General features: G+C 39.1%; 1 protein-coding gene and 1 pseudogene across 6 annotated transcripts; both read right to left on the bottom strand.

The window, feature by feature from the left end:
- Window positions 1-10,438: 10,438 nt before the first annotated feature.
- On the bottom strand, window positions 10,439-11,215 carry LOC134492535 (proteasome assembly chaperone 2-like; annotated as a pseudogene).
- A 50,775-nt stretch (window positions 11,216-61,990) lies between these two features.
- ELAVL2 (ELAV like RNA binding protein 2) lies at window positions 61,991-197,027 on the bottom strand. 6 transcript variants are annotated; one of them, XR_010067312.1, is made up of 10 exons: window positions 196,473-197,027; window positions 182,064-182,179; window positions 141,765-141,855; window positions 139,487-139,730; window positions 100,395-100,498; window positions 84,679-84,832; window positions 74,989-75,214; window positions 73,793-73,918; window positions 65,494-65,532; window positions 63,713-63,731 (listed from the first exon to the last, which is right to left on the bottom strand). XR_010067312.1 is itself a non-coding variant. In XM_063295006.1 (9 exons), exons 3-9 carry the CDS (start codon window positions 141,834-141,836, stop codon window positions 63,401-63,403), a joined length of 1,170 nt encoding a protein of 389 aa, XP_063151076.1. In that variant the 5' UTR covers window positions 141,837-141,855; window positions 182,064-182,179; window positions 196,473-197,027; the 3' UTR covers window positions 61,991-63,400. The 6 variants fall into 6 exon arrangements, 5 of the variants coding, with proteins under 5 accessions (XP_063151076.1, XP_063151078.1, XP_063151080.1 ...); XM_063295006.1 differs by lacking the exon at window positions 73,793-73,918 and having other exon boundaries at window positions 61,991-63,731; XM_063295008.1 differs by lacking the exon at window positions 73,793-73,918 and having other exon boundaries at window positions 61,991-63,728.
- Window positions 197,028-288,358: the final 91,331 nt, after the last annotated feature.

Raw genomic sequence — 288,358 nt, 5'->3', positions numbered from 1 at the left:
CAGCTTGCTAGGGAAGGTGACGACTGGGGAAGTCAATGGCAAACGACCCCGCTATAGTCTGCCAAGAAAATGTCACGAAAGCGGTGTCCCCCCAAAGTGTCAGACATGACTTGGTGCTTGCGCACGGGACCTTTCACCTTTTACCTTTCATTCAAGAGCAAAAGGCAGAATACATGGCATTCTCCTCCTATTTCCCCTCACAATAACAGCCATATAAGGTCCACAGGGCTGAGAGTGACTGGCCCAAAGTCATCCATCCAGTGGTTGAGGCAGACTAGAACCTTTAACTCCTTAACCACTACACCACACAGTGTAGCTGAATCTCTCTAACTTGTTTTGCATTACAGCCCCCAAAGGAACAGCATACAAGGAGCAGTGTACAAAAGAACATACAGAATCATTGGTATTTAACCCCTGATAAGTTGCTGAACATGTATAAGGGAGTATCAAATGTATGTTGGAAATGTTCTTAAGGTAAAGGCACTTTTTACCATTTATGGTGGATTTGTAAGAAAACTAAGAAATATTGGGAACAGATACAGTATGCATTACAATTCAAAAGATTCTTAAGATGAATATACAATTGAAGCCAGAAGTTTTCCTTTTAGGTTTGATGAACAAACAGCTTGAAACAAAATTTGGGGCTTTGTTTCTATATATGATAACGGTAGCAAGACTTTTGTATGCACAAAGGTGGAAGGATTCACAAATTCCTACAGTGGAAGAATGGGTGATAAAATCAATGGAACTGGCAGAGATGGCGAAACTGAAATTGATCAAAGAAAACAATTTGTCTAGCTTTGTTTCTGCTTGGAAATCACTTTTGGGCTTTTTGCTTGCAACTGAAAAAAATGAAGTTTTGATTTTGGGATTTGATGATTAGGTTGGTATAGATTATAGAAGTAATGTTTATTAGTTAAAATTAGAGGAAGAGGTTAATGTATTTTGTATCTGTCTGTGCTGGAGAAGGTCGGAAGTCACTCTTTTTGCTGTACTTCTTTCTATTTATTTCTACACTTTTTAATTTGTTTCTTTTTTCTTTAGTCTCTCTTTAACCTTTTTCTATCTTTTTGTATTTTATCTTTATGTTGAAAATTTAATAAAGTTTCTTTTAAAAAAAAAAAAGAACGTACAGAATCTGAATGACATAAATCCATCTTCAAACGGAAGCTTGCCCATTTGAAGAGTAATGGGGAGGATGAAGGACCAAACAACCTTCTGTCCCTTCCTTCTCTTCCTTTACAAAAGAAGAGACATCACAATAGGCCTGTAATTAAGAACACAAAGTTATATACAACCTAATAAATCTGTCATCAGAGTTGCAAACACTTGGTGCAATTGAATTAAACTGTCAGAGAAACAAAGAACACGATCTGAAAACTTGTTAATGACACCTGAATACTGATATTTTATGAAGTGCAGTGGAAGTGCAACTAAATGGAAATTATTCAAATATTCTTTAAAAAAAACAATTATACTCTTGATAAGAGATCAGGTTTGGCCTTTGTAGGTCTTCCAGGGTTAACATCTTCAGCAATGTCCCATTGTATTATACATTATACAGACTGGCCAGTCCTCACACATCAGAACAAATGGACACAAATCCACCAGTAGAAATGGCAGTGGTAGAACACTTCACCTTCCTGGGATGCTGATATAATCTTCAAGATGGTCATCCTTGAGTGAAAGACATACGGTGGCCAATTTCTTTATGAGGCAGCTAGCTGGAATTTCTTGGGAGTTTTAACATTATTTTTCTCTGATGCTAAACACTGGACAAAAATATTTTGTAGTTGTACTACATGTGTTAATCAGCTCACTAATGCAAGAAAAAAATCTGTCATACCCAATAGCTGTGAACGGATGCTATTTATAGGTAATCATCTCTGCCTGTATTCTCAGAACTCTCCATCTTAATCTTTCACAAATTTTAGGAAATGAAAATAAGACATGGGTTAATATTTTGGATGCCATAAGTATCTTTGCAACGTCTAGTGCTTAATAACATTTACATCCAGATAAACACATTTTTTTTAAAAGTATTTTTTTCCGCTGAAATACATACTTCTTGTTTTTAGCAAATCTTTTTTCTTACAATTATATTATTCTAGTTGTATTATTAATGCAAAGAGGAGCAACTAACAACTTAATTATAGAGTTGTCTCTGTCCTGTATAAAGTAAGAAACTTTTTTTTTATCCGTGCAATCATGTTTAACTCTTGGAAACTGCCTGGACAAGTCCCTGCAGTTTTCTTGGCAAGGTTTTTGCACAGATGCCTACAAACAGGGAGCAAACCCCACATTCACTAGCACCGATGATGTTATCTAGTTGGGTAATGAAACATCTGCAAGCAAATAACCAAGCCCAGAGAGCACCAGGGCCTCCACTGTCCTACCTTTGCTTAAAAATCTCCAGTGGTGGAATGCCCACAACTTCATAGAGAGGCTGTTCCACTGCTTAGTAGCTCTCTCTTTCTTCCTTATTATTTCAAGTTCAGATTATACTCTGTAGCTCATTAAAACTGTTATGGTGTATTCACAATATGATGTATGTTTTGATAGCCTCCAGATTCCTATTTATAGGGAGTCCCTACTTAGTTGTGACAGATACATCTGCGGAGAGGGTATGAAGCAATTCCTCTGGGGCTAAGGACAACTTCTGGATGCTTTGATTTTCTGCTTGGCCATACTGGGAGTTTGGCTCTACCCTGAAAGTCAGTTGGCTTTACTGTATGGCTTCTAGAATTCAGTCTTGGGAACAGACTGAAAAGGGAAACATCCCTCTCTGTTCTACTCCTAGAACAAATAAAAAAGAAGCAGTTTTTCATAAGGTGACTAAACAACCTCTGGGATTTATTCTGAATAGGATACATTTATGGAAGATATTCTGTTGAGGGCTCCAAGTCCTTAAGACTCTACATTGCCTCTGGGTTAAGAGCAGCATGTCCTCCAATACCATTTGAAAAAGAAAAAAAAGCATTGGTGGGAAAGAAGTATGGTTACTATGAAAAACAAAACGATCCTTGGCCTGATCCAGCAAGGTGATTCTTATATTGGACCTAAATATCCAGAAGGGCCAATGGATGCAGCCATGCAATTCTCAAGCTCTGTTGGATGCAGCCAATAAAGAAGACACACTCAAAAACCTGGAGCACTCACCAAACATGAACTCTGATGAGGACTTGCCAGCTGCTGCTGCTGCTACTCAAACAATGCCAACTTCTGCAGCAATGAAGGTCTGCCGGGAAGAAAGCCTTCACGGGAATCCTAGTTGTCCTGGAAGACCACACACACATGCAGGGCACTTGCCTTGAACCGACGTCTACTTGAGCAGAGCTTAACCAGTTCACCCGTATTGGAGTGCCCTGCTTCTTTGAATAAATCTGTAATGTTAGCTTTTGTTAGCCCACCTAATCATAGATTCCTGTCTTCATTTCTAATATCACTTCCACATTCATTCTTTAAAAACACCAACAGCGAATGGCTGCAGCCCATTGCTTTTTTTTTTTTTTTGGAAGTAAGCTCAGATGAAAAGCTAAAAGAAAGTTTGGGAGTTGCACAGAATATCTTTGGGAGGGGTGGTCAAGGGCACATGCATGGCTTGCTTTCTGTTAAGTAGTATTTTGTGGCCAGCCATTATTTAAACAAGAAAGCCCTCCACCATCATGCCAATAGGTTTTAACACTTATTTTAGTCTGCCTTGCATTCCTGGCAGGATATAAATAAATTTCAGAATCAAAAGGCTTGGGCTGAAGACAAGTTGGAGTTAACAACAAAAAGAAAAAGACTCTTGATTTGGGTGTCAAACAATAATCCAGAAACAAACATACAAACAAACCCAGGCCAGTAATTTTGTAACAGAAAGTTTTTAAAAAATAGCACATGGAGGACTTTCCAAGCAACTCTCACACAATTAGGTTAAAATTGCTGATTGGCAGCTCTTAGTTCCAAGCTGGAAAGCCCAAAGACTTCATCTCTTGCCACTTGGTTCTGTTTCTTCTTTTATTTCTCTCTGTTAACAGTAAAATCATTATATTTTGGAAATATATTTTTATATCATCCTTCATTCACCTATCCTTTTTTTGCAAAATGAATTTGTGTGGGGCTGGAAACCAATATTTTAAAAAGCTAAGGTAGAGGAAGCTGGTTATCTCTGGAAAGGGAAAATGATCAACCTAAAAACAAGCAGATCAATACAGATATGCAAATTGTACTGTGTGTAGTTATTTGGAAAGAAAAAATCAAGACTTGGTTGACATGGATGGGACCTTGACTCAGGGGAAGAGTAAAGAGCAGGTTCAAAGGCCAAGCAAAACAGCTTTGGCATTTTCTGAAGCAAAAATTAACCCCAAAGTCTTCCCATCTAAAACATAGATAGGGAACAGCAAGTTAATGGACAGTTAACAGTTAATGGACAGCAAGCATGGCCATTGGGAAGACATGCTAGAAGGTGACCTCAACCACAGGTTCCTCACCTCTGGTCTAAGAGAAACATGCAAAAATGCTGCTGATGATACTTCAGTCAGGCAGCTATTTCTGTTTCCTGGAGTTGTACTAGGGGGTAAAATTAACTATTCAAGCAAAATACGAAAGATCTGCCAAATAGAGAGTGTATGAATTTGATTACAGCAACATTACTCTTGCTTTGTACTGAATCATTCCCACTATCAAAGACTGACTATTCAAAATGGTGGAAATTAAGTATAATTTATAAAAGAAATCAAAAAGTTACATGAAGTGATTGATTTTTTTAAAAAAATGGAAGGCTTTTTATTATATATTGGAATAACTCCATTGAGTTGAGTAACTACTATATTTATAGACAGCTGAAGTGTTTATACTTAAAGTATTGGTAAAAATAAGAACAATAAATGAACAGCTGTGTGGTGGGAGAACTGTCTTTCTCCTAGATTTTCTGGCAATGGGCTCAAAAGAAACAAAAGAGAAATGTGAGTTGCCAAAACCAAATTTGTGTGTTGGGACAGCTTTTCCCCAAAAGGCTGAAACTGCAGTACATAAGAAAGGGTAATCTTGGATATGGCCAATTTATAGATAACCATGAATCAATATCCTACCCCTCCTTTCACCAACAAATGAGTATTTCTGCTGAGGTAGACGTACTGTGTGTTTCAAGCATTCAATATGAGCAATCAAGTTGGAGATTTAATAGCTGACGGAAATAGAACTCTAGAACAGATTGACCTTCAGGAGGATCCAGCTGGGCTGTTCTGTGCAATTCACAACACATTTGTTGCCACTTGCATTCATTTGGATAAAATTAACACTATTACAAAGCATCAGTGCCCAGCTCTCATCTGTGGAATAACAAGAGTAAATTAGGAATAGCTGTATTATTTAGATCCTAGAAATGGCATGGGTAATCTGATGGCTTCCAGCTGTTTTTCTTTCAGCTAGTAGTAACCTAGTAGTATCTACTAGAAAATTAAAGTTTGTGTGAGTTGTAGTTCAGTAAAACTGAAAGGCTCTGGGGCTGCCTTTTTACAGAAGGCAGCAATGAGAAAGTTTTGTGAAAATTGTGGATTGGGAAGGGATGTGCAACTGTCGTGATAATTAACCTCAGTTAGTCAGACACTGGATTGATTACCAGGAACTAAGATATGGCAGCATCTGAAAGCTCCTGTATATTATTATGAAAGAATCTGGAGTCTTTGGGATACTTTTAGTGAAAAGATCCCCTTTGAAAAAACAAAATATGCCCATTCACCAGGAGGAAAATCACTGACCTGTTTTCAGTCTTCAACAGTGCAACCAAAGAGTATTTTCTACCAAGGAGAAGTGTAAAATGGAACTACTGAATATTTGAAGCAATTCTATCAGTGGACTAAACATTGCTATTTTTTTTTAATCCATTCAATTGTGTCCAGTTCTCAGAGACTGCCTGGACAAGTCCCTTTGGCAAGATTTCAGAAGTGGTTTGCTGTTGCCTGCTTCCTAGGGCTGAGAGGGAGTGACTGGCCCAAGGTCACCCAGCTGGCTTTGGGCCTAAGGCGGGACTAAAACTCAGGGTCTCCCGGTTTCTAGCCTGATGTCCTAACCAATATCCCAAACTGGCTCTCAAACACTGCTAATACTTAATGCCTAAAGAGAAACCACTTGTATGCCTTGAGGTACATAGCAAGTTATTCCCTACAAATTTTGGCACCAAGGAACCAATATGAGGTGGTGCCTCCACATGGCCAGCAAGCCAGCATGGCTACCACGATCTGGGCAATAACAGTGACTCTTTTTCAAAGCTATCACAAGTAGTGTCTAAAGCCTGGAGAAAGTCTTACATATTCTCACCAACAGGCCTGTGTATCAGCCCCAAGAACATTTCAATCTGCATGGAGGAACCATCAAGTCAACCCTCTTTGTCACAATGGTTGGTGTGCTTTTATTACAATTGGTTTTCATCCATTACAGAGGAGGGCCCCATAAATAGTATTAGACAATTTAGAGCACCTTCTCTTCTCCATTGTGTCTTTGTCTGAGGATGTGCTGGAAATGCTGCATATCAGTTTTAAGTGGGCTGGCTCTTCACTTTCTGCTTGAGGGCTCTTCAGTCCTGCCCTTGGGCCCAGCAGGGAGGCATCCTTCCAATAGGCATTTCAAGTGCATTCATAAAAGCAAACACAACCATCACAAGTCACAGAGAAAAGTCTCTCTTTTCACCAAGTGTTATTTCCTGACCTAAATCAGTCTTTGCTTTTGAATCAGTTTATGTTGCTAGTTATTCAGTAGATTGATTGCTGCTATGGCAACTGCACATCCCACTTGGCAGCCACACGCATTAGTCCTTGATGTGTTCCCAGTGCAACGTTCCTTTTCCAAATGCGTTTTTGCGGTTGCTCAAAATTAGAAAATATTTGGGGAATTAATTTGCTTTGACGTTGCCAGTATCAAGCTCATATTGTTTGGGGAAGGTAAAATGAGCCTTGAGGTGTTAACAAAAAATAAAAAATAAATAAAAATGGGGAAATGTTTTTCTTTCCAAACAGTGGCAAGCTATCTGGGTGGAATTGAAAAAAAAGCACTGCCACATCAATACTCCTTATCTTAGGTTTGCAAAAATTCCGACCAACTGCTAGAATGGGAGTACACTTCATAGAGCAGGGTAAAATGGTCTTGTTGCTGAAATATCCTAAGCAAATACATTTTCCTTTTCCTTCACACTATGGAAAAATAATCCAGTTTTTGCTTCACTCTCTATAGCTTGTGCTAATATTTTGGTAAGAAAGTATGTACTTTGTACACCCCAAGTTCAATCCATGGCATTGCCAGTTAAACAAGAATGGCTCATTTGTAGCCCTCCAGAAAGCATTAGACTACAATTGCCATTGTCATTTGAGTCATGTGGCTACAGCTGATGGGAATTGGAGTTCAACAACATTCAGAGGGCCACACATTGACTATTCATGAGTTAAGATTACTCTGAGAGCAGGATAGAGTTGAAGGATTGTGGTCATCAGAGCAAACAATGCTAAACTACACAAAGAATCAACTGAGTATAACATAATATACATTCCCAAGGAACAGATGTTGCCAAAGCATGACACAGCCCCTTGCAGCTGTAAAAAAATTATACTTCTTTAACAAACCACAATGGCCTAGTTTTTTCTCTTTCCAACAAGGATAGATGGGAGTAGCAGAAGCCAATAAGAATCATGTGTAATACAGCCATTATTAAATATTCTTGCTAAAATATAGCAATCCTCTAATGATTATACTGCTGAGAACTACCATTTCTGAATCCTGAACAGACAAGATGTCCATACACAAGATGAGAAACAAACATTGCTGTTTTCTTGCTCTGGTGAGGTTGAGAAGACATTGGGTGGTGATTTACATTGGAAGAGACTCACCAGCCTTGGGGTTTCAAGAGCAAGTAAAAGATATTGAGATCCTGAAGAGCCAAGGGTCAAACAAGCTGAATCTGGAGACATCCCAGAACAACTTCTAGAGGGGATTCATGGCTGTTTGACAGGTTAAGTGAATTTCCAGGGGTATAAAATCCTGAATTTAATAAAGGTTCTAGAGTTGTAGCAGTATCACCAGGAATGATGTTTCAACATCAGATTGCAACATCGTCCATGGCTGCCCCACCAACACATGCAAGTTAATGATCTTTGTATCTTATTGTTAGAACTTATTGCAAGATATCTTGAACATGATTTGAGGAACTTTGAAAAGAAAGACTATAAACTTAATATAGAACACATGCTTTTCATCAAAAATGTTCCAGATTTGATTCCTAAGTAGGATTAGAAATGAATTGTACACTTCAGTATTGACAGTATTAGTCTAGATGGGCTACAGTAGTTGCCTGATTAGGTATAAATCTTTCTGTTCTGTGAATACCCAAATCCCATTCCCTAGCCAGAAACTAACAGGGATTTAAAAAGCTTGAACACTAGGCTGGAAACATCTCTTTATAGCCTCTGGCTATGTCCTCTCTTCTCTGTTGGTAGCTGGAAAAGGACTGAAAGGCTTTAGGTTGTGCTACATTGATGTTTGGCACAATGAGAATTGGGATGACTCACTTATCTAGGAGCTAGGTTAGGTGTAGAGCCTGTGAAGAAGTTCAGACTCCATCAGTGGAGTCCAGAGGTATGTAAAAGTAACCCTCTTCAGACATTAGGCTGGCTATTAGATAAGTAACTCCTCATTCATTACAACCAAAGGGTGTGTCTGAGCAAGCCAAATCACCAAGATAGTAGTGGATAATGAAGGTAAAGTGTGTGAATTACATACAGCTTTGGGCAAGTCTGGTAGTTCAATAATGGAGCAGATACCACCATTTCTATGGTGGAGTGGTTCCTAATGTGAGAATGTTTAGCCAGTTGATAACAGCCATGAGACAGAAGTTACCTACTCTGAAAATTATGAAGAAGACAACATAAATGCTTATTCAAACCAAAAGTCAAAAATAAGAGCTCTTCTAATGTCTTGGGTATGAAATCTTGTTTCCAATGGGCTAGAGGGTGAAAATAAACACTTGAACGAGTTACAAGCCTCCCCAAATGAAAAACAGAAACCCAGTGTTCTGTCTGTATGTCTATTAAACCAGCTCATTGTGAAAAGGAGGGGAGGTCTGTTTTTTTACACATATTATTCACTGATCCTGAGGATAGAAATTGTGGCAAGTTCTTAGTGGTATGGGGATACCAAGTCATCTTGTATGCCTCCTGAAGAATCTGTATAACGACCAAGTAGCAACAGTAAGAACAGACCACGGAACAACAGACTGGTTTAAGATTGGGAAAGGAGTACGGCAGGGCTGTATACTCTCACCCTACCTATTCAACTTGTATGCAGAACACATCATGCGACAAGCTGGCCTTGAGGAATCCAAGGCTGGAGTTAAAATCTCTGGAAGAAACATTAACAATCTCAGATATGCAGATGATACCACTTTGATGGCTGAAAGTGAAGAGGAACTGAGGAGCCTTATGATGGTGAAAGAAGAAAGTGCAAAAGCTGGTTTGCAGCTAAACCTCAAAAAAACCAAGATTATGGCAACCAGCTTGATTGATAACTGGCACATAGAGGGAGAAAATGTAGAAGCAGTGAAAGACTTTGTATTCCTAGGCGCAAAGATTACTGCAGATGCTGACTGCAGTCAGGAAATCAGAAGACGCTTAATCCTTGGAAGAAGAGCAATGACAAATCTCGATAAAATAGTTAAGAGCAGAGACATCACACTGACAACAAAGGCCCGCATAGTTAAAGCAATGGTGTTCCCTGTAGTAACATATGGCTGCGAGAGCTGGACCATAAGGAAGGCTGAGAGAAGGAAGATCGATGCTTTTGAACTGTGGTGTTGGAGGAAAATTCTGAGAGTGCCTTGGACTGCAAGAAGATCCAACCAGTCCATCCTCCAGGAAATAAAGCCAGACTGCTCACTTGAGGGAATGATATTAAAGGCAAAACTGAAATACTTTGGCCACATCATGAGAAGACAGGACACCCTGGAGAAGATGCTGATGCTAGGGAGAGTGGAAGGCAAAAGGAAGAGGGGCCGACCAAGGGCAAGATGGATGGATGATATTCTAGAGGTGACGGACTCGTCCCTGGGGGAGCTGGGGGTGTTGACGACTGACAGGAAGCTCTGGCGTGGGCTGGTCCATGAAGTCACGAAGAGTCGGAAGCGACTAAACGAATAAACAACAACAAACCTTTATTTATTCACCTAGACAAAAACAAAGATAAGCTCCAGACAGGAGTCAGGCTCAGTGGGTAAGAGGACAGAGATTCATAATACCTTTAAGATATTTCTTTGCTAAAGTTAGTTAAAATATCTGTGATAAGTGATCACAAGTTTCATACAAGAGTATATAGACCTGTTAAAATTCATTTCAGATTCCAAAATACATCTTGGATTGTATACAAGTGGGCTATAAAGAAAGCAATACATGATTTAAAACAATAAAGGTGGGAGTCCACTACCAAGAAGTAGTTTCCAGGAACTTGGTTTTTCCATCAGGAAGATTTTGCTTGAGAACTGCTACTTTGAGGTGTAGTTAGTTGTAGGGATGCATTAAGGTAATCAGCAAGAGCAAGTACATCAGGAATGTTGTCTCCTTCAGACAACATTCAGCAAAACTACCAGTAGAACTCCTTTTGAACAACTCTCTGTGAACCACAGTTTTGTAATAGCTCCTCCTGGACTATGGAACATTTTATCATTATATACTCCAGGAAATGCAGATATTTGGTCCAATTCACTGCCACTCAGTCTCTCCAAAACATCTCCCACTGTTCTCTTAACAGCAGGTGAAATCAAGTATCGCATGATGAAATCAGGTATCAAGGTACCATGAAGCTGTTGGTCATTGTATTGATAAGCATGACTGCTTGACAAGAGAACAATTTTGGAAAAGCAACAGTTTTTCACTCAGGACAGCATTATTTGACAAAAAAGAGCCTATATTTGTTCTTTATGAATGGTGACATGATCTGCAGAACCTTTTTTTTTCTTTTGACGTCGCTGCTTACATGCAGTTCTGTTGCATCCTCTTCTGTTGTTATATATTGATTATTTCCAACCACTGGCAAAGGGAATCATTATAGAAGTAGCTAACTGTGGACATATGGAGAAATGACTAAATCTATAGCCAGATGAAATCTATCAACACTGCCCACTGATAACAGTTGGCATAAGGAGTGTGAAGCCTTTGAAATTGGAGCACGCATAGCCATCATAGGAAATGAACATCCTGGCCTGTTTAGTCCATATGCTAGAGTATATCCTGATCTCACCCTGCCTCTCTAACCATAGGAAGGGACAGAATCAGACCCACAGGCCTGTCACAGGAATCGTCTTTTTTCATTGTCTCTTCCGTTTGCTCATCCTGCAGGGTCAGGCATTAGGTATTTGCTTGTGTAATTCAGTTGGTACTGAGAGCATCCAGAGGCAAGAAGGTGGAACTTTTCAATAGGCTCAGTAAGTCCAGCTGAGGAATAACTAAAACTGTGGTCTTAATTGCATTCATCAGAACCAAGGACATATAGTAGATGGGCTCAAGAATTTCATAAATAACGTCTGTGATTCCTTATATATGAGCTAAGTTTTTCCCTCAGGGAAGAAGTGACAACAGTTTTGGCTCCCTGCAGCACCTCTTTCTACCAATAAGGCTTCAGCTGGAAGGACCAATCACAAGAAGCCTTTTATGAAGGCCAGGCAGTGTAGGCAGGAATCCATGTTGTGCTCTTTTTTGAATCAGACCAGACCAAAAAAAAAAAAACACCACCAAATGTAGGAGGCAGCTTCCTGATGGATGTTCCACATTTTTTATTTGTGTCCTCTGAAGGTATCAGCCTTGCAGTAAAAAGCAAAAAAAAAAAAAATGCTCTCATGGAAAAGGGCTGAAGTTACAACAAGCCAACAACACAAAGGGGCAAAACTAATACAAACAAAAGATAAATAAAAGGTGAAGAAACTACAATTGCAAAGAAGACATCCTAGAGATATTGTTGTGATGATCAAGAGGCTATTGAGGAGGGCCAAATGGGAACCTGGTCTAGGAATGGGATTCCTGCCAAAATCTAGCTCTAAAAAGTTCCAACTGGGGTCCTGCGCAGGGACAGATTGTGAATCCCAGAGGCCACAATGAAGAATGTTGAACTGTAACCCATGACTTGCCAATCACAGTGACTAGGTAGCTAAATTTTGGACACTATCAGTGCACCACACCCAAACCAAAGGCAGCAGACATTGTGGCTTAGCACAATGCAGGAATCGCCAGTGTCATTTTTTCACGTTTGATGACCAAAGGGCGCAAGTGGCAGTAAAAACATCACGAAGACCACAGGTATCACCATGTAATGAGATTAGGCCTTTCATATGTGAGTGCCAGGGTTCACATCAGAGTGCCATTTCTTTCACTTAGGAAGCTATCATTAATTAATACAATTCCATGCATGCCTACTGCAAGCAAATGTGAACTTTCTTTTCATCATTTCCTATAAAAACCCACAACTTCAAAACAAATGGCAGGCTCCTGCTACATTCAGAGAGATAGTCCAGTGATTGTATGTCAACTGAGAAGATGTTTTCCCCAGTGTCTCCTGTAAGAAAACATATCAGTGCCTAATATAATCTCCAAACCTGAGGATGGGAGGAGGGAAGCAACAATTCCCAAAAGTAAACTGCTTACTGACTTTTATTTTGATCAAATAAACAACATAACACAACATATACGGGCACTGAAAACAATTCTTTGGAGAAATGTAATCTCCAAATAAATACCCCAGCTCTGCAGCTTGTTTTATAGAAGCAAAAAAAGAAAGTCGAGCATGCAGCTGCCAAGTTATAAATAAGCGACATAGATAAATGCAGAGATGGAACAGGATGTAGCTGTGACATGTTACTCACTCACAGCACATTGCACATTCTCACAGCAATCCAGCCAGTATCAAAAGGACAAGCTCAACATCATATTATCCAGGTGTCATGGGTTACAGCTCCCATCACTAGCCAACATATGTATTATGGGAGCTGTAATCCAACATCTCAGAAGAAGAGAACAAGCATCAGGAAGGAAGACTAAACTAAACTAAGGGAATCATGAGCCAGCTGACCAGGCTCTTGGATTGGAAAGATGGTACAAAGAAGAGGGCCAGCAGCTGAAGTTCTCAGGCTCTTGGCAAGGCCTCTGCTAGCATTGGAGAGAAGGTTAAGAGAGAGAAGAATCAAGTCATCCAAGCAACCAGGCTTTTGAGTCTCAGGGACAATGGGTGGGGGGCATTTGGGGGTTGGGTCCATCTCCTCATCTTTTCATCAGAGAACTTAATCAGGAAATGCCATCTGTCTCTTCCCTGTTGCTGTAGGGTGGGAGACCGAGCTGCATTGGGTGCCAGCTTGCTTCTGGGTCCAATTCAAGGTGTTGGTTATCACCTTTAAAGCCCTACATGGCATGGGGCCAGGGTACCTGAGGGACCGCCTCTTCCCCATTAGGTCAACCCATCCCACCTGATCATGCAGAGAGGGCACGTCTGCAAGAGAATTCCATCTGGTGGGATCCAGGAGGCGGGCCTTCTCTGCAGTAGCTCCCACCCTCTGGAACATCTTGCCCCTGGAGGTGAGGCTAGCCACATCACTCCTGGCCTTCTGGAGGAATCTGAAGACCTGGCTCTGCCACCTGGCTTGGGGCAGGGAGGAGAGTCATCATGTTTGGGGATGGCTAGTGCCCTAGAGTGCTCATCCCACGCAAGGACTGAATTAGATCATAGCCATCTGGGCTTTATTTTGATCTATATTTATTGGTTATTTGTGATTGTATTTTATATAGTATATTTTTATATATTGTAATTATATTATATATATCTATTGATTTATTGATTATTTTGTTGTAAACCGCCCAGAGTCCCCCTGGTGGGCGGAGATGGGTGGTGAAAAATGTGATTGATAAATAAATAAATAAATACTTAATTCTAATTTATTTTTGAAAGGTGGATTGGCTTTAGTGCATGAAACCGCTCCTTAGGCCCAAAGGGCTCTTTAGGACTAAAGGGATTGGGGGGCGGGGGGAGTATCCAGCCATCAGATGGCCTGATAATTTGCTGTGAAGGAGATGTCTTGGGGACCAATGGAGGTGAAAGGCCAAGCGAACTCTTCTCAGAGGTCCTGTTGTGTCTGCTCTCTTTATGGATATTCTAATACTGCCTGTGCAATTTTCATGGCGTTTCACATATGCATAAGTGCATTGTATGAAGGGAATAGGGAGATTTTGGAAATAGCTCTTGAAAAGGAAGAATGTTTCCATTTGCGGGATGGTGGTGGTGTTTGTCTTTAGCCAGATCTTTAACATGCCTATAATTGAGAGGGGAGAAAATATTAATTGGAAGAACCAAGCATGAGCATGTCCACTTAAATCAACAGCCCCTGTACAAGCTGTAGAGATACCATGAAAGATGCCTGCAGAGCAAATAGCCTTAGGAAGCTATGTACAAATAGTTGTTATTCACTCAGATGCATGACTCAGAACTCCCCCGATTTATACAAGGGATCCATATCTGGGTATCTTTGCATTACTGACTATTGTGCTTCTGGACTTCCTCTTTTTCTCTACAGATACCTTAAAAATGAAACCAGAGCATGTGAGCCAAATTGTTTTTAAGCATATGAAGTCTGATTGCACGTAAAAATAAAAACAAAAAAGCCACCTCTCTATCATGCACCAGAGTGACTGAGAGATGAGCATGTTTATGCAAATTAACGGTGGGATCTGACAGATCGAAGAATGGATGCCAGCAACTTTAAGCTCTTTGGAGAAAAGAAGGACAATAAATAATAATTAAATGAAACAATCGCTAAGGGGGTCATCAAAAAAGAAAGGGCTTTATAGTCTCCCCACCATCCCTTCAATTTGAGCACCGATGCGGACTGCTCTTCACTGACAACTTGTCATCTTTCCGAATACAAGAAATATTCTTTCACAAAAGATATTTAAATGGGAATACTGGTGTTTTGAATACTTATGAACACATTGCTGCGTTTATGCAATTAAATGGAAGATTCTCTCTCCTCTGCCCCACCATGAACAATGCATCATTGTCCCATTGGGTTATAACAAGATGTAATTTATCATCTCAATTAAATTATTTTGGCTTCATTTGTCCATTACATCCAGAGCTCTTTAATTGCTTGGGACTGATAAATCCACAGAGAGAAAATGGAAAATTTCCAACAGAAATACCCTATGATTTTTCTACTAGATTCTTTTAAAAGCATTAGCCTTAATGATACAGTGCATCATAGTTTTCAATGTGGTAGCAGAGAGAAGAAATCATCTAAGCAACCACACCCACCACACTTCATTTCCAGTAAGCTCCTATTTATTACATTCTCAGTTAGTTAGAGCTAGGTAGACTAAATAGCTCTTATCTGCTGTTTCAGTAGATCTATTTCCACCGTCTTTAAAACATGCAAAACATACTCACAATGTCTAGAGTGATCCTGCTCAATGCTTAATGAAATGGCCACAGCTTGCAGTTGCTAATGAGACACTTCTTAATTTGAGCTCTAAAATGCAAACAGGATATGCTATCCACAGTATTTCTTTTCAGAGTACCAGATTGACCCTTTTCTTTCTGGATTTTGACATCCTAAAATTACTTATATCATGAGATTCAAGAAAAATTTGGAAGAAGTTGAACTTGTTAGAGCCTGGATAGGGAATCTGTAGCCACTTTGATGTTGCTATACCACAATTCCCAGCATCCCTCACCATTTCCCATGGTTTCCCTCCAAAACAAGTGCAGCCATTATTTTTTTAAAAAGAAGAAGGTGTAAAAAAGTGCAGCCTTTTCTGAAGAGGTTGAACTGAAAACAGGCACAAAAAGTCTTCCAGGACACAAGTATTTTGATCAGTAGACTCGTTGCAGAACAACTAATGAAGCCATTTCAAAAGAATCCCATCAACAATTATGTTTCAAATACAACCAAAGTTTAATTTTTTGCCTATGCAGTGTAACTGTCTTGAAGCCTCTCTCTTTTGGGCAGAAGGGATAGTTGATCAGAACTATCTTCCACACCCAAATGCATCTTTGGAAATTAAAGAGAGCACCAGAGACTTTCACTCAGTGACATGATAGCATCTTGTTCATTTAAATTAAAAGCACTTTTTCAAACCAGCTGAAACAGGGAGGCAGGTGGGCACAAGCTGTTTACTGGTCCCACTGTAGGAGCTTTAGCAGCAATTTCATCTTTAAAATTGTTATTCTTCCAACATATCCCCAATCTTTAGTATTAGCATGCTGGCTGAGGAATTCGGGGAGTTGAAGTCCACACACCTTAAACTTGCCAAGGTTGAAAAACACAGCTTCACCCTGCCTGCTTTCTTTCTGCTTCCAGTTGCTTCAAATTTCCTAAATGTTTATTCAAGCTGAGACAATGTCCCACTCAATGGAGTTCAAAGGATCAGATGAAAGTCATCAATTCCTATGTGAAACATAAGCCATGACAATTTTCAGTTTATTATTGTAGGTCCCCCTACATTCCTCTTGCAGAAATTTCTCAATATGAAAAATAGCATTAGCTACTCTGTAAGGAGGCTTCTGGTGGCAATAGCAGTGAAAAAGTGGGCAAGTTTGGACCACATCTTCCAAACACCCTCAAACTCAAACTTTGATTAAGCATGATAAAACTGAATAAGCCAGAAGCTAAAACATTAATGAAATGTTTCCAGTCATTGCCATTGAATAATGTTGGCTTGATCTGTTTGCAAAATAGTCACATTACTTGGGACTCAAGGGGTAGTCTTTTGGCTGTGGGAGGTAATCGCACTTTAATTTAATAGCAAAATGGAATGCATAGCTAAAATACCTATTATACTGGCTCTCTAGCTTCCAGAAAATTGCTTATTGCAAAGGGAAGGAGGCATGTCAGAGCTTGTTAAACTGTTGGAATTAGCATGTTTAAACTTCATTTACAGTATTTGCAATCTGATTCAGTCTTCGAGAGCCCATTAAGAGAAATAGCTTTTAATGAACACCTTAAATATATTTCTGGAGAGGAAGCACTCTCTACTCACTTACCTTGTCATATGTGGAAAATCAAAAACTATGATACTCTATTATTAAGTGAGCAAAAAAAAATTGCTATGTATGCAAAAGCAGAGCCTTTTCACTGTCCCAAGAGTAAGTATAAAATGGCCACTTCTTTAGCTATGCAAATACAGTTCAGATTTCAGAAACAATGGTACAGACAGGCAAATCTGCTAGTTCGAGTTTCACTGGTTTGCCATTTTTCCAACCTTGCCTTTGTTTTTTGGTTTTGAAAAATTCCCAGCACAACAAAAATAATTTTGCATTTTCATATATGTCTTCTAGTCGGCACAGTTCTGTCTTTGCTGTCCAATAATAAGCATGTTTTGTCGTGCATTTGTTACTCCTGTAATGCTTTGGCAGGGTTTCCAGCTCTGTATTAAGGTAACACAAATTAATTTAAACAGAAAAAGAAGGGCACAGATTAATTTAGCAGTAGACTAGATCTCTGCTCTAGTTGAACACCAAAGTGCTTGACCGGTCTCAGACTGAAAGCTGCCCTCCAAAACACAGGTGGGACCATGGTAGATTAAATCTATTGTACCCAGTAAGTGTGCTTCTCCTGTACTTGACCATTTCCCTGTTACCTTCCAGATTTTAACTTTTTAAAACTTCTATCTTTTCTATTTTATTTTTTTTTAATCTTCAGAATTTTAACTTTTGGAGGAGCTCTGGAAAGCTTTCAGGTTGTGCTCCATTCTATCCTATCAGAACTATAGTCCAACATTAACTGAAGAGAAATACAACCACATGTTACTCTCAATTATTGGTGAATGTGTGTATATGAATGGTTTGTTTATGTTTACTTATGCAGTTTATGCATGTCCAAATGGATTCCAGATGGTGAGGGTTAAGAAGTGGGCTTCCACGTACGATATGCAGCCACCAATATTAATCCATAGTAAATCAGAGTACGATAATGTGCCATTGGAATATATCAAGAACTCATCTTTTGTATTGAGTTAATTTTAAAAAGTTTTAAAAAAGAATTTGAAACATATGGAGAGTCAATATCTCAAGCCCACAATCACAGCAGCCTTACACATCAAGATACAAATCAGAACATGCATAAGATTCTGTCAAACCGTGGACTGTTTTTATAGATTAACTTTCTTAGCCTATCTAGGAAATAGCTAGGCTAGGAAATACTGATTTTACACATAGTATAGCATTGAAATTTACATCTCCTAAATACCTTGATTTCTTTTAATATAGTTCATGTATAAAAGATGAGGTTAGTATTTATATACACTGGTCTGTTCTTTAAAATAAGTATCCATCCATCTCATTGCCATTCAGCATTTGTGGGCAATATACTCCCACAAATTAATTTGAAAACTAAGAATATTTATATCAAACAATAACACGTATCTTAAAGGTATACAATGTGGCCGCTTTTTAAAAATAAGCAGGGTAATGTCTGGATGGAGATATATTACACATACAACCTTAAATTCCACAGAAGATATAATATATAATATCTTGTCTTGGTGTGGTCAAACACGTCAAAATGGTGGGCGTGACACTGTGATCAAAGCTCTACTTGCACATCTCTAAAAATTAAAAGCTGGCCACCATCAAAACAATGCGGTGAACTGAGGGTGACATATCCATCTAGTACAGTAGTATTAAAGTATTAGCATTGTGCTGAAAAATTCTGATAGTTTTGATTATTTTCATTTGATTGGATGGAAAAGGAAATGCTTTCAAAGTACATTTTAAGAAACATTTGCTGAAATTTCCATAGGCAGGGTGTGGTATTCCAGCTTGTACCTTAGCTACGAGATAGATGAGGGATGCCTATAATTGTCACATCTTTCACTGTACAAGGATTTGTGTAGTGGTCTGCAGCCTCTCTGGCTTCCCACACTTCAGTCTTATGCTAAGGAATGACACGGTCACAGAATTCTTCCCACGGAGTTTTCTTAGATCAGGATGCGTGGGCAGCTATGACAGGAGCAGTATGATAGAGAGATTTGTAGCAGAAAAAAATATAAAAAAGGCCCAGCACCTTTGGGCTCTGTACAAATTCGAGCAAGCTTACAAATACCATACAGAGAAATGTAAAAAGCAAACTATTAAACCAACTCTAAAATTCCCTGAGAATTCAGTATACTTGCTTTTCAGAGAAAGAAAACTTTTGAGAAATTAGAAGACATATTTCCAAACAGTGTTTGTTTGTTTGTTTGTTTATCAAATTTGTCACTGCCCATCTCCTCCAACCAGAGGGACTCTGGGCAGTTTACAACAAAAGTAATCAATAAAAACAATAAATATAAAATACAATGCAAGGTATAAAAATATAAGCACCATTAATAAATAAAGACGAGAGTAAAAATAAAGTCCAAGTGGCAAGATCTAACACAGTTCATGTAGGTTAGGAGCTCTGTAGGGTGCCAGCCATCCCCAAGCGGAGCTACTCCCTTCTCCCCCCCACAAGCAAGACAGCAGAGCCAGGTCTTCAGGTTCCTCCGGAAGGTCAGGAGCGATGGGGCTAACCTCACCTCCAGGGGCAGCATGTTCCACAGGGCGGGAGCTACTGCAGAGAAGGCCCGCTTTCTGGACCCCACCCAACAAAATTCTCTTGTAGACGGGATCCGCAATATGCCCTCTCTGCATGATTGGGTGGGATGGGTTATTGCCATGTCCGGGTTAAGAACTGCAACTGAAAACTTTCTATCAAGACATTTTAAGTGAAGAAAAGCAATTGTTGGCCCTATATGGGTAGGCACATGCTGGTGAAAAAGAACCCACAGATTTTGCAATTTATTCATTTTGGACTTGGTGCAACAATCAACCATGGCTAGTGCCAGTAAGATTACCTGCAGGGGTTATAGTTCACACATCCCATGCTTGGAGCATTTTCCTATTTTAACATGCCTGCATGTACTCATATACATGCAAAGGGACACATGTAGTTCAGAATCTAAGTGCTCAACCATCTTAGACCATGGATGTATTCATGAAACCCAGACGAATATAAGCAAGGATTATGCTTTTTCTCTGCACCATTTTGTGATCTCTATCTTCTCTCCAGTTTAGAGTTCATACACACACACACACACACACACACACACACGTGCAAGATTGTAGTAGAGGACAGGTTTAAGATTTTCTGTCTGTGACATAAAAGCATATTTGCCACAATTAAATAATTGAACAGTGACTTCTGCATTATTAAAAACAGATTTTACAAAATAACATCACCAATGGTTTTAATGGCAAAATGTATCTTGCCATGTATTTAATTCAATTGAACTCAAAATAGTAAACTATAAACAAAGGGCTCAACTAATAAGTATAAAATAAATTTGCTTGATAAAGGGCAGATCTCTACAAGCTATCATTGACTCCTGTATAAATAGAACTCACCTTACGTGGAATCAAATGCCACCTATGCAGAATCTTTAAGAACTCTCATTAAGCTTTATGCACCATGGAGACAGAATTGACAAACTGCCAAATCTTTTCAAGAGCTGACTTGAGATATATGCCTCTTCCTACCTCCCTTTTCCATTTCATCTAAACGCAAATGGTACTTACGTTCAAGTAAAAAATTATTCAATAGATCTGACTCAGAATATTTCTTGCTCTGAAATCAAAGACTGAATTATGCAGTTTCAAAGGACAGTGGTTTCAAACCAATAAATTACCAATATGCTGAAGTTGTAGATATTCAAATGTTAGAAACTGGTGTGGGACTGAAACTCCTGGTTATTTTGCATATGACTTGATTCCCTTATCAGTTATAATATATATTTTAGCCAAGACATTGCTACATATTTCTAAATAATTTCATATATTCAGGCTGTCCATGTATTCATTCACCGTAGGGAGATATAAACCTGAATTTCATTTTGGTTTAAATGAGAAATAAGCAGGTTATTACACAGACTACGGTTAGTACAGGAACTCATGTCTCACATCCTGAATGAACCAACTCTACCGATGATCCAATATTATTTCATAGTAACTCTAATTAATATATGGAAAAAATTAAAACTATTGGTCTATTAATTTATATGCAATGCTATATTCTACCCCATGAAATTTTCATAGCTATACAAATGTGAGATAAACCATATCCAAATTCTGAAGTAATAAGGCATTTGTCTGCAGTATAGTGTTCTGAGACAAATTCAGAACTTTTGGTAATGTATTTGTTTTCAAATCTGGATTTCTAGTTAGCCAAAAAAATTTCAGTGGATCCATTTCTATTAAACTTGCTTTCCCAAAGGTTTGTCACAGTTAAATGGCGTCTTGGATGGAAGCATCTCTACAAGGAATTTAAGTAGCTTCAGCTAGGCTATCTTTCAGAGTTTTATCCATGATAAATCTTATTCATTGACATTTGGTAAAGTTTATTTGTATCCAGAGATACTGGAGATTTAAAAAAAAAAATAGATTGATGTTCGTAATTCCTGAGCCAGTACATAACTCACTGCTCAGCAGAGGACTGCAAAAATGTACTGGAGCTGCAAAAGGGCTTGTGAAAAATGAATACTTTGAATTTTCAGCTGGTTGGAATGAGGAATCCAAAGAGATGTTTTGCTTTACAGACCTGCCTTGATACTTTTGTGCAACACATGAATTTATGGACAGGAATAGCAAAATGCTTAGTCTGCAGCTCATTTCCCTTGGAAGAATACAGGACTGTAGTAACTGTCCTAACTTTTCTTATTTCCCTCTTTCTTATTTCTTCCTACTTGGGAGAAATGGAAAGTCACATATGCATGAATCAAGAAAAAAATGCATAGAAAATTGGAGCCCCTCTTAATGGGGAAAGATCAGATTTTAAGTAAAAAGAGCTACTTGTAAATTCCATTGGTTATTGTATTGTTTTGGATATTCCTAAAAGGATGAAACAAAGCACCAGTCATTAAGAAGTGGTATCCAACTTTTCTGAGGGTCTCAAGGCTTTTTGAGTTAGAAAAAAATTGACACAGGATAAATAAATAAACAAGCAAGTAAACAATCAAATGTTTAATCATTTAATATACGTACATATGCACATACATAAAGTGATACTCATCTCCTGAATTACATATTGCCTGATTTCTATGTTTAAAATAAACCAGGAAGTACATAAGCGGCGGAGGGGGAAATGATATAGTTGCTTTAAGAGTCACATTAATTTGAGTCAACTCCTTAAAGTAGCTACATCTTTTTGTCAGGCTCAACAAAAAGGCTGCCTTAATGAACTGTAGAGATAGAAGTATGCACAGCCCCAATATTAAGCCTTATTCGACCATCATTAATACACACTACTGCCATCTATGAATGTCAAACATTCATTGGAAGTTGTCCATGTGCACTCATGAAGAATTCCTACACATGAGGTGGGGAACTCATTGGTTGAGCCTCTCTTTGTAGAAATTCTCCCTCTATACGTTTGCACACTGAATTACATATTGCCTGATTTGAAAGCAAACTCCAGATCAATATCAAATGAACACTTATTGGAGAGGCTAACTGTGAAGGTGGCAGTAGAAAGCCCAGTCATTAGCTCCATTCTTGTTTCATTCACCAGGTGATGCAGTATATGAATTATCTTATAGAATATTATGTGAGTATTATAACAATGTGAGCGTCGTGAAATCACTACCTCCTGGGTGGGATTGTCTAGCATTATTAAACAAGGAGGTTAAAAAATGATGGGAACAAAATGGTGGAGATTACTGTGTAAGTGGAAATGAAAACATATATCTAAGAGAACATTCAGGTCACTCCACCCCCATCCCCAGTTCCTTTTGCATTGAAGATATTAATTTGGAAACATCTGGTGTAGCCCAAAATACAATACCCAAAGATGGGTTTCTAATGAAAACTTATGTCTAGAACTCTGCCCAGCTTCTGCATATAAACAGGATTAGTATATGTGATATACTCTAAATAGAGAATATTTAGGACAGGGTTGAGCCTATGAGTAACTGCCACATTTCATGTTTAACTTACACATACTGTCAACACCAAATGTGCTCAGCCATTCCCTCCACCCCCAACCCAGCCCTTCTCCAACAAACCATACATTGCAATTATTTCAGACCAATTAAATGCATCATAGAGCTGGCAGTAGCATGAATTATTGGTCAAGCAGCTAGCATATCGTTAAATTTTATAGTTAAATTCAAGATTACTGTTGTCCATAAATATTCATGATTAAACTATGCTAGTTAATTTTCATGCATAGTCAAGCTTGGAAACAAGGCTAAAATTTGTGAATCTTTAAGGATGATGAATGCTACATGACCATGTTGATATTCTACACAGCACCTCGCTAAAAAGCATAGTTAAGAGAATATATTCAATAACTGCAGGGAAGAACAGACCATCCAAAGCATAACACAAAGCCTACTTTAAGGGCAGGGATACAGATATGGAAAATCAAAAGCCGGCACAGCCAGGGATTAAAACGGAGGAAACAGAAAGCAAAGATGCAGATAGAGATTGGTGGCAGCTGTCAATCATTGCCTCAGAACTTTGAATTCCACCCCTGGTCATGAACCTGCTGTGATTCAGCCAATCCCTGGAGGGTTTTTTTTTTTTTAAGGAAATGGTATTTTGCTATGTAACTTCTTGTTTTGTATTTTCTGCTAGCTTAAATTAGACAAGAAATAAAAATAGAACACTAAACATGTCTTAAAGGTAAAGTGGAAGACAAGAACATTCCCAGGAATGATTTAGTCTGAGCGTTATGGCTCTATGAGAGCCCCTTTGGTGTAGTGGTTAAGGCACCAGGCTAGAGACCATAAGTTCTAGTCCAGCCTTGGGCACAGAGCCAGCTGGGGGACCTTGGGCCAGTCACTCTCTCTCAGCCCTAGGAAGGAGGCAATGGCAAACCACTTCCAAAAACCTTGCCAAGAAAAGTGCCAGGACTAGTCACTAGGAGTCAAGAGTGACTTGACGGCACCCCCCTCCCCACCAAAAAATAGGTGATGGGGGAAGGGGGACTTTTACCAGGCAATGTAAATTATTCCATCTATTTTTAAACAGGGTTAAGAGCCTAATTGGGGTGGAGGGCTTATTCTGCCCTGTGGGGCCCCTGACTCCTGCTCAGATAATACTACTGCCCTGGAACCCAGTAAAAGCAGCAATAATGTCCAGAGTCATATGCACCCATCAAACCTACAAGGGAAAAAATATCCCACAACCAGCAGCCAACCAAAGTCCATAACACCTTATAGCAGTAATATGAACTGTCATACATTCTGGAACTATGGGAGAAAGGGAAGATTCATGAAGCTCCATCTGAGAGATCACCATGTTCTTGTATTTTTGACTGCTCCTCCATGCTGGCTGAGGAATTCTGGGAGTTGAAGTCCACCCATCTTAAAGTTGCTAAGGTTGAGAAACACTGCTCTAGCGTAAACTGGGACTACCATATCTGGGCTGCAAAGTCCAAACCACCACCAGAGAGCAGGAAAGAGACACATTCTGCCATCTGGTGGCAAAATGCATCCTTGCTTTAGGGCAGGAAAAGCAAATTGATCTAAACTGGAGACAAGCCTCCAAAGAGTTGTTTCTTCAAACAGCTTTCTAACAAATGTATAGGCAGTTATTTAAGTTTAATGTGCTAAGATGCTTTTATGTATGTTACACAGGCCTTCAGTAAACTCTGTTTATATAGCAATACTTCCAGCAGCAATATTTTTGGTCGTTAGAAATAATCGTATCTGACAAGCATGGCAGAAATATGTGTTCTTTAGTATCACACTCCCTGCAGCCTTTTGCAAAAGTCTGCTTGGGCTGAAGAGTTAAATGTGAGTCCTCTGGGGAACAAAGTGCAAGCCCAGGGCCTACGTTCCTGCCTTCCAAGAAGCCTACATAACGTATTGTGTGAATGATAGGTCTGTATTTTATCTCCAGCTGCATGCACACATACAGAATCTGATGGCGATAAGGAATGGAATATTTCATAACGCAGATTCTTATAGAGAATGAGCCTTTTACAATGCAGGTGGTAAGGAGATTCCATTTCAACAGAGGAGGAAGTCAAGTCGTCTTTGGGGAAGAGCCAGCAAATTGCTAGGATGTCTGTTTTCTATTGCAGGATGGTTCCAGGTACAAATTATAACTCCTGTCCAAAATTCAGAGGAGTTTTGCCAGTTAATAAAGACAATACAGAGGTAGAGCCACCAATGGCTGGACTCTAAACCAGCTCCCTCTATCACAACCCCCTTTTTTTCCTTTAGTCTACTAGCCAATGCAGCTTCCATTTCATCATTAGATAAAATCTAGAGGCATAGCTCAAGCCTATTCCTATTGGAATATTCTCATTTACATTTGGTTTACCATCTCATCACATAATTAGTTGGACAGTAAATATACAAGAAGCATAAGTGAAGAGGTTCTTTGGAAAAGTCCACCGGTGTGTTTCCATGTAAGATGCTGTCCTGAGCACCCCAACTAATTGGGAAGAGTAAGTTCCTCTGAAGAGACAGGGTTAATCTACTATGTGGACAATGCCACAGTCTGCAGTTAGGGAATGGATTACAATTCAGTATCTAGACAAGTGCAAATGTTAAGGATAGCGTCATTCCAACTGACATACAGGTAGCCCTCATTTAGCAACCACAATTGGAACTGGCAACTCTGTCGTTAAGCAAAGCAGTTGCTAAGTGAAACTGCAACTGTGCTTATGATCCTAACCTAAAAGGGGCAGGTATGCAACCCTGTTATACAGACATCGTATACTTATGCTATTTACCATATACATGTACATGTAAGACAGGTACAGCAGAATAATTGATTGGATATAGCAATATATTTTGATTAGCTATTCATATTGAACTAATGAGGATAACACTACAAAAACAATAGCTTGTTGAGCTAAACAAAAGCTGTGTCTTTTGAATAAGAGCTTCTATCGATGTGTTACTTTTCTAGGTGTTATCTCCCACTGTTGTTCCCTTCCTTTAAACAACATTCTTTGTGCCTAAATGTGTATAGCAGAAGCAACAATTTAATTTTCCTTGGGAAAGTGGATTTTGGAGAGGGGGTAATTTACTTGCCTTACCTAATGCCCTTTTCATTCTGTCTTTGGAGCTCCAAAGTTCACTAGCATCTTCATAAACTCCATTGCTGTAGAACTTACCCATTTTACTGGAATTGTGGTAACTCTTTTCTTGTTTTCTCATTTGATTTCATAGAATCCAAAACTCTTGCCTTGGAATTCTCTTGTGTGGTCTGGGTGTGTTTTGCATTTTCCTGCAGCAGGTTTCCCATCTACATTGCCTGCACTGACCACCCAAGAGTTACAAATTAATGGAGAGATTAGTGTTATGACCACCCGCCCCCCATAGTATTCTTTTCCCTCAAGAGCCAAGTTAGGAAATGTGGATGTGAGCCATATCCAGTCCTCAAATCTCTCAACAGTGGTGTGAGCTACTTCATGAAATAATTTGATAGAACAAAATGCCCAAATGTTAATTGGTGCTATGTTCCCACTTAAATATAGCACTGCTCTTGCAACAGGAGGATACACTGCCCACTGGGCTGTGGTTAGTAAATGCAGGGCTCTGAAATTTTGCACAAAGATACTTCTATGGAATCAAGGATGACATTAAAAAGAAGTTCCAAATTAGCACAGATTTGTGCAAGACCTGTTCAGTTTCCAAGACTGCCAATCCAGGGAACATTGATCTAAGAAATTTGGGGAACCTGTTTTCCAAATTACTAGTACAGGGCCTTTGCTGTAGATTGTTCTTATACTCCCTGGGCAAAGTTTCCCAGATTCAGAATCTGCTCAGAGATTAGCTCCTAGACTAGGAATACGTTCAAATATAGCCCTCCAGACTCACAGGTTCCATTCCACTGCAGAGGCAAGGCTTTGTAAGCTTTATCACCACAAATATAAAAGAGGCCAGTGGTCTTTATGTGTGGGGTTAAGTGATCTGTATGCTGGTGATGTTCAGGACTGGATCTCCATGAACTCCTATGGACTAGGTAAGCAGCACTAACGGATTTGACCAAGGATTAGGGGAAGTGAAGAAAACCTTGCAGTTTCAATGAGTTCTTCTACTAAGCCAATGATCTAAGTAGCATTTTTCCAGAAGGGCAACTTAGGGCAATAGTTTGGAGAAGCTTGGAGGGCCCCACTGAGGGATAGTGGGAGCCCCAGTGCAAAGAGTGTCATTGAGTAGACTTGTGTTTGAAAGAGAAATTTTGTGCACTATATTAGGGAATCCCTTGCTTCTCCTTCAATGGAGATTTCCCAAGACCCATCATCTCTCCACCCAAATTGAGAGAAACCAGGTCTTAATGTGCACTCACGTGCAATAGTTTCATGAACCCATTTAATTCCCTTGAATGATTAAGCATACACTGGGGTGTGGAAATGGGTGGGGAATGAAACTTTGCACCTCCTATTCACACACTGTAAGGTTTGGGTTAGCAGCATTTCACAGATGTAATGAGGGAAGGCTCCCAATTAACAGCTCACAACTTTGCAGGATCTAACCCCAAAATAACCCTACTTTCTACTGCAAATGATCAAAACAAGTACAAAGCCAGCAAAGATTTAACATAAGCGAACGTGAGAAATTCTGGAGGTGTTAGCCTTGCAAGGTAGTCCAGACAAGAAGCACAACCAGGAGTACTAGCATTATCTTTATTGTGAGGTTACATTAACAGAATCTTGCAAGTCTGAATGTACCCCTCCTGTCTCTCACTTTTACTCTCCCAAAAACTATAGAGGGTCCCCTCTGAGATGCTTTTGCCACCCTTCTTCCTTCAGACTCAGAGTTTGTTCATCTGACCATTGTGTAGGCTGTGGCTCTTCCTCCTGTCTCCCAAGGTCATACTTCTAAGGCTCCATGGTTAGTCCATACAGTTCTATGGAGATGAGGATGGTTAATCCAACATTTTTCAGCTGGTTATTCTCCCCAGTGTTGGAAGAGACACCTGCTAGGTCAACTGGGGTAGACAACAGTTCTTCTGGAGGACTTACTTTCAGGTGTTATGATGAGTCCATCTAGGCAGTTTGACCCTCACACTTCACTTCACTGCAGTGTCAATTGTCAATTGTCAGCAACATTTGGTAGGGTCCTGTCCACTGTGGTGCCAGGCAATCCTTCCTTTGGTATTCACAGTTGAGAACATAGTCAACAGGCTTCAGGGGATGACACACCACCTATGTGGGAAGCTGGAATACAACTTTCACCTTTCTGGAAACAAACTGAAATTGTTTAGAGAGGGACAAACAATATTGCACTACCTTTCATCCAGGCTAGCACGGTCCTTCTTTGTGATTTCAAACACAATTTCAAGGGGAGAAAGACTGTGCTTTCTGTTAAGGGGTGTTTTGATTCCAGTAAGAAAGTATGGGAGGGCCATTGGCCAGGAGAACCAGGATCACCCTTGACTTTAGCCAACTGAGTTTTGATGTCTCAGTTCCATCACTCTACATAAGCAGAACTTTGTGGGCAATGAGGAATTGGAAATTTAGAATTGGTATTCAGAGCTTTGCAAATGGTTTTAGTTACCTGACTGGTGAAATGAGTGCCCATCTCACAATCTAATCAAAGTGATAAACCCCACCTAGGAACAAAATAAATTGGCAATGTCTTTGCCACCATGGTGACATCAGCACAGTGACAGGCACATGCCTCCATCCATCTTGAAAAAATAAAGCTATAACCAATGAACAATGAAACCCATTCTTCAGGGGGAGCTCTGCAAAATTAATTTGTAAGGCTTGGCAGATGGCCTGCCTGTGATCTGACTGTGGGTTCACAATGTGGGTTCCCTGGGGCCACATTGTGTAACTGGCATGAAGGGAAAGAGAAGCACATGTGTCAAACTTCCTGAGGAATAAAAGGAACATGCCAGACAGACAGAATAGACTGAGTTGTCCCTCCTTTGTTCAGATGAGATATCTGATGTATTGTGCAAACTAAATGTCTCGATTAGCTCTCATGAGGTTTCTGGATGTCACCTGGGAATCCACTGCACAATTTTATCAGTGAAGTTTGTGAAGGATGGCATTTTCTTGGAGAAATTTGAGGTCATCTAGAGAGGATAAGCCTTCAGACCAGACCTTGGATTGTACTGCAGCCAAGATTACAGCTGGCCCCTGAGCACAGCTGGGAGGCTGCTGTGTCCATGTACCAATTGTCATTAGCAATCTCCAAGCAATCTGTGCAGTGGGCTTTATACCAGAGAAAGCTATTTTAGAGGGTGAGAAAAGAGCTCAAAGCAAAGCATGTACGAAAGGAGCATGGGAGATAAAGGTTCTCCTGAGTTCACTATCTTTGTCACCAAAGAGTACCAAAAGAATGACAAACACCAGAAGCATACTTTGAATCTATGTCAACAGTTGCAATCTGCTGTGCTGCCAGCTTGCAGGCACAGAAGCCATCAGAGAAAGGATTAAGTTGGGGTTATCAACAGCAGTATCATAAATACTCCAAGCTCAAAGAATAGCTCAGAGGTGAGAGGGACATGGTCATGTGATAATGGCCTGTGTTGGGTCCAGCAAAAGAGAAGCCAGATTCAGGGGTGGGCACTACACCAAAGTTACATTTTTAACACTAAGAAGGGTTATCTCACACTGGTTAGTCTTTCAGGAGAAGATAATTGCGGGTGCCCACTCGAGGAGCCATGGACTGCATGAGGGACAGCTACAACCAAGGCATGCCGCAGAACCTGACCTTGGGATTTATCTGTTAACCGAGCTGCTGCTGCTGCCATCATAGTGCCGAAGCAGGTGGGAAGCCCTTAGCAACTGGATCAAGCTCTGTTGAGAGCTATGCCACTGATTTGGGAGCTGGGCTGGCAGGCTTATCTAATAACCCATTTGCAATATAGAGGGGAAGATGTTTTGAAATCAAGTTGCTCCAAGGCAGGGGCAATAGAGTGTGCTTCAGAGTATTAAAAGTGACTTGGGATTCCGTGTCCAAAAATAAAGGATCAGAAGTGGCTTCTGTAGTGAGAGGGTAAAGTGGTTTAGCTAAGGCAGGAGATTTGGAAAACCATTGATGCAATCATCCCCGCAAAGCTCCTCAGAGCCCATTTAGTAATAGGATATGGGTAAGAAAGAATAGCAGAAATGCTGGTAAGTTTCAACTTACATTTGTGAGCAGGAGTGGGAGACCTCTGGAAGCCAACATTGCAATTTTTCTTGAGATGCTTTATGATCCTTGGACACCACCAGAATGGACAAGAAAGCTAGGGAAGCTTTGTAGCACAACTCCTCCAAAGCAGCAGCAATCAAGAGATTGTCACCATATTGCACCAGTGTTGCTCCTTTTGGAAGGATCAGATCTGTCAAGGTCAGAGGGCCCCAGAATCCCTGAGGTTGGTGTGTTCAAATGCATCAGTGTCTCCAATAAGTGGAAGCAAACAGATACTGTAAACAGATACCAGGGTGTACAAGAACACTAAAAAAAAGTGGAACAGAGATCCACAAGCATGAACTGATTTGTATTTGCAGGAATGGAAGCAAGAATTATATTTGGATTACGAATAGTAGGGTGAATTGGAATTATAACTCCAAAATCTTGAACAAAACAGAAAAGAGGTTTTCCTTGTTCATCCCCCACCCCCTGCCTTTTGAGGGTTTTAGAACAGGCATGATAGGAAAGCTAGCAAGTGAGAGAGTAGATACCAATATCCCTTGAGTGATGGGCTTTTAGAGGAGCCAGACCTCCTTCTGCTTCCTAAGAAATTGGATCTTGGGAAATTGAAGGAATCTTATCAGAGGGAGGGACTTCAATTTTGACCTGGGTTACCCCTCACAAGAGACTCACACAATGAGAGGAAGTCACTCACAGAGAGGTGAGTAGATTGGCAAATTCCTCCAGTTGGCCACCCAGCTGATCCTCCATCTCGGCATTGGTCGCACTTATGGACGATCTCTGGCAGGAGTGGGATGGAGGCTGTGCATCCATCCTTGCTCTTCTTGACCTCTCAGCGGCTTTCGATACCATCGACCATGGTATCCTTCTGGACCGACTCAGGGAGTTGGGGGCGTGGTTCTGCGCTGGTTTACCTCTTTCCTCCAGGGCCGGTCCCAGTCGGCGTCAATAGGGAGCGAGAGATCCAGCCCGCGGCCTCTACTCTGTGGGGTGCCGCAGGGCTCGGTACTCTCTCTGTTCCTTTTTAACATCTACATGAAACCACTGGGCAAGATCATCCGTCGCTACGGGGTGAAGTATCATCAATATGCGGATGATCCTCAATTATACATCTCCATCCCGGGTGAAGTAAGTGATGTGTGACCACCCTTTCGGAGTGCCTGGGAGTTGTGGGGGCCTGGATGGGGGACAACAGGCTGCGGCTGAACCTGGTAAGATGGAGTGGCTGTGGATTAATGGCTCCCCAGTATCTGGGAAATTGTCATCTTTAGTTCTGGATGGGGTTGCACTGCCCCAGACAGACCCGGTGCATAACTTGAGGGTCCTCTTGGACTCACAACTCCTGCTCGAAGAGCAGGTGACAGTCGTGGCTAGGAGGGCCTTTGCGCAACTTCGTGTTTGTGTGCCAGTTACATCCCTTCCTGGAATGAGAGGCCCTTCGAACGGTCACTCATGCCCTGGTTATCTCCCATATAGACTACTGTAATGCACTTTACATGGTGCTACCCTTGAAGAATATCTGGAAGCCACAGCTGGTCCAGAATGCAGCCGCGCGGGCAATCTTAGGTGCCCCAACGGATGGCACACATAACACCTTTGCTGAGTGAGCTGCACTGGGTTCAAGTTTGCTTCTGGGTCCAATTCAAGGTGTTAGTTATGACCTTTAAAGCCTTACATGGCATGGGACCAGGTTACCTGAGGGACTGTCTCATCCCCATCATATTGACCCATCCTACCCGGGCATACAGAGAGGGCATGCTACGGACCCCTTCTGTTAAAGAGTTCCATCTGGCGGGGTCACAGAAGCGTGCCTTCTCTGCAGTAGCTCCTGCCCTTTGGAACATTCTCCCCCCAGAGGTGAGACAGGCCCCCTCGCTCCTGGACTTCCACAAACAATTAAAAGACCTGATTTTGTCACCACGCCTTGGGCAAGAGGGAGAATAGTCACTCCTGGGGAAGGCTCACTCCCTAGAATGGCCCTGTTTTACCTGCAGATTTATAGAGAACTTTTAGCCATCTGGTCTCCATATTTACATTTTATTATGTACTATATTTATTGTATAGTTTTATATTCCATTGTTTTAACTGTGTTCTTATTGTAAACTGCCCAGAGTCCCTCCTCGGGGGGAGATGGGCAGTGATAAATTGGATTCTCCTTCTCCTTCTCCATCATCTTCATCATCATCTCCTCCTCCTCTGTAGCAAAAGCTAACAAAATAGCCAGCAAAGATTTTTCCTGCAAGTCCATACAAGCTCCATCCAGGTTGCAGTAAACTGCAGTGTTCAATTTGCATAAGAAGTTTCATCCCAGTAATTCTACAGGAGTGTGATCGCTAAGCAGAAAGGCATGGTCAGCAGTATGAGGACCCAGTTGTATCCCCACAAGCTGAGAGAAAGAAGCAGGATTTCTCCCCACCCTGTCCACATGGATAAATTTCCAGGCGGTAGGGAGATTGGGAAAACTAGTTTGCAAAAGAGAATAGGTTGCACCAGTGTCTGTTAACAAAAGGACAGTCTCGTTAGATACAAACAAACAAACAAACAAACAAACGGGAACCGTACTGGTTCACAGGAAAAGGGGATAGTCAAGCATGGGGATGGTTGGTACCTTAATGGTGCCAATGATGACACCATTGCTCCACCATCTAGGACTTGATATTTTTTATTTCTTATATTTGTGTGTATTTATATTTTATATTGTATTTCTTTTAATATTTTATTTTTAATTTTACTTGTAAACCACCCAGAGTTGTTGCAATACGAGATGGGTGGTAAAGAAATATGATATAGCTAGCTAGCTAGCTAGCTAAAGTTCACAGTCACTGCTTAGCACAATTGGGGCCCCAGCTGATATAATAAGGAAGTTGGATTTTACAGATAGTATTCACAGAGACCCCAAAAGAACTAACATGTGGGTTTGGGTGGCACTCATGGATTGCTCTATAGTTCCCAGGATGGAAGCCACAACAGAATGCCTAAGAAGTGGGGCACCGTTTTTTCCATAGTTCTTGTACATGGCAGTAGAAACAGGTATCCAGTAACTTAAGAGGATGGTGTTTTGGAGGACAATAGCATAGAGTTTACCTCAGGTCTGTATCCATGACCTTCTTGCAGGTTTTGATAACAGCCTTCAGGCAAGAGTTCCCATAGCCTAGGAGCAGGTACTGGGAACACTTGGGTCCACCCCAGAATAGTGATGGAGGCAGTGCAAAAAGAGTCTTAGTAGTCTTTGGGGTGTTCCTCTGGTCCTTGTTTTAGCTTTTCAATTTTGCTCCAGTCATGCTGGGCAGGGCTACAGCTGTAATAGATTAGGAGATGCTGATAGAAGTACTGCCATTACATCCATGTACCCTTTATCCCAATTCCTGCATCCAATTATAGGAGAAATTTATCCATAGAGTTCTGTAACAACAAGGATAAGGCAAGGACAAATAAGGCACATTCTTTTATGGAGGCACAAATTATTTAATACGGTACCAGAGGCAGCAGAGGCTAATATAAAAGGGGATGGGGATACAACCCTGTTATGTAGACTTATGCTAATTACAATTTGCATCTGATTAGTTCAGCAGAATAATTTATTGGATATAGCAACATGTTTTGACTAGGCATGTTGATAAAATAACGATAGTGAGGTATAATAATGATGGTGTTACAAAGACAATAGCTTAAGCTAGATTAAAGCTGAACTCTTTGAGTAAGAGTTCCTATCAATGTATTATTTTTCTAGGAGTTACTACTTCCCAGCGGCCTTGCTTCCCAGTGCTGTTTCTTCATTCTTTGTGAAAGAAATGAAGTTGTAGCTGTAGTAAAGTTATAAATCCAGACTTGATGTGTAGTAGGGCTATTCAAAACTTCTGAAAATGATGCAATGTTGAGTATGCACATGCATGCAGGGACAGCTCGGAGCAGCTTTTGAAGCAGTAGTACAATCTTTGCAGATGATGCATCTTTTCAATGATTCAAAAGAGGATGTGCTTTGTGAAACACCCGTTTTGAATGCTTTGTCCAGCTGTAGTTGTCTTTCTTTGCAATCACAAATATCCTTGTGTTTATATTTCTTTACACATACACTTTCTCTCTAGTTCAGACTTATGACATATTTTCACTATAGCAAAAAAATTGGTATCCATAAATTATACAAACTGTGGTCAATCCAGTATCAATTCAAGAGTTAAGGCTTCACTACTTTTGGAAAGCAAGCAAAGAGTAGGCTGATCATGCTTTTTGGAAGAGGTCAGCCACCAACAGATGGACACTTGCAACAAAGAACTGCTAACTTCAAATGATGGCAACCTGAAGACCAAGCCTTCTCAGGAGGATTCACATCTCAAATGTTTCTGTGGTTCCACATTCAACAAGCAGAGAAGAGCGATGCTTTGATTAAGATGAGGACATCCCCACATACTGAATTCCACAGAGCAGGTATCGTTTCTGTTGACAGCTTTCTATCAAAGTATGTGATTGGAGAAGATGTGTGTGGGACGACAATCCCTTTTGAAGCTCTTAAATGCACCAGAAGATAGTGAAATTGTACTTAACTAAAACCTTCATTTTTAAAAAGTTGGGTGTCTAGTTCAGATAGATCAGGGTTTCTCAACCAGGGTTCTGTGGAACCCTAGGGTTCCACAAGAAGTCACTACAGGTTCCCTGGGAGATCATGATTTATTTAAAAACATATTTCAAATTTGGGCAACTTCACATTAAAGAAGTTTTATTTTTAGTTTAAGAATACTGTTAATGTATATATAGCCACATCTGGGGATGGCTAATGCCCTAGGGTGATTCTCGATGGACCTATTACACTCACAGACTGATAAAGAACTCTCAGCCATCTAGATTCCATTATATTTTTATTTTATTTTTTGTATTTATAAATGTTTGATTTTAATTTTTTTATTGTAAACCGCCCAGAGTCCCTCCTTGGGAGGGAGATGGGCAGTGATAAAGTTTGATAAATAAATATTATATATACAGGCCTTCACATGAAATGAATATAATAATTCTGTAACTTCTGGCCTATATTTGAGCCTGAATGTGCAGGGGTTCCCTGAGGCCTGAAAAATATTTCAAGGGTTCCTCCTGGGTCAAAAGGTCAAGAAAGGCTGAGATAGATACTAGACAATAACTTCAAATCATCAGCATCTCAAACAATAGTATATCATATGCCCTCCTGAAAGAAAGCTAAGGATAATTCCGAAGTCTCTGGTAGCCTTTCTCAGTCCAAGGCTTTCAGCCTGTTTTGGTCTTCAGCTCCCATCAGCTACATCAAAAAGAGTCAGCGATCAGGTTTAACAGGAGTGTTCTATAGTATCTGAAGGCCACTAAGTAAGTGAGAGATTTTCGAAAAGTACTATGTAAACTTTAAATACATTGTTTTATCTTACTGTAGATTATTTTATTTGCAGAACAAACAAAAAAGTCAGGGAGGCACTTTCAAAAACTGCAGCTATAGAATGGGGTAGAAGACAGTTTCACAGATCAAATCAATTCGATCCTTGCAGAATTGTTCTCTTCATCTTTCCTATGCAAAAGAAAAAAGGAATAGCACTTTAAAAAAATCTAATTTTTATTACGAGCCTAAAACATTTAACAAACTGGTTCAATTATTCATTAAGCATTGTCTGAATTTACATTTTTACAGATCTGAATGTTAGAACTCAGATAACTGAGCTTTTGTCTCGTTTTTTAAAGGAAGTAGAGGAACACCCATCAGTGTTCACAACAGAGTACTTTTTCCAGCAGTGAGAGTTCCCATTAAATAGCACTTACTTCAAATGCAAAGCTCAGTTTGAACAAGCAGCAAACAGCAGAGGGTTTATGTTGCATACACAGTGGATTCAACTTTGAACAAGAATTCTAAGAAAAATGAGAGAATTTGCATTTCTTACAAGTGTACTAAGAACCAAACAAATCAGATACAGATGGAAATTTTTATTTGCATTGGAAGTCTTTCTGGAAACAAAAAGGATAACCATCAGGATGACTTCAGAGGCCTCTTCCCAACATGAAAAATTAATTGCTCAGAACTCTTTAGACAAGGAACTTCTTAACACTAGATACTGGAAATGAAGAAGATGGAAAACTAGATATAGCAGCAACACTGAATTGTATTCAAAATGGAAAAAAAAAACATTGATTTCATTGAATGCAAATAGACTAAATTCACCTTAACAAAAGGAAGAAAAATTTTAATAAACTTAAAAAACACAATGTTCATATTGTTTGTTTACAAGAAACATATAAAAATAGATCATTTTAATTTGTTGAAAAAATTACAAGAAGAATATCTAGCAGAAGGAAGGTGAAGAAGTAAAACCAAAACCTCCAAGGTCCCTGAACTCAAGTAGGCCTCCTTAATAGCCGGTTTAGGCATTTGCAGATGCTCCCTCATGAGTTATCTTAAATCAGCACTTGTATTTTTAAATGAGAAATAGGAAGTAACTAACCACAAAAACTGACTAGTGTCAACCTCCAGTTAATTATTCTGCTTCTTTCACTATAATCTAACCCATGTTATGATTGGCATTTGACATCATTACTAGTCAGCATTTATTATACAACTTTATGAAGGTTGTTTGTATTTCAGGGGGCAGAAACTTGTGGTCTGTCCCTAGCGCTGTTCAAATAAACTTGATTCAAGCAGATTGTGTGGTCTCCACTCGTTACTTGGGTCATGGAGAATTTTTCTCTTTCAGAGGATAAAGAAAAACGGAGTAGCGGTTTATCTCAAGTACCTTCAGGGGAAGTACTAGAACAACGAAAATATAAAGGAAGAATTTTAATCCTGAAATTAAAAAAAAAGTTTAAAAGTTTAATGCTGGCATCCATTTATGCTCCAAATAAGAACAAGGTACAATTTTATGAAGCCTCGTGTGGCGCAGAGTGGTGGGCAGCAGTATTGCAACCGAAAACTCTCCCCACGACCCGAGTTTGATCCCAGCGGAAGCCGGATTCTCTCTCGGGTAGCCGGCTCAGGTCGACTCAGCCTTCCATCCTTCCGAGGTTGGTAAAATGAGCACCCAGCTTGCTGGGGAAGGTGATGACTGGGGAAGGCAATGACAAACCACCCCGCTATAGTCTGCAAGGAAAACGTCACGAAAGCGGCGTCCCCCCAAAGGGTAAGACATGACTCGGTGCTTGCACAGGGGACTTTTCATCTTTCACTCACACAATTTTATGAAATATTTTTCCTCCACATACTTACAGAAGTTATGGATGGTAAAGTAATTATTTTTGGAGACATGAATGGAAGGCTAGACCTGAACTTAATCAAATTTTCTCAAGGGGAAAAAGGAAGAAAACTCCAGGGAAAGGTTTTTCAGTGTGTGGACATACTGGCTTTGACAGATGCCTGGGGATTACAAAATCCAGAAGCAAGGGACTATACTTTTTTTTTTTCCAGCAAGACACCAAACATATTCTAGAATTGACATGTATTGCATCTCTACAGCTCTTACATCACCTATCAAGGAGGTAGAGAGTCTCCCAATGACATATGTAGATCACAACCCAACTTCAGAAACATGATTTCAAGGAGAAAGGCTATCTTTTAAATGCAGCATGAATGACAGGGTATTACTACAAGAAAATATATTGCTGAAATGAAAAGAATTAAAATGATTTTTAAAAAGTAAATACAATTCCAGGGATGTCAGAGACAACCATATGGGAGGCAAGTAAAGCTTATATAAGAGGAATTCTTATAAGGTTTGCAAGAAAATAGGAAAAAAAATAACAGAAGGAAATTATAATTGGAAGAAAAAAGGATTAGAACAAATTTGTAAAACTAATCCAAAATGACAGGTATTGAGAGTATTAAACAAACAACAATTAGACTTACTAGAAACAGAAGAACTCTAAAAGAAGATAAAATACATCAAACAAAACCATTTTGAAAATGCAAACAAACCAGGAAAAAAAATGGCATATCAAATTAGAAAAGAGAAGGAAAGAAGGACAATGACAGCAATAAAGAAAGGGAATAAATTGTTATATGTAAGATCAGAAATTAGAGAAGAAGCTGCAGAATTCTTTAACAAATTATATTTCAAGCACAATATTAATAAAGAAAGTTTTAAAACATATATTGGACAGAGTTTAAAGTATTTACTGAATAACAGACAAATATTAAGAAAACCCATAAAAATTCAAGAGATTAGAGAGATTAAAGGTTGAGAAAGTTCCAGGCCCAAATGGGTTTATAGTCTAACACTACAAAAGGCTGAAGGAAAACTGTTGGAACCTTTGCTAAGGACAATGAATTAAATTAAAAAAAAAAAAGCAATACCAAAGACAAAGGAAGAAGCGTATATAATTTGATTTACAAGAAGAGAATGATCTGGAGAAACCTCAGTCTTACAGACTAATTTCTCTCCTGAATGTTGATTATAAGATATTCACTACAATACTAGCTGAACATCTGAGGAAGTGTATTGTACAAATCAAACCGGGTATATTTCCAAGAGGAAGAGGTAGGACCACAGCAGATTTATAATAAATGCATTAGAATACAATAAGAAAAAGGTGGCGGCAGAAAAAGCCTTCGATAATTTGAGGTGGCCTTTCTTATTAGCAGTTTTAAACAAAATGAATCCAGGAGAAGAATTTAAAATGCAGGTGGAGATTACATATCAACACCAAAGAGCAAATGGAATATTCTCCATACATTTTCTGGTAAGTAAAGGTACAAGGCAAGGGTGTCCACGCTCTCTCTTATTATTTGTAATCACTTTAGAAGTTTTGGTGGATGGGATTCAGAAAGATAAACAAGTATTTGGGATCAAAATTCAGGGAGAAGAGTACAAGATGAAATGCTATGCAGATGATGTCCATTATGGAACTACTAAGCTCTATATGACAGCTGATGAAAACAATCAAAGATTAATATGGTTTATATGGAGCATGAAAAAAAAAAGAGTAAGATTCAAAATTTTGCAAGACTCAAAAGAAAGAGGTGGACTTGCACTTCCTAACTTTAAATTGTATTATTGTGCAAACTGCCTGTCACGGATAAACTCTCCAAACAGTAGAATATCAATCATAGAGGGAGCTGGCTTAGCCCATGGACTTCATAGGTATTTATGATACTAAAAAAAAGAAAATGATGTGAAATATTATACAATGACATTTGTCAAAATATGGAATCTTTTAAAAATAAGGATAAGAATAAATGAAGAAAGGTGTAATCACATGTCAATATGGTATATCCAGACTCCAAAAAACAGTCTTAAAGATATAGCAAGAAATGCTTAATGAAGCAAAATATTCAGAAAATTCTAAAAATAAAATTTGAAGCTACCACGGTTGATGCATTTACAAATTGCTGGAAGAATAAACAGTGATCTCAAGAAAGGAGTAACCTTGAGAAAGATGACATAATTTGAAACACTTATACAAAACCAAGATCATCTATTAGGACATATATCTAAATTGAAATATGACATGGAGTTTGAACAAATCAAAAACTGTATGATAAAATGGATGCAAAACTTTACTTCTTTCACAGCACAACAATGGGAGGATTTGTGGAAAAAAATTTTCTCCTAAAATTTACTCAAAGCTACAATTTAAGGGAAAATTGGTATAAAATGTTTAACGGATAGTATATAACTCTATCAATAATTATCAAGATGGACAAATCATTTAAGAATAAATGTTGGAAATGCCACAACAAAGGAACATTTTATCAGATGTGGTAGTCATGTGTAAAAATTCAAAAGTACTGGAAAGAAATAAATCAAAATATTCAGAAAATTCTAAAAATAAAATTTGAATTTGAAACCACAACTATTTCTATAAGGTATAATTCCAGAAAAAATAAATGAAAAATATCACAGTTTACTAAGATACATGCTGACAGTTGCAAGGACAAATCTGGCACAACGTTGGAAAAGAGAAACTTTGCCAACAATATGAGGGACCAAACTTGGAGTGTATGCAGCAATGACAAAACTGACAGTATATATCCTTAATAGAAATCTAACCAAATTTAAGCAGGAATGGCTCCATTCTATACTGTGCATCACACAGCAAGGCAAATTTAGACATTTGGAATATGGTTTTTAGGAAAAGAGGTACGAGACCAATCAAATATAACAGATGAAATGACTTAAATATATGCCAGCAATAACCCTCAGTGTTCGAAGTAAATACAAATATTTAGGTTAGTAGTGGGAAACAAAGGGAAGGGGAAAAAACATTGCTAAAAAGGCTTTCTATAATATTTTTTATCCCGGAGTTTTTTTCTTTGTGTTTTGTATCTTTAACTTTCTAAAAAAAAACCCGTTTAAAGCTTAAATAAATAAAAAAAATAAATTCCTCTTTGAAAAAAAAATAAACACTGTAAAAATATTTGGTCATTGCATTTGCCAACTCTACCAAATCGCATAATCAGCTGCTGACCTTTCATGCATTTGCCACAATATCCCAATGCTGTGTGAATGAAAAGCCTTCTGTAAATTTTAAAGGATGTCCCAAAATCACATTATGAGGGTCTGAGAGTTTAAATCTATCATCTTTTTAGGGATGAAATGGAAGGGGGGAAAGAATAAATCTCAGTCAAACTCACCTCTGGAGCAGGATAAACACATCATCACTTATTTATATTTATTTTCTATCCCACCCTTATTATTTTTATAAGTAACTCAAGATGGTGAACATACCAAATCCTCCTCCCTCCTCGTATTTTCCCCACAACAGCAACCACCGTGAGGTGGGTTGGGCTGAGAGAGAGGGACTGGCCCAAGGTCACCCAGCTGGCTTTCATGCCTAAGGTGGGACTAGAACTCACAGACTCCTGGATTCTAGGCAGGTGCCTTAACCACTAGACCAAACTGGCTCAGTTTTCAGTTTATATTGCAAGGAAAAGTAAATAAAATGCTGATTGCTGTTTTATTTAGCATTCAAATGCTACATTTTTAAAGAAGTAAAAGCCATCTGATCCCACTCAGGATTAGGTACACAATTTTTAAAAATCTCTGTGTATCCAACTTTTCTTCATGGAGACGTTGTAAGCCCAGCTCATTCCATTGCTCTGTTTCGCAATTCTTGTATAATTTTAGGCAGCTGCTTTCTGCCATGCTAGCTGGCCTTTGTCTTTTTGCTGAGCAGGTGAGCGCACAGTTCAAGCCCTGCTAAACAAAGTGAAATCAGATGAAAGGGAAGCATCTCTGGTCGAAGTGGGGCCAGGGTTACCATGTGGCACTGATTCTCCAACTGTGCTTTATTTCATTGTAATCCAAATTTATTTGGATGGAAAAGTTATTTGGAAACACGTGGGGTACACCTCTGCACAAAGCTTTCCTGCTTCACGCCACTCAAATGGAAGCTACTTTAGGCAAGAAAGTCCCCCTTTTGAGAATCCAAAAGACTTCTGTAATCTCAGCTGGTTCCACTTGGTACAGCCGAATTTTGTGGACAATATCCTGTGGTCTGAAAGGGAGACTTCATAACAATTTCCAAGTTGGTAGCTTAGACTGATGTTAGCAAACATGTGCTATATCATCAGGGAAGGAAGGATTTTATAGCAACATTAGGAAGAAACAGTATTTACTGAATAAGAGATCACGGCATCGTTAAACATTTAACCTAGTGTATGGAACTGGAAATAGCTGATCTAGAACACAGACCAAATGATGGCCAAGCTGGATAGGCCATTTATAAATGGTTTATTACATTCCCTCCTGATGATGTTCCCAAAGATGCTGAAAACCTGGCTATTCTCTGAGGCCTCATGGCAGGGCAATGGGTGAGCTCTTTTAAGATTTTTTAGCTGTTCCATATGGCTTTTTTAAGAGCATATCATTTCTTCCTCTATTTTATTGTTCTGATTTTTGCAAAGTGCCCAGAGTCAGTTGGAGTTTTAAACCTATATAATAAGTCATAAATATTCATTTTTTTCAATCTGTAATGTTACACCGCATTTTTGTTATTGTTATATATGTCCACACATGTGCATGCATATATATATATTTTAAGAAAGTACATTAAAAAAAATTCATGCAATTGTGTGAAGGGGATTTTTAGGCAAACTGTCAATCTTGTCCCCAAAACCGAATCAGAAACTGGGCTGTTTGTCAGATAGCCTTAATCCTTTCCGTTCTGCTGCAGCCTCCATTACCCTCTCATTTTCCTCCCACCCAAATCTGTTACTTGCATTGGAGTCACTCTCATTCATTGGAAACCTCCTCTTCAAAGGAGCAAGTTGGCAGAAGGTTGGCAGTAGAATCAGAGCTATGGTGAGAAGTTAATGTTAACATTCTTCTGCTTTAACTTTAATCAGGTTCTTAATCCAGACTGGCCCCCGGAGCTTGTAAATTTACTCTGGAAAAGCCATTCTTACCGTTGATCATGTTATGAATGATACAGCGCTGGTTTGGCCCTCTGATAGGAACTAAGAAGCACTGAACTCCATTACTCTTGCCCAGGTCAACCAGTATGTTCTGACCAAGGATGCACAAAAATATGGCTCACCAGCATTCTTCACAGAGTGAGCAGAGGCAAACACGTCAGCCTTTATTTTTACTTTTTGGGAGAGGTGTGCAGTTTTGGGAACATAGGGAGCAAAAGCACCCATTTTGCTCCTTAAAATCCCAAAGAATTCTGCTCCCCCATGAGTCCTGCCCCAGCCATGTTTGGAAAGCAGCTTTCAACAATCCACCTTGTGCTGACCATTCTGCATTCCTGTCCAAGACTGTTCTCGTGAAAAGTTCCTGCAGGGAATTTTGTGTGTGACTTAGGCTGCTCATGGGCATTGGGGCAGGATTCACAGCAGTTCCTTGGTCATTGTTCTACCTTTCATAGTCCCTGTGAATATGAGAATAGCTCTGCCTATAAGAGAAGTCCCAAGTCTGCTGACCTGCCTGTTATTCTCACTGCCAGGCATTTTAAAAGATGTGACGGGCGGCTGTAACAACACCAACGGCTTCTATGTCTGACAAGAGAGCAAGTCTCTTCCGGGTTCCTTAAAGCATCTAATACACACCTGACACTACTATTGTGTGTTTTCAGGCTAGTGCCACAGACTGGGGGACAGATAAAGAATATTGTCAGAGCTCTTCATTAGCAAAGATAGACAGGACGTTTTCATGGCTCTGGAATGGTGGGGCTTCAACATGCATTTCAATCAGCACATTTGCAGCTCCTGAAATTATGCAGAAAACGTTAGATGTTGCTGTCTCTGGAGCATATGAAATGAGAATCAAATCCATCATTCAGGCACAAGGCAATCTGAATTTTAGCATGGCTGCTGCATCCGTTAGCAGCACATTTGGTTCTGTCTCCTCTTGTCACCACTCTCCAGCAGCCCTGACAAAGAAAAGCAGACCCGCAGGGCGAAACTGAAACCCAAGTGCAAATTAGAATCACACCTCCTTGTCTCATTTTGGTATCACTTCCCCTCTTGATAAACAACACTTAGTTTCACTTTCCAAAGCATGGCAAGTAGCCATAGCTAACATGTGCATTGGGGATCAGTCACAACAAATTATAGCTAAGTTTCTATGAATCAGGGCAGGGGGAAAAAAAGAAGCATCAGCTGTTCAGTGGATTTGGATAAACAGTATTTCTTTAGAGATAGGAAACTTGCTCTTAGAAGAAAGGAGTTAAACAGAAGAACTCTGTAACATGTGGCGTTTATTATTCTTGACACTGTTTTTTAAAAAAAATCCAAGATAATAAATGATGTTAATGATTTTAAAAAATCCTATTTATACATGACAATTCAGCTGCAAACAGAAGTCCCTAAGCGGGAGCCCCAGGCAGTGTGGCACCTATCACTGTTATACATGCCATGGTCCAGTGATAAATGGAAGCCCCCCACTTAGGGATAAAGAGCCAGCTTGATGTAGTGGTTAAGGTACCAGGATAGAAACCAGGAGACTGAGAGGTCTGGTCCCACTTTAGGCATGAAGCCAGCTGGGGGACCTTGGGCCAGTCACTCTCTCTCAGCCCTAGGAAGGAGGCAAGGGCAAACCACTTCTGAAAAACTTTGCCAAGAAAAATGCAGGGACTAGTCCAGGCAGCTGCCAAGAGTCAAAGCTGACTTGAAGGCACAAAAAACAGAAACAAAACCCCTTAGGGATAAGCTTTCATGGACTAGAGTGGTAATAAGGTGCCAGTAGGCTCTTTAAGGTGCTAGTAGGTTCATAAGAGTCTTTAGGAGTCAGATGGTATAATAAGAATAATTACATTTTTTGCAGTATTGCAGCAGCATGGCTGTTTCTCTGAAAGCTGCTACCGTGGAAGGCAAGATAAGGCTCTTTCCATATGATTGCTAGCTTTGCCTCCTTTGAACTGATCATTTTCATGCTTCTACGTAGACCCTCCAGTTGTTCCCATCTTGCCCTCCTCATCCTAGTCTGTCTTCTCTCCAATCCACCAACTTTCCACCATTAGGGAAGTTAAACCTCCAAACCAGCCATTCTTAGGGAGAGGTCAAGTTGCTCCTCAGTTCAGCTGGGCAAGATGGTGGAATCCCAAGGTGTCCTGGCTTCTGGAATTCCAGAGGTGCCAGTTCCTACCACAGGGAGGCTGCTCTGCTCTGCAGCTTTGGAGGAAGCCCTGCAAAACCGTAGTTGCAGCATTTCCTCTGGAGTGAGGGCTGATTAACTTGCTGAGTCAATTGGCTCAGCTTTCCAAGATGCCCAGAAGCCCCACAGCATCGTGGTGACGTGCAAGAATGGTGGCGGACTGAGACCAGTGTGTTCCTTCCATACAGAGAGCCTCTTAGCATTTAAACAACCCTACAGGCATTTTTTGCACAGCCTTTACTGAAAGGGGAAACAGATGTTTCTGTTTCAGGACTAGCTATTTTTGATTCTTTCACTCTTGACAGTCCACCTGAGTCTGAAAAGATCTATCTGAACAGTTCTGACAGCCTGAAGTGCATGTAGAAATAAAAAGTGAAATAATGTGAAGGGTTTTTTTTTTTCCTGCAAGTCATCTATTTTTAATTACCTACAATCTAACGTACAGGAAACCAGGGAATATTTACTAGGAGGAAGGTATTACTAAATCAAGCAGGGGTTGCTTCTGACTACAGTTGTAGAGACTTAGGATGACTTTCAGCATTGGATGCGTGCTGCTATCAAGCAAAAATGGGTCCCGTCATGTCTCTCAGGACCACTTGCCAGTCATTGCGCCTACAACAGTTCCTCCAAATCCCCTGTGGCTATAAGTTTTAGGCACTGTTAGCTTTGCCTTGAAGACATTTCTCTTTACTTTGCTGTTTGCTAGGGAAAAGACTGGGGTGCAAGGTCAAGTCCTGTTTCTGTGCCTTCCCATTGTTAACCTCCTAGATCATCACAGAAAACATGGCTGGGTTAAACCATGTCTTCCAATTACCCTGCATCCTGGACACAAACGCCCTCTGCATGGGTGTTCTGGGAAGTACAAGAGCGTCACAAGACCACTGTTTTTACAACAGATTATGCCAAAAATTGCAGTTAGGGGTACCGAAAGAGGAGTCTCAAGAGTTAGAATTCTCATCTTCACTATGCAAATATTACAGTGAAAGCTCTTTGTCTGGAAAAGCCTTGTGGTTTGTTACCAACAGAGGTTCTGGTGGTAGTTATGGAGATACACGAGCTTGTTCATCTTAGATACAAGTTTTATGAAGGCAATACGTTTGCAGGCACCTAGCATGCACTGCATCCCTCCTGCAAACACCAACAGTTCTGAAACACATGCAGGAATGACTCAAGCTAAGCCGACTTTCTATTAGATTCACAGGTAAGAAGTTGTAAAAGTAGATACATGCTCTGTTGAAGCTTAGAAACTGAATAAAATACTGGGGTGCTTGCAAAAGGCACAGGGCTAGCTCCTTGTCAGACTTTCTGGTACCAATTCTGGAATAACACCTGAACAGACTGTTTAGTTGGGCAAATATCAGCTGTAGGCCTATCTTTCAAATAAGCTGCTCAGCTGCAAATGCCATCAATTATTCCAGACTGCAGACTGCTGAAATGCATGTGTCTCTCTCCCCCACCCCCCCTCCAAACGTTCAACATTGAAAGCCAGGAGTCAGGGAGAAGATTTCTTGTTAGCACCTAGGCTTTTCTCTGCTATCTCAATTTCTCTTTGCCTGGATATGTCTGTGTATTTATTTTGGTGGATGAGAGAGTGAGACAGAGGGAACAAGAGAGCATTCAATCAAGAGTCCCATTTGCACTCTGAAGTGGTAGAGCTCATTAGCAAGGTTTAAACCATCCTGTGAAGTGGGGAAGGAGCGCCAACCTCAAATTTGACAAAAGGGTTCTGTACATGTTCATACTTGCTTTGCTATGCATGCAATGCATTCTTGCACACACTAGAAGCAATACTATTTTGCACATTTTCCAGTCATTGGCTTCACAGGCAGAGTATTTATTTATTTTATTTTTTATCCCACCCATATTATTTTTTTTATAAATATCTCAAGGCGGGGAACATACCTAATACTCCTTCCTCCTCCTATTTTCCCCACAACAACAACCCTGTGAGGTGGGTTGGCTGAGAGAGGTTAACTGGCCCAAGGTCACCCAGCTGGCTTTCAGGCCTAAGGCAGGACTAGAACTCTCAGTCTCCTGCTTTCTAGCCTGTCGCCTTAACCACTAGACCAAACTAGCCATGGATGTGGATGGAGGAGAGAAAAGAGAGGCATTTCAATTCAAAAGCTGAGTATCTGGCCCTAAGCTATTTTGGGACAGATGGGGAAAAGGAGTCTTCTGAAATTGATTCTGCGAAGATGGGCTTCAAATGGCAATTGTAGCATCATAACCAAGCTCAGAGGCCAAGCAGCAAGCGTATTTCAAGTGCACTTGCTGGTTGACAAGTGGCTTCCTCCTGCTACCTTGAAGATGGAAGATTTGAGGGTGGGGGGAGAAAAGGGCATTTATACACATGTCCACATAGATTTCAGAAGACCACCCCTCTCCTTTTTTAATTGCCTTTGGTGGCTCTGCTATGAAACAGCTGCGACAGCAACAGTTCCAGCTAATTGCTCTCAGCTACTAAAAAAAAATTAGAACAAGGCAGCACCATGGGAAGATGCTTTACCAGTGAAATATTAATACATCTTTCAAGCCTCATGGCCTTCCTCTTTTCAAGTGGTCCGCTGACACAATGGAAGGCTTCTCTCAATATTCATCAGTGCTTTCTGTAAGAAGAGAGGGGGAAGATTAACGCCCGTTATTTCCAGTTTCGATAGATCCTTGAAATAGTACTTAAACTCCAGAGAGGTGACCGTGCTAGGCTGTTGCAGACAAGGAAAAAAAAAATGAGCAAGAAAGCTGGCAGCACATTAAGAGATTGACAGGAGACAGGAGCCAGCTTCACATCGTGAGTGACAATGAAGCGGGCTCCCGGATTCATGACACCTTTCATCACAGTCAGTCTGTCCATCTTCAAAAGGATGCAAAATCTGAGAGTAAATAAGAGCAGCAACCAAAATGGCAATAGCAAAAGCAGCATTTATCTACGATTTCCAATTGCCTTTCTTACATATGCCCTCAGTTAAAAGAACTGGGTATGTTTAGCCTAAAGAGGAGAAAGCTAAGGGGAGACATGATAGCAGGCTTCCAATACTTGAAGGGCTCCCACAGGGTGGATTTATGTTCCAAAGTGGGTGGAAGTTTTACGAACTTGAAATAAGTAATTTCAAGACCATGAGAGCTATTAAGCAGTGGAACAACCTCCCTGTTGGAGCCATAGGTGCTCCATCACTGGAGGTTTTCAAACAATGGTTGGACAGCCATTTGTCTGGGATGGTCTGAGGATTCTTTCCCTGGACAGAGGTTGGACTAGAAGACCTCCAAGGCCCCTTCCAAGCCAATGATTTTATGAAAAAAAAAATCAGCACCAGCCCTATTTACAGATAAGGGAGGTCTGTCTTGGGCCATAGATAGGAAAAGAACGGCATTCCAGTTATTGCCAAGACACAGCATGACTAATGATCAAGGCTGCTGGGAGGTGACATTAGCAACAGTTGGAAGGCCAAGGTTCAGTCTCTGAGTTTATCACCTCCTTGCTCAGACTTCTAAGAGTGGCAATACGGCAGCATTGAAGTTTTCTTCCCCTTCTTTTAACTTTTCAGCATTGTCACCATACAGGTAGCCCTTGCTTACTGACTGCCTCAATCAGCAACTGTTCAAAGTTATGGCAGTGCTGAAAAGATAACTTTATGACCAATGCCCACATTTATTACCTTTGCAGGATCCCTCAGTCATGTGATCGCCATTACAGTCAGTACCTGTCCTGCGCATGGCCTGTCATTATTCTTTTTTCCCCCTTTGCAGGGCAGAGAGACTGGGAAGGAAGGGATTACAAGACAGTCAGTACACACACAATGGGGAATACACATTGAAAGCAATGCACTCGGGGCTGGGAGCCACAAGCACACTACACAGACAGCTTGATGTATTCCCCTTTGTGTGTCTGCTGACTCTCTTGTAATCCCTTCCTCTACAATCTCTCCACTCTGTGAGAGGGGGAAGGAAGAAAAAATGGGTCAGACACAGGAGAGATTGCCTATAAAAATTGCTTGGTTTTTTTTCTGCCCCCTCACAGAACAGATAAAATAGTTAAGAGCAGAGACATCACACCGACAACAAAGGCCCGCATAGTTAAAGCAATGGTGTTCCCCGTAGTAACATATGGCTGCGAGAGCTGGACCATAAGGAAGGCTGAGAGAAGGAAGAGAGATGCTTTTGAACTGTGGTGTTGGAGGAAAATTCTGAGAGTGCCTTGGACTGCCAGAAGATCAAACCAGCCCATCCTCCAGGAAATAAAGCCAGACTGCTCACTTGGGGGAATGATATTAAAGGCAAAACTGAAATACTTTGGCCACATAATGAGAAGACAGGACACCCTGGAGAAGATGATGATGCTAGGGAGAGTGGAGGGCAAAAGGAAGAGGGGCCGACCAAGGGCAAGATGGATGGATGATATTCTAGAGGTGACGGACTCGTCCCTGGGGGAGCTGGGGGTGTCGACGACCGACAGGAAGCTCTGGTGTGGGCTGGTCCGTGAAGTCACGAAGAGTCGGAAGCGACTAAACGAATAAACAACAACACAGAGATTGGAGAGGAAGGGATTACAAGAGAGTCAGCAGGCACACAATAGGGAATACACCAGGCTGTTTGTACATGCTAGCAGCTGCCAGCTGCCCGCACCAGTGCATTCCTTTTGATGTGTGTTCCCCATTGTGTACCTGCTGACTCTCTTGTAATCTCTTCCTCTCCAATGAATGTAAATACAAACATTAATTCTCTTCTTGTTAATTATCCCAGTGCGGGGTGAGCATTACAAAGGAGGGGGGGCAGTTAGGAGGCAAACAAAAGCCAAAGGTGTGAAACTGATTAGTCTTGTCAGTTTTGAGCTGGCTATCCCAGCACTGCTGGGGTGAGCATTACAAAGGGAGGGGAGTGGGGGGAAAGGAAAGCAGTGTCGCAATACAATTTCCCACAGAGCTGCTGGTCCCAATTGCGATCATTAAACGAGGACTACCTGTATATACATACATGCACACATACATTCTCTTTTCTGAGAATCCTAGGGAACTCTTTAGATCTCAAGGACATGGGATTGGATATGCAACTATATGAACACATTCAGGCATGAGCAGGTGGCTAAAATCTGATCAAGATCTGGTAATCATCATACATGAATTTTAACTTCAAACACATCCACAGAACTACAGTTCAGAAATTATGCCAATCCATGGTTTCTGCCGACCAGAATTAAGAAGCCACACATCACTGAACTTGAACCCAATTTACAGGATTAAGATTAAAATTATTTTTTTACTTGCTCTTGCATGTTTTCTTCTGCATCTTCTTGTATGTCCCCAAATTTAGCACAACAGAATGCTGGAAGTTTCTTTCAAAAAGTTGCAAGCTTTCGACTTTTTAAGAACTCTTAAAATTAGGCTGATGTTGGGTTGGTCAGAAAATAGGAGGAAGCAAAAAGAAGAAAACAAAAGAATTAGGTTGATATGGAAACCATATCTACACACACATACACGGCAGCGTACTAGGGTGCTCAATCAACACAACCTATCTCCACAAAGCTGAAAGTCTACAGAGCTGTAGTTATCCCTTCTCTCCTATACAGATGTGAGTCCTGGACTCTATACTGATGACACATCAAACAATTGGAGAAATTTCACATTTGCACTCTCTGCTCCATCCTTGGCATTCGTTGGCAAGACCAGGTTGTGTTCTCAACTTGGAGGTCTTGGATTGCGTGAAGTCCACCAGCACTGAGTCCCTGATTATCAGAGCCCAGATGCAGTGGGTGGACACATCATTAGAATGGATGACACTGTATACCCCACCAGTTGCTCTGCGGTGGACTGGAGACTGGGAAGAGACCTTGAGGTCATTCACGCAAGCACTAACAAAGACACTTGTGAAGGAAACCCTACACCACTGTGACATCTAGCCAAGGGAATTAGAAGCTGCAGCTGCTCACAGAACCCTGTGCTATGAATCCTCCATCAGCTTTGAAGACAGGTGCTGCCAAAAACTGACAGAAAACCATGAGCAGTGTCATAGAGTAACACCACAGTTATTGCAACAATGGATTTCCAGTGCCCACGTTGTGCTAGACTCTGCGCTTCCCGACTGGGACTGCAGAGCCATTTCTGTGTCCACAGATGAACTGTGCGTGTTCTTCCAACCCAAAGGACTACCTAAGTGCATTCGGAAAGTATTCAGACTCCCTTCACTTTTTTCAATTTTGTTATGTTGCAGCCTGATACTACAATTGTTCAAATTCATTTTTTTTCTCATTAATCTACACTCAGTACCCCATAATGACAAAGTGAAAACAGAATTTTAGAAATGTCTGTAAATTTATTAAAAATGAAAAACTGAAATATCAAATGTACGTAAGTATTCAGACCTTTTACTCAGTACTTTGCTGAAGCACCTTTGGCAGCAATTACAGCCTCGAGTCTTTTTCAGTATGACGTGACAAGCTTTGCACACCTGGATTGGGGTTTTTCTGCCATTCTTCTTTGCAAATCCTCTCAAGCTCAATCAGGTTGGACGGGGACCGTCGGTGGACAGCCATTTTCAGGTCTCTCCAGAGATGTTCAATAGGGTTCAAGTCAGGGCTCTGGCTGGGCCACTCTAGGACATTCACAGTCCCTAAGCCATTCCTGTGTTGTCTTGGCTGTATGCTTAGGATCGTTGTCATGTTGAAAGGTGAACCTTTGGCCCAGTCTGAGGTCCTGAGCGCTGTGGAACAGGTTTTCACTGAGGATAGCTCTGTACTTTGCTCCATTCAGCTTTCCCTCAACCTTGACCAGTCTCCCAGTCCCTGCTGCTGAAAAACACCCCCACAGCATGATGCTGCCACTACCATGCTTCACTGTTGGGATGGTATTGGGCAGGTGATGAGTGCTGCCTGGTGTCCTCCAGACATAATGTATAGAATTGACGCCAAACAATTCAACCTTGGTTTCATCAGACCAGAGAATCTTGTTCCTCACAGTCTGAGAGTCCTTCAGGTGTTTTTTTGCAAACTCCAAGTGGGCTTTCATGTGTTTTGCACTAAGGAGAGGCTTCCATCTAGCCACTCTGCCATAAAGCCCAGATCGGTGGAGGGCTGCAGTGATGGTTGTCCTTCTGGAACTTTGTCCCATCTCCACACAGGATCTTTGGAGCTCAGTCAGAGTGGCCATCAGGTTCCTGGTCACCTCTCTTGTTAAGGCTCTTCTCCCCCAATTGCTCAGTTTGGCCAGGCGACCAGCTCTTGGAAGAGTCCTGGTTGTGTCAAACTTCTTCCATTTGAGAATTATGGAGACCACTGTGCTCTTGGGAACCTTCAGTGCAGCAGAAATTTTTTTGTAGCCTTCCCCAGATCCATGCCTTGCAATAATTCTGTCTCTGAGCTCTGCAGGCAGTTCCTCTGACCTCATGGCTTTTGCTCTGATACAGTATGCATTGTCAGCTGTGAGGCCTTCTATAGAGAGGTGTGTGCCTTTCCAAATCATGTCCAATCAATTTAATTTACCACAGATGGACTCCAATCAAGGTGTAGAAACAGCTCAGCAACTATCAAGAGAAATGGGAGGCACCTGAGCTAAATTTCAAGTGTTGTTGCAAAGGGTCTGAATACTTACAGTACATACATGTGATATTTCAGTTTTTCCTTTTTAATAAATTTATAGACATTTCTAAAATTCTGTTTTCACTTTGTCATTATGGGGTACTGAGTGTAGATTAATGAGAAAAAAAATGAATTTGAACAATTGTAGTATCAGGCTGCAACATAACAAAATTGAAAAAAGTGAAGGGGGTCTGAATATTTTCCGAATGCACTGTATATCTATGCATGGTTTGATGAAGAGCCATTAATTCTAGGTTTTAAACAGGTTCAAAGTAGCATCAGGATTCTCCCAAACCTGAATGGAAAGAAGCAAGCAAATGTTAATAAATTCTCCATTTTTGGAAATATTATCTCAATTTATATTAGATAATTTACTAGTACTATAAGTTCTGTGGTGGGGGCTTTCCAAAGTTCCACCAAAATTCTTTTAAACAGCATGTCCTCTTGGCATATGCAACTCCCTCCCAAACCAACACCCCAAAACATTTGCTTACCTGGAAGTTAAGTGTCATTTCTTCAGGTACAACCTGAAACCCAGATCCAGAGCTCCAGTTCCAAATTCCAAAAGGCAAGACTATAGATTTATTGTTTCAAAGGTTCCGAATAATGAGTTGCCTGCAAAAAGTATGAACTAAAGCAGATATTGAGCAGGTTTCTAAGATGAACTGTAAATTGTATATGAACAGTAACTGGATATGGATTTCAACCTCCATCTAGTAAACTCTAGTATTTTTTCTATGTACCATAGTTACTCAATAAAACAAGGCTATTTCCTTCATATAATTATTACCTATGAAGTGTGTGTGTGTGTGTGTGTGTGTGTGATTCATTATTGCTTAAAAAAAGCGGAAGGAACTGTTGAAAAAAATGGATGGGGTAAAGATGCAAATTACTGTAGATATCACTGCTGAAGACTGTGGATGTTTCTGACGTTTAGCCAATGCTTAGGAGCTGTTTGCCTGTTAAATTTTAATCCCTATTTAATTCCTAAATAGGACTTTCTTTTTCTTTTTCCCCTGTTCCTTTTCCTTTGCCCCTTGGCACATCTCAATTTTTCCCCGTTTTTTCCTGTTCCTGCTAAAAGGAGGGAGGGGATTATATACCATGTGCATATGCAAGAGAGTAGTTTGTGGTTGAGAGAGACAATGGTTGATATATGGATAGGACACTAATATGCATTTGTTCAGTTTCATACACTAGGTTTATACAGATGAATCTAGTAGAACACTGAACTATGAATATTCCATTTTGGGAAGGAATTAAAATCTAGTAAAAGTTAGTACATGAGGGAATGTGCCCCTCATTCTAATTACTTAAAAATCCCACAGAATGGTTTTTCAGAAGGCAAAAGTGCAGAGAAAAGGAAATCAACAAAAATCACTGTCTACTTTCAAAAAGAGCATCCCATGGGTGAGGTTCTACCTACATATTTACTGAAGCCCGATCCAATGGATGATTAAACTCAAGGGAATTCCAAATAGCTGCGTACAAAAGTATAGCCTTGGACTTTAAGGGATAACTTCTTTCTTTGTATCCATGTATTTCTCTCACACAATGGAGTGATGGTTTGGTCTAACAGTTTATTAATCCAGATATAACAGCAAATGAAAGTTACTATAAGCGATACTTCGCAATTTCAAATGGCTGTTTCCAAAAGCTTCAAACAGATCTCAGTGCATAGGCAACCTGAAGTTTTTAACAAGCCATTGTTTCATAATGCATCTAAAACCAGACAATGAATTATCAGGAATTTCACAGAAAAAGCAAATTAAGCAACATGTAATTACAGTACCAAGTCAGGAATCGAAGCCACCAGTTTAGAAAATGTGCTTCAGAAAATTCCAAGCTTCCATGTGCATTCAACATTCTGCAAATTTTAACAGAAGCTTCCCAGAATGAAGTCACTCACTATTTAAACCTAGGAATATATAATTTAATCTAATGCCAGGAAACCTGCATGAAATACAACTATTCTGAATATGTGCCTGAAAAATGTTTTGAAAGACTAGTAATGCCCAATTTAAATATATTAAGTTGGAATTTGAAATCACATTTATATCTTGTCAATAGAATTATAAAGATGTTAATATCACAATGGCTCTCTCTCTCTCTTTCCCCTTATTGATAACCCAGAAAATTATCAGGCTAATCCAGAATCAACCTGTCTTTTAAAAAAATGAAACGGAGCTGACTTGAGAAGAATTGTTCTTAAAAAAAAAAGTTTATACAGTCATGATGCTTCTTTGGTCACAAATCCTCAGATTTTAATTTTCTTGAAATATTATACTACTACAATGGGACAGCAGCATCTTCTGCTGTAATAGCCTGGGACAGATGCTGTGGTATGCTGGTAACTGTGTAACAACCAGCTGCCTCCATTGCTGCCACCATGCTGCATGGTGAGCTGCCAAACAGCTGATCAGCACACTAGGTGTTATTGCTCAGTTCTGTTCCCAACTGGCTTGCAAAATTCCCAAAAAATTAAAAATTGGCTCTTGTGAGTCAGTTCCAGCACACCATTGGACAGATGTATAATCAGTGTGAAATACAAAGTAAAAATACTTAAAGTATATATTGCTGATGTGATTGTGGAAAAACTGAGAATCAACAATCAAGAGATAGCGGGTGAGTCAGTTGACAGCTGATCTCACAAAATGCGACTTAGCCCAGGTGGTAAGAAGCCTAGGAAGAAACATTTAAAATCATTTAGAGATGCTGCCTTAATTAATTCACTATAAATAAGAATGGGATTTTTTTATTATGGTTTCCAAGATTTTACCTGCCTAAAATCAGCATAGTGCTTGTACAGTATCTTGATCTTGTTCAGATGCATGGGGCTAGACAGCTGATTCCTTGGAGAAACATTCTCCAAAATCTTAGGACAGGTGACCTGCAATCTATATTGATTTTTTTTTTTTTTGTCTGACACACAAAGCCCTCCAAAAGTGTGTTGCTAAAAATCAACAGGACGTTGCCAAACATTGGCTCTGCAATTTTCCTCTAATTCAGATAGAAAAATCCGAGTAAGACGGGTTAAGTCTTCAGAGACACTTAACACACTTCAAACTACTCTCTTGCCCACATGATGTCATTAAATCACTGTTCCTAATTTCCATCTGCTAAAAGTATTAAAATGCCCAAACAGTTATAGGCAGCTAGACATAAATGCCTGTGTTGGGTGCAGTTTACACAAAGGTTTGTTTTTTTCCTTATACCCTAACACAGTCTTAAGATGAATTTAGAACACTGTTAATAATGAACCCACACCAAATGGAACAAGCACACAGTTCGCGTGTAAACACTAGCAGCATAGTATGTAGAGTGCTATGTATAATACACAGCTAAAGGATCCTTTGAAGTTCACTACCACATTTCTTACTTCACTTAGGTTTGAAAGCATACTGTTTAATTGTTTGGAGGTCTGATTTACTATGGAGGAAATGGCTAAGGCAACACCAACATCATACATACAGCAATGCCATTACTCTTGACAGTGTATCTTAACTGTTGGAGAGAGGTGTCATCTGTGGCTGCTTTTTTTACTTACCTTACATGAATATTTTACCATTTATTTTCTAATCTATTATCTACTTGTAATTGTAATCATTGTAATCTGAGAGTGACCAGGCTAGATATTTAAAAATATAACATGGAATATTCTTCTGGTAGAACCAAATGAAAATTGGTTTTCATGTCTGCTGAAAAAAAAAATCCAAGTAGATGCCAGCTCAGTGGTGGGACAATTGATGTTCATATCTGCTGGAAAAAAAAAAATCTAGGTAGATGCCAGCTCAGTGGTGGAGTTATCTATGATCTGCATGGAGAAAGCCAACATTAATGAAAATGCCTTTTCCCATTCTGATTTTGGAAAGCTGCTGCCAATAGAAAGTCAAAACTTGACAAGATGGAAGGACAATCTGATTCTATCCAAAATTGTTTCATGTGTCACCTAGCATAAAGACAGCCATGTTCATTACAAGAACCATGATTCCTATCAGATGGAAGAATTCTTCAGTGGCACAATCCAAGAAGCACTCCTCCACTGGTACAGAAAAAGATTGCCAAATTCTTGTGGAAAACTATTTCCACAGACATCAGCCTTAAATGAGCCATTCAGGCTTCTTTTAGGTAAGGTAAACCCTGAGTAGTGAAAGACATTTAGAAATTGGAATATATGAGAAACTCTATTCTAAGATGTATTGATAAATTACAGAAGAGGAGGGATGATAGCTCAGCATTAGTTAAAATTGATTATGGACTAACATCAATAACTCAGTGGGAAAGCATTATCTTTTCCACTCAGGCACTCTCTGGTGTCACTAGGTAGAGCAGGGAAAGAGCCCAATTTGAAACAGGAAAAACTGCATTTCCGTCATTTAACTTAATGATTTAGAATTGGAATAAGGCAGAATTGCATGTTCCTTTAATACTTTATTTCCCTTTCGGTTCAGTGTTAATGCCAAACGTATCCTTCTCCTGAAGGCTACAAATAGTCAAGGTCATAAACAGGTGTGGCATGGACACCTTCCATGTTCTTGTAGTCAGGTACACCCCACCTTACCTCACTCATCCATCTTCCATTCATGCATATTCATTCTATCCATCCCTGACACAAAGCTTTGTACTGCAATCTGTATTGTGGATTAGGAAATTCTATTAACCTCAGAGGTATTCTTTTCCTTGAAATATTAATAGTCAGGGTTCCAATCCAGATCAAGACCACAATGTAGGGTAGGGAAGAAAGAAGACAACCTTTGCCCCCTCACAGTCACAAATAAGTAAGTTTAAGGGTTGTGGTATGGACTGGAAGTCAGAAGTTGAACTCCCCTACTTCTAAGCCTTGCGGGGGGGGCAGGCCGCTTTTCATTTTGGCTGGCACACACCTCTTCCTGTATCAGCATGGAAATTGAGGAAAAGGAGAAGGATTGAAGACAAGATGACACACAACATGCTGTTTCCATGCTGTGTGTAAGGAAGCCCTGCCAATACTACATGCTTCTGTGTTGGGCAGGGATAGGGGCTGGAAGGAGAGGGAATTGAAGGGAATCCAGGATAGACTGTGTGTGTGTGTGTGTGTGTTTACATTTAATGTAAACACACACACATTTAATGTAATTTATATAATAAATTGTATATATTTATTATATAAATTACATTAAATGTTTGAATTGGTTGCCATTCCCTTCTAAATACTTCCTTGTTTGACCCCGTGACCTTTGAACATTCCTAAGTACTTTAAAATTTTCTTTGATGTTCACAAATTCTAATGTGATGGTCTCCTTTAGATCAGCTATTGGCCCAAGGGGTCTGACTTTTGGTATCCCCTTATTCTGCTAATTTATTAAGAATCATCATCTATATAATTTCTTTTTCCTTCCTTGTAACTGCAATATACTGGCAATAAAAATACACTTAATTTACAGGCTAATTAAAAGTTATCCCTACCCATTAATTAGGAAGACTTGAGATACTACTGATTAAATGTTAGTCCTACTTATGCTTACCATAAACAAGTAACAAGAAAGAAACAGTGTAGTTGTGCACATGGATGTGCAGCAGTTGATGCACATCTCAAATAAGACAGAAAACACTACAAGTTAGTACAGTTTAGAGAGGAAGTCTTTTACATTGTCTGAACCTAATACACTATGGTTAAAATTCTCTTCATGGAAATGGAAAGCTCAGTGGCAGAACCGAAGCTGGGCAGAGAGAAAGAGAAATTGCCAAGTTCTATTTCTTACATCTCTAAGCCCATGAGCCAAGAAGGGCACTCCATGTACCACCACCACCTAAAGTGGCACATGAAACTTTATTTTAATAAAGGACAAAAACTCAAGTTGAAAGGAAACAGAGCTGTATAGATAGTCTGAAGTGTGGCTACTTTCCTTTCTTCTTAGCCTCAAGGAAGCAAACAAGTGGGCATTCAGTAGTCAGCTACGGATAGGATCTGCAGGTTGGACAAACCTAGCAAATTCCACTTTTCACCCCATTTTGATAATCTTATATCAGCTCTGCATACATTTTGATCCAAACCTCTATTCAATTAAGCCATCTAAAAGAAAATTCTAAAATCAGTCTAATACGCACGAACTGTTCCCCACATCGGATGTAGCATCTATTGAAGGAGAGTCAACAAATTTAGAGAATTATAAAGTGAATTGACTATGCTTGCATAATTAGAATTGTTTACCTACAATCAGAAATGGTTAACATTTCAAAAGTAGTCATCAGCAATCATACTAGGTCCTGTTTAGTTGATTATGTGATCAGCCGCTAAGGACAGACAGTTCAGATGAAATGCCACTTTCTCAGTTAAGGCTTAATGGAAAACACCATGTATAATGACTGAAAAACTACAGTATGTGGCTCATTGCAAATCCTCCAAATAGTGACATTTCCAACATTCTAAATTAGAATGGTAACAATGATTTTCAACTCAATTAAATGTTAAGTGCTTTGCAAACCCTGGTTAAAAATTACCTGGTTGACATAAACATTTGTGCACCTGAACTCCAATTGAAGGTTAAGATCAAGGTGGGAAACCTGGACCCTCCCATGGCACCACGAAGAGGATAGGAGTGAATATTCACTATTTTTATGTCTGGGGGCATTGGGGAAGTTTAAGGATCAAACACAGTGAAATCTCCGTTACTGGCCAGGTTCCACAACTCCCAGAGCAGAAAGCACAAGTGTGCTCCCCAGGCTGAAAATGATGCTCACACCTGGTTAAGGATGGTAAAGTCAATGCGTAGAATGTAAAGAGGAAACTTACATCCATAGTTCATTTCCTTAAATTCTGTGTGTTATTTCACAGCATGGCATTATAAAATAACAGACTGCTTATTAAGTTTCCTATTGCAATTGGCTGCAAAAATTTGGTGACTGGGTCCTTGGGTGTGGTTCAGGGAATACTTGTGGTGGGAAAAAACATTCGGGAAGTTAGGCTAACCTAAACATACTTAGGCCAGGGAATTCACTAGCCAGGTTAGAACACAGCCAGATTTCCATAGGTTCATGCCTCTCTCGTCATCCTTATGTTTTTGAAGATCCAGAATGTAGTATTGAGAATGCAAGCCAAACTGTTGTGCATCTCAACAGTTAAGGCAGCTAAGGCAGCCTTTGCTTAGCAGTAGCTTGCAAATTGCTTTCATGGGATATATTTTGCCCAAACGTATTTTCCTCTCAAGGAAGGAAGAAAAAAAAACATTGATCCCAGGTTGTACATTTCAAGTGGCTCACAACTGTTGAGTGAGTTGCATATATGGATTTCTACGATGTAAGCATATGGTTGTGATATTGAGTCAGTATGTAGTAAATGAGATTCTACTGTCAGAATTTACGTCTCAGGGAGAAAAGAATGAACTTGAACCATTTGGAGTACAGTAAATCTTCTCATTCACTCCACTGCTAAAACCTACCAGATGATTGGTGTCAATTAAGGTCTCTTAATCTTATATTTCCTAAACAAACTCCCCCAAACAAGAAACTTAACATACTCTTCAGGATCTTCTCATCTTTTTCAGAGAAGCACACCAGGCAACCACATTATATACTTGGCATTAGGTAAAGGTTGACTCTCTTTTTAAAGAAAAAGCTTTCCCCAAACTTTTTGTCCTTTCATTCTTTTAAAAGATTGTATTTATACTTTTCGATCTTTACTCTGCAGGCAATTGTTTTAACTTTCATTTCATGGTTTTAACTTCCATTCTGGGAATTACCTCTGAACCTTTGGGGATTAAACTATCTATCAACCAGATATGTACAGAAATGCTAACTGAGACATCAGTACTATTACTTTTAGTAGATACAACTTTGGGTTGATCAAAAGTTTTCTCCATTGGCAGAATCTTTCCAGGCATGGGTTTCTTACTCTTACCAGCAACATAGACTGAACATCTGAAATCTTGTTTTTATCAAAGGACAATCACTGTTTTTGAAAATATTAGCAATCTATGAAAATTGATGCCATCTTCAGTAAAAGCTTAATTTCTTAGTGTCATCCATCAACATTAGATGCCAACCAGTGAGCAGACATGAAGATTGCACTGATGTGCTCTTAGGAGCAGGGGAGTGTGTGTGTGTGTGTGTGTGTGTGTGTAAGAAAGTGAAAAAATAAAAAGGAAGTTTTACATCAGCCAAACAGTTGAATTTACAGGTTGCCATTTTTATTTTAACGGCTGCTAAAATGATACACTGCCAATCAATTTACTTTTTCACTGGAGGATCCTAAGATCTGTTGGCTTGCCATTTCATTACAGTTTGAAGAATGGCTCATAATATATATTTTAAGCCAGCTCTTTTAGAGTTTTATATATGGTTTTTATGCAAATACAGTTGCAGGCCATCCAGAGCCATTTAGGAGTGGATGACATATAAATTGATAAAATAAATATAAGTAAGAACTGCCTGACAGGTTCTATGACTGTTACCCACTGATCTGATGTTCCCTGAAATTTTCCACTTTCTTGTATACACAAGTCTCAGGTACTATTTCTTCACAAAATAAAGCAGATTCCTGCAATCCTAGGAAACACAGCTTTTAGAATTTCCTTCTGCTATAGGATTATTGAGTAGGAAGCTTACCACGTGTGTAAGTATTAAGATTTCAATTTCACATTGTACCACAGTAACACCAAGAAGCTGTAACACATCTAAGCCATTTAGATTTAGAGTGGTGGCTCTAATTTTAATTTAAAAACTTTACACCTAGGAAAGTACATTTAAAAGAAACATGAACTATTAAAAGACCTCTGCACCACAGTGTTCTTTCCCTTCAACTTTTGTTTATTGATGTACTGAACATGAAAAAGTACAAAGGATCCAAACACAAAAGAAAACATGTACAGCCTCTTTTAAATACTCAACAGAATATATTTTTCTACTCCAACAGATGTGAATTAAGTCATACTGTACAACTTCAAATAAATACCAGCCTTACATTTTATTAAGTGCTCTGTTAAACAGTGTAAAGTGAAGCCTGATAGACATGCCTTCTCACCAATGCCTTTGATCTTGCTACCATAGTATATAGTAGCAAAGAATATAGCTACATTTCCCCCCACCACAATGGATCTCTTTATTGTTATTATTACTATTATTCTTTTCTGAAGCAGAGTGTTTGTGTTAATGCAGAACGATTGCTCAATGCACCTCAAGTGAATGTCTTTCAGAAAATCAATTGATTTGAGTAGCATTGAATGGGTCTAGCATGAACAGTCGCTTGTCACTTTAGCACACTTTATTCTCCAAAAGTATTATGTACTGTACTATACTGAAAATTTATAACTACGATTTTTAAAAGAAATAATCAAAAAAAGCAACTGCAAAGATCATGTACAAGTATGTTATGCATAGCACATTGCTTGTTCTAAGGGGAAGCATATGAGCATCTCAGTTTATACAAAAAGCAGGACGTAACTATATAGTTGTCAGGGCATCCCAGTGAAGGCACTGCAGCCTTCAGCTTTTTAAAAATTTATTATAAGCTAGATGCTAATCAGAAAATATTTGTACTTTTTGACCTTAAATTTCTTCCATACATGGTAAAGACTTTATTTCCCCAAATAAGTGATTTTAAGCATCATACAAAGTTAAATTTCAATAGCATACAGGTATTTATGATTCTGGTATGAAAAATGTAAGGAATTTGTTCAAAACCTATGGTTATACTCATTTTTTTACCACAAACATATTTATAAACAAAAATGTAGCATCACCATAAACAGCTGAAGCTAGACTATCTACAGACAAAATTTGCAACGTATCTGATCCACTGTAAATTCAAGTCCCCAGGACAACAAAAATGAATAAGCAGACCTCAAGTAACAATCTTAATGCCATTTACAAAGAAAAAAAAATACAAAAACATTTGAACATCACTTGGCATGTTAAGTAAAGAAAACAAAAACCAGAAGAAAACTCGAAGTATTAGCTGAAAAGAGGTTCATCAACAAAAGATCTTATTTACATTACACAAAGCTCAGGTGTTAGCCTTGAACATAACTTTCAAAATACCTTCAAATATATCCAACGCAAGACTGCTTCTTCCTGGTCTGCTACTATGCAAACCATGTGCAAACATCTTTTTTTTTCTTTAAGACAAAACAATTCTTCAAACAATACTGCAAGTACATCACTAAACACCATGAGCTCTATCTGAAGGGAATTCTATAGGAAGAACAGATTTTTCCCCCATCTCAGTTAATTTAAATTTCTTGCCTGCTCTTATATACTTTTAAATTTTCTTCTGTTTCAAAATCACAAGTTTAATGTGAGCCACCTATCACATAGTAACCAGGATGTTCAGAGATTGCACCAACGATTACAAAACCAAAACCAGCAGTGCTTTCTCCCAGTGATTCCACTTCTTGAGTAACAAAGATCTCTTAAAGAATTTCTACATCATAAATCGCTCTAAAGTGTTTTCCCCCAACCACTGCAAATTTCCTGGTAAGTTTTAAAAGCTCACTAGGTGTCATATGAAGAGATTTCTCAAAGTATTCAAGTCAAAATATTTGTTCCAGGACCTGTAAAAAGTTTCTCCAAATTTTCTCTTTTTTATAAAAATAGATGCTTTGTTTTTTTTTTAAACCCACATCAAAGAGGCTCTTATCTCTTTGGCAAGGTACAGCTTTACGAAAAGTTCTCCATTAATCTTACAATAGGCTTTTATAATGCACCACCCCCCTTCCCCAACCCAAATCATAATTACAAAATAAATATTTTTAAACTTTATAAATAAAAATGTAAACTTCAAAACACTTCTTGAACAGACTAAACAGCAAGGCATTAAAGTGTAACTCAAACATAACATAAGATTAACTAACTCAAGAATTATAACACAAAGCCTCAATATCTACTCACAGGTTCAAGGCAGTCGTGTAAAAGAAATTTCTTCCCTTAGCTCAAACATTTTAAAAGGTCCACCTTCTTCAAAGAAGGCAATAGAATGCATTGTGACAGGTAAAAACCCTGTACCTCTTGTCCATATTCAAACATAAGATATTTAAGAAGTTTAATTCAAATACTAGCAATAAAAAATCTCGCAATATTTCTTAGGATGCTAGTCTTTTATTCCCCCATCTCAACACTGACTTACAAAGACATTTACTAATGTATAAAGTTTCTTTTAACTTGCCTTTGTTGAATAGTTTTCAAATATAAATTGGGCTGAGGACACCTCATTAGGCTTTGTGCGTTTTGTTTGTTTTAAAGGAAACCTGCAAGACTCTGTCTCCAAGGCGGTATCCATTCAGGCTGGCTATTGCCATGGCAGCCTCATCATAGTTTGTCATAGTCACAAATCCAAAACCTTTGCACTTGTTTGTGTTGAAGTCGCGGATAACCTTCACATTGGTCACTGCTCCGAAGGGTCCGAACATTTGCCACAGGATGCTCTCATCTGCATCAGGAGCTAAATTGTACACAAAAATGCACCATCCGGTTCCCGCATGTCCTGGGATATTGATCCCAGCCAAACTGGTCATTCCATCAATGGTCATTGGAGAAAACCTACTAACCAATGTAGAAGGGAAAAAAAAAAAAAGACAGACAAAATATTTATTTTAGAAGAAAGCTTATTCAAGTTTAGAATGAAATCTATTTTTATATATCAACATGCTTTAAGAAACTTAAACCAAGTGCCCTTCTGCCTACATCTTGTGGATCAATTGTTTCTTCCCTCAAGTATGCATTTTTGTTACATTTCTTATAGACATATGCAAAACATATGGTCAGTGTTATAGTGCCATTTGACCAAAAGTACCTACTTGTGTGACTTGAATAAATTAATAGTTTATCGTGAACAATAAAATAAATATAGCTCTCATGATGCTCTGCAGTAAGTCTTTCTGAAGTCACACTATTCTGATTTTTGCCTGGGCTGGGGTTAAGCTTACTAATTGAATTACTTTCAATGCTGCCATGACAGAAAAGCTCATCTGGTCCTAGTCATTTTAGATGCAAAAGTGAATTGTCGTCAGCTGTTAGAAAGTCTGAGGAATATTGTGATTGCCATGTTTGGAATGTGGTTAGACAAGGTTCTTGAGAATTTGCAATTTGTGTGTCAGGGATTATATAAACAAAAGGATTATATAAAACTAAACTGTGTAATTTTAATAACAAGCTGTATACAAAGGTCTATATCTAGTACCAGATTAGTGGATTTCTGCTTGTGCTAAGAGTGTTATTTCTCTTTTTTCCCCACACCTTTTCAGATTGCTCCAGAACCGGGGTGGGGAAAAGAGATTAGCAGTGCTGTTGAGAGAATCCAATCTACTAGAAATTTAAGTTGTGCTTGTAGACAGACACAATTGGACACCAATCTCTAATCTCTTATTTTAGCTCAGGACTGGATAGTAGTATCTTTTTAAAGAAGAGATAGGAACAGTAAGATTTTTGCTTATAGTGCTAACATTTGATTTCAGGAATCTTTTGTTTAGTTCATTTTTTAAAAACTTAGTAATGTTAACTCATCTCTAAAATATTTTCTTTTTCAAGATGCAGGGACAATATGACCACATCATTTATTTCCCAAAATTCAATCATATTGATAATACAATGGTGAAAAAGTAACAATACAAATGTATTTGCTTTGCATTGTTCATATTCTGTTTTAAAAAACAATGCAAAAAAAGAAATGAAACTCTTAGCACAAGCAGAAATCCACTCAAAAAAAGTGTGAACTCATCAATTCACACATGGACTTAGTAAATTATCTTGACACACCTAAACATTTATTTAACAGAAAAAAAAGTTTCAGATTTGTGATGTTACATTTAGGTAATCCTGCAGGAAACAAATATTCTTGAAACTTCAAGCTCCAAATTGCCTTATGGAATTATTATAACCCTTCTCTTAACCATTTAGGTAATGCAACATACTTGAAATGCTATTCTTAGTCTTGCTCCAAATCTGTAGCTGCCTGTTGCACAGACAGAAGATGACTGGAACTGAAAGGGGACTGGTGGTAGCATCATAATTGTTAAAATATGCTTTAAGTGTTTAAGCACAAAAGGGCTCCGATTTTTTTTCAAAATGAAAAACTGATGCAAAAGGCAACTCCAAAGTAAGTAATTAAATGGCAGGTGCCAGATGCTCTAAACTATGTTAGAAACCTGATGAAGTAAGTGACAAATTGAAACAAAAATGATTGTTTAATATCTGAACATGCTAAGATCATTCAGTATAAATCAAATACATGAAGTACCAATTCTTTTAGTTCAAACAAGAAGTTATTAGGAAAGTTAGTTATGGATCTAACACAATTCATCATTACCTCTTTACTCCATAAGCCATATTGAGCAGATTGTCCAACCTGCAAAACACATTTAGCAAAGGGTTTAGCCTTTCAATCTTTTACTTTCATGTGTAAGTTGCTAGATTTCCTTGAAATGTTTACAAAACTGTAGTTGTACAAAGATAATATACTGGCATCACTTCCTTTCCATTGTCTGAATTTTGCTGAAGAGAGACTGTCCAGAATTCTCATTAATCCAGCCTCAATTCAGTTGACATTAGATATTTATGTAAAAGAGGCACTCAGGGTCAGCCTTTTTAATTTTGCACAAGCAAGACCATTAGGCATGTCTGAAGTGATACAATATGCCCATTACCGTAGTTCAGATGCTAAATTTTATATAGTGATCCCTTCAGAAATCTGAGCACCAAAGACTAAATGATTTTGTCAATACTCCCATGCCTTTCTCTGAAAACTCATTGGGATGAATGAATGAATGAATGAAATGTTATGTGTGTGAGAGAAAGTGCACACATGAGAGACAGTGTGTACATATGTAATTATTCCGCAGAAAATGTACCATTTTATTTCTCAAGATTTTAGATTATAATCACAAAATTATCTTGATACTTTGTACCTTATCTGTAACATCATATATTTTAAGATGTTAAGATTTAGCCTTGGTTAAAGACTAATGCCAGAGACTGCAGATACGGTAGAAATCTACCTTGTCAGCATAAAGGAACAAAGGATTCCCAGTTTTTTACCCTTAGCATTTGACTTACCACGAAGTATGAATTTCTTATGCAAAGCAAGTAGTTACAGTATATGCTCCGAGAGTGTAATGCAAATGATGCTTAGGGTAATGCAGGATTTCAGTAATTGCTGAGAAATCAGAAGCCAAATTCAGGCAACTGTATCCCCCAGTTAATTGAAATGCTTGCTATCTTTCAAGAGAAGTCATGGGAAGAAGAAGACACATGCATTGCAAAACTGGCTCCCATTTTCTTTTAATCCACATTAAGAAACATTTAGATGTGTTCCAGGTTCAGTATTTCCCCCTCTTCAAGAAAAGCTACATCTGACAAACAACGTGCAATGTAAGAGATTGTAAACATACACAACCTATTGGAAGGAGAAGAGTAGTGTCCTGTGCTGCAGTGCTTAGTCAGTCTAGACTTGGGGGGGGTACATTTAAAGTTGTTGCCAACCGTAATTTTTCTTTTGTCTAAACTTTGTACGCCACAACTATTATTGTCCTTTAAAACGCACCTATGGTGATTATATCAGGAGGGCATGTAGAAGTTCAACAGAGTCTGTTAGTATCCAGACTCTGAGAATCAGAAAAATAAGTAAGCAACCTAGTTTACTGTATCTGGATAGACAATGCCAACATTTTAATCACATTAACCAAAAGCTTTTCCTTCATGAACACTCACATGGATGCTGAGCCATTACTATCAAAACTAGAACAGCTTTAGCTGTGAAATGGAAACACACTATTATATTTAATAGGTTAACTCGTTAACTTGTCAGGTATTAATGTGGAAATAGTCAACATGCACACCACAAATTTTAAAAGAAAATGTGGTATGTACACTCAGACATTTCTGCCCATTTAGCAGTCTCATCTTGATTTTTATTTCTGACTACAGCCTTCCAAACTACAAAGAAGTTGTATCAAGACCATAAATATCCTGATATGGAAATGGCATTTCTCCTCTCCAACCTATGCTTTCCATATGCTTCTCCGCCTCCGCTTCCTCCTCCTCATTCCAGGAAGGAGTTCACATATCAAGGAGATATAAAATCATTTTAAAAAATGCCTATGGCTTAGTTAACACAGGAGGAGGTTGGGCGTGGCAGGGGAGAATCTAACGGCTAAAAAACATCTGTCTGTCTATCAAATTGATTGTTCCATATTATTTATCAATCTATCACTGAAAGCAAGCCAAAACATCCTTTGTTCAAAAAATAATGGGGAGAAACGAATATGGAATGTTTTGGCTTGCTTTTCAATTGACTTCATATGGCATATAACCACAATCAGTCTACACTTTCACATGATTTCTGCAGTTAAATCTCCTAATAAAAAAATTCAAATCTGGATATAACTTCTGTAACCTGCCAACCACCTAAGAGACGGCTTTATACATGGACTTCACCAGATGGACAACACCGATATCAGATTGACTACATCCTTTGCAGCCAAAGGTGGCGGACATCTATACAGTCAGTAAAAACAAGACCTGGAGCTGACTGTAGTTCAGATCACGAACTTCTTCTTGCACAATTTAGGGTCAGACTAAAGAGATGAGGGAAGACCCACAGATCAGCTAGATATGAGCTCACTAATATTCCTAAGGAATATGCAATGGAGGTGAAGAATAGATTTAAGGGACTGGACTTAGTAGATAGGGTCCCGGAAGAACTATGGACAGAAGTTAGCAACATTGTTCAGGATGAAGGCAGCAACAAAATACATCCCAAAGAAAGAGAAAACCAAGAAGGCAAAATGGCTGTCTGCTGAGACACTAGAAGTGGCCCAAGAAAGAAGGAAAGCAAAAGGCAACAGTGATAGGGGGAGATATGCCCAATTAAATGCAAAATTCCAGAGGTTAGCCAGAAGAGATAAGGAATTATTTTTAAATAAGCAATGTGCGGAAGTGGAAGAAGACAATAAAATAGGAAGGACAAGAGACCTCTTCCAGAAAATTAGAAACTTTGGAGGTAAATTCCAGGCAAAAATGGGTATGATCAAAAACAAAGATGGCAAGGACCTAACAGAAGAAGAAGAGATCAAGAAAAGGTGGCAAGAATATACGGAAGACCTGTATAGGAAGGATAACAATATCGGGGATACTTTTGACAGTGTGGTCAGTGGGCTAGAGCCAGACATCCTGAAGAGTGAGGTTGAGTGGGCCTTAGGAAGCATTGCTAATAACAAGGCAGCAGGAGATGACGGCATCCCAGCTGAACTGTTCAAAATCTCGCAAGATGATGCTGTCAGGGTAATGCATGCTATATGCCAGCAAATTTGGAAAACACAAGAATGGCCATCAGACTGGAAAAAATCAACTTATATCCCCATACCAAAAAAAGAGAACACTAAAGAATGTTCAAACTATCGAACAGTGGCACTCATTTCACATGCCAGTAAGGTAATGCTCAAGATCCTGCAAGGTAGACTTCAGCAATTCATGGAGCGAGAATTGCCAGATGTACAAGCTGGGTTTAGAAAAGGCAGAGGAACTAGGGACCAAATCGCCAATATCCGCTGGATAATGGAAAAAGCCAGGGAGTTTCAGAAAAACATCTATTTCTGTTTTATTGACTATTCTAAAGCCTTTGACTGTGTGGACCATAACAAATTGTGGCAAGTTCTTAGTGGTATGGGGATACCAAGTCATCTTGTCTGCCTCCTGAAGAATCTGTATAACGACCAAGTAGCAACAGTAAGAACAGACCACAGAACAACGGACTGGTTTAAGATTGGGAAAGGAGTACGGCAGGGCTGTATACTCTCACCCTACCTATTCAACTTGTACGCAGAACACATCATGCGACAAGCTGGCCTTGAGGAATCCAAGGCTGGAGTTAAAATCGCTGGAAGAAACATTAACAATCTCAGATTTGCAGATGATACCACTTTGATGGCTGAAAGCGAAGAGAAACTGAGGAGCCTTATGATGAAGGTGAAAGAAGAAAGTGCAAAAGCTGGCTTGCAGCTAACCTCAAAAAAACCAAGATTATGGCAACCAGCTTGATTGATAACTGGCAAATAGAGGGAGAAAATGTAGAAGCAGTGAAAGACTTTGTATTTCTAGGTGCAAAGACTACTGCGGATGCTGACTGCAATCAGGAAATCAGAAGACTCTTAGTCCTTGGGAGAAGAGCAATGACAAATCTTGATAAAATAGTTAAGAGCAGAGACATCACACTGACAACAAAGGCCCGCATAGTTAAAGCAATGGTGTTCCCTGTAGTAACATATGCCTGCGAGAGCTGGACCATAAGGAAGGCTGAGAGAAGGAAGATAGATGCTTTTGCACTGTGGTGTTGGAGGAAAATTCTGAGAGTGCCTTGGACTGCAAGAAGATCAAACCAGTCCATACTCCAGGAAATAACGCCAGACTGCTCACTTGAGGGAATGATATTAAAGGCAAAACTGAAATACTTTGGCCACATAATGAGAAGACAGGACACCCTGGAGAAGATGTTGATGCTAGGGAGAGTGGAAGGCAAAAGGAAGAGGGGCCGACCAAGGGCAAGATGGATGGATGATATTCTAGAGGTGATGGATTTGTCCCTGGGGGAGCTGGGGGTGTTGACGACCAACAGGAAGCTCTGGCGTGGGCTGGTCCATGAAGTCACGAAGAGTCGGAAGCGACTAAACGAATAAACAACAACAATCTTCAGATAACAGTAATTATGTATGATTTATTTTGCATAAGTAGAAGCAAATGTAGAACCAAGTAGAACACTATCTTATTTTTTAACAGGTTATTTTTACTTGTAATTTTGAAAAATAAACATCTTCCATCAGTAAATCTAAGGCATGTTGTAAAAGTAACTATGAATTAACAATTTCATGCCATGGACAGAAGACCGCTAATGATGGAGTTTTTTGTTTTTGTTTTTTTTAAGTTGATTGAAATAGGTGTGAGAAGCACTGATGGTCTGTAATCAAAGTAAGTTTTTTTGGTTTCTAAACCACATTACAATTTGACAATTTTTCTCATTCTATTGCTGTCCTGCTGGACTGGGTATAAAAAATCCCGCTTTATAAATAAACCCCATGAGTCAGGCTTGACAAGAGGAGACAGTAGAATGCTAATGTACATCATGAGCTTTCAGGCCACCTTTGAAAAATCCAGTTTTCAAGCCGTCTTGGAAAAATCTACTGCAGATAATTTTGCTTTGTTTTATACAATGTATTTTTATTGGTCAATGACGGAAATAAACTGTCTGTCTACTGCATGCATGGACATGTTTTAATTAATACTGGAACTCAAACTAATTTAAGAAATGACCATAAGATGATAATCAAATTATTTCCTGAATGCCCAGAAATAGGTATTTCACTAGTTTGGGAACAAAATGTAAATCTGAGCAATCAGGTGGTTGGCAATATTTATAGTTTTAATCCAAATTCTAATATTTACTAATTTCATTTGGGGTTGTTGACATGTGAACGCAGACTTTCAACAAGTTGAATACACAATACAACACATGTAGGTTTCTCTAGAGAACAAAGAATGGGAAGATATTCGTAAGCGTGAATACTGCTTTTGAATGCTGATACCGTAATTTTTTAATAACAAGTCTTTAACTCTTACAATATTTTAGTGAAGATAGAGCATTATTTTACTTTAGCATTACTTCCACTTACTTTCACTTTCATGTGCTTTATTGTAAAACATGCAGCTTCTAATGAAACTGCCATTTACATCCACTACCAACTAGTAAGAGTTGTATGGAAGTTGCCATTACAAACAGTCTCCATATATCTATCTTTGTTAGTGAATAACAGAAGCTGATAATTTGAACCCTACCATCTCCACCTCCAGGATGTTAAGCAAGTAGTAGTGATTGAACAGCAAGCTAGCACTGATGAAACATGAATTGCCAATGTTTCTTAAGTATGTATAATGGTAGCTGCGTTAACAAATTACAGACTGACTGCAGGTTTCAGATGGTTCTGCATTTCCCAAATCATATCCAGGCAGGAAAATGTATACATCTTTTAAAACTTTTCATTGTGTTTGTACAAGTTTTGTCAAATTTGTCCTAATATGAAATAAGGAACATAAAAAAACTAGCATTTTTCAATGTCATATGTTTAGGAGTAGAATTTAGTCAGACATTAAAATGCTGATTTGGGTATTGCACATAATTAACCTGCTGAGATTAGCTGGCATTTTGGCATCTTCTTTAGGCAGCTGTAGTTATTTAAGCAATGGCATGAATTGAAACTATGTTCCTGAATATTATAGGTTCCTGTAACTCAGAACGAGCTTTCCATAGACTGGATTCAGCACCAGCCTTGCTCCTCTTGAACTCCCTAGAGCAGCCTTTCTCAACCTTTTGACCCTGGAGAGACCCTTGAAATATTTTTCAGGCCTCGGGGAACCCCTGCACTTTCAGGCTCAAATATAGGCCAGAAGTTACAAAATTATTATATTTGTTTCATGGGTAGGTATGTATATATGCATTAACACTGTTCTTAAAATAAAAATAAAGAATGAAACTTAACCCTTTAATGTAAGGTAAGATGCGTGAACTCATCTTGAATTTGAAATTAATTTTTTAAAAAATCATGATCTCCCAGGGAACCCCTAGTGACCTCTCATGGAACTCTAGACATCCACGGATCCCTGGTTGATAAACCTTGCCCTGGAGCAATTTAACATTCTGACAAAAAACAGTGATGCAATTTCCTTCTGTTTTTTTTGTCAGGAAATAAAATAAATGCAATAAACCTCCAGTAATGAAACATTGGAAAATTCTCCCAAAGCAGGGGAAAAGAGTAACAGATTTCAGCATTGTGCCCTCTGCTGACATCCTTGGATTATTGCTCCCCTGCTCACTGTGGTTCTCAACGGTAATTTTCAAAAAAACAACTCCACTCATAAAAAAGATTAGCTCCCCTGCCACAGCTAACCTGAGTCATAGCTTTATTAAACTATCAACACTCTCAACAATTCCAATCCAAGGAATCATTTTTATTTACCAGAAGAGACCAAGTAAGAAACATATAACTACATTCTGTATCATGCTCTGTGCTGTTGGGAGACCTAGAATGCTCTAACCCTGAAATCTTTGGATGATACATGTATTTTGGTAAGGACGATCCCCATTTAAAGCCTCCGGCATAATTCACACACCTCTAATAAAAAGATGAAGGATATTTCCAGGCTCCAAATCTTGAGAAATTTTCTCTGCATTATCAAGCACCATAGACTGAGATGACTATCTTTCAGGGAACTTTTGAGAAAGAGTAAAACTCATATTCTTTGATTCAGCCTTCTCGCTTCAATATAAGACATGAATATTTCACCTTCTGTATGTTTTTTATTTTACTCAGGAAAGTGAATTGAACTGAATCATAGCAAGTTTAATTGAAGCAAGTATGCAGATGTGTATTAACTCCTCTGATCGGCTCTAAGGTGCAATTCATCACAGGGGACTGTTTTCTGGAAAAATATCCAAATCAACTCACTCTATCTATCTATCTATCTATCTATCTATCTATCTATCTATCTATCTATCTATCTATCTATCTATCTAATTTCTATTACCACCCATCTCCCCCCAAAAGGGGGACTCTTTAATCTTGTGTGTAAAACCTTTGCACTAACTTGTGACTTCTGGAGGCACTTTTGAATATTCTGAAGAGCCAGACTTTAATTCTGAGCATGGTATTACGAATAAAATCTCCTAACAACAGTTTCACAGATTCCAGTCATGGACTCAAGCTAGAGTTGCTGTTATTTTATGTGAGAATCCACTAAGAACGTTGGTGCTTGTCAGAGCCTGCGTCAAATGAAAAGAGAGCTTGCAAAGTACACAAATTCTTTTTGAGCCTCAGAAGCCCTCTAGCTTTCTTTAACTCCCTGTAAAACACTTAGACTAACAGAAGTAGTAGGAGAGTAGAAACAGCAAGTATAATGTACTAGCTGCGGTATACTGAAACATTGGATCTAAGGATCAGATACCCATCAAAGACAATTGCAATAGTAAACTCTTCCAAACACAATATGCAAACACATACACACACACACACACACACACACACACAGACACACACACATATACTTCCTCCTTTGTGTGTGTGTGGCAATGTCTTCCTTAATTTTGGAGAAGAACCTCAACAATTTCTGAATTGACATGAACTGAGCAACAGATACCTTTCTCACATCTAGGTGGAATACAGAGCTCTTTCGTTTGACAAACAACTAACAGCAGAACGGTTTAAAAACTCATGCAATTTATAATGCTTGATGTTAAAATTGCTCTAGACAACATGGGTTAATGTGCTGTTTTAAAAAGAAAATGAAAAGAGAGAAATGTAGTTAAGTCAAAAACTAATGGCAACTCTTGGGATTCGTCCGCCTATTTCCTAACCTATTTGCACATTCTAGCGTTCATGGCGTATCCCCTTCAGATTCATCTACCACCGCTGCTGATATAATGAATATCCTTTCTAATCCGTAGGTTTGGGAGAGCTGGCCCAACGTACTGTGAGAAAGATCTGCTCAGGGTTTTTTAAGGCCACTGGAGATTGCGTGCCCCAACCCTGGAATAGCACCGGCTATTTCTGCAAAAATTCATTTACCTCTTTTCATGTCAGTGCAGCAGCAATTCCCCAGTGGCCTTACTTCAGGCACAAGGCATTCTGGAATTCCTCTTCTGACCATTGCTAGCTCTGCCCTGGCACTCAGTCCTGGAGCAGGCAGTCTGCCTATGGAGAAAGGGCAAGTCTACTTTTATTCAATATTCAGCGGCTTGACAGAATATCCTTTGAACAACAAAAACAGAACAAAAAACCTCGAGAAAACTCTAGGAAATCCACTGAATACTGAATAAAAACATTTGTTTTTTTCCTGCTCCAATAGAAGGGTTCGCTAGAACAAATGTTTTTCTGGGTGAACAAATTAAGAGCACAACATGCAAAGAAGCCATTTGGATGAAGGTGTTTAGGTAAGACTGCCGTTGGCCAGGTGTTTAAATAGGCACGTTATTTTTTAATTAAAGTCATGAGGTTTATTTAAAACAAATTTTATCTGAGCATTCTGCTACTTGATAAGCACAACTAATCTTTCTCTCTTGCATTCACACAGGAAGCTAGCATCAAATTCAGAATAAGCCTATTTATCCCCTCTTGATTGCCCCCTCTCTCACACACAAACCTTTCATAAAACAACACTAAAATAAAAGCCCCAAGCAGTTAGTGAATGTAGATTAATACAGTATTTGTTTCAATTCACACCATCTGTCTTTTTCAGCACACTAAAATATCACAGAGAAAAACATATGGCTGATAGTTCTGTCTGTGTCTGTGTCATTGGAAGAGAGATCCATGCAAAATAATGGAAAACTACTGGGGAAAAAAATCATTTCTCCCTATACCAAAAGTATGGTATAGTTACAGAGACTCTAACGTAGAAGGAAAGGACTTCTTTCAAGGTAAATATATCTTGGTATCTAAATATGATTTAGACAGTTTCTCTACCTTGTAGAAATGCCTTATTCTAACAGTTTAACAAATATCCCTGAAAGCATGTTGCAAATTGAACAACAAATAGTCTTCAATTAAATATTACTACCTACCCACATAAAAACTCTTCTTTTTATAGCTATCAACAGATGCAGTACCTCAAAGTATTTACTGCTATGCCTGTCAGATAATTAAATTTAAAAATCAACAGTTCTCGTTTGAGGAAAATACATTTCCCAGCCCAGACAAGCAATACTGGTTGAAAAGAAAATCCAGGTTGGTTGACTTAAGAAACAATGTACAGCTCCACATACCTAAAACGTTGAGCCTGCTGAGCAAGAGGTCCTGGGTATCTCCTGTTTGGAGACTGGTACAGCTGGGAAAGGATGGCCTGATTTGTTTTTTGGCTTGGATTGTTGGCAAACTTTACGGTGATTGGCTCTGTGGCCCCTGGAGGTTTCTGCCCATTCAAGCCCTTGATGGCTTCTTCAGCTTCAATCCGCTTGTCAAACCGGATGAAACCCACACCCCTTGAAACTCCTGCAAAGAAGCACAGAATGCATTCAGCAGTTACTTCCAAGCATTACAGTGGCCTCATCCCCCTCCCCGAAAGAACTCTGTTCTTGCAGAGGTAAGTAAGCCAACAGAATGATAGAAAGCAAAACACAGAAGAACCAGATTCAGCAACTACAGTGGATTTTTTTAAGAAACAACATAACATATAAAACAATGTAATGAAGCAGGAACACAAGAGATGGGAGTCAACAGGTGGGTGCAGCCACACTTGTATATCTATCAGGCAGTATTATGGTACGGGGGCTAGAAAGAAACACAGCGGAATGAAACAAGGTATACAGAGAAAAACTCTGTTATGCCCTCCCATACCCTCACTCCTAGTATTTAAGTTTTTAAAAATAATGGCTTTTTAGATGTGCATTTGGTGACTGTGCCAAGAACGGGTGATGCATCTGAGTTCGGATGAATTTGGCTGTTCGGTGTTTTAAGATGCTATAGTTTTTAATATTATCATTATGTTGAATTTACGCTGATAGTATCTATTGTTGTTCTTTATTGTATTTGGTAACTTTGAATTATTATAATGTACTCTATATGTTGTATGTTTTACTACAAGCTGCTTAAAGCTGCCTGACTGAAGCAGCACAGAAACATCAATGCTACCACTATTATGAATAAATATCACACCCGGCATAATATTAAAATTTGGTTATAAATGTGGCTCAAGGTTTAGTGCAATGTGACATATTCAACAAATCACGATTAAGCTATTTCTTTCAATTTAGACATTGCCCATCTCCAACTGACTCTAGGCAGCGGATAATAATATAATTAAAAACAACATAATAATATAAAATAATATAATAAATAATAACACAAAAACCACCAACATAATATAAAATATAACAAATAATATTTATTATTTTAAAAAAACACCACCAACATAACAATAAACAATGACATAAAAAACACCACCAACATAATATGAATAGTAAACAATAACACAAAAACCAATGTAAACTGAAAACAGGAGGGGATCCAGGCACAACATGCTGACAAAACTAAAAATAACAGACACTCCCAACGAGGAGGAGAACAACCAGGACTTTAAGGCTTTATGGAATGCGAACAGGGTAGGAGCCACACGGATTTCAGGGGGAATCTCATTTCAAAGGATGGGTACTACAACAGAGAAAGTGTGCTTCCTGGGCCTCAATAGATGACATTGTTTAATTGAAGTGGACCAGAGCATGCCAACTCTGCTGACATGTACCAGCTGTGCAGAAACCACAGAAGATAGGCAGTTCCTCCAATAACCTGGCCATATGCCATGAAGGGCTTTACAGGTAATAACTGGAACCATGAATTGCACCTAGAAGCAGAAAGGTAACCAGTGTAGCTCATGGAACAGCTGTGTCATATGGGCATACTGAGTCATGCCCATCACTGCCCACCTCACTGCATCTTGTATCAGCTGAAGCTTCCAAGTGACTTTCAACGTAGCCCATGTAGAGGACAGTGCAGTGGTCAAGCCTTTAGGTGACTAGGGCATGAATGACTATCTGAAAGACCTTCTGATCCAGAAAAGGATGCAACTAGTACACCAGATGGAGCTGAGCAAAGGCTCCCTTGGCCACAGTTGCCACCTGCTCTTTGAGCAGGAACTGAGAGTCCAAGAGGACCCCCAGTGCAAATCCAAACTGTAAACTGGCAACTTCTCCCAAACCAGTAACAAATCTAAAGTGAGAGGACTGAAATGTAGTTAAAAAGTACAGACATAACATACACACAATAGTAGTTGTAGGTATATTACAATTGTACAACTGTCCTAGAAAGCTTATGGGGTATTTTCTTTATAGCTGTTGCTACCGGGTGGGGGGGGGGAGGGACGGGGGAGGGAGGGGCAAACGAAGACCTAAACATCTATAGGTAGTCCTTGATTTACAACCACAATTGGGACTGGAATTTCCATCGTAAGTCATTGCAATTGTAAGTCGAGTCACCACATGACCGGACCAGATTTTAGAACCATTTTTATGGTGGTCATTAAGCAAATCACCACAGTTGTTAAGCAAATCCTGTTTCCCCAATGGGTGTTTTTTTCTGGAAAATGGTAAAAAGGTCACAAAACACAATAATGTGATGCTGCAACCCATCGTAAATGCGAGCTGGTTGCCAAGTGCCCAAAGGGTGATCATGTGACTGCAGGGGTGGTATGACATTTTATGGCCTGTAAAGCACCCATTCCGAGGCTGTCATAACTTCAGACCGTTGTTAAACAAACAGTCGTAAGTCAAGGACTACCTGTAAGAGGAAAAATGGGAAAAGCGCCAGTTTGCTCTAGTGGTTAAGGCAATGGGCTAGAAACCAGGAGTCTGTGAGTTCTAGTCCCGCCTTAGGCATGAAAGCTGGCTGGATGACCTTGGGCCAGTCACTCCCTCTCAGCCCAGCCCACCTCACAGGGTTGCTGTTGTGGGGAAAACAGGAGGAGGAAGGAGTATTAGGTATGTTTGCCAGCTTGAGTTATTTATAAAAATAATAAAGGCAGGATGAAAATTAAAAAAAAAATAATGGCAAAATATCGATTTTGATGACCCACTTACACTTGTCACAACCAACCTATAACCCCATTTGTCTCATGCTATCACCACATACTGTACTTTTTTACCAGCCTGTCTCCTGCAGCAAAACACCTTTATTCTCAAGGAAAAGACGGGCTACCCGAAGAAGTCTGAAATCTCCAAACAACCAACCTTCTCTTTTTATTTCCCTTAGTCAAGGAACGTGACAATTTGGATGTTTATTTTGGAATACAAGAAGGGAGCAAGGGAAAATGGACAGACCCGCTCTTTTTTCACATGAGGAGGATGCATGGCTTTTTTCTTTTCTTTTTGCTTGCAAAGTGCTCTTTGCTTTGTTCTGCTAACTTCTGATCTAATCTGGTGTTATTAGAGGAAACTATCCTTTATTAGATGTTGTTCTGATCTAGTAACAGACCTTTTCATCTCTCCCTTAAAATGACTGTGATGAAGGCAGCCTCCAACCAACCCAGCATAGCAATCCTAAGCATTCGTACTTAGAAGCAGGTCCTGCTGTGTTCAGGGGGACCTATTCCCACATAATATACATAAAATTGTAGCCAAATGAATTTATACTTTCTGAAGCTACCATTCTATGTATATTTACCTGGAATCAATTCCAGTGAATTCATTAGGACACGCATAGGACTGCACTGTTAGATAGGGAGAAGGCATTGTTGTATTCATTTATAAACATGCCAAACAGCAATTTTGTATTATGATAGGATTTATATTTGTTAATATGTTTTCTACTACAGATTAAGGTTACTATGGTAACTAATCATTTTGGCTGGGTGAAGAGGTTGAATTTAATTGTCCCCTTTTCACGTGTTAATGGTTGCATTGCCTAAGGGAGGAACTTGCCTGAACTTGTTTTAGTTTCAGTTTCCCTTCTGTGTAGGCTTGCAGAGAATATGCAGCTGAGAGAAATCTCTTCTCTCAGCAAACAGCCTTTAAATGTGTTTGTTTTCTGTAAATAAAATTATTTTCATAGAAATGCCTGGTGTGTGACTTTTCTGATCTCTCCTGGGCCAAAGGCTTCCTAGCAATATGCCAAAAGGTTATGGGCCCAGTAAGCAGCCCAGTAAACCCAGTAAAACCCAGAGAGAATAGAGAGATCAGCTCCACACCTCATGCACAATTTAAAGGCAGGTAGCAAAGACCTGTGAAGATTTTCTTTGGAGCTGCCTGGAGATTTTCCAGCAACTGCCGGTCTGCAGGACAAAGAAGCCAGCTGAGGTGACTTGCAAAAGAAGGAAGAAGCCATGGCTACCTCCCAGCCCTCAGCAATGCCTCCGGAGCGCCTATCAGAGACCAACTATTTGAATTGGGCCCTGGAGATGGAGATGTATCTTCGCAGAGAGAATCTTTGGCTGCCAATTGGTGAGCAAACCCCCCAAAATCCCAGTGCTGAATAGCTTAGACAGGATGAGCGGGCTAGAGCCACCATTATCCTGGGAGTTGAGGACAATCAGCTAGTCCACGTGCGAGGTATGCAGTCTGCAAAGCAGCTTTGGGACGCTTTGAGAGACTTGTATGTAAAGGCAACAGCAGGGAGTAAAGTTACCCTGACAAAAATGCTGTACAAAGCCTACCTTGCAGAAGGAGATAGCCTTCCTGAGCACCTGCATTATATTCAGCAGCTGTTTGTTGAGTTGCAGGAAAGAGGAATGGAATTTATACCTCTCACAAAATCCTATATCCTCCTGTCCTCACTGAATGAAACGTGGGACACGCTGATTTGTACCCTGGAGGCTATGCCTGAAGCAGATCTCACCCCATCGTATGTTACACAGCGCTTACTCGCTGAATGGGAGAAGAGAGAGGAAAGATCCCCCCCCATCTCTTCTGGAAAGCTGCAGTACCAGAAAACAAGGGAAAAGAAGGGAAAGGAAGCTGAGGCCACAGCACTAGCCAGCCAGCGATGCTTCACCTATGGCTCAGTTGGACATTTGCAGAAAGACTGTGCCTTGAGACCCAAGAGTAGAAAGACACAGAAGAAGAACACAAGGGCAACACAGAAGAAGGCTCTTCAGACAACCCAAATTGCACAGGTTGCTGAGAAGGATAATTCTAATGTATGGGTGTTAGATTCTGGGGCCAATTGTCATTTATGTAATTGTAAAAGCTCCTTTGTGTCACTGTCTAAAACTGAAAGACAAAGTGTATCTTTGGCTGATGGATCTGTGACTAAAATTATGGGACAAGGTGACTTGTATTTATCCTGCTTGGGAGAAACTGTAAAAGGTGTATTGTATGTGCCAAATTTACAATCAAACCTTTTATCTGTGGCACAATTAGCTGCAACAGGGTATGTCATAACATTTAAGAAAAATGGTTGTGAGATACGTAAAAATGGAAAATTGTGTGCTACTGGTATATTAAAAGACTCCTTGTACATTGTGCAAAATGCAAGGAAGCCAAGCTGCAAGGCTGCAGTTGGCAACATGCCATATCATGACCAGTGTGTACACCTGATGCACAGGAGATTTGGTCATGCTAATTTCAAGTATATAGCACAAATGCCACAGCTGTGTGCTGACCTAAAGATAAAACCCTGTGACAAACCCTTAGACTGTGTAGTTTGCAAAGAATGCAAAACACTAAAAGCTCCTGTGAGTAAGCACAGTGACAGAGTTACAACTAGACCTTTGGAAATTGTACACTCTGACATTATTGGCCCTTTTGCTCCAAGTCTTGGACAAGCAAGGTATGCAATGACCATCATTGATGATTTCTCAAGATACACATTTATCTACATCTTAAAACATAAAGATGAGGCATTTGAGAAATTTAAAGGTTTTGTGACATGGGAAAATGGAAAATTCCCTAGGCCTGTATCTGCACTCCAGTGTGATAGAGGAGGACAGTACCTTTCTCACAAATTCAAAAGGTTCCTAGTGGAAAAGGGGATAGAACAAATTTTAACCCTTACACCCCTCAGCAAAATGGTGTTGCTGAAAGAAAGGGCAGAACCTTCCAAAATGCGATGGAATGCATGCTTAAAGATTCACATTTATCTTTTAAATATTGGGGAGAGGCACTATCTACTGCCTGTTATGTACAAAACAAATTGTATAACTGTGATTCAGGACACTCCATTCCATTTGTTTTGTGGTGTGAAACCAAAGGTAAACCATCTTAGAGTGTTTGGTAGCACTGCTTGGGTTCATATTCCAAAACAACAGAGAAGGAAAGGAGGCCCCACAACAAAGAAAGCCATTTTTGTTGGCTATGAACAAAGCCAGAGGAGCTACAGGTTCATAATGGGAGAGAAATTGATAATTAGCAAAGCGCTTCTTTTGCTGAACAAAACTGGGGGAGATTAAACTCTAGCTCTCCAGTTGATCTGACCACCGCAAGAGAACAGGAAGGACTTGCTGATGGTGATCTTTTGCCTGATGAGGACATTAAACCAGAAAAGCAAACTGAAGATCTGTCTGATGAGACAGATGCTTCTCAGGAAAGTGATAGGAGTCAAAATTTAAGCCCTGTATTACCTCGCAGATCTCAGAGAAGTAATAAAGGCGTTCCTCCATCACATTTTCAGGCTGAAACAGTAAAGGCTTTTCACATATTCACAGAACCTGAGTCCTTAGAACAAGTGAATGCTTTACCACTTGAGATTGCACAAAATTGGCATTCTGCCATGCAACAGGAGTTAGCATCCTTGAAAGAAAATAAAACATGGAAACTGGTAAATCTATCTCCCAATGAACGCTGTCTAGTTGTAGGTGGGTTTTCAAACTGAAACGGGATGCTGATGGCAAAATCCAAAAATATAAAGCAAGGTTAGTTGCAAAAGGGTTCACTCAAAGGAAAGATTTAGACTTTGACGAGACTTTTGCACCAGTTACTAAAGGTGAATCAATTAGATTACTGTTAAAAATTGCTGCACTCAAAAGAATGTCAGTTTACCACTATGACATTCAAACTGCATTTCTCTATGGTGATTTAGACCACAAATTATACATGCAGCAACCCCCTGGCTATGAAAAAGGGGAGAATCTAGTCTGTGTACTGTAGAAGTCAATCTATGGGTTAAAACAAGCTGCTAGATCCTGGAACCAAAAATTAGATGAAAAACTGCAGAATTTTGGTTTTGAAAAAGGAAAAGCAGATCCATGTGTATATATGAAGAAAGACAAACAAGGCTGTATGTATCTGTGCATTTATGTTGATGATTTGCTGCTGTTCACACCAACAGAAAAACAAAGGCTTGATTTTGAAGCCTGCATGAAAAGCCATTTCACATTAAAAAGCCTTGGAACTGTAACAAATAACCTAGGTTTGGAAATACACAGGAAGAAGGATGGTAGCTTTCTGTTAAACCAAAGGGGAGATAATGTTAAAATATTGTGAATGGAAAGACATACAGAGTTGTCAAAGAAAATTGGTTTGCATCTTATTCTGCAGAATAAAAGGGGAGTGTTAATATATTGTTTTCTACTACAGATTAAGGTTACTATGGTAACTAATCATTTGGGCCAGGTGAAGAGGTTGAATTTAATTGTCCTCTTTTCACATGTTAATGGTTGCATTGCCTAAGGGAGGAACTTGCCTGAACTTGTTTTAGTTTCAGTTTCCCTTCTGGTAGGCTTGCAGAGAATATGCAGCTGAGAGAAATCTCTCCTCCCAGCAAACAGCCTTTAAATATGTTTGTTTTCTGTAAATAAAATTATTTTTATAGAAATGCCTGGTGTGTGACTTTTCTGATCTCTCCTGGGCCAAAGGCTTCCTAGCAATCTGCCAACAATATTGCTACATTTAATATAGAAGTATTTACTATACAAAAAAGTTTATTTTGCAAAAACTCTTTTTTTAAAATTGTGTGGGGGGGTTTTCCCACCAGAGCCTCAAAATTTTTGGAGATGTTATATTTTTAGAGAGGCAACACATTTAAGTTCAAATAAGTTGTTCTGAAATCTTAACTGCAACAACTTGTGATCCAGTAATCAAGCCTTTCCATCAGCAGTGATGACTAATAAATAAGTAATAGTACGTAAGCAATAGACAGTACTATATAGGGGTATGTTATCATTCTCTTTGCCCTCAATGTTCTACCAGATGTCAATGTCCTTCTACTGCTCACAGGTTCAACCTCTAGTTAGGCAGGTTTAAGAAAATCCTTATCTGAACTATTAGAGATTGAGCCTCTGCCATGGGGACACAATAATTTTTGGTTCAAAGGCTGAGTTGGCTTTTGATTAGAACTCCCAGCATGATCACAAAAAAAGTAGATGAGGCAAGACAAAAAAGTGGGAGCAGAATTCAATTTTAACTGAATTGAATTAAACTAAATATAATTAATAGGCATACTCTCCACGAATTTAACAATTTTCTGTTTGGCAGTAACTCTGCTTGAAGCATGGTGGTACAACTTCAGTAAATCCACATCAACTCATAGTCTGACTTAGTATGTTCCAAAAATTCCAGATTACAAACCTGAAATCCAAATTATTTTACTTCAAACTCCAGTTTTTAATCTAAATTTCCTTCTTTAAAACTATCTGTGTAGTTCAATTTTCTCAACTATCATTTTTAGTCACTTACATGCATAGTATGTTGTAAGCAAATAGAATTTTATCTCTAGAACCTCTTTTGAAGCTTCTCTGGTTACAACTTTACTTTTGAAAAGCAGTTGGCAATATGAAAAGCACTGTATTCAGATTTACAATAAGGATAAACTTTGCTTGGGCTGGCTTTAAGAGGGAATTTCAGTACCAGGCTGGAGTCTTGATGCATAAGACTTTGAAAAATCCAATAGGTATGCATGCAAGTAGCACATATTTCTTTGATCACAATCAACAGCTATTTAAAAAAGCCCAGTGGCTGATGTTGTAACCCCGTAATTTAATGCCAAAAAGAAAAATAAATGATAAAATAAAAATCTAATTATGCAACATTGGACAACTTTGTTTTTCTAGAAGGAGATCTATTTTCCTTGTCACTCCTATATATGGGAAACAAAATACTGCACACTACTTTTGCATTAAATGGGGACCCAAATGTTATTTTAAAAACTATTTTATTATATATATATATATATATATTTATTATATATAAATCAATCTAATTCATTTTAAAAACGGTCATAGATGCATCCTTTTTGGCTTGAAACTTGGTTCAAACTTTTGAAGAAACCCAGCCAAGTTGTTATTTAAATGCTTACATAAGGTTATTAAAGACCTAATGAATATTCTCCTAAGATTTTATAATCTGTAAGAAAGTAAAGAACTCGTAAACTCTTTGTGTGGAGTATGCTCCACAGTACAACCTCTCCAATGCATTACACTGCTTCATGCATACTGCAGTACATACAGAAAGATAGTAAGGCCAACGTGTTTACCAAGCTGGCAATGACTGGAGAACAAAGAGTGAGTTTAATAAAAATGAACACCTCAGTATTGATGTATAAAGTCAACCTTCCTTTCAGGCTTATTTTTCTTAAATCTAGTGATGTGTTTTTTTCAAGATCTTATAATTTACATTTTTCAATATTAGGATAACGCAAGTTTTCTTTAAGTCTCAATAATAATTATGAGTTTGTATTTCACATATTCTTAGTTTAAGAAAACCGCTAAGCACTATAATATAAGGCTTCACTTTTTTTCTTTTAAAACATACACAGTTCATTAGCATTTTATAAGGAATCTGGGGACTATTTTCATTCAGTGCTTGAGATTACAGGAACTGTAAATTTATTACAAGGTATGAAACAGGCTTCAAATCTGCACCTCCAAGGTGGAAATGACTCATCCTGCCTGACTACAAACCAGAAGCTATTTTTATCCATGCATATTTATGAACAATTCCAGCAGAAAATTGTATTTTCTGCCCCACATAAACTTTTATATGTTCACTATTTTGAAGGCTGAGAAAGACAGGGCAGAACAGCTTTCTACTCACCAGTGACTTGGTCAACCAGAATGCGAGAAGTAATAATACGTCCATACTGGGAAAACAGCTGTTCCAGCTCTTTCTGAGTCATAGTTTTGGGGAGACCGCTGACATACAGATTTGCATCTCTAATAGAAGCTGAACTTGGCCGCGCATAAGAAACCTGTACAATGAAAAAAAGGAACTTGATCATGCAAACGACATATAAGTGAAATAGAAGATCTACTTACAGAAGGATGCCTTCTTTTAAAAAGACATGCCTAACCCTACATTCAAAGCATACACCCTTAGCCTGTTTTGTCTACTGTGTTATGGAGGGAGGCAGGGTATAGTGCCATGTGTATAGGAACCTAGTGGGATTATATTAAGTCTCAAAGAGCCCTTCTTTGTTTGGCACTAAGATAACCACCCCAGATCAGCACTCTCTCTGTGGGCCTGTTCTTCTTTGCTACCCTGCAGGCCTTTGGTATAAGTGGGCAGGAAGCTTGGCATGACCCACATTAATGGTGGTGCCAGATCCTATTGTGCCCCTGCAGATTTTTTTCTTACCTTTATCAGAAAAAAGTTAAAAGCCAGGAAGTGAGAATGCAAATACAACCCTTAGACTCTGCTGTGGTAGCAAAGAGGGCTAAAAAGCATAGATAAACAGATATTCAGGATTATACCATCATGCACTAGCCAGACGAAGAATGGAAGTAGGGAAGCAGGGCAGTAAAATATTTCAGCTAGCCTTGTCATGTGCCATTCTGTCAGACAGCAGCAAAGGAAAAGTTAGAGCAAGCCCCATCTCACCGTAACTCCACTGCAGAAATCCTTCCTTTACCTGCTGGTGGTGTGATGCTGCTACAGAGGAGGGCTTGGGTAGTGATGTGATTGCATGTGCTCAAATGCCATAAGCATCTTATTCCTTGCTTGCCAGTAAAGAACATCCCAGCCAGCTGGTTTTCTGATGATAATTGCCAATTACCAGCAAAGACCAGGTTTTTTTTTTTTCCTGGCAAGGAATAATTAAAGCATCTTTCTTTTTTGCTGCCTTCTACTTGGATTTTTTTTTTAATTTATTTTCGGGATATGAAGTTATGTCAATTGACTTCACTGGCTATATTGTGGACACCCTGCTGATAAAGCTACTATTAAGATATCATTAATTTCTGTCTTGTTATGAATGAAGTTCATGAAGCCAAAAATATTTTCTGTGTTAAGCTGAAAACTGAAGTATAAACATATTTCAGGAAAGCTTTAGTCCCCTGCCCCCTTATTTGAGCTTTTTAATTATTGTATTACAGAAAGTTGGCAACAAAATTACATGTATGGATGACAAATGTAAAAATATAAATAATAAATGCTACCCTATGTGGAAGCAATTGCTTAAAATGTTCTATAGTCTCTTGTTATAGAAAAAGGTGACTTTATTTAGATGTTATTTCACCCATTTTAAAATACATTTTTTAGTAATTAAGAAAGAGTAACCCAAACTTTCTGAAATTGGTGCCAGCTTGGGAAAGGCTACTGTAACTATTTATTTTATTTTAGTTTATTTTCTATACCACCTTTATTATTTTTATAAACAACTCAAGGCAGTGAACATACCTAATACTCCTCTCTCCTCTTATTTTCCCCACAACAGCAACCCTGTGAGGTGAGGTGGGCTGGGCAAGAGGGACTGTCCCAAGGTCACCCAGCTGGCTTTCAGGCCTCAGGTGGGACTAGGACTCTCGGTCTCTGGTTCCTAGCCCATTGACTTAACCATTGTTACAGGAGAATGGGTTATGATAAACAGTAAATATAGAAAATATATAAAACTGCTTTATGACACATTTTTCCCTGTATGTCAGACTAAAATTAAAAAGTATTTAACGAATCACATAAGAGTATTGCATAACTTTGTAAATGAAATTTTGATGAAGTAAGACTCCTTTAAGGCAAACCTAAGGAATTCCAGGCCTATTCCTGAACTAAACTTATAGTTTAGTTCAAATAAGGAGTTGTATTTACTTTTAAAAACTCTTTGAGATTTTTATCCGTCAAGATTTGATAAAATATCTTTTCAGTTATTTTAGTCAAATTGAAATTCATAATAATTTTCACTGAAACTATAAGTTTAGTTCAGGAATAGGCCTGGAATTCCTTAGGTTTGCCTTAAAGTAGTCTTACTTCATCAAAACGTCATTTACAAAGTTATGCAACACTCTTAAGTGATTTGTCAAGATACACTACATTATCTAAAGAACACTACTCGTCTTGCAAAATGGGTTGGCACTAACACTGCCAGCTAATTTACTCCCAAGCGAACTGGTGCCCTGGAGCCCTGGTGCACAAATACCTTTCACTCACACAAAAGAATATTCTGTGGCTCTAAGTCCGAGATGCAAAAGTGAATGAGAACCCCAAATACAAAAGTATTTCAAAGAAAGAAGAATGCTGTCCAAAACAGCACATTGGCTCTGACCAGAGCAGGGCAAGTAATCCAGCAGGGACAATACAACTTTACTTTCAACTCTTTATCTAGCAAAGAGCTTTAGTGGCCCTAGATAGGAGGCAGGTAGAAATTCATTCTGAATTTTACTTTGAATTTTTAAACCTATTTATGAACTGAAATTCAGTTATCTGAAATGTGTAAGTTTTTGAAATTTCCAGATTCAGCAATGGCAAAAATGAATTAGGGGACAGGCGCTGCAGAAATGCATACGTGCATGAAAAGAACATACAGAACACTTGTTATGAAAAAAATTATTTGCAGAAATTGTACATAGTAGGAAAAATAATGAACAAAAATGTGCACAAAAATGATACAGTCTGGGACTTCCGGTGAGAACATGGTGGACTGAACAGCTGTGCCCATGAGCTCCGTGGGCAGAACTGGCATTGTGGCAGTTTTCTCGGGCTCAGGCTGGTTTCTTCTGAAGCCTAGGAACTTTTTTCCGGACCAAGGAAAAATGCTTGGAATTGACCTATTTGTCCTCCGGACAGTGAGTTGCAGCCAGGAGATTGTAAACAGCATTTGTGATCAACGGGTAAGACTTCACTGGGAGGCTGGGACGTCACCATTTCCATGCTGCAGCCTTAAAGGGACATTAGGTCCAGCCACCCCTTTTCTAAAGCACCCAATTTATTTGTTTTTAAGTATGTCTAAGCCCCCTAAGAGAAACCTTCTACATTAAGGAGAAATGTTCTCTCTTGGTGCTTATCATTATTTTTGTGACTAATTAAAATAAAAATAAAAATTAAAGCTTTGGATTTGGCTTTCCATCCAATACAAAGGAGGGTTGAGAGTATGTTATCGTCTCCCTGTTACTGTTTTTGTGCTAATTTTGAACATTTTAGCATTTTTCCTACATGTTAAATCGGCTGTTTTGAACTTTTACTTTCCTGCTGCTACTTTCTCAGCCCAACTCACCTCACAGGGTTGTTGTGGGGAAAATAGGAGGAGTAAGGAGTATTAGGTATGTTCCCCGCCTTGAGTTATTTGTAAAAATAATAAAGGCGTGATAAAAAATAAATAAAGTAAATAAATAAATCTAGGGGTTGCCATGACTTACTGCTTCGGAAATGGAGGATCTTTGTCAGGCTTTCTCTGACTTTCATTGAGATATTAAAGCAGATATTAAGCATAGTTTTTCTGATTCCTGCCAAGTTATTATGCAAGACATCTGGAGCATTGTGGAAAGTATGTGGTCTAAAATGTGCCATCTGGTTGGGGATGTTGTGGATGAAACTGAAGAATCTAACAGCAATGGAAATTTCTCTCCCAAGAGTGAGATTCGGGCTTCTGTTGAAATCCTGGATGAAACTGACAATGCTGAATTGAAGAACTTAAATGGAGAAATTGAGCTACAGGACATGAGTGAATTTGACTTTGAGGGAATGTTATGGAAAAAAAGGGATTATTATGTATGGAAGGTTTTTTGAAGAGAAGTCTGTGTTTGCGAGGGGAGAAGTTGGGCTGTTTGATTTCTTTAAGAAAACAGCTCTGTGTTTATTATGGGGATATGCAAATGTTTCGGTCTATTTTGAAGCAGGTTAAGGGACCAAAAATATTTATCTGGGTGGTCTTTTGGCTTTGGATGATTTTAGTTATCATTAATGATTGGGATTATGATTAAGTTTTTTTTAAAAAAAATTAATATGAATTCATGTTTCTTGTATTATTAACTATAATGGCAGACAGTTTACATGCTTTTTTAATTTTTGATCTTTATTATACTAGACAGGAATGTGTAGAATAGTAGTAGGAAGGGAATAATTAAGTAATTGTTATTTTAGGGTGGGGAAGTTGATTAGGTGATTTATACTTCTTTCTTTTAGTATAAGGGGAGGGAGCAATGGTATTTAGTGATTTTTATAATGTGCTACGGGGTTGACTTGTAGAAATAATGTGATTTGGTTTAATATAGAGTAAGGGATTGATTATGGGAAATTTCTGTATATCCTTGAGTTGGAAGTCACTTCTTTTTGTAATATATCTAAAATTTTTCTCTTGTGTTTTCACTTTTTATTCTTCTTGTAGTTTTTTGTTTTTCTGTGTATTTTATCTTTTTCTGAAATTTAATAACATTCTAAAAAAAAAAAGACACAGTCTGAATGCAAACTAGTTCTTAGAAGATTAACCAGTCTTGTTAGTCTCAAAACTGATACATACTGAAATTGATTACATTTGCTCACCCATAGCCTTGGGAGAGTCACAACACTATTCTCAGGTGATAAAATAAATCATGAACCTGCCCTAAGCTCACAGGAGAAAAGATAAAGTCAAAACACAGTATATCTTTGAAAGCGGCTCTCAAGTAAAAAAATGTCACTTTTGAATTTGGGGGTGAGGTCCCCAAAAATGAAAAGGGAACAACTGAGCTCTAGATGGCAAAATGATATTTCTATTTGGGTCCCTGCCTCAATCCTGCATTTCAGTATTTTCTCTTTCATTCTAACTAATCAACACCTGTTTGTGAAACAAATATATTCCATTATACTCAGGTTATATAGCATCGAAGATCCAGAACATTTATAATTTAATTATATTTGAAGCGCAATGTTGAACATCACTGTTGCCATTTCAGAATTGCCAATTTAACACCTTATTTTAAAAACTGGTTTTCATAATTTTGTTTCTTTGAAAATACATGTACACATAATCACAATTTGCTTCTATTTGAAAATAGACATCCTTCAATAAGATGTAATCACCTCTGCACATTTCGCTACACAAAATCTGAGTACATTTTGTGAAATAAGACTAAAGCCACTGCATAAATAAATACCATCTATTAAGAAAATATTCTTTAAGGTTGGCAGTTTTATAATTTCTCAGGAGATTAACCCATATGCTTTGATCAGAAAGTTTTCCAATGCAAACTGAAAACTTTATGGATTTACACTAAAGTTTAATTTATTGAAAAATGACCTGCTCAACTTTGGGGGGCGGGGGAGAATCCACATTACTATTTTTTTAAAAAAAAGAAACTTACATTATAATAAGGATGATTTGGATATGGGTCTAGGTGTTTTAAACCAAACATATTGTAAGTATGAAGGCTTAAGTTTCATACTAATACCAGCCATGATATAACTCACAAGGTCAAAGTTGGAAGAACTCTGTCTTCAAATGTACTCTTATCTTTGAATTGATTGGGTTGCTAAATTGGAAACATTTCCCCATATATACCAGTTGTGCTAGCAATCCACAATTAATAGTGCTAAACCTAGAGATCAGCAAAAGCAACAAGTACTGGGCTTCATACAAATAAAATTTCCATTCCATCTTTCTACTACATGGGGCAGTCCAAATATAACCCTTGTTAATCAAGAGCTCTGCTTTATTAAACTGGGCTTTAATACATGCCTCTTAGTTACCTGAGTAGTGAGCTTGGGTGAACATGAGCAAGAACCTGGGACAGAGGCTTTACCAATTTTAAATTTGCCCAAAAAGTAAGTTGCCAGTGCAAGATTCTCCATACCAGTAACCCACTGCTAAGGCTATTCTGAACACAGATCTATCAGTCTATTGAAAAGACAACAGATCTGCATCTAAAAGCAGCCAGGTTGATGGGGTGGAAAAAGGCTACAAAATGGTGCGCTGTGAGAACTCTCCCATTTCATCATAAGCCCATCCTTCCCCTTTTCCCTCACCATCAGCTAAGGGCTAATTTTGGACAAAGGTTTATTCAGTTTCCTGACTCTTGGCCTTAAAGGGGAAATTGCAGCACTAGTGTCAGTTTCATGCAGCTCCCAGATAGCCCTAAGACTTGCAACCTACAAGGAAACAGCAGTGCTCACAGCAAGTGGCTGTACTTAGTATCTGGAAGTAACCCATCTGGAAGTACCCCAAGGAGTATGCAGATGGTACCACTCCGCTCAAAACTATACAAAGCATAGTCATACAAAATCTCTTGTCAAGAGAAGCAGAAAAACCTGTAATATATTCATTTCTGACAGAAAAAGCAACACAGCTTCCCCAGTTTAAATTAAACAGAAGCCTCCCTCCCCTTTTTTATGTAGACAAGTCTACAGGTCTTTTGAATGACTATTGAACATATGTTTAATAACAAATCTAGAGATCTTTCAGAAGATCTTCATGCCAAGGAACAATATCATTAAAAACAAAATCAATGGTATATCAATATATAGAAGCAGTCCATGTAACGCAGGAGTGGTACTTTGTGAAGCCCTGGTGTCTCCTGCAGGCCAAGCCAAAATGGTTATGAAGTGACTGGAGAGGAGATGGCATCTCCACAGCAGGTTTAAGTGGCCAGGGTAGTTTGGCAGATGCTAAACTGACATCATCATCACCAATCATGAATGAGGCACCATAGATCATTCATACATCAAGACTTGTGTCAAGAGAAAATGGAAAGCTTCTTTCAAACTGGCACAGTTGAGCATAAATCCAGGTTGCCTCCATGATTGCTCAGGGATGAGAGGAATGCAACATCATCAGATGTCCTCTAAAATCTGTTACAGGGAATCTTTGTATGGCTGTGGCTAGTGGGACATGAGGATGCTTTAATTTTACTGAAATATTCTATAATAATCATGGTTAAACTATAGGCCCATGTGGGATGATACTGCTTGTTAGAGATGCAACAGGAGCATTAACATGCTAAATTATTATTTGTTCCTTATATACAGAATCTTATTTATTTAATTGGTTTCATTAGGCATCTTAATCACCAAAGCAATTCTAAGGTATATACAAGAAAATAAGCATAAAAAACAGAAATATACTAGAGGAAACAGATAAAACAGACCATGACAAGGAACAATACCATTAAAAACAAAATCACTGAGCAGTGTTACAAATCATTCTGCCCCAGGGCCTGCTGGGAAAAAACAAGTCTTTATAGTTCTATTTTTTGTGGTTTATAACAAAATAATCCAGAATTTCAGTTTAACATTTCTACTGATTACCAAGTAAAACCCAGCAAAACTAAGTAGAACTTCTTTCTGGCAATAACAGAACAACATTATCTCTGCCAGATTCAAAGTTTGCCTAGTTATATACGTTTATTGGAATGCCTTAAAGTGTCAGAGCAAATTTGACCTCTAATTTGTTTTAGCTAGCACAGCTCAGAATTTGGATTTTAACAAATACTTTTTTAAAGCTTCTTTATAAACATCTCAGCTTACTGGAACAAACAGGGAAGTTGTAGGTATTGTGCAGAATGGGGTATTTTGGCAATGGAACATTCCATCTATTCACAAACAATGCACTGAGCATTCCAAAGGTAGTCAGGCAGTTCCTTGCTCAGGACAGGAAGTGATGCATGATGCAAAACTGCTTCCCCATAACACTGCGTGTCAGAAAACACAGTGTTATGAAAACACTGAAAAGTCAAAGCAACTATTATTTGTCTTTTCAGGACAAAATGTGAGGGCAGCCTAAGAAGGGCTGAAATAGTGGATCAGATCCATCACAGATGTTTTAAGTATGTGGTCATTACACAGAGTGTGTAAGAGCTCAACTCGAATGCTCTTAATTTCAGTGATTATGGACCTAATCCATTCCATGAATAGCAACTGAATGCCTATGAGTTCAGAAACAAAACAGAGGTCACCCAAATATTTATTTAAATTGTTTCAGTGAAAGCTCGTGGCTACTTTCATATATCCTACTAAGCCATGGTGTGACTTATTTGGTTTCAGCTTTAAGGTAGTCTGAACCAAGCCAACTGTGGCTTATTCAACAGTCATAGTTAAAGGACCCATGGCACTACCTGATGCATGAAACCAGTAAAAAGTTACTATGTAAGATTTAGCATACTGAGAACCCATTTAAACCTCTGACCAAGATCACAATTCTTAGAGTTCTTCAACCGGCAAGCACACCAGCTGGTTACTTCAACCAAAGACACTACAAAAAGCGTATGTTTTGTGACATGGTGAGGAGCTTAAAGCCAGCACTGTGCAATCCTTCTGTGTCTTGAACTCTAAGATAAGATGTTGCTTCAAAGCCCACAATATAGTGCAAACCTGAGGGCAGGTGAGGACTCTCCCTTAGCCTCTCTAAGTTCCATGCTACCTACTTACTTTTTTATTTGGTGACTATTTGGTGACTTCTCAGTATGCTAAATCTTATAGTTACTTTTTTCACTGGTTTCATGCAGTGACAACCACTCTAGGAAAGGACATCTCTCCCATACTCTGTAATAGCCACGCACCCACAACAAGGTCACATAATTCAGTATGTGCCTACTATAGAAAGAACCTTGAAATAAAGGATTCACCTATGTGCTATTGCACCACCACATCCTTTAATAACCATATTCTTCTACAACTTAGTAACAGGGTAGAAACTTTCAATATAGTTTACTGGAACGCCCAAGACATTTTGGAAGCAACAAGATCAGTTTTTATGTGTTGCCAACATCTAGCAAAAGGAAACCTCACTGCTTTCCAAGCATTACTAAGCTAAGTTCAAGGAGCACAGGGTTATCTATCTACTCCTGTTATCTGGAGCAGGATGACAGACCTCCACAATTATGTCTGTTAACCTAATTGTAATAGTTGTATAGTCAAATATAATTTTTTTTGTGCAGCACAGCAGCTTCAGTTCTTTTGAAAGGAAAACTGACATAAAAAAACAAGAATCTGCTGTGCACTGAAGAACTCAGGATGGTGGTAATGTAGCAGAAATATGGAAAGCAGAAATGTTGATTAGCTATTCAATGCAGGAAAAAAATACAGATCCATTTTTGAATGTCTCTTTCTCAGGACATAAAAGGAAAGATGTGATCAATATGTCCTGAAATTCTATTCATCCCCCAGCGACTATATAGGTGGACGATCTGACTGGAAAAATTATACCAGAGTACAGGCATAGCTCAGAGATACTGCAGGTTCGGTTCCAGACCACTGCAATAAAGCAGATATCACAATAAAGCGAGTCACGCCAATTTTTTTGGTTTCCCAATGCATATAAAAATTATGTTTACACTATACTGTAGTCTATTAAGTGTGCAATAGCATTATGTCTAAAAAATATATACATACCTTAATTAAAAAATATATTGCTAAAAGATGATAATTTATTGGAAAAACGGTGCTGAGAAGACTAGCTCAACTCAGGTTGCCACAAACCTTCAATATGTAAAAAAAATAGTATCTGAGAAGCGAAATAAAGCAAAGCACAGTAAAACAAGGTATGCCTGTACACTTAATTTAGTTTTCTTCCCACACTGTTCCTAGGTCTCAACTCCACACATTTAGGCTACTACCAACAAAGGAATTGCATCTTTATTTACCCTTTTCTAGACTAATTAGAGCTTCAGGGAAATATGGCCATTTAGATCTGGGAAATTAAAGGGAAAAGGATTATAAAGAAAAATAATGCTTCTTGGTTTTACAGCTTCATGCAACTGCTTTGAAATAAAAAGGCCTATAGGCTCTTAACTGCATAATGTAGAGATTTCATCTAGTTATAGCATAAATAAAATTATTTACTTGATCATGTCTTTCCAGAAAGTTTTACTGGCAAAACAGTGTTTACTATCTATTAGTAATGGATTAGTTATTAGATTATAATACTAATATTTGCATTAGTATTACAATCTGTCTATTGGTGACAGAGTAGAATTCTTAATAATAAAATTTGTACATGAAAGTGGATGATTTGAACATATGGCTACCCTCCTTGCTCCTCATCTACTTCTCTTTCCCTGCAGACATGAAGAAGAGACAAGAAACCGTACCTTCAATGTTCAATTACTTGCAACTTCCCTCCTGTTAGTAATCACAGGCACATTACAGAATTAACATGCAAAGTTGATTATGAAAGCAAAAGGAGGAGTGTGCACCTCTCTTTTTTCCTATAAACATCTGAGAAAAGGCACTGTCAGCCATAATTCTGACAGAAAGACAGCAAAGCCCTGTATTATTACTTCATCTATATCATTAAAAAAAAATACAAGAGTGCCTCCTTTTCTGGAAGAGAGCTACCTTGTTTATATACATGAGAAAGATTTAAAATCTGAGAGAGCAATAATTTAAACCAAGCCTCAATTATGTATTTCAAAACTGACCAAGCCCTATTAAACCATTGCTTAGCATAAACAGCTGAAAATTTGTAGGCATTTAAACATGCAAACTTTTTGTTCACAGGAAGCCTGTATTTTGCTTCTTCTGCATGGCACCTACTGAAATCATCTGCTTTACTGGCCTGAGAAGACTCTACCCCAACTAGTTGTTGGGATCTCTTTTTGAAGACAAAGATCAACTAGGGTACCTATCACCATCTGTGTGCTGAAGAGGGGGTTTCTGCATTCAGGAGTTTTCACCAGAGTGTGCTTCTTGAAGTACGCCAACATAAGGAGATGTTTGAGACAAATGATCCTTAAGAGGGAAGCATGCTAGAAGTACATAAGGAATATAAGGCCGTAAGAACCCTCTTGAAACTAAGGAGGACTTTGCATCTTTCTTTGTTCCTGAGACCCTATATTCTCTGCTCTGTACTTCCAGGCACACAGAAGCCTTTGTCTTGTGCTTGTAATAACCGTCTTTTTGCTACTGGAAAATGTAAGATTTTCTTGCTTCTGTTTTCAGGATCCACAGTTAAGTGGAACTATGCAAAGTTTTAACAAAACTGACTAACATTATATGCACTTATATTTGTGCCTTGCTAGGAAGATACAAAATAGGAAAACTCACGAAGTGCTCTCTGGCAAATGATCACAGTGGATGGCCAGTTAGTAGAAAGAGTTACTAAAAATCTTAAGAGGATCATGGGAAGGATTTCGTCTTCTGGATAAGCTAATGAAGAATCACCAATGGGTCAGTGTATGCATTTGATGGTGTTTATTTTGTTATTTAAATGAAATGATTATTGTTATTCAGTTGTACCACTGCTTTAACCTTCTAGTGCCTTGCTTAAAAAGGAACACCATCAGCAAAGATTCATCATTATTCATCCTGAAGTAAGGCTGAAAAACAATTACTTGGCAATGATGTTCCAACAAACTTCATGCCACTGTCTCAATTGGTACCAATGCCTAAGCCAACTTATGCTGCCTTGCCAGGTTGGGATCAAAATAATAATTTCCAGCAATTCAAGCATACAAACAGATGGCTCAGAACTTTTATAACAAGAAACAGAGAATGCTGAGTTACCTGCAACAATAACAAAGCAATTGTCCCTCCCCTGTCAGTCCCACTGGATAGACCAAATATTTTCTGTTCTGACACATCAAGTTGCTGGTCTGAACAATGAAAACTAGATATGAATTAAATGATTTATGGAGTGAACCATCATGTACTACAACGTTCTACAGTACAACAACTTCCAACTTCTCATGAGTACCTAGCAGTTTTAACATAACAAGAATGCTAAAAATGTGCATTTTATTTAACAGACCTTTGCAACAGCATTTGAAACAGGCATTCAATACACTTCCTCCCTTAGCATTCCATAAATCCAGTGCCCTGCAGATGTGTTGGACAACGCACTATGGCTATTTTAATTGTACAGCATAAGGTAGGTGGTTTTAGATCCTAATGAACTATTTGCAGTTAGAATCCCTCTCCATGAAATGGGTATCATGGTCTCCAGCTCCCTGCTCAAGCTTCCCTTGAGGACTGTTGATCTCACATGCAAGTTCTCCAGGCCAGAAGATCCAGACTTACCGTTCCTTGCTTAACAGATAGATCTGGCCAAATCTGAGACTATGAAATCAGACAATGTGCCTTGCACAGTTAAGGCAGCTTTTCACATTATATATCATGGCTACCTACATAACGCTTCAGTTGACTGTAAAGCATTACTGCCCTACACCTTTCTACAGCACTGTTAAGGAAAAGCTTCAGTCAGTAGAAGTCATTCAGAGGCATTCAAGGTTCTGATTGCTGCTGTTCTGTCCCTCAGATAATTTTCTACCTTGACTTTGCCTTCTATGCTGATTTACTTGCATAGCTTTCCTACTTAAGCCTGACTGATCTATTCAAACAAACTCTGGTAGGCCAAATCTGACAACTCTAGCTTTCCTTGTAAGCTTCATATAGCTACAGAGCATTCACAATCAAGGTAACTAACAAAATCATGAGCGCACAATCCTTAACAGCCCTTAGTTCTGATACACACTGAATATAAAACTACCTGTGCCTGTAAAGAATGTTCTTAGAAATTACATATTTTTGAAGTTTAGACTGTGAGGTTTAATACTGCTATCTTTTTAAAAAAGCACAAGTTAACTTACAGGCAACAGAAAAGAACCATTTTGAATCACACTGCATTCTAAAAGTCTTTTTATTTAAAAATTATTTTTATACAAGTGTTTATACAAGCTCTCAAAAAAAATGCAGGGTGACAAAATCAGCCAATTAATATATATATGAAATAAATAACAAGTGGGCAATTTTTAAGTCTTCCTATATGCTTTTTAGGAAGAGAAAACACCTTTCTTTTGTCCCAACAAAGAATCACATCTGCAGAAGACCCTTCACTTTATCTTGAGAGCACAGTCCTGTGGTATTTAATTACCCTGTCAAGAGCACTAAACGGTTTGGCACCAAGCCCTTTCACTCAATCTCTGTTGATTGATAGCATCAATAAAATTCACTCACTTTAATTAAACTTCCAAATAGGATCTCATTTTGCCACTTGCTAGGATCAATGTTCTATGATATGGAAAGAACAAAACACAAAGGTTGGGAGAGTGCTTTTTCCTCACCTTCACACTTCATTTCCTTCAGATGTTCTAAAGGGTTTTTCTACAATGCATACATATTTCACTAATGGAAATAAGTCACCATCAAAAAATTCCATCTATCAATGATTATGTGACACACATGTGCACATACATACAGATACGCAAACATATACACTAAGAGGGTAGTACTATTTTCCTGCAAAGCTGTATTATTGATCCTAGCAATAATATTTTAAGCATTTAACTTATTTGAAAAGATATTTATTTTCTATCCCGCCTTTATTATTTTTTATAAATAACTCAAGGTGGCGAACATACCTAATCCTCCTTCCTCCACTTATTTTCCCCACAACAACCATCCTGTGAGTTGGGCTGAGCAAGAGTGACTAGCCCAAGATCACCCAGCCAGCTTTCGTGCCTAAATCAGGACTACAACTCTCAATCGCCTGGTTGCTAGCCTGTTGTCTTAATATAGAAGTCTCTTCAATAGGATATGAAATGGTATATTTATTTTGAAAGAATTGTTGTCGCAAATCTAGAGATGCTAGTAAACTACGCTGCATCTTGTTGAAATTAAGTCATAATATGCTTTTTTAAGCATGTGTTCTATTGTATTTATATTTATAAATTAACTTGCCTTGAAATATATTTAACGTTCCTTTCAATAAAATCTCAGTTTTAGAGAATTAAGTAAAAAGAAGCAGATAACTGTCTAATACTGATAGTTGTGTGTCTCTTCCATGGTGAAAATTGCTGCAGTGAAAACCCAACAAGTTAATTTTTTTGATCTTTGGAATAGAGGGAGTGGGATGAAGTTTTCAAATTCCTCTTACTCACTCCTTCATGGTAATGCATCTATATTTTTTAAATACCAGAAAGTGGGAAGAAAACCTACATAATTAATTTGATTTTAAAAAAGTAACTATATTACTCTGACAGGTAATAATTTTTTACGAACATTAATGGTCAGTTCTAAAATATTACATAAATAAAACTCTGAAAGGAAGAAGAATTATCTCACCAGCCTTAGCCCTACCAAAGACTAATATGCTTTATAGATTAAGGCAAGAATTGATAACTTATGGCCCTTAGACTAATTTTAAAAGTTGCCTGCACGAAATCAGTTCAAAATTTTGGTAAGAGCAACTTCTCCCTTCCCTAGAACCTACTGCTTGGGAGAGAGAGGTGGTGGGAGAGAATGGGGAGAGGGAGAGGGAAATGATAGTGCAAAAAACCTGTTATCTGAAGAAGAGAATATGTATATGTGCCCATTCCTTACCTAACTTCCACCCACCACATGGTCCCCAACAACATGGCCCTGAGGAAATGCAGTCTTTCCCAGAAAAAAAAAAGCCTTCTGATTATGGGATTTCACTGGTTGAAAAAAATGTACAAAATGTTATTTCAACAATTCTATATTACATGGTCCCTCTGTGCCCAATGGTGACATGGTGCTCCTAATGTAAGATTCCAACCCCCATGGACACCAGCCAGCAAAGTTCAGTAGAAATATTGGATGCTGCAATCCAATATAATTTGTAACAAATTGCCAGCTGTGATCCATGGGTATCACATAAATGCCATTTATGAACATTTAAGACTTACTTTACCTATTCATAACATATTTTATTTATTAATCAAATTTATAAAGCCATCCATCTCACACGAAGCGACTCTTTTGTCTTCCCTTAATGTGTCCTGCTTGTTTAATGAGGAATAACTGGGCTAGCCTCACTAAGGACAAAAATTCCTGAACTATTAGCATTATAGTTTGTTTTCATGATGATTAGAGTACTTGTATCTGATGTTTCTCCAATACACCACTATTAACTCTTGTCCAGGCAAAGAACCTGTCTGTACCCACCAAAGTGACTGAACGAGTTTCATTCAATCTCTCTCTCTTTTTATCTCGTGGGCTTGCAAAAAGCAGGGATTCCAAAATCCATAGATTTATTAACCTAGAAGAGGATATAGCCATCTGGGATTTCAGATGCCAATGAGAGGATAATCTAGCATACCCTTTTGGCTTAAAGTCTACAGTATAACTCAGATGACAAGAAAATCAATGTATTATTTTAGAACAGGGGAGAACAATTGTGGCTCGTGAGCTAGAAGTCTCCCCAAGCATCCCATTTATTGCCGCCTAACCTCTCACTGCAGCAAGCAAGTTTCAATGACTGTTTCAAAGACATTATCAGCCATGTCTCCTGCAGCCCCCAGGCAAGGCAAAAAAAAAAAAAAAAGAATTTATTTGGAACTCTTTTGTCAGTGAGACAATTCATAAAGGGAATTCAAAGGTGGAAAATTTAGCTGTTTCAGTTGCTGGGAACATTTATCAGGGAAGTATTAAATATAGTGCTATACATGTTATATTACTGTCAATATTAATATAGTATCACATAACTCGACAAGTACTAGGATTTTCTTTTAGCATGGTTGCAAATGGATGCAAACTATCTGTGTAAGCTCCAGCAAACAAAGGCAATAACCTGTGAACAAATTCTAATTCCAAAACCACATAGCTTCTGGAAATACATAGGACAGGTTACTCATGTTTCTTCTAGCATTAGTTTTTACCCTCATGTGTTTACATACTTTTATAGTTTTGGTTTGGAGTCTCAATCCATTCAGAGTATTGATTGCCTTTTCAGCATCCTTAGGGTCAATGTAGTTCACAAATCCATATCCCAAACTCTGTCCTGGTGATTAAGAAAAGGTGAGAAAGAAAAAAAGTTATGTAAGCACATAAGTACATCTGTATTTTAATTCTGTATTAATAAAAATCTTTTAAAGTTACTATATGCTTATGAGAAAAAAGGAACTTCAACCATTTGAGTAGCACACTCACTGAAACAAGAACCACTTTTTAAAAAGATGGTAACTATGCTATAACATTATATTTAACAATAAGTAAACAATTTTATGAACAGGTTAAGATGTTCCTTGTATTTCTGTTCATTATTCTTCTAATTCATCCAAAATCCGTAATTCGCTGAAGTAGCAGCTATCAACAAACCAAACGCTGGTTCACCTTCTGCCTAGAACAAGATTCTGAGGATTAGAGGCCTTTCCATCCATAGGAAAAGCAAATCAGGAATTTAGCCAATATTTAAATGCTGTGAGTAGCAAATCACAAACCTCCAGAAAAGGCAGATAAAATATTTTAACGTTCTGTTTAATAGCAAGGGTCAGCAAACCTTTTCAGGTAGTGGGCAGTATCACATGATTTATTTTGTTTGCTGTATAGTCATAGACAAAAAAAAGTTAAGGTAGAATTAAAGAAAGCTGCATGAAAGTAATTTGACAAAGCATAACAATCTCAAAGCAATCATTCTTCACAATGAGCATGCGTAGCAAAAACTGCTAGATCAAATCCAACATCTTCTAACGGCAACTGCAATGGCACAAAATCCCACTATTTTCACCACTTGGATCACTTAGTAGGAAACGTGTTTTTAAAATCACATGATTTCACATAATTTCATAGGTACAAAGTAACAACAACCTTAAAAATTATTTAATTTAAAAATAAAAAATGCCCAGAATCTCATGGGATGGCAGGTGAGAACATGAAGATCTCATATGAACTAGCCTTCTCATAAAGTTTTGGCCCTTTAAAAATAAAACAAACATGGAACTTCCTTTCAATATCTTCATGTCTAAAAGCCCTTCTATTCTAATGCAGACTGGGAATGGTCAACATTTTCAAATATAAGTTATGTGTTCTAAGAGACAAAGCTCAATAATTATTTACTTCATCAGCTGCGGTTCTCTTAGGATCCTTATATGCTCCGATAAACTCTGCAAGTTGTGAACGTGCATCAAAATTCACAAACCACCACATGCCTTTCCTACCCACAATTGAAAATATCAATGCAAACCACACTGCACTGACATATTTGTCTCAGCAGAATAGGAAAAGTACTACGACTGAAAAACTGCAGCAAGTACTGAAACAAGACTGTATCATTTACAGATCATGAAGTTTGATAAAACATGTGTTCATTAGATTTGCATTCCACATTTCTAACCAATGGTGGCACACAAGAATAATACATTTAAATACAAATCAAAGGCAGAGTAAACCAAAGCAAGCCAAGCAAATATCCGCAAAAGAAAAATCAGTCAACAAACCCAGCTACAAACAAATTACATTAATGTATCACTTCAGGAGGCAAAGAGCTACTCTGAACATCACTGCATTGTTTAGCTACTTAGGTCTCTCTTACAAAGGATTCATGAACTCCTACAATTTTTTTTTAGATGTTTGGTGAGGGAAAAAAAATCTCAGAAAAGATCTTAAAATCTGGGCATAACTTAATGGGGAAAATGTAGTCTCTAAGCCAAAACCCACTGCTTTGAATAAACCAGTATCTAGTGAAGCTCTTGTAAGAGGATGGCTGTTATATCTTATTTAATCATCCCTGCAGTCTTCTAAATATCCTACAAGAACGTGTTCACACACAAGAGTCGTTCTCACAGAATACGTTCCAGTATTCTAAATCTTTCTGATCTGGAAACCTCCAGATGTGCGAACTCAACTTTCAGACTTCCATAACGGAAAATTACAGGGCACCAAATCACAAGCAAACTGTAAAACGTAATTGCATAATTATGTTTTAAATTACTTAAATGGGACTTTAAAAATGTCCTGACAAATAGATTAAAAATATTAAAAGAAGGGAAAACATTCTTCTAAGCATTCTGCTTTTCAGAATGCTGAGAAAATTCTACTTTTCAAAAGAAAAAACTTCAGATTATAACTCATCAAGAAATTTCACTGTATTATTTAAGACATGGATTAATAATCATTTTCCAAATATATTACTCTCATGAATAGTCACTGTGATTATACTATCAGACAATATTAACAGAAACCTGCAATTTCATAACTTTTTGGCTCCATTTTGTATCCTTAAAGGATAATACATCACGGACTTAATGAAATGGATTGTAGTCAATGAAAGCTAACCTCATAATAAATACGCTAATCTTTAAAGGGTCAGAAGAACCTCTACTTTTGGTGCAATACACTACTATTCCTACTGCTGTGGAAGCTGTTTACAAGAAGACAGAATTAAGACAAAGAGATGTGATTCACATTTATAAATGAAAAAAGAAGATGGTACAGTACATAAATTAGATGCAAAAATGAGGTATAGCAAGCAGAAGCAAAGGCTATAATTTAATTAAGAAATAGCCAGCATTGCCTTATGATAAGTAACAATAGCATATAGTATCTAAGAAAATATCGGTGTTGTAAACAGAATTCACTTCTTAAGGAAGCAACAAAGCGAAAATGCAATCCATAATACAAGCTCCAGGCAGACATCACTGCACAAAAATAAGGAGGCTTCTTAAAGCTGTTGATACACCAAGGCATCAGTGACATTGGAAGTTCTGGAAGGATAAAATATTGGGCCTCTGGACTCCAGGATTTCATTACTCTCATGATTCAACCCTGGAAGATCAACAAGGGACAGATACTTTAGTAGTGAGTCAATTTTTGTGTGAACTGAACACATGCCATATTACTGAAACAGATCAAAATTAGCACTATGCTGACACAAAACTGATATATTCTCCTCAGCAGCTTCCTTGCCAAGTTCCTAAAGAATCTATACAAGTAGAAAAACCATAAATACCCATTTCAACAGCTCGCTACAAACAATGTAGAAACTGAAATGATTTATTAATTTACTGAACAGCATTTATATCCTGCCCCAGTCAGAGCAACTCATGGTGAATGACTACCACTTAAGCATTCCAGCTAAACTGCTCAACTCTGCTCAAATGATTTTGTCCTCCTACAGTCATTCAAAGGATCCTGGCTCACATGGAAGCCACTGCACATTGTACACATGGAGGCTTACTTCCCCACATACATTCATGCTGAAAATAAAGATGCAGGACTCGTACTATAGAATGCACAGAGAGAGAAAAACAGAGTTAGAAAAATATCGTTCAAAAGAATGAAAAAACCAGAGGCAGAGAAACAGAATTATTTTGATGGGGAAAAAGGTTTTTTATTTATCAAAATTTATTTATCAAATTGGAAGTGGATAATAAGAGGCTAAGCTATAAGCCTCCAGCAGAGTAATAGAATTAAAACCAAAAGTGATGAAATGATTTGGGATGACGTTAAAGTAAGGAAATGTTAGAATGTGTAATTTAGAGATTCGTAAACGAATTATAGTGGTAAATTGATGAAAAGGAAATCAAAAGTGCTATCAGGATGCCCCAAAATGATTAATGTTGTAGTTTTAGATGGAGAAAATATACAGTGCTGGTTTGCTTAAGGAGTGGCTGTGGAACTTGTTTAAAGTGTATGTTTGTGTGTGAACACTGCATTTGTGTTTGATAACTGGAAGATCGCCATTATTATTTCAATTTATGAAAAGTGGCATAAGTGAAAACAAAAACTACGGGGGGATAGTTAGTTAAGTATGCACAGGAAGGTGCCCAACTGACTTCTGACTGGGGAAATGCAGTGTGACCTTATGCCAAGCAGGGTGCTTGCATAAATCTAGACGGCTTTGCTTTTCAGCAGAGAAATATATGAATGTATTAAAGAAAGCATATGATAAAGTAAATAGGCTTGAGTTGCAAAATGTTTTGCATTAATATGGAGTTTATGGATGCAATTAAGAGCATGTGTGGGGATACACAGAATGCTTAGCAAATAGTTTGATTTTGATCAGGGAATTAGACAAGAGTGTAGGATATCTCTTCAATTCTTTAATGTATTTATGGATAACTACATAAGAAATGGTAGTAGTATGTAGAGGAATTTAGCTCTGGCCTTGAGGAGGAGGTGGGAGTGGGGAAACAGTTGCTCAGTCCTGGGAAAGTAGAAAACGTGAGAAAGCCAGAACAGCTCTGCCTTAACTCTGTTGTCCTTCAAAAAAGGGCAGTAAAGGTTTTAGACAGGCTTTCAAGATGATACAATGATAAAGTAGCAGTCTCAGAATCCCTGAGGTGTCTGTTTCCTGATCTGCCCTACCTTCAAGGGCTGATAAAGTATTATCAGAGGTGTGTGATATCAGTGGTATGAATCTGCATGTACTTTTATTTACAGATAATGCAATGTTGTTGGCTGAGTACCTGAAGAATTTGTTGTGAATGATACAGTATGACACAAGAATAGGGATCTGAAAATTAGTGTATCAAAGACCAAGATAGTTGTGCTTGAAAAGGAAAACAGAGTGAACAATTTTAAGAATTACATAAATGGTTTTAAATTAAACTAAACAGATGAATTTGTGTACCTTACCACACAGAAGTAAGAGACAGGTATGTATGGAAAGTAAGTGCAGTGGGAATCAGTTACTTGAGAAGAGAATATGGGAAACAAGTAATGGTATCAAGAATGAATGGAAGGTGAATAAATGTGGGAAGAATAAAAAAAGGGAATGACCAGGACAAAGAAATTTTTGGTTACACAAAATGAGGATCCCATTGCAAAAAATATATGAAGAATGACTGGGTTGAGAGAAAGGGGAAGATGGAGAAAATTGTAACTGTATGGAAGTGATACGATTCTCAAAAAGAGAGATGTGAAATGTTTAAAGAACAAGAGCCAATATATGAAGCAATGTATAGATACGATAAAAGTAATTGTGGATTCCAAAAACATAGAAAGGTATCTCTTTTGTGTCTTTCTGATTTGGTAACCATGTAAGTCTATTAAATAGGTATTGAGAAATGTACTGAATGGTACTGGTATAATTTAGATTTAGTTGTTTTTTCTTCTCTCCTACCCTCTGTCTCATGCTTTTAATTGTTTGCTTTCTATTTCTTACACATTTTCTGTGCTTTGCATAACACTGCTTACCCTGAAAAGGAACAGAGTTATGCCTATGTATGTATGTATGTCAAATCAATAAAAAATAAAAATACAGAGGCATTCAGAATTAAAAATCAGAAGTACATGAAAAATAATCCAAAGCAGAAAGGAGAACAATATAAATACCTAATAAAATGGAACTATTCGTTAGACTGAGGAGTAGAAGAGGTGAGACCAAGCACACCTTCTAAAGAAAGACATTTCACAGTTCTGTTACCATTCCTGAAAAAGTCCTGTCCTTTGTCCCAATTAACACTGTCTTAAAGCACAGAACAAGCCCTCAGTTGACCATGGTTAAGGATGGACTTGCTCATGAAACACAAAACATTAATGGGAAAGCCAGTTCTCATGTCTGCCCCCATCTCTCTGGAAAATTGGAAAGCTGCTCCAGAGAGCTGATGCACCACTTACTCTGAGCAACATGACTGAGGTAGAGTATAAGACTACTAAATAAAACAGATAACAAGAGTACGGGAACCTGAAGGAGAATGATTTCTTCATGCTGCCTAGACCAGATGGTCAGTCCCTTCCATAAAATGATTACTTAGGTCAAGATAAGCTTAATTGTGAAATAGCTATTCTAAAACCAAGGAGGATCTGTGAATGAAATGGCAATTTCATTAACTGCTCATATTATCCTCATGACCATCTCAATCGAATCAAATTATCCATTCAGTCATATCCAACCCTTGGTGATTCCATAAGCCAGCTCTCTCTATGAGTTCTGGTCTTATACAGCTTCTTTCAGTTGCTTTATATTTGGCCTGTGTCTGCTTTGATTACATCCAACCAGTGTGTTCTTTGGCGTCCTCATTGACTTTTGCCACTGGCCATTCCAAGCATAACGTCTTTCTCCAACGATGCTGATCTCATGACACGACCGAAGTAACTAAGTCTAAGTTTCGTTATGACGATCTACATGACCATCTAGTGTCAGCAAAATCTATCATCTCTATAAAGCCATACAAGGGTGTCCAACACCCTCATTATTCCTCAGAAAATCCTGCTTGTTTTTCATCTAATACATAATTTTCCTAACCCCAGCCTGACTGCTTGCATTATATTTTTGGTCTGCAGAATGCAGGGTTTATTCTATTATTTAATCTCATGATGCATCAAGACAATCTCAATCCTTCCTAATAAAACTATATATTAACAGAGATTCATCTATTTCACACTGACCAGCAAATGCTGTCAGTGAGAGAGATGAGCACCCAAGATTTCCCTTGACTAAGCTTCACTAGAAGTTATAGCTTAAATATGGCATTGCTAATGAACTATTTAAATAAAACAACAGTTTGAAACCATTTTACCAAGTATCTATAGATTTTATTATTTCTATTACAGAAATAAGTTTTCTTATTACTTTTTCCTTTTTTGCAAGATGCATTTAATCATAGATCCTTGACTTTGCGATAACTCATTTACTAATTTAGTTTGTGTGTGTGCGTGCGCGTGTATATATTTTTCTATCCCACGTTTATTATTTTTATAAATAACTCAAGGTGGCGAACTTACCTAATACTCCTTCCTCCTCCCTCCTCCTATTTTCCCCACAACAACAACCCTGTGAGGTGAGTTGGGCTGAGAGAGAGTGACTCTCACCCAGCTGGCTTTCTTTCCTAAGGCAGGACTAGAGCTCCCACACTCCTGGTTTCTAGCCCATTGCCTTAACCACTTGACCAAACTGGCTCTCTTTGCTTATATGCTTTGCTTACATAAATTATTCAGCAAGTTGGTTCTCATATCAATTAAATAAAATATGATAGACAATAAAAATGGAGATTAAAATATGGGTATTATGCACAATGGATTCTATAACTCTAGAGAGTTGTAAAAATGAGATTTACTCCTAAGAGTTATAGCTGTGATCAAGTGATCTGTAACAATGAAAGCTGAAATGCCATTATGTCTACTAGCTAAAAATTGTGAACTGTCAAAGCTAGAAAATTTCACAGAGTTCAGTAATTTTGAAGTAGCATTCCAAAGATCAATTGATATTGCAATTGTAAGAAGCTGTATTATAGCGGCTACTGATCAAAGCATTTTCTTAATCATCTGGACCAGTATCCTAATATTTAGGAAATTCCATAGAACTGCTTACAGCTGCTCAAAAAACAGTGAAAAGTTTTCTAGATGAAATGGGTATAAACATTCCCACACTAATACAAAATTGCATTAATGTCAGTAACAGTTCCTTGTTCAGCATAGCAGCAAACATTAAAGCTATTCCTACAAGCTAAGCTCAAATAAAAAATTGCAGAAGGTCATACTGAAGTAACTGTTATTATACAATTCAAATATTCCTGAAGGGGCTTTAGAAAATTGCTAAGGCCTGAACATCAACCCAGGCAATGCAAGTAAATGCCATTGGTAAAAACCAATTTTTATGAAGTCAGATTAGTTTACAAGAGAGGATAACCCAGGAAGGAAAAAGAATGTGATATATTCAGTTAATTAAAGAAAAATGCAGGATATGAAATCTACAAGGCACCACAGCAGTAAAAGCAAGTTACAAGGAAGATAATTACAAAGCCTAACCTCCCCTCCGCCCCCAAAAAAACAAAGAGAGCCCACCAACTGAGTAGAAGATACTTCCACAAGAAGTGATCAGATAATCCAAAGGTAGTTGCACACTGAGGACATTCAGTTTCAGTCTTGCAACAGAAAGGTGGACCAAGGATTTGCTGAACAGAACAAAAATCAGATGTCTCAAATTAGACCTGAATTACCTATGAAAATACAAAAACCTTGTTTCTTCAGTGCCACACTTTAGGGACAGAGGATAAATCAGCATCTCTGCTCACCACCTGGATTTCACTCTTTCTTTAAAAAAAATGTACATGCACAAGATTATCTGAAATATATTCATTTGTGAATATGCATGCCATACACAACACCTTCATGCCAATTATCTCAGACTAATAATTACCAAATATCAAACTTTGACAACTAAAAAATAGGGACATCATTCCGAATGTCAGCTGTCATGAATCAAAGATGATTGCTGTACATCAGAATCTGAACACAATACAGAAGTTCAGACATGGCTAAAGTCACCACTGGCAAACAATTTTAACTTCAATGCTTTTTAACTTCACAAAGGAGGTGACTAAATTGAACTACTGAACCCAACAAGGTCATACACATCTCAGAATTCCTCTTAGTATTTTGTTAATGTCTAAGGCAATATATTTTTACTTCAACGGTAAACAGAGAACTATCTGGATATGAGCAACAGATGCACAAAATCAAGTTCTTAAAATCCTACAAGCAAGGAGTAAGTTAATAGGAAGACCCAACTACCTTCCTGCTCCCATGCCACACTTCTCCTTTGAACAGGGGACATTCCCAAAGGGAATACAACTTAAGAAAAATAACACTGAAGGTAGTGAGGTCAAGGAAAAACTGATGTCACCACCAGTCATGTTTCTCAAATGTCCAATGGTCAATTTTGGTTTGAAGCCTTCACTTAAGCCTGCTACTTCTTCATTTTAGAAAGCGAAAGCTTATCCTAATAAATACATAAAAGCTAAGCTAATCACACTCTTTTCTGTTTAAATTAAGAAAGCATTCAAGTTTCTGACTTTAATATATCCAACATGAAAAGTTATAGTCAGAAACCAAAACAACATTTCAGAGTATAACAATTTTTTTTAAAAAATGCTGAAAGCAAGTTTTCTTGTCCATTAATATCTTTCAGGATGGATGTTTAAAAATAAAGAAAAAAAAACCTGTTTCCTATATTTGTTAAACATTTTTCATATTCTAGCCACCAAACTAGCAATGCTTACATTAACAGCCACTAGAAAAGGAGGAATTATATTGTATCAAATCCACTCAGAAAATTATAATGCAATACCATCAATGGAGTTACATTAATCTATTACTAAAGTTAAATTATATTTGGGAAAGGTGGGCGGAATTAAGTGGTTGTGAGACACTGTTAGTTTCTACTTGTAACTTCCAAAATTTTGCCATTGCCACTGATACCCTTTTTGTTAGTACATACAGTAAAAAGTCAAGAAAAAAAATATGCAGCAGCTGGAACTGTGTTTTGATTAGTAACTTTACTAGCTCTCTAAGCCTCCTTAAATTTAAGAGTAGTGTATGTATGTGTGTGAGTGCTGGGCCAGTGCAAAATTAATATATAATATAATTTTAAAGTGAACCAACTTACATTAAATACAGTCCATATCAATGTTTCCCGTGTATTTAATAATTTTCCTTTTTTATCCCATTAAAAATCACAATTCATTAGCCAACTTTCTGAGAGACTCTGGCTGCAGCCCTGAGAACTCAAGTTGTGCACCCAAATATGCATGATAATCTAGTCATTGATTGTTTAAAATGAGCAATACCACCTTTTAAAAATATGGTTTGAATTCTGGCCCATTTCAAGGAAATGCGGTACCTGCTTTATGGAAGGCCTTGACATTCTTGGCCTTCTGGGAAGCTGTTAAGACCTGGGTTTCCCACTAGGCATTAGGGAAGCCCAATATAAATGTGTCTGGTTTGCAAGCTTATTATATGGTGCCTTAGGATTTTTCCCCTCTGGATTATTTTAACTTTGGTTATAAGGTTCTTTTAAGTTGATTTTTTGCAAATGGGTTCTTCTCTGCCCAGAGTTAACTATTTAAGATAGGCAGCCATATAAATGTTTGAAATAAATGAATTGATGTATTGGAAGTAGTGAACAGCCAAGAACATCTTTACCCTTCTTTGACTATAGGTAAGATTACTAAATTAGAAAGAATGAAGAAAAAAAATTGACAGATTTGATAAAGTAACACCAATTGTTATAAACTATTTTTTACCACTTTAAGAGCATGAAATACTAATTTACAACTTAACAGTTGGTGGGAAAAATAGGACTGACTTTAAATCTGTTACTATTCTGATGACTTGGGATGAACATGACGATATTTAAGGAAACTTGATATTTAAGTGTTCTTTGTTCTTGTTGGAACACTGATACCTGGGAATTATTTGGTATGCCATTTTATATATTTCAAAAGAAAAATATGTATTTACTGAAACTATCAAGTGACAAAAAGCATGATATTGGTACAGGAAGGTTTTTAAGGGTCATCCAGCATTTTTTTTTTAAATAAATTCTTCCCTGCTTCCCCATAATGGAAATCACTTAAGGCAGAGAATCTGCCCTACAATACTCATTCAAGATAGGACAAAAATCAGTAACTAAGTGTAGGAAAAGTATTGGCAGCATTATCAGCACTTCCTTCCATCCTCTGGTACTGGAGCTTTTCATTTTGTTTAACCTTAAAAAAAAGTGCACAAAGTGAGTTTGAACTGAATTATAGTCTACCAAACCTCAGACGAGCTACTCTGATAGAGAGGTGATCTCCTAACTCTCATCCAAGGTTTCTCCAAGGTCTGTTGCCTTTACCCCTTTTTAACTGAAATGTCATATAGTGGACCTGGAATATATGTGAAGTAAGTGTCCTGTCATTGTGTTACACTCCCCCACCCAAAGCAGAGGAAACTAGCACAGAAATGTATTTTTAAAAATTCAACTTTTAATGTTTAAGGCATAAGGTACTTCATGAAAAATAGGAAGAATTATTCTGCCTTGTTTGCCCCAGCTGCCATACAGAGGATTAATTAGTCCAGTAAAAGAAGCACAGAAATTAGTACTTATTAGAATAAAGTAGGAAAACTGCCATGACTTTTAGTTCTTGGACTTTGCAACCTGTAGCAAAAGATTTGCTTGGTAAATCTTTGGGGAAGATCAATCAATCCCATATTCAACATCGTTCCAATCAGAGGATGCAGTATGGCCATTATCACCAGAGAATTAACCCCCAAGCAGAACTTTTTGAAGGAGAGGGAAGATTCTCTGAGTTACATTATGCCATTGGTCTATCAAGCTGCAGATGGACTACTCTGATTGAGAGGTGATCTCCTAACTTCTATTCAGGATTGGGAGGCTACAGTCAGATGGAGGGATTATCATACACTGAAAGACAGGACATTCACCCACCGCTTGGCAATTACGTATAACCCATTAAGCAGAAGATCAAGCTCCACCCATGAGGATTTCTCTGCAAAAAATTGTAAAACAGATTCTCTTTCATAAAATGGAGTGAAAATCTGTAGGGGGGGATGCAAAATAAGCTTTAGAGGGTTCAGCAACAACATCCTCCAACTATTCTAACAGGGGAAAAACTGAGCCACCAAGGCTGACTTGGATCTCTCAAAAGTCCTGTTCCAGTAACCTCATTACTAAGAAGCTGACCTTGCCAGTTGTTGTTCTCTTCACTGAAATCCCTGATTTTTCCTGCCATGTCCGATTTCCTCAGCCAGTCTCAAACAGTCACCAAAATGACAGGACAGCAGACTATAGTTATAACATATTAGGGAGAGATTAATGGAAGCAAAGCTTTTCCAGAAGAGAAAAATGTTACAGAGAAAGTAAAATGAGGCATGATTGCAATATAAATTACTGAGAGTTTGAAGAAGGAAGAGGATGAAAGATGCAGAGAGAGATACAAACACATGAGATGGCAGTGAGCCAAGAACATCTGTGTGGTGACATTTTGTATTCAGAAAAGGACTGATGCAGTGCAAGCTAGACATCTGGAAAAGAGGAGAGGAGGAGATAACCTGAGGGAGCAAAGGAGGAGGAAATATAATCAGATAGCACATTCTTCCATATTTATCCAAAGCATACTAGACTGAAGGGGAGCAAAATTCTACTGATACAAAGGGTACCAGTCCAAAAGACAGCAAGAAAAACAGGAGTAACTTAGCCATAGCAAAGTGTTTATTGGGCAAACACTTCTGCTCAAGTGAGGTAAATCCAGGAGTCTCAAAAATAACTAAACTGCACACCAACAAGATTGCTCTTTTAAAATCACATGGGGTCCAGGCTGCCCTCCACAGTTTCAGCCTTCTAAAAACTTTTGAAAACAAAGCTATTCTGAGAGCTGACTGTGAATGACAAGACGCCCATGTATGCCTCTTATATTTATGGCTTTAGCTTCTATTGTATTCTAAATGTGGATGTGTTAAATCTGAGTGCCTTGTCTGGTTGCTCTTAATTACCATAATCCACTGAGAACCCCTTTGATTGCAGTGGACATAAATGTGATAAACGAGTGAGAGCAGTTACAGTCTCCCAGACAGAGGCAACCATTGATAGGAAAATGAGAATTTACTTCCCTGGGCTATGGGGAATGCTCAAGGTGAGTCTACTTCCCTATTAAATGGAAGGTCATACAACTACTCAGAGCTTTTCACAGCCAACTGATACATGATACGATACAGTCCTGACTGAATTAGGAAGACAAAGAGAGTTGCCTTTAGTAAATTCAAGATTTCCAAGGCCAGAATAGAGCATAGGGTACCTAATTCCCACAGACAGGATTGCACAGGTCCTGTTACCTTGACTTCTTAGCCTTCTCCGCTGTATTCCAATTAAAAAGAGCTAAAATGCAAGTAAGCTGATGCTCTTTGAATATCCCTTTTCCATAATAAACTAATAATAGCTCAATAATAAACATAATAAATAGTTCAATTTAAGACAGCTCAGAGTATCATGCAGGAAATTTCATGAAGACCATGCTATCACAGCATTGTTTTTTTTTAGTTTAGGCCTCCTTATCTGTGCATTTTGCAATTGTTTTATGAACATATGGATATCCTTGAGAGAAGCAGCAGCTGAGTGAAGTAAGGCCTATGCAATTAAGAGACCAAAGTCAAATCAGAACCACCTGGAATCTCTAGCAATCCAAGGAGTTACAGTAATGCACCCCCAATGACCCAGTTACATTTGCAAGATAGCCTATGCCTTCGTGCGCTTAGTCACTGCTACAAAATCATCAGTAAAAGCAAAGCCAGCAAATGATCAACTCTTATATCCAGCACTAGTCATGCAATTCTCGTTAAGTTTTCACATTAGCCTGCACCTGCTGAATTTCAGCCAATGGAATCCAGAAACTTAAACGATCACAAATAAGAGACGTAAATGTTATTTGGACTTTCATCCATTTAAGTCTATTTTTATAATAAATGATTATAAGAATTATTAGATATAAATATATAACATTTCTAAGATATAGATATAATAAATGTATCTATAAGATATCTATAATAGATATAAATAAATTACAGATATATTTATTATATTATATAGATATAATAAATTATATATATATTTATTATATCTATATAATAAATATATCTATAAGATATCTGTATCTTAGAAATATATAATATTTCTAAGATAAAGATATAATTATGGGATTTCCAGAGAAAAAAATGGCACATTCAAGGGAGTCATCCTTAATTAGGCTGAAAGAACAAAAGCTGGTTCTGTAACAAAAACTGCCACTGAGTAAAACAGCTTCAATAAAAGAAAAGATAAAAGGCATGCAGGACATCATGGAGCACCTCTGAGACATATTGTCCAATGCTTATGAGTACTTTGGTAAACACCCAGTATTTACATTAATATAATGTAGGTGTTTTGCTTTGCAAATACCTCTAATATGCATTTTTGTATTGTATTGTTTTAGTTTGTGCTGTGTGTGTGTACACAAACACACACACACACACACAAAGCCACACTTACAGTCCCTGGGCTCTTCCAATTTGAAATGTGTAGCCAAGAATGGAATTAATTAACAGATGTTAAGATCTGAATAAACTGGTGGATAACAAGAAATCCTATTTGTTAATGGAACCAACTGATTTTTTTTTCATCTTGTTGAAACATTTGAAATCTATGAAAGCCCTGATAACATTTTTTCTTGAGATCAACATTAAAAACAGAAGGGAACATGGAGTCAAAATTGGAAAGTGCTTGGACAGCTTTCATTAGAGAGTACCCTGATAAAATCTTATTTTTCTGAAAGTGAAGAAGTCAAATCTAGCGAAGTTTATAAGTTTGATTTTTAAGGCCTACCTAACTCAAAGCCAACTCTGTGCGGCACGGAGTTAAAGCCAGTACAAACCCATAAAATAAATTTTAAAATCAGAAAGAACATCATGTAAGTGGGAAAAACATACATCACAAACAAAACCAGCAATGAACATCAAATGGGCACACCACCAACCTATGCCAAAGCTTGGGGGAAAGGCCAAGTTTTTAAAACTGTCTAAGGGCTTGCATGAATGCTATTCCATAGCACAAGTGTTCAAACAGACAAGGTGCCCTTCTTAAGTCCCATCAGATGACACTGCTTAATAGATAGGACATGAATCACCCCCACCCTGTCAACTGGGAAAAGGAACTGGAACTGGGAAAAGGCTGTTTCTCAGATAGCCAGGCTCTATTACATGAAGAACTTCATACATGACAAAATGAACCTTGAATTGCATGTAGAAGCTCACTGGTAACCAGTGCAGTTTGGGTACACGGGCATTCCAAAGAAAGGAAATTATCAGGAGCAGAAGAACCATGCACCCATAGCCACTCTGACTTGTCAATTAAACAGTCCTACCTTCCTGCAGGCAGGTGAAGGGAGGGGAGCACAAAGGACTGGTATTAATGTCCTCACTTCAGATAATTCCACAACTGCCCCAAAACAAAAACCAGATCAATCTCAGTGACCTTCAGTGTGTGTTAGGCCCTCAATAACTTAGTCAAATACATGGCTGCCATGAAGGCTAATGACTTCTCAACAGCATCAGACTATACGCAAGTGATGGCAAATTAACATCTCCTAGGACTACTGGGCCTGGCAACTCCTTTGCCAACTCAGAGAAAGAGTTGAGCAGCTCAGGCAGAGATGTTACTGCACAGCAGGGAGACCAGTACAACAGAAACAACCTAACTGCTCCCTACAGTCCAAATTCAACACAGGTCATCTGCAAAGCAGAGTCTCTGAAAGCTATTAAGGCTTCCCAGAAGGTAACTGCCATTCCACTGCCCTACCCTGGGGTTCTGGTTGGTGCCAAACCAAAAACCCAGGTGGGCATATCTTGGAGAGACCCTGCCTCAAGCCCACACAAATTTTAGTTATATATGTCAGGTTGGCTGCCTCATCCACTATAAGATCATGGATGAGGGAAGTCTTACTACTTACCAATGTAGCATGTATCAGCACCAACTGGAGACAACAGCCACTGAAGATCCAGAGATCTGGCAACAAGGGTGAATACTGTGAGCCAGAAGGTGAAATCAATATTGAATACTGACTGCATCTTCCACTCCCAGATACCCACCATACCTCCCTCTGCCTATCATGACTTGGAAGTTACTGCCTAATCTGTTTTCTCTGTCAGATCCCCTCCCAACCCCACTTTTCTCCCCCAAGTTCTGGGAACCATCAAATATAACTATCCTAAGCCAGTCCAATTTCTTAACCCTCAAATGACCATCTATGTAAGCAGGTCTAAAAACAAGCCACCAAGCAAACTCTGTGTGCAATCAATGGCACCAGAATGGCACCAGTAGGAAGGAACCTCCCACATGTGTGGGAGGCCAATATCTTGGTGAGTCCACCACTCACAATTCCAGTTCCCATTGCCCTGACTCTTCCTGCAGCACCACCAAAAGTCTCTACCTGCCAGAGGACAAGTCTACTCCAAATGCAAGCTTTCCTGCCACTGCATCTGTTCCTGGTTGATTGTGTAGCCCAGAGTGGCAGGGCTTCAAACATATCCCCAATGCCATAACATGCCAGGCTTCTACCCCCCCCCCCAATGTTAATGGAAACACACCAAATGCAGCCAGGAGGTCCACATGAGGGCTGGTCTGTTTGTCGCTGGAAGGCTGATGATTCATTTTCTCATTTCACCACGTGCCAATTCAATCTCACTCTGCTCTCCTCTAATCCAAGTCTAACTGGAGCCCAACCCAATACTGCAACACATTCAGACATTCCAAAATCCATCCAAAACTCCCAAAACTAAAAATAACCCTATCAATGCCAACTATTCTAGTGGCCAGCAACATTCAACTTCCCTCCCAATCTTGGTGGGGGAAAAAAAACAAGAATTATCTTGCAAAGCCGTTGTTGGTTATGGACAAAGCAAATGGGATGACACTCAACTGCTATTGAAATTGGGGGTCTCCTCCTGTCATGAACTAGAATTTTTGTTGCCTTGGTAAAAGAAACTCTGATTGACTTGGAATTCTGTGTTCACTTGTACCCTCCACAGATATGAGATTTGGTTGTTTATTTGTTGTGCCTATGAGCTGCACTCATCCTTTGGGGCTGTTGATATGTCTATCTTCTTATCTCTTATTTCAATAGTGAACCAAAGTGCCTACATCCAGTCAAAGGTGAACTGACCAATCTACCTCTGAATTTATGCAGCTACAGCTTAGATCTTCACCAGATGGTCTTTCTGGCCTTTGTATTTGTTGTCAACATTTTCAAATCGAACATAATTTCCAAGGAACAATCTGTTAACGTTACCCCTGAGCATGCAATCATTTAAAAATAGTCTTCTAAAAGTTTGTGCTGTCTTCTTACTGCAAAATACCATTGTAGTAGTATTAACAAGTATTAAATAATTGACAGGCGCTCAGAAGATTATGTGTACTTTGCATCGCTAACTGTTTCTACTACCTAAACCAGCCACTTTACTGACATGTTGTCCTAGTGGTTGTCTAACCCAGGCTGTCAAGCTTTTTACTTTAGCTGGATCAAACTTGGCTCATGCTTTCCAGACACTCAACATTATTGTGCACTAGTACCACTTCACTCCAAACTGCCTTCTGACACATAAGACTGTTGCTCTCATGCAATACCCTCTTAAACTCTCTCTTGGCTTTTCACAGCTTAATGGAAACCCTGTGTTACATGTCTCTCACTTTGTACTAGGTGGCAGTTGGTTATTTACAATTTCAGCATACCTGGTCTCAGAAACTCACAAGCTGAAATTTGTCAGGAAAGGGTATCTGGAGTGTTGGTGACCCTGACATATTCCTTCTTGCACCAAATCTTCAGCTGGAATGCAGTGAAAAGCAGGAAGGTAAAAGAAAACAATGACAATTCAAAAGCTATGAAAGGAGTGCTTCATGAAGCTTGTTTGTGCAAGTACTAAAGCTTCACCCTTATCTTGCAGCTTTAAAGCAACTGCATCCTCTGGAAAGCTTACATGACTGCTTCAAAGGCTGTCTGCAAGTATGTACATCTGCTACAGTTTCGCTTATACTCCCAGCCCAACTGTTGTCTCTATGTACATGTGCATACTGCTGACATACCTGAAAGCCAGCAGTGCAAGCCTGGTAGAAGTAGCTGCTTTAACACTTCAAGGGGGGCTGTTCTGCTTGCACTAAAATGCTTGGTGAACCACCTCTTTCAAATACTTTTCATGATCCCAGAAAAATAATAGGTTGGACTCTTAAGAGATGCCACCTGACATAATTTCCCTGCTCACTAAGCTGGACAGCTTTATTCTCTTATGAAACAACTGAAGCAGTTGAACCTATCTTCTGGACCAGAATGAGCCATCCCATGCTCAAAGTGCACCATCCATAGAAAAACTCTATATATAGTACATACAGAACAAAATGCTAAGTGGACAAGTTTAGCTATAAAGAAAATGACAGTCCTTTCAAATAATCTCTTAACAGAAGGCTAGGTGTTATGATTATACACCATAATCAAAGGGACAATTTATTTCATCAAACTGTCTCAATGAAATGAAACCACAAAGTTAAATGGTGTCCTAATTCTATTTGTTGGGGTGGAACAGCCAAACTACTCCACTTGGTAACAGGGTCTTCTGTATATGTGCAAAAGTCCATTTCCAGTGCAAAATGGGATAGACCATTGTGCTGTGATGGACTGTAGTTAATTTGCACAGGCCCACAAAATACCAACTGCCTTGCTACATTACCATACCTTATATTGAGTAGTTGGAAGTTGGGCAGCATACAAATTTAAACAATCATAATCATGATGATGCCAGTGGTTCCCTTACGGCCTTGTATAATAAGACAGTAGTGGAATCCCTTGAGAATGCATCAGTCCTCAAAATCTGCTCTGGGAAATATATCAATTCATTGGAGAAGATGTTAGAAAGGTTGTGTCAGCCTTCTCCAGACAGGTGTGAGCAGAGAGAAGAAACTAAATCTTTATCTTAATTTAGGAATGGTCACCATTATAGGATAGCCTTGTGTGGCTCAGAGTGGTACGCAGCAGTATTGCAACCAAAACTCTCCCCATGACCCAAGTTCGATCCCAGTAGAAGCTGGATTCTCAGGTAGCCGGCTCAGGTCGACTCAGCCTTCCATCCTTCTGAGGTTGGTAAAATGAGTACCCAGCTTGCTGGGGAAGGCAATGGCAAACCACCCCGCTATAGTCTGCCAAGAAAATGTCGCAAAAGCGATGTCCCCTCAAAAGGTCAGACATGACTCGGTGCTTGCACAGGGGACCTTTCACCACACCATTATAGACAGCCATTGAACAGGCTAGAGAGTGCTCTCTTTTTCCAGGCCTCTCCCTTAGTAATAAAGCTTTAGCTTCCCACTTCCCACGCTCATTTGTTGATCTCCATTGAATGGTCACATTCTCTGCATTGCTGCTCTGAGAATGTTTTCCACTAGTGGAACACTGACAGGCTATAAGGGGAATTGTCCATCTTCCATTCCACTGAATGGAGCTAATTCAGTGTTTCCCAACCTTGGCAATCCCCAGGTGTGTGTACTTTCAAATCCCAGAATTCCACAGCCAGCATGACCATTGATGAGAATTATGGGCATTAAAATTCACACACCTGGAAGTTGCCATAGTGGATAAACACTGAGCTAATCTGACAGAAATTCAGCATTTGAATACGTTTTAATTTCCCAACTCTAGATCACCTATGAGTCGATAGCTTTGACACCATACCCAAGATCCCACTGCATGTTACTGAATTTAGGAATGGTACACCACTGAAGACTTTTCATTCATGCAAATTAATTTGCTCAGTGCATAAAATGCCAAAAGCCAGGATTCCACAAGTAATTAAGAAAGTATCAAGAAAACTTCTTCCAAAGTGACTGGTTCAGTGATAATTCAGTAAAAGAATAAAAATGTACTTCAGTTTTTCCCTTGTTATAGTAATAGAGGCCAAGAGATGACTTGGCTGAGAGAGGGAATGGTGTTGGTGGTGGGACCAACCCCAGACCTTCACATTAGCTTTGTATTTGAGAAAAGTACTACATCTGGTTTGTATTTGGAGCCCAAAGTTCAAACTTCTGCTAAAACTCTCATTACTAAATCAGCCTTGCAAATATATATGAAGTTATACCCCACAGCTACCAAGGAAAACACACATATACCTGCTCCTCAGCAGGTAAGCAGAGCAAACTGGGGGGAATTTTCTAGTTTACAGTAGGAAGCAAGTCTTACCATCAGCAACTTATTATCCAGAAATCTACTTTAAGTACTTATGCTCTATGATTTGTTCAGAGTTAGAAAACATGCCATACAAGGACTAGATGATACGCTGCACTAAGCTATGGTTTATTTCCAAATAAAGGCATTGTTCAGTGCTTAAAGGTTAATATTCTACTGTTTACAAGAACAGCATGGGGAAAGAAGAAAGCTGATTGTCTAATTTTTATCAATCCTCTGAATCCTCTGCAGGACGAAAGCATGAGAAGTACAATTTAGATGGCTATATACTGCATACTAGAAACTTCTGTAAAACCAAAACAAGTTATTGTCAAAGTATTTATATCCTCTGTAGGAGGAAAAAAGATTTCACCAAGATATATGGTACCAGAATTTGAAATGAGAGAGAAAAAAGTGACTTTAAACAGCAGAGTTGTCTTATTACTTACTTATGTGATGGTTGTGCCAATTTATTAACACCACCACCAAATCAATCAATCAACAAACCCAAAACACAATGAAATCTTAAATCTGTCCCAGCAGATAACTATACTGGGTAGTATATTAGCTCCCTCTAGTGGTTCATGTAAGTAACCCATTCAAAACAGAATTACTGTCACATTACAACAGAGATGGAATTTTTTTTCTTGTTACTTAACATTCAGGCTCATGTATTTTGAGGAAAATGTAAAAACATGTTTTACAAAGAGAGGAATGTTTTGAAACAATTTATAACACTTAGCTTATTTATAACACTCCCTTCTCGTTATATCTTTTATAAATATAAAAATACATTTATTTTACACATCAACAGTTTCTGACTATCTAAGGAGTTCATAATACTTTTAAAAATTAGAAGGAAAAAAAGGAAGAGATTTACAAAGTTAAGAATGTCTCAGAGGCTGGGCAGTATCTAAATGTAAATAAACAAAATATCAACGCAGACGTAAATCTATTCAGATGGAACTAGAGAGGTTTATATTTGCATATCCATCACTCAAGTAAGCAACATTTGAAAAGGGCAGAAAGGCTGCAAAAAATAGTAAGCCAAAGAAATTAAAGCCATGGAACCTTAGAAAAAGAGCTAAGTCTGGTTTACGCCAACAATACCCACTTCAAACTCAATACCTTTTTATTTCTGCAAACCATTCTTTTACATTTATACGCCACCTCATACAATGCCTTCCTTACTTTTTTCCTTTTAAGAATTTCATCTAACCTCAATTTTCCCCCTTCCTCTTGACCCATTCTTTCATATATTTGTTTTGTGATTTGTGATATTCATTCTCTTTATATGACTAAATCATCTCAACATGCTTGTTACCTTACTTTGTATTCAGTCACATTCATTCAGCATCTATTTGTGTACCTGACCAACACACTCCAATGCCACCACAAACATTCCTTATACACTGATGGATAAATATAATGCATAATCTAGTAGATACCACTTATCTTTGTCTTACTCTCTGCTCAGTGTTGAGCCACTTTTCCCTTTTGCATATTTTACTTTTGCCTTTTCCCTTGCATATTTTACTTTCATCATATCCTTTCCTTCTCACATATTTCAAGTGCATTTTCACATAAAACATGTTACAATTAAAGCCTATTCATTATATCATGTTTCCTCTAAAACATTAAATGTACAATGAACTTTAATTCTCACATTCATACATTTCTCAATGGCCTGCAGAACAGTAACATCTGGTCTGCATTTTGCTTCAAAATGCTTCATTACTTTTCATCATCTTTAAAATTTTTAATTCCATTTAACTGTCTTCACACACCTCGAAAACAATAAATCATTTTGCATTTTCTTTCCCTCTTTTAATCTTAACCATTCCTTGATCCCTTTGATTAAATTCTTTACGATCAATATAATACCATCTTCATTGTTAGCAGTAATCATTCTCTTATGCACATTTTTCTCATCCACAGCCTCTTTCATTTCATCATTTCCCCATGCATCCTCTTTTCACACTTTCCATTAGCATACCTTCCCACACCATGATTGTGCTACATAATATAATTCTTTCGCTGTGTTTCAAAGAACTTCCACATCCTCTTTTCTTATATTCACTTTCCATCCACTGTCCTTGGAGACTGATCTATCTTTTAATATTTTTTCTATATACAACTCACAAATTCTATTCCTGAAGTTTTACTATTTTCACTTTAGAAAGTTCTCTCTTTACTTTTCTTCCATGCCCATTTTCCCAAGCTCCACTCTTGAAAATAACAAAAAATGTTCCATTCCAACACTCACCACCTACTACCCTTGTGTCCTTCCATACTTTGCTCCATTTCATCAGAAACAATGAAATCAATCATGCATATAGATTTATATTTATTCCTTTAACTTGTATATGCATGAATAGCCTTATACTTAAAACATACATTCAAAATAAAGATACCCTTTTCTGTACAGATATTTACCAAACAGTCACCATTCTTACTCATTCTTGGGTTTCCAAATGATTCAATCACTTTTTATGGACTCTCTTCTCTCATTCATGTCACTTAACAGAACCACTCTCCCCTTACCCGATCACATTCTGCTGTACACTTTTCTCCAAAATTTATCTCTAATTCTTCTTTTATCAACATTCATTTGAATCTAACATGCATTTACCACCAATATATAGATTTCTGTTTTAAAATGCCCCCACAAATAGCCTACAGGATACCAATTCATGCCTTCTAACATACTTCTAGCTCTTTGAATCATAATTAAACTTAACCCTTCAGTTCTATACATATATTTCTCAACTCCACTCCATCTTCATTCAGAACTATTAAATCTTTCCCGTTTCTGTTAATTTCAGACATACAGCATAACTGCTTTTTTCCCCTTTAGTTTATTTCATACTCTTTAGCATTTATTCCGCTTACATCCCACATCATAATCTTTTGTATGTTCATCACCAAATGTGCCTAGAATATTAACCTCCACCACTAACACTGTCACATAACGCTTTTTAGTAAGGGGTAGACTAGGTTACCAGCCATAGTTGTACCTATGTCATATGTTACATTCCCTGCTAAGAGTAAAGACAGTACCAGTCAGTTATGACACATTCTGGCCAGTATGCCACAAGCACAACCAAAGTTCAGTATTATTCCAAGCACGTTCATCCTGTTCTTTGCAAGCTGCATCTCTAATCCTGTAATGACATGTGGGAATGACCTTGGAAGACAGGATGAGACTCAGCCAAGAGAATGATCAGATAAAAGGCAGCTTAGCCCACAGCAGGAATGTGAGAAGGGCAAGAGGCTCAGAAGAGCCCTCCCTAGTTTCTTGGGCTATAAAGGGGATGTGGGGAGAGAAGTACTTTCAGACTTTCAAAATTCTGTTACTATAACCTCCCAATAAAGTAGAACTAGCTCTTCTGGTCATGTTTCCTGTCTGGTCTACCTAGCAAGGTTGACAAATCTAGAGATTATTTTGCAAGCCAGGGTAGTGTGCCTTGCATCCCACTAACCTTGGAGGTACACACAGTGGATTGACACACACTGAGAAAGCAGAGTGTTTTTGCTTTTATTAAATATTTCATTTGGAATTGAAGTGTGATAATCCTCTAAATAAATGGCTCAAAACCTGACCTTCATGAAAATATCCCTTAGTATAGCCTCTTTGGCTATCAAAAAAGTAAAAGCTCAAACTGTACATGCTCAGCATTTTAATATTCATCATCATGCCAGAAAAAATGATGCATCAATAGAAAGACTAAAACCTCAATTATGTTAAAGATTTCTGCCATATTTTTAAACCAATGATCTAATACTCTATATGCCATTACACTTTCATCCAAACAAATCAAATAGAATCCTACATTCTTTTCAGTCATGATTTCCTACCATGCCACTCAGAAATTCTGGGACTTACAGTCCTGCAGGTTTAGACAGTGCCAATTGGGGAAAACCATAATGGTATACTGGATCAAATATATAAGGGAGAGAGGTAGGGATGACCTCTGCTCATCCATTCCAGCTGCGTATGTGAAGGAATGCTATCTGTAGCCAGCAGTCTATTATACCTGTGGAGGTTCTCCACAGGACTAAAAATGTGATTTTCCCAAGCTTCTAAATCTTAGGAATTATAGAAGCTTCACAGTTTCGTGGAGAATAGTTCATTTATTTTAAAGTGCATTTTAACTCACTCAGTAACCCAAAATGCCATTAGAATAGCTAACAGAGATTAGGAGAAAAGCAGATTCTAGCGCACAAGCTAAATAAGACATACACATAGAAAGGCATGGGAAGGAGGGAGGAAAGAGTTGGCTCCGCTCTGAAAGACCTATCAGAACCAACCCATCCAGTACTTTCATCACAGGAAAAGCTATTATGAATCCTACACTAAAATGAGATGAGGGAGAGAATCCAGGAGACAGTATTCTTCTGTTATGGACCCAGGATTATGGAACAGCCTCCCTGTAGATACCACAGTCACACCCACTGTGATAGTCTTTCAGAAGCACTGAAAATCAAATTATTCCAGAGGGCCTTTGGCGGGTGAATGTTGTCTTGCTGGTGATTGCTACTGTAAGATGGATAAGATGATTTATTTATTTATTTTCTATCCCACCTTTATTATTTTTATAAATAACTCAAGGCAGGGAACATCCCTATTACCCCTTCCTCCTCCTATTTTCCCCACAACAACATCCCTGTGAGGTGAGTTGGGTTGAGAGAGAGTGACTGGCCCAAGGTCATCCAGCTGGCTTTCATGTCTAAGGCAGGACTAGAACTCACACTCTCCTGATTTCTAGTCCACTGCCCTAACCACTAGACCAAACTGGCTATCTGTATGTTATTGGTTGCTCACCATGCACATTTTAATCTAACTGCTGTAGATGCTGATGTTTCTATTTTTACCATGGATGTTTTATGGCTTCTATTTTTGTGTTACACTGTGAACACTTCTAACTGTTGCCTATAAGTCACCACGAATCTGAAAAAGCAGCGAATTGTTTAAGAAGATGGCACAGCATTCCTTTGCTCCCTCTGTGTAAATATACAAGAGACTAGCAGCAAATTAAGTTATATTGTTACCCTTATATCCCCTATTCAGAACATGATGTATTTACTCATTCTGCTAGTCACTTGCTCACATATTACTCCATTGCTCCCATTATTAGTATGCAGCCTTATGTAGTTACTTCTTACCAGCCATGCTGGTTGGTCAGAAATTAAAGCTGTTCACTTCCTACTTTCAGACTTGATAATTTCCAGAAATGTTGCCAAGTTCTCCTCAATCCCTGCCAGCATTATCATTTACGTTAAAAGGTTTTATGGATAATCTGTTGCACTGGTTCATTTTTCTCCAACTTTCCTTCATTAGATTGCTTCTTTATGCATTACATTTTATTTATTATAATTTCTTTAATCTTTTACTGTAAAATCAATAGAGCAGAGTAAGCATTATACAGTAGTATACTATAAAATTAATCCCCCTAGCTAGAGACTAGTTCCCATTATTCTGCTCCAATCCAACAAAACCAGCAAAGAGAACGCCACAGAAGTTGGCAAACTAAAGCTTACATGTGTCCCCAACCCATTTTGTAGCTTCCCGGAGGATTTCTGGTGTGGGCACTGCCAACTTGATATTCAGGGATTGAGGGACTAAAGGGAAAAAAAATGGTGCCCAAGAATCCCCTCAACAAGAGGCATTTTTTCCCATTAGGAGGCTTAAAGAACCAAATGGAAGACTTAAGATTGTACAGAAGGATTGCTCCCTTCTGAAATGGAATGAGGCTGTGCAGACAGCAACTCAATTATCCATCATGAGATCTCCATCCCAGCCCTAGTTCTTCCTGGTGATCTTCAGATTTGTTCAGACCACCATATTCAGAAAACTGGGTGGAATTTCTGGAAGACAACTCTAAAATATCTGGAGGCCAACAGGTTAATGAAGGCTATTTTAAAAGTCAGTTTATCAATCTCCAGGAACCGGAACCTGAAGCAAGACCGTTCAGGATATATGCTCCACTACCGTATTATGAATTTTAAAACATGACAATAAAATGAACATGCTTAAGAACATTTCAGAGAACCAGAAAACAATTATGCATATTTTAATTATGAAAAACAAAATGGTTCCAAGCCAATTACATGTATTTTACTCCTATCCCTCTAGCTAATAAAGTTTTCTTTAACTAGACCAATTATTCCTTGAAGAGCTGTCAACATTTTCTTGATTGAAAGTAGGTATTTTGATCTCTGATTAATATTAATGTAATTTACCATTCATCATGTACTTTATTTAGGTTGAGGGGATTTTAAAAATAAAGTATCATGATAAAGTATCAAGCTTGGACCTAGTGGAGAAAGATAATCCCTCCTACTCTCAAGTCTTCCCCACTTTAATAGGGGGACTGAAGGAGAATAGGACTACTATCAAATTCAATATAGTTGCTAAAACAATTCCCTCCCATCAAAAAAAAGGGTTTTGTTGTTGTTTTTTAAGAGAGTCAGTTCTTATTTGGGGATTATTTAAAACCAAAATAATTCCTCACTAGAATATATAATACAGATCAGAAATGAACTATGTTCAAGGTGTTGGATTAGGACCTCAGGGATGCGAGATCAAGTACACAATTACTGTAGCTCCAGAAGCTCAGTGGATGACTTTTGGGCTGGTCCCTCTCTCAGCTTGACCTACCATAAAGGGTTGTTGGTGTGGGGAAAAATAAGAGGAGAAAGTACTCCATACATCATCTTCACCCAGGCCTTTGGTGACGGAGAGTAAGACCCCTCGCTTCATTGCACCTGTCATTTTTTATCTTTTATGTTTTATTGTAATTGCTTTATTGTGAGCCACACAGAGTCATTGAGTCTCGGGTGGCATACATGTTTAATAAATTCAAGGTGCTGGTTATCACCTTTAAAGCCCTACAAGTCACAGGACCAAGTTATCTGTGGGAATGCCTCTCCCTGAGAGTATCTGCCTATCAGATAGGGTAGGCACACTCCAGGTCCCTTCCCTGAAATGTTGCCATCTAGTGGGACCTTGGAAGAGTGCCTTTTCCATGGTTGCCCCTACCTTGTTGTAATGATCTATGGGAAAGACCTTGGGAGACAGGGCAGCGAGGTGCAACCAAGGGGTCAGACAAAAAGCAGCTTAGCCCACAGCAGGAACATGGGCGGAGCAAGAGGCTCAGAAGAGACCCTCCCTAGTTTTGGGGCTGTAAAGGGGACAGAGGGAGAGAAGTACTTTCAGAGTTGCTTGAAAGATTGATGTCAGCCTTACAAGGTAGACCAGACAGGAAACATGACCAGATGAGCTAACCCTACTTTATTGTAAGGTTACATTAACAGAATCTTGCAGGTCTGAAAGTACTTCTCCCTCCCCCTCCCCCGTCCCCTGTACAGCCCAAAAACTGGGGAGCACCTCTTCTGAGCCTCTTGCCCCACCCACGTTCCTGCTGTGGGCTAAGCTGCCTTTTGTCTGACTGTTCCCTTTTTCATTCCTGTGTTTCATTGCCCTGTCTCCCAAGGTCATTCCCACATATCATTACACTTGTAGAACGTCCTCCCCACCAGTGATCTGGCAGGCCCCCATCCCATTAGCCTTTCAGAAGGCCATCAAGACCTGGCTTTTTATTCAGGCACTGGGGTGGAGTGATGGAGCCTGTGGAGGGTTGTTGGGGCATCCCAGGGAGATGACTTGGGGGCCAGATTTCTGTTTCTGTTTTATGTTTTTATTGTTCCTGTGAGCCACCCAGAGTTGCACTTCAAGAAGGGTGGCCATGCAAATCTTTTAAATAAATAAATACATACGTATTATTGCCATATACTGTATACTCGCAGGTAAGCCAAGAATTTCAGGTGTCTGAATACACCCAGAACATTGGATTTAGCTTATCCACAAATACATACAATAGGTTTTTCCCTCAGCTTTTTAAAAGTACCCATATATCTCATTCATCATTCATTCATTCATTCATTCATTCATTCTCTCTTTCTTGAGGTTAAACCCTCCCCCTGCAATAAGCCAACCCTCAAAATGTTCATATATTTTAATTTCCACAATCGGTTTATCCATAGGTGGCATGTTTTTCATGGTATTTTGGTTAAAATTTTGAGGGTTGGCTTATACACGGATGGGTTTATACACAAGTATATATGTTATCTTGAACTCCTGTAGGAAAGGTATAAATCTAACAAATAAGTAACTATAAGAGGATGCTAGAATGGCCATTAAATAGTAAATGGATAGGTTTAGAGGCCAAACATCAAGTAACCAGTTTTTCAATGTTAGCCTGGGGTTTAGCAATGGCAAAAGCATAACAGTAGCAATAAAGGTAACAGCAAGAACTACAATCCTATATTCACTGACCAGGGAAAACAAACCACTGAATTTAATGGGCAGTTTTGCAGGATTATGTTAAGAAAGAAAGAGTCCTATGGAATCAGACTAAAAATCTATTTGTCCAGCATTTTATTCCCACAATGGCCAACCAAATGCCTAAAGCAGGTCCTTCCCACTTGTGCTTATTTGACAACAAACTGCAGTAAGAAAGGGAACACATTTCAAATATCCTCTCCGATTCTTCTTTCCTCTCGAACTGAGCTTCAGAATACTTACACCCAGGGTGAATTTAAAAAAAAAAAATTAATTGAAATAAATTTTAATTTAATCAAGAAAATTAAAATTAATTAAAACAATAGTTATAATTAAATCCCTTCATAAATATGTAACACTTATAGTCACATAAAAACAAATTAATGGCTATACCACACGTGCATATATTAAATTACCTATCAAATCCACAAATTCATTCAGTTTTTCATCTCATGAGAATGTTCTTTTTCATCTTAGTTACCTTGTCTTGCTTCACTGAAGTTCTGAGCTTTCCATTTCTACTAATCTGAGAATGGTTTACATGTGCAAAAATTGATTTCTCAATTTTCTGTGCTTATGTGGGAGAACAGTGTGTTAAGCAAGACAAGAGGAGAGATTCTTATAGTGTTGCAGCTGCATCCGGTAACAAATGACAAGTGATATTCCCTCAATTTAAAAAATTACACCACAGTAAGTCCTGCTTTAGTGGGAATATTTGCTTGTAAATTAATATAAAATATAATTAGCCTTGATGGGGAGCCTATAGAACAACTTAAATCCTTTTCATACTTAGGTGTGGTTTTTACTGACACGGGATCATAGGTAATTCACTTCAAAAGATGTGCAGCAAAAACTATGGTAAGCTTTAGTATGTTATTAAAATTACTCAATTATAAATGTTCCGGCATTCCGACTCCTATACTAAAGGTATATAATGCCACAATCCTCCTTGTACTAACCTGTGGGCAGAGCTGTGGGACCTATGAAAAGCATCCCTACTCATACAAAAGCAGAGCTGTTTCTTAAGATGTATCTTAGGAACTGATAAGAACACTCCAGCTTCTGCATGCATTCTGAACAATGCCATGTCCTAATGAAAGCTTTTAATTATGGGTGGAAGACTATCTATGGATCCCAGGTTATCCCAACTCTGCCTAGAAGGACAGCTGGCATGTCTCTGTGATCTGCTTCGGTAAACCAGCTTTTTAAAGCTATGGCACTGCATGGTCTATCACATTCTTAGCTATTTTCAGTTGGACAACAGACCAAGGAAATCTTCAAGTGGAGAGTCCTGAATGTAAGTTCTCAAACTGACACAGAGCTGCTTACAAGCACTAAATCTTTAAAATGGTTGGCCAAGAACAAAAGATCATTTAAAACATAAAAAATACTTAACTACGTGCTTGACACAGGGCCAAAGAACAGCCTTTACCAGGGCAAGAGATGAACTGGTGGACTCCATGGTAAAATATGAGTGATTCCAGAAATTATCAGGAAAGGAAGTACATAGGTGGTACACCAGCTATAGAAAACATAGCACACGTTACAGTCGATTGCCATTTACATGCCTCAGCAAAGATTTGGTATCTAGATTCATTACTAGATAAAACAATTCACTGGGACCCTAACGTTAGATTGTCCTATCTCCTTCAGGGGATAAATGTAAATGTAGTTAATAGCAGTGTTAATTTTACAGTTAAACTGCCCAAATGAGAGACTGGTTTTTAGTTCAGATTGGGGTTGCTTGCGAAGGCGATGAATTTCTTTAAACGTATCTTAAATACAGTGAAATAACTGTATCTATTCTGATTTACTGTTTTTGATGTGCCACTGTATTTTGAATTTGACATGGTCCGCTTACTAATCAATGGAAATCCTCTTCCTCCTCTTCTAGAAAATGTGTGTTCTTGTGATTTGGCATGCACTGTAGGCAAGTTTCCCACAGCAATCTTAACCCTAATCCTCAAGCTCTCATGAAAATGACTCTGGGCAATTAAAACCAACACAACACAATACAAAAACAGAAACCTAAATAATAATAATTATCATCATCATTAAAAATATGTAACATATGTCTGGGTCTAAAAATCTGTTATTCACCTGTACAGATGAAACAACATGTCCACCAACAGTGCCTGGGGTCTTTAATGCTTTATGAAGACTAGAAGGGCCAGGGCCATCCTAATCTCTGGGGGATGCTCTTCCATAGAGCAGGCACCAGAAGACACTGTTCCACAGAAAGGACTGGAGCATGGCCACTCCATCAGATCTTGTGTGACAGGCAGAAACAATTGGAGACAGGCAGCTTCACAAGTAACAAGCCATGTAGGGCTTTACAGGTAGGCAGTAGGAAACCAGTTCCTTGAATTACCCTGGAAGACTACTGGAAGCCACCTCTGCTTGCTAAAAGTAATGGTATTACATGGCATATGATTATCCATGCTGCTGCTTTCTAGACTAATTAGAGCTTCTGTATGGTCTTCAAGGACAGCCCTGTGTACAGCACACTGCAATAAGTAGGAGGTGTGTCAGTCCTTTCAGGTTATTCAGATCAAGAAACAGACTCCACAAGATTGTAAGTAATTTTTATTGAAATACGTTATATTAATAGAATCTTGCAGGTCTGTTTGTGTTTTTCCTCTCCATCCTCTTATTCCCTACTGAGTCAGGGAGAGCCAGCTTGAGTATCTCCCTCATAGTATCTCCTTTCCCAAGGCTTAAGGAAATTTCTGTCTTTTTTGTTTCTCTAACAGCTTCTGAGTATTTCCCTCAAGGTCATCTCCATGGCTCTTGATACGTGGGGATATGATGAGGTGCCCAAAACTGCCCACACTACTGCATAGTGGGCCAGCTACAGCTTCCAAATGGTCTTCAAGGGTAGCCCCATGTACATCACACTACAATAATCCAGTTGGATGGTGACTAAACTATGAGTTATCATGAGTAGGCCCCTCTGGTCCAGAAATGAGCACAACTGGCACACAAGATGAACCTGTGCAAAGACCCTCCTTGTCATGTCCCAGCCTCAGGACTCATATTCTGAATCTGACCCTGAAGAAGCAGTTCCAGCTGAGCCTGTGGAATGTCAGCATCAGGAAAGGCAAAGCCAGAAATCACATAAGACTGATCAAACACAGGCACCTGGAGCAGCTGGAGAAATCAGATGAGGATGACATAAGATCTCCTAGCCCCCGCACCCAGCAAGTAAAGCACAGAACAGAGCAACTATTAGGCTACTCGCCAAGCAAGGGAGTAAATCTCCTGATTAGTGACATCTGGCTGCAGCCTGATTTAAGAAGAGGCTCTGACCCAAGCTCCCTTTGCTGGAAACAATGTCTGACCTCCAGCTCTTGCTGACGGTTCCTACGAATTCCTGTTTGTGTAAGAAACCTTGAACCTCTGACCTTTGGACTGGCTGACAACCCTGACCCAGCTCTCTGAACCTTGGACTGATTTTGGACTATTCTTCTGTGCATTCCTGTTAAAAAGCAAGTCCTTCAGGAAAGCTTCTGTTTTGTTTACAGTTCTTGTTGGCTGTTATCTCTTCAGCTTTGAAGTAAAATTACTATCTCCACAACAACCATGTTTGAGTGTGTGTGGTTGAAACCTGAAGCAGGACACTCCTAACTCTTCAAGCAGGAGCTGTGAGTCCAGAAATATCCCCAAATTTTGCACCAACTCTATCTGCAGGAGTGTTATCCCATTTCATAAAGATGAAAACTCACCAGATGGGGTACATAGGTCTAAACTCACAACTTACCAAGTCTTACCAAGGTTGAGTTGAAGCCTGTTCTTCCCTATCCAGACCCCACAGCCTCTAGATACCCGGACAGAACCTCAACAGCATCACATGGTCAGCCCAGAGCAGAGATGTATATTTGGGTATCACCAGCATACTGATGATAACTTGCCCCATGTCAATGGATGACCCCCCCCCCCCGCAGCAGCTTCATATAGATATTAAAGTGAGAAGACCCCTGAGGACCTCGCAGAGCAACCCCACCAACCAATACACACATCTGTATTCACCCTTTTTCATCCCATTTCATCTTCCTACGTGTAACGCAAGGCAGTACACAACACTACCTAGACAAAATGGGGTTTTCTTCATAAAAAAAAAACCACAGGACAACAGGACAGAATGCCGGGTAGCCCTGGAGGAAGGAGGAGGAGAACCACTGTAGCATCATGCCTCCTGCTCCCAACCTGCTGAGCCAGTCCAGAAGGATACCATGTTTGATGGTATCAAAAGCTCTGGAGAGGTCAAGGAGGGCCAGGATGGATGCACCACTCCCATCATGCTCCTGCCAAAGGTCAACAAGTGCAATCAATGGTGTCTCAGTGCTGAGAACAATGGTGTCTCAAACTTGATGAAAAAGAGTCCAGATAAAGGGGTTTGGTAGAGGCACTCTACCAGTCAAGGCAGAAGGGTGAGTCATCCAAAGCAGGGGAAAATATTCTACCTTTGAAAACATGGGATTTAAAAAGGATGTGCTACACTTTTGTTCTGCTGACCCAACCATCTACCTGTTTAAACAATCACTTAAACTGCTTCCACCACCTGTTTTAGAATTTCTTTCCAAAATGAAGGTACAGTTAAGAGCTCAGCATGCCCATAAATGAAGTGAGAGAAAGCGAAGAAAACTGTGCATCTAAAGAACAGAATTACCTCTCGGTAAAAAGAAATAAAACTCAAATCACTGGTCTAAACCATTTTGCAGAGAGGAACAAAAATATACCATTTTACAAAGTAAGGTCTAAACAGACAAGAAATAGGTATACACAGAGAGGAGCCAGAAATCCAGTTTAGATTTTAAAGTATTCCTTTTTCCTGCCATGTTTGAGAAATAGCTTTAATTTCTTTCCATCTTATACTTCACAGGACAATGGCAAGCTCATATTGTTGTCAAGAAAACTACATGAACATAATCACCAGGAGCTGAGTTCGACTTGACAGTCTTCACTTTCTATTTAAAATTATAAACAGCATTTAAGAAACAAAATAAAAAAGGAACCCAACATTCAACCAAAGGTGCAAGAAGAGAAGAGACTTGAAAAAGCAAATAAAAATCAGATTTATTTCCCTTAGTCCCTTTCAACCTTGCAGAATTTCACCAAAAACAAAAACAAAACCTCCAGTGCAGGAGAACTCACTGAAAAATTAAACCAGACAGGTCGCCCTCTTGCAACACAGTGAACAATTTGGGTCTGTGCATAGAAATACGTATGTGCATAAAATATGTATCTCGGGAATGACACTTTTTATACCTCACTTGGACTGCCTGCCTCTCAAACACACAGATGACTTCCATCCAAGACTGTGCAGCAGATTTAACCTGTAGCTTAGCAGGTACCAGGCATTTTTTACATTAAGCCAGGCAAAAATAAATATTAGGATGAAAAATAAAGCTGACAGATAAGGCAGCTTTGTTCTAACCAGTAAGTGGCCAGATTAACTCAAATCTCCTTTATTAGCTTCTCCAGTCTTCACCCACTGGCTTATGTACTTATGCTCTCATGTTCTGCCCCAGCTGTAGGTAGTCTTATAGCTTCCATGTGGCTGAACAAAAATCCATAGATCAGTCCTGGACGAAGCGTTCTGCTCTAAACTCTGTAGTTCCTGACACACACATCTGTATTCACCCTTTTTCATCCCATTCCATCTTCCTACGTGTAACGCAAGACAGTACACAACACTAGACAAAATGGGGTTTTCTTCATAAAAAAAACACACACACAGGACAACAGGACAGAAGGCCGGGCAGTAAAGGTATCAATACGTTGCACGTGAAATGTTCAGACAATATCCAATAATTTTATTCCAACTTGCATTTTGTGACTTTATCTGGTGGTTATTCGGACTGCGCCCTGTCTATGATGGCACCATGTTCTGGAATACCTTCCTATCCACTCTGGTATTTGAATGGCAGCAACATCATATTTTAGGCAACTTTTAAACATTTAATTCTTTGGAACAAATATTTTGAGGTTTTATATATTACTTTAACACATTGTTTCATGGACATTCCTAATCTGTACACCAAGAGATACTTCTGAAGCTATTCAGAGACTTCGGGAATGTAAAATACAGTTAAATACTACTGGAATCAGAGTGATGGAAAATTGAATTTATGTATTGGAAAAACAACAGGTTGCAAAACTTCAAGTGTTAAAACTGCACCCCCGCTGCCTATCCTGCCATGTCCCCAAGGGCTCCGTCCCTCCAGGGAGGGAGAGAGCTTACCCATCAACTGCCAGCACCCCCACAGCCAGCCCTACCTCACTAGCAGGCATCCAAGTCACTCCCTCATCCTTCCCTTGCCGCCTACTGCCATTAAAGAGATTTCAAATTTAGGCTAGGTTCCAAAGCAGCCAATTGCTGCTTACCCATCAGGCCTTGCCGCCAGCTGATTGGGCGCAGGGGCCAGAGGGAGGCAGGAAAGAGGGCAGGGATATACCCCTATGTTCCCTTGCGCCACACAATCTACAGGTTTCTGGGAAGTGTAGTCGGGAAGCGCAATGGCACTGAAGTGGCCACAACTTTGCCAAATTTCAATCCCAGAGAGTAATGGGTCCTGGATTTTGGAGGCATTCTGTAACTTAGCCCATTTGAGGTACCTTGCTTCAAAAATTGTTGCCCTATGATGCACTGTTTTGCCCAATTGAAGTTTATAAACAGACTCAAACAAACAGCTGGCAGCAAGGCCAGACAGGAGAGTGGAATTTTAGTGGTATATGGATTGTTCTCCCAGGCCTTGGGTTAAGATGGATGGAAATCTCATTGGATGTGTTCTTGTCTATGTTTTTGTATAGAGTGACTAGATCCCATATTGTTTTGTTCTATATTGTGTTTTGTTTATGAGCCACGTAGAGTCTTGTGTGGTGCAGAATTGTAGGCAGCAGTACTGCAACCCAAAACTTTCCCCGAAACCCAAGTTCGATGCCAGCGGAAGCTGGAGTCTTGGGTAGCCGGCTCAGGTTGACTCAGCCTTCCATCCTTCCGAGGTCAGTAAAACGAGTACCCAGCTTGCTGGGGAAGATGACAACAGGGGAAGGCAATGGCAAACCACCCTGCTCTGCCAAGAAAACGTCATGAAAGCGGCATCCCTCCAAAGGGTCAGACATGACTCGGTGCTTGCACAGGGGACCTTTCACCTTATGAGCCACCCAGAGTCCATTTGGATAATTGGAAAATTTGGAAAATTCAATTAAATAAAGAGCAAGCCATATATATAGAAACAATATTCAATTTCTCTGGTGTTTTTTCCTATTTCCTGTTCTATGTTGTACACAGCTTGGCCTCCTGTTTTGAATGGCCTGGTCTGTTTTCATCTGTCCCTTGTTTTAGCAATGGTCAGATTGGTTACCATGTTTTTTTGACTATGTGAAAACCAGCTCTCCTGTAGGTAGCACACAGTTGAGTATCATTATACTAAAAACTTTACTGAATTATCCAGAGAGAAGCCTACATCATCATCATCATCTTAAAGCAGAGGACCTAAACCAGAATGAAATGGGGTGGGGTGAGGGAATAGGTCTGCATTATTTCTAGACTTAAAATACATTAAACAAAACAATGCCTTTAAAGTACTACCTAATTAGAGAAGCCACTAGTAGTTTATTCAAGCCAGTTTTCAGTTATAAGTATATGTCTTATGAAACAATATGTTTTTTTACAAATTATCAGATTCCTAGATTGACTCTTGAGCCTGACATTTCAGGAGATTTGCCAAAATAAAACAAAGCATTGCCTCGCCAAGATTCCAATGTGGCAGTGAACGAAAATAAATACAGGACAAACTGAAATGCAATCCGAGAAAGAAAATTCTGCAAAAGCAGAACATTGAAACTAAGTCAAGAGGTACACTATCCTTCGTGTTACTCAACACGACTTTCAAAAGTTGAGAAAATGAACCAAATGAGCAATACAACAATGGTTAAACCACAGCCAACTGGAAATCACACAGTGAATTTGACAGAAAGGGGTTATGTAGGAGGTGAACGACTATTAATTCCTGGATTTCACAGTGCGCTGTTCATATGAACGACATATGACTATGACCAGAATACAGTTAAATACAGTAGGAGTTTTATAAAATTTAAATGAATAAATATAGGATAGCAACTAACAGATTATTGCACTAGAGGTATGCAAAATATTTCAGCCTTCCCAATGATAAAATAATAACCATTCAGAGCTCAAATCAAAATGTACAAACAAAATTTGGCTATTTTGAGTGATGTCCCTTAGAGTATGTTAGCTAAAATTAGAGGATTGCTTTGTGGCTTTTAACTAGATTGCTTTTCCTCCCATTTTTTCCCAGCTTAGCTACTACAGTAAAAGGAAACAGTCATGTTACAGATGCTATATGTTTAGACTGTAGGAAGGGATATGGGGAGCGCTTGATATCAAAAGCTAATGGTACAATGCTGATTTGATGGCATGGGATGTCTCTCTCAATATACACCCTCATGCTCTGTGGTTTGTTGGACTTCAAGATGTTAAAACAGAAATATTCTTGATAATGGCAGCAAAGACATCTATAGATAGAAATGGAAACAGGTGAACATCCCCACTTTAGATTTTTGGTCTTCCAAATAATTACAGATCGACTTGGAAAAACTGATACAATATTGAGAGTGCAGAGTGATACACATTAACATCCATTTTAATCTAAGTTGGAAAATATTTTATTCAGTTTGCTAAAAGCTCAGACCCATTGTCTTTAATGATGGCATGGATTTTGTAAGGCAACAATACATTATCAATTCAAAGGAGAGGATTTAAAAAGGGAGTTATGAATCAGTGATCTTTTTAGCAATGGTATAGTTCTATATATATTTTCCTGTTTGTTAATCTTCTATAGTATTTGTGAATTTGAATCTCTTAGCACAAACCTTAAAACACCACCATTATTTAATTTTTAATTCACTATTTTAACGTTTCGGTAAGGTCTGTTGTTGGTTCTGTTTTTTGTTTTCTTTTTGGTGCCCTCAAGTCACTGCTGACTCCCGGCAACTGCCTAGACAAGTTCCTGCAGATTAGAAGTTCAGTATTTTATTTATTTTTATTATTTATTATTCACATTTAATTACCGCCTATCTCCCCCAAAAGAGGGACTCTGGGTGGTTTAATTTTAATTTTAGTATCTTCTATAGTATCTTAACATACTATTAATCCAGCAATTTAGTAATTTAACTTTTAAGTATTTTAGATTTTCTATATAATTTTAGTATCTCTATTGGTATTCTATTTTAGTTAAATGTGTATTAATCTATATAACCTGTGGAGTTATATATTTAACCACAGCCTCACCAGCACTGGCAGGGCGAGCTATTGTACATAAACAGGGAGCAAACCCCCACTCACTCACACTGATGATGTTACCTAGTTGGGTAATGAAACGTCTGCAAGCAAACAACCAGGCTCAGAGAACACCAAGGGCTCCACAGTTCAACCCTGAGCTACAGGTATTCTCTTCTATTGGAACTACATAACCTGTTTTGAACTTCTCCTTTTGGAATGAACTTTCCACATGCACACAAGCTTCTGCCATGATGAACTTCTAGGATACTTTTAAAATTGCCAAAATGAAATTTTGTTTTGTTTTTGTTTTGTTGTCCTATGCTGAATTCTGTTATTTATTTTTTGCTGATTCAGCTCTAGATGTGCATAATCACTCCTTTGGTTCCATGGGCTTTTAAGAATGTTTTGAGCTTTGTTCTGTTTCAATATTCTGCACCTAATTTGAAACACTGCCAAGAAAAATTCCATTTTGTTGTACAAGCTGTATTTAATTCCATTTAGAAAGAAAAATAATCACTTTCATCTCTACCACGTCAGTTTTGTGATCTGGATATGACTATGCAAAGAGAAAGAAATATGGGCAATTTAAAACGATTCTCCAAGACTGAAATCCTATACACCCTCATGTTCCACTTCTGCGTAGGAATATAGAGCACTATACAAGGAACCTGTCCTAACAACCAGGAAACACACTGAGACAATGAACTGGTCTCTAATATTTATTACTAGTACTTAACAAGAATCCTAACAAACTGAAGAAGCGTGGGAAAAACCCAGACATATAACCCCCAAGGGTTAAGGCGGTCCCGATCTGTGTCTCTTTGAATGGCTGAACAATTCATCAGTGCTACGCATGCGCTTGACAGTCTGGATGGGAGCCCCCTGCTCGCCATCCTTACTCATGACAGAACCCTCCATTTAATGGAGCATTCAGGGGAGAGGGCATCTATGCCATTACTCCCAAATGCTCATTAAAATGAGAACTAATGTCATTCATGACAATTTACATCATTTCTGTAATGATATCATTACACAGATTACATAATGTGCATCAATCTGCATAATGATGTCATTACACAAATGGAATAGGTAAAGGTAAAGGTTTCCCTTGACCTAAAGTCCAGTCGTATCCGACTCTAGGGGGCGGTGCTCATCTCCGTTTCAAAGCCGAAGAGCCGGCGTTTGTCCGTAGACACTTCCGTGGTCATGTGGCCAGCATGACTACACGGAATGCCGTTACCTGCCCGCCGAAGCGGTACCTATTAATCTACTCACATTGGCATGTTTTCGAACTGCTAGGTTGGCAGGAGCTGGGACTAGCAACGGGAGCTCACCCCGTCATGCGGACTCGAACCGCCGACCAAATGGAATAGATTAACATAAATTTAACTACCTCATCAAGACAACTTCAAAGAAAATGGATTCCTCTGTTATTTGGGGGGGACAGCAACTAGATTTTCTCTAGGTCTAGGTTTTTCTGTATTACAAGTTCAACTGCTTTGATCCTTTCTTGTAGCAAATTTAATGTGGATCACAGACAATGCTGACAAAGATGGAAGATAATCAACCTTAACAGTATCACCTCATCTGTATAACAAAACATCTACATGAAGGCAATTTTACACTCCTTTGTTTCATATTCCTTTAAGAAGCAAACAGGTAAGATGTTGTCTTTGCTATTAAGTAACCTTATGCAAAAGACACCAACAGCCCATAAAACTATTTTTTGAACATGTTTTTAATGTTTCTCACATTATAGATCACATATTAATCCTTTTTCTAAGGGAATGTGACACTGTTCTACTGTCATTCACAAGTAATGCTATTAGAAATGTTCAACAGAAACCATATATTACATGCCTATGCAAAATCCTGGTGTTTACATACCTGTGATTTTGTCCCTTACAAGTTTGCAGGATTCTATTTCGCCAATGCTCCCAAACAGACTTTTGAGCTCTTCTTGTGTCATATTCTGAGGGAGATAGTTGACTATTAAATTGGTTTTGCTGTCCTCTGTGTTCCCAGAATCAACTGGTGATGAGCAGTTGTTGTTTATGGTAGTAGGGCCATTGGCTGTATTATTGCAAGTTGGCCCATTAGACAGTTGTGTTTCCATGGCAGCAATTACCTGCTAAAAACAGAGAAAATAGTATCTGTCAGAATTCATATTTCAGAATCTATTTGTGATTCTAGCTAAGAATTTAAAGCTTTAACATTATGCAAGAGTGCCCAATTGTCAAGACTGCAATTATCATTCTACAATAAAAACAAAGCTGTTGTAATTCTCTAGCAATAAAGCCGATTTAGAAAAATTAAAGCTACAAAGGTTTACTGAAACATTTTTCTGAGCCAGAGCTAGCTAAGTCAGTAAACCCCAAGAAATAATTGGTTAAGAGCTAAATTCTGATAAAGTTTCAGAGTTGTTCAAATAAATGTCTCATAAGCTTTCAATAATTATTGCAAATGATGAACTGACAATGACAATCAACAGTAGACTTCATAAAAGACATTATTAAAAACAAATGTACTGTTTTGGTTACTTTTCAAATATTGAGGTGGATTGGCCACATTGGTTATATTGTTGGCAAAATATAGTTTTCTCTTCCAAACTTTGCAATTGACAAGGATTAAGAAGTACAAAAATGCTGGAATGACCACATGAACACTTCCTTGCTTTATCACCAATTATTATGCAACTACTTTAATATCTACTGTTTCTCCCAGTGCCCCCCAAAGCAGTGCATCCATATCTGCATAACTATGTCTTCAGTTAAACTGATCTAATTGAGAACTGAGGTTGTTGACAGAAGAGTAAAAGACTTTGTCATCTTAAGCAAGAGCTCTTCTAAACATAGAAAGTATTTTTTATTTTAGGTATGCTACTGTAGAATACCCATTGGCTATCATTTCCAGATAAGAATAGAATTTAAATTTTAATCAAATATGAAAAGAGAACACAATTTAGAACTCAAGCACTAGTTTAATGCATAATGCTGTGCCAATAACACTACTTAAAGGAGAAATTGAGCCTCAACTTCTCAGCTGGCCTTTTGATAATCCATATTTTCAATCTTAGGTAGTTTAATAAAGTCCAAATTAGTATCTCAGTAAAAATGGAATGCAAGTACTCTGAAATTATAAATATTGCCCTTGAGAAAGGGAAGGTAGGGGATTATGAGCTATCAACCTGAGAATGACTGATTCCAGGAGAATGAGGCATGCCTTCAATATTTGTTTTAAGAGGTCCACATGTCTTCTAATGAGCACTCCTTTCACTTCCTCTAACATATGCTTACTCATGAACCTCTTCCTCTGATTTCAAAACAGAATTAAATTGTTCATGTACAAACTATCCAAGGATATTTTAAGCAGTTTGTTATTCAGATGTTCCTACTGTATCATACAGAACATATGGGCTACAATATTGCAGACTTAAGCTTTCTAGAAAGTTATTTTAAGCATTATTAACTGATTTTTTCTTAAAGGATAACTAACCATCTTCACATATCTGTATATTTATTTTTGTGCTTAGATGGCAAGAATAAAATCCTAAACCAACATTCAAATGAACAGCTGCAATAGCCTATATAATCTGAAATTACAGTGTCTCAGTTACAGAACCATCTGCTACTCAAAATAAAACCATACCAGTACTCTAGGTTTTAAACAAATATATCCTATCCAATTGTTAAATGTAAATAAAGCTTTCACCTGATGAAGAACAGGTTTTTCAGCAGCTCTGAAATTTTGCTTTTATTTCCAGCCAAGAAAATTTATGACTTGAATGGAATTCTATAATTTCTTTAGTAACCAAAAAAATACACAATATAAGTCATTTCCAGAGTTACTGTTATTCAGCATTCAGACCATACCAAAACAGCTTTAATACAAGCTCTGGTCTTTTTATTAAAAAAAATTGTACTGGAGCAAAAACTCAAGTTATTATGAAGAAAGACAGTATTAGAGAAAGTTGTATCTATATTTACAAGTTTCAAGTATGCCATGACCCTTGCCCCAAGCCAGGATACAGTCTAATATCTATACCAGAACTTATAAGAGAGTGTACAAAATTAATTCCAATATAATTTAAAGTGTTTGGTATGGCCTCAGCACTAGTGTAACATGTTAATAATAGCCTACAGAATTTAAGAAAAATCCCACAGACCCCAGTCCAAGGCTCTGCTGCCCACGAACCACTTCTAAGCAGAGAAGCCACATCACACAGTCTGACTGCCATGTTAGTTTGGAGTTGCCGTCTGCAATATGGACACAAAAAGTACCATATGTTAGATTAGCAAGATAATGCAACAAATCAGTTCGTACAAATTTACATTAATTGTATTGATATTCCCAGCAAGTCCATGCAGTGTGGCTTAATAGAATTTCAGGCAATTCCAATCTAATCTTTTCAAATTCATTCACCATGTTTTTCTTTCGCGAATTAAGATACTTTTAGAAGCCTGGTTTAAAAGAGCAGAACAAACTAATTACTTTGCATCCATCTTTAAACCTATCTTAAATGCATATATACCAACATATGGCTACAAGAACTCTATCTCAGGAAAACAAAGATCTGGTGCTGAAAAAAAAAGTGGACAGGGTGAGGTAGAAATGATAGCAAAGAAGTGTAGCTGAATTATTTAATTTTTGATGTGTCCAGGGACTGCTTTCATAGTAACCCTTTCACAAAGCTTGTGAAATAGTATCAGCTGCTGTCTAGCTCTGTAGACTAACCTGTTCGTACAGTAATGCCATAAATAACATTGATAGTATGAATTCAATTGATGCTGCAACTGCAACTTTAATTCAGTATTTATTGACAAAGTTTAAAGAGTCAAGCAGTATTACTAAGATAACTGAGCTGATAAACATATAGAAATGTTTTCAATAATATACTGTCCCACACATATTGTAAAACCAGAGATGTGAGTCTTGCAGAGCTAGAAAGGGACTAATGTAACTAGTATGCCACTTATAATTTATTACAACATGCCATGATTTTAACATGCCCTTGTAAGTAAAATGGGTAGCTAACATTGATGTCTATGTTAATTCCCTGAAGGTTTTGAGGCACCATAGTGGTGAATACCAGTCACTGGGCCACACCTTAAGTTCACATGGCTCATTTGCTAGCTTCATAAATGTATATGGTTAGCCACAGTGAGAAATAAAATGCCTGATTAGATAGTCCTTTGATCCACAAGAATGTGCATTCTTATGGATCCACCCAAAAAATAGCAGCCCATTTACTTGGCCAACACAAAATCTGCCAGATCCAAAGCTTGAATAATTTATACTTTATTACAAATTTATTTTAAGATTAAAGCATTACGTACAGTACTAGTATATATAGATTCATTCAAGCAGTTAGATATTAACAACAGTTTTTTTCTTCTAAATGCAGAAGCACACACACACTACTGTAAAATAGTGAATCTCTAAGGACAGAAGTATCAAGTTACAAGTAGAGTATGAATGAGATAAGTAGGAAAAAATCCAACATGAAATGGAATACATTCCAAGCAAGACTGAATTTATTAGTTGATTGTGTAATACTTTGACAAACTCTGATAAAACAGCAGTACAGGATACATATTAAGTTGCGTCACTGGCCACATTATCTGGTCAACGTATCTAACTTCACTATATCATCAAATCCCTGTATTCTTCCAGGGAAGTAAAACATATTGCCAGTTTTCAGTGCCATCATGAGTCTCAATGTCACAGCAAGCAAAGTTTAGGCTTCAACATAGATAGCAGTTAAAGAGACCAGAGACATAATTAATTGCAGAATATTTCATCTCATTAAGAATGTCAACCAGAGGTTTTTTTGTTTTGTTTTTGGTGCCTTCAAATCCATTTTTGATTCCTGGTGACTGCATGGATAAGTCCCTGCAGTTTTCTTGGCAAGGTTTTTCAAAAGTGGTTTGCCATTGCCTCCTTCCCAGGACTGAGAGAGAGTGACTGGCCCAAAATCAACCCAGCTGCCTTTGTGCCTATGGTAGGACTAGAACTCACAGTCTCCCAGTTTCTAGCCTGGTGACTTGACCACTACATCAAACCAGAGTTACACAGATAATATCCACTTGCAGTTAAAGTGGATATTATCAGGGGAAGGGGGTTGAAAATGGTTCACTTGGTCCAGTATGGAAGATAAAACAGAGAAAACTTTTTTATAATTGGAAAAAGATGATTTGACAGGATTCTGTATTAAGATGATTTGCAAAAACTTCCATTGCTTTGGTGCCCTACAATTCTTCCCTATAAGCGTAAATATAATGTATTAGAAAAGCAACATACTTCTCCGGCATGCTCTCTTTTTAAAAGAAGCCTAATCCTTGAAAATCTGCAGGGAAAGCTTTCTACAGCAATGGAAGAGATAACGCAAAACTTCAATAGGTCTAATCTTAAATTCTGTCAACATGCGCAGAAGCAACAGTAGTTATGACTTAAGACTAAAGAAAACTCATCTGAGCAATTCGTTGCTTTACAAAAATATATATTCTCCTTCTCTGATCATTACACACACCCGTACCAAACTAAGAACAGAAGAAATGAAATTTGACTGTAATTACGGAAGTGGAATATATAGCCAGAAGAGAATGGGAGATATGTCAAGTATCTGTATGTGAGCGAACAACATTTAGATGAAAGGATAAAAATGCAAACACAAATGATTTCTTCTTAAAATCACATGGATCACAAACTGTTAACTTCCCCTTTGAAATTTGACAAACATTTAGGAAACAAAGTAAATACTTTATGCAGTGTCATGATATAACCATATGAAGATACATTAGATCTGTAGTAGGAATACAGTGACATGATAGGCAAAGTCAAGAACTCGAAAATCTTTGCTTACACCAGTTAAAATATAGTTTAATCAGAATGGCGGTATGGTTCAGAGAGAGAGAGGGAAAAGATGGAGTTGCCCTTTGAGTGACATGTCTTAATATTTGAAAACACCAATTATTACTACTTTATAATCCTATTTATAAAGCTTTAGTATCAAAGAGGAAATGATGGATTTTAGTTATCCAAATACAAGTTTAGCTGGATAGGAAATTAATACAATAACCAATAGTACACCACTCTCGTAATAATAATAAGAAATATATATATAACATTTTTGCAACTAGGATACAGGCTAAGGTTTTGCACTAGGAACAGGGATACTCAGGACTCTCTCTCAGCCCAACCTGAAGAAGCCCTACATATGATACCTTGACCTCTTGGACATAAACCTAATTAATAAATAAACTAAGACAATAATAAAAATCTTAAATCTTCTGCAATTTCTGACCATGAAAGGTACTCATTTTATATATATGTATATTTACTTGAGGCACCTGAACAAAAATGAGATTCAAATTTAAAGCACCATTAATCTTCAAGTCAGCATTAAAAAGACTCATCAGAGTCAAAGTTAATTTATGAGGGGTAAGTCTTCAACCTATAATAAATGTCATTAATGTGCATTGTTGAAGCTTACTGGTAAAGTACATGCTTCCCACAGAAAAGTTCAATCCCTAACACATACAGAAAAGAGAAACAGGTTAGTAGTCTAGGAAATCTGTTGCTATCTAGTATTTACAATACCAAGCAAGATGAGACAAATGTGTCAGCCTTACAATGGTTATCAATAGTGGGCAAACTTATAATAGTTACCAAGAACACAAATGTAGGGCTACAAGAAAGCTGGATTCTATCACTACCATCATAATCACCATAAATCTGCAATGGAAGAGAACGGCTAGTTTCATATACAGGCATGCATGATCAGACCAAAGACAGCACAGTATTCTATCATGGGTAATACGCTCTGTTGCAAGGAATTCATAGGCCAAGAATATGCTGTGAAACAGCAATCTCTACCATTAAATTGTTTTGGCTATCTCCATGTCCTAATATTTTTAGAAAAGTGATATTCATCCTCTACATCATACATAATTTTATACACATTTCACTCATGTGTCATTTCACCTCCTATTTGCCACTTCCCCCTCTAACTTAGAATCCCAAACACTGTAATCCTTTCTAGCATCGGAAAGTTGCTTAAACCCCTTAATAAACCTGATCCTCCATTTCAGTACCTTTTCCAGCTCTACAATACCCTTTGAGGTATGATGGCAGGAACACACTGCATTCCAAAGGCAGGTACCACGTGCATTTGAATATAAATAACAGTTTTATTTGCAATTCTCTTTTTAATGACTCCCAATATGGAATTAAAATGTCTTCAGTCACTCAACACCGAGCAGCTGTTTCATAGAGATGTACCATAAAACTCCTCTTCAACTCAGTCATCAACAGCACATATCATTAACTTAAAGTTTCTTTTTTTTGCATCGATGTATTTTTTTTCTTCCTAGCATTTTTCCCGCAGGTGCAGGGTCCACTTTTTCAGATCAACCAAATGTTGATCCACTCGTTGCGACAGGAATTGACCAACCGGCTTGTTGCCTGAGCCTGACGTTGTGACAGCAATCCATAACATATTACTGTTTACAATTTTCTATTTTAAATTGTGTAGTTATTCCACCTTTACTTTCTATCTGTTAAACAATTAGAAATCAGTAAGAGTACCTTCTCCTATTGCCCTTGGTTACTAACTTTTTTCAAGAATCCTTGAAAAGCAATAGCCAAAGGCCTTTTGAAAATCCAAATAAGCAATGTCTACATGTCAGGAGAACTGGCAAGAACCACGCTGAACCGAAGTCACACTCTAGTCTTTATTGTACCTACCATATACAGAATCTTGCCAGACTAAAGGTACCCTAACTGATCTAAGGGAAAAATACTCCTGGAACCCTAAGGTGGGGTCAGACTAACTTTCTTTGTCAGCCTCTCAATGCTCTCAATGCTGTGAGAACGTTTATCTCCCTGGAATGCACTCTCTCCTCCATCAGCTCTGAGACCCACCACGCTACAGGACAATATTTTTATTCACATGCATGCTGACATTTTCAAAGAATTTTTAAAAATTACTTAAGCAAGACTTACATTTGCAGAAAAATATCATAATTCTTCAACAAGACTTGCTAAATATGCTATAATTTGAAAGGCTACTATTTTACAATACCTAAAAATCTCAATTTTAAAATTAGCATTTATATGGGCCAATCCTCATTCTTCTAATAGAAAACCTTCATTACTTTGGGTGGAAGGTTTTCACACTTTAATTAAGAAATTTCAAATGGGTGCCATTTAGACTTGGTGAATTACAAGCAATTTGTTAGTAAGATCTAGAACAGCATCTCTTTTCATCATTGCTACTTCAGTTTAGCCCAATTCAATTCAGTATTGCATCAGGCCGTCTTAATATCCTTTCCTACCCTGTATGGTCTGGAGTGAAAACAGATGCAAAGATTTCTCTGAAGATTTCTTTAAAATCCAAGCGATCAACCACTATAACTTCCTTCCTTGCACTGGGATATTTTAAGATTCTTGATCTTAATATTATTAGCAACTGCTTTTTTTGCACCCTTTTTTGCCTTCTTGTATTCCTTGTATGAAAGGTCTATGTTGCTTTTTGTTCTCCTTTGGGGAATACTTGATTTTTAAGGAAGCTTTCTTCTAACAAAATCCTTGACACTACTCAACTATCATGCTGATGACCTCCTGGATTTCTGTGGCACTCTTTCCTGATTCATGATACCTATTTACTGTATACATTCTAACTGGTTATCCATTGTTGAGCATCTGTGTAAGTCCCAAGCATTCTATAGAGAATTAATCCTTTTCACTTTCACCCTACTTTTTAACCAATCCCTCATTTGTGGCATTTCTTTTTCTTCTGGAGTTAAATGTGGCCTTCTTGATCATTTTCTACCCAGGCTTAAATTTAACAGCACCACTGTTACATATCCAATCAATTCAGGAGCAAACATCTTGCATTAGGTATTTTAAAGGCATGGGTAGGCAATCTGAGGTTAACTGTACTGTTGAATTTTGCAAGCGTTACTGCTGATAACAGACAGTACAGTTATCTGCATTACTGAAGTGTTAAAATGTAAAAACTGTAATGTACACCCTAAGTCATGCTTCACAATAGAAACACCCTTCTTCAGGAGGAAAAAACGAACAAAACCCACACATATACCCAATACGCATCTTGCAACATTGCCACTGTTCTTATACTATATATTTATATGTACATTCTCATATTAATACTTAACTTCTATTCCACTTTCAATAGATGAATAATCCCAGAACAGGAATAAAACTTATTTTAAAAAGTTAAAAACAATATACAATTAAACAAATAATGGAAACACTCTTAACATACCATATGTTTAGAACTATAAACCGTGTTAAAGTTCTACAACACAGGACATCAGGAAGGAAACAGAACAGAAGACACAACAGCACAGACCTAACCATAGTTATGGGTGAACAGATACATCAGAAGTTGGCACCGAACATTTACAATGCTTGGTGCCAACTGAAACTAAATAAAGAAGAAATTGTTTCACTTGGTGTTTTGATGAAGAATACCTTCTGGCCACCTCATAGCAAAAGCCTAGCAAACTTAGTATGCTCAAGAAGGTATCTCCACTAGAATGTAATTGCAGCACAGGCACACAGGGAAAATGATGTTCTGTGTAATCTGAAGTTGCATCATTTTAATATAACATTACAAGGAGCTTGAACTCAACTGAGTTGCAGGCATTTTCCTTTTTTAGGACATCACCCTAAATCTGTGGATTACTTGGTGCTCTCTAAGCTTGGTTGTTTGCTTGCAGACGTTTCATTACCCAGCTAGGTAACATAATCAGTGCTCTGATGATGTTCATCATCTGATGGACACTGATGAGCACTGATGACCATCAAGGGCTCCACAATTCAACCGTGAGCTACAGATATTCTCTTCTATTGGTACTCTAAATCTGTCATCTTAGAGTACTTCAAACATCGTGTATCTCGGCCTGGGGGTTTCTAACACTAACCCAAATACTTAAAACAGCTTATCCCTTTCCAAACTTCTCCACCACATGCATTTTCTCCCTTGAATCATCAACCTTGTTCTATACCCTACCTACTTGGACAATCAAAAATGTTTCCTTTCCACTTAAATAAGCTTATTAGCTTCTGTTAGTATTTCCCGTGATTCAGTTTAGAAGACTCTCTGCTACCATTTTCATGTAAGAGGCCAACAGGGTCATTCAACTGTAATTCAAGTAGACCCTGTTTTCTGCAGTGTCAGCTTCCTGTGCCCAGTGCCTCACAAATCCAAGCCCCTGTAAATTCTCCTCATTACACCAGCTAGGCACCGGGCTTCTCATTGTCATCTGTCCATTTATCCAGGCTGCATTTCAAAGATGTTGTTTAATGACATTGAGTAGCTGAATGACTGATTCTCTCTGCTTCCAAGTTTCCAAAGCCTGGCATCAAGAATGAGAGACAGTGATTTCCCTGCTCTCCCAAGACATTCCATGTATATGCTAGAAATCTGAGAAAAGATTTAGGTCAGCAATGTCCAGAAATGAAGCTAGTCAAAGCTTATGAATCCCTATCAGACAAAGTTGCTGTTGATTTTGCAACTGCATATAGGTAGGAGCACTCATCCCCTTTACTTGAATAGGTTTTTGTGTATTACACCTTACTAACACAAATATATCACTTAGCACAGCTTACATTTAAAATGTAAGAGAAACAAGGGGAAAAAGGCAAAACTTAAACCCAATTTAGATATTTAACTAAGAGAAATATATACATATATATATATATACAGGCAGGATCTAAATTGTATGTTCTACTCAAGTGAATACTTTCCTAAAAATGAAAGGCTTGACCCATCAGCAAATCATCAGAGAGACTAACTGTAGTGTGTAATATGTTTCAATTTAAAACACGGTGTTTTAAGTGAAAAATGCCCCATCTACAACCTGAAACAGATATTTTGAATGCAAAACAAGATGTTTAAGCACTTCAGGAGTGTTCTGAGCTCAAAATAGCTTTGCTCCAAGTAGAGAACACTTTTCTTTTGAGCTCAAAACACTTCCAAGATGCTCAGAATACCCCATTTCACACTTGAAACACTGTTTCAAAATAGGGCATTTTAAATGCTGAGTGGTTCCATTTTAAATATTCTGCACATCCCTAGTGTAGCCACTGAAGGCAGTGATTTCTACAGTTTTAAGTGAGAACAGCCTGTTTTTTTTTATTCCAAGCAAATATACTTCCACCACAAAAGGCCATTCCATGAGATCTTATGGAATGATGACATCTCACCTCTAGAAAAGGGAGAGATTACATCAGTCATACCGGTACAAGCTGGAGCTCAACATTAGTATGGATAAATAATCAATTTATTTCTGTGTTTTACATCTACATTCTATCAATAAAGTTTCTGCCTATAATTACACCAACATGTACTATACTGTAACATTAAGATCTATTGGCGGAAGTGCAGAAGAACTTAGCCAAATTTAACCTATTTAAGCACACCTTGCTTCTTGGGGAATATCAGAAAACTACAGAAAAAAAGGGAAAATTAAAAAAAACTGGTAAGGGATAACAAACAAAATTTCAGCAAACAACAAAACAAAATTTCAGCATCAAACCAGGGCAAATATCTACCTTACTCTTAGGATAATTGAGAATTACTCCTTTGAAAGAAACCTTGAAAGTAAATTCTCTTTCATCAAAGTAAACGAGAGCAGAAGAAAAAAATACAGGAGAAATTTCCAGCACAGATACGTATGATACTACTTCAATAATGGGACATGAAAGGCCACAAACATATACAGGTTTCATTCCCCACCCCAATTAAGCACCAGGTGTGTTGGGAATGCAACTCCCAAAATTCGTATTAAACGGAGTGGCTATGCTGAGAAGGGCAACCAAATAAATAACTTCTTTAAAAAAATTAAAAGGTTAAAAACTATATAGGGTTACAATCCAAAAATATCCTGACATTGCCAGGCTGCGGGAAGCTGTTGTAATATAGTAGAACAACTCGATCTTTTTTCTCTAATCTGATTATTTAACTGCAGTGTGCTTTTGAAGTCCCAAGCACTTCTTTGATAGAACAGACTTTTAAATGCATCTTTTAAAAATATAGTCATCAAGCAGCTCACATATGATGTGCTCTCTCAGCCTAATTATGAGGAAAAAAAATGTTCTTTCAAATACTTCATCTATTATCCCTTGTCATCTCCTCTGCTTAAGAACCAGATCCAGTTTTTCCTATCTCCCCTTTGCAGATATGAGCTATAAAATGTCTTTTTTCCCCCTTTAAGCCAGAGTGCATCAATAAATAAAATGCCTTTCAATTGATAGAAAGTAAAATGTAAACCATTCTTAATAGAACTTACGAGCAACATTCACAATAAGGTATTCTTTTAGCCTTCCAAAAAGTCTTTTGACTGCTATGACAAATAAATCAAAGCATTTGGCCACTATATGGGAATAAAGGGTTTTCAAAAGCCTGACAGAATTCTGTTAATACTAAAATGAAACAACATAAGCCTCTGAATGAAAGAGGGAAAAAACCCAAATTGCATCATTTTTCCATTGGGAATTCTGCCACTAGTACATCAAATCACAAGCCCATCAGGAAAAAGGGTCATCTGTCAAATCCCTTGGAATATCTGACATGTTATTCTCCAAAGCTTTGGGATAAGCAGCAAGCAGTTCAGCAAGGATTCAAACTGAGTGCTTCTAAGAGACTAATTCCTTTCAGAGAGAACAGTAAGACACTTGCACAACTTTAAACTGGTAAGCGGAAATTAAGAGAATGCTAAAAAGTAGCAGAATATTCAAAAACAGGCAAGAATGGACTGATTTTTATCACTCAAAAGCTGCAATCCTCCTTCAATTCTCCAGCATTCCACTGTTTAAAGACTACTTGGTAAGCAATTAAATAAATCAGATTACTATCTGTTGTAATTATGAATAATTCAGAGACATGAGAGACGAAGTATGAGGCCTACTCATCAGAGGGCAGGAAAGGAAAAACATGAAAATATATTGTGTGTTACTGTTTGGCGGGACTTACCAAAGAAGTTCTTAATTTACATAAATGTGAAATGTCACACCAAGCAACTAGTACTTGCAAAAGTACATTTTCATTTTATATATACAAGGAGCTTACTTGTAACTGAAGAAAGTCAATCTCCTTGTTATCAGGAAGTATGCAAACTTCAACTTTACATATGGACAAGGTATCAATAATTTGAGGATACTGTCTTCCTGATCCAAATCCTGTAATTTGGATTTGACAATGAAATGTTGGCTAAAATGCAGAAGGAATTGTATGGACCTGCCTCTGTGGCAGAAATCCACTATGGTTAGTGAGAAACCATAATACCCTCCAGATTTTTCAGACTACAGCTCCAATAAATTGCAGTCAACATAGCCAACAATCTGGGATGCACTCCAGTGTTTAGACTGCAAGTCCTATAAAAACCAGCTAAGATGACGAAAGACCCAATATGAATGCAGAAATCACTAGGGCTTGGATTAATCAAATTCCCTCATTTAAAAAAAATGGCACAACTACTTGAGCACTAACTTGCCGAGTTGATTCAGTATGTTCATCAGGAAAAAAGAAACATCAAGTTACAGTATATCTAACTCACTTGTCTAACTCACTTGTAACTGAAAATTAATAAGCATACTTCAATCAAGTTCCAAAATCTCCCTTAGGATTCTATATGTCAGATTTTCAAAATATTTAACAGAGTCATTAAGAATTCCTAGAGCAAATTCAGTATATTTCTGAGCTTGTTCTTCCACATGTCAGGGATAACTCTTTCAATTTTCAACTATTTTACAATCTTCTTTAAATTAAATTATATGTGTGCGTGTGTGTGTGTATAAACAAACAAACAACACTGAATGAAGTATGGAGCTCAAAATAAGGAATAAAAATTGGGCTATCATCCTATTATCCTCAAATCATTTACTTAGAGTTCTTGCTGACTTAAATATAAACCTAGAAGGTATCTATCAGATATTTTGTTGAATATCTGAACAAAATTAAATAAGCAAGTATGCAATCCCCAAAAAAGGCTTATTGCAGAAAAACATGAACAATCAACATTGGGCATACTCCATATAGTTCCATAATTACATTCTTTGAACCCTTCACAGCTTTCAAGGACCACACATACACAAACAGGAAGGGACTACTTATAGTGTATGGAGATCCTGTTTGCAACACTATTTATCTGCTCAAGAAACCAGCTGTTGATATGGTCCCTGAAAGGGTTTCTCTCTCAAATTTAAAATAACATTATCCAGTCAAGTCAGATTTAAATATTTCTGTACAAATCACCTAGTCACTATTTTCCAATATAGTCTTTTATACTATAACAAGTAGTTATGTCCTACATTACACCAGGCATCAACTACACTTCACAAAATACAATGGTTAGGTTCACACAACATAAGCATTTTATAGCTTGTGTCACTAATTGTGAACCCAAATAAGAACTACTTAAGTTTCCTACCAGTTAAATGCAATGAGACATATCTAGTATTGGAACCAACTCATTTAAAAAAAAATTAACTATTGGTTGGTTGAAATGTGATCAGTGACAAAAATTACTTAGATATTAATGTATTGCATGAATGTGTGTGCTCACAAGGATGACAAAATATTCCAAGCTAGTTGAAGGAAAGAGAAGATGGCAGTGAGGGAGAATCAGTTAGACACATTATCAGAGATGCAGCAGTTCCCTATGGCAGAATACTCAAAATGTTTCAAGTTTTGTTCTTGTGGGACATGAAATACTTACAACACTCTAAAAGAATTTTCTAAGTAGGGCTGTTTGGTTCTTTTAGAACTCTTTTTCTTAATTTCATGCATACCCCTAGCAAATAGGATAGGGACATCATCCATTCCACAGAATAGTGGATACTGATTCTGCAAATCTTTGGAACACTTTTCATAGCTACCCACTGCCAAGAATAGAAGCACAAATTATTTCAAGAGTTTCTGAGTTAACCATTGCTATCAAAAATTAGGATTGGGCTTGGCAAGTATTAAAATCATACAAGGAAAAGAAAATAGGAATAACACAATCAAGGAATTGTAACATCTTATCATTAACATCTTAATTATAAAGAAAGCAATAGTTTGCATCAATAAGGAAAGAGTTTTATATGGTTAAGGTAAAGGTAAAGGTTTCCCTTGACATTAAGTCCAGTCGTGTCCGACTCTAAGGGGCGGTGCTCATCTCCGTTTCAAAGCCGAAGAGCCAGCATTTGCCCGTAGACACTTCCGTGGTCATGACTACACGGAACGGCGTTACCTTCCCACCGAAGCGGTACCTATTAATCTACTCACATTGGCATGTTTTCGAACTGCTAGGTTGGCAGGAGCTGGGACTAGCAACGGAAGCTCACCCCATCACGCGGATTCGAACTGCCGACCTTCCGATCAGCAAGCTCAGCGGTTTAACCCGCAGCGCCACCGCGTCCCTTTTATATGGTTACTTGGAGCTTAATAGTGGTAACAGCAAAACACCTATCCCATTTTTCTGCATGGGTAAAGTCATTCATTTTACAGTAAGATTCCACCTGAGACAGCATGGATTCCTGTTGACTAATATTTGAGATTTTCAAAAATCAGGACTACATTTAACACCTAATTTGGACTAAAGCCATTAATTAGGAACATGTGTTGAACTACTACTCAGTATATGTATATCTTAAATGTTGTATCTATTTCTATTCTATAGCCAGTATGCTGCTAAATCCAAAAAGCAACAAAATAAGCTAACTCATTAATAGTACCACAGTGAGATACCAGTAAAATGGTCATTTCATCCATCTTGCTAATGCTACAATTTTGCAATAACTGGGCCTTTGCTCTGGCAAAACTTGACATTTTGCCCTCCAGAATGCTTTCTGGAAGATTCCACAAGTTATCAATTTATCGCTTCTTGGCCTTTTGGCTAAGATCAAGTGATCAATTTCCCACTGTTCGTTGCTATGTGGGACAGGTACTACGCACACTTGGAGGTCTGCAGTGTTCTAGTGTTCATTTTATAGGGACTGATGGCCTCTGCTGATTTATCCTATTCTTCAGATTTTTAAATCAGAACTGGAGTCCTCCGAAGGACTTTGGATGCTGAATGGAATTGACAGGAAAACTGTGATAACGTGCTTTTAAAAATTACATATGCCTCAAACATGGGGGAACCAATGAGATTTCAAGCCAAGACTGATTTCAACATATATTAAATAATTTCTATTCTTTAAAAATTATTTGAAAAAAAATCCAGATTTTTTTTAATCTGTTCAGTCATGTCCGATTCTCAGCAACTGCCTGGACAAGTCCCTGTGGTTTTCTTGGCAACCTTTTTCAGAAGTGGTTTGCCATTGCCTTCTTCCTAGGGCTGAGAAAAAGTGACTGGCCCAAAATCACCCAGCTATTTTGATGCAAATGAACCCAAGATTGATAATTCTGCTCTTGTTCAATTTGAAGCTTTTTTGCCCAATTAAATATCAAGCAACAATTTTAATAAGCTTGCATTCTTTTATTAAGGTATTACTTTACTTGCTTTAAAAATTTAGAGCAGTTTATAACACAAATGTTGCTGGCATGCAACATTAGTAGAAAAGCAAAGGCTAAGCAAAATTTCCTTACCTCAGTAATACACTAAAGTAAAGGTAAAGGTTTCCCTTGACGTAAAGTCCAGTCGTGTCCGACTCTAGGGGGCGGTGCTCATCTCCGTTTCTAAGCCTTAGAGCCGGCGTTGTCATAGACACTTCCGGGTCATGTGGCCAGCATGACGACACGGTTTCGAACCGCCGACCTTCCGATCGGCAGCTCAGCGGTTTAACCCGCAGCGCCACCGCGTCCCTGGTCAGTAATACACTAGCAAATAAATAAACAAGCTTGTTTTTAAAAACGTATTTGACAATAGAACCAAACTACGATTTTAGAGTTCAATAAGTCTTATTGCCATATTTAACCATAAAAATGAAGTAATTTCACTTGGAAAAAATATGTACTTGCTATTCAGTTTCCACTATGCTCCACTTTGCTTCCTATCCATCAATCCAGAAACATTCAGTACAAGTTTTAGTCATACCACATCAAAAACATTTGGGGGAAAAACTTAAGAAGCTGTTAACACTTAACAAATTCAAAACACTTAATTACTTTCATGCCAGCAGATATATTCTGTAAGTTCTATTACTGTATTTTTTGGTGTTATTCACAGCTATATTGTTGCATGGATAAAAAGAATTGCACCTACTTGTTAAAGAATGTCTGCATATACCTTGGCTAATTAAGAATATTTGAAGCTGAGTACAGAAATAAATTAACACTGAGTCCAGAAAAGAGGTAAGATTATTTGGGGATACCATATATTATTCTAAACTATATTTATGGTTACACCCCATAGTAGGTAAAGGTAAAGGTTTCCCTTGACATTAAGTCCAGTCGTGTCCGACTCTAGGGGGCGGTGCTCATCTCCGTTTCAAAGCCAAAGAGCCGGCGTGACTACACGGAACACCGTTACCTGCCCGCCGAAGCAGTACCTATTAATCTACTCACATTTGCATGTTTTCGAACTGCTAGGTTGGCAGGAGCTGGGACTAGCAACGGGAGCTCACCCCGCCACGCGGATTCGAACCGCTGATCTTCCAATCGGCAAGCTCAGCAGCTCAGCGGTTTAACCCGCACCACCACCGCATCTCTTACACCCCTAAGTAGACCCACAGAAATCAGGTCTACAACATACAACCGTATGCCTACCAAATAAAATTTTCTAAATTGAGTAATTCACTCTTTTGATGGATAGAGATATGAAGAAGACCGGAGTGGCTCTTTTCCTTTTTCAGATTTTTTTTTCTCTATTTTTAGCAGATACACAGAAAAGTTAGGCGTATTTTTTCCAGAGAGGTAAGTGAATCTTTTAAGTAAAGGTAAAGGTTTACCTTTACCTACTGCTGCATCCTCCCTTAAATCTAACATTCAAAGGTAGGAATGATTTGTGATTATACATCACTACATGCAAGGCCCTTCTAAAGGGACAGTGGGAACAATTGCCCTGGACTCCCAACCTGAAGGGGGCACCATTCAAAAGATATCTTAAATTACCAGATATAACATTTTTCACCCAGGCAAAATTAAGCAGTAAAAATATAATGTTAAGAGTTATTTCAGTATTTTTCTGACATTCTCCCAATTGGCCTCAATAGATAAAAATTAATGAGGGAAAACAATTACACGGATGTAAAAGCCAGCAAAAGGAAGGGGTGCTCATATGAATATTCTGCCTATCAATATCTGTCTTATGTATGAATTAAGGTGGGATATAAATTTAATAAATAGAAAAGAGTAAAACAAGCAACACTGTGGTTATTGTCTTTTATTTATATTTCTGTAACTTGCAAGCCCAGAACCTCACTAGGCTATTTATTCTCAAGTAAAAAATATCTTTGGTATCTTACTTTCTGCAAATTACATCAAAGGTAAGACAACAATGAGTACACTTATAGTCTGGGAACAAGCAAAAGAACAAAGATGCTTCTATCTTCTCATCCATATTTCTTTCTTCTCAAGATATATAACCTTAATTTCAGAATCAACAGCTACAGTACTCTTTTAGGACATGTGCTTGTTTGTCAAATAAATGTCAGTGGTTTAAGAAAGCACAAATCAAAATTTGCCCATCTGAACAAAATGTCCAATTAGTGTTTACAATCAAAACAAAGATTGGAAACTAGGTAATAATCATAAAATTGGCTGAGGGAGTTCATCTGTGCATATTGTTTGGCATTATACCTCAAGAGCCTTTCCTTACCCTAAACATCCATACCACTTACGAACTGTCTAGAGTGTTCTTAACGTGTCTGCACTAACTGCATGGCAGATGAGAATTTAGGATCTGCCTCTCAACAACAGAGCTGATCACATGTGCCTTTTCAACAGAACCTGAAGCCTGCTACCAAGTTGACGATGTGAAGGAAAGTTAATCTGTCAGCCCTGTCCACTTGGATAGCCATTTCAGAAGCAGCTTTCAACAAGAGACAAAAACGTTCATAAAACAGAACACTGCACAATATTCAGACTGTATCTGAAAGAAATCACAGCTTCAAAAAAAAAGTTTGCTATGCAAAATGGCTATGTACAACTAGTTGAATCCACACTGTATTTGCAGTGTTCTAGATAGCAGTCTGATTGTTTATATAGACATGACTGCTGTGGGCTTGAAATCTGTGCTATACAATCTGTGTTGCTTCAGGCATCGTTCTAGGAAATTCTCCGGCAAAGATATAAGATGGCCAAATTAAAGCCAGGTTTGCTATCATTCCTTCTGGAATACTTTCAAGCATAAGCATAGGAACAAGATCAAGTATCCAGAAGTTTCCTACTTTTATTCTATCCCAAGAATAGTGAATGAAGGAGGACATTTTTGCTCAGAACCAGCACTAGACAAGACAAAACGATACCATCACACCTAATTCAGAAAAATGTGCCATGGCCCCACTTTCCCAGTTTTATCCAACTTTTTACCAGTCAGATAAAAATCATACAAATAAATATATCAAATACTTTAGTTTCATATATATAAATACATATGTTTTTAATCATCTGAAATATTTAAATCATAGACACAAGATGATTTTTTCTAGGCCTTGGCTTTGAGATGATGGCAAAGCCCACCTCATAGTCTCTGCACACCTGTGCAGTTTTGGGAGGAAGAGGAGAAAGATTAAAAGCACCACACTTACCAAGTTGAAAACAACAGCTGAAGTCTAGCCATTGGTATATTTATTGTTCTTAACAGAGATCTGGGAATTGAAGCAACTCAAGTCATTTAAGATTTCTCTCCGCTAAATTAATTGTGAGGTCTCTGCAAGCAACTACGCTCAGTTTACCCACGCTGGCTTGCCCCAAGGCTAACACATTTAATACACACACAAGCTATAAAGGTGCACCGTAGCTAGTTGATCACTAATTACATTTTAAGATGTAACTGCAGCTGGTTGGAACATTTTCAGCATCACAGTATATTGCAAAGCACAATATTTGAAAAAATGCTTATGATTATTCAATGGATAAAAGCTTCATTCACATATATTCAAAGCATTCTACTATTTTAATGTTCTTAGGTGGACCAAGTTAGGTTCTCGAATTAGGAAGAAAAGCAAATGCTCACATAGATTCATCCATTTTCAGCTCAACCCTGCACTTTCTTTTTTGTGAAGGCATATCTATTTCCTGGCCAATTAGAATATGATAAGAAGTTATCAGCAATATTAAGTTCACCTATTGCTTTAGGAAAAAAAAATCAGAGCTCTGCTAGTAATCTGATTTGCATCACTTCTTTCACCATTTTCTTAGTCTATATGGGTATGATTAATTGGGCTTAGTTATCAAGGAATATAAACTGCAAAACCACCTCATCACAATTTATTCTATTTTTATTTGTACATCAATTTGTATGCTGGTTTAATCACAAAGTGACTCTAGGCAGCTTACATAACAGGACTAAAACATCAACCAAAAAACAAGTAAAAATAAGAAAAGGACAAAATCAACAGTAGAATGCATCAGAGAAGACTAACTGCACAAGTATATTCCCAACCAACCGCTCTAAGGGTCACACACAAAGAGGAAACAATTGGATTGCAGGATAATCCTTTGGGATAATCTTTTGATAGTCTGAGTGTCAAAACAATTATGATCCTGGCATGAAAACTCTGGACAGAAATTGTTTATGAGATCAAACAAGGAGATGGGAATCCCTTTAAGATGGGAATCTTTTCCAAGAAACCCTAACTTGTTACTGGAGAGCAAACTACTCTACATGCTCCATTTCTTTTTTCAATCATGAGAAGACAATCAGAACACACCACCTAGAGTTGGGTTATTACCCTAATTCATAGTGCACTAATAATGCCCTTCCCAGGACAGAGAGAAGTTCAACCATAACAAAGGACTGCTATTTACTCTACAAATTCAGGAAGAATTCCAAATAATGTGAAATAAATTAAAAAATAAAATCATTTTTCTAGAAGTTCAGAAGGAACAGAGCTCAGTTACATCAAATATTACCAGTATTCAAAATAATGCTGTTCTGGAGTGTCAAGTTTCATGCACTAAATTCAGATTCCCAATATTAAAATAGAAACACATGCACCACTTAGCTCCTGGGGAAATTTTTTTTTGAATCCTTTTATTACACTACTTAACAGAATAGCTGGCTTCAATTATTAATTTGTAGATCACACAGAACAAGGCAGGAAATAAATCCTCCAAGTGGGACATGTGATAACATAACTAACCACAATCTAATTCCACACAATTTTACTTGCATGGTATGAATATTGTATCACATATACAGGGACCAAATTAGCTCAGATGAAAACTGGAAAGTGGCTGGGACTAATCCGAAACAATTCTACATTTTTGCACAAGCCGCTTGCATTCATATCACATATCTCCTTTAGAGAAAGTCTTGCTCTCCTGCTAGTAATTTCCCAAAAGATTGTTAAAAAAAAAAAAAAGTTAGCAAAGCACAGTTCAGAATGACTGAAAAGTTGGTTTGAATGAAAACAGGATATGAATATAAAGTTTAAAAAACGAAACACATAAAAAGTACGCAGGGTTGCAGTATTAATGATGAGCAAGTCCTACTGAATGCAGTGTAATATATAAAGGTAACCAAATAAAATGACGTGAACAAGCTCTTCCATACTTTTTTTTTTTTTTTAAATTGCAAATCCCTAACTGAACCTTATTCCTCCCCCCTTTTGAAGCCAGTGTCATAAATCAGCTTAATCCTGGCTTGTTTGAGATACAAACTTCTGAGGCTTATTTCTCCTCTCTCATTGAGCATCAAGTAAGAGCAATTTAGCTGTTTGCATCCACATCTGGTTCTTCATAACAAACCAACACTCTGCCTTACTAGGAACCACAAAAGCAAGATGGTGAAATGCAAGATTGGATCTGAAGGACATTAAAAAAAATAATGGAGAAATAATGGAACTAAGGAGCATTAGGTACTTTATCATAATATATATTTATATTATGCTACATAAATAGCATAAACAAATATTAAATTATATTCAGCCAGACATATGATCAGCTCACTCAGAAATAAAAATGCCATTTTAAGCTAGAGATGCTTGGTTTAGATATAAGCCTGTCATATTCATGAGGTTCTGGACACTTTCTTCTGTGCCTTTAATAATACAGGAAACCGAACAGCATAGGGTAAATATAAAATGTGCAGTGCCAGATCTAGTATGCTGGTTATAACACAAAGACACTAGCCATAATTTTTTTCTAAATGTATTGTGTCTTCCTATAATATTGTCTTTAAAAAAGTGAGGCTTAGAGGGAACTCTCAAAATATATCTTCCTTGGTTGGAAATTCTGTACAAATACTATAGGTTTATACCCAACATGAAGCCATAAACTGATTTATTTTGGGCTTATATGAAAACCAGGACCAGGTAACCATAGCTTCCTCATTCCATGGTTAAAAACTTACGGGTTAACATGGTGTAACTTCTGTCTATAAGAACTACATTTCAAAAGAACTGGGAGGCAGAAATTCTAAGTAATAAGTAATTTTCCATTCCTATACTAGGAGAGATCTATTACCTCTTCACAAGCGAGGACAGTAAAACACTGCTCATATTTTGAGACATGGTAAAGACACAGGGGTTTGGAAGTCCACTGGCGAGTCCACGCATTTCCTCTGTTTTAAGACAGGCATCCCTCTTAATGGAAGCAACATTTGAGCAACCTGCAAATGCTGCCCTTTAGATACTGGACTTTTATATACAAAATTTGCGTAATTTCAGAAACGTAATTTCTAATAGAGAAATCTAATAAACCTTTTCTCCTCTGGTACTTTTCTTGCGACCCACTTGAAAATTAAGAGTGGCTTTTTCACCAGCAGTCAAGCTCAGCTTGAAGCAGCCTTTATTGTTACCTATAACAATATTCTAAATAGAACTCTAGGCCTTTTCCCAGCCTTTCAAAGTTCAGAGTGTAATAAACAACCCCCAGCCCATTATGGAAGCAGCTTTGGGTGCCTGAATGCAAGGTTTCTTTTAAAATTACTAAGAAAAAGAAATCTCATCTGAATGCATGTTAGAAAATTATCTGGTTCAGATATACATGCATATAAACAGCATAAGGCACGTTTCACTCACAGTGGGTTCTTGATTGAGCAGTAGTGTAACTGTTCTGTTTACTTTTCCAGTCCATCTTTCCTTTCTGGAAGGAAGCCTTTCATGTTCATCCAGGCTTAATAACCAATCTTTTTTCTTGGCTTACTACAAAGATTCACTTCAATGAACCTAAAGAACCCCCCTGCACTATTCCGATCAAACACTTTTCCTTATATACACTCATCTTCCTTGAGGCTGTTCTTCTGTGACAGTTTCCTTATCAGAAGGAGGCAGACATAACATATAATGTCTCTCCTGAAAAATCTGAAGTAGATTCATCGTTACAGGTAATAGCTAAAGGATCTGGCAAAAAGAACACTGCAGCAGCAAAAATCCACCTTCGTTAAATTTTGCATTGTACTGGGGGGAGGGATTACTTTTGGGGTTCTCTTCTACCTGAATCTCTAGTACCAGGAGATCCTACAATGAATATCCCAAAATGTAGAAGCAAAATTGCAAATAGGCAAGGCTGTGAAAGTCAGGTCAGACAAGACTTATGTAAGGAAACAAAACGTCCACTGATAATGTAAGTGAAGAAGATGCTTTGCAGGGAAACCTGGTTGGTTGTCAGAAAATAGTAAATATTGCTTCTCTATGGAAAAAGTCATGGTGTTCCACTGCTCTCTCTCCACAATGTAGTATGCATACAGGCAGTCCTCACTTAACAAACATTCATTTAGTGACAGTTCAGACTTACGACGGTGCTGAAAAATGACTTGTGACCAGTCCTCACACTTACGACTGTCGCAGTGTCCCCACAGTAATATGATCACAATTTGGGCACTGGGCAACCAGTTTGCATTCATGACCATCACAGCATCCCATGGTCACATGTTTACCATTTTCAACCTTCTAGGCCAGTTTCCGGCAAGCAAAATCAATGGGGAACCATGTGATTCATTCAGTGACCACATGGTTTGTTTAATGCCCACGTAGATTCACTTAATGACTGCCACAAAAAGGTTGTAAAATTGGGTCAGGTTCACTTAATGACCGCTTCACTTAGCAAGTGAAATTCCGGTCCCAGTTGCGATCGCTAATTGAGGACTACCTGTATTACTGAACAAGGTGAGGTTTAGAAAGAACTCACAAAATGTATCTTCCTTTAACTCCTTTAAACAGGGCATTCCATTCCATTCCATTGGGGGCACCTGAGAACTTACAAGGGGAGATGGTATAACAGGGCCTCCCACAATTTTAAGCTTACTTTTCAGGATTTGTATCTGTAGCCTTAAAAAGAAACCCATGCACTTTCTGTAAGATTTCCAAACTCAGTGTCCCAAACAGCTTTTCAACTTGCTACAGACAGCTTGGTGTGTGTTTAATTTCAGTTCAGCTTCCCAGAACAGCTTTAAGCATTCCATATTCGTGAACTGTTTACAAAACCCAAACTTTTTTTTCAAAACCTCTTACTTCATTTTCTTTTCTTCCCAAACAACAACACTCATAATTCAAAAGTGTTTCTTCTCCTTTTACTGCTGTACATATGACAGCAGTACATGAACTCTTCAGAGACATCTTCCCAAGTGCCAGTGTAACCAGGTAGAAAACAAAAGGCACATTTCCTAAACAGGTTAACACAAGGCAGGAAAGTATATTAAGCAACCCAGATCTCACCAGCAGAGCTTGTGACAAAATAAACTTAGGAAACTAAAATGACGAATCAACTAAACAGCTGGCTAATGTTACCGCTTGTAAATGAAAAATAACGGTCTATGTACTGGCAATCTCATTATTTTATAATAAATATTTCAGCAGAAATTTCCAAGTTGAAAATGCTGTTTCTATATCCTCTATATGAGAACTCAGAGCTACTAACAACATGAAGCTATTTTATAAAATTATGGCTAGTGTTTAGCATATTTTTAGTAGATTCTTATAAGATATTCTAACTTGGGAAAACTTTAAAAGGAAAATAAGAATGGGAATGGAGTTGTTTACTGCTCCATCTATATCTTGAAAAATACACCCAGAATGCTTATAGCAAGGCCCAGAGGCTTTGGCCTTCCCAGGATCCCTCACTGTGGGCTTTCCAAAAAAAAACCTCTTTACCCCAGGTTTCCATTAGAATGTGGAAAGAAACTACTAAAAAGGAAACTTGGTGTACAGTATGCTCTATAGGGACACCTTAAGTTTTCATTTGATTTTAGGCAAAACAGGATTAATCTTGGAATATGATCACTTATTTATTCACTGTTGCTCCTTTTATTAGTCCCATACTATGCATGGCATTTTGCAAACTGCAAGAGGACATAATCGAAAATTGAAGACAAGGAGCCTGAGAAAGGGGAGTAGAAGCACAGGACAAACAAAATGCAGTTATGTGGTCATTTCACATATATGCTTCATTAGTGATTTAGCTTCAACACATAGAGACAGACAGACAGATGGAAAAGGTGAAAAGAAAGGTTCAAAATAAAAGTTGAGTAGAAGTTACTGCAGTGCACCCATCCACCCCCACCCCATATTTTAGCAAGTAAGACAGGCAAAACAATCAAAGTGAATTATTTGGAGCTCAGGGTTGAACTGAGGAGTCCTTGGTGCTCTCTGAGCCTCATTGTTTTCTTGCAGACGTTTCACTGCCAGACTAGGCAACATCTTCAGTGCGACACCTTCGCACTGAAGATGTTGCCTAGTCTGGCAATGAAACGTCTGCAAGAAAACAATGAGGCTCAGAGAGCACCAAGGACTCCACAGGCAAAATAGTGGCATTATTCAATTCAGATTTCCTACCAGGGTTTCAAAAGAGTTTATGACAGCTGGGAAGACCTTATTTTTCTTTCATACAGTTGTTTTTGAATTAACAATTAAGACTTATTTTCTTCACCAATCGGTGAGCCACTTTACACTATAAAAGGTCTCCAGATCTTGCTACTGATAATCTATGTGTACCTCTTTTTTCTTAAAAAAGAAACAAACGTACACAGGCTCGGGGTGAAAAAATGATACCACAATGATCTTCATTTGTAGAGAGATAATGTAAGCATTTCACTCCATTCTACACCATTCTGTGAACCTTGGCAATTACTGACTCACATTGCCTATCATAGTGAAATAGGACAGAATGGAAAATGGAATTCAGCCATCTTGTTTCCTTGCTTTTGGGACCTTGAATCTAATTTTTGCTGTGCAGATCAAATGTGACTGTATGACACGGTTTATTTTGAAATGAATTATGAAAAAAAATACACTCAGATTTAGAGAACCTGAAATATTGAAAACAGCAGGCTGTTCATACTTGACCTAATATTAGAATGTTTCTAGATTCTATTTATACACTTTTTAAAAAAAACATTATGATGATCCTCAGGCATTTGAAGAATATTCCATTAGTCTAATACATTAAGAATCTCATCCCACCTCTTTTGCAAAAAGCAAACAAGCTTTACTGAAAGTTAAGATGAAAAACTCTTAAAAGGAAACATTACATAATTGCCATGGCCACTGAGCACCAAACACAGTGCTTAAGTCAGGGTTGCCAAGTAACGAAGTTTGCAAATGAGTCCCTGGTATGGATTTTTACTTTACATCATATGAATTTTTATTTATGAATTGAGTGATCTTACCCTAAGCTTTTATCACATTCATAATTTCCTAAGTGAAATGTAAAGTGCTAGTGATTATCACTGCAGCCTGAAATAGCTTAGATCTGGGTCATTTACAAGAAGTTTAACTTAAGTATATTGTTGATGGTGACTGTTCAAGATTTGAGTTCAGATGTTTTCAGCTGCTACCCCAAAGTTTTGGAAACCACTTCGTTTCTTTGGAAATTTGGGCATTCGTGTTTAAGAAGTATATAGGAAAGCATTCTCTTTTACGGTAAGTTTTTAAATAAGGAATTTGACTGTTTTAAATGGTTTCACTGTCTTATGTAGAACTCAAGAGACCTTTGGAAATTGGTTTAGAGATACTTCAAAGTATTGTTGAGTCTGACTGTAAACTAATATGCACAGATTGATATATGGTGAGAAACTAGCCTTTCTTTCTGAAAGTTGTATTTTCATGTCTTCATTATTCAGAAGCTTTTGTTCTCTCTGCAGCTTCCCACTAACATCTCATCTTCTACAATCTCCAGTTTTCCCTCAAGCCCATACTATCACCAAGCTCTACTTCCACATGACAAGGACTAGAGACAAATTAAAGGTATTGCTGGAATAGGTGCTAATACAGGATGGTTACTAACTGGAGGTCTTCATATACCAATCTGCAATTGGGAAACAAGAATTTGTGGTGTGCAATCAAAGGAAGTTTCAGCAATGAAAATGGCCCAAAGCTGTCCAATACTACATTGTTCAAGAGCCACTAGAAGAACATATCTGCACCAAAATATTACAGGCAGTTTAGAAACAACGAATGGAAACAGTGAGTTCCTCAACTCTCCACAATCACTTGTGAAGGAAGTTCATGACATTAGCTGCAATGCAACAGAAATGAAGTTTTTACATGTTACTGCCCAAAAGATTCCCACTTCATAAGCCTGCATGATGCCATAAACAGAGACTTGTGGAAAACACAGATGCCAATAACATTATTCTGGCGAGGACTCCAAATATAAGTTCAGGACCTCATAGTCTTGCCTCAAAGGATAACTGTCTAGTGAAGATCTACACATGATTTAGCTTGGAATAAAATTAATACTGGAAAAGAACTTGCGCTCATTATTTAAAAAAATCTGAAAGAACCATTAAAAGTAGCCAGAGAAGTTCTGTTGGGGCTTTCATGTCTATGTCAAACTATCAGAGACTCAGGCAGAGGTCAGACAGACTTCCAGTTCCCAATCTTGGGTTGTTTTAACATCTCCACATGCTTGTTGAGAAGAAGCCATTCCTCTTTTGGACTATGGATTTCCTCTTCCGTTATTGTTTTGGTTTTCTTTATTTTCTTGATAACTTGTGTTTCTGCTTCTCCTTGCTGAATGAGGCTCTCATTTGACAGCCAGATATCTGTCAGGTTTGCAGGTAATCCATGAATATAAAAATTCTTATGTCACGTTGCTGAACAATGAACTTGAAAAACTTAATCAAACTTACATCTCTCTTACTTAAACGTATCGTTAGTTTTTAGGAGGCCAGGTAATAAGTTTTAATTGCTGTATCACGACTTGGAAAAAAAAAGTTCCATGTGGATCTGATGATGCAAGGCAGCCCATGGCTTTCTGAATATTAAGTACTAGAACACTATAGAAACACTTACTTATGGATTAGTTTTACATCCCACTTTTTCCAAGTGGTTTACATGGGGAACTCCCTTCAGATTATCCCCACAACAGCCAACCCTGTCAAGCAAGTTGGACTGAGGAAAAAATGACTGGTTTAAAGTCACCCAGTGAACTTCCATGGCTGATGGTGAACTTGAATTTGACTCTTCCACATCCTAGTACACCTTAACCAATATGCCACATAGGCTAACAGCTATTTCTACCAGGTCACATGGTCGATCAGACACATGATTTTGTCTGAACTAAAAACAAAAACCTGGCAGGTAAAACAACAAATCTAAACCACAAGGGTTCATCCTAATAACTGAGAAGAGCCAGACATAATTTAAATAGTGTATGTATTCCTAGTTATTTCTAGGTTGAATTGGTGTTATGCTTTCTACCTGGAGCTGCCTTTGAAGAGTATACAGGAATTTTGTTAAGTCCAGAAATAGTCCTTGCTATTTACCAGGATGAGCATATCCAATCATATAAACAATTTTGTTTCATTTACCCTGATTTCCAAGATCAATCCAAAATTATGGTTCTGCCTTAAACGCTCTGAATAGTTTTATGCTGATAGTATCTTAAAATCATCTAAAAATTACTTATCATGCTTCACACAAATGTTATCTACCTTAAAAACCACCTTCACCCATGATAAATCTGCTAAAACTTGGCAATTCTTATTAAAGTCCTGCTCTGAGCTTATCTTGAGGGGCAGCAGGTCTACATGACAAATGTAAAAATAGGTTAATAGTAGTCAATAAGATCAAGTGAGGAATCAGAAACACAACACTTCTTCAGGAGTAACTACCCCATTTTAGCCATGTATAGTGCCAGATTAACTGGAAGAGCTTCTTTAACAACTTCATCTGATTTGCTCCATGATTATACATGTTTTCTATATTAACCACCATGTTCAATGAAGCACAAAATGATGTTCTCATCCTACAAATCCTAAAAACACAGTCTAAAACATGATCCTAAACTCAATGCAAACTTATTAGCTGCAAAATGATAAACTCATCTTAATTCTGGAAATTTTGATATTTTAAAATTTTACAGGAAAGTGTAGCAGACACCATCTGTATGACTGTATTGTGAACATGTAAGACAGCAGTCATGGCTGTCTGTCACCTGGTGTTTACCCCATAAAACCTACACTTCTTTAAAAATATTTCTATGATATTTCTATGATGAAGCTGGAACTGCATATGCAGAGTCCTTAAAAAAGATGTAAGGAACTTGTTTCTTGCTCCAGTCTAAGCAGACTGTTCATCAACCACAGAGGCAACACTTCACAGGCTTTATTAAAGATATTCTATCACAACCCTGACACTATTTCTGTAAGGTATATATTATCTCTGTAAGGCACATACTGTACTTGTTTCTGAAAGCAAGTCTTTATGAAAACAAGGTATTATATGAATACTTGACATCCATAATCTTGCTAGAGTGGACTAAATTCTGTTATAATAACCACCACCAACTAATGAAGATGAATTTGAATCTGAACAATCTTATAGTGGAGTTGCAATGATATAGCTAAACTCAAACAGCAATACTTCTAAGCATTAATACACTACATTTCAACAACATTTAATGGGGTCAGTAGAGAGTTATATAGATAACCACAGTAATCAGTAATATTTTACATAGAAGCCACCAAGGGTTCTCAGTGGAGAAAGAAAGCAGAAACCCTAAGCTATTTGAGATTCTCTCCCCACAGCAAGAAGCCTAACTTTGAACTGAAATATTTAGTACATCAGAAAAAATATGATATAACTTAAATCTTGAAGACTCTCTTTATCTTAGTTGTGGTTGTTTAGCACTCAGTGTCCAAGGTCAGCAGGACAGCAGTGGAATACCACTGTGTGTGTGTGTGTGCATGCACACATACACAAAAACACACGCATATATATTCAAAGCCATCATTCCCCAAAGAGCTTCACAACCTAAATGTTGTTCTCGCTTTAAGAGACTAATACAACTACATCTATATTTAAAATAAATTACTCTATGCTCTACTATATTACCACTCTTCACTGTACAAGTTTTATATCCCCAAGCAAAAACAACACAATTCATACTGCCCTTATTTCTTCAATCAAGCTTCTACTTCACCAGCCCATGACTGAAACACTGAGACCTTCTAAAGAGAGAGCTATAACAAATACATAGCTAGTCTATGAATATTCTGGATGTACAATGAGACCAATTAATTCTTGTAACATTATTCTGCTCCAAGGCACAGTAAGAAGACACATCAAATCAGAGCAAATAATTCAAAGCAACCTGAGGACTTTTCAATAAAATCAAAACATTGTTGAACACCATTCTTCTCACAATGCAGTTATATTGCCATCTATTCAGTGAAATTCTTAACTTACAATGTTTGCAGGAAAATAAAGCTTGTTCCCCCCCAGAAATATCTCTGTACACCATTATAAATTGGTCAAGAACAAAATTATTACTTAAACACACAGACACACAAAACTACTGGTAATCATTGTTCTCCGATGTCTGGGGATTTTAGTTGTGGGGAAAATAGGAGGAGGAAGGAGTATTAGGTATGTTCACCGCCTTGAATTATTTATAAAAATAATAAAGATGGAATAGAAAATAAATAAATAAAATCCAAGGCAATCAGAGGATACTATGCTTACTGAAATAACCAGGTTACTTCAAATTTACTGATGTTTAAAACAAGAAATATACAATTCCCAGAAATTTTGAAGCAATATAGAAAGTTTTGAAGGTGAAGGAACTGTAAAAACTGAAAAAAATTAAATATACTTAATATTTATTTTTAGAACAGTTTACGGTTATAAAATCACTGTGTTACTTTAATAACTGGGTGAGCAAACCTGGTTTATTCACAGGGATGCCCAATGTATTGTTTTATATGTTTATATGTATTATTCAATTAATATTATTCATTTGAGTGAATTTTTTGTAAATGAAGCACAAAGCTGCTGATCAAAAAAAATAACTCTCAATTTTGCATGTTTAGGAAAATTAAACAAAAAAGATAACACTAAAACTAGAATAAGCATCCAAAACTGAAACTTGTTAGCAGTTACTATTTCTTCTGATTTTTTTAATCATTTCCATGGAGTTCTGAAAATCTGAATTTTTCCTGAATTGAGATGACATGCTGTTTGTTTCTTAATTTAGGATGAGTATTTCCTAATAGATTATGCTGACAGATTTCCTGATCCTATTTCTTTTAGTTCTTAATTATTTTATTTTTGAAAAAATAGGAAATATTTAATAGTTTTTTTTAAAAAAAAATTCAAACAAAACACAACATAGAAGGAAAAAACCCTGCTTTTTCTAGATGTTTCCCGTTTTTTCCCTAGGATGTTAACTCTACAGTAGTTAATACTAAGTAGAACAGCAAGTTGTTACAATAAAACCATTCTCTTCCCCCCAAATTTAATAGGTGCTGATCACTGAATTTCCAAACCTCATTGCTGAAACTTTAATTTTTTTTCCTCCGAAGCCAGATAATATGGAATATTATGATTTTTACAAAGCTATAGGATGGGTACAAGTATTAGAGGAAAAGTACCCCAATCTTATATTAGAAATTTCATTATATATCACAAAACATGTGCCTTATGTAATATGCTTAATGGTTTAACAGACACATAATAGAAATCTATTCATCTGCATGGGCAGTTACTAAGTAAGTCCATTAAAGTCCTTGAGAAGTACATTTTAGTAATTAAAGCTTGCTTTCAAACAAATTAATAAGAATGCTTCATTGAAGCTTTTGTTTTAATGTGTAGTTAAAGCCTACAAGTACACCTATGACAATAAAAGAAGCTCAAATATAGTCTTTGTTAACTTCAGCTCTTCACTAAATAATCTGCTTAGGCCAGAAAACAAGTTGAGCATATAGAAGAGTGATACTGCCTTCCAATGAGGACAGCCAACTTCAGATGGGTGAACCCAATCACAAACACACATCCTAGCTGTGCTACATAAGCACTGATGTGGTCCATTCCAATTCACCTCACAATAAATCCTTTAATGTTACAGCAGTGGTGAGAATACTCATACCTTAAAAAAAAAAACCAACAACCCAAGCCACTGGTCTAATAAACATCTGATGTAACAGATACCAAAGCTTTCAAACAGTAGCAAAAAGAAAACAAGTATTTTCTAAATACATATTCTAATTTTCATACTGTTGCAACTTCCAAGACCATTTTACAATAAGTAAGCCATTCCAGGCAAACATATAACATGCCATCAGTTGGCATGGAAAATTGTATGGATTGTGGGGAGAGATCAACATGATTAGCTCCAGAAATAATTTCAGAGGAGTTTGGAAAGCCCTAATTGTACCCTACTTTGCAGAGACACAAACTCAAACAAGCAACATGTAGAACTTGTGTAGTCCATTCCAGAAGAATCTGAACAAGTTAATTATTAATCTTACAATAATACAGATCAGTAAGATACCCACACTTTTGAATGATAGTGAGATGTAGTAGCTACACTAAAAGTACACAGAAAATGGAGAAAGAATCTGAATACACTCTTAATTGCTATGCTAAACCTGCCTCAAATTTGCCTTTAATAGCCAGTGCTAGTATCTCAATCTGAAAGCAAGAATTAGAAATAGGTTTAAATAAATTGAGACTCTCTAAAGCCTCCCAAACTGTGGCTCAGGAGGATCCCTGAGGTCGGCTCCAAAATAAAAATATATCTTAAATGACCAAAATCTTGTGAGAATGTCTTCTTGTACAAAATCTCACAATATTTCAATTATGGATACCAAAAGCAGAAATTAAATTTTGATGTTGGAATACCACAAATACTATCTGGAGGGCTCACAATACCATAATACCCACAAGTCCCATGTTAGAAACATCTGGCCTACATAGGGAAGTGGGAGGTACTCAAAAGCTTTTGATCATATTGTGGTCCACATAAAGAAGGCTGGGAACCACTGGTTGGAAGCTTAAGGGAGTGTGTTAACAAGATGTAATTGAAACTAAGCAACTCTAAAATATAGAATCATCACCTAGGTTAGTCACCAAAACTGTGCTGAGACCCTCAATGTGTCAACTGGTATGTTAAATTCACATTTCATATAAATACTTAGGAGAAATATCATGCAAAAACACATTTTAATCGTGGTTTTTAGAATAAACCACAATATCTGCCTTTCACAAAACATGCCAAACTATCAGCTATGGTTTCCAAGTGATAATGGAAGCTCACTTAAAACAGGTTAATCCCCAATGAAATAAATTATACTATGTTTTAGTGCAATGTGTGAATCCAAACCACTACATGCAAATATGTGCAGTGATGCAACAGAGAACATTGTACAGGGGATTTCAAATATGTAAAATGGCACAAGCAATCTCCCAATTTCATTTCAACTTTTGCTCGGCCCAGGAACTCACAGAATCCCATACTAACACCCAAAGCATCCCAAAACCTGTTTTGGTCGTATCAACCAATCTGAGAAGACTGCACATATTCTGAAGTTTATTCAGGCCCTCCCAAAGATGCAGAACCAAGAAAAATCAACTAATGCCTCCGCTTACAGATTAGCTACACACAACAGTACATGTCATGGCTGTATTTCCAGTGACCTCTCAATCAACTATGCATGGTGACACCTTTGATGTGCCTATTATAATTTGATTAGAAGAGGCCTAAAAGCATTCAAGGGTTTGCCAAAAAGGCAAAATCAGCAAGTGAGTATCAGAGTAGCTGGAAAACAGCAAGTACAGCCACATGCTGTCTCCCACCCCTTCACAAAGAATATTGTATGCTATAAACCATTTTGTAGCAACAGATGGAACCAAATTGCAGCTTGAGTATACTGAAGTGTAATAAGGGTCATCTTTCAGGGAAAGATGAAACCCAAGTTGTTATGCTACTAAGGAAATTATTTATTTCAATTCAGCAAGGTCAATATAGGTGCTATTAAGGTAGACATGGCTTGCTGGTGCTGCCACCTAGCTTCCTTTTAAATAAAACTTATTAAAAACTTCTGACTATTGGCATAAGACACTAGGATTAGATGAAGAGCTTTACGTTCCATGCAAGAAAAGAGAATCAACAGTGTCATCAAGAAGCAAACAGAGATGTGTACATCGTAACAAATCACAAGGAGTTTCCTTCAGCTTTGTAACAGTATGTGGGAACAACCTTCAGAGAAAGAGGAAAGAGCCGCAGCCAAGGGAGGACTTGGGTAAGAGGCATCTTAGCCCGCAACAGGAACGTGGGTGTGGCAAATGTCTCAGAAGGGACCCTCCCTAATTTCTTGGGCTGTAAAGGCAACAGGGGAGAAATGTACTTTCAGACTTGCAAGATTCTGCTAATGTAAACTTACAAAAAAGTAAAGCTAGTTCTTCTGGGTGTGCTACTTGTCTGGATTATCTTGCAAGGCTACCATCAATCATGGAAGTCTGAAAGTACATCTCTCCCCCGTTGCCTTTACGGCCCAAGAAACTGGACAGGGTCCCTTCTGAGACGTTTGCCACACCCATATTCCTGCTGTGGGCTAAGCTGCCTCTTATCCAACCAGTGCCCTGGCTGTGGCTCTTCCCAGTCTACCACAGTCATTTCCACATACCATTGCTTTTACCAACAAAAGCCACATATACCTAAATTCATCCATGCACACAATACAAACCAAAAACAAGCAACCATTACATCTCTTTTCTCCTCCTGCATCAATAGATAGCAGTGGATGTAACTGGCAGACTCAAGTTTGCACTGGGGAATATACTGCTTTCTTTTCTCTGATGACGGAGATTAATATTAATATACTTAATATTAAGTATATTACTATACTTAATTAACAGCTATTCCCGGAGAGGGAATAGATCTTAAGTATCCCTTACATGCGGATGGCTATCTTAGACCACTCCTCCCACATATGGACTGTATCAGATTCTCCTGCCAAGACTTTACTTTTTTACCCTTATTTATATTTATTTGAGTAATTTTATATTTGTATATTCTATTTATATTGTATGGTGGTTGTTTTAATCGATCATTGTAAACTGCCCAGAGTCCCCCGATGGGCGGGGACAAATAAAATAAATAAAATACTTAATATATTGGGCTGCCAAAAGATCTATGGAAATGTGTCCAATGCTTCTTATGTCATAGAACTGTTCTGTTGGGTCCATAGCCAAAATTAGATCTTACTTTAGCCAATTCTTTCTTCATGATAAAGAGGAAATTAGAAGTTGTAGTTACTGATGTTGTTGTTCTAAGCAAACTATGGTTATTATGCAAGATTCATTGAAACAAGCTAACAGTAACTGTCCTAACAGCCAGGAACCACGCTGAGACAAGGAACTGGTCTCTAATGTTTTATTGCTTGTACATAACACGAATCCTAACATATAAACCCCAAAGGTTAAGGCGGTCCCGATCTGTGTCTCTTTGAATGGCTGCCCAATTCCTCAGTGCTACGCATGCGCTTAACAGTCTGGATGGGAGCCCCCTGCTCGCCATCCTTACTCATGACAGTAACAATACTTCGACTTATTTTGGTAAGCCATCATTAACACCAACCAGTTCAGAGATAACAGAAAATCAGTTACTAAAAAATGGAAACAAAAGATTTATTTGCAACTGTGCCAGAAGAAACAAGGAAATATAAGCTAACTCATATAATACTAAACCCACCTTCTTCAAACTGATTGCCTTCTGAATCTATTTAAGCATACCCATCATAACCACTAATCATTTTGGCTGAGGTTGATAGTAATTGTAGTCTAGTGACTCTGGAAAGAACAAATTTAGGAGAGGCTATGCTAACTATGAATTTAATATTAGAAAAAGTACAAAAAGCAGCAATGAAAAGGGGCTGGGACAGCTCCTCTATAAGGAGAGATTATAGTAATCAGGGCCTTTTAGTTTAGAATGAAGAAGAGTAAAGGATACATGATAGAGGCATATAAAATCATGCACTGTACAACAACGAAGAAAGCAGCTTTTCTTGTTCTCTCTCATGATGCTAGGTCATCACTGAAACTAAATGCAGGGAGATTCAGGACTAAGAAATACTTTTTCACATAGCTGAACTGTGGAGTTTGCTGCCAGCAGCTATGGTAAAAACAGTGAACTGGGAGAGTCTTCAAACTGGATTGTCCAGATTCATGGAAGATCAGGCTATCAAAAGCTACTGAGGTGGAGAACAGTCTACCACCTCTGAATCACAGTTAGCATACCTTATATACTGGTTGCTGGAAAATCATTGGTGGAAGGATTTCACTCTCCAGTCCAGGCTGCTGAGATTCTCAAAAGCAGCAGCTGGCTACTATGTGACACAGAACGCTGGACTTTATGAAAATATGGCCTGATCTTGCAGGACTCTTTTTATTGTTTTAGATGCAAAATAGAACAACATGCAACAATGCATTTGATGTCTTACATGCACAAGTCTTATGCTGTTTCTGGAAAGCCTCCCCTCCCTGAATTTGCAATCTATATTTTAAAATGGCAAATTCTGCTTGGATACCAGCAAGTGGAACTCTTCCCCAGAGGTTTTGTGCCTCCCAAGCTGAACATCACAACCACTACACTTTATATCTGGTTTTACGAGGCTTAAGAAACCTTACAGAGCAGAAGTCCCTCCCTGCGAGGGAGATGGGTGGTGATAAAATTTGATAAATAAATAAAATGTTATACAAGTCAATGTTATTGCTATTATTAAGCAACAAAGGGTTTCTAAATTATAGGTGATGAGAGATGTCACAGACATAAACCAATTTGCCCCACCCCTTATCTATGTCCCTTGTGGTACCAATTCAGAATCTGTGTGTCGAATACCGTGTGGAATTTCTGTATTTACTATGGCAATTTAAGGAAATAATACTGGCATGGAAAATATAATAATCCAGCCTTTAAATGAAATAGTTACATTTCTTTACTACCAACACAGCATGGAAACCTGCTTTAAAGATACAATACCAACTTTGTGGTAGCATGCATTAGAGAAAGAACCACTACAATGCAATGCTTAAGATGTTGAATTAGGAGAGAGGAGACTCAGGTTCAAGTCTACTGTTAGCCATGGAAACTTATTGTCTGTATGGCAATCATTCTGCCTTAGCCCACCCTACCTCAGAGGGTGATTGTTATTGTTATGATGAAAAATTAGAGGAGAAAGTGTTATTTATGCCAACTTGAGCTCTTGGGGGAAAGGAACAATTTATATTGAACAAATAAATCATGTTACATTAATAGCAGGCTGCTTCTTTTACATTCTCCCACTATCTCATGACCAATATTGGACTCCAAATGCCATCAACCTTGACCACTTTGGATGGAGCTGATGAGAACTGCAATCTGAATAGTTAGAACAGCAGCAAAATAACAACTCAGAAAACATTAGGAAACAGAACCCCCACAACACATTACAGAAAATATTTTATTTCCACATCCTGCAGAGTAAATATTGTCATAGCACGTATTGTGTTACTACACAACAGTAACTACAAATAAAGTTAAACCACAAATCAGATTTAACTCCTAGTGAGTCCAGGCAGTTTTCTTGATGGTGTTATGGAACTGGTTTGTCACTATCTTCCGGGATTTTTTTTCCAACTTTCCAGGCTTGTCTACAGCCTTGACATTCCAGATGATCCAAGTACAAAGCAAGGCAAATCCTGCACTGCTTCCAAGATCAAACAAACTGCTAAGTCACACAGTGCACAAGTTTGCAAATCAATCACCTTCTCTTACTTTGCACCACCTCAGTGGAGTGAGGGCTACTGGGGGACTTCTTTCAATGTTTAGATTGAGTTGCAAACAGTCAACCGAGGTTTGGGGGCAGGGGGATAACATGGTTTATTCTCAGTCTAAAAAAAAACTTTGGCTAAAAGAATTTTAAAAAACTTTGGGGAGGGCAACTCACTTCTGATATTGCCTGAACAGACTAGGGAGCGATACAATCATGGACACAAAATGCCAACTTCAAGTATAGTGGATGGGTCATATACTATGCTGGTGATAAACAGGCAAGAGAGTGACTATATATTTGGATAAAATCATTCTGGCTATATTTTTATTCCCATCTGAAATACCGTACACAGTATAGTTCTGGTCCCCACATCTCAGAAAAGAAAAGAAGGTGGAGTTGATACATGTAACTACTAAGATAATCCAGAAGTAGAATGTCCTCTCTAAAGAAAGATATAGTGTCCAGGCCTTTTCAGTTTAGAGAAAAAATTACATTAATGGGATAGGAAGCAAACAGAGATTCCTCTCATCTACCCATCAGACTCACTCAAAGAAGTTGAATAGTAGGCAAGGATAGGGATGCATTTGTGTATTTTAGACATTTATACAACTTTTACTTAACATATGGAATTTGCTGCTAGATGAAAATGAATTGATCTACCAACTTTTAACAGTGATGATCAGTCTAGGCTTGATAATTAACAAATGGCAATGACACACTTTCACTCTAATGTGTCCTAACAAAGAGAATGTAACACTTCTAGGCAAACTAACCAGGAATGCAATAAACGCGTTAATTTTTAAAATGCCACTTGATTATGAGTCAGGCAACTCTGGGGGAGAAGGTGACACATTTGTCATGTAAGTCACCACATTACTACAAGTTAAACTTAGCCTTCCCAATTGCTTTCTTCTCCTACTGGATTATTTGTGGGGGCCAAACTCCATGTTGCAAATAAAGGCTAGACATTGGTGCTCCACTGAATGTAACTTCCCAGTTTATTTTTATTAAAGGAATCTTTTTAAAGTACAGCTGGGGGAGGAGCCTGGTGGGCATCAAGCAAAGTTTGTTGGGGCACTGTATGGCTTATTGCAGGTCTGAGTTGCTTTTAACTCATACATACATTTTGGAGAGATTTGCTACTTTACATTACTGTATCTGAACACAGCAGAACAACAAGGCATTGCCCTGGAGTCACATGCTCTTTTCAATACATCCTGTAGCCCAGATTCAAAACCAGCTTATTCGCTTTAAAACTATAATAATGACAAAGTATAGAATCTATAGCCTCGTGTGGCACAGAGTGGTAGGCGGCAGTATTGCAACCGAAACACTCCCCATGACCCGAGTTCGATCCCAGAAGAAGCTGGATTCTCAGGTAGCCGGCTCAGGTTGACTCAGCCTTCCATCCTTCCGAGGTCGGTAAACTGAATACCCAGCTTGCTGGGGAAGGTGACGACTGAGGAAGGTAATGGCAAACTACCCCGCTGTAGTCTGCCAAGAAAACGTTGCAAAAGCAGCATCCCCCACAAAGGGTCAGACGTGACTAGGTGCTTCCACAGGGGACCTTTCACATAGAATCTATACTATGTAAGCATGTGAACGAAGTGGTCTTACTTTCACAACATGCTTTACTAAAGATTAATTACAATTTAGGATTCAAATGTGATGCTGAACGACAACTAATAAAACATGAAACACAATACTTTTAATCTCTTTCCAGGTATGCCGGGTAAGTTGGTCACGTACAGCAAATACATGAATCTGAGCCTTGCACAGAGGCACTTTCACATCTCTAAGCCATAGTTAGCTATTTCTGAATGTGTTTCCTACGCTCTGATTTATATAAAAGCTTCAAAATAGAACATACGCTTGAACCCATGAACCAATGACTAGCTTCTCCAATGGACTCCAAGAAGAGGAATATATTGTAAACCGCCCAGAGTCCCTCCAGTCGGAGGAGATGGGCAGTGACAGATTTTATAAATAAATATACAAGAACTTATTTTTCTTGCAAAAACTTAATGGATTTTACAACTAGATATGTGCTCACTAGCATATATGCAAAGTGTAAATCAGTTACACTACAAAGCCAAATCAGTTTGTTAGATTCTCATATTCTTACAGTGTTTGAATTTTTTTTAGTTAAGCAAAAACACTGCAGTCAAAGTGTTGACAAGTTATACGATCAATTATTTGGTCTATAACACCCAAAACCTTCCACCCACGAACACACTTCCACGTACAATTCAAAGCTGCAATTTCAGACCAGCCTATCTAACAGAACCTCTATCCCAATATGATTCAGCCTGAACTTTAAGATCTTCATTCAGGCCTTTCTGTATGCCTTGCCATCAATCCAAACACATTTCATGGAACAAGAATCTTCCCAGAGCTGCATGTTGGTTAAGCAATTTGCACAGAAGTGTTATTAGTTTACTATTTTTTTAGCACTGCAGCAGCACATTTTCTATTTAGTCAGCTTTTGGCTAGTTAGGGTCATCTGTGCTGTTACTTTTTAGATGCTTGCTTTTTTTTTAAACACTTTTAAAAAATCATTGTCCTTTTATTCATGAATTTTCATCAATTGTTTATTCTTGCTGGTAGCCACTTTCCTTGATAACAATGGGAAAAAAACTACAGCAACTCGATAAATAAAAAGTTCATGCAATAGTCATTTAGTATTTTCTTACCTTCATAAATCAAGAAAATGCAAGTGAACTCAGTGAACTATTTGGGCACAGAATCAGAAGATCAGGCAAATGTGGGAGGGAGGGCTGAGGAATTTTGCTGCTTCTTTCCTTCTTAAAAAACTTTTAGGGCATTAAAGTTGTTGGGGTTTGTTTGCAAAATATAAATCATATTTAAAATCTACTCTATAGTTGTAATAGTTTCTCTCCTCAAAATTATAGGAAAGAACACTGCCACTTTTCAGCAATCACAGAATTTAAGTTCAGCAGGGAGCCTGCAGGGGCTCTTGGAACAACAAGGGAACCATTCCAGGGCAATTCAGGAGCATTTTAGCCCTGGGGCCACAGGCTGATTACAGAGATACCTACAAAACCATTCTCATATACTGGGGACAGATACCTGTTGCAACTTTAAAGGCATAACTCTTCTAAATTTACAAATTATTTGATACACCTGAAAGTGTTAAGCCTATCTATACATTATCTGCATATACAACATTTTAAACATAATGCCTTCTACTATTGCTTTTACTTTACATAATAAAGCAATACCAACAATACACTGCACGCACAATTATTAGGCAAGTTGTATTTTTGAGGATGAATTTCATTACTGAACAACTACAGTGTTCTCGGTCAATCCAAAATATGTTAATAAACCTCAAACCTGAATATTTAAGGAAGTAGAAGTGAGGTTTTGGCTTTCTTAGGAGCATATCTATGTGTGCACAATTATTGGGCAACTATTAGTGTGCAGAATTATTATGCAACTAAATGAAAAATGAAAATTCCCCCATCTCACTCGTTTATTTTCATCTGTTAAAGTGAGAATAAACAAACAACTCAAAATTTACAAACAAACATTTCTGACATTTCAAACAAAAAATCAGTGACCAATATAGCCACCTTCTTTGCAATAACAGTCATAAGCCTTCCATTCATGGAGTCTGTCAGTTTCTTGATCTGTTGACAATCAACTTTTTGTGCAGCAGCAACCACAGCCTCCCAGACATCGTTCAGAGAGGTGTACTGTTTTCCTTCACCATAAATCTCCCATTTGAAAAGGGCCCACAAGTTCTCAATAGGGTTTAGGTCAGGTGAGGAAGGGGGCCATGTCATTATTCTTTCATCTTTGAGGCCATTACTGGCTAGCCACGCAGTGGAGTACTTTGATGCATGAGATGGAACATTGTCCTGCATAAACATCATGGCCTTCTTGAAAGATGCAGACTTTTTCCTGTACCACTGCTTGAAGAAAATGTCTTCTAAAAACTGGCAGTAGATCTGGGAGTTGATTTTGAGTCCATCTTCAACCCGAAAAGGTCCAACTAGCTCATCTATAATAATACCAGCCCATACCAGTGCCCCACCTTCACCTTGCTGGCGTCTGAGTCAAAGTGGAGCTCTGTGCCCGTTACTGATCCAGCCACGAGCCCATCCATCTGGTCCGTCAAGAGTCACTCTCATCTCATCAGTCCATAAAACCTTTGAAAAATCTGTCTTCAGGTATTTCTTGGCCCAGTCCTGCCATTTCAACTTATGTGCCTGGTGGTCGAGTTTCAGCCTTCCTTACCTTGGGCATGTCTCTGAGCACTGAACACCTTGTACTTCTGGGCACTCCAGGTAGGTTGCAGTTCTGGAATATGACAGCACTGGAGGATAATGGGTTCCTGGTAGCTTCACGTTTGATTCTTCTCAAATCTTTGGCAGTTAATTTGCGTCTTTTTTCTCAACACGTTTCTTGCGACCCTGTTGACTATTTGCAACAAAACGTTTGATGGTTCTGTGGTCACGCCCCAATATCTTAGCAATTTCAAGAGTGCTGCATCCCTCTGAAAGACTTTTTACAATTTTTGACTTTTCAGAGTCAGATAAATCTCTTTTTTGGCCCATTTTGCCTGAGGAAAACAAGCTGCCTAATAATTATGCACACCTTGATATAGAGTGTTGATCTCCTTAGGCCACACCCTCCCTCATTACACAAATACACATCACCTGATATGCTTATATCCAATAAGCATTCAGGTTTATACAGCTTGGAGGTGGAAAATATGCATAAAAATGATATGGTCAAAATACTCACTTGCCTAATAATTGTGCACACAGTGTAAATGTCAAGACCAATAAAGGCCACTATCAATAATATATACAGGATGCAAACAACCTACCTTTGCAGGACTAGAACACACTGCTTTGGAGGGATTCCCTAAAAATAGCCAAGTATGATGCTAAAAAATTTAGAGATTTGTTTGTGATTTGAATAAGAGTATTCCAGTTTTAGTATGGGCTTGGTACACTATACTGAATTGCATTTTAGTTTACACAACACACTTGTCAGACGTTTTTAATTAATTCCTTAATATAGACTTGTTATAAAACAACACCTACAACTCTTTTCATGTTTCTCAAACCAAAAACAGTTTATTATTTATTTAAGGGAAAGCACAGTGACCGTTAGAACATCTAATGGAAGATTTCAGACACGTGTCAACATCACTGGTTAGGAGGGTATCAAAAATAGTGCTTCCTATCACTGGGGTTCAAGAAAACAGCAAAGGAATGTATTTCATATAATACTTGTAAATGAGTAGCAGATATAAACTATTAATTTGATCCCGCTGTGAATTTAAGACTCAAGGAAAACATAATCTAGTTAGAGAAATAACAGTGCTTGCCTCCTACCTTTCAATTGGTTATGTTTGCAGATTCAAGATTGGAAGTGAGTGGTACATACAGAAATGCAAGTCAGTCTCAAATATCCTGCTCAGACTTGTAACTGGAGCGTATGGAACGTTCTGCTATTAAATGAACAAACAAATCAGATTATTAGTCTAGTTTGTTTTTTAAAAGAAAAGTATTAATACAGGGGCCACACTGGTTATGGTAAAATAAGCCTTATGCAAATATGTACAGCATGCCCCTTGCAGATCTACTGTGAAACCACTATATGGTACACAACTCAACTACTAATTAATTCCACAATTCTTAATTTGGGAGTGAAGTTCAACCAACCTTAGTGAGGCTTACTTCCAAGAAAATGTAAGATTGCCTAACCAAACAATTCATAATTTTAACCCAACTATTACTTTGAAGAATTTCTCATTTTATTTTCTTAGTCAGAATTTCAGTTTGCCTTTTATGTTTTTCTTCTTTTTATCATAGTTGAGTAAGCAACCAAACAACATCCTATGCTTTCTTTTCAGTAATCACCATTCTTCATATTAGGCTATAGAGAGCTTTATCACACTGAGATCTGAAGTCTTCTAGTTGAACAGTGTCCAGCGTTCAAGCGTATCAATGAGCATTTGAATGATTTCCAGAGGATAGCATGAAAACATGTATGGAATCGCATTCATCAGAATAGAGGTGCTCTCCAAACTGATTTAAGTCATAAAATAGAATTTTAACATTCTACATATTAAAATACTTCTCTGCGAGCATGCATGTTTAAGAATGCGACTTAACTTAAGCAAATATTTAGGCTTGGGCTGCTATGGTGTGCATTCTTATTTCAGGAAAAAGAGCTATTTTGAACTAGGACATTGACGTTCATGGCTATTTGGCTTCTTGGGGAGGGGAGCAAGATTGAAATAAAATGGTAGTTTCAACATTCAGTCCACTACAAATGGCTTTGTTAGGAAATAACATATATTCATGATTTAGGATGATTCTTTTCCTAGAGTCCAGTGATAGGTTTGAAAACACCCGATGCCATACATATCTAAGACAGATGTGAATCTAATTTTCCATCATATGGGGGTCAACTGGGAAGCTACATAAAAACAGTATATAATTTAAACACTGAGGAGGTATCACAATTTGAAAATTAAAATCATTCCTCTACTAAAGAAATTCCACCTAACTTTGATTCAATTCAGAAATAAAACATTTTGGAAGTGAAGAAACATTAATGCTTTACAAAATCCTCACACAGGTCAATCTTAGGAGATATTACAGATGCCTTCCCCAACCTGTCACAATCTAGATGTCCTGGGATTGCAACTCCCAAAATTATCTGCCGAGGCAGCTATTTGTAAAAGAAGCACTTCATTTATACAGATGTTTTTTAGAAACTGGCATCTTTCAGCCTGTCGCATTATATTCACTGATATACCTTTCCACAATAACACCTAGCATAATACTACGTGGGATTTTGCAACACTTCTTAACAAATTTAATCTTAACACCAATTATAACTTTCACAAGCTCAAGTGTTAAACTGCTTTTAACACCTCTACAATGCTGTACTTGATATGACAAGAGAAAGGAGACAGCAGTGGGATGGGGGTTATCTAGGTATTTAAGAAAAAGTATGTTGAAAAAGCCAAGTAAGATAGTTCCTTTCACACATCTGGCCACTTCTAGAACTACTTAAATTTCCTATCTATTGCTACTAAAACTCTTGTGTCTGTTTATAACCTTCAACTGGGCAAACCCAATGCATCATAGGGCAACAATTTTTGAAGCAAGATACCTCAAATGGGCTATCTTACAGAATGTGTCCAAAATCTGGGACCCATTACTCTGTGGAATTGAAATTTGGCAAAGCTGTGGCTGCTTCAGCGCCACCCGACCACAATTCCCAGAAACCCATAGATTGTGTAGTGCAAGGGGTGTATCCCTGCTCACTTTACTGCCTCCCTCTGACTCCTGTGCCCAATTGGCTGGCAAGGCTGCTGGTGAGGTAGGGCTGGCTGGGGGATGCTGGCAGTCAACAGGTAAACTCTCTTCCTCCCAGGAGGGGGCCCTTGGGGACACGCGGGGATAGGGAGTAGGGGCGCAGCTTTCCTCATGGTCCGTGGCTCCCTTTGTTCCCCCTCCCCCAGAAAAGTGGCAGGCAGTTCCACGGGTCAGCCAAGAAAGAAGAGTGATTTTCAATGTTCCCTGCCAGCTTCCCACAAGCAAAGTCAATGGAGAAGCCAGCAGAAAGCCAGAAGTCACACTCGCACTGCTTTTTTGCTTGCCCACGGTCATTCTGTTTCTCTGTTTAGGTAAGGAATTATCTCTGAAAGGACGACCCAATGGGTCATGGGTTGTCTAGTTAGGTACTGTAAGCTTCCATCACCCATCTAAAGTCATTCACCCAACAGAATTCTCTACTTCATCTGTTCATACTCTCCACAGCAAATTAAGGGATTTCATTTGTTTTGGGGCCTAACATTTATTCACCTACAGTAGTTGACAAAATAAAACAAACAAGCCACTTGGCTTAATGCCTTTTCCAGACAAGTTAGCAGAAAGAATTTAAGATAACATTACAAAGAGGTAAAGGACCATCACAATTTCTGAAACGGTATGCATTATGTCACTGACCTTTTAAAGTTTTTTAAAATGCCCACAAACAAGGATTCAATGTCACAACAGATACTATTTATTTACACTTCCAAAATACTGTACAGTGTTTTTAAGGAAGTCCCTCAGCAAATATCCAGATAAATTTTAATAGTTATGGGCTAAGTACACTACTAAAGAACAGGAATCACAGGCTCTAGAAAGCTTCTGTAGGTGGATTGATGTTAACTTGCTCATAAATGACCTGTATTACTGGTGAGCGTTAAGGAGAGTAAGTTTGCCAGTGACACCTTAAAGTAATTAAAAACAAAAAAGGGGGAGGGACACAGAAGCATTACAAAATGCTCTCTACAGACAGAGGGACTTCACTGACATTATAAATAGTTCAATGAAAGTGAGAGGAAACACACCAGGGAAAAATCGTAACTCCACATATGAGTTGATGGGTTCTGAGCTACCACCGGTAGACAAACAGAGGGAACCCCAGCATTGCAAGTTTAAAAAGTTAAAATGCTCAGTTAAAATGCTGAACAGTGGGTGGCTGCTATGCAATGAAATAAAGAGAATGTCTGTGGGTTTTCCATAGGCAACTGGCTATTTATTGTGAGAACAGATTGCTAGACTGTTCTTATAATTATCTGCTCAATACCAGGTATCTGCTTCTGATCACATCTCTAGAAAAATAAAACTTTGTGTCTATTCCAAGTCTCATTCAAAGATTTTGGCTAGTTGCCATAACCCAAATATTTCTGCTGCTGCACTTTTGTCATTTCTGTCATTATTATGACACAGCAGTTGCCATGTGAACCTGAAAAGCATTTTTGGCTGATTATTAAATAACTAAGGTAGCACTACTAAATGTTTCACTAGGAAGATATTCTCACTGAGTAATGTACAACTTACAAAAAAAAAAGGATTCTGGTCTCAGTAGCAACGCACCACCTAGAAAAACACAGAAACTGAAGCATCAGATTTTGGGCAATCTCCTTCTTTCCCCATCTCCCACTGTATAAACTGAACTGTAATCTGTTTAGACACACACCTATTTTCAACAGAGAAACACCATCCACCTTACTGTAGCACTAATAATCACTTATTTTCAATAGGCCCGCAGAATCTAAGTTCTAAGGTGCAACAAAAAAATGTTGTAATATTTATCAGAACAATTTTATTATCTATCATTACTTATTTACATTATAGTCCTATAAAACACTACAGTAGTTCTCTTTAGCTAGATTTTGATTGCAAAGTGGAAAAGTTTTCACTAAGACAAGCTTACATTATCACAATTGTATTCTTCTTTAAAGAGAAGAGAGAACAACAACATTTGTGCAAGTCTTATTAACCAATCTGACCAATTGCTAACAGTTATAATCCCTCTGCTGGAATGAGATTCTTGCAATTAAATACAACACATGCAGATGTGTTTTCAAGCATTTCCCCCCCCCCTACAAATAAGAGAACATGACTGGAATTCAAAGAATATTTGTGATGCTTCATGGCTCACCAGCTCCCCCACAATTCCTGGGCTGGCAGTGCAGATCTAACCATGTTTACTAAGAGTAAAGTCCTGCTGAGTTCAATGGGGCTTATTCCAAATATGCATGCTTCAAATTGCAGTCCAAATCTCAGCAGCCCTTGCTAAAATCAGCCGAATCAAGCAAGGCAACATTGTAAGTCTACAGTTGCTTTCTATCTGTATAATTTGGCACATATTATAGAAGCATAGCTCCAGTTATAATCCATTAGATGTTGGAGTCCCCACAATTTGACAACAAAGCCAGCTGGGCTAGTAACATAGGCCTATCTTCAAATGCTGGCAGCATTTTCCAGTTCTTTTCTCTGCAGAAAGGGATACAACTCACCTGCTGCATTCTTCCATATTCTCTTCTTCTGTTCTGTTTTATTTCACATACATGGTTATTTTTAAAAAAAATTGGGCAACAGGCCGATGCTTTCTAAAGGGTGTTTCTTATTCTTCTTTGCAATGATATGGTATCAGAGTCACAAGTCTTAACTTAAACTAATTTGGAACATAATCCAGTGCAAGAAACAGTATAATCCAGATATTAAAGACTTTCACAAACCAAATTCAAAATGCAGATTTTGACTCTTCTTCCATATGCATGTCATTAAACTCAAAACAAAAAAAGACTCAGTGTTTAGACTTTTAAGCAACAAATATTTTTAAAAATCCTCCTAGAAAACTAATCTTCACATTTAAAAGATTTAACTATTTGGCTCAAATTAAAATATTAACTGAGAAAATCCATGTATGTGCATTCTTAAAATGAAAGCAAAAGTATCACCTGTACTTTCTCCCACCAGCACAGGTCAGCAAAGATTCAAAAACTCATTAGCAGATAAGCCAGCAAAGCATCATTATTCTAGACGCATGCTATATTTTAGCTCCCCTTGTGGGGGAGATGGGCGGTGATAAAGTTTGACAAATGATTTTAGCATCATGATGGTTAATGCAGAATGTGTGGCTAAACCACTGAAGAATTATTAATTACTCGAAGAAACCACACCAAAATAAAATATAAACAAAGCTATTATTAATTAGATCTGATGGCTTGATAAACATTTTAGGTGTGACAAAAAAAAAACTTCCGGCATGACAATCAACATGTAGCATTCTTGCTCAGAGCCAAACACTAGCAAAGAAGCAGACAAATAAGAAAGAGGGAAGTCTCACAATTCATCTGGTAATTAAATGTCAGGGGCTATGCTTCACTGCAAAGGAATGGGATCAATATTCATCCAGAAACCATAACCTAATAATGAATATATACAGAATGTGAAATCTGAGATCAGATTTTGTCCAATCACTACAAGGGGCAAATTCTGTAGAGGAGAACCAGCAGTTGGCCCACTTTTCCACTGCTAAGGACTATTCGTTAAATGCAACACTGGCTTAAGATTGCAATACTTATTTTTAAGTATTTCAGTTTATTCTAACTGGAAGCCCAACCAGAATTCTTCATCTGATGGTCTGTTACAAAACTGGACCTAATAAAAGTAACCTTTTCAAATTCAGCTCTTTCTTTTACAAGGCAATTTCCATTTTTTCTCACCATCAATGTAATCAACTGTCTTCTGTGATTCATTTCTCTAAACCAAGGCTGTAGCAACAGTTGAAGGTAACTACTCAGTATGTATTAGCAAAGTTGAGCCACTACAGTTTTAGCCAATAGGCAAAAGATGATGCTGATCAGTTCTTTCTCCAGATATATTGAAGATTTAATTTCCTTTGGTTCGCAATTCAGAATCATTATATACAGTACATGCATGTTCATTCTCAAGCTCAGTTTGGAATTCTAATTGCATATAGGCATTCATGAGGTTCTGCTTAAGCAGCTTTTAACCAGAGCATTCAGTGTTTCTTATGCTACTCTCACACACTCCAGATGGCTTTTTTTCTTATATTCTTTTATATTAGGTCTCTACAATTTTTGTTATTTCAAGGTGAATGCAGACCAATAACTTTATATTGTAGCCTTCCAGATTAATGTCCACTCTAGATCCACAATCAACCATTTCTACTAGACTGATGAACTGTATTTTGTTTGTACATCACAAGTAACACAGGCTCATTTTGAACGAATATGATGGGCTCTGTTTGAAGCTATACCTTTATCACACTCAACAAAAGATGAAATTGTGAGATTAATTAAGGAGCAATAACTACAATAATTACACCTTCGTGGTCTAGGTTGGGGAGATCTAATCTTGTGCTGAAATTTTATTTAAGTATGCCCAAGATACAGAAGTCTCAGCTTATATGAGTGTGCTTTCCCTGAGCCCCAAAATAGGTCAGTGAGTTAAAGGAGAGAACGGGACTAACAAGAGAAGAAATATTTTGACTAAAAAAGCTAGAAATTATTCTGCTAGGGAAGCAGAGAAGTCTGATAACAAAAGCAATTTTCAATTATTAGTTTGCATAGAGGAAGGACATTATGTTGAATAAGCATCACAGAGTAAGAATCTGTACAATTGCCCAATCGAGCATTTGTAATTCCCATTAGTTTTAATAAGATGAAAACATCTCAGCCAATTCAAATCAGGCGGCCTTAAATATAACCATAGTTTACATATATCTAATTTTAGGAAATACATCAATAGTGTCAATGATTTTAATATTTTTCCACATATGCACTGCAGATTATTTTTGAGATGCTTGCTTATATATGCACGTAGATACCCATGCATACAGATCATACCTCAATAATTGCTGGCTCTAATATCTTTTTTCTTACCTTATTCGATTTGCTGCATCTGCATTTAGCTTCCAATTACTCTCAATAAAGTATAATAGCATTCAGTGTAATCGCCACTCTATCTAATCCACCAAGTTGAGAAATTCCCCTCCAGCCCACTTATAAGAACTCATGGTCCCAGACTTTCACTATTTTCAACCACAGTCATTTTTCCCCTCCTGAAAAATGCAATAAGACTCATCAACTTCATTTGTGGCCTTTAGCAACTCAGATTCCTTTGAGCATCAATTTGGTTGGAAAACCAATTTGAATTCTACAGTAATTTAGCAAAATGGTATATAGGGAATAGAATAGCTCACACTTGTATTCCCAGAAGTAATTGTGCATACTCATAAGAACCCCTCATGGGTATTATCACAGGGGCTGCTTGGTCCCCTACAACTCCTTCCTCAAGGTTCAATTTTTATTTAAGAAAAGAATCACTAACCTAACTGAATTGGCAGAATTCTATTCAAGTTTCCCAGCAAGATTTAATCCAGGTTTCAGTTTCAATATTTCAATTAGCAAATATAAAAGTAATCACAGTGACTACAAGGGTGTTTACTTTAAAAAGCTTCACTTAACTACATGGGGTTTACTCCAACACAAGCCCGCAATGGTTTGCAGTTATGTCATCACTGTATTACATTTCAGCATACTAATATAAAGATTACTTTACTTGGAAGTACAGTGAGCCTACACTCCCAATTATACAATCTGATCAAGGAACTGCTCCAAAACCTGCCTGCGCTTCTGACCAGAATCTAACAAGTCCTCCTAACTCTAGAATATCTTTCTTAACTTTGCTCAGTACACAGGTCAGGGTATTGTCTTGGAAACTCATTCATTTCCTTGTTCTAGAGCATGTCCTTCTCCAACCTTTCTTAACTGGCACCCCCAGGTCCCTTGTATTCCAGCTCCTGACAGCCCCCAAGTTGTGCAGCTGCTGGCCAGACCAACTATGGCCTATGGGAGTTATAACCCAGCCTAACTGGAAAGCACTAGATTTGAAGAAGGCAATTCTGCCACAATACAAGCAGAGCATTTTTAAATATATCAGGAGGCATAGCTGTGCATATGTCTGTGTGTGTGTGTATATGTGAGTGTGTACCACCCAAATACAACTATAGTGCTTGTTTTAGCACTAGTACATCTTAGGTTTACCCACACATCCTTACATTTTAGAAATTTTTTTTACCAAAACCCTGAAAAATAAAAGTGGAATTCTATTGTAGCTAAAGGACACAGCAAGAAAATGAAGAACCGACCTAACTCCTATCTTGCCCCCATTCATCACCTATCTCAAGGCGGCAGCAGCAGGACCCGCCCTCCCAGGACAAGGCTCTAACTAACCTGGTAAAGCCCAAGTAAGGCTTGAACTCAGCAGTCTCCAGAGGTTACAAGCCTACCTGAATCCGGGCTGGCAAGGCAGCAACCACCGCGCACGCCTTTTTACTCCACCAATAATGTCCGGCAATCGCTCAGCACCTGCGCGTGCTCGGGCGGAATTAAGAGGCACGCGGCCCACCGCCGAAGCCCCGCCCGTGGCCATCCCGCACACCTGGCAGGGCGTTCGGCTCCTCTCCGCCCCCCATGCAACCCCCTGCCGGTCGCGCCCGAAGCGCTCCGCTGGGTGCAATTGAACGCGGCTTTAACGAGCGAGCCTCCTGCCGAACAAGCCAACTGTTATTTTTGCGCCAGTAGCAAGGCGCTGGTTTTGCAAGCCCCTCAAAAGTCTCCGAGGACTTTATACAGCTCAAGGAAGCCAGGACTACTTTCAAGTATGAACGTTGCCTCGTGCAAATCCTTTATCCACCCCTGGCCCTCCACGCCTATCCGAAGTGAACAGCCTTGGCCTAACGCCGAAGAAAGTCTGCAGTCTCCTGCCTGATTCTTCGCGCGGCAACCGCATCCCGAGTAGCTGCGCTTCTGGCATCATCCTTAACGCTGCCATTCCAACGACGCGACCTCTATCCAACTCAGGAGTTAGTTGAGCTTCAAGGAGCTTTTTGAGCTCGTCAACCTGTAGCCCTTTTCTCCTTGGAAAGCCTGCCTGTGAATTTCTAATATAAGACCGCCGTGCGCAAGGCCAAATATCAGCCACTTGATTTAAACTTTAGTTTGCCCTACCCGAGTGGAAGGCGTCGTAGCGCCACGCCTGGTAAATCACCGAGGACCCCCAAATTTGCCGCCATTCAGGGCCAACCCCCGCTAGATTCAATGGTTTTTAATGCTAAAACAATGTAAACCTCTATTTGTCCACCTATACGTAGTATGGGAATTACTCCAGGGTAGCGTGCATACTGCAGCCGAGAGCAGCACCAGGACTTGTTTGAAATGGCCGAGCACCGTTCTAGGCATATGTATAACCGAACTGCAAAGGACCTCGCCTGGTTTTTTTTTTTAAGTGGGGGGGAGAGAATATTACATACTACTGACCAAAGAAACGCATCTCTTAAAAAGGAAAAAAATATCACTGATAGCAATGCACCATCTTTGCAACAGCCGTGTATGGCTAAAATACACAATTCTGCCCTCCCTCCCCCTTGCAGAAAAATAAAATCTGACCTCTAGGTTTTTTTTCAATGTTCAGTTCAAAAATTACTCTTGGAGTCGCCTTCTGCACAAAACGATAGGCGGGCACTGGCGGGAAAAAAAACCGCCCCTTCCAGCTCTTCACCAACAGGGGGCACCCCTGAAATGCGCCTGCGCCGAGAAGGCGGAGTCAAAGATTAAAAAAACCCGAGGCTCCGCCTCGACCCCACCTTCATCTGCTTTCTTTGTATTCTATGGTAATAAGTTTTAAATCCCAGCAGTCTTAGCTTTCATTCTCCTGTAAAAAAAAAAAAATACCTCGGTAAAAAGCGTCAATATCCAATGGGGTTTCGCAAACGTGTCTTTGCGCGAAGCCTTCATTTATATTGTTGCTGTTTATATTTCTGAGAGTACGTTTGTGTAATGTACCCCATTCTGATTTTTAGGCACGCGAACCTTTGCAACGAGTAATTCTTTTGAATCAATGGTTTTAAATGTCCTTATCGGGGAGGGAGGCATCCTTGCTCTTTATCATAATTCCAAAAAGTGGTCAGAGGAGCAGTTAACTTCCAATTCTGAACCTTTAAAGGCCTCAGATACTATGGGTGCTTCTTAAGAAGCAAAATCAATTCTAGTTAAAGGAATGGGATTAATTCAGCCTAGGGTGTAGATCTAGACCAAAATAAACTCGTTTTTGCCAGGATTCCCTTCAAAGCAAGACTGCCATAATAATGCAACTGCAATGGGCCCTTGTCAAACCTGGGATTTATCTCCCAACTAGAAGCAGGCTGTTTTGATGCAGTCTTAAGTCATAGCTCTTTCTCTTGAGTTTTCTCAGAACAGAGGATTGCTAAATTATAGCGAACTTGCCCTTAGTTTATATGTGCCTAGAATTACATCTACAAAACGAAGTGCATGCTTACTAAGTAGTTAATTCTAGCAATTTAACTATTTTGCATGAAATGGGTGTACAAGCTCAACCTTAAAACTGCACAAACATAGGGACCCATATATGGGAGTAGATCCCATTGAGCTCAGTAGTTCCTTCCTGTAAGTAATGAGTAGAATTGAGCTGTGCACTGATGTTTACCAAAAATTCAAAAAGGCACCCATGTGCAGTGAAAAGTCACACCTGTATTCCCAAAGACTTACTTCAAAGTAACCTTAGAAAGTGAGCAAGCAGATCAGGCTGTAATCTACTTTAAAATAATTCTACGGGTCAGCTGAATGACTATGGAATAAAGTCTTTCGAATTAGCAATTTTTTGGCTGTAATCCATAAAGCCTCTTAACTCTGCAGCGCATATCGTTAAAGATTAATGTTCGGCTATGGAGCTCCATGAGGGAAATCATTTGTGGCTCCCATCCATAAAGCACTTAAGCCATCATGCCAAGGGTAATGGTGGTGGTTTTCAGATTTGAACAAAAAGTCCTGTTCTCTAAATGAATGAGGAGGAAAGGGTTTGCTGGCCAAAAATCCCATTGGATCCAAACTGACTTAAATGCTTTCCAGATAGCTGTAATTTTGGTTGTGCAGGACCAGGGCTGGTTTTGTTCCTGGCATCTCTTAAAGCATTGTTTCTGAACCTTGGCAACTTGAACATGTGTGGACTTCAATTCCCAGAATTCCCCAGCCAGCCATGCTGGCTGGGGAGTTCTGGGAGTTGAAGTCCACACATCTTCAAGCTGCCAAGGTTGAGAAACCCTGTCTTAAAGAGTTGGGGAATGCACTTGTTTCTCCATAGGACCTCAGTCTTGTGTCCAGTCTCTTCAAGGGGGTAATGGCATCTCTCAAATCCAGAAAAGCACAGGTATAGCCTGGCCACCTTGATGCTCTTCACCAGTTCACCAGATGAACTGGGATTACAACTTCCCAAACGGAGCTGAGTGGGACTTATAGCAAGGTAAAGATTGCTGGCATCCCTGATCACACCAAGGCTGGCATGGCTCCTTTTAGCTCAAGGGGCCTAAAGCCTTTGGAAATGGAGCTGGTCTGGGTAGAAGTGGCTTCGGAACCATGGCTTTCCTGCCAGCTAGACCGGATTTACACACAAACACACGCACCCCAAATAGGGGAGGTAAGGAAAGCCGTAAAGAATGCAGTCGAACTGAGGGCTGGGCGGGGGGTGGTGTCATTCAGAAAGGGGAAACGGACCTCCACATCTTTCCTCAAGCTTCCTCGACTAAGCCCTGCCCGTTGGGCAGCTCCAAATCCCATCATCCACAGCCCTTTTCTGTTCCGGCTTTTGGCTAAGACGCAGTACGCGTGACCTTCACCAGATCATTCTGACGGCGTTGCTGTCCGCTCCCTCGAAGTCTCTCTCTAGGAAGCTGGTCGCGGTCTTGGACAGCCGGGCAGGGAGTCTGGCTGAGTTCATTTTTCCGTTCCCGGGGGCCTTTACAGCCCTGCCGCAGAGGGAAAGCAGGGTCGCTTAAAGGGTGATGCCCTTGGATTCCTAAGCGGGGCTCCGCGCGGGCCTGCTCCCTTCTTTAAATTCACAGCCCGGCCCAGCAAGGTAGCTTCAGAAACAATGTTCGGTGTCACCTTGGCCACATTCGCTTCGTGCGCGCCTCAAAAGCCCGCTTCGTTGAGTAGGGAGGACATACAAGGTCGGGCTCCAACAAGGCACTTTTATCATGGCTTACGATATTGAGAGACTACTCCTAACTAGGAATATTCGATATAAGTCATTCTGTCGAATTCTATTCTATTCCCCCCTCCCCCGGCCGTGAAATAGTACAGGTACCTAACCACCTTCAGACGGCAACTGTTTGGGGATACACCCCTTTCACAAACAGCTGTATTGGTTTGCTACACTCCTACATAGGCTCAGTACTCCTCCTATGAAATTTTTGAGGCAACTTCACACCTCCTATGAAATAAGCTTGGTTGTAAGTGCAGCGCAGATTGAGTTTGCAGCTTCTGTTTTTAGCGGGCCTTCCACTGAGAGAGGAGCTTAACTTTCCAGCGTTAGTCGCCTATCTCCTGGCCTCCCTGGTCGGCAACAGGGCTTGAAAAAACCGAAATTTGAAGACATTCCGAGCTAGTAGCCTGTGAAGATGGAAGCTAAGCCACGTTTCCACACCCCTTTAGCCACAGGTTCATTAGGTAGCACCACGTGTAAAGTGAAAATGGGCTTGGCTCCTGAAGTGTGTTTGTGTGAGAGAGAGAGAAGCTAAAATAAAGCCATTCCCCTCTAGAGGGTCCCACGAACATCTCTCCCATCCTATAGGTGCCTTTCATATACTTCAACGCAGCCGGATGGTCGAGCTGATTAAGATGGGGTCCCATTTTACTCACACCTGCACATGCACTTCAGGGGATGAAGGAGGGGTATCTGGATATTCAGCCTATAAAGGGATCGTCAAGTCCTCGGGCGCCTAACGCTCGGTCTAGTTCTGAGTGTGTGGATTGTGCTGATAAGTCACCTGCCCCCAGCCAATTGAAAACCTACATGGTTAATTTAATCGCAGCTCCTTGCTCCTATGCTCCTTCTTATTTTCTTGGAGAAACTCGAGAGGAAAACCAGCCGAGGGCCCGGACTAGGCACTCGAAAGGGAGACCTCGCTCTTCCTGTAATAGGGAGCTGTATGCATTGCACAGTAACGTGCTGGGCATAAATTAAGCGACAACAGCATAGCCTGAGGCCGGTCCTTGATACAACCGCAACCTCCTTAATTTCAGCCGCGAGAGACAGTGGATCTCTTCCTTTCAAGCCATCTTGTGCAAATGCTTGGCCGCTACCTAGCCATGATCGCCGTCTTCCTCCGCCACCAACTTCTTTCCTGCGAAAGCCAACCATGTCGGGGTCAGGGGCGGGGGGAGAGAGACAGGGATTGTGTGTCATCTTTCTTTATTAAATAAGAGGCGATGCTTTTCTTCCTAGATGCTGACACCAGGCGAAACGAAAGCAGGGTTTGGAACTGGGAACGCCTCGCATCCTCTCTAGCATGGTGTCAATTTCACAACCGAAGGGGGTCTGGGGAAGCATTCACTCGTCGGCATTAGGCTGACTCTACGGATTTTCGCTTTCAGGGAACGGCTTTTTTATTCCCAGGCTGGAACGCAGCCGCCCCGGCCGTACCCCCTCCCCAGTCAGGACCAAGGACAGCGACTTGGAGACACGGCTTGCTCGAAACCTAAGAATACACCAGCAGAGCTCCCAAGCAAAACGCCTTTCGGCTACATCCAGAACTGAAGCGGGTCTCTCCCCGCCCCCCCTTCTTCAGAACAAAGAAAATCGTGGCTCCCGGATATAAAAGCTGAACCCTCCCTACAGAGCGCTATAATTGACATTAGAAGGGTTTTAAAGAGCTGATTCTCCCATCCAGTCCCTTTATACCCACACATGTATATACAGTATATTTCACATGCGCACACACATACACGCAGACTGCCTGGCATACCTCGAGGCATCCGCTTTCACAGCTAACACACCAAGGTCTGCAGATTTTTCCCTTTTCAAGTCCCCGTATCCTTTCTCCATCTCTCTCCCCTTCCCAGCCAAGCAAATGCTATTCGGCTAATACAATTAGAGTTAGAAGCTTAATCCCGCCCGATCTGCAAGCGCCGATTTAAGCTCTTCAGAGCGGTACTCCTTCCTTCCTTCATTCACTCACTCACACCCCAGCCGAGCGTTGAGCACTTTCCGCTGATCCAACGCAAAGGTCAGCGTTCTGTTTTGAGGCAACTTCACACCTCCAAGCTAGCGAGCTACAGTTCCTGCGTGTGAGTTCTTAAATGTATGCATGCAATACAAAATGTAACAAAAAATGTGCATCGTCTACCCTTTTGCCGCTCTAAATGATATGGAGTACCTAACCCTATTCAACCGATGCTGCTGAAGCTGCTAAGAAACCAAGCGGAAGCGTGTGAGCGATAAACTTAATTGGATCTCATGCACTTTTATTCTTTCCCAAGGCAGCCTAGCCAATCTGACACCTCCAAAACTTAAAATCGTCACTATCTGGCAACAGTAAGGTTAATGAAATAAAGCACAACTTACCTTTTTCGCTTCAGTTTTTTAAAAAGGTAATACCGTAGGGTCTCCCAATAAAAAAAAGCAAATGGGTAGGTCTCAAGACAACACCCAAAATCTAAATTGCGGACAGTTGCAAATAGAAGATTTTTAAAAATGGAGGATTTTATTTAAAATCAAAGCTTCTTTTTTTCCACTCCCAGAACACGAAAAGAAATTGGGAGGGGGGTTAAAAAAAGAAAGGGGGGAACTTAAAAAAAGGAGCGTGACAAGACTGAATGGTCTCCTGTTACAACACAACTAAACAAAAAAGGGGGAGGGGAGGAGAAATAAAAGGTAAGAACAAAGGAAAGAAGGGATGAAAGGAGGGTTTCTCAAAAGACAGCCTCCCTCTCTCTTCCTCCTTCTTTCTAGCAGCTCCCAATCGAAGTAAGCTGCAGCATCTCTTATCTGAGAACAGGCATGAGGGGGGAGGTCGCCTTAAATGGGAGGTGGACTAGAGCACAGATTTATAGGAACCGTATCACTCGGCGCTCCTCTGCTTCCGCACGAGTGTGCGCGTGTATGTGTCTCTGCAGCCGTGCCAGGCTCTCCCACCTATCCCGGGTGCCACGCGCGGAAGTATACGCCGAATCCAGAGACAACGGAACTTGCTCGCAGAGTATCTTTCGCCTCCGATTGGTCCAAGCGGCTGCATCTGGCGCCGCCCTCGGCCACTGGCCGATCTGATTGGCTGTCGCTCAATGCCACTCCGACGGGCTCGATGGAGTCCCGTTTCAAGGTGCGTTGTGCTGAGCGATACCACATTCAACCATAGGGCGAACGGGCAGAGACCGACAGCAAGCAATCGAACGTGTCTTTTGCGACAAGGCTGCCTGGCAAGGAAGTTTCTGCACCGTCGGTTGTCCTTCTCGCTCTCTTTTCGTTTCCATTGCCCATTTTCTCCTTCCCTGAACTAGACAAATGCAAGACCGAGGAGTCCTTGCACCACCATCCTCCGCCCCTATTTTTTGCGCGGTATGTTTGGACCCTGAACTGCTCGTCTTAGTCTGAAGCTATGTTGAAACATCCTAAGCAGGGACACAAACCTGTTGTCACTAGTGTTCCAAGAACATGGCATGACTTCTGAGTACCCAATGGAAGAACTCCCGCGTGCACATGCACACCCCAACTTCACTGTCTGTTAGAGTGCAGTGCTGCCAGTGGATGAGGTAAGAAAACTTTAGGGAGCAAAAGGAAAGAATTGGGGTGACTTTGCTTCACTCTCCGAACTTGTCCATAAGAGAGCCACATCCGATAAAAAGGGCAGATTCCAATCAATTTCTCAAAAGAAAGGAAAAGAAAAGCTGGGCCTGCCTCTTCCTTTGTAGAAGAAGATCCTGGTGGGATTTATTACTTATTGGCAGTCTAGCTTTGTGGCCATACCGCCAATCTGCCACAAGTACCCGATTCTCCATGAATTTGGTTCAAAACCATTGCACGTTCCGCTGCTAAACTTGCGGGGTGTTTGGGAGTTAGAACAGCTAAGTTTGGGGAAGAAAATACTTTCACTTACTTCCTCTATACACAGGGGAGAGCGCGCTCCCCTAAACCCACATTCTCTCAACTATTTAGAGTTAATTCTCATTGAGGATTTTGTTTCTTTGGTGGCCATCAACAAAACAGAATATTTTCATGCTGCTGCCCCTCCGCGTCCTTCTCCTTAAGTCACCCTGTTTCCTCTCGAAGGGGAAAAGCTTTCTAGATAGACCATATTTGCTGAGAGAAGGGCGGCGGCGGCGGCGGCGGCGGCGGCGGCGGGCGGGGTGGGGGAGGGGGTTACTGCCTAGCCTGCTTTAAGTTGCATAGATCAAGCACTACATGTCCTTTGGAGGGTGATCCGCAACACACACGCGTGCGCTTCCCCTATCTCTTTAGTCCAATTGAGGCATTTGCATGGAAGAGATTTAAGGAAAGAGCGGTGCAACGCAAATTAATGTTCCGTAGTAGCGCGCCCTTGAGTGTTCAGCTGAGAAGAATGCCACGGAAGAGAGCTTGCAAGGATCCTACTGTTTGGCCGACACAATCTGAAGAGAAGGAAGCTTTGCTTTTACTTCAAGTAGCAACCTACAGATAAAATCAAGCGGACAGCTTTCCCAAAGCGAACCCTTCCCATCCAGCTAAGGGTAACCGAATGCTGGCTCCACAACGAACTCCTTGAAAGTTGAATTCTATGGGCAACCACAGCACCAAGGAGTTTATATGAGAGAAAATCGACCCCCAAATCAGAGCAATCGAAGATTTACTGTGAGGGACATCACTTCCTAAGAAGTCATGCAGTTCCTGAAAAAAAAAAAATCAACCTTAAGGAAGGGTGTGGGTTTAAGTTTCCAAGCTTGACGACCTGGCGGCGGGGGCGGGTGGGGGGGGAGATGATGTTTTATTTATTCTACCTGAAATTCTGACTTCGACAAGGCATGAAACAGATATCCACAACTATCCTTTTAAGTTCAGCCTTGCCCAACGATGCCAACATTTGAAGAAAAGCACAGCAACTTTTTTTTTTGTTTTTAATACATTCCACCCTTGCATATAGACACGCCCTTCGTTCCTTATTGTTCCTTTGACCATTGTCTGGGATCCCTTTGATGAAGCCCGACCATTGTCTGGGAAATCGGCATTTGAAGAATGAATTAGAAAAAGAAAAGGTAAGAGCATCGCCACCCTGGGCTATCCATTGGCAAAACCAAGGTAAGTATCTTGCTAGTTCTTTGAGCCCGAAGTCAGGACTCTGGAGATATATCAACAAAATTGGCAATGTTATAGAAGAAACAAAAGGAATGTCGCCGTCTGTAATGCCAGCAAAGATTAGAATGCTTACTAAGCTGATACTCCATCTTCAGTTCAGCTCATGGAAAAAATTGAACAGCAACACTTTTGCTAAGTTTTCAAAATCAAGCTTGAGAGGTTTCAAAAGTATTTCCTCCTTTTTCTGCTCCTCCTCCTCCTCCTCTTCTGCTCCCACCCCCACCCCCAATCTCCTTGTTATTTTACTTAAGAATTGAGATTTTTTTCAAACTTCTTCCAGGACTAAATGGGGTTTATAGAAGAAGGTGCCACAACCCCATATACAAGACAAGTGCTATGATACAGATTTTTGCCAAATAGCTGGATCAAAATTTTCTTTTATGTAAAAACTTCACAGTATGTATGAAGTTGACATTGCAGCAAATGATATTAAGCAGGAATAAAGCTGATAGAAAGACCAGCCTCACTCTAGGTATTTATAACCTTTTTCATTTTTTAATGTGTACTTGGCCTTGTCCAAAATCAGTTTCCAAAAGAAATCATCTTTCCAATATCAAATTTTCACACATACAAATGAAGGAAAAGCCTTACACCCTAGCTAAAAGCTGCATCTATTAAAATATATATACACACACACACAACTTTTCTGTGCTTCTTGACAAACAATGTCTTCTGATCACGAGCATCCTTGTTTAAAGTAGAACATTTTCCCTCCTCTTATACGCACACATACCAGTATAAACATACTTTGGACAGCAGTAATAACATAACCAAGCTCAATAATTCAAGATAGTGCAATGGGAAAACAAAAGAAGCTCGCTATCACAAATGTGAAGGATTTAGCAGCAAAAGTATATTGTCTATATTGTGCACTGGCTGGGAATGAAGGGGAATCTCAAAGCCAGTCTCCCATGATCTCCCGACTCAAAGTTCGGATTTTTTTCAGGACCATGGAGAGAGGGGCCGTACGGTTTAGTTTCTCGCTAAACCACACCTTTCTCGTCTCCCGCGACCGGTGTACGAAGAAGGGGTTCAAAGAAGAACGGTAATAATTTTCAGAGATGCTAAGAGTCAAAAGCCACGGGGTTTTGTTTGTTTGTTTCTTCTTTTGTTTTTAAGCTTCCTTTTGGAGAGGCGTTATTTTATGCAAGTCGTAACATATGCTTGTTCTTGATTAAATCGAGGAGGGAGAGAGGGAGAGAAATAAGCCTTTTTCAGTTAAAAATATCTCTAGTATCTAAGAATCTATTCTTTTTAAGGCCAAGTGATCACAGGAAGTGTGTGTGCGTGCGTTTGCACACGCACACACAGAGATCAGCCTTTAAAGCACTTTATTCCTCAATGGGACCTCTTCACGTTTATGATCAGGAGAGATCCAAGCACACCGCACGTTTAGAATGGCTACATCTCTAAGTGTTGCTTCATCTAACACCCCACCTACAACTTTTCAACTTTCTCCTTCTCTTTCTTCCCTTGTGTTTGATTTAAACGTTAAGCCATGGGCTTAGGTGGTTCGCTCCGGTTCCTCTCAACAGAAGCATAGTTCCCAGATAATATATTTAGGAGCATTTACAACATCCGGACTGCGAGGGACGTAGACTTGGATGAAAAGCCTTCTGAAACCAAACTAAAGCCCTTCGCTAAGGACCGGGTGGATCCGACAGAACTCTGAAGGTTTCTTCCACCGAAACAATGACCAGGGTCGCGCTGCACGTGTTGGAATCAAACTGAGAGCTTATGTCTTTCAGTAGTTACTTCTTTCCTTTCTTTCTCTCTCCATGCACGCACTCATGCATGCATACATGCACGTGCACACACTTTATACACACACAAACGCAAATCCAAAGCAATCTTAACAGTAAGAAGTCTCGTTTTTCTCCCGCCTCGGTGAAGGAACTACAGCGAAGACTGTGTGTTTCTGTGTGAGTTAGGAGTGGGAGGAATTTAAATTATTCGTTCCAGGCAAGGACACCAGCAACCCCTTAACTTCTTGAAAGGTAAGATAAATGATGGTTATTTGGATTCAGCTTGGAGGAAGCCATCTGCTGCGAGAGAAACGCGTTGCTTCTCTCCCAGTTGCTGGAATAAAAAGAGAAGAAGAAGGGAGCAACGCGGGGCTTTGAGCTAAACTATTTGGGTGTGCTGGGTGGGTCTTCCGTCTCCGTCGCTTCTCTTCCACTTGGGCCCACTTGGGTTTAAGTGTCTTTTTAAAAAACGAAGCAGAAGCAGAAGAAGCAAGCCATGCCTATCAAGCAGACGATCGGCTCCACAGACGCCTCCCTCCCCTCCCCACCCCCTTTTGTGCTCGGATCAAACGCCCGCACAACAGAGAAAGTGACAGCACCAGGCCATAGTAACAAAGCCACAGTTTGTACCGAAAGACCGACCGAGGCCCAGGGAGACACGGCGGCAGAGAAGCAGCTGCCTTATCAGCACGCTGCAGAGATGAGGATAGGTCCAGAGGTCTTCGATAGATAATCACTTTAATATGGGGGAGGTGGGGGGAGGGGCTTTGCAATGAGCCAAACTTTTGGCTCAGTAAAACTATCACAGTATTAATGGAGCAGAAGCAACCAGACCTCTGCTCTTTTTGAAATAATTGTTGTTTTGATGTATTTCTCCAAGTTGCATTGAAGTCTGCAAAGCTTTGAAAAGCACATGAAATGGCTTTTTTTTAATGGATGTTAATGCTGCCTTTCTGAGTAAAATGGCTGTCTAAGCATGGGTAGGGAAGAAATGGCTTCTGTGTGTGTAAAGTAAAAACTTCAGGTTAAGTCTGAGTCCTGGTAGCCTCACCAACTGTTCTTTTGGCAACAATACTTGCCACAGCCTTCTTCCAACCTTATCTAGGCTCAGAAGCTAACAGAAACCCTCTTGTTAATCCCGGAGGAGAGTCCACAGGGCAGGAGGCTATAACCGGTGATTTGGAAAAACAAAACAAAACAGAAAGGAATAATAGCAAATCACTTCTGTAGAGTTAAAAAAAAAAGGTACATGGATGTATCTTTGAATTGAGCTCAAGTCAAAGAAGATATTACCTGACCTATGTGTACATATGTAAATATGTATGTGTGGGGGAGGGGAGAGAAACAGAGACAGACAGAGACTCTGTCCCTTAGGGATCATAAATTAGCAAAGTCATTTCTGAAAGGGAAAGGGGGAGCCAGACTAATGAGTTTTGGAAGAATGAATGGATGGGTGTACACAAAAAAAAATGAGCCATATGTTTGTGTAAGCAACAAATCCTGCCCAAAAGGCTAATGGTGTCAGCAGCTCAGATCGTCTCTCCTTCAGTAAGAAATTGGCTCTGGTGGAAATCAGATTTTGTTTGTTTAGCTGAAGACAGAATGGTTCATGGAAAATTTCTTGGACCTTTTAAGTATGTTCATATCCCCTGTGGTTCTAAACCAGATTCTACAAGCTTGGTAACATGCACAGTCAATGTTTATTAATTTAACATATTTATATACTGCCTTCCTTCCAAAACAGCTCAAAGTAGCAACTAACAGTGGATAAAACAACTAGGATAAAAGATAATGATTTACATTTGTGGAAAACAACAGAAAGTACAGATGAAGGTACTAAAGGTGACTGGAAATCAGCAATGAATATAACTTCATATGTCAAACTAATTTTTAAAAAAGCCCCAGCAATTAAAAAAACATTCACTGGCTCAGAACACTTTTGTAAATAGAAAGACAAGATTCCTTCAAGTGAAGGTTTCATGTTGAAATGGCCATTTCATTGATCCCAAGAAGGCAATTTTATTGATCTAATCAATACTTCTGTGGCTTTAGCAATACATGCCTGTGACATGGGTCATGTAGCTTCTGGCTTTGTGACTATGGTTTACTAGCATATAGGATCTGAAGAGTTGTTATCAAAATACAGATTTCATAATGGCTATTGGCATCAGCTGACTTCAGGCTTATGCTCAAACAACTATCCTACTTCTGAGTATCTGATTCACCATTGCAGTTAGCACTCAGTATTCTAGTTCGTGTTGTGAAAAGTAGTATGGAAACAAAGTAGATTACAATGTCACACTGGATCACAGTCTAGAAGAATATTGGAGGTCACCATTATGTTCTCTTCAATTGATACAATTACCGCAACAATGGATGCAGACATTGGAACAGTCAGGCATATGGCGCAAGACCAAACAGCATTTCGTTCTGTTATACAGAGGGTCGCCATGAGCTGTAAATGACTCAACGGCAACTGACAACAATTTATAGTCATAGCTCTTTTCCCTCTTGGAGCTGCATGCTCTCTAGATATTGTTCCCATCATCTCAGACCATCAGCCATGCTGGCTGGAGATGACAGAAGTTGTGACTCAAAACACCTGAGGAATACCTGATTGGATCACTCACTGAAGAGGGATAAGGAGGAAGATAATAATCCATCACTTTGAAAAGAAGCATTTATAATACCAACGCTTGTTTAAAGTGGGAAGATAGTACCAAGTAACATTATACACAAGGACCATTTGCTTTCTTGTTCATTTGATATCTGCCTTTTCCTATTAACTCATTTGTATCCTGAGAGTGATATAGTTACTTTTAGATACTTTTGGCTAGTCTTCATAAAGCTGCTGTCTTATGGAAGAAACACACATCCTGGACATAGAGTAATCCTTAGTAGGTTAGGTATGGGGGTAAGAGACTCCTGAACGCTGGGTAAAATGCAGCTTATCTCTGTTCACCAGAGAGCCATAACTTTTTGGGGTGGGGGGAAAGTCTGAATTTGGACTGTATTTGAGCTGCATATGTGGTAAGGACTAGGAGCAAAACTAAATTGGATTCAAAAGTGAAAGGCAATTCACCTTAAATGAAACAAATTGCATACATTTGCTATGATACTCTATGCATTTAATAATTCCCCTTTTTATTACACTCCATATAGCAGCAGGTTTATGAAGTTGCTTGGTGGGCTAGACTCAAAGCTTCCAGGAGCTGAACATAGTTCTGGAGTCTTCGATTGGGCACCCTTAACACAGGCAGTGCAATTATTTAATATCAGTGCAGCTCCCTGATTTCTTTTGCCTCTTTACTGACTTCAGGCACTTCCATGAAGCATGGTTTCTACTTTCCAATCTCACCAAAGCATTTTGGTCAGCCTTACAATTACCTTCACTCTGCTGACCTTGGAAAGCTGAAAGCAGGCAGGGGCACCTTGTGCAATCAGTGCTCCCTCCAACTAATTAACAGAAGAATGCAAAGAAACATATTTCCATACAAGTCCTACCCTTTCTGGAGTAACAAAGCCTCCTTGCCCGAACAGCACACAGTAAGTAACTGACTCCTACCCACATGTTTTCAATATGTGTTATGGGCACTTTGCAAAAATCAGAGCTATCGGGATGAGGAGAGAGCTGTCTGGTTGTCAAGCCATTGGTCTTCATGCGTGGTGAATGATACTGGTTTTGCAGCCAGGCACCTCCCCAATAGCCTCAACTACAGTCAAGGGTTGCAAAGTACAGTCTCTACTTGGGTGTCTGTGTGGGGCTCACACAGAACGGCTCACTTGAATCCAGGGGCTGGGAAGGGGGCGAGGTAAAAGAGAGAGAGTTAGCCAAGCATACTACTTATTATAAACAGGGAAAAACAAGGCTGGCAGTTTTAGAGGGACTATGAAACTGAATAGTAGGATAAAATCTGGTTCATTGATAAATCTACCAGGCAGTTTTAAATTCAAGCAGTTAGGAAGTGGAAGTTGGCAAGAGTACCCAAGAAGGGGAAAATGAAAGACTCCAAAGAACTGCAGAAGTGTTGCCATTTGCGCTGTACTTTGGTCTAGAAAATTAGTTTCAACTGCCCAAGATGGGTAGGAGAACAAAGTGGCACACTTTGCAGACTTATGGGTGCAAATGCGAGACGTGGAGGGGTTTTGAGAAACAGCTCAGAAACAGAAACAACATAAACAGCTGCCCAGAGTCACTTCCTGAGATGGGAGGCTGTAGAAATTGAATAAATAAATAAATAAATCTACACGTCTATGAAAACTATTGAAGTGATTAGACTTTACACACACACACACACAAACAACAAATATATCCCCAAGTTAATAATGCATGTTATGCTTTCTTAATACTATAAGAGAATGTTAGGTCAATCCCTTCCAAACACTTCAGGCATTCCAACAAGTATGATCTACATATCTTAACTGCTTTTATGAACTTTGAAAAGCTCCTTTGAGAAGAAGGAAATGCCAGCTGATTTAATGATGAGCATGCACCTACTATATGACAAGTTAAAATAAGCTACCAATGAATTCTGCTTTCAGGAACATGGGTTTTATGTTTTCCTGCAATTAGCTAAGGCAGGAAAAAAGGGGGATGCATTGCACTAAAATATCTCTCTTCTTACAGTAATTGTTCTGCTAATGATATAGTGCTGTAAAATAATGGCTATTGCCCATTACTAGTTACTACCTTTAAAAAAAAAAAAAAAGGCTTCTATATTCTTGATGGTTAGAGTACTATATAATTAGATCTTCAGATAATAAGATCACATGTACAAGAGACAGATCTGTACCATGGATGGAGGCATATTTAAAATACATCTAAAGTAACGTTAGGAACTGACTAAAATAATGGCTCTACAGTCTGATAAGAGAGAATGCAGCCCTAAGTTCCAGTGGTATGTACTCCTGAGCATGAAAATTCAGGACTACAGCCAGTGTCATTTATGATGACAACATATGACATTTATATTATTTTATTATCTCCTGTTCTGTCTGAAAAATGTAGGTTCACTCTGATTATAGCAGTTAAAGGTTCTTGTGTAGCAGCTATACGACCTTTTGGAAGCAAATATCCTTGTCTGTGTAAATATACAATACCTGCTATTTACTGATGCATGTATAATGTTCAGAGTGCTTCACACATGTTATCTCTGTTATTTTTACAAAATGTTTGTAAAATAGGCTGGTATCCTCATTTTTTTTTCTGAACAAGAAGTGGGAAGAAATAACAGTATGCACAATCTCAGGCCCTGAAAGCCTTAGTTACATCCCCAAGAGCTCCTCTAAATATGTTAACAAAGATCATTTTTAATTAGGCAGAATGGAAGAAAGATTAAGTACATTGGGAGTACTTAAGTATTATCAGTAATTAATAATTTAAATGTAAAGTTAAATCAAATTTTGTTCTTGTCCAGGCCATGCCTACATTTAGAATAACCTTACTCTCTTTTGCATCATTCAGTTAAACAATAGTCTGACAATCCACTGATCAGTGCGAATGCTGAAGGTGGGAAATGATGTTCATTTATCTGGAAGTAAGTCCCACTGAATTCAAAGGGGCTTAATTCCTACTAGTCACATGCAGGATTGCCCCAATAATGTAATGTGTGAATCTGTACCTGTATACCTGTGTGTAGTTGTTTTAAAAAAAATGGTGTACAATACTATTTATTAACATGCCGCCTGTTCCTACGTGTATTTACTCAGCACTAAGCTGCCTTGCATTTTGTGAAATTTCACCTCTGGATTTGCAAAGATCAGTTGAAATCCAGAGACTGCAGTGCAAACTCCATTAATTAACAAGGACTACGGTTGTGTTAAGGCCCTTTTGCAATAATCATGCAACATTTGTTTGTTTTCTCTTGCTTTTCTCCTTATTGATTGCTGCGGTTGGGCAATTCTATTTAATTCTAAGAATGCCACAGGAAATCATTGTATTCTTTCTTATACAGCTTCCATTGTAACTCCAGCCCCAAACCCTATCAAAAGGGGAGGACTTCAGAAATAGAATGAAATGTATCTGCTTGGTTCTTAATAAGGCTTTGTCTTTATTCATGGCTATTTATTGGGACTGTTAACTACATTTGAAGAAGTATCTCAAGATCACATTGTCCCATTTCCAATGATGACTCTTGCTAAACATAATCTCTACCCATAACATCATGCTCATTAAAGCCCATATGTTGTTGATCGGCGCAAAGCTGATAATGTCTCAGTGAAGACATTTGGAGTGCCATTTCTCTAAAAAGTCTACTTTTGTAATTGCATATTTCATCATATTGCTTCAGTGAACTGAATGTTGGCACTAAAAACTTAACCCCAAGATTGACAAGCTTGTCTCTAATTCAGTAGTGCAACAAGGGATCTAGATATTTAATGAGATCCACAAGACAATCTTGCTTTGACTAAGCTACTCATTGTTATTGAACATCTTTGTAGATGGGCAGCAGCACATCTGACACTTTATAGACGAAACTTCCTAACAAGCAGCATCAATAAATCTCTTAAAGACAAGTTTCAAGTTTTCCCTTCTGGGAAACAACATTCCACTGTCCGATAATAAGACATTAATACATTGGCATTTCTAGCATCTTTGAAAAACCTAAGCTGATCTTGGATATCTTCTAACGGCAAAATTATCAAAAGATTCCTCTCCCGAATCCAGTATCATTTATATTCACAGGGTCCCACTCATATGTGTGTGTCTGTGTGTGTATGCACGCTAAGCCACAAATTTCTTAATTGAGTAAACCAAGGTTAGCTGAGTTCACATGACAAAATAAGCTATCATCTATGATTTACAAAGTACGGTTCACCAACAGTAGTAGCTGGGTTCATACAATGTGTTAGGCCAAAATTAAACAAGCCACTGCAAAATGTGAACTTGGCCAGAATAAGAGGGAAAGACCTGCGGCTATATGGGAAGCCTTCTAGAGCTTAGACCTTTGTGCAAAACATTCGGTAGTATCTTCTACATCTTTTTTCTCTTTCTGCTACCTAAGAGTAGGTATCTGACACTCTTCAGATGTTTGGGATTTTGATTTCCATAAGCTCCAGTCAGCATGGTCATTGATAAGGAATGATGGGAATGGTATTTCAAAAGAGCTGGAGGGCACCATGTTGTCTACTTGATTTGGCTTGAGAATTAGTTTCTAGTAAGTATAGCTCAGCCCTGCTACCTGGGAATCTTCTGAGTTGATCTATGAACAGGCTTATTCATTGCAGTAAGCCAAAAGATGGTTTGTTTAGCTTTGGCTCAGTATGCAATTTGAACCCAGTCATTGTAGTTTATATATCATGGTTTGTGGCTTAGTATCTTCTTTGAATCAAAACAGATATGGTTTACTCCATAACTGTGGCTTAGTGCAAGGTAAGAACCCAATTAACTTTTCCATTTAATTCTGGTGCTACCTATTCTGACTTGCAATAGGTCTCAAAAGTTTCATGCAGAGGTCTTCTTAATTGCCTGCTATCTTGAGATTTTAGCATTTGAACATTGGACCGTTTGCATGTATGGTTCTTTGATCTAGTTCTACAATTTTTAAATATCTTTAGAGAAAAAGCTGTCCCACCACCACCTAATCGCTATTGAGCATATCTGTCATCACAAAATGTTAAGTGTCAGTTGAGGCGTGGGCAGGCCCACAACTAGGGTCTCTGTCACCGGGGGCAAACATGGATTCTGCGCCCATTTTGGTGCCCCCCCCATCGCTCATTTTGGCGCCCCCCAGTGCTCATTTTGGCGCCTCCCGAGCGTGGCGCCTGGGGCACATGCCCCGCTTGCCCCCCCCAGTTGCGGCCCTGGGCATGGGAAATGGAATACATGGAAGGGAAGGGAAAGGGAATGTTCCAGCTTTCTAGAAGACCTGGCAAGCTGGAACAAGCACTGAATATAAGCACTCTGAATTCCAACGTGATTTGTTGGCTTGCTATATTGTGTGAATTCAGCCATTAGGGTTTGTAGAACCTGTTTTACAATAGTGTAATATGTGGCTAAGAAAACAGATAATCATGGCTTTGTATGAAATGAGAACCAAGACCAATGCTCAGAACTTGTGGTATGTGGGAATGACCTTGGGAGACAGGTAGAAGAGCTTCAGACTAGACAGTGGTCAGATAAGCTGCAGCTGAATCTGCAGAAGGAATGTGGGTGGGGCAAATGTCTCAGAAGGGACCCTCCCTATTTTCTTGGACTGTAAAGGCAACAGGGGAGAAATGTACTTTCAGACTTGCAAGATTCTGTTAATGTAACCTTACAATAAACTTAGAACTAGTATTTCTGGGAATGCTTCTTGTCTGGACTACCTTGCAAGGCTGACAGAACTTGTGAGTTAACCAAAGCCAGAGAGACCAAAGAAAACAGAATCTGAAACCCTGAGAGAATGGAAATGACCCATTCTCCTTCATCTAAATGGTGCTCTTGTTCTGAATTGTTGACCAACTATCTCATCTTGTAAAACTCATGCCTTTTTTCCCCAATTCGACAGGTCAGTCTTATTATGGGTATTGCCATGCAAGAGAGGACAGCCTTGGAATAAATCCTTCCTTGACAAAATGGGAGAGCAGCCTTGTCACACAGCTAATACAGCTCATCTCCCAGAAAAATCCGCTGACAGCCCTGCTTTTATAGATCTCCTTGACAGGCAATCTTGGACTTAGGAAAAGGTAATGCAGCATTATCCAGCCTGAAGGAAGATGATGCAAGATAAATGGCAGCACCCACTGCTGTAACTGGTCTAGAGGATAGTAGGCAGCAGTTTAAAGAGCAATAGGTGCTTTGCAGATTAGCAAAGGGTGACACAAAATTGTGGTTGCTTTAAATAAAATGTGCAGCAAATGTTTGAAAAGCTGCAGCATTCTGAAGGTTGCCCAAGAGTCTGCTACGATGGATTTATTCAATTAAGATCATGCATGTATGTTAAGGCCTTTATTCCATAATGCCAAAATATGGATGCCCAGTAGATGGTTGTACAGGTAACCCTCATTTAATGATGCTAATTGGGATTGGAAACTCTGTCATTAAGTGATGTGGTCATAAGTTGAAAAACCATGTGACTGCGCCGCTTAGCCACAGCAGTTCTGGCATCCTGGTTGCTATCATTAAGTGAGAACTGTGTGGGTCATTAAGCACGTGACTGTGACTTCTGACTTCCTGCCAGCTTCCCCATTGACTTTGCTTGTGGGAAGACATCAGGGAAGATCTCAGTTTGTGATCATGCAGCAACAGCTGTAAGTATGAGGACCCGTCATAACTACCACTCATTTAGCGCTGTCATAAGCTTGAATGAACAAGTGGTTGCTGAACAAGTGGTCATTAAACAAGGAGAGAGCTCTAGCCTTTTGCTGTCATCTAGTGGTCATCTGGATTTTTGCAACCCAAATCCGATAGCTTCAACTTTTCCCAATCTGGTTGTAAATTATGGCCATTCTAGCCTCATACATCTGGAGGTCACACCATTAGGAATGACTGCCCTATTTTTATACAGCTTTTATTTCAAATCTAAGCCATATCGCCCACAAGCTCATAGCCAGACATTTCACGGTGAAGAAAGCCAAGGAGCAGGTTATAACCACCCAGAGTCCCTCCTTTGGGGGGAGATGGGCGGTGATACAAATTTAATAAATAAAAAAATAAATATAAATATAATAGCCAGTAGCCAAGCATAATAAACTCAAGCAGCCAAATAGATCAAAAAGTTACCTGTGTTATAAGCTAATGAGCAATGGGGTTGATTCTCTATAAACTGAAGGATAGGTGTGCAGGTCTGTATGTATCATCTGTATTCAGATACGTCCGGAAGACCATCACTTCTGTTATGCATAACTATTGGCCCTGCTGGCCAAGACATTTGGGAGATGTAAGCCAACATTTCTGGGAGAGACCATCACTGGTAGAGGCTGACACATAGGACGGCGGTCTTCACTTTTAAACGAAAGTGTAACATCTAGTGTGAAAGTTTGCTGGGACAATACATGTGTGGGTTGGTCTCAGTGGGATTTCCTGTGGTAATATCAGTTTATCATCCTGCTCTCTGAGGTAGTTAAGATAAAAAGGATACCAAATTTCTGTATACAGGTAGCATACGCCTCTAACTTCCACCATGGAAAAAAGTTCCCCTGAGCTGGAGACTCAGTAGTATCAGCACTTAATAGTCTAAGGCAATTGCTTTGGCTGCAGCAAAACATACTGGCATTCCCACCGTTCCTCCATCCCAGCAGTAGCAGACCACCCATAAAGGCACACTAGGTGGCTGTCTAGGGTGTCACATTAAGTAGGGCACCCAAGTCCTATCCTTGGAGTTTGGGGGCACCGATTTCATAATTTGCCTAAGGCCCCAGTTGCTGATAATTAGTCTAGGGCTCCCATTGGTACCATGCAGCCACTGTGCCAGATGCTTCTAGAGTGAGACTATGATGAGCATTCTATGGCATTTGGGTAAATTAAAAGGTCACCTTGTAGCCTGCCTGCCTTCCCTCCTCCTGCATTAAAAAGTGTAGTGTACCTGAAGCTCTCTCTCCCAACCGAATTGTCTCCATGCCATGGTGGGGAGGTGTGGGGAGGATTCAATGAACTGCTGGATAATTCCTGGGCTTCAGCAGTTAAAACACCAGAACAGAGAGAAGAAAATGGTATCAATCTCACCCTTATACGGTTCAGTGCAATTAATAATCTGTTTATTTAACATATTACTTTTTTTTTTTACTAAGACCCCCCTCATTTTTTTTTACTAAAAGTACTCAAAGCAGCTACCAAAATAATTAAAACAATGTGGTGTGTACATTTCAACATCTGTCCCGAAGATAAGCAGCACTGCTAAAATCATCTGGATCAACCAGGCAAAGGTAAGAAGGAAAGCCATTTATTTTATTCCATATCTGAAAAAGGAGGAAAATTGATGCCAAATGGGATTCATTCCATAGCGTGTGGATAGCCAGTCATTGGTAGATAATCTGGGAAACTGTGTGCCTATTTATATGGATTCTTTTCAGTTTTTAGATCCTGAGGATGTGGAGAGGGTATGTGAACAAGTAAGAACCACAGTCTTCTTGTTTGGCCCTTCTAGCTAATTAAATTCTGGCCCAAGGTTCAGAAGTGGGCCAGAATTTAACCATCCATTCCTACAGAAGTATATGAAGTGTTGTTTTCTGCTTAAAGGAATTATAAGACTTTTACTTGGGGGGGGGGGTTTAAAAAAAAAACTCCTTTATCTGGAAGATTTCTGTAATTATAGGCCAGACTCAAAAATCTCATACTTGGTAAAGTGACTGAGAAAACTGTTGCCTCACAGATGCATCTGCATGAAACTTATTATCTGGATGCATTTCATCAGCATTTCATCTGGAATATGGTACTAAGACTGCTTAGGTTGCCTTGATGAATAACCTATGCAAGAAACCTATGTGTAGGAATTTTCAGTTACATTGTCCACCAGGAGGCACCATATTACTTGTTTCATCCTTATTGGGAATCATCATATGTGGGTATAGGGGCATGATATAATGTAATATCTGTATCTCTCTGCTTTGAGAATTTAAGGGAAGGTAGATTGTGTATAACATTCTGATAGCCCTAGATGTAGGAATGTGCCTCTGCTAATTCTCTTGGATATCTCAACAGCTTTCAGTACCATCAATCATGGTATCCTCCCTGGGCTGGCTGATCGGATTAGGCCATGGAGGCCCTGTTTTGCAGTGGTTCTAGTCTTTAGTCTTAAGCTTTGTCCCCAGGGTGGTGCTGGGGATTACTGCTTGACACCTAGGTGATTGACCTGTGGCTTCCCACAGTGTTCTTTCTTGTACTCTCTGCTATTTGACATCTGTGTGAAACTACTGATGGAGGTCATTCAGAACTTTGGAGTGGAATGCCAGCAGTATGCTGATGACATCCAACTCTACTGCACCTTATCATTTAATTTCAAGTAAGCAACCTGCACCCTTGAATTTTGCCTAATTTCAGCAGCAGTCTGGATACAAGAGAACAAGCTAGAATTAAGTCCAGACAAGATGGAAGTACTATTCAAAAGGAGAACACTGGACTTAGGATTGAGATAAAATCTGTTTTGGATCGGGTTGCATCCCCAGGAAAAGCAAGTTCATAGTTTGGGAATGCTGTTCGACCTTACACCAGATTCATAGGTAGCAGTTGTAGCAAGCAGTACAGTTGTACAACTATGGCTAATGCATCAACTGTGATGCTTTGCAAACAGGTCAGACTTGACAGCAGTTATTTATGCTTCAGTTACAACCCATCACAACTACTGCAATGTACTCTGTGTAGTGCTACCTTTGAAAAGTGTCCAGAAATTGCAATTGGTACAAAATGTGGTGTTCAGGCTTCTAAACATTACATAGCATGCCTTCAGTGGAAGATATACACTAGCTGTCAATTGTGTCAACTACTGGACACAATTTAGGGTGTTTATATTGACCTTTAAAACCCTAAACAGCTTAAGGCCTGACTAGCAGAGAGACTGCCTCTGCCCTGTTACTTAAATGAGGAGAGACCCATTTAAAAATACCCCCTGCAGCTAAAAACATAAATTGTTGTTTTTGTCATTATTATTATTTTAAAAATTTACAGCAAATTCCCACTCATGATGGAGAAAAGCAGATCAGAAAATGTTTCTCCACCACATTAGAGAAATTAAGAGCAAAACAGCACAAAACCTATCATCTGAAAAAGGAGAGTTCTGTTTGCTGACTACAGCTCTGCTTCCTCTCCTCTATCCCACATCCCCTGCCCCAAATCTTTGGAACATATATTGACAAGATAGACGAAGCCTGCTTGCTTCTCCACTTCTCCTAGCTCCACTTGACCAGCATTATTCCATATTTTCCTGTAACTCCCACCATGAGCAGTTTACTATAGTGTTCAGTTCAGTGGACATGTTGGGAAAGAATTGTTTGCCATTATAAACATATTCACCAGAATGGTCCTTCCTTCCTTCCTTCCTTCCTTCCTTCCTTCCTTCCTCCCTCCCTCCCTCCCTCCCTCCCTCCCTCCTTCTCCAGAGATGCTGAAATTGCATCTCCCCTGCAGTATTCATGGCTGGCCTACATTCCTTGCTGACTTAGGAGTCCTGCCTCTCCAGCAGAATGGTAAGTAGGGTATCACCTACGGCTCCATCTTCTGAATAGTGTCAACACCCCACCCCACCCTTTAACACCTTCTGTTAGCTCAATGAAAGCAGTGTTTAAATAACCAAGCTGCCTTCGGTGAACCATACGTGCCACTCCCCACCCCCACCCCTTCTTAGCAAAATAAAATAGGGATAATTATGAAGAGGATGAGCAGGTTTAATGAAAGCCAGTTTCTTTCTGGTGTATTCCTGAAGCAGCAATCATCATCTGTTTGGCTTTTGAAGAGCAACAATTATAATCACTTAAAAACTGCGAGGGGAACAAAAATAGAATTTAGATTAGCATATAAAATATACAGCTGGATTGGGCAAGCCTGTAAAATAAATCTGGGAAGATCATTCTCATTTGAACACTATTCAATAGCACACAAACAAAATGAGTTCAACAGCACTGTACATGCTTCTTTCTCCTTTTTAATAATAATTTTAAAAGGACACAACACTTTGCTTTTTTAAAAAAAGAAAATCCTTCAAACAACACTAACCAGGTGATAGTGGGGGGGGGGATATCTGAAGGCTTAAGCAGCATAGCAAGGTGACACATATTTGCATGCAGAAAGATCCTGGATCTGGCCCCCATTGTGTTCCCATATAATAGGTGAAGTATTTCTTTTCAAAACTCATATTGTTGGTTTTGGCCAAGATGGTCCCTCGGATATTGTTTAGCTCTGTTGCAGGCAATGTGGTAGGGATGATGGAAACGGCAGTCCAACAATGTGAGGTTACCCAACAATACGAGGTTACCCAAATAGCATTAAGATCAGAGGTGGGTTGCAGTTCCGTAGCTTCTACCATACAAATATATCAAGAAAAAGAAGAGGTCCCCTGAGACTTGCTTAAACTGAAATGCTTTCAGATCTGAAAAAAGATCTTGATACCCTCGAGATTAAGATTCAGATTTGCACTATTCTTGACTGTTCCCCATGTTGGTTGTGCCTGTGGAGAGTTGCAGCCTAGAACATCTGGAGGGCATAAATTAGTGGAAGATATGACATTATATTAACTCATGATGTGGTTGGTTTGGTTGTGGCTTCAAGTGCTCTGTGAAGCCAACCACTGTGATTTGCAAACCACTTTTCATGGCCCAGTGTTATGTCTGAACCCAACCACTGTGCCATGCTAACCAACCAATGGTAAAAGCATGGCTTAGCACAACTGTGATCTAAGCAATTGTATACAATTTACTTCGTTGTAAGGATGTATCACAAACAATGCTGGGTCTTCTGAATTATAAAGGATGTGATGTGCACATTCCTAGTCAGCAACAAATTCTGCCTCAGGGTCATTTTGTAAGAAAAGAGGACACATTGGCCAAATCTATGTACTCTGTCCTCCCGCAGAGAGGCCCATTACCCAATCTGTTGTCAAGAGTATTGCTGATCAACACTGCCTATAGATTTGGAGGGGATAAAATGTTATCAGTCCAAGAGACAGATCTGGTTTATGGGTTGTAGAATATAATTTGATGTTCTAAGAATCAGCCAAAATTGCTGATCCAAATTTAAACTCTGAGAATTTATGAATTAAACAGACAGAATAAGAGCTAAATTTCATATTTTTAAATGTGGGCACAAAGTATTGTGATTTTTTCCCCCATCTCAGCATCTTTTCTAGATAGAAACAAAAATCTTCACAATATTTGGGAGATGAACATGAACACGGGCAATTTCGTTTCCATACTTGTTTTAAGACAACGTTTGGCCTTTATTTCTGCCTTCCTCCATTTTTCTTTATTTACCATCTTGTCTTACGAAGATTTCTGGGGAACTCAAAGGAGCTTCTATACTACTTTCTGATCTTCTAGTTAGCCTAATAAGCTGGCCCTAATATAGGTTTTCTTATAGCCCACATAGGCTTCTCTGCTATATGCCTACATATCATAAACATATGATAATTCCATTTACTAAGGCATTAATATTTTATTGGATAATAATGTTAAATTTTGTTTACTAAACAAAACATGCCTGCAAAAATGAAGTTATTTTAAATGTGGCAAATACTGGAACATATTTCTGAGTTATCTTCATTTCATAGGGGAAAATTTAGATGTGTTAAATGCAGAAACAACTCCACATGTGCTTTCTGTATATGACCTGTTTATTGACTCTGAAAAGATACAGAACCTATGCATCCTGATTAAGATGGCGCTGCACTTCTCTAGAGTTTTTATAATATTTCAGCAATTCTCAGTGATCCCTTAGGTATTACACTGTTTCACACTGAAAGGGATGTGATGGACTTGCCTTCCTGATAATATTTATATTGGTCAGAATTTTCTAAGCCTGTGGAAGAAGAGAAATGGGGTCAGCCTAGGTGATCTATCAGGTTCCTTCTACTCTTAAATTCTATTATTCTTCTCCTTGATTTACATATAACCATATGAAAACTATGCTTAACCATAATTAGCTCAGTAAGCCACAACCGGATGAGTTTTGCTAGAACCACCAGATTAGAGCTTTACACAATGCATTAATTACAATGCACTCAGCTTTTGTAATTGTCCCCACACTGACAATTTATTTTATATACCTTTTGGTACTTAGCTGGGGGAATTTATCCTTAACAGAAAGCAGCAGTGGTTGTATCTTGTCCACCACACCAATCCTGACCTTATACCTTTTCTGTTCAATAGGGTTTTTTCCTTAGCCTGTGAATCACACTTGAGATGAATGGAAGATCTGCATACTTTCGGTGCACTATTTGGATCACTTATTTTGTCAGTGCTGTATATCAGTGATCTAATAATCCTTTTTTATTATTATTGAGGATGCAGCATTGAATTAAGTCTGCCTGTGATCTTCTTCATATACACTTCCTGGTTTAGATGTGCCTTACTTCATTTCACTAAAATGTCCAAGAATGGAAATCTATTCTTATTTTTAATGAATTTTATAGTCTTACGTTGTCTATGTAAGTGGTTTAGAAAAATCGGTAGCTCTTTTCCATGCTGCCAGACAATAAAAGCACATTAATATATCTAAACCAACACAGATTTAAAGCTGTCTGCTCAGAGTCTTCCATAATGATATTGGCATCAACTCTTAATACTGATGACTATCTAGCTGTTTCAGATTTCTTTTTATAACATTCTCCTTTCTAAACTAAATTGAGAATTTTATCAGGTATGTAATATGTTCAGGTAGCCCTTCTGATATCTGGCTGATCAAGAACATTGATTCTTCTAGTGATACACTGGTAAACAATGATGTAACATCAAACCTCACCAAGATGTTACCATCTACTCTCAATTTTTAGAAGTTTTTAAAGTTTTTAATTTTTAATACAATGATGTGGGCATTTAAAATGGGTTCTATTTTATTTTTCTCCTATTAAGGAATGTGTGTGCTTAATCTAGAAATAAAGCTAGATCTGGGCAACAACACTTTCTCCCCTATAATTGAGGATTAATCATTGTTTTTGTTTGTTTGCTTATTAATCCAAAGAGTTCTAGGACCAGTCATACTTATTTTGACTCTTTTTTGGGGTGGGGGGAGTCTTCCTCTTTTTCACTCTTTGCTTCCACAAGGCCTGCCTTCTCCATCCTGCTGTTTTCCAGATGTGTTCAGAAAATAACTCCCAGTCCTCCTTGCTCTACTGTCTAGAAATCCTAAGAGTTCTCATCAATCTTAAAGGACTAGGATGGCAAAGGCTGGCATAACCCAAGAAGGTTCCCTGATGTTTCCTAGAATCAAAACACGATATACCATTGCAAGGAGAAAAACAGAACAAAACAAAACAGATGGCCCAGGAAATCCACATGCTGCTGCTACAGTACTTTGAGAGAATGACCATGAAAGAGGCACAGGAACGTTGTTGATGTTTTCTTGCAACTGTAAGAACTAGAAGCCTTGAAATTAAAACTTAAGGTCCTTAAGCTTTGTACAAATGAAGCTCTTGAGCTTCATTTGAGTTATTGAGAACTTGTGAAGATTAATACCAACATCTTAAATGAACTGGGTTCAGAGATGGATATCCTTCAGTGTAACTGGCACAGATTCAGACAACACAATGCACAATGTGTTTAAACCATACTGTGGAATTGCCATAGTATTCTTCTAGAGCAAAAGTGCAGCAACCCAATAGGCATCTGGGCCATCAGTCACTTGGAGTCACCCCAGGTTTCATGTTTGGAAATGTCCATTCCTGTCCCCAAAGTATGAGCTGTTGCTTTTTTTTTTTACCCATTGTTGTACACGGTTGAAATAAAAATTCCAGGATATGTGGATTTTTTGAACTACAGGATTTGGAAGGAATAATAAAGGTGCCTTCTGCCCATGTACAGTAATCCCAATCTATGCGGAATCACTACTTCTAACTCTACAGGAAATAAAAGAGAGGGACAGCTACAAAGTTCATACCAAATATGACTTTGGAAATTATTCAAAAAGATGCATTGGAGTACACAGGAGCATGAACACAGCACTGTCTACAACTCTTTAAAGCAACCATAAAGTTGTCCTCTGCAGCTTCCATATGATCTCAGTAAAAGGCCAGCTGTTTTAGAGAGTTGCATACACATGCCATGTCTGAAATTTGGGGTGTTGTTTTTTTTCTGGAATCAAAACTGAAGCAGTGCATGATCCTATCATTAAATGTATCACACTGACCACCAGTGTGGTAGTTAAAATGTTGGGCTAGAGACACATCCTATTCTAGGCTACCTTCCACCATGATTATATCTTACCACAGGCAGCCTTTCAGTTGCCAGGGATCCCACTGATGAGTTTGGGGAAGGCAAAAAACAGAGTGGGTGGCATGAAGTTGGAAGGGGCATGTCTCACTTGTGATGAGGCTAAGATTTTCTAGGTTTTTTCCCTGCATGTTGGGAGTTAATATTCTGAATAATATTAAATGTATTTTGTGTGTTTCCCATCTCATAATGGCCATTGGAAACCTGGTCAGTTCTATTCAGCAACTGTGATCATAGGATTTCAGGAGGAGGACTCTATGACCTGAGGTTGTCCATCCATAGCTTGGTATATTATATGGGGTATCAGAGCAGAGAAAACCCCCTATCAATTGCTATTTCATCTCCCCTTGGACTTTATATTTATTATCCTATTAATGTTTTTTAGATTGTGATTGAGGTTTAGATGTTTTTATTATTGCTTTTATTGTAAACCGCCCAGAGTCCCCCACTGGGGGAGATGAGCGGTAATATAAATTTAAATAAATAAATAAATATAAAAGCAAGTCATGATGTAATTTGTGAGCTCAGTTTGTTCTGTTTTATGAGTACTTCTGTCAATAGGCTAAGCACATGCAAGATGGCATTCAACAACGTTGAAGCTCTGTGCAAAGCTGGAATTTCAGCTTGTGTTGCATTTTATATCCACTTCAATATTCCCTTTTCTACCAAAAGTTATAGAGGCTTTATCCTCCCTTTCTGAAAATGGGAATAAATTCCTTACCAGTGTAGCAAACTCTCCTGCTGCTACAAACAAGGACAAATCTTGAGCTGCAACGCCATAGATCAGAGGTAGGCAATCTAGTGGGATTCAGATCTTTTAGACTAAGCACCTGTAAGACCAGGAAGTGTTACTGGTGTTGCAGCCAAAACATCCAGAGGATACCAAATTGGTTGCTTCTGCTGAGGTGTCTCAATGAACTCAGAGAAGCCTGCTTTTTTAGAGATATGTGTAGAATAATACTACAAGACATCCTAATATGTGGATTTCAGGACATCTTGTTTCAAATGCCAATGCTGAATGGGGGCCCCAATCCATAAATCCTTGCACAAAGTGCCAAATTCTATGCACACAAATAAATGCAAGGCTCTGCATGCCCAACCGTGGGGCAGATGATCTGTGCTTCTCCTGCAATAAACAGCTAATTTGTTAACTAAGAGGTTTGTAATCAACTAGAGGTTAACAAGCATGTCTGTTGAATGGGTGTCAGTTGGATTGTAGGGCAAGGCAGAAGGTCAGATACAGTCAGAAGGAAAGCCCAAATTTCTACAGTCAGAGAAACATTCCAAAGTTCCCCCAGAGAGATTAATTTTGGCTCTAGAATTCAAAGGGTTTTTTTTTTAATTTCTACAAATATAAGAAAAAAGAACCTCAGAGCATTATATGGTTTTTCCAAATCCTTCTCAAAAAGCATTTAGCTGCTTGTTCCTTATTAATATTAAGGTCACATTTGGAAGGGCACAGCAGGTTTCCTGTTGTTCATCTTTTTCTCTTTTGCTGGTCTCCCTGAGCCATCTGCTTCCTACCTTGCCTGCCCTAAACAAAACAACACACACCTCCATCCATGGTTGTTCAGTGCCTTGTGAAATTTAATTGCCCGCTTGCTTAGAAACAAAGAAGAAAAAAAAATAAAAATTAATGGCTGGAATGAGCAGTGAGGTGGACAGCAAGATCAAGCTCAGTCTTGATATGTATCTCCAAATACACAGAAGCAACACATGTATCTAAACAACATTCATAGCACTGATGCCTTGGCTTGTGTTTAATATACATTAAAGATATGGTGGCATTCGCAGAATGCACCTACTGGGAAGTTAGAGTTGAGCATATTTTTAGAAGGCAATGCTTGACTTGCTAACAAATGGCAGTCAAAAATAGATTCCCCCCCCCCTTCCAAATCAGCCTCACACTCTCCCCAGCAGTTCCTGCTTCAGAAGACCCTGCTTTGCAGATGGGCCACTTCTGCCTGATGGGGACCATGAGCAAAGGCAAAAGGCAGACAGATTCCTGTATCTTTAAGAGTTATGCAGAAGAGAGCATTTACAGAACTTCAAGGCTGGGGGTGGAGGAGGAAAAACCATGCTGTCTGAAATGCTTCTTTTCACTGCACAGCTGTGAAAGACATGGAAACATCTTCTTTCCCCTTTTGACCAATGTAAGAGCACTTTTCCTGGTGGACAAATTCATGCTGTGTTCAACAAGCATAACCCTGAGGATGCAGCCAGCATCTGGGATTTTTAGTTTGTTCATTGAAAGAGCATCATCACCACACATATACCACTTTCATATACCACTTTCCACACAGAACTTTTCTAGGACAAACATTCACATCCTCCCTTACTTTTGGTTGTGAGTATCCAGTAACTCAGAAATAACTTCATCTTTTTCATTTTCCTAGAGAACATTGAAATTCCCTCTGACCAAGGAAGGAATAAGCTTGATGTTCAGCCATTGTCTAATGGCACTATCCTACAAAGATACACACATGCATAGCTCTAACTGAATTTAGTGGGACATCCTTGATATCTACAGTAGGAGCCTGAACGTTTTTTATTTATGAGTACTCTTTGTTTGGCATTAATTTCAGCAGCATGAAGGAATACCTGCTCCCAGGGGGCAATTTAGGTACAAAAACTGGAATGGGTGGAAGACACTCTTTCATGCAACCCCCTGCAATTATTATTTGGATGAACAGTGTTTGGCAATCATCATCCAAGGCTTTTTAGGTTGACTAATTGACAATCCCTTGGTCCTTCCGCTCTGGGTACTAGAGAAGCAGTTGCAACTCATGTGCTAAATGACCATTATTGTAAGCTGGGATAGACAACTTTTTAATAGCTCATTGGAGCTCTGGTGGGAGAGAAGAGACCACGCAAGTGGACTTTCATTTCCTTTTCTCTATATTTAAGGATGTGGCTTTACTTTTGTTTCTCTTTAAGTCTTTTTAAGGGCATATACTGCCTTACTTGTATTTCTTGTAGGGCATGATTGCCTAGAAAAAGTCACATGCACATGATTAACTACATGGTAAGGAGCATCCTCACAATTACTTCATTTACAACTTTGAGAATTGCCACCATAAATAATACACACTTCTCACACTGGGATGATGCATTCTGAAAGGCTGAACTCTATAAGAACTTTAAAGGAGGAGGAAGTAGTAATGGTGGTGGTGGTGGTGGTGCTGTAGTGATTTAAATTTGATCAGAAGAGCACTGCTAAAGGAAGGGACAGTCCACCATCTTTCATAATATTCTCAGGCTAAATCATAGATGCACCCCAGGGCATTAGCCCTGAAATAAGAAAAGAAATTAAGATATGAGATAGCTATCTATATTCCTTTTTTCCACTCTGGGGATAAAAAGGCTTCATGGGATGAAAAATAGCCATGAGCCAGAGAAGCTAAACAGCTGTCCCCCATCACTGCTCTCAGGAAAACTGGAGCTCTACATAAATGATTTAAAATGGTTGATTTTGTTTTAAGGCCAAGCAATCCCATCACTGATCTCTCATGCTGTGTAATTTGTCTCCAAGATGTGCACATACATAGTACATGATGATTGCTCTAATCTATGGTTTGCTTTTACCATGATTTGTTGAACAACTTCTAGTTCTGAGCCTCTACTTCACACATAATGCTTAGTTACAAACCATGATTTACAAATTACAATGGCCAAAACCCCCAAACATGGTTCCAGCATTATGTATGAATCCATTGACAATGAAACCAACAGGACAGAGCTTTGGTATAGAAAGTCCGTATCCCTTGAGGGTTAAGAACAAAGGAAGACGTTTGATTTCACTACCACTCCTAACCGGTCGGTCGCACTCTGCATTGATAGAGATACACTCCCAAAATGTGCAGTACTCCAACTTGGGACTTGATTCATCCCAAAATCTCAATAATATTTCAAGGAGTTTGCTTAACAGCTTGTCCTCAGCAGATTATTTGCTCTCCACCATGAATGTAGCAGTTTGTCTGCTCCTATTTTATCAAGGCATATAAGAAATAAGGGAGATTTTTTGCCTCTCCCTCCCCCCACCCAATCCTTTTCTGCATGGATGTAGAAGAAGTCATTTGCAGCATGAGAACATCCTGAGCACATCCTTCTCTGCCCAGAGTCTCCCAGATGTGCTAACGACAACATTCATTATTCCCAGGCATGAGAAAATAGCTACAGAGATTGAGGATGATGGGGGGATAGAATCCAATATAAATCACCAGGTTGGCAAAGACTATTGTAACTCATCAGAAAACTTGGGCTCACACATTACATTAAACTATAAGTTATTGTCCATGTTTGACTTTTGCATAGCATGCCAGGAGCCTACCTTCCCAAGGGAGTGAGAAGAAACAGGACAATTAAAATGGATTTTATTTACATTTACTTTTAATGAAAATTAAAGATAGGGAATGCAATTAGTTTCCAGCCATGTATTTAATATTTTTTCTTTCTTGTTGCATTACACATTATAAACAGAATAAAAACTTTTAGCAGATCTGGGAACCTCACCCAAGGCTTTCAGAGGACCACGGATTATATATACACTGCCATAACATGTTCTCTTAGGTTTGGGCTTAACGTATTGCATGAAACTAGCAGTTGCAGTTTGTAAACCATGATTTGTAGTTTAGCATAGTGTCTGAACCCAGCTAATTGTCAGTCATTCAAGAAAATATGATTAAGCAAACCATGGCTTAGTGTGATATATTAATCAGCTTAGTAAATCTCTACTTCCTCTCCTCATTTTCTCCTTATCTGCTCCTAATCTAAGTAAGTTTTTAGTAGATTAGTTGCTGAGATAACTGGATTTGTTCATATCTTATAAATGTGGTTTGTACTGACTGCAGGGCCATTGGTGTGCTCACTAATAGCTATCTTTCTAGATGATGCAGCTCTCACAAAAGAGATCTTGATCCAAAGGAAAAATAATCCTTTCAGCTTCCATGTACAGAATTGTTACAAATAAAAATCTCCTTTGGATTCTCTTGTCAACATTATCTATTGTTCCATGAGACTGCATCAACAATCCTAAAACAAATTATGTCCTCTTCTTTTGTCAGGAGATGCAAACAAGAAATGAAGATATTTGCAGTGGAATCTTTTGACTGTGGCATTCACACTTATTGCCGGTTAAAAAAGTAGTATGTGGGGTGGGGAACTACTGTAATATATTTTCCATCCAGGAAAAAAAATCTCCTGTCTCTGATTACCAACTTGAATAATAATGCAGAGGAAGTAGAATCAGATGAACTTCACCTTGGTCAGCTTAAGAGAATGTCTGATGAATGGAGATAGTTCAGTCTAGGCAAAGATGGGCTTGAATGGAGTTCGCACAAAAAAGTCTTCCACCACAGAAAATCTGATTCATTTCCAGCCTTTTCCAGGCCTAAAATGACCAGATGCCAAATGAGGTCTCAGAAAAACAGACACTCCAAATCCAGTTTATTGATGTCCCAATAAACCTTGGGATTACTTTCACTGAGAGAAAGTAAATTACCTTTTTTCCCCTCTAAAATGCAATCAACATTATGAAGTTTGTCAGACATGTCACTAATTAACAGTGTTTGGTTTTTCCAGCCATTTTGGACCTATTTCTAATGCAAGCAACTAAATTTGAATAGAGATTTCTCAGACACAGCTAATTATATTACAAGGACATAGGAAAATACTTCTGATTTTCAATTCACTAGGCAAAGATAGGTCTAGATGGAGTTCACGCAATAGGTCCAGCAGAAAACCTGACTCATTTCCAGCCTTTTCTGGGCCAATTTTGCTTATAATATGAAATCAATGAGTGGATGTAAGGTGGCCAAATGCAAAAGCAGCTAGGACTTTCATCCTTCAGAGAGTTATACGAATAGTGAATTTACTGGTGCAACATACTGTCTGTCTTGCTACTGACTCCTGGATTCTGCCTTCTTGCAAAGCCATTGAACTGAATAGAAGATAAACTGGTAAAACCTAATGTCTTAGGAAGCCAAAACCCCTTTTTATGCTTGCCCATTCAGCATGAAACTAACCTCTCCCTCAGTTATTGTTTTGCCAATGGACTGAACTTCTCCTTCGTTCTCAACTTTCTCTGCCTTAGGTTTGTCCTCTTTTAACCAATCTTTTTTCAACAGAATATGCAGCATTGAGCAGAAGATAAGCATAGCATTTCTCCCCAGTGCCTTTGAAAAGGAGCACTTGTGTAATGAGCTGCACCTGTTTGATTCCTGCCTTTCACCAGTTTTAAAGATACAGATGATGGAAAAAAGTTCTAACTTTGTATCCACAGTGCTTCTTTATTTAACCGTACCTTAAAGATTTCATCAACAGATAAGGCAATCCACCATTCCTATTAACCTACCGCCAAGATAGTAATAGCTTCAGTTAAGACTTTAGACTGCAAATATGTATTTAGCAGAAGTTTAACTTTGGGCTTAATATAGGTTTAATGTGTTATTTGTTGCAATTAAGTTAATATAGCTATTCTTGTAACAGCATCTAAACATACAGAAATCAGCAGGGAATAAAGCTTCTCCCTAGGTTATCTCTGTAAATCAAAGTACCTACTAAAATACAAGGGTAGATCAGGCCACTTTTTGCTAAACATTTGACAGTCCTGGTTTAAATTAATTTTGAAAAATGCGTTTGCTTGCAAAGTTACAATCCATAGCCAAAAGAGTGTATTGTTTTAGTTTAAATGGGAAACCTGAAACTGTAGATAAAAATACAAAGCCCTGGAAGGGTCAGTTGTTAACTCAATGATCTATTTCGTAAACCTCTTTTCAGGATTGGCTAAAAAAATCAGACAAGCTATTATTTTATTTTAAAATATTTCTACTGCATGTTTTTCTTCCCAGTACACATCCCCTTCATTTCAACAAGACTGAAGCCAGCTGAGTGTCTGAAGTTCTGCCTGCATGGTGCTCAATAGCACTAATGATTAGAATGGAGGTGGATGGCAATTAGTGGCATTCCATTAAAAATAATTAGGTTTATTAACAGCAAATTATAGGGACCTCTGACATTTGTAGAAACAACAGTTCAGGATTTTTCCGGTTGTTTTGCTGGTCCTACAAATCAGAGCCAAACAGTAGGTTAAACAGAATTGTCAAATGCTCTTTCCACTGCACAAGTGACAAGAAATGTTTAAACAGATTATGTAATTATTATTTTTAGAAACAATGCAGATTTCATAAAAAGGCAACACTTCATTTGGGCACAGTGACCTTTATCACATGTGCTTGAAATAAGTCCCATTGAACTCCTGCCTAGGATAATTCTCAGAATTGAAAGATGGGATATTCTCTTGTTGGGAAATTTTTTTTGCCAGCAATTATAATGGCTCACTACTACACTTCATGGTATGTTTGCACTATATAGCTAGCTACTACGAAGATCTGTTCCCTATAAGAAAATAAACAGGCATGATCAGGAACAGAATGCCAAGATTCAGTGGTACTCTGCAACTATATATATACCCACACACACACACACATCAATGCTAATTACTAGCTGACAAAAAGGAGTCCTGGCCAATCTGCTCAGCTATTCATCCAATATTCAGTTATGGCACAAAATCCTGACTATCTGAAAGCAAATACTCAACAGTGCAGTTCTCAGTTTATTGAATTGCTGTGTACAATATAACTATTAAATGTATAGAGCATCTTTAAAAATAGGGGCCCTAGCTCTCCAAAAGCTATTGGCAACCCTAGAAAGGAAACCAGGATGTTACACAACCCTATTCTACAACCCTTGTTCTACGATGGCATCCTCTGATTACTCTTTTCCCGACCTCCAACACTGCGGAAATTGTATCTAAGAGAAACACCTAGGTGCGATCCAGCAATTGCAGCACAGCAGACAGGAATCCAGAGTTAGGAGCCAGCTCTCATCTCCATGAAGGTAAGCTAAACCAGCCCAGAAAATTTCTGACAGCTTTTCCCACCTGATTTGTTGGACTGCAGTTCCCATCACTCCCATTCAGGGTGTCCTTCTCCATCTGAAGGACAGGAGAGGCTGAGCTTTGAGACTGGGAACCACTATATAGAAACACAGAGCTTTCTCTCTGGCTTTTCTTTTTAGCAGGAGTTAAGATCTACAGGCTTGCTAATTGACCAGAAATATAATTAGCTTGTGCTTTTAACAGCAGCTTTGCGGAGTATGGACAGAAACCGAGGTTGTAATAATAGCACAGAAGTTCGCCCTTCCTTCCTCCTGGTCTGGAGAAAACGCAGCTTGTGGCCGTTTGTTAACAGTTCCTCGTATAATGTAATGTCATATGGCGCATCTATAGTTAGGGGCGGACAGGAAAACGCGAAGTTGAGACGGACTCCAAAGAAGGCGCGGACTACGCCGGAGTGGCGACCGCAGCCTGATACTGTATTTAAATTAATGAAAAACCAAACCCCGCTTGACTGGAGCGCCGGGCGATTAACAGACGGGAAGGTTACCACGCGCACGCACGCACGCCGGCAGGCGAGGAGACGCGGCTAGTTTACTGAATGGAAGGCGAGTCCCATTGTTCTTGGGCGGTGCTAAGAGATCGGACCCCCCTTTTTTGGCACCATTCAGAGCACGACCCATTAAGTTGCCCCTCGGATTTTCCCGAAAGTAGCTTCCAATAATAATAATAATAACAACAACAACAACGGTGATCACCACCACCGCGCAATCCTACTGCACCTTTTCCCTCCACTATCCCAAGACAAAGCTAAAGTTTGCCCAGGCATCTTGCACACACTATTAAAGGGGGAGGGGGGAGGTTGCTTCGGAACAGGCTGACCCGCAAAGCCTCTCTCTCTCGCGACTCCCCACCTCCCGCTCCCAAACTCCATACTCTCTCGGTGGGGGGGGGGGATTCAGTAATAAAAAAAAGGGCACTTACCATTGCAAACGCATAATGCCTGGCCACAGGGTTTGCATAAAAGGAAGCTTTACGCCTGTTCAGAAGGATTGATGCGGGGTGTGCGCACGTACCATTTAAGGATAAGTAGGCAGGGGAGAGAGGGAGAGAGCGCAGCACTTGAAAGTCAATTCTGTAATCATCTTCAAAACAAAAGGAGCGATGGTTGACCAATCAGAACAGAAAGAGCAGACCACCCCTCTTCTTTCTCCTCCCCCCACCAAAAAAAAAAAATCCAGTCCGATCGCATTCGAGAGATGGAGTCAAGCTGATTGAACTAATTATCACAGCTTTGAAGATTTTTTTTAAAGGACCACCCCAATATTACCCCACTATAAAGATGCATTGCACACTCACTTGTTTTGAAAGGAGGTGTGTGGTGGTGGGGGGAGAGCCTTCACTAAAAGATAGCCCATATCTTGCTTCACTGACTCTGGTAAAGCTTTCCAGTGATGGATAATTTTCCTTCAATAAAACTGAAGCCAGCCAGGCAGAAAGTACCGCTTTCTCTCTCTCTCTCTCTCTCTCTCATTCATTCTCTCAATAAATAAAAACACTGTTGGCATTTTGACACTGTGCCCTTGCTTGCTTTTTTTTTAAGTCCCAACATAGTCCCCAGATTGCCATGTATAAATGAGAGAACATCAAGATGGTTTCAGATTTGGACCCAGTTAGCGCATACTACTGGGTTTCCCTTGATGAGTATGACATCTCAGGGATCTCACTTCACATGCAGTTTCCCAGCACCCTCAGTTATCTTGGCTGGTTTGGACATGCATGCAAATTAATTGAATTTTATGAGCCATGTGCTTGATGATTGGCAGCTTAGACAAAATCTGAAGTACTTGCATTGAGGCAACATGGAAGATCTGTTTATAATGCCCTCTCTATGCTGCCCCACCCCCAAACAGCACATGCATTAACCAAGCAATACTAGAAACATCTGTGAACAAGTCCCACATATTTACTCTTTGATTGATTTGAAGTCACACCTCCAGGCAGCCTATATTTGGGAACTGGAAATGTATGGATTCACCAGCAAAAAAATGTACTGTATGGTCCACTGAATAAAATCCCCATTTTTCTCAAAATACCCTAGGATCCATATTTTACTGTAAATTGTGCATCCAGGAACCAATTGCTGATTTCAAAATATGTGGTATATAGCAGTCAACTGTAAAAAGAATCCATGGTTTTAGGTTAATTCATTAATTAACCTAAAGAACCAATTAATAATTGCATCAAGTGGTAGGTGATCTTCATGTGTGAATGGGTTACTAGAACAAGTAGTGATAAATGCACTGAGAGACAGGCATGCAGAATAAATGTAAAAAATCCTTGCCAAAGACATATCTGGAAAACAGAAATGAGCAGTGAAGAGAACTATCACAGGTAAAAACCAGAATTAAATTTCTTTATCAGCAAAAAGGAATATCTCCAAATGTACATTATTTTTTAAATTAAATTATTTCACATTTCATACTTTTCCCTTCAACTAACAAAAAAATGGAATACTTGTGGGCATTAACCCCCAGTCTATCATAATAGCATGACAATGAAGAAGAAGAAAAAATGATACAGTCTCATACTGGACAAATTACTGTATTTAATCTATTACTGCACTATATTTAATTTGGAGGTCATCCAATCCAACCCCAGCCTCTGTTTGAAGGAAGACATACCAATTCATGTGGCAGTCTGTTCCACTGGCTATTAGTTCATTCAGTCAGGACCTTCCCCCTGACATCTAGCTTGAAACTACTTCGAAATTTTAACCCATTCATTCTGTTCCTGCCTTCTGGGTTAGTAGAGAATAAGACAACCTCTTCTTCTATGTGACAACCATTCAGATATTTGAAGAGTGCTTATTCTATTGTTTGAATGCAGTCAATATAAGATGGTTTCCAGTGATCCAATTTTTGTACAGCTATTTTTGAAGTATCAAATGAAACCCTCAGAACAATAGTTGTATCACCTGGTACATATCACACTCTGAGTTGGATGACTCTGTAAACCCATAAACGAATAAATGCATACAGAGAAAAAGGAAGATAATTCTTTCTCTTTGCTTCAGTTTCCTTTTCTGCTCAGAAATGCAGCTCAGGCATACATACTGGCATTCCTTAGCATGTGTTGACTTCACCCAGCACATGTTCACAAAGCTGGCATTTGTCTGCTGAGCATTCCTAGTGAAATTGCAGAGAGGCCGTGCCTTCCTAAGCCATTGCAGCTGGTGTTCAGGGGCTAGTGCAAAACGTCTAAACATATGCTGTTCCTCATAGAATAAGGACAACCGTCTTAGTCATTGAGAGGAGAGATGGTGCACTGCGGGCTGTGCCAGTAGTGCCATCTAATTTGCGTGACATAAGAATTAATTTTGCTGAATCCAATCAAAGTTCCCTTCCCTCTGCAGCTTGGCCATCTAGATGTCTGTAGAAGCTCATGGGCCTTGGATGAAGTTTTCTTGCCAGATACAGTGGTAGCATTTTAGTAGACCAACCACTACAAATATACTTGTCAAATCACATGTTTAAGGACATGCTGACTGGAAATTTCAGGAGCTACTGTCACAACCTAACTGTGAGGCAACACATTGGGGAAGGACGTTTCTAATGCAGACCATCCTCAATGAAACCAGTGAAATGTAATTCTGAATAATATGTTTAGAATATCTACACAAAGCACACCTATTTAAGAAAGCATATTGTCACAGTTATGCTGTCATAATCGATGACACCTTATCTGTAAATTTAACTATTTTTAAATTTTAAGTATGCCAGGAGCTATATTCATGTTGATTCCTAGTTAAGGAATCTTTAGAATATCTGGTATAAGTTCTTGCACCTTATACAATGGGCAGAAACAATATATTGGAAGTGATATTGGAGGTGGCTTGATATGTAAGATAGGATTTTGAAAAGAGAAATGATTATTTTGCATAATCTTTCCCCTCCTAAACATATTTCTCTTAAGCATGTCTTATTGACTTTGAGAGTGAAAAGTGTCTTTCTCATCTCATTGCAGGGAAGGGAAGGAACACATGGGAAATGTTCTTCATATCTGTTGGCTGATAAGAATAAGGGGAAATGAGTAAAAGTCCCATTAGTAACTGGAGGGAAAGGGATACCTGGGAATAGAGGACAAACTTTTACCTCCACTGCCTCTCTCAGGGGATGAGACAAGGGCATCCAAGGGGGAGTTTAAAAAATCAAGATGTGGCAGCCATGGCTGCATTATTGAAGCCCCATCACTTTTATGTGCCATGGCATATGTTAAAAGGGGCAGGACTTCAATCACCCATCTCAACTTTTTTGACCCCCACCCCCACTCTAGAGGATACCCATGAAATGGGATACTGTGCTCAATAGGAATTCTAATTAAGACCTGCTAAGTTTCATTGACTGCACCAGGAACAAGAATGTGCCAAGACAAGCTATGGAGCTGGGTCATGATTATGGGCACCAGTATGTCTGCAGTCACCACCCTCGGGGCTCCCCAGGCTTCTGGTCCCATCAAATGATATATATTTTTAAAAAAGCATCATTTCAATTTAAAAGCAAATCAATGGGATGTGTTTCATTGCAAAGTGAAGTGCCAACTTCTAGAGCATCTTCATTTTCAAGAGTGCCCCTGCATCTCTTAAGTATTCTTAGAAAATGTTTAAAAATATAGGTGGCAAAAGCTCATTGCTTTTTTTGGCAATCTATTCCCTATCTATGCAAATGTTTTTATGTCCTCTTCATGCCACATCTAAGAAATACATTGCATTTCAGAAGATCCAGTTCCATCTGCGAAGTCAAAAAAACAAATTAACTAACTAACATCCTGAAAGCAAGTAGGCAATGGCAAACTACTTCTGTTGAGGAAACTACAAAGATGTGTTCATGGCATCTTTAGGAGCTGATCTTGACTTAAAGCAAGATGAATGGACTCAGTTACAGCAACAATGGGTACACCATTGGAAGACTTGAAAGACCAGGTGAGGGACAGATCGTTGTGGAGAAAATCTATCTATGTGGTCACTAAGAGTTGACACCAATGTGATGGCACATAATCATTCATTCAATCAATCAATCAATTTTGACCTGAAGGAGGCTTCATTATTTTCCCCAGACTAAAAGAACAGAAAAATAGACTCAGTATTATCTACTACAGCAAAGGTTTACTAGAATAGGAATGGACTCAGGAGCCCTTCTCCCTTGAGACCCTGAAATCTTCTCTGTGTTACCAAATCTTGATCTGCATAAATTATCCCTCATTGGAATACATTTATTCTTTTAAATTATATGACTTTTAATGCATCACAGCACCCAAAAGTGCTAGATACTGTACAGTGAAAATAATCCAAGCTCCTGATTTTATGGTAAAGCAGAGGTTTATTGGAGACAAAAGGCACAGAGAATGAAAATGGGGAAGTCAGTGAAGAATCATCATTGTGTTGAGTCATGACAACAACTTTAAGAATGCTGAAGAGGTTTCAGTGGGCCGGGAAAGAATTCTTAGGCTTGGTGATTGAGGACAATTTACAGAAGACTGTAGATCATTCTCAGAGGAAGAGCCACATGGTTATTAGAGTCTGCCAAGCCAAAGAGGTTGGTTGGGTTGTCTTACATCTTCCTCTGCTGCAGCCTGGGGGATGACAGCTAACAGATGTCAATGCTGGAAGAGGGAAGGCAATACTGGATACACATTTATACAGGAAGGTAGACCACATTTTGGCAAGTACAGCTTCTGACTGAGATATTTCCCCTTTGTTTTCTTTTGTTTAGATTCCCCTTTTTTTTCTCCCTTGCATTTATGTCAATCATATACCCTTCTGTTAGGTAGACTGCAATCTGAGGAACTAAATCCAAAACACCTGGGTGTCTGATACACACAAAGCAAAAATATAACAAAACAATAAAATAAAAAAATATCTTAACAATGGCATTCTAGGAAGCAAAGTAGGCTTCACTGTTGATCGGAGAATTGTTCAAATAGCATGCAAGGACTATACAATATATAGCACATTAATAATATTAATACATATTATTAATAATAATACATACATAGATATGTACTATATAATAGTATGTAATGTAATGCCAGTGAACCATAATTAATTGTTTGAACGACAATGAAGCTCAATAGAAGTGATTGATTAACAAAGAAAATGTTTATAGCCACCAATGATGAGTCCTAAACCATTTTATGGGCCCCCATCAGTGAAAATTGCAGCTGTTACATGAATTGCAGATAAATGAAGGACAAAGAAGTGAATTAAAGCAGTATTTTTTAAAATGTGGATATAGAAATCAACCATTGCCCCAGCAATCCTTTCTGCCATGACCAACCTATGTGTTTCCAAAGTTTTTTGTGTGTTTTCTTAGTGAGTGCCAATTACATGGAGAATATTAAATTTGTTTTTGTTTTATTCCATTGCCCTGGCAATGGAAAATTTCTTTTTAGGGCTATTTCAAGAAAGTGGTTATCCTTTGTGTCTACCTATGGATTCTTTGCTGGTTCTCTGGTGTGGTATTGCTTCTGACTCACAGCATAAGCCATTCAGAAGGGTAGTTTTCTGAATGCTCAAGGCAGACCTTCCATAGTAGTGATACAAAACCTGTGGCTGAAATGGAGATGGTAGAGATCAAATCTATAGGGCGTAGGATGAAGTTTGCGACTGAAAAACACAGGAATTATTTTGGCTGTAGAGCTTATTAGAGCTCTGCACCCATTTTGCCAAGTGACCAAGTAGACCTAAGGAATGCCTTCTGGAGCTTCTTACAGGTTACGCTTGTATATTATTTATTATTATCTATTTATTTAAATGTATTGGCCACCCAACTCCAGTGGTCTCTGGACGGCATGCAAAACTAGGGAAAACATAAAAACAGCTAAAAGCATTGAATCACACAGACAGCCAGACTAAAAAAAACTAATAGACAGCAAAACAAAAAAATAAAACAGGGGCCACTGAACAAATAATAAACATCACCCCCAGGCCTGGGACCACAGCCAGGTTTTCAAGGCTTTCTGGAACCCCAGGAGAGAGGGCGCTGTCCTTATCTCTGGGGGGATGAGGTTCCAGAGGGTGGGGTGGGGGGTGATGCAACAGAGAAGGCACATTTCCTAGCTCCCATAAGATGGCAATATTTAATGGAGGGGACCTGGAGTGCACTCACACTGCTCGAACACACTGGGCAGGCAGAAACTATTGGAGACAAGTATCTAGTCCCTATGCCATATAGAGCTTTATATATAATAACCAGCACCTTGAATTGCACACAGAAGCCAACTGGCAGACAACGCAGCTTGTATAGCAGTGATGACACACAGGCACACTGAAAGGTGCCCATTACTGCTTGTGCCACTGCATTTTGAACCAGCTGTATCTTCTGGATAGCCTTCAAGGACAGCCTCACGTAGAGCCTGTCGCAATAATGCAATCACAAAGTGACCAGAGCATGAGTGACTATCTGAAGGGCCTGTGTGTGTGTGTGTGTGTGTGTGTGTGTGTGCACGCTTGACATAATGTTCCTTAAGAGAGTTGGTAGGAAAATTAGGGACCACTCATGTCGGTGGCAAGGCCCATGTGATTGCTTCTAGAAGTTAATGGTGTTGTTAGATCACTTATGATTGTGGCACTGGCTAGATCCACACATTTATGGCTTGGTGCACAGCATGATTCCACCTGCTATTGCCCTGTTCATATATTAATTTATTACAATGCTTCTATGCCACTTCAGTCTTACAACTCTCAGCAGCATACAGCATAACACAGAATAAACACAGCACATTACAGTAAATCAAAACGTATCAGAATTGCCTAACGAAAACTAGTAATAAATACTGGTAACATAAATTCAGCATCAGCATCACTAATACCATGACATAACATCAAGCAGCCAGATTCATCTCAGTTAAGGGACATAATTTCTAATTTAGCATTATGTTTGAACCTCGACATTATGGCTTCCTTAAGAAACCACGGTTAAAATAAACCATGGCATTAGCACAATGTGTGTACCCAACCTCTCCATAAATAGGTTAGAAACTCTTCAGTCCCATGCTGCTGCAATCAATGAATTCATGGGTAGTCGCCTGTTCAGCTTCCACCTCTTAGATGCGACAACACAAATGTCAGTGGCTCTTTTGTCTGCACCATGATAAGCATTCTATTTGGGAACTCCTTTTATTCTCCAAAGTCTGAAAATTGTTCTAAAAAGTGGTGCTTTCTCCTAAAATGGACTTTTTTGATACTCTGTTACTATCCCTCTTGATAGTGATTTATTTTATTCTGCCTCTTTCCATAGCATACTGTATTGTTATGGAGGTGGGGTACTTGCAAATATGTTGAGTTAATTTGATTTAATAAGGAAAAACTAGCTAGCTTTTTCTTTTTCAAAAGAGAAAACTAGGGCTACCAGACCAGAGCTGAAATAAATGGTGAGTATTGGATGGTAGGCGAAGAGCAGTTTCTTGTATCAGCTTGTTAGGTGGGTTGAATCATACTGGGTGTGTCCATACCATGCCCCGTATGTTTCAATGCCTCCTCTACAGATTTATTTTTTAACAGAACCCCTCCAGTAACTGATGGTTGCAGTCCTATGCCAGCCATACAATCCACAGGTAACCAATTGCAATGACTTTTTAAAAAATCAGGAGGGGGAATTTGGCTAAGCGTTTGCTCCCTTGGAACTGTTGTCCTCATGCTAACAAACTGCAGTGGGGATTGATAAAACAATGGTGGAATTATGCTCATGATGTCCATGGAGCTGTGGTGCTGTTCTCTCTGTAGGATGTCTCAGAGCAGGGATGCTGGTAATGGCAGAAACAGATAAGAAAACTGGTCCTGCCTCTTTTAACTGCAGGGAACAGGTTGGAATTAACAGGTGGTGCTATGCCACGTGAGTGACAATCTAAATGTGATACTGATACATGGAAAAAACAGTTCCCTGGGTTTTCTGTTAGCCATATTCATGAGGAATGGGAATGGGATTGGGAGAGAGAGAGAGCTGGGCTTGAGGTTAGTATTGTAGAAAAACTATGCAAAAAATTATACATATTGCCAGATATAGCTGAAGGCTCCTACTGACTTCAGTGCAAAACTGTACATGGATATGATGAGAGCTGGAGTGCAATAAAAGCATTTTTAGCCCAACTTAAATGCTAGAAAGTTGCGGCTTTAACTGTTTGTTTGGGATTTTTTTATTGTTGTCATGTAAGTACAATTTTGGGAGCATTTGCCACATCCACTTTCCATCCTTTTTTAATTTCTTTTTGTTTAAGTATCAGGATACTGCCTCCCGCCCGCACCATTCCTACATTTCTTCTCTAGAATCACAGAAGGCATTCGCTTTCAAACTTTTTAATAAGGCTATTACATGCAGATAAAGATTATATCTTGTGGCGGTACAATAGATTTTTGCTTTTCTGTGAAAAAAAAATCAGATTTTTTTTTTGAGATTTCTCTTTCACGAGACAGAAACTCTGAATAGCAATGTGACAAGTCTATTCGGGAGGTGACAATATGAATACACTTAATTGCACTCCCTTGTGTACCACAAACTGTCTTTCCATTTTTGTATGTGCTTGTTTTAGGGGAAAAAAGAAAGAAAATACTACTTAGAGTTTCCAAAAAGTGCCATTTGAACCACTGAAATTATAAGTGTGTGTTTGCTTGCATATATACACATATACATATACGCAAAAAAGCAAATGCTGGGTTTGTCTTTAGTTTTCCGTCCTCCATTAATACTCAGCTGTTGGTTCAAACACTGCTTTTAATCAAAATATAAACTATGTGAGTTGGGCTGGCTACCACTGATTGTGTCTGAGAGGGGGTGGGTGACGTCACCTGCATTATGCCATCAACACAAAAATGGCGTGAATTATGTCAATTGGGTTAGTCATGGCATGCCACAAATTATATAATTCTTGTCATTTGCAAAATGATGTGATGATGCATGTGATGCCATTGTGCCTGATACTGGACCAGCAGCATCAGTGGGTGAATGGAGAGTATCAAGGGGTAAGAATGATGAAATTAGCATCATGCCATTGCAATACAAGCCTCTACCCCCATTTGTGCATCTGTTGTGACATTGCACGTATATAAAAAGATAACAGAGCTTGAGGCTGCTTTCATCATTTTGATGAAGGCCAAAAGATCCTGCGGATGCCCGTGTATTGTTGTCAAGGAGCCCAGAAATGATCTTGGAGAAGATATTCGGAGACTGTTAGTAAATCATGAGCAAAGACCATTAGCAAAACCTGACCTCAGTCCAGGGAAACAAGAAAGCATGAGAAACAAAGTCAAGGTTGCTTTACCTTGACTCTCTCTAGTATAAGAGGGAGAGAGAAGGAGAAATGTGTCAGACTTTCAAGATTTTGCTACTATAGCCGGTATAGCCCCATAAAATGGGGTTCTAGTATATCTGTTTCCTGACCTGGCCTATCTCAAAGCACTGACATCTCATCTGTTTTTGACAGCATTGACCATATCTACCTACGTGAAACTGCTAGGTGAGATCATTCAGTGGCACAGAGTGTGGTATCGTATGTTGATGATACCCAGTTATATATCTCCACCCTGGCCAGGCAGGCAATGCTGTTCAGGTGCTGACTCAGTGCCTGAAGGTTGTGAGGCTATGGATGGGGAGGAACTGGCTCCAACTCAACCCTAGCAAGATGGAGTGGCTTTGTGCCCCTCCCCCAACTGGTGATCTTTGACTGTAACATATCGATGTGCAATTTAGGTGTCCTCCTGGACTCATGGCTCCTGCTCAAATGGGTAAGAGGCATGGCAAGGGGGGGCTTTGCATTGCTGCATCTTGGGTGGCAATTGTGCCCATTCCTGGACTGTGAAGTCTTACTGTAGTCACATTGATGCATTGGTCACTTCCCAGTTGGATTACTGAAATGTACTAATGGGGCTGCCCTTGAAGACCATCTAGAAGTTAAAACTAGCCAGAATGTGGTGGTGCACCTAGCTTCAGATGCTCCTCAGTTTTCCATATTAATTACTGCTGTGTGAGCTGCACTGGCTTCCAGTTTCTTCCTGGGTGCAATTCAATTTGCTGGTTATCACTTTTAAAGCCCTGCAAGGCACAGGGCCAGGTTATTTGTGTGACAGCCTCTCCCTGAGGGTATCTATTGTTGTAAGCCACCCAAGTCACTTGCTGAGATGGGCGGCTATAGAAACCAAACCAAACCAAACCAAACCAAACCAAACCAAACCAAACCATAAATAAATCTGCCCATTCCACCAAGTCAGATAGGGTGGGTGTGCTCCAGGTCCCTCCCCTTCAATGTTGTCATTTAATGGGACCTAGGAAGTGCACCTTCTCAGTAGCAGCCCCCACCCTGTGGAACACCCTCCCCCATCCTCCACAGGGTCCCAGCCTTCCAATCTTCTGGAAGGCCTTAAAAGGCCTTAAAGCACTGGGATAGGGTGAGGCTAGATGATTGCAATTGTTTATGTATTGGGGAGCATGATTTTAGGGCTCTAGAAGTTGCTGTTTTTTTAGATGCTGGTTTTTATTACTTCTTCTATGTTTTTACTGTTGCTGTCGTGAGCCACCCCGAGTTATGGTATATAAGATGGATGGCCAAATAAGACTTTTAAATAAAATAAATAAAATCTGGATGCCCATGCTAGTAACTGAAATTACTGATAAATAAACAGGAAACTGGGGCAAGAATGTTCATTTTTGCAGGAGCATAGAGATCAGTATGACCATCAGGGCTCAAAATCCATAGTCAGAATGAAGCAACCTGGGGGCCAAATATGCAACTGATCTTCAACTACTCTTTTTTACCACATTTGACCATGATTCCTGAAAACTGATAGCCCAATTCCCTAATGTTGTTGAAAAACCAACTCCCAAACAAATTCTATTTCTGTGGGTTATGGTTTCATCTTCATTGTGAGCTCTTTTTTTTAAATGCATCTATATTTTATTATTCATATTGTGTTCTTTTATTCCTTTTCTACATTTTGTATCCCTTCTGATTTATATTCTTCCACAAAAAAGGTTGATCAAAAATACATCTCAAAAGGGGTAAGGCTAAAAAAAAAAAAAAGCCCAAAACAAAGTAGACCTCATCCTCTCCCAAAATGTTACATTTGGACCACGGTTATAAAAAGGTTGCCATCTCTGGAATTAAGTTAACACGTTGGGTGAGTTCACACATCATACTGAGCTATAAACTCTGCACGTTCTATCAAAATTGAACAAACCACGTTAGGACTTAGCCATATGTGTTCCTCCAGACAACAGCCAATAAAAAAGCATCTCAGAGAATTTAGTATTACAGCTGCTTTAGAAATGGTAGCTTTCACGGGTTTATTTATAGTTAAAGAAATATAAACATAATTTTGCTTTTGTTTTGATGTGACAGCCAGCTTGGTGTAATAGTTAAGATACTGAAATAGAAGAAAGGAGACCTAGGTTCACTTTCAACCACAGCTGATCCCTGGTTGACTTCAGGCCTGTCATTTTCTCTCAGCCTAATCTGAGTTGTTGTTGTTGGGGAGTGGGTGGGTGGGATATAGAAGGAGAGAACACTCTGTATACCACCTTGAGCTCCTGACTGAAAGGCAGGTTGTAAATCGAATTAAAAAAGCCCTTTGGAGTTAATGAATTCTATTCTTATAAAGACACACACAAAACAGGCAAGGAAGCTGTACAGTATAAAGTTCATTTCTTTTTATAGTGCTGTCAGCTTGCATAGAAGCCTCCTTACCGTCAGCAGGATTTGATCCCAGGGAAGCATATACAGAAATGCAGCCTGATTAAACATTTTGATTTTTAAAAAAGAGGCAAAAACTAAGCCAAGTGTGTATGTGATGGATCCACTGAATCCAGTAGGTGGCAAGCTATAAAACCTATCAAGAAAGATAGACCAAACGTGATACAAGAAAAAGAGCAGAAATACTCGATTCTTCACTCCCTTCCATCTTGCTAGCCTATAAGCCTGGGCAGAGTTTTGGATCTTCCTGTCCTGACTGATAGAATTGATCTGTTTGTTCATCTCTTTATCTAGCCATGCACTGGAAGGCTTGGAATCAATATAGTTTACTTATTTATTTAGAACAATTTATTTCCAGCATTTCATTAAAACAAAGAAGAACCCCAAAGTGGGATTCACAAAGAAGACAAATAATGACACCATCCCAAATTGCCGCCTGTTCGTAGTGCAATTCAGGGCAGCATGAGCAAATAGTCAATGAAAAGGATGCTTATACAATTTTAACATGAGCACTGTGTTCATTTTAAAGAAAAAGGAAGAGATGCGTAAGTCCAGCCCAGTGGGCTGCTTTTACTACAGGTGCCTATTGCAGTTACAAAGTCATCTTGATCCTTTGGCATGACAAATGGGTAAGGTAGGACCTGCTATTAGAGGCCACACAGCCTATATGCCACAGGCAGATACATTGCTATTCATATTGAGCCTATCCACGTGATGATCCACATCTATGAGTAACACCTACATGGAAAAACAGCACCCCTTTCCATTGCTTTCCTTTTACCTTCTAAACAACCAAATAAGCAAGTACGTGTTGTAGTCTGGCATATGGGCAAGGCCACTCTTCAAGGCTGGGCAAAAGCACTCTAGTTGACATAAACAATTAAAAGCTTAAATAATGGGTTCTGTTGCAAATGTTAAGTTTTCTTGGGATAAATGTTTCTCCCTCGCCTTCCTATTCTTTGTAAAAGTCTTACCAATCAGTGTCTGTGGGTTGCACATCAGTATGTTTGAAACTGCTGAGATGGCTGGCCTAGGTAGCATAAACTCATAAGATGCATCACTAATGTTGCTTGCAAGGTAACACAAATCATTATAATTCTGATGCTGACCCCAGGCAACTCCAAGAATACTTTCTAAGGATACCAGTTTAAAAGTGGTGTCTTACTTGACACTACCTCCTTCAAGTTTGGAGAGCTATGGCTCTGACTAGCACAGCTGAGAAGGAAACATAAAACATTGGCACAAATAACAGAATTAGTATTGCAGATCTGAATTCAAAAAATATAGCATAGATGTATTTTTATGATCACAAGCATATCTATTAATTTGGTTCCAGCCCAAGTCAAAACAAGCTGTTTTTCAAGTTGCATAATCCTGCAGCCCTGCCTTGAATGCTCACCTTGATACAGTTCACCATACACACTCTCTCCTGGTGTTAACAAAGAAACACACATTTAATGCATTTGGAGGTATTCTACCACATACTGGAATACTGGGCAGGATACAATAATGTTTTCTCTCCTACTACCTATCTAGCTGCCAATCAGAATTTCATAGCTCCTATTAAAATTCAATCACAAGCAGCTGTTTTTGATCGTGGAAGTGGAGATGCACTAATGGAAAAGTTCTTATTAGCAGTGAGCTTCCTGCCGAACTCCAACTATCAACTCCATATTCTGAAAAGTGAGAGGAAAGTCCCTTTCTTAGTAGCAGGAGATTTTCTGGCTCCATTAAAGTAGGTATGAAATTGATTTCTTCTCAGTGAATTTTTACAAAAGCCTGTTACAGATGTCTATGACCACCAAACAGGTCATATAAGAACTGTCACAATCACATTTTCTCCCAATAGAATGGGTGACCTCCAGGTGAAATAATGGCAGACTAAGACATCTCTGAAAGAGCAGAGATGAGGCTGCAGCGGAGACCAATGGCTAAGCAACACGCCTGGGCTAACGGAACTACTCCAGAAAAGGAGAGGCCAAGAGATTGCCACGTGCTCTGTACGGCTGCTCCTTATGAGGAGACTACAGGAATGTGGTCAACTTGTGAGTTTGAGTGCCAGGAGCTACACTAAAGTCAACATCCTCACAGTCACAGTGGAGCCTGTAAGGACCTGGGTTCACTAAAACCTCACTTTCTTCAGCACATGCAGATTATAAGTATTTTACAGCTAAAAGAGATCTTCGCAACAGCAGGAAAAAAAAACCCACCTGGTGAGTGATCATTCTGGATTAAAGATTAAAGAAAAGAGTAAAATAATAATGTAAAGAAGTTAAAATCAATGGCAAAAAGCTTGTCAAGAATTTAACTTAAGAAGTTTTATTATGGACTAAGGGGCCAGTCAAATTTGAAACATTATGATTTTTGTTAAAGTGTTTTTGAAATAATTAATTAAATAAAACATTTTCTCCTAGTAGAATGGAAGCGTTCTGAAGAATTTCACTTAGGTCTGAATCTAACTCTTATCTGGGGAGATTGTAAGTGTGTATGTGCATAAACACACTCACATCCACACAGAGGGATCCACTGCAAATCAACGTTAAGCATGTTCCCTTTCAACATAGGTTTGCCACAGATCCCTGTGCATTCAAAATAACAATTTCTTTTGATGTTTAGGACTGGTGTGAGTATTTGGGAGTGTGTTTTATATTCCATGTTTAACAGACTTAAGTATGCCCATGTTATGCTCTCAAACTTCCAAAAGTAGTTCATGGCCCCCGAAAAGATTACGCACTCCTGTTAGAAAACAAAACTGAAGTTTTTAAGGAAATCTTCAATAATGATTACTTGGTTTTGGTAAATAGCACAATCAACCCCATAACAGGACTTCTGAAAAATATTATTTCACAGAAAGGAAGATATGAAATACCAGTTCAAAATTTTAAAGCAGGCAAAGTGATATCTAGCAGATCTATCTTTACTATTCAACATTAAACCAGGGTGCTGCTACGTAATAATAAAATGTAATTAAAACTAAGAATTAGTTGAAGCAATTTATCTATTGCAGATGTCCTCCAGTTCAGGTGTTAGGTCTATAACTCTCAAAATTAGGTCAGAGTTGTACTAAGAAAAGCCCTTATCCATTTAAGTTTCCAACAGATGCAAGCACCTGTTTCCAACAAGCAATATTTTAACACCTCTTTTAATACTGATTTATTACTGAGGAGGTAATGCAAAATAAGTGTTGCGCCATCTATAAAAAGGTGTGGACAGTTTCTGCCCCACAGTTTGGAAAGTTGTTGATCAAACAAACACAATAAGAATATTTGCTTACTATCAGGCCTCTCAGTGAAGGTCTAGTTATTTCTGTTGGGTTCCAGAATGGAGACCCCAGCAGTGGTGGTGAGTTGACTTCTTGTTGTTCCCTTAAAGACACATAATAATAATGATTATAATAATGTATCAGTGATCAACCTTAATATGAAAAGAAGCCTGTGGCAGATTCTGAAGCAGCCAGAAAAATTCAGTAAATAGTTTCTGAATTGCTGCTCTTATTATTCTTTGTAAGGTGGAACATCCATGATCCCCCAGATGGTATCAAATTGTTACTTCTCTATGATCCATGCCAACATGATCTCTGTGCAGCCCAGTGTTGCTAATGACAACTCTCAGCATCCTTCACTATTGGTCATGCTGGCTTGGGTTGAACAGAGGTAATAGCTGAGTAACATCTGGAGGTTCACAGAAGACCTAGGTAAGAAAGTCCCAAACCCAAAGACAGCAAGCCAGACTCTAAACATCATAACCATCATCGTCATCATCATGAGGCCAGGGTGAGATATAGAGATTCTATTGCAAAATGCAGCCAGCCTGAAAGGAGAAGCAACCCCAAAAAGGGAAGTATTGCTGGAGCACAGAGAAGGAAAAGTACCACAGAGGATGGAGTAAAAAGCAACTGGCTCATTTGTACATGCACATCTAAAAGGACATGAGGCCAAAAAAGTGCAAAATAAGTCCACAAAAGGAAAGGGGCCTTCAGTCCCAGGGCCTGGGCTGCAGTGCTGCAAATAAAAGGAGATGGAAACAGAAAGGAATTGAGAAGCTTCAGGATGTGGACCTGAATTCTTCCAACACCCAAGCATGGTGAGTGTCTGTGAATGTCTTTGAGGAACATAACTTTGCTTTGCTTTAATAAAGAAACACTTAATTATTAGGAAAAAAACCTCTTGGAACTCATTGGGAATCTTAATGCCAGGGAATTATTTTACATAGCAACCTAGGATCCTGCTGAATGTGAGAATGTATGTTTTACAATAAATAAACTTGCTATACACCAGGACTGGGTGTCATTCCTCTCTCACCTGCCCTCTGCTGTTTGGCTAGGCAAAAGCCTGTGACCCTTAGAACAAGAAAAGCAAGTAGGAGAGGTTGGTGCTTATGTCCCTACAGTCAGTGAATGGTGTATTATCTATGAGTGGGACAGAGAAACATCCATAACACCCACCTCTACCTGACCCTGAAAAAATTGTGGACATAGAAGATACAGCACTGGGGGGAGGCAGGAATGGAACATTTCCTCTTTTTTTCCTAGTATTTTTCTGATGGTCGACATCATGGAGCCTCATGTTGGGGGGAAAAGAAATTTCAGGAGGGTAGGGGAAAAAATAACTTTTGCTCACACCCACCCATATAATATAAATCACACTCCTGCTAGTAAGCATTATATTTTTTCACTAGTAAAGCTCATGACCAAGATCTGAAAACTGAAATGTACACCAGCCTTAGAGGATAGTTCTGTCCTTTTCTCCACTTTTCCCCAAGTTCAGGGCATTTTCAGGCTTCATGAAGGAGAAAATGTTGTTTTTGTGGTTGTTACAGAAGCTTCTTGCTCATTTTAAATAAGTAAAGCTGGATGCTAGGAAATGAGAGCAGAATCTTTATGTCTGATCTCAGCTCCCCATATTAGAGCATTTGTTTAAAATCTTATAAATATTTAATATAATCAATGGGAGCTTCAAAAGGAGAATGATTGTGCGTGGAGGAAGGCTGTCTGTCCATCCTATTAGCCTACCTAGCGCAATAACCCTTAAATGTCAAAAAGCTCCTTGCGTTTGTATTTTTCCAATACTGGAATCTGCAGTTACCACAGCAGCAAAGGCCAATCTTGCCCAAAAGGGAAAAAGGGAAATGACTTTCTTCCTTTTATAGTGGTTAATAATAACTGAGGTAATAAATAATAAAAGTTAAGATCAGTTATCAGATGTGCAGCAAGCCCGATCTCTCCTTCTTTTTTTTAAAATCGCTTTCAATGTTTGGATAAATAACGGCTTTAATTTATTAGGACTCAGAGTAAACAAAATAGTTCTACCTTCTCTGAATTTATCCTTTTGGATTAACAAGGACAAAGCTAGAATTCATTATCCTTCCTACTAACAAATAAAAATGGCTAAATGTCATAGAACTGTGAGTCTGTTGTGTGTTGATGAACTTCATCACAAGCTTCTTTCTAACTCGGGTCCATATGTCTAGGACAGAACCGGTGTTGTATAGTCAACATCTTAGATTATAATTATGGGACTGTTTTATATTTCCACTCAGTTTCTCTGGAGACCTATGACACAAAATGGTGTTTGTGGGAGAGAATTTGATTTGTCATTGCTTGAAGGATAGATGAGGTAGAAATGTTACAATAAATGTGAGGAACCTAGTGTACAGTCCTATTTATTCCTAGAATAAAACCATAACATTGGTCAGTCTCCTTCCTTTAAGAAAGGAGCCCGTCTTTTCTTGGGAGAGGGGGAATTTGCCATAAGATCCAACCTCCAGTGTCCCTCAAGCTCCAGAAGAGCTACTTTCCAAGATGCAGAAATCCCAACCTGAAAAAAATCCCCTGAGCAGGATGGGGCAGAAAGAGAGACGGATCTAAGTTTGTTTGGCCTTCTCTCAACCCTCCGCTGCATCCTCATCCAAGGAAAGGAATCTTGTTGAACTCAGCTAAATAAATTCACTCCCATTACTTGATTCTTGTTTAGAAAAATATCATATAGCGGACAGAGAACAGCAAAAATTTTCTCCTTCTATTTTCTGCAGGCAGCCAGCAAGGGTTTGGAGTCTTCAGAATGTGGTGATACTGGTGTGCTGAAAGGGATATTGCTTTGTATGCTGTTGGTGGGGACAGCATTGTTCTGAAAGGGATATTGCTTTGTATGCTGTTGGTGGGGAAAACTTGGGCAAGGTGATCAGTTGGTTTGCTCTGAAACCTTCTAGGGAAGGTTTCCTGAAGATGGAGAGCCTTACAGTGCAATCACATGTATATTCACAGAAAGCTAAACCCTGTTATAATCACTGGAGTTTACCCTAGCTAAGCATGCATGAAAGTACAACTATCATTACATGAAGCTTAGACTGCCTCACTCCCTTTGATGTGGCACTGGTTTGGTAAGAATGCAGACTGATTTGTACATTTTAACCAGGGTACCCTAAAGGTAAAGGTTTCCCTTGACATTAAGTCCAGTCGTGTCCGACTCTAGGGGGCGGTGCTCATCTCCTTTTCAAAGCCGAAGAGCCGGCGTTTGTCCGTAGACACTTCCGTGGTCATGACTAAACGGAATGCCGTTACCTGCCCACCAAAGCGGTACCTATTAATCTACTCACATTTGCATGTTTTCGAACTGCTAGGTTGGCAGGAGCTGGGACTAGCAACGGGAGCTCACCCCATCACACGGATTCGAACTGCCGACCTTCCGATAGGCAAGCTCAGCAGCTCAGCGGTTTAACCTGCAGCGCCACCCTAATTGGGTGAAAAAAAGTACAAAATTACACGTGTTTTAATTTTCATTGTTGAGGGAACAATTCTCATTTCCTTCTAGTTTGGCTCCTGTTAATGTTAATTACTTTTCAGATATTAACCATCACTAACCATATACCAGTCTTCCTCATCAAGGTTAAATTTCATTCACTTCTACCAAAAAAAAAAAAAGCATTTGAAAGTCTCAACTCATAGGATGATTTCAGGGCATCTCTGTCATTTTCTGAAACAATGAAGTCAGAGGTTTAATGAAGACTTCTACTTCTTCTAATATAAAAATAATCATGATTCAGGTGTTTTAGAGTCAGCAGTAACTCAGGCAGACAACTATACAGTAGCTAGTCTAGTAATAAAGATACTGTAAATAGTTTTCACAGCATCTAAGAGCAACGAGGTGCAATTTATTAAAATGAGATTCGCCATACTGCTATTGTGCAGCCAGTCATTAGTTTGGACAAAGGAGTGAAAGAAAGGCTTTTTCTGATCCACCTCAAGCAATCAGTGGGTAGAGCTTCTGCCCTGATCAGGATAACAGAACTGAAGTGAGGCACAATTCATCCCTTGTACTGACAGATGACCTTCATCTTGGTAGGATATGCCAACGTCTAAGAAACAAAACTTCTCCCAAAGTATCTTTTTTTTAAATTCCAGGACTTTGCTTTTGCTACGAATAGGATGATCTTCAAGAGGGGGAAACTGTGAAAACCACCTTTTCCCACAAAGTCCTTCACTTTCCTATCCAGAGGAGGGTAGCCTTGGAGATCCATTCAAGATTTATCCTAGCTTTATCATTTGTTCTCGCTTGGATCAGAAGAAGCAGATAGCAGACAAGCTAAATAGCTTACATGGCTATAAAGGTGATAAATGGGCTACAATCTAAATTGAGTCTAGCTTAAATTGAAATGAAACAATTTTACTCTTTTCTCTCCCCTCAGATCAAGGATTGAACTTGCTATAATACAACAGCAGTACATGTGAGAAAATATTTATGCAATCTTCATGTTTCTGCAGCCTTAAAGTAACAATATTCATGTTGCAGTGTGACTATTACTGAATACAGATATATGACATATGCGTGTCCTTGCTCAAAGTGAGAAATTAATGTGTAATTCAATCTCATTAGAAACAAAAAATATTGTTACCTGCTTTTCAAGACTCTGAACTAAAACTTGCCCACCCTTCCAAATCCTGTTTGGATAGGATTTTATAGATAGATAACAAATATGACTATGTATAACCTATTAGCAATTGATTTACCTGACTGGTAAACTGTATTTAAGTGCAAGGCAAAAATTTAAATTTAATAAACCAAACAAATCTTAGTATTAAGATTTTTAAGTAAATAATGTTCTTGAGCAATGGAAAATCCTGTTCCAGCTGTCTTTTTGTGGCTAATAGCTAAGCATAGGATGACGAGTGATTAAAAGTAATTGTAGGATATATATGGTCAGATATAGGATATATATGGTTAAGGCATCCGGCTAGAAACAGGGAGACCATGAGTTCTAGTCCCACCTTGGGCATGAAGTCAGCTGGGTGACCTTAGGTCAGTCACTCTCTCTCAGTCCTAGGAAGCAGGCAGGAAGCAACCACTTCTGAAAAACCTTGCCAAGAAAACTGCAGGGACTAGTCCAGGCAGTCAGCAGGAGTCAAAACAAGATGACTTGAAGGTACATACACACATAAAAGGATATACTTGAGCTAGATAGCTTTGTGATTGATTGTGATGTGAAAGGTCCCCTATGCAACACCGAGTCATATCTGACCCTTTGGGGGGACGCCGCTTTCATTACGTTTTCTTGGCAGACTAGAGCAGGGTGGTTTGCCATTGCCTTCCCCAGTCGTAATTACCTTTCCCCCAGCAAGCCGGGTCCTGATTTGACCGACCTCGGAAGGATGGAAGGCTGAGTCGACCTGAGCCGGCTACCTGAGAATCCAGCTTCCGCTGGGATTGAACTCGGGTCGTGGGGAGAGTTTCGGTTGCAATACTGCTGCCTACCACTTGGCGCCACACGAGGCTCGATTGATTGATTAGTTTCCTTGTATTTATTAGTTCAGTGATAATTCCGCTGTTGCAATATTTCTGCTTTAGTGGGAATGGATCTCCAGTTATCTTAATTATTAAAAGAAAGAGTTCTGAACAAGTTACACAGTATACATTGTGGCTCACAGCTTAGATTAGGTTTCTCAGAAGGGAAAATCACATTAATTACTGAATTTTTGTGAGGTTCAATTTTGTATGTGAAAACTATTATTTCTTATTTTGGGGATTGTCTGCCTGTCAACTGCAAATGCTACCACTACTTTTGTAACAGGTTCCCCCCTTGTAAGGACTTACACAGTGTGTGATCCCAGCCAATATTTGAGGTGAGAAATGGAACCCTTCTGTCATGAGTACTGATGGTGAGCAGGAGGGGGCCTCTATCCAGGGGGGAAAAGGCATGTGTAGTACTGAGGAGTTAAGCAGCCATTCAAAGAGACACAGATCAGACCCGCCTTAACTTTCGGCGTTTATCTGTCTGGGTTTTTCCCACGCTTCTTCAGTTTGTTAGGATTCTGTTTAATGTAGCAGTAATAAACACTAGAGACCTACTCCTCGTCTCAGCGTGGTTCCTGGCTGTTAGGACACCTTCTGTTGCTCTAGCTGTATGTGTGTAGAAGGGAGGGGAACTACTGTGAACTTTTATTCTTGTTTTTTCAAAAATATAATCTGAGTTCCATGCAAATAACTCCCAGGTGTAATTTTATGCATCCTTGGCCTACTTCTTCTGAGAAACTGGATCAGATCCGGCTGTAAGCCTCTGTTTCTCATTTTTAAAAGTTTCAGCACTCTTAGTCTTATTCTGCATGCCATCCGACCTTCGGCTGCAGTTTAAGACACCTAGCTATTAAATATTAGCTGCTGGAGTTAATAAACCATTAGTTTATTATTTATGAGGTGGGCCATTTGTTTTTCAGAACTGGGATTTCAGGATCTTAGCATGCCATATCTCTTTGGTACTGCAGGTTATTAGTTTGAATTATTTGCTTTGCATCACTTTTTTACTTAAAACATTTATAGCCCCCCTAAAGCTAGGAAAGCCCAAAACAGCTTACAGATCAGTGAAACAAATAAACAAAAAAAGACCCTGCCCTCAAGTCTAACTTCAGGCTTGCAATTAAAAAATGCATGCCACACTCTAAAATAAATAAAAATAAATAAAATAAATAAAAATAAATAAAATAATAAAATAAATAAAAATAAATAAAATAATAAAATAAATAATAATAAATAATAAAATAAAATAAAATAAATAAAATAAATAAAAATAAATAAAATAAATAATAAAATAAATAAAATAAATAAAATAATAAAATAAATAAAATAATAAAATAAATAAAAATAAATAAAAATAAATAATAAAATAAAATAAATAAAATAAAATAATAAAATAAATAAAAATAAATAAAAATAAATAATAAAATAAAATAAAAGAAATAAAATAATAAAAGAAATAAAAATAAATAAGATAGTAGGGTAAAATGAAAAGAAGGATATTCAGGCACCAGTTCTTAATGTTATAGAAAGCAGCTATAATAGAAATATAACTCAACTCTGGGAGTTGAAGTCCACACAACTTAAAGTTGCTGAGGTTGATAAACACTGGCCTAGGGTAGCCCAGAAGGCTCCCTTTTGTCGCCTGTATGTAACATGTATATAATATCGCGTGTAATCTACTTTGGGTGCTAATGCTCCTATGGGAGCAAATAATACGAAATTAAGTCAAAAAAGCAACATATTAAAGTACTAAATATTCCTTCCCTACATTCTTCAGCTTTTTCCTATTTGACTGAATAAGGAGGCTTTATTTAGTCATTCATTCCTCACCATGCAAACTCACATGTTTCCTCTTGTTTCTATGGTTTATCAAGAGCATTTCTGCATATACATTCTGAACATGATAACGTAGAAGGAAAACGCCTCCACAGCTGGATCATACCTTGAAGTGTATAATTTCAAAAGTTTATAAATACTGACCTCTGTTTTATAAACTAATCAGTATGGACATTCTGTCAGCCTCTAATAAAATAAGTTAATTTTATGAACCATGTTAATTCCATTTCCTATTCCAGTTCAAAAATTTTAGTGCTTTTTATTGCTTTCCAATGTTGTGTAATACTTATTTTAACTGCTGCTAGTAAACAGAATGCAAATTCTAAATCTTTGGATTTTATTTAGTCTTTTATCCAGCACCTGCGAATAAATAGAGGATTCAGTGGTAATCAATAATCTGCCATTTGGGCAATGTTACATAATGCAAAATTCTACCCCAGAAAAAAAAATTAAGTATATACATGTAAAGAAACATTGCTTCTGATATATAATGTCTCCAACACCATGCGTGTCATCATGGTAAATTTTACTAAGTTTGCCTGGTGTCAGATATGAATGGCACTTTGTTTTAGTCTATTTATTTATATAACAGATGTACATGCCACTCATTCATTTAAAATTTCTGGGTGGTTGATAAAAGGCTTTTTCTTCTATAGCTGTTATGGGACTGTCTATTATCTATACTGGTTTTAGGAAGATTCCTGGACTGCATTCATGTTCACCGAGAAGGAATGCATCTCTTCTACCACTATCTATCTTGCAAACCTTGAAACCTAGACCTTGTACAGGAATAGCTCTCTTTTATCTGGGTTCAGCTTCAGTTTATTCAGTCCTTTGCAACCAGGAAGCAGACAGGGGCTCACTCTGGAGACATCCAACGCTGAGCTCACAAGAAAGGAAAAGTATAACTGAGTATCAGCAACTTATTGAAGACAACATGTCAATGATTCTTATGCTGGTTTCATATACATGTTACATATGGGGGACAAAAGGGAGCCTTCTGGGCTACCCTAGGCCAGTGTTCATCAACCTCAGCAACTTTAAGCTGTGTGGACTTCAACTCCCAGAATTCCCCAGCCAGCCTTGCTGGCTGTGGAATTCTGGGAGTTGAAGTCCACAAGCTCAAAGTTGTTGAGGTTGAGAAATCCTGCCCTAGGCCAATCCCCAAAGGCTTAGCGGATGATTCCAAATGCCATATTCTGGTGGTAGCCAAGGAGACAGGAGTGGAGCCACCACAAAGTGGTGTCCCTAGCCCCTAGTTTCTCCAACACTCCAGGAAGATACGGTAGTCAATGGAACTTTTAAAAAAATATCTCCTCAAAGAATTAAGGCTATCAATAATACACTAATGTTGTATTCCTTGTATCCCTCTTTTGGTTGAGAGCATCCATCACAGCAACTAAGGTTGTCTGCATGCCAAAAATGGGTCTGAACCAGACTGGAAGGAACCAAGATCATATATTTCATCTAAGAGCTCCTATTACTGCAGCACTATTGCCCATGTCACCAGCTTGGCAAAATTTATTTATTTATTTATTTATTAATTTATCTATCACATTTATATCACCTCCCATCTCACATAAAAGTGACTCTGGGCGGTGTACAACACTTAATTAAAAACAATAAATACATAAAAACAGTCACAATTAAAAAAAACTATAAAAAGGCACATAAAACAAAAGGGGATGATATTAACCACAATAAGGAAGCCCTCACAAAATCTCCCTGGTCCCTTGGGACCCCCAGTCCTGATCATATAATCATATAATCTTATTAAGCAAGAGCTTCACCACTGCATCCTTTGTGTAGCAGGAAACTCTGCCTACGAAAGAGAAAGATTAATGATCTGAATGATTGTTGGCAAGATGGAATTCTTAGAGGGCCTGATAAGTCAAGTAGGGAGGATGTAGCAGACAAGTTGTAGGGCAAACAGTTTGCACTTAAAATGCTAGCTAGTATGTTGTTGGGGGGGGGCAGGGCAGGAAGAGAGACCATGCAAAATGGGGTCAGTAAACTTCCACAGGATTTAACATCTCTCTTTCCCTCCAACACCCCAGCGTCCAGAAAATGCAAACAACAAAAAGCAGAATTTTGGTCCTATTCCCTCTGTTGATAACATGGCCAGCCAAATTCAGCCTTCGAAGACTGTTTACGGAATTATTATTGATATTATGTGCAACAAAACCAACAATAAAATACATATCTTGGCTTAAAAAGTTGCTTGCCCTGATACAGCAGGAACCTACCAACATCAACGTCTGATTTTCCTGTTCTTTCTTACTTTCTGTTGCTCTGCGTCATTTATCTCATCCTCAAGCCCAGAGGGGGACACGAAACCTTCCTAATTGGATCCTGAAAAATAAAGCCAAGATATCAAAAATCTATTTTCTGCTTTACACTGTTCACAGCTTCTCCATTCTGCTTTCAAAAAAACTTGTTAATATCAGGAAAGAAAAAGGAACATCATATACCTTTCTCTGAAACAAGGCAAAGTATTTTAAAGAAAAACAGAAATATAAAACAAAACTGATCAATAAAGCTAGTCACTTTGAACCAAAATGATTCATGAATTCATCATTTTAGCAAATACCGTCTTTCCATTTGATACTGAATCTCCCTTCTTACTAAAATCTACTCAAAACACTCCCTTATTTATGGGTTCCCACTTTCTTTCTTGGTAGGGGTTTTTAATGCTCAATAGTAGGTCGCATGTAGGCCAAGTATATACACTCTAGTATATCATATAATGTTCCATGTAAAGCCTACAAAGAGCTAATTTCATTTCATCCACCTATTTATCTTGCTATGTATTTTTAAACAGCTAATAAACAGCTAATAACCACAGTTCTCTTAGCAGGGTAAAAATCAATTTAAAAAAAAGCAGAGAAATGGATTCAGTTCAGTTTCATTGTAAAAGACAAGAAAGAAGCAATATAAAACAGGCAAAGCTGTTGTATTTTGGATGCTTTCTCTTTTTTTTAAATTAATAAAACCTAAAATTAAAAATAAAAACAGAAACAAAACAAAACAGCAGCCGCCCCTTAAAAACAACATGTACCAAGGAAAGCAAAATAAAATGAAACAAGAGTCAACAATAATATTTATAAGAATAAATGCAACCCTTAGTATTATAGTAAAGGCAACAGCAAAGCAGGCTGAACTATGAACAGCACTGAAATAGTTTTAAAATAGTACTTAAAAAATTAAACATGCACTACTAAAAGATGGTTAAAATAGGCATTGGCAACGGCTAGATAGGGAGGATATTTCACAAACAGGGAGGCGTCACCAGATGGGTTCTGAGGCCAGTTGTCTCATCTTATATGGTGGTGGTTTCTGGAGAAACAAACACCTTGGATGAAGATTGTATGGTGTGGTAGAATTTTAATTACTACTGTTTAAAAGAAGAGGAGGATGAGAAGGAAGATCCAAACCAGAACACCAATCTACCCCAATTCATTGTAACTTAACATAATGAGGCTTGGGAACAAACCAAAATAGAAAGAACATTCTGAAGCAAGAATTGTTGGTTATATACTTAATTCCACAGGAGCCATACTGTACTATTGCTGATTATCCAAGCAGAATTCAACAACTTCAAAAATATTCTAATATGCACTCCCCAGCCCTGTATTTCCATTGTTTTCTTAGAATTATGTCTTTTTTGGAATTTATTGTGGGCATCTTCTGACTTACGGTCATTAACACTGTCTCATGTATAAAATTCACCAGATGATGACCAGTGCTACAAACTAGCATTTATTTTAATAAACTGGAGTACTGTATTTACAAATATACTAACCTTTATGCTCCCCCACACTCATCTAATGCTCCTCCCCCTCCCCCTAGATTTCCTTTCCTTTCCTTTCCTTTCCTTTCCTTTCCTTTCCTTTCCTTTCCTTTCCTTTCCTTTCCTTTCCTTTCCTTTCTTTCTCTTTTTCCTGTAGACTTTTGTGTTTTAGATTTTTATACCAGATTTTAATGCATTTCTGTGTTTTAGTTTCTTATATTAGATTTTAAAGTACCTTCTATGCTTTTAACTGACTGTACCCCACCCTCCTTATGCTGATAATATGTAATAAAGATTTGTTTGTTCGTTATCTATGGTTTTAAAAAAGGAAATATGGCCTATTATTTTGATATCAGAACATAGTCCTGAAATCACTCATGGACTTGAAACCTGGAAACAAAATGAATCCAGTATGAAGGAAGATGAAGTCTCCAGCTCCCCACTGAATTATGTGCATGGACTTCCATATAAAGCTTTCTGATGTAGTGAAATACTCAGGGCTTGGTTTCTGTAAGGATCACATTCCCTCAAGGCAGCCTCTTGGAGAATGTACGCCAGTGGGAGAAACTCTTTTCTTCTCTAAATTCTCTTTTTTCCTCTCTCTGTCACCCCTCTTTCTCTCACTCTTCCTGTCAGCCCCTTGTTTGTCTCTCAAAGCAACCTATTCCCACGTAATAACAAATGACTCCCACGTAATAACAAATTATTTGAACTGATCATTTGCAAAGGGCATACAAAAGTAGGCTTTCTGTCTTCTTCAACTGTATGTTGAAGAAGACAGTTGGGACTCAAAAAGCAAAGTGCAGAGTAACTTGCAGTGTCAGAACAAAAGAGATCTTTTCACATGGTTTACTAGCTGAATTCTGCAGGTTGCTCTTCTGAGTAAAGTTCAAAAGATGTCTCTACTAAAAATAATACTGTGCTTCTGAGCAGAGGAGTTGAAGAGTGAACCACATTTCCTTGTCTGAGAATCATTTCTGTTAAATGGGATGAAAGAACTTGGTTGAACCTGTTTTGGAAAAGCACACTGTTTTGAGGTTACCCCACATCAAACTGAGCTAACATGGCTGGGTGTGATATATGAAACCAATTATTGCCTGAACTCAGACAGAATGCAGAAGATTCTGCAGAATGTAGAAGGAAATTCTTTACAGCACTTCTGATGTTTAAATTGAGGCCAAGGGCCAGACATGACCCTATTTAAGGCAACTAGCAAATGTTCTTTCTTATGTAAAACTCATTGGAAAGCATTTGTGATATGGACTGAGGTCTTGGCAGGGGTAGTAAGAAGGCTTGTATTCTTTACCCCTACTATTGCTTTAAACTTAACCTCTCACCTCCCCATGAATCTATAAGTTGTATAAGTTTCTATTGGAAAAGGGTATCTGGGGGTGTGTGTGTTAAAAAAGTCAAGATGGAGTATATTACCAGAGCCCTGCCCTTTTTTACATTCATTGCAAGTACATAAAAAAGGGTGGGGCTTCAATAATTTAGGCTCGCCTGCCATTTTGGCTTTTTAAACACCCCACTCCTCCCCCTGTTGATGTGCTTGTACTGGCATGAATGGGAACACTCCTAGCAGAATGAATAGCAAGCCTGAAAGCCCTTGCCCAAATTGGTCAGCTGCAACAGGGGAGGATTAAACCCAATCTGCCAAGGTTCCAATCCATTTCCTTCCACAATTACCCTTTACACACTGCATGGATAGCATAGGATCACAGTATTTATCATTCCTGTTCATTTGAACCTTGGCTATGGAATTTCTGCAATCCTACAGATGTCTTAATCAGAGGGAAAGAAGGACAGGCATCCCAGAGCTTTCAACTTCCATCAGAAAAGGAATTTGGAGCTAAAAAGACTCACCCTGCTGAAGATGCCCCTTCCTATACTCATCTTTTTATCTACCTCCACAACCTTCCGTGGCAAATGAATCCTCAGAGCTACAGCATCAATTGTTGTAGCCATGTAGCTTTAACGTTCTGGATCAGTCTTCATTTACGAATGGCTAAAATAAAAATCCACATACAGCTCTGCTAGCCTAATAAAGCTAAGGAGGGAAAAAATGTGCAACGGGTGTCCTGGATAGATAGCAATTGAGTGTCCACAGAGTATACACAAGGGTTTCAGCGTACGGGGAGGAAAAGAAGAAATGATTTAACTTCTGTAGGCTGCGGCTGAAATTGCAGACATGCTGCTCCCTTGAGAGGCCATTGGAGCAAGTAGCTAACGGTGACCACCACAGAATAGCAGCTGGGGCCTGTAACAATTCCTAGAATGGAAGGATTAGTGGATAAGTCTGAGTTAATGAAATCCCCCTCTCCCCCCGCCCCGGCTGACTACTTGGCCTGAGCATCAATACCATTGTAATGGCAGCTTCTTTCCTTCTCCTTTTTTTCCAGCTGTACCACCCTCCCCATCCTCTTGCAAGTTCCCAAACCTTCTTCCTTCCAAACCACAAATAGTGACCAGTGTGTAATGATTGCCCCAGCCCCAAATACTCAGACTCACAAGAGGATGCTAAATGAAATCTGATTTATTAGAGTACTAAAAGCAAATACAGAGAAAGCTGAGAATGAGCAAAAGCGCGCCAAATACAAACTTAAACCCTTGCTTCAAACGTATCCCGCCTCCCTCATAACAGCCCCGCCCGGCACAGGTGCTAGCAATCGTCAGAGTTGCTAGCCTGGGAAAGTAACCTTGAGCTCAGTAGAGAACACAAACACATTCCAAAGCAAAGCCAAAATATAATCGTTCCCATCCTCCCTAGACAAATGCAACACGCATCCAATTAATGACATGCGAAACGTTACGATGCATCAAATACATTGAAACGGCGCACATGACATACCGCCCTCCAAAAATACCCCTAGGGACCTGGTTTCGAGGGATAAGCGGAGTGAAAACGGGCCACTAGAACCGGGGAAGCCACATCTGATGCAGCGACCCACTCAGGATGAGGGAAATGCTTCCAACGAACTAAATATTGCAAAGTATTGCGTAGGCGTCTAGAGTCCAAAATTTCTTTAACTTCAAAGTGTTGCTGACCATCAATCATGATGGGGGTGGGAGGTGGAGGTTGCCGATGCCAGCGATCAGAAGGAATAGTCGGTTTGAGTAAGCTGCAATGAAAAACAGGGTGTAAGCGTTTCAGGTTATGAGGCAAATCAAGTTTAAAAGTCACAGGGTTGATCTGAGCTACAATTGGGAAAGGACCCACAAACTTAGGTGCAAGTTTCTTGGAAGGTTGTGATGACTTGATAAACTTGGTAGAAAGGTACACTGAGTCCCCAACTTGGAATGCAGGTTGGGGGCCCCGCTTCCGATCAGCATACAATTTATAATCCGCTTGAGCATCAGCCAATGCATTTTGAATCATTGGCCAAGAGTCAGCCAGTTGTGTTGACCAATCATCTGTAGTGACCGCACCTGCAGGAGGTTGTGGGAGATCAGTGATAGGGACAAAGTCTTTACCCAGAGCCACCCGAAACGGGGTCTGTCCAGTGCTTTGATGCACGGCATTGTTGTAAGCCACTTCAGCAAACGGTAGAAGGTCTACCCAATTGTCCTGCTGATAATTCACAAAAGCGCACAGGTACTGCTCTAGAGTGGAGTTAACCGCCTCAGTGGCCCCGTCCGTTTGAGGATGCCAAGCCGTGGAGAGGGCTTGCTTCGTGCCTAACAGCTTGAGAAAAGCCCGCCAAAACTGAGAGGTAAATTGTGTACCTCTGTCTGAAATCAAGCGGGAGGGACATCCGTGTAGCCTGTACACGTGTACAAGGAATAGGCGGGCTAATTGACGCGCTGACGGAATGGACACGCAGGGAATAAAGTGGGCTTGTTTGGAGAAATAATCTTTGACCACCCAAATGACCGTTTTGCGTTGGCTGGGTGGTAGCTCTACAATAAAATCCATGGAGATTTCTTCCCAAGGGGAAGAGGGGGCTGCTACCGGCTGCAACAGCCCCTGGGGCTTGCCCACCTTGCGTTTGGACATTGCACAAACAGTGCAGGAAGCAATGTAGTCTTTGACATCTTTACGTAATGTGGGCCACCAGAATTGCCTCCGAACGAGGTGCAAGGTTTTTACAAACCCGAAGTGACCCGCGAGTTTGTCATCGTGTGAACGTGTTAACACGTCTTTTCGGAGGCTTTCAGGAACGTAGAGGCGGTCGGACTTCCAAGCGAAGCCTCTGTCAACAGTAACATTGTCTTTATTCGCAAGCAACCAAGTATCCGTTTTTAATTCTTTTAAAAACTTTTGTTGCAATTGGGAGGGAATTGACAAAGAGCTTGGCTGAGCAGCGCTTGTGGTGGGCGGTTGTTGCGCGCGCGTTTGGCTACGCGTCACAGCTTGCATGCCCAATTGGGGCGCCGACCATAGGGTGCTCACCACATCGGGCGCCGCCCCAGAGTCTTGAGGTTGCCTTGACAAGGCATCAGCCAAGAAGTTCTTTTTCCCTGGAATAAATTTGAACTGAAAATTGAATCGATTGAAAAATTGAGCCCAACGAACCTGTTTAGGGCTCAGTTTTCGAGGGGTACTAAGTGCCTCCAAGTTTTTATGATCAGTCCATACCTCAAAGGGGTGATTAGCCCCCTCCAACAGATGCCGCCAAGCCTCTAATGCAGCTTTCACTGCAAATGCCTCCTTTTCCCAAACATGCCAACGCCTCTCAGTTTCGGAGAACTTGCGGGATAAATACGCACAGGGCTTGAGGCATCCTGCCTCGTCTTTTTGCATCAACAATGCGCCAATAGAATAATCGGAGGCATCAGCCTGTACAACAAAAGGCTTTGAAGGATCAGGGTGTTGTAAAATGGGCTCTTTGACGAAAGCTGCTTTCAGCCGCTCAAACGCCGTCTGACAAGCAGGCGTCCACCTCAACAACGCTCCGGGATTCTTGACTCGCCTAGTATCTCCCACCCCTTTCGTTCGAAGCAGGTCCGTTAGGGGCAAGGCAATCTCAGCGAACCCCCTTATGAATAATCTGTAATAGTTGCTGAACCCCAAGAAACTTTGAAGTTGCCTGCGGGTACGGGGACTCTCCCAGTCTATGATAGCCTGTACCTTGGCAGGGTCCATTTCTATACCTTTATCAGAAATCCTATACCCCAAGTAGTCAATTTGGGTTTGATGAAAGGCACATTTGGATAGCTTTGCATACAATTCAGCAGATCTGAGTTTACACAAGACTTTCTTTACCAGAGCTACATGCTCTTTCATGGTTTCCGTATAAATCAATACATCATCCAAATACACCAGTACACCTTTAAACAGATGTTCATGCAAAACTTCATTGATTAATTGCATAAATACCCCAGGGGCCCCAGCCAACCCAAACGGCAACACCTTATACTGGAAGGCTCCCAACGGGCAATTGAATGCAGTTTTCCACTCATCACCCTCCTTGATTCGTACACGATAGTAGGCTTCTCTTAAATCCAGTTTAGAGAAAATCTTGCCTTTGGCCAGATGTGACAACATGTCCTTTATCAATGGCAAGGGATATTTGTTGGAAATTGAGACGGCATTTAATCCGCGGAAATCCGTACAAAGTCTCAATGTCCCATCCTTTTTTGGGCGGAAAAGAACCGGCGCCCCCACGGGTGAATTCGCCGGCTCAATGAATCCGCGCGCCAAATTTTTGTCCACAAATTCCCTCAACAAAGTCAGTTCCTTTTGCGTCATGGAATAAATTTTTGGTTTAGGCAATTGAGTGTTGGGCAGCAGTTCTATGGCACAGTCCGTCTTTCGATGGGGGGGCAACTGGTCAGCTTCCTTTTCACCGAATACATCAGCAAACATCCTGTACTCGGCCGGCAAGCCCTCCAGAGGAGAGGCCGGGTAAGGCGGAGTCGCAGCTGCCGCAACCCCCACCATCTCCTCTGGGGCACCCTTCCCCTCTGCCGCTTGATAAAACCCATCCCTAAATGTGATGGTCCGGTAGACCCAGTTTATTTGGGGGTTTTGCTGCACCAACCATGGTACCCCCAACACCACCAATGGGCCCCCTACGGGAGCCACGACAAAAGACAACCCTTCCTGGTGGCTGCCCAGTTGCAAGGCTACCCGCCCTGTAAAGTGGGTGACCGGTTTGCCCCCTGCCATGGACCCATCCAATTGAGTAAATGCGATGGGTCTTTGTAGGGGGAAAGTGGGGAGCTCCAAAGCCGCCACCACGTCGGGGTGCATCAGACACTGGGAACACCCCGAATCAATCATGGCCCATACTTCCACCGTCTTGACTTGTGACCCCAATTTCAATTTCACCATGAGTATGCGGTAAGTGCCACTCACCGCTGGAGGCTCGCGCCCGTCTTCTACCACCTGCCCAGCGGCGCCCTTTAGAGCAGGTGGCTGGCGTTTCCCGCCGGTTGCGGGATTTCGGTCTCCCCTTCAATTTCGTAGAACATCACATCGTCTCCCTCGGTCTCAGCCACCGCAGCTTTCTGTTTCCTCGGCAACGCAGGGGACTTCGCCGGCGGTTTTCCGGGCCGTTCCTCCACCTTTGCCTTCGGGCATGCTGCCACTCGATGCCCCTCCTTACCGCATCTCAGGCACAATCCTTTGGCATACCGCTTCTCACGCTCCTCGTCCCAGGGTCGCTGTCCCGGTTTTCCCCCGGTGGTCGATGTACGGCTGGGCTTCATCTCCCGCCCCGACTTGACGGTCTTCCGCTGGGCAAAGACCTCTTGGGCATGTTCAGCCCTTCCTGCTAGCAGGATCCACTCATACAGCGTGTATGGGTCGTCCCTCCCCAGGGACCAGCGCAGCACCTCGGTATTCAAGCCATCTTTGAAGAGCTCGATAATGGTTGCTTGGGACCAGTCATCCACCTTCCCAGCTAGCGCTTTAAACTCCAAAGCATAATCGGCCACTGATCGGAACCCCTGCTTGAGTTCCTTCAGGGCTCGCTTTGCTCTCTCCTTTGCTAAGGGGTCCTCGAAGTGTTGCTTCAACGCCCAGAGGAACTCCTCGAGATTTTCCAGTTCAGGCGCTTCCGACTGGCACATCTGGACATACCAGTCTGCCGCCCTCCCCTTCAGTTTGGTGGCAATGGTGATAATTCTTGCCTTCTCCGATTGGAAAACCCCCCCCCATTCTTCCATATAAGCTTTCGCATTAGTCAGGAAGAACGAGAGTTTGGTCGGGTCCCCATCAAACTTGACAGGGAAGTCTCGCATACCGCCTCCCGCCGGGCTGCGCCCCACCACCGGGGCTGCAGCGGCTGGTGCTTCCCTGACTCGGAGCGGCACGGGGCCCCGGGGCGATCGCCCGGGCGCTGCTGCGATTTCCATCTGGACCGACTGGTCCCCTTCGCGCCTCCGCACCACCCGTCGCCGTTCCGGGGTCAGCCCCTGGGAGGAAGGGGTTGAATGCCTCTGGCTGGATTCTTCCCGGAGCTCTCGCATCGAGGTTACATCCAAGCTCAGCTGTTTCAGAATAGCCTCCAACGAATCCATTTTCGACTCCAGCACTCTGATTCGATCCGGAGTGGGTGAGCCCTCCGTTGGCTGCACCTGCACCACGTTGGGGGATAAAGGGTATCTCTGCCTCCAGGATGGGCCCCCCGCTGCTGTGGCATCTCCTCGGGTCTCATCTCAGGTGAGCAGCTCACCCGGAGAATTCACGGTGGTCTCCGGGGCCATTTTCAGCCCCCCGGCTTCGCTCTCCGACCCGGAGCTCGCCTCCTCTCTGATGGCGGACAGCTCCCCTCCTTGGGACGGTCGGCCGGACGGCCTCACGGTCGAGTCCGGTTCCCCTTCCTCCATCATCACGATTTCGGGCTCGGTCATCGCGGGCTCTCTCCCTCACAAGTTAGACGCTTGTCTTCCTTGGACAGGGGCCAGCGGAGTTAGGAACTGAGTTTCTCAGCTTTATGTAATGATTGCCCCAGCCCCAAATACTCAGACTCACAAGAGGATGCTAAATGAAATCTGATTTATTAGAGTACTAAAAGCAAATACAGAGAAAGCTGAGAATGAGCAAAAGCGCGCCAAATACAAACTTAAACCCTTGCTTCAAACGTATCCCGCCTCCCTCATAACAGCCCCGCCCGGCACAGGTGCTAGCAATCGTCAGAGTTGCTAGCCTGGGAAAGTAACCTTGAGCTCAGTAGAGAACACAAACACATTCCAAAGCAAAGCCAAAATATAATCGTTCCCATCCTCCCTAGACAAATGCAACACGCATCCAATTAATGACATGCGAAACGTTACGATGCATCAAATACATTGAAACGGCGCACATGACACAGTGTGTCAACCAACCATCTATGTATATTCAGCAGCAGTACAGGCATGGGGAAACCATTGATTAAACGTATAAGGGCTAAATGACAATGCTGCAGGAGACATCCAGTGCAATACAACCTAGGCTTAATCAGAAACAAGACTATTACTTTCAAAGAGAATGAATTTGATTCATCATGACAACAGTCATGCAAAAGGTATCTTAGCCCATAGAAGGAAAAGGGGCACGGGAAGCATCTCAGAAGGGAACCTCTCTAGTTTTCTGGAAAGTAAATGTAAAGGAGGGGAGAAACACTTTCAGACCTGCAGGATTCTGTTACTGTAAATTTACTGGGATAAAGGTAGTGTTAGTACTCATGGTTGGTGCTTCTTGTTTGGACTACCTTGAAAGGCTGACACTGTCCTTCCCTCCCCTCCTCCCTGCCCTTGAATTATTTTTAGGTACTAGGGTGTTTGTACTTTTTTATCAGTTACTATTTTGTCTTTGTGTTTATTGTAGGTAAAGGTAAAGGTTTCCCTTGACATTAAGTCCAGTTGTGTCTGACTCTAGGGGGCGGTGGTCATCTCCGTTTCAAAGCCGAAGAGCCGGCGTTTGTCCGTAGACACTTCCGTGGTCATGTGGCCGGCATGACTAAACGAACGCTGTTTATTGTAGACTGCACCTAAATTCTACAAAAATATTTCTAAATTATATGAATCATAGCAAAGGCTCTACTCAGGTATCTGTCAAAAGAAAAAGTGAATGGGAGTTAGGGAGGCATGCTCCTGTCCCACCCACCACCACCTCTCCCTTTTAATAAGGAAGGTCTCTAACCACATTCAATACCGTTGTAGTGCTCCATGAACTTGGGAACTCTCCTTGAACAAGCTTCTGTGGATATCTGTGCAAATAGTAACAGTGTTCACTACCCGCCTTCTCCCTCAAACTTGGGAGTGGGAGGATCATAGGTAGAAAGGGCAAGAGGAAGCCAATCTTGCTGTGTTAACAAATGCCCAAATAAGGCTTAAATATCTTGGATTCAGTCTTTTTGGGGGTAAGTTTCCCATAAGAATGTATAAGTTTGCAAATACTAGTTTCACTGCTGTCTCTTGTTTTGATATTCAAAGTTTATTTGCAAGCTAAGGTTATCATATATAGCACTGATGGTTCTTTTATTAGCAACCCTGCACCAAGAATGTTCTGCTCTTCTATTTTCTGCTCCTGGTTTTATTTTTTTTTTGGCTTTAAAAATGAATTTGACATTTTAGAAACTGTAAGATCTTGATTTAACTGCAAGGTAAGTCTTTGGCTACACACGGACATCTTTTCAGAAGTAATTAATTTTTTCCCCTGACATTTTTCCCATCGTAAGGTAAATTTGTTTGTGGTGCTTAACCTTTAAGAATGATATCTGCTTCTTCAGAAGTCATGCAGTGGTCAAAAGCACTAGGATACAACACGTGAACTGTAGGCTAGCTTGGTACTCTGGAGATGATTGTAGTATTTCTTCCCACTCCTGCATTTCTCATCATTTTTTTACCCTTTTTGGTAACTAATTTTGGAGTAAGGGGTAGTTCTCTGCTTATTTATCATAGGGAAAGATAGCTCACCTGCAGCTGAGCTGATTTTGGTGACTGCCTTTTGACAGCTGCCATTTTATTTTCCTGGGTGTCACAGTACACTTGATACCCTCTAGGAAAAAAAAAATGGCATCTGCTATACAGAAGAATAGGGGTCTCCACTACAGAACCACATCTTTTGTGTGAAACAAAAGTAAATGAATGGCTATATGTGAAAGCTGCATATAGTAGTTCTTGATACATAGAAGTTACTCTTATTCTAATAACTTCACTTAGTGCCAGTCATGGATTGGTTCTAGAGGGTTCAGTTATTCTGGTGCCTGGAGGCTGTTAAGGTCTGAAGGGGAGGGACAGGCTCAGGCTGAATCCCAGCAAGATGGAGAGGCAATAGGTTTAAAAGCCCTCTGATACCAGAGAGGTCTCCTATTTAGTTCTGGACAGGGTTATTCTGCTTTGTGTAGACATGGTTTGTAACTTGGGGGTCCTCTTGGACTCACAGCAGGTGACAACTGTGGCTAGGGGGGGCTTTGTACAGGTACATCTAATATAGCAGTTATGACCTTTCCTCAATTGGGAAGCTCTGCTCACAGTCATTCATACTTAGTCACCTCTCATTTGGACTACTGAAATGTTTTCTACATGAGGCTCCCCTTGCAGACCATCCAGAAGCTTCAGCTGGTCCAGAATGCTTATGGATGGAACCTCAAAGTTTCCCCTCTGCTTCAAGAGCTGCACTGATTATTAGTTTCCTTCTGGGTACGAATTAAGGTGCTGGTTGTTACCTTTAAAGTCCTACATGAGTTAGGACCAACTCTAAGACTGCCTTCTTCTAGTGGCTTCTGCCTGTTTGGTACGACCTACAAGGAAGGGCTATCTCTGGGCTCCTCCCACAGGAAGGGTCATTCTTCAGGGAGCATGGAGACAAGCCTTTCCAGTTGTGGCCCCACTTCTCTGGAACAGCGTTTCCCCTGAGATTAAGCTAGCCCCACCTAAGTGGTTTTTCCAAAAGCCATTAAAACTTGGCTATTCCAGAGAGCTTTGGGAATAGACTTATTATGAGTGGGACTCTCCTGTTCTAGATTTATATACTGTTGGCTATTTCTTGAGTTCTGCAGTTGCTGTTCATTTTATTGTTTATTGTTTTTAATTTTCTTTTGTACAGAAGTGTGCAAGCTGCTCAGAGACCTATTAGGTTGGAACAGTATATAAGCTGCAGCAAGTAGCTAAGTAACTAAATAAATAAAACCCAGGAACAAGCAAGGATAATTTCACAGCATGACAAGCGATATCAGGAATGAAGACCAAAGTCTAGAGTTAGGTTTTATCTATTGACCAGATAGGTGCTAGTCAATAGGCAACTGTGTACATAGGCAGAAGAACCATTGTATTTAAGCAGTTACTGCTAGCATTTACTTAGATAAGAATGGTCAAGAAAGAAATGACCTTCCTTTCAGACAGCACTAGGATGGTAATTGGCATGTGACTAATGGGTATGGAGGAACAAAGTAGTACTCACAGCCAACTTAAATGAGTTTTGTAAACCAGAAAGCTTAGCTACAGAAGCCAACTAAAGCCCTCCAAAATATCTTAAGTAAACCAAAAGACCCAGTAACCCAAGAAGAAAAAACAGGAGTCATCTACAACATACAGTGTAAAGACTGTAACAGCCACTATGTAGGACAGACAGGAAGACTAGCACAGCCCATCCATGAACACCAACTAGCAGTCAGAAGACATGATGAAAACTCCTTAATCTTACAACACATGGACAGACTCAATCATAGTTTCAACATCCTAGACCAAGCTAAATCCAAGAACACTAAGGAATTCCTGGAAGCTTGGCATTCAGACAAATCAGTCATCAATAGACACATAGAAATAAACCATATCTGCACACCATTCAAAAGAGACAATTAAAAAGCTAAGAAGGAAACAAAAAGACCAGAACACATCCTCTCCAGCAGCCAAAACCTGGATAAGCAGGGATTAACACCAGACAAACAATCAAGCAGAAAACAATACTCTAATCAAGGCACTGCCAAGGAGAAAACCACACTCCCAGCAGCACTGGCAGGGCAAGCTACTGTACATAAACAGGGAGCAAGCCCCACACTCACTTGCACTGATGATGTTACCTAGTTGGGTAATGAAATGTCGGCAAGGAAACAACCAAGCTCTGAGAGCACCAAGGACTCCACAGTTTGAGAATTACTGGTGTGTAGAGCCACAAATGAAATAAAACCCTGGGTAATCTTTCTGAATGTGTTTACAGAACCTTTTTCAGAGTTTTGTGTTCAAAATAAAGGTCTAGAAGTCAGCAGGATCAACAGGAACATGGTGATAGGGAGGTTATTCCCCCTATACATGGCAGAAATGATCACTTCTATGGTGTAATAGTGCAGTTAGTATCTCAATTTGAGCTAGGAAGTCCTTTGTTCAGATCTCACTTCACCCATGTGAACTACAGTCATTTTAGGGAAATAACTGTTCTCCCAATTCCAACAGAACCCCAAAGATTGACAACATGGAGGTTTTATGACATAGTATTTAACTCTGGAGTTTAATGAAGTTTACATATCCATTTTGTTCTCCATTTTAATCTTTATCACAACCCTGAATAGTAAGATAGAGTGACCTGGGTGAGGTACCTGTATTTTTCCCTTGATTAAATGAAAACCACATCACTCAGTGAGTTTTACAGCTACCTAAAGGTCTTTCCAAAATAAGACAGCTTGTTTCCCATTGCACCCTACTAAGTTATTTTGATACTATATGTCAAGTTCCTTGAACAATAAAGTACAATATTCATTCATTCATTCATTCATTGTATATGGCTGCCCGTTTTGCAGATGTGACTCTGGGTGGTTAACAACACATTAAAAATAATGTAAACAAAACAAAAACCAAAAACCCAATATCAACAAAGCATAAAAACCTACAATGGTCTCTGAGAACAAATCCAGTGAGCACTCAGCAGAACAACATTTCACAATGTTATGAACAATTATTATATTGTATATTCTTAGGCATATACAAGCTCCAGTTCACACCATTGCCTTAATAATCTCCCTTATAAAGTACCAAAATCTACACTAAATGTGAGAGGAAAATATTTCTTTCTAGATATGTCTACTGCCTTCTTATTAGGCATTTTGAGCAAATCAGTCCCAGTGCTTCTCTTATAGAAAGGGGAACCAGTCTCTTTCTTACTGGGTCATCTGTCTACTAAAATCTCAACATCACCTTGACATAGGCTGCTTTGTTTTTATTGACTTGATTGCATAGAATAAATGTTTTGTGCAATACAATATCAATGTACTGGGAGAAAAGGAGTTTGCGACATTTCTCACTTTCTTTTTCCGGTAGCTCATAGCACATGATATTTATATGGGACAGGAAACAATCACATTATACATGATTTGCCAAGGAATTGCATTTTGCTGGTTTTTACAGCAGTGTAGCACTACAGAGATAATTTGGAAAAGGTCTTTCAGAGTGGGGTGAAAGACCTTTTCCAAATTCTTATGCAAGGATAAGGCTGTTTGCAGCTTTTTAAAGCAGCCGCATCTTTTCCTGGGATGACCCAGCTGCTCTCTGTATCCACCACATTATCCCAGGGAAAAAAATGTGGCAGCTTTAAACAGTTGCAGATAATTGCTATGCATACGCCCCTGTATGCTTCAACCCACCTTTTTGGAATTAAATCTGAAGCACTACACAACTCTAGTGGCATTATTTTCAAAGCCCTCAGTGTCGGGGGTTATATTTGGTGAGTTTGTATCTATTAATCCAGTAAACTGTCTGTAAGAGTCACTTGTGTGAGATAGGAGGCTATGTAAATCAAAATAAATAAATAAATAATCACTCTCTAGACATCCATCTATGGGACATACTCTTGCTCTTCCTTTGGTTGTTCATAAATGAGCTTTAAATATCTTCTTGTCTTACTGGTTTAATTTTTTTATGGTTGCTGTTTTCCAGTTAAACCATGTTAAGCCAGGGGTGGGCAATCTGTGACTCATGGCTGCATATGGCCTGCAAGCCTGTATCTGCAATTTCCTGGAGTCTCCCTGACCATGAGTCACCTCACAGTTGGATGGTTGCAATTTATGTTATGAAAGGTGTTCTTGAAGATCATCCAAAGGCTTAGACTGGTTCAACATGCAGTGGCCCAGATACAATGTTTTCCCATATCCTAGAGTTCCACATTGCACCATCCACAGACACACATTTACTCACTGAAATATAATACAGTGCTTCTACTTTTTCTGGCCCCTCTTGTGCACAAATATAAACATACAGTACACTCTCACATAAGCATGTGTAATTCTCCCTTGCTTGCATCATTGTTCTTCCCATCATAACTATGCTTTCAGTAAGCTGTGAGCTGGTCTTCGGAGCATAATTTATATTGGGGCAATGATGCTTAGGAAGAGTCATCCCTGCATATCATTCTCCCTGCCTGTCATCTTTATGGAATAAGGTACACTTGTGGGAGTGCAGTTTGCAGGAGAATTTGGCAGACATAAAATCCAGCTTGGGCATCTGTATCAGTTGTGCTGAAGATTTATGAAGGTCACCTGCAAGCTGCAGGTTGCAGGTTGCCCACTGTGATGTTCAAAGCTCAATGGGCAAAGTGGCATGCTCTAGGTCTTTCCATGTTTTACCCAGATATTCTAACTTTAGGTACTAGAGTGTAGAATGTAGGCCAAGGGGCCTCCTGGTCAGTTGTTCTAGGCTTCTGGAACACTTTGGTGAGGCCGAGTTAGAGATAGAAAATAGCTTTGCTAATATCTTGAAGTGAAGTCCACAGCTGATTCATGGTGGGGTGGACTTCAGCTAGCATTTATCCTTCTGCAAATAAAAAAAAAATCTGTTTCATTGTTGAAAATGTGCAAGATGGCTCTTGACTTTTTCTTTCTTTTCAGTACAAAAGTCCCCCACTCCCAGAATAATGCAGGACTCTTATTTCCAATTCTACTTGAATAACTACAGCTCCATTCAGATGTTACTGAATGAAGTAATTGGTTCAGTATAAGTATTCTAGATAAGTCTGACCTGTTCAGACCATGCACCAAACCAGTTCTCAATAAAACTCTTTATTAAGAATTATTTACAATCAATAAGTCCTTAAGTAAGGAGACTGAAGTAATCAAGACTAGACAACGTAGCAAGGTGACTCTAAGTATTAACTGGAAAGAAAACTGGAACCAATTGGGACACAAGTACTAGAGACAGCAGATCTCGAATTGGAATCAATCTGGATCAGCACGACATGGGATCGCTAGCTCAATGGATCTGGAAGCAAGCTACGACCAGCAAACAGAATTACACTGAATCTCGGGCACGAAATCCGAACTCAGAACAAGGCTGGACTCAACTGGAATCACCAGACTAGAGTGGATCTCTGCAGAAGTTGAACTGGAGCAAGGCTTGGAACTTGGCACTGGGCTGGACTCGTCTGGAAGCCCCAGACGAGTCCAGACTGGATTCGCTGGGCAGGAGACTGGAAACAAGGCTTGGAACTCGAAATACTGCTTGACTCGGCTGGACTCGGCTGGATTCACTGGGCAGAAGGCTTGGAGCAAGGCTTGAAACTCGGGATATTGTTTGTCTCGGCTGGAAGCCCCGGACTAGGCTGGACTCGCTGGGCAGGAGACTTGAAACAAGGCTGGAAACTCAGAACTCGGCTGGACTTGGCTGGAGGCACTGTGTGTGCCACGAACTCAGATCCTGAGCAAGGTGAGTGACAACTCCCGAAATTTGGAGGGGTTTGTGAAGCACGGTTGCAGTACACTGCTGGCAGGTGGCGGCACGAAAAACCCTTGGCTCAATTGCTCTGCTGAGGCAAATGCACGCTTTCAAAGCTGGAGGCAAGGTGCTGGCTGCCGTGCTGGGGCGATGCTGGTTCGATTGCAGTTGGCACGAAAACCCCTTCCTCAGAATTCACGCTGGGCACTGCTTCTTCTTCGAACACAGACACTTCTGAAGTCGGTAGGGAGTCTTCTTCCGGATCTGCAGGTCTAGAGGATCGGTTGTCTCCAGCAGCATGCTGCCTGCGCTGCTGCCTTTTATCCCATTCCTTGGCGCGCTTGGAGTCTCCTGCAGCCAATCAGGCTGCCTTCTCCTTCGCACGTTTTTCAGTGCGTCTCTGGCGCACGCTAATTGGCGTATTCAAACCCCCCTCCGGTTCTCACCCAATCAGCATCGCGGATTCTTCCTGCTCTGCTGAGTCATGCTGGAGTTTCTTTTCTCCAACTCCAGCACGATAAGTTTCTAATTCCTCCTCTGACTCAGAAAGTGAAACTGAAACTGAGTCAGAGGCAGGCCTGGTCCTGACAAAGTCGTACTTTCACCATTGCTCAAATGGAGCCTGCAGACAAAAAGTTCATGCATGCAATTAAACACATACTGGTTTCCATATACTGTATTATCAGGGTTCTGGTTTGTCTCACAACAATGCTCTTGCCATTTTACACACAAAGCCTTTTTTCATGTAGTCATTTATGCAGACTGCCAACTTGTCAGTGGAAGAAGGTTGTCACTGGAGCCCCACCAGCAAGGGCGTAGCTCATCTGGAACACTCACCATTTATTAATTTGTGAGTAGGGCTGATGTGATTGTGTATAGTCAAGTGATCATTCCAAGAAGTTCTGGAAAAGTTAAGTAGTGCCCGAGGAGAGCGTCATGCTGCTATAAGTTGGTGGGCTGCTTTTGCTGTGAAAAGAAGAAAAAAAGCCAACATCCCAGGTTACCACACATGTTTTTAAAAAGTGAGTAAAATCTCCCCCTGCTTCCAAGTAGACTAGCAAATCCATGTCCAGATATTTTATTAGAAATCTGGACATCAATTTGCCGAAATGGAAATCTGCTATCTCAAGTGGACTGTAAAGCAGATGAGATTTATGCTGATCCCTAAAAATGCCTGGTTATTGTAATATAAATTGAATGAACTATTCCATTGAACCAATTTGATTGGCTATATGAAGTATGCATTTCAGACATTTCCTCAGTTAGAATAAAATGAAGACCATAATAGCATGTAAAAAAGACAAGGGGGATACAGCACAATTTGAATATATGCTGGACAATAACTAGGAAGTGTTCTTGCTTCAGTTAATTTAAAGGAACACTTTTAATGTTTTCCTGATATGCTGCTGATTTTTAAAATATTTTTCTGCAGAGTACATCTCCACATTCAGAAATGTTTGTAGGAGGGCAGGGCAAAAATGAATAGTTGAAAACAGATGGCAAGAGTTACAACTTCCATATTCCCAGTTGTGGCTCTCGTAGTTAGAAGAGAGCATCTGTTCCTTTTCCACGTTGTTCTTTTTTTTCTCTTTGACTCAGAGGTGTTAAAAATATGTAAGTTACTGTTTTATTCATTTTAGCTGTTTACTGACTTTAATGGCTTATATATCCAAGGCAATGTACAATGTTTACCCAATTCGCAAGGGATTCAGAACAAAGACGTTTGGGTTTTTGAGGCAGCGCTCTGGAAGATAGGATTCAGTGTGTAGCTGGATGATAAAATGGAAATTATATTCTATACAATAGTAGTTTCAAAATTCAGCCTTCTGCAACTGTTTTGGCATTATGATTATAATTTCAATTTCTCAGTTTCATAGATTGCACTGTACTACAGACTGGAGAAATGTATAAATATTGTCTTCTGTCATCCCATGTTCTGTCATGTTCCTGTGTGAAACTCCACATATGGCCTTAGACTTAAATTTACTTATCTCATTGGTCAGCTTAAGAATTGCAGACCATTGTGTATGCAGGACTAGAAAAACACAGAATTCATAGATTTTCTATAACACTGTTCCTTTATTATACTCTTAGCTATGAATGTAGTTATGATTAAACCATTTTTAAAGCATCTTTCATGCAAAGATAGCAGGGCAGTATACAATCTGAAAACCATAATTCATCATTCTAAAAAATAATTAAAACAAACAAAAAGAGAATGCATTTATAAAGCAATTTAAAAGGCAGTAAAATATAAGAGGACAAACTGAAGTGTCACAACAAGCACAAGAATTTAACCTGATGCTAATTTAACCTGGTCTTAGTTTTATAGAAAGGGAATTCTCCAAGTATGGCATCGTAATCAGAGTTAAGTTCCCTCCTTTGATCACAGTTTACCTTTAATGACGGGGTTTGTACACATTTTACTAAGCCAGTAAGGTGTTTGGTTCATATTTGGCTTTATGTGAATCCAGACATTGTGATACGTAAACAGTGGTTTATAATTTAGTGTCCTACATGAACCCAGTCCCTGAAGCTTATGCAATTTGTGGTAAGCATTTTAAGGAGAACCTGGCAGGCTGCCAGTTGGTGGAACAGATATTTGGAACTTTAGCTTTGCAGGGTTTCCAAATAGCACCTTGGATCACCACAGAACTCTAATTATATAATCATTCATCCAGAGCTACCTCAAGACATTGGTGTGCCAGTGTAATGGTGTGTGGGAATGACCTTAGGAGACAGGAAGGAGAGCTGCAGGCTGGACAACCGGCATGTAAAAGATGTCTCAGCCCACAGACGGGGGGATGGTGTGCAAAAAGTTTCAGAAGGGACCCTCCCTACTTTTCCAGAGAGTAAAAGGAGAGGAGGGGGGAAATACTTTCAGTCTTGCAAGATTCTGTTAATGTAACCTAACAATAAAGATAGAGCTAGTACTGCTTGTTGTGCTTCTTGTCTGGACTACCCCTCAGGGCTAACATCCAGGGATAACCCTTTATTAGCAGCACTGCACAGCTGTATCCTACAAGACATTGTGCTTTTCTCCATTTCCTGGCATTTGCTGCCTGAAGGGATGACTTCATTCTCCCTAGAGGTAGGGCAGGGTTTTGTTTGCTAGCATGCTATTGGAAGCAGGGTTTTGGCATGCTAGCTGAGGAATTCTGGGAGTTGAAGCCCACCCATCTTAAAGTTGCCAAGGTAGAGAAACACTGCTTTGGACCTTGACTTTTGTCTGAAAAAGCTTCTGGAAAATGATCTCATATGATGACTCTTCTGTAAGTAGAACTGATGTGAGGCTTGAGATCCCTCAATGAATGACGAATGGATGATTCAGCCATCTTTGGGGTAAGTATTTAAAGGGAGACTCCCACCCTTTCATTTTGTACTGCTGTGACAGATTTGGAGAGGAATCAAAAAGTTCTCAAAGGTGGTTTTGGGGGACTTGGGTGTGAGTGGCAAAAACCATTTAGTCTGACGATAGGATTCACCACACAAATGGCAGATTTCCCTATAAAGATGTAAATGGCCTCTCTCTCATTCTTGGTGGAGACCTCTGAAACTGAAGTGGATCTTCCCTGAGAAATATTAATTTCAATGATGTTAGGAGACTCACGCTGAAATAGCAGAAGTTTTTTTTTTAATTAAGTTTGCTTCATGACATTGTCGGCTGTATTTGGGATAATTTAAATGATGCTGAGAGGCCTGGAGGTACAGTAGAAGGGTGAATTGAGCTCCTCACCCCACCCCCATGTCAATTTATTTTATTTTATTTTCTATCCCGCCTTTATTATTTTTATAAATAACTCAAGGTGGTGAACATACCAAATACTCCTTCCTCTTCCTCTTTTTCCCCACAACAACCACCCTGTGAGGTGGGCTGGGCTGAGAGAGAGGGACTGGCCCAAGGTCACCTAGCCGGCTTTCATGCCTAAGGCGGGACTAGAACTCACCATCTCCTGGTTTCTAGCCCGTTGCCTTAACCACTAGGCCAAACCGGCTCTCAATGAATATTTTATATTGTACTGGCTTAGTTGGACTGCCTGGAAGGCAAGGTCCTGATCCGTCTCGTCTTTTCAATCACTGAATTGCAATTTAGCTGGATCCCAGTTCTGTATGTGGCTCCTGGGACATTTGTTGCCGTTATCCTCTGAGTATAAAGGATAGTCGGTCACCTCAGAATGAAAGTCGAACGTTTGAAGGCAACTCATTAATGAGCCAACTTTGAGGGTGAAGGTGGGCCTTGGGCCGACTCTCCAAAGGACTCCCCGTGGGATCTGCCTGGCCTGACCATCAGGCAGCGTGGGATGGTTTCAGGTCCCACATTTAAGCAGTGTGGGACCAGGAAGCAGCCTTCTCTGTGGCCCTCTGGAATAGCATCTCCCCGAGGATTTGTTCAGACTCCACCCTACCCGCCTTCAAGCAAGCTTTAAAAATGTGGCTCTTCCCTCAGGCCGTGAGGTAAAGCTGTCATGTGGAAGATGATTTTTTTCCTCTGTTGCCTTGGGGCGATGATATGTGTATCAAAGGTCAGTCCCCATAGACATGCATTGCAGTATATGTAATGATATATATATTACATTAATAATGGTATAACTTACATTATATGCAATGATATATAAATTATGTTAAAGGTTCGAATTGGCTGCCATTTTTTTCTAAACATGTCTTTACTCATTTGACGTGTGACCCTTCAGCATTCCTAAGTACAGTAACATTTTCTCGGGGGGGGGGGATAATAATAATAAAATATATTGTGATTGGCCTGACTTTTGGTACACTCTGTGTGTGTGTGTCTATAATATGTATATGAATGAGAGCCAGTTTGATGTTAAAGGCACTAGGCTAGAAAATAAGTGTTTTTTTGCTGTTTGGGCCTAGAAATCGAACAAATAAATAAATACAGGATGGGTTATGCTGGGCAACATGGCAGGGATTACCTAAAGGATCCACAGCCAGTCTGGAAGTTTGAATCAGGTTTGGCAGGAGCTTGGCTCCAGGTGGTCAGTGAGAGTCACAGGTCTTTCTGTTTGACGTTTGTGGGTTACAAAGGTTGTTTTTTCCCCCTTATGGAAGGCTATGTTCTGATGTCATCATGCATTCATGGGTGGGGAGGTGAGCAGCCAGAATTTTTTAACGTTAAAGAATTGAAAAAAAGAATCTCAACAGCTTAAACATGGCCAGTGAAAATGACAACTAAACTGCCTTAAAATAGTAGCTTGCCCCTGAAAATTGACACACCCACATGCCTGGGAATTTTGACGCCATGGTAGAGAGACTGAGACAAAGGGAGCTGACAGGAGCAAGAAACCTGTGAGAGAGGGGAGGCAGGGTAAAAGCGTAGCAGGCCTGGGCCTCTGTAGACTGAAGATCAGAAGAGGAGAATTTCAGAGTGGCCCTTTTTCTCAATAAACACTATAGTGCAACATGCTTGCTGCTAGTCTTTCTCATCATTACACAAGTGGAAACTGTGAGCAGTCTCTGGGCTAATGGGTCAGGCTAAACCGCCATCAATTCTTAGATCCCCACCCCCACCCCCAATTACTCTGCACTTCATCCTTAAGCTATCACTGGTTCAAACAAGCCTTCCTATCCACTGTGTAACAAACATTTCCCAGCCCACAGGAATAAATTGTGGGGGATAAACTCTTCTTGAGGCAACATCCACCTGAAAACTATTGGTACAGTTCCATAAGACTTCCATATAATGTATGCCCCTTAATTCAGAGCCCTGTAGCTCTGCCAAATACTGTATTTGCACCCCTTCTGAAACTTTGAAAGCAGCATGATATTTGAAGACCTAGAAACAATCTTAACAGAGCTATGTGTAGGTGGTGGAAAGAGACTCTTCTCTCTTGGAAAGAAAACAAAATGCTAAGGATCATAATTGGCTGGTACATCAAGTTCATTGTGATTGGTTGTTTTTTATTTTGATTTATCTGACTATTTGCCAGGAAGAGCATTATGGAATTTCTGGCTCAAACAACCTCCTTATTTGTAGTCTACATCTAATACAGTTTTATATAGCTGCTCTATTAAATATGGATGAAAGAATATTTCATGTGAGAAGGGGCCTTCTCCAGAATAAAAGCTTAGTTCTTTTTGTGGTTGCATAGAGGAATAAAAGGGATCAGATAACACCAGCATCAACCCATAAACTAGCTGATTCAGGCAGGATTGGGTTTTGGCTAATTGAAGGCAGAGTAATTGGAACTGGAGCTAAACAACATCTACGACACTAGAGCACATATTTCATTCTTCCCTCATCCCCTTAAACCCAGGTAAAATAAAATCCCATAAGGTTTTATTTCTTTTCTGCTGGTAAAACAATAAAAGATGCCTCAAACTGAGGTTGACCTCTGGAGACTGTATCTATGCAGGTTCCTTGACAGCGTTATGGGTGTGGTTGGTCATCACCTTCTTCTGGGATTTTTTCAAAATTTCCCAGTTTATCTTACAGCTATGGTATTTCCTGGTGGTGTTCCATCCAAATAATAACCAGGATGACCTTGCTAGCATCTGTGATCAGTACTTAAAATGAAAAAGCAAGTAGGGGAATATAGCCTTTAAGAGTATTCTGTATGTGGAGAAAGAATACCTTTGATTTTTTTTTTGTGAGCTAAATAATTTAGGATGATGGATTTAAACCATGAGTGCACATCTTTAAATGGGTGTGTATGTGTGCATGTGCTTGAGGAGGCTTTATTTTATTGCTTCTTTTCTTTTCTTTATTTTTTTCCTGATTTTTTAGAAATTTATGGATGAGATACTGCTGCTGGTATGCAACCTAGACAGTGAAGTTGACCATGAAACCAAGTGGAGCTTTTTGCTATATAGAAAACAAAACAATACAAAACAAAACACATATTGGACCTCTAATCCTGCTTAACTTGGGCATCAAACTAGTTTCTCTTTTTTCAACCTTACTTAGTTCAAGCTACAAGAAAATTGGGATGTTAAGAAATGGGAGCACAGACAAACTGCATGACAAATAAAGCAAAAAAAAAAAAAAAGATACAGGATCCCCCCAACCCCTGAACTGCATGTTGTAGAGAATCATGAGAAATAACAAACATACTTTCTTGTATGGATATTTTAGGATGCCATGAAACAACCAAATTTGAAGTCACTCTTTAAATCCTTATTTCTTGTTTACAGCTTGCTGAAATTTAAATAAGAACTCTCATGCAATAGTCGCTTGTGATCTTGTCCCATTTGAGAAAAGCTCCTCTCTCTCTTTCAGGATTTCAGAGGGAAAAGTGACAGAACATGCCTTTTTTAAATGACAAAAACATTTGAGCCAAAAGAGGGAAAGCAATTGCAGCCAAATGATAAGTTAGCCTAGCTATAATTCCCTTTCCTATATTTTATGAACACTGTACTCATTTAAAAGAACACACCACGTTTAATAGTGATTTCCCGCAAGTCCTTTAAAAGACATAAAATGATAAAAGTGCCAATTTGTGCAGGGCTTTTTTGATTGGGGCAGTGGGGGGAGTTTTGTAAACAAATGTTGACCTGACAGCTGGAGTCATGATATCTCTTTTTCCTCAAACTGGCCTACCTCTAATCTTCATGATTCAAGGCCTCTAGGCTATGTCCAGTCTTTTGTGTAATATATCAATGCAGACCAATAAAAAGGGCCCTTTTTCTGCTCACTTCCAAGGAGACTGAAAGCCTCTGCATTGTATGTGTCACAGCCTTGGTTCTTTGCTTGTAGTCATTGCTGACACACACACACACACACACACAAATATGTACATGTATATGCATATGTGCATACATACAAATGCACACACACATATGTGCGTACACACACATGCACATACAGACATCATAGAACTACAGTAGTGTACTGGTTTTGCCTTGTTGTATTCAGCAGCTGCGGGAAATGCACACTAACTCATTCTTTGCAACTTTTAGGACAAAGCTGCCCCTCTGCATGTCTGTGCTGACCTCTGACCTGGCACATTGGCTTCCAGTAAACATGCCAGATGGTGAAGAAAAGTGGTGGGTCAGAGAACAGCCCTCCAGGGGTCAAGAGTCATGAAATCCTTCTCCACAAAAGCCAGCTTAAAAGCAACAATTTCAACAAATGCCTCTGAGCGACTCTCACAGTTGGAACGATAAAGAAAAGGAAAAGGATGACTACTTTGTTGCCTTGGACTAAATGGGTATTTCATTGGGCACTTTCATCAAGAAGCATTTCTAAATGTTCATAGAGAATGATGGACAGATGGGCCGATTATTTGAATAGGGAATCTGTGGTAGGCAGGAAGCTGGAATGGAATGAATGAAGTTAGGCATTATAATTGGAATCTGGGATATTAAGCCACACCTAGCCTCCTCTTGTATTGAAGGCGTTGTTTGGAAGGGGGTTGGCATGGAAAGATGAACTGTGACATTAAGTGATGTGCCTTCTAATGCTCTTATGCTACACAGCGGATGGTTAACGTTATGGGCTTGAATGAAGGAAACTCAGCAGTAAAGTTAATGAGGTGGGGGATGTATTTTCTTTTTTTGCAATATTGACTTATCTTTTCTTCCCCTCGGCCACAACCTCAAACTGAGAAACAAATGTATTGTACAAAAGGCCTATCTAGATGATAAGTCTGTGGTGAAAGTACAGCATTCAACTATGTATGGAAACCCACCAAAGTATGCTCCTGTTCATGATTCCCAGTCATTGAGATGTAAAGACATGCTGCTTCTGATATGGGTGGTACAGTATAAGCATTATTTATTTATTTTTAAAATTTGTCATAGCAGGCCAACTCCAACAGATTCTGGGCGGTGTACAAAACCAAAATGAGGATCCCCTGCAATCCAGATGGTGTAATGGGTTGTAAGAGTAACCTTGAGAAAAAGGAGGAAGAGCTGCAACCAAGACAAGTCAGACAAAAGAAATTTGAGCCTGAGGCAGAAATGTAATTGGAGTAAGTGTCTCAGGCTTACTCCAATTACATTTGTAGATAAACAGAGAGAGTGGGGAGGCGCATTCAGACTTGTAAGATTCTGTTACTATAACCTTGTAATAAAAGTAGCATTAGCTTTCATAACTTTGGTTTCCTAGTTTGGTCTACCTTGAAGGCTCCCACCCTGCTGTTGTTTAGAAGGGCCTTCAAGACCTGGCTCTTTGTCCAGGCCTTTGGTGAGGAAGAATGAAGCTCCTGTTCTTAGTTCCTGTCCAGTCTGTTGTTCTGTTCTTGTCATCTTCTACTTTTTTACTGGTTATTATTGTATTTCTCTTGTTTTAGTTATTATGAGACACCCAGAGTTGTTGAGATTCAGGCAGCATATAAATTTGATAAATAAATAAAGCCTTATTTCTAAAAATGTGAATATACTACAACACAAGTTTATTTAGCTATCTGACCATTGCCTACTTATAACTATCTATGCATTTTCCATTTATTTTTAATCATTTATTGCTGGAAGTCCAAAACCAATGGCACTAACTCTTCAGCGCCTCATGACCCACTGACCACAAGGGGGCAGTAGGGTGTAGGTAGAGAGAAAGGAATTACTCTGTGCCTTTCTGTCTAGCATTTTGCCTGCTCTTTGTCTAAGAGACTGCTAATTTGGAGTCACTTCCTTCTGCTTTTCTTCCACAGACAAGCCCAGAGCACGTGGTGTTGGACTCTTCCCTTGGTGTGATGTAGTTTGCTAGATGCTAGGCTTTGCCAATGCCTCTAATATATTTCCAGTAAATAAATCTCATTTCTGTTTTAGTTATAAAACCTGTTTCACTAATCTTTGCTCAAGTCAGCTTCCTGCTCTCAGGAATGCTCAAACTGTGCACAAGAAAGGTTTCAACTTCCAACATTTATACCCTACTTACCCTGTAAGTAGCTACTTAGCAACAACATTTCAACTGAAACTGAGCACTTATTTCTTATCACTGATTGGAATATAAAGAATGGTAGATTCTTGTTAGTGAATACATCAGTAAGATCAAACTTTGTGTTGCATGTAATTCCTTGTTCTTCAACACAAACTGCTGTTGTGAAGTCCAAAGAGAACATTGCGTTAATATGTTATTTTAAAAAGGATGTTCAGAGCAGATTTCCAAAACGTACCTGTTTGGATGAAAAAAACAACTCTTTTAAGCAGTGTTTAAAAAGATGAAAATAATATATTGTAGTCCTAAAATGAAATACTTATATGGAATAGAGGTCTTTCTCAAGTCTATCCTCTGTAATAATCTTTCTGTTAAATTTCTTTCCCCAAATTGCCTTTCCTCCCTACTACACGTTTTTTTTTAAGTTTTAATTTTGCAAAATAGAATGACACAAAGTTTTAAATCTATCAAATTGAAAAGAAAAAACAAACCAATGGCAGCCAAAAATATCTGAAAAAAATAGAGCGTTTATATACACATATTCACATTCATAAATATATTAATAAGATATGTAAAAAATAAAAAAAATGTTTGATATTTCTGTACATAATATGTACAGATAAATGTAATATGTTAGGGAAATGTTCTTAATATAGCCAATAAATGGTGAACATATCTGAATAAAGGTATCCCTCACTGTAGGTTTTTTCCAAGCTCTTTGTAGGGATGTCAATTTTTTTAAGCAATGCAATTGGTAAAATACTTTGAAATGCCACTGATCCAATGAAATATGTATTTTACTTTTCCAATGTTTTGCAATAACAAACATGGAAGCTATAAACAGGAATTAAATTAAGGTTTTATACTGCATCAATGTATGTGTGCTTAAAAAGCAGGCTTGTTAATAGTTTGGTGATAATATAGCAATAGTAGGTAACTTGAGATAGAGTTTTACAGGGGTCAAAGAAGTTAAGATGCAGCAACATTTTTTAAATCCCCCTTGCAGACACCCCTGACTTAAGGGCCTTTAAATGTTTCAGACTGCAGCTCCTATCAGCTATAGCCATCATGACTAAGGACAGTGGATTGTGGAGACTGTAGTCTAAAACATTGGAGAGCCTCAAGTGTTAGCCTCTGAGAATGGGACAGGAGAACTTAAAAAAGAAAAAAAAGATGACTCAAACTGTGAAAACCAACAAAGAAATCCTAATCTTCACTGATGTTTGGGGAATACGTTAAATCATACTTGGTATGTGAAAGGTAGCTACAAACATGATTAAGAACGGAATTCTAATATTAAAGCTCCTCCCCAGTTGATGCTTAATTACAATCTATTTTTATAGTGAAACAACAAAGATTTAATTGTCTAAATTATAGTATATTGTTTATACTAAATCATAGCAACAGTTAAGCAATTTCACAACCTTGCAAGATGGTCATTATATATCCCATTATTGCAGCATATTACAGGAATACCATTCCATTCCATTCCGGTTGTAGACCAGTACATACAGGAGTACAGAATGTGTACCTTTCATTCAATGAGGGCTGGAATTTGTGGCCTAAATTCCCAATAATAATTAATATTTCATTCAGGGTATTCTTTGTATTAAAACTTTTGTTTTTTAAAAATCAAACATGAAATCAAACATGGGTATTCTAAAACATTTAGGAATTTGCTTTACTCGTGATTAGTGTTTCTTTTCTTTTTTTTAAAATGAACACGTACAAATGTTTTGCTCTCGTTTTAAGGTTCAGCCCTTTGACTGAGTAGCTTTATCCTTTTTGTGCAAGCTGTCCCATAGCTGTTAGGATTATGAGGCTTCATTTGTGAAATATGAAGCTGCCTCAACACATCCGACTACTGGTCCATATAAATCAGTGTTATTTAGTTTAACTAGATTATGCAATTTTGAATTATATAAATTTCTGGGTCCCTTCTTCAGTTTGAATACTAAATCTGAGGAATTAACTGGGACTGGGAGTCCATGTTGTTTCTGTTACTCAAAAATATGATTGGAGAGGCTTGGCACAGAGGAAAGGGATACCCATGGGTAGAACTATTCAAATGAAATGAGCACAAAACTCTCCAGCTTTTATAAGTATTTGCTTAGAGTATGCACAAAGTAGTTACCTCTTTTGGTGTCAGAAATGATGGTCAGAAGGATCAAGTTCCTGGGTTCCCAGACAGTTCCTAAAAATAATACCCCTTGATTATCATAATCCTTTAGACCCATCTCTGAAGCTCCCTGAACTTTAGAATAAAACCTGAGGTCAAGAAATTGAAATTAAAGTTCTGGAAGGCTAGATCCTGTCAAGAACAGTCAAGTGGTCCGCTTGAGTATTTCTAAGGCAGAGGTGAACACTTCTAATGGGCCACGGGAGCATTTAGAAATATGAAAGCAGGATAAAGGTGCTTTCACAAAATGGTGACCGTACTAGGTATGGCCAATCTCGGGACACCATTTATCAGAAGGCAAACTGGTGATATTGCTCCTTATCACCCTCTCTCACCTTTCATGGGGTCCTTCTGCAATGTAACTTCCAAAGAATGACTTCTGCTGTAGCCACTTAAATTTAAACTCTTTAAAGAGTGCCTATGTACTGGTAACTGTTGTTTTGTTTTGCTTTTCAACATACACATTCCACGTTATATTTTTTTTAACTGAAAGGCAGAGTGAAGAACTTTGTACCACCAAAGAGGACAGCTGCAGGCACATTGGTGTCCATCCACCACATTGCTTACCTCTGTTCTAGGGCTTGCAGCCAAGGAAAAGATGGGTTTCTTTAATGAGAATGCTTGGATAAACTCCAAAACATTTGGCAAGACTTCTTGGAACTACCATAGAATTAGAGGAGCTTTATGCATGCCAAATGAATCTATCAAGAATGACAACAGTAATATACAAATTCCCCCTTTTCTTTTTTTTCCCCATCTTTTGCTGACTGTCTTTTTCATGTTTACCACCAAGAATGCCAAGATGTAGCATCATAGAAGGAAAAGGTAAATTGAGAGGGAGATAGGCTGTAGCTTCTATCCCCTATTTTTTGTACTGTGGCAGAAGGCACATCTAAAGAAATTTCCTGCTTAAACAACAATATCTTCCACAGCATTATTTTTAAGAATAGATGCAGGGGAAGAATTAGAATTGGGGTGATTGTCTAGTTGTGCCTCACTCTGAGCTGTATTTTTTCTTATCAAAATACCAACTGTTCTGTACCAGTGTATTATTCCAGGAGCCAGTGTTGACACTGACTTGGGTGAGAATCAAATGGCAAGAGTGCCTCTGATTTGCTCCTTTTTCTCAGTACTGCAACATGTCATTTTACCTGTCCTCCAGACTGTCTGGAAGAAATGAGAAAATAGGCAAGCAAGCCAATAGCAGTAGAGAAAATGAGTAGATGAGCTGGAAGAAGTGATAAAGAAAAGAAAGAGAAACACTAATAATTAGCAGCAGTTGCAATTGATGATCAACTTAGCCAATGAATGAGACTCATTGAATATTCCCCGTCTCTCCAGATCTGGTGGTGATCCTCTGTACCTTCTTCCCAATCTGACTGTGATCTTCCAATTTAAATGCATTGTGTGTGCTATGTGACAAAAGCTATGAATAGCCTCTGTAGTGGAAAATGGGTGGCTTTTATATAAAGGAGTCCAGCCATGTAGCCACAATTTCACAGTATTATCTTTTAAGAAAAGAGGCAGTTTAATATATATGTATTTTTAAAAAAGACTAATTATTGTATTCTAGATTATGCTTTTTTAATTTTATTTTATTGCTAACAAGCTTTGATACGCACAGGTGACTTATTGTTCTGCCAGCTCCTAATTTGGCTTGAGTTGAATACCATTTCCAGTAACTTTGGTAATCACTCATTTGTTCTAATTAGATGTTTGCTGCCCTGCTCATTACAATAGGAGCAGAGAGTCACTGCATGCAATGCTTAAGCGTTACAGTTCCTTTTGTGCATGGTGTTGTCCTTTTCATCTTGGCTTTTCCATTTATGTTCATTGTTTGGAGAAGAAGATAATTTGAGACCTCCCTGAAAGGGTAATTGGGTTGGGAGTGACAGGTGGCGCTAAGCTTCTGCAGGGAGAGGATTGAAGAAAGAAAGCTCACTTGAAGATAGAAGATAGTTAGATTGCAGAGAGTTCCTAAGGAGCAGCAATCTGGCTACTTTTCTGCCCAACAGTTCCAGTGGCTGAGCTATGCTCCAGACGGAAATGCAAGAATGTTAGGCTTGAATTCATGTACAGCAACTGTCTTTAAATACCACTCAGAAGCTACAATTATTGGAAGGAGCACATTATTCTTGTGCCCCAGGCCTTGCGCTAGCTTTCAGTAGGCTTCCAGATGCAATTAAGCATGCTGATTTTGATCCATAAAGCCTAAAATGGCTTGGCACCTGCTTACCTCCACAACTGCATACTCCAGTTAGAATCAACTCTACCATTGTGGGAGAAAGGCCTAGTAGTCCCCCACTTCTACGACTGGGGAGGCAAAGCGAAAGGCACTGCTTTTCAGAGCAATACCCGTTCTTTGGAATCAGGGAGATTGCCCCCCCTCCCTGATTTCATTCAGGAAATGCAAAAAATGGAGCTCATTAATTTACAGCTTGAAACAATATCATTAATGTGATTGAGTATAATTAATTGAAGTTAATATTTATGATGGCTTTTTCTACCATTTATAATAATTTCATGGCAGATTTTTTAATATATATAATGCATCATGAATGTTTTAGATGTTTATCTTGCAAACCTCCAAGAGTCTTATTGGATTTAAGCAGGATATAAACTGACTGACTAGATATAGAAGAGTAATAAGTTTGTCTTCTTTTTCAAAAAGCTCTAGATGTTGGAAGAATTTCTAGTTAATACAAACCTAATGGGAAAGTACTTGCTTTTGTTCTTCAAAATTTTTAAATGGTGTGAGAAGTGAAGGGACTTTCAAGAGTGATTGAAATTTGCTTTTGCATATGACTACTGCTGCAAGAATACTCTATGCTCAACGGTGGAAGGAACCACAAATACCAACAACAGAAGAATGGATAAATTAATGGACTTCGCACAAATGGTGAAGCTAACTGCTCTAATAGGAGATAATACTGTTTCCAGATTTATAGATTCATGGCAATCATTTTTAGACTATCTGCTCGTGATGGAAAAAAATGAAGTTATGATTATGGGTTTTACTGAACAATAGGTTTGTTTGGATAGAAATGGGGATGTGGTGATGCTGCGGGTTAAACTGCTGACCTGCTGAGCTTGCTGATCGGAAGGTCGGTGGTTCGAATCCGTGTGATGGGGTGAGCTCCTGTTGCTAGTCCCAGCTCCTGCCAACCTAGCAGTTCGAAAACATGCCAATGTGAGTAGATCAATAGGTACCGCTTCAGCGGGCAGGTAATGGCGTTCCATTTAGTCATGCCGGCCACATGACCATGGAAGTGTCTACGGACAAACGCCGTCTCTTCGGCTTTGAAATGGAGACAAGCACCGCCCCCTAGAGTCGGACACAACTGGACTTAATGTCAAGGGAAACCTTTTCCTTTACCTTTACCTTGGATAGAAATAATGTTAATATGGATAAATTAGTGGTAAGAGATTAATTTATTTCCATTATATTTATATCTGTAATTGGGATAGCTGGAAGTCATTTCTTTGTTCTTATCTTCTTTCTTATAGTTTGTGTCTTTTTTCTTTTAATGCTATCTTCTAACTTTACTGTATTTAGTGTTTTGTATTTTAACTATATTGTGATAAAAATGAATAAAGCTTAAAAAAAAGAGTGATTGTGATTTATTTTTTATAAGGGAAGGTGGGAACATCTATAAATGAACACAGAATGACAAATTAAATGCCAGTGAGACAGTTGTTCAGAGCAAGAATATTATGCAAGCCAAAATACAATCCAGTTATGCCTGAAGAATTTAAACTTCTTAAATCTAATCCTTTCTGCCTAGGTGTTATCAGAACAATTGCACTGCTTCATCAGGGGAAGGTTTTGTTTAGTCCAGTAGCTCTTTCCAGGTTCACCTTGTTAGTTGCTTCATTAGAGAAGAAAGCCTGGTCCTTTATAGCCCTCAACCAATGTATGATAAAAAGTGTGAATCTTATGGATTCATTAGGATTATTACATAATGCCTTAAGATTTTTTTTTTACTCCACAGTTCCAGCTTCTATTTATATGTCAGCCTTAGCATTTCAATATTCAACTTCTCAATACTGATAGACCTGTTATGGGATAAACAAATAAAGTATTTTGGTATTTTTCAATATAAAATGACAATGAATATTAGCAAACACAATACTGTTTGCTTCTTCAAAATGGAAGATATCTTAACTTGTGTAATCATGTGATGAAAGTATAATTATATATTCTACCACCACCCCTGACTCCACTCCGGTGCTTGGCCTCCTGAAATTTGCTCTCTGCATATTTGTATACATGCAGTCTTTTAATAAAAATAAAACATGTCTGCAGTATCAGAATGAAGTTTCCCTTTGGCAAGTCGATAGGTGCTTGTTATTTCTTTTTGTTTTGTTTCATTTCGTTTTTTACAAAGGCTAAACTAAAGCTCGCTTAGCAAAAAGACAAAAAAACCCTGGTGTAACATTCCTTCAAAAGAGACTTGGCATATTGCAGATGTAGATTTCAAAAAGGCAGTTTCTCTCTTCTTTTTGAATTTTGGAAAGCCTATAGCTTCTTAATTTTCCTGAACTATGGATCCTTTTAATGTATTCATAGAAAAGAGCATAATTCATAAACTACACAGTGTACCATGCTTCTCAAGATAACTTTATTTCCTCTTCATAACCCTACATCATTCCAAACCTACTCTGTTTGAAAAGAAGATGGTTTAATTAAAAAAAACTATATGAAAAATATTGTTCTATGTATACATATTTGGGCTGAGGCCTAGTTGCATACAATAGGACTAAAAATGCCTAGGATTAAACTCCCTGGGCATACTAAACCATATTGCTCAGATCTTGGGATCATGGCTATAGCTGTTCTCCCTGCTCTTTATTCTTTTAACATGAGAAGAATATTTGATCCTATCTTATTCTTCTTATCCTTGCTTATACAGTACATTCACTTTATATTTACTGAAATCAGTAGCCTCAGCAGCAGTAGTGATTATAGGCATTAGTCATAAATAATGGCCCATTTTAGCAAATGTTGATTGGTTGTCCTTTAGAGGTGATTCTTTGTGATGCTTATCAACTAGTTCTTCTCCGGGCTAATCTTTAGCACGCACACAGAAACTTCCTGCATCCCTTGCCGAGCTCTGTTCCTTTAGGCCAGCTGTATTTATGTCACATATCCTAAGAGGGCAGGCTACTAGCTGACATCAAAGCCTCGTGAAGGCCTGGTCAGTGGGGAGTCATGAGGAGCCATCTGCTCTGTTCTACTGTGGCAATAGAGAATGTCACCTCTGCCATCCTCTTTAGTTTATGGAAAGAGAATAGAATCATTCTTAACTAGCCGTGTTATTAGCCAAAGGGAGAGTGATTGTGTTCTTTTTCCTTTTTTTTTTTAAAGACAGTAAATAATGAGCAAACTAATAAAGATTCAACCAGGGCTAATAGGGAGGCTGAAATTACAGGCCGGCAACCCATTTCATTCATTGTATGAATGTGAACGATTAAAAATAATTGCCTGCATACCACCCACGCAGAGCTTTGGGGATGGGGGATGTTTCCATTGTCCCAATTGGCCTGGTCTGGCTAAAATCTATTAGGGAACAGCTTTGCTTTAAATTCTATGAAAGGATGAGGGAAATGCATTATTGCTAAAGGGAGACCTTCTGTTCTGCCACAGCACTATTGAAAATATTGATGCTCAGAGAGAGTGGGAATGAAATTAGCTCAGATGGGTAGCTTTGGAAGACTAACATTACTGCAAGAAAGTTAGACTAACATTACTGTTGTATATTTCAATAGTACTTTACACTTCTTATTTTAGCTACATTAGTCATCTTTGCAAGAGGACTTTGGTTGAGACTGTTTGGAAGCAAAAACATGTTCTGCAAAACCAGAACCTTTTCAAGATTCTGAAAGGCTCTGGAGGAGAATGTTTCAGTTACCATAGATCCCTTTTCTTCTTAGCACATCCTATATCAAATTTATTTCTCATGATAAGTGGAGCAAGTGAGGAAATGCAATATACTAAAATAACTGTTGGGATTATATTTTAATGGATTAATGAAAAGCATCAATTTATCTGACCCTTTCAAATGCTGAACCATGCTTTGGATGGACTTTTTCTCCCTATGTATGGGGCCTGGCAGTTGATTTATTATTTATTTAATTAGAAGATTAATATAACCATTGAACTCACATGATCTGTTGCCCCATCATCCCTTCAAAATGCCCTAGGCAAGTCAGAAGGTAGACTATGCAGTTTCAGTGGAGAAATGGTGGGCAAGAGTGCTTAATCCTCCACCTACTTTCACTCCTTTAACCACCATCCCTCACCAGATGGGATTCCAGACATAGCAGAGGTATTACCTAAGAGTTGTTAATAATGTATGGACCATACAGGGAAGGAAACAGAAATTGAGTTGTAGGCATGACATAGAAATCATCAGTAGCTTTTGTTGAATTACATTAAGGATTACTGAATTATTATTATCATTAAAGGCCAACATTTATTTATTATCCTCAGCATGAAAACAGCATGATGGAACTGCAGCAGAAGTTAAGGCTGTCATTCACAATACTTATTTGCAGTCCGACTAGCTCTTTGCAGTGTTAATCCTGCTACATTATATCTCAGTAATGCAATTTCAGTAATCTGTGCCCTCAGGGTAATGAATGAAGAGTTTTGGGCCTCTGGTATATGGTACCAACATCTGTATCTCCTATTATATTATTAAAAAGTTATTGCTAAAACTGGATGCCTTGGGAAATGAGTAGCAGGAGACAATGCTTAGCTGAGTCATTCAAGCCAGCTGTAGCCCAATGATAACTGTCATCCCACAATAAATGTACCACTTTACTCACTTGCTACTTCAATCCTTTGACCATTTTAGCATATATGCAATATGTAGATTGAACCATCATAAATCTTAATACTGAAAATAAATGTCTTGTAACCCC

The sequence above is a fragment of the Candoia aspera genome, chromosome 2 (genome assembly GCF_035149785.1).
Source record: "Candoia aspera isolate rCanAsp1 chromosome 2, rCanAsp1.hap2, whole genome shotgun sequence".
Taxonomy (NCBI): domain Eukaryota; kingdom Metazoa; phylum Chordata; class Lepidosauria; order Squamata; family Boidae; genus Candoia; species Candoia aspera.
The sequence above is the reverse complement of the archived record's forward strand: the minus strand, read 5'-3'. Positions and strand labels throughout refer to the sequence as shown.

Excerpts from the sequence above, each read along its gene's own strand:
- ELAVL2 (XM_063295006.1), bottom strand. The coding sequence starts at position 141,836 with ATGGCAGTCAGACTGTGTGATGTGGCTTCTCTGCTTAGAAGTGGTTCG. Across the intron at positions 84,833-100,394 it reads TCCAAACCAAAACTATAAAA|GTTTCTTATGCGCGGCCAAG; the intron begins GTATGTAAACAC and ends TTCATTGTACAG. Across the intron at positions 65,533-74,988 it reads CAGCAGGCTCAACGTTTTAG|GTTGGACAATCTGCTCAATA; the intron begins GTATGTGGAGCT and ends TGTGTTTTGCAG.